Genomic DNA, 222,764 nt, shown 5'->3' on the forward strand with positions numbered 1-222,764 from the left:
AATATATATTTAAGTATAACATATTAAACACCAGCAAGAAACTAAGCTAGTCCTACCTCACCCCTTTTTCCTCATCTTTCTCTCTAAATTTAGACACCAAGACTTGAATCAGGCAGCCATCATGAAGGGTTTGCTATGTAATAATTTGTCCCACCAAACCAAATTACTTGATAGTACTTCTTTTAAATGCATTTATTTTAATTATGATATCTGGCTAGCGTCAGCCTCCACCCTCTGGATAACCTTGAATCTTACTGGATTAAATATATATTTGAGCAGAAATGTTTCCTTTTGGAATTCATCTCTTGCCTTTGGTAGTCAGTGTAGGCACTACTAGCGTCATGTGATGTATCTCCCTGGTGGAAGAGGCAAACAGAAAATTAAGGATGGTTTCCAGTGTTGTGCAATAGCTATCAGAGATTTCAGGAAATTTCACCAGGGAGCTTTCAGGATTTTCCAGCAGAGTGATGACAAGTTATTACAATGCAAGTTACTGCTTTGCAAAGCTGTTGAGGGCAGCTGATTTGGTCATGACAACAAATTGGAGCTCTGAAGGTAAGTGTCAATTTTTTTCCTTTATCCACTCTTTACTCTCTAACAGAGCAGGGACCTCAGCCGTGCTGGGCAGTGTGTGTTGTCCTCACTGATTTAGTGAGGGGCTGGTGGAAATCCAAGCAGAAAACTGGGGGAAAGTGGTTGTGGTTTTGGTCTGGGCCTTCTTTTTGACTAGCACTCAGGGATGCACAGACTGCCTGTCAGGTGAGTGGGAATGGATACCCCATGGAACCCAGTGAGGTGGGTTGGATGACAAGTCCTTTCTGCTAAACCACACTTGTAGTGTTACAGCCCCGCCATCAGTATCGTGGCCCTGACTCTACATCTCTGCGATCCCAGCATCACCGGTACTTCTCTAGCCATGTATCTCGTCTGGGACTTCCTTGGCCTCCTCCAGGGCCAAAGTCCCTTATCAGCCAGAGCTGCAGTTCAGGGAAAGAGAAGTGAGAGAGAAGGAGGAAAGGATGATGCCAAGGGGAGCAAAAGGGAGGCAGGAAACCGCTGCAGGATACTGCTGTGTTATTGCTACAGCAGTAGCCTGGATGAAAAACACACACATTCCAAATATCCATTGAGACATTGTGAGACTGTTGAAGTGTAATTACTGGAAGTTTTCTGCTGAAGCCTCCAGAGTAGGTGCATATTTAATTAAGTTAGCTTTATATTGCTATCCTGAACTCCATTTCTTCTAAGCCTTTGAAGAGATATGCAGTCACAATTGGTGAATGGTTCATACTTCAGTTGGTCACAATGGGAAAACAGAGAGGTGAGTTGCTTGCTTTTTAACAGCAAAGGTCTCAGCTGTTCTGTTGGATGATGATAGTACATTGCTGGGGTTGCAGTAGTGTCATTTTGTGGATATTTAATAAAGCATTATTAAGGAACTGTCATTAAAACATTATCTACCTTTATGCACCATCATTTTCTCCCAATAAATTCTACTCCCAAATTGTTCAGTTTAGGTTTTGTTTTTTTAATATTTAGGAAACAAAGCCCATAAAGTTGCATTTCATGATCACACAGCAAGGATAGGCAACCATCACAGCAAATGATCTGCAGCAAATTCCTTTTCATTTGCCAGAATGCAGTACACCATAGGAGAAGCCCAAAACACTTTTGATATTTTCTTTTATAAAAGTCAATTTGCTTATTATCTAGGAACTAGAACATGTCTTACTGATGGTAGCAGTACCAGTATCAGTAAAAAGCAGCTGTTTCTCCTTTCTGCCTGTGACTGGACAGCGTGTATCCAGGGATTTTGGCATTCCTACCACACCAGATCATCTCCCCACAGGAACACGCATCATTTCAGGTTCGTAAACAATATGGACGTGTATGTGCATGCACACGCCAAGTTATATATGTACGTGTGTACATACAGCTCCTCTAGTCTGTATTTCCATAGACAAGCTCTTCCACACCCACTGTGACTGTGGAAAAATTCCAAGAGCTACTGTGTTGACTGGATATGCTTTAGCTGCTCCTATCCCCTATCTCTGTCGCTGTGGCATGTCTTCTCCACTGTGAAATGGTTCTAAGAGCAGAGCAGCCCTAGCTTTAGCACAGAATACTGCCTTTAAAAAGGTGTGCATGTAAATTAATTGAATTCAATTTCATTTTAAGCCAGCCTATATATAAAACTGAGGAAAAATTTCAGTTATTAGAGGCAAAAAAAAAATGAAATAGCACTTTCAATTTGTAAATACATAAATTGCACGGATTTTACAATATATGTTAATGGATTCTTAAAACTCCCACTAGCTTTGATAGGACTCAGAATTTATGAGGGCTTTCAAGAAATCCCCACTCATTATTTTGAGGAGTGGGCATTAGTAGTTAAATAATATAGTTGCTCTTTATGACTACACTATTTAGGCCTTGTTTCAAAAAACTGAAAATATTTTATACAATAGCAGAACTATGTGTTTCACAGTCTTACCTAGGAACAAATTATGAAAGATTTTTTTTTTCATCTTGCAACACAGCCTGAGAATCTTTACCTAAATCATATAGTATTCACTCTTCCTAGAAAATGAGTGTTACTTTCTAGTTACTCAAAAGATATTTAGTGGGCTCTCATTTCTTATTATTCACTCCCTCTTTATCCTTCATCCTGTAACTGTGGTAAATCAATTAAACCATATAATTTCAGTCAAGGCTAATTTCAATAACAGAAAAATTACTTTATTTTCTCCCAATGTAGTTAAGAGCCATATTTGAAAAATACAGGTAACTGCAGCAACTTCTGATTCATCATATTTCAACAACAACAAAAAAAAAGTAGATTAAAAAGTTACTGAATAAAAACTGAGCTATTGAATTGAAAATTGCTGCTGCTTTGTTAAATGGAAAATGGGAAAGATCCCAAAAAATGAAAAGTTAACTTTCCCCAGTAAACTGCTAGTGAAAACAAATGTTTCATATTAAATACAGCTCCTGCTTTTAGCATGTTCTTCTAAACAAAATATAGTAGAAAAATAAAACGGCAATGTCATAAGTAGCTAAAGGGAGATAAAGTAAGTAAGTAAGTTATAAAGTAAGAAAAGGGAAAGATTGACTGTCATGTTTCTGCCCTGTCTTACTTCCAAGAGCCTGTATTTGTAACTAAGGGTCTCTTAGCATGTGCATGCTCCTGTGTGGAGGTATGCTATTAACCTAAACTGACTCTGAAGATACAGATCAAAGGTTCAGCTCTGTTCAAACTGGAAGAGCTGGTTGAGCAAGAGGAAGATTCATGACAGCCTGAGGAATGCAGTGAAAATAATTATTCTGAAACAATGGAGGAGTCCATTCTACAAGTTGCTCAAGAGTTTCTTTTCTTTAGCTGAGTGCTGGGGCAATTCTAGGACAGAGACTGTCCTATGAAAAGTAAGAAGGGATGGTTTTAAGTCCTCTTAATACTAAGGACTTCTGGCAGAAGCAGTCATGAGAGTAGATGCATACCAGAGCTAACTCAGCAGTGATGGGAAGTCAAAGCAGAACTGCTGAGGTGGAAGTACACTGAGGGCTGGGTCACACATGAGAGGCCTCACATGCTGAAATTGAGCCTGCTTCTGTTGCCAGTGGTAATTTTGGCAAATAAATAGCTTATAGAGAGCTGCCTTCAGCATAGCAACTTTATTTTGCATCATTCTTACCTGAACTGACCTGAGGCATACAACACAGCTGGTGGAGTCAAACTGCTGCAGCAGCACAGTAAAAATGGGACCAGTGAGATCAGCTAGTGAGTTACGGTGTGTTGCAATGTGGTGTTACATAGACATGTGCAAGCTTGCAACTAATCATGTCCTTCACTGGCATTTTAACCACTGTTTCAAAGTTTGTAAGTACATTCTGAGTGGAGAGTCTTTGGATGCCAAAGGCAGTTTGTTGTCATGCAGAGCTTGAAAGGAAAAAGTCCCTCTGAAAGTGGGTGGTTAGACCAAGACGGACTTATCCAGTTGGTCCCTGGGTGGAGATTGTATCTACCTCCAGAAATGAGCCCCTTTAGGAGTCCATGTCAGAGTATCTGAACTGCACAAGATCTGATCATTCGTGTCCTCCTTTCCCTGGAAACAAACATTGGGAGGTCAGCCACAGTGCTGGCAGAGCGTTGTACACTGCTCAAAGCCAAAACCGTCTTTACTTCTTCCTCTTAACCATTCCTGGAATAAACTTGTGATGCTCCCAGAGTCTACCCTACTACTCTTTGATAACCCTCCTGCCAAGATAAAGAAGATTCAAAGATAATCAAGAGTCCCCAGAAAAGTCCAAATGGAGGAGCGTGGGGTAGGGAAGGGGGAAGTGTGGAAGCAATAAGAGCACAAGGAATCAGACACCTTTGGCTTTGAAATTTGGGTCTGAAGTTTCACATCTCCCAAAAGGACACCTGATAGTTTCCTTGGCCTCTGTTTTTGGATGCTTCCAAGACTGAAGCAGCTTGGGATTAGACATGAACGAGCCATGGAAGCTACTGGTGCATGACTTGAGAGCCCCCAAAAGACTCAGAAGCGTGGTAAGTCCCTACAGCTGGATACTGATTACACAGGGAAGATGAGCAGAAAAATGGAAACTTGAAATAGAATACCAGGTAAGTATGCAAGGAGTAGCGGGAGTGCTGACCCATCTATCAGGAGAGATGGACGCATCTATCAACATAAGAGGAAGAGATTTATGGCAGATTTATGGATGGTCTCACCAGTGTGACTCCTAAAGCCTATTTGTTTTCACACTGATAGGTAGGCATGGATTCAGGATTCTGGTGAATATGCATTACAAAACATCTTTGCAGTGGACTTGAAACTTATGCCAAATACCCTGTTCCGAAAGATTTTATGGGTCACTTTTTCTCACCATTGTGATCAGGTAACTTCCCTGGGTTGGTGAAAGGTGACAAAAACAGAATAAACTTTATAAAAAGGTTTGGTGGTAAAAGAAACTTTTTCTTGTGGGAAAGAAAGCACTCTGAATGTTTTAGATTTTGTATCATCCTTGTGAGGTATTCTGTGGTTCCCAGAGCCCTCTAATTCCCAATTACTCAACCACCCACCAAATCACAGCGTGGGAACATGTGTTCTAGGCTATGCAGGCCTGAGTCATTTTTTATGTTAATATTTCTAAAGTATTAATGTTTTCTAGAAAAATAAGGGGGCTTGGATATACACAGATATACTTCATAAGCTTTACATATAAAATGCCAAAATTCTGGAGAATAGTTGCTCCTTATGTACACTGATTCTTAAATGCCATAAATGCATTTTAAATGTTTGTGTTGATTTTTTTTTCCCTGAACTGCTCTAGTTTCTCTTATCTTAGAATTGTAATATATGCCACTTCTGGTGTTAAGAAAGATTGGAAACATTATTTTAACCAAATGTGTTGAAGTGCAAATAACATGTGAACTTTTGAACTCTCCTGCATTCTCTGAGGATCTGGAGGGGTCTCTGCCAGGCTTGGAGAAAGAGCTGAACATGGATGCTTTTGTTTGAATTTTGGCAAATAGAATTATCTGGAATTAGCATTGTTTATTCAGATTCCAGTTTATCACTTCAAACTAGACTTGTCTTTAATAAGAGTTAGTCATTTTCTCTTATGAAGGTTTCCTGTATGTAAGAAGGTAACAGTGACCCTGTGTCAAATGCATGATAGCATTATCAAAATAGAGGAATTTGGGGTCAAAGAGTTTGCTGGTTAGTTCTGTTGCCAAGACTGACTGTTCCAGATCCTTATAAAGACATGCTGACACATCTGTGTGATGTGTCAAGGACCTGATGATATGGAACTTTTTCCATAACACCACTTCAAATGTGAGCCTTTCCTTTGTTGAAAAACTCTACTGTGTGTGCAGAGATTGTATGCAAAAAATAATGACAAATATGCCACCTTGGGGGGGTGGGGGGGGCGGGGGTGTGGTGGAAAGGAGAGGGGACAAGAACTGGAAAGAAATTCAGGCTCTTTTTCCTGAGTTGGAGAAGCACAAAGCATTCAGTGTTCTCCATGAAAATGTAAATTTTTGCACTACATTTATAATACAGTTAGAACTACGGGAATCAGAAAGTATAATAATTGTTATCTGATTCTCTTGTTCTCAATTTTCAGATGTTTCAAAATCAGCTTTTAAGTCTGCTCTGTCTTTTGAATGTATTTGCCACAGTTTTTATGGACACTAACTGTATATCTGCCTCCAGTCTTTCCAGCTCTTCTGATTCCTGGGAAAGAGGGAAATTTTTGAGAACATTCCTCAGGTTTTAGGCAATGCCAGTTATTGCTCTTGGAATACTTAGACAAAGCGACTACACAGAGACATACAGAAGTAGTCAAATCCTGTTCAAATTTTCACTTAGGTGAAAAATAAATAATACCATCTCAGAATCCATAACATAAAGAACTTCCATCTGTATTATTTCCCATCAGCTTACCTTTTCAAAAACAACTGTCTTCTCTATATATTACATATGTTTAGTAAAGATTAAGAAAGATTTGTGAGTAGTAAATGTAGGCTTCTTCTCGAAAGAAAAAGGAAAAACAAACTCTCTAGTATGAAAAAAAGAGCTATCAGATTATCTTTGCTAAAGGATTTGAAACTCTTTGAAGATGAAATGCTGGATGTCACTTCATAAGATTTTTTTTTTCCTTCCTAACATTCAGGTTAAGTCAGCTGGTATAAATTTCTCTAGGATGTAAAATGAAGATGATTAAATCGAATTCATTGCTGTAGGCAGAGAAGCAGTAGACTTCTGTGCGAGCTGCTGGCTATTTCGTACTGCTGGAAATGAAGCCACTGGATTTCCACCCTCCTAACACAACATTGTGGCTCTTTCAGTATCCATTTGTGTACATGATGGTGACGGCAAGTAAATTTGATCTGCTTATGACTGACTGTTAGAGCAGCAAAATCTAACTGCTTTGGATGGTATAACTCTCATTTAATAACCCACACTGAAAGTTAAGTTTTGATAACCAAATGCTTTCCCCCTTTGTTTAATATACCAGAAAAAGATCCAAGGTTCCAATAATGACTAGAGAGCAGCTGCATATGGGTCTTATCTTTTTTAACAGTCTGATCCTCTACTACACTGGATGAAAGTCTTACTCATAGGCAGAAGCCATCATTCATTTAAATGTGTATGATTCTGGCTGCTTCAAACATCTGTGTTTGTAGCAGCAGTGGGAACCTGAAGAGGTTCCCACTTCAAAAGGCCCAAGCCAACCTTGTCCTTAACAGCAGTGAGGTTTTGCTTTTGCTGTCACAGTATAAAATGTTTTGTAACCACTTTTTGCCAATTGAAAAACAGGACCAGACCCTAGAGACAGTCTGTAGAAAGGGATTGTCTTGTTCCCACCCCTGGATGTGTGTCCAACCTATGTTGCAATGTTTGGCTGTGGACTTCTGCTTTTTTTTTCCTTTTTTTTTTTTTTTTTTTTTTTTGTTTACCGCCTGAGAACAAAAGAGTATATCCATGCAAAGGATCTAGGCTTGACTTTTAAGCTAGCTCCTCACATTTAATCACTAAAGCCTGGAAAAAAATTATCAACACTTACATGTTTCAGAAGAGTTTTGCAAGTCACCAAGAAATGAGTCAGGCATGAAGTGCTGTCTGTAGGTTCAGGGGGTGACTGAAATACAAATACCCAGTTACCACAGACAGAATTGAGGGGAAAGAGGGAGTCTCACACCAGAAACTTGGTCCAGATACATGACCCTTACCAGAGAAAGCTTGCATGGAAAATGAAATAAAGTAACTGTAAAGCAAGGTTGATGAAAAAGTGAGGAACTCTGATTTCATAACTGGATAAAGAATCTAAAAAATAAATAAATTAAAGTAATTTTTGCCTTCTGATATGCCACATAGCAAATAGTGCTTTAAGGTAATCAGTGCTGCCAATTCCAGAAGACTGCTGAAAGTCAGAAGCAGTTGGACAAAGACAGTGAATTACTGCAAAGCTCTAACAATAAAAAAAATAAATCAGGAGACTGGCTTGAAAGTCAGATTTGAAAAAGATACCATTATATGTGCTTTCCTTTTTGTTTCTGAGTCTGTAGGATGTGTTTGAGTCATATTTTCAAATTGCTCTCTGGAAAGGAATGCCAGAACTAACTTTCTCTTGCAATACAATCTGAAGTACTCAAATCACTCTGGAATTCCAGGAACTGGAACTTAAATGAAAAAGCAAAATGTAGATACTGCAATACTAAAAAAAATGAAAGGACAAATGAAGCAGAGTAGATAGAGAAATTATTTTTTCTGCCTCAGTTTTTCAAAGAGAACACTGATGTAACAAAATATATCCTGTAATCTAACAATGATAAGTCATTCCTTCTCCATCGAGATTTCACTGTTGTAACTTGTAAAGTCCATTGAACTGAGCAGACCTCTCCAGGAATAAAGGGCTTGGGAGCATTCCCATTTTTTCAAGGGAAAAAGGACAACTCATGCATGAGGCAGTGAAGTTTTGGCTGTCTCAGGATACACTCAGTGAAGTGGTTCTTTGTGAGTTTTCTAAATCTCTCCAGTTATGCACAGCTGATATTTCTAGACATTTGGCTTAATGTTTCTGCTCTGGATATGGATGTCTTCTCTGTGAAGGAGAACTGTCCCCATAATTTGTGTTAATCCTCAACAGTACACTATTTGCAGTGAAATTATAGAATAATTTGCTGTGGCTTCCCTGATCTCCAATTAGGAAATGTCCTACTGTGCTTCAGGCAATTTATTTTCCCCTAACACAGTTTAAAAATATGTCTACAGTCACAGCTTCTGTGATATTATTTCTCTATCAATGACAAACTTCAGGAAACAGTAGGAATGAACTGGTGAGGTTTACTAATTGAATGTTTGCCTTGAAGTGGCCTGTTGCTGGTAACGCTGGAAAACTGTTCAAACTGAATGTGTAGACTGACAAGAAGCAAGGCAGCTTCTTAAAGATTGTTCTATTTCTCCAAAATCAAAACTAAAAGGAGCAAAATAGTAGCCAATGTATTTCTAAACAACAATGACAAATATAAGGTCTTCGTTTCTTTCAGAAAGAGAAACACAAAGCAAAAGAAAAGGCCAAAAAACCCCTTGCTCCTTTTCTGCTTTCTTCCTACTCCCTCCCCCTCCATCCTAACCTCAGTTTACTGTGGGTACTGTTATTGCTGGAATACAGGGATTTTCATGTGTCACAGTTTAACCACTTCCCAAATTAAAACAGGCTATCTCAGCACATGCATAATAACCTGTATCTACAGACCTTTTTCTGGCTTTAACACTGTTGGTGTAACTGGAGTGGCAAAAATTCCCTGTAGAGATGAGGCCTCAGCACAAAGCTTGAGACTGTAACACTGAAGACAAAGGAGCTCTGATTTTGTTCATGTTCTCTTGCATCACTGACAGGCACCTATAAAACGGCAGGATTCCTTCCTTAGTAATTTCTCATCCCTGAGCAGTAATGACTCCACTATGTTCTTCTGTAAATGGCTAAAGGGAAGAAAGAGAAAAGCCCAGCACCAACAGGAGCAGAGAGTACCAACAATTCCTGACAGAGTTCATCCTAAAGTTTAGATTTAATTTTAACTCATAAAAAAATATTTTAAATAACATTCTACAAACCTGAAATTCTGCGCTTGTTAAAGCCAATGCTGTAAATAATGCCAGATGCCCTGAACTGAGTCCATGACTGAGTTCATTCTTGAACATATGTTCCTATATATAAATTCTTCATATATTATGTTCAAAACCATGAGTTCATTTTACCACTACTGCATACAGACTTGTCCAGTGGAAGCATTACTGTCATTTGATCCACCAGTTCTGAGTCCCCCACACAGGGAGCACACCAGCAATGTTCATCTTTTAACTTCTCTCTCAACCATCATCCCTGTAGCCACTGCTCTTCCAAGACAATATAAAACCACACCCTCTTTTGGCAACAGATACTTCCTTTTAGCAATAAAAGACAAATGAAAGAGGATACAAGTCCATGGTTGATCAAGAACACTCGTCTGTACAGCCTGCAGCAGGAAGGATGCTGAAGTGTAAGATGTGTCTAAAAGAATCAGAGGAAATGGTGTCACCATCCTCACTAGGAGGTTTTGATCTCAGGTGGGAAAAAGGAAATTCAAGACTAATCTGGACTCATTTCATAGACAAATTAAGGATACTGCTGAAATCTCTGAGATGTTCTAAATCCTAAATATTTACCAATTTACATGAACACTCAGTTAACTGAAGGATATTATGATACAGAATGGAAATATCATGGTGAGTGAATTTAAATACATATTTAAATACTCCTCACTGTGTACCAATTGTAACTAATTACATGGCTACTGCTCATTTGGAGGCATGTATTTAAACCTACCCAGTTTCTCCCAGTACTGGAAAGAAAAAATTAACAAGACTGTGGAAAACATTTCTGTACTTCCCTGTACTCCAAGGACTTTGCTGTCCAAGTAATAGAATTACTTTAAACCAGCACGTCTGAAAACAGAATATTTGATGGTTTTAAATAAACTATTGATTCTTGCCTGAGATTTTCCAGATGAGGTGACAGAATGAGGCAGAAAATGCACAGGGATGGTATCCAGTGATATTATCCAGATTGAAACTAATCTTGGGTGCTTAATTCCTAGAGATGAGGGCTGTTGATTCCCATAGACATTGGTGGGAGTGAAGTACTTAGAGTATGTTGCCCTCATTTAGATTTCTTAACTGATCAAACCAGAGCACTGGTATCACCAATTTATTTATTTGCAGCCTTGAGAAATCCAACACACATGGTTTGCAGTCTGATTAATACACAGTTGGACACACAATAAGGATACAATGCAAAACATTTATCAAGAATAATTTCTTGGAAAATCTGTAGAATAAACAAAGGTAATTATTAAGCAAATTTTTTGAATGTAAAATAGATAAGAATCATAAGAAATGTAGAGAAGGTTTCCTTCATTTTTTTCATTGGGAAATAATTAAGCAAGGAGTTATTTTTTCCAAGGAAGCAAGATTGATGTTGTGAATCACAATATTAGGTCTTACCGACAAATAATTTCTGCCTCTTGTTCTCAGGAAGACCTTCTTATTTTAATTTTAAGTGCACTGGCTGCATTTTTAATCAACTCCTTTAGATAAACCAACATCTATTGTGCTTAAAATGAGATTATATTTTCTGCATAGAAACTTGCCCCTGTTGTAGTTAGACTCACATAACTTTCTTGCTTGGTTCAAACTCCAGGAACTTCAGTAAGAGACTGACTGGATTAACTGATGAACAAGGAATTCAAGCTTCAGAATTGTGTGAATTTCTACCAAGAGCAATGTAAGTGTTTAAAAATCTGCTGACAACTTTGTCCCAAACACTGCAAAGCCATGTGCCACTCCCTTGCTCTCCATTCCAGCTCATCTTTTAAAGTATCATGAAAGATGAAATCTGTCACTTTCAATCAGAAAGCAGCATGTTGAGACGGGCAGTGCATGCTGTGAAACTCTGGAAGCTTCCCTGTACTGCACAGTAATTAATGCCCTCAGTTTTATTCTTTATTCTGAAAAGTTGCACTACCATCAAAAGTGAAATATCAAAATAAGTATGACAACTCTTCATTTAATAAGAAGCAAGATTCAAATAAACTCTACAGCAGTGGTAAACAGTGCATAGTTTAAGCCTCAGCCTTTTAAATACATTTCAGCAATTTGCCTGCAGGTTTTTGAAAGGCCTGTGCACAGGTAGCAAGTGTGGTTTTGTACAAACCAGCTTTGTCCTACTGCATGTGCTGGTTAGAGAAGCAGTAGCTGTGGAAAGAAAAAAAGAACATTGTTCATCATCTCCCTTTAAGTCACCTGGCAATTTCACCAAATCAAAGATAAGCTGGCACAAAAGAGTCTCTTCCCCCTAACTCTACCCTCCCACCAAGCAGGTTTCTCCCATCTGCCAAGAAATGCCAATCTCCTCTGATTTTATTCCAGTACTCATTAACTTCTTCACCCCTTACATATGTGTCAGCCAGCCTCGGGCTCTTCACTGAAATATCTTGTGGAGCAATAAAATGTTTTCTTCTGTTTGTTATCCCATATTGGATGTCCAGACTTGCTGTGCTCAGAAAACCATGGTAACAGTGGATGATATGTCAGTCGGTCCTCTCATGTTATATAGTAAGTAATATAAGACAGCACTTATCTTTTGTATGGGAGGAGTGTAGACCTTAATCCCACTCTTTAGTTGTCACAACCATTCAGTATAAAGTAGATTGGCTGTTCCACAAGTGTGTCTTACTTGGTAAACCAAACTCCAGTACTCAGATCATTCTTCCAGGTGAATAATGTAGTTTGATCTCTTCTGTCCCACCCTGAGGCCTTGAACTAATGTGATGCTGTGCTGAGAGCTGCTCTCAGGGAATAGCCTTTGTTTCTTCTGTTCTCCAGCCAAAACCATAGCTGTGACAATAAAGAGCATCAGTTTCAACACAAATCATCAAATTCAACACTTGATGCATGCTGTAATCAGGCAGTGTTTGGGCTCTTTGCAATACACCGATTTGTTTTTTCTGTTTCAATAAATAAAATCAGCACAAATGTTTTTCCCCAAAAAGGAAATAACACTAGGGAAGAAAGGCTGGGGTTTCCAGGTTGCCCACGCTGAAACATCCCCAACAGCACAGTGCCAGTGCCTAGATATGGCACTTCAATAAGGAGATGTGGCCGAGCACTGGTTGGAACCACATGAGCTATTTCTCTGCGTGCTCCAGAGCTTCCACAATGGTCTCTGCTACAGATTTTTTGTTGTGGAATGAACAAAATCCTTGTGGTTCTGTAACTGTTATGGCTCTCCAAAGTGGCTCTCCAGTTAAGAGAAAACCAAAATACTCTGCTCTCCCTTCTCTCATTTATTCATTGATTTATCCCTGACTAAAGCTGCTTGGATTTTAACCTAAGTGTTTATAAATAGTAATTTTATTAACATCTGTTATTTACTTTTCATTCAGTCATTAATTTTCATTAAACATTCATAGCTAAATATGTGTCTGGTAGACTTTAGCAAGATGATTACACATATAAATTTAAAAATTGAAACCAGTTGCTTCTTATGATAGGGAACGATATTTTTAAAGAAATTGCAAACAAAGCTTATGCTCTGATCTGACAGTGGAAAAGCTGCAAAACACCCATCCTAGGTTCAAGTTAGAATTTTTATGTTCGTGTTAAGACTAATATGTAATGGCATATAGGCCAAGTGAATGGGACAGGGCTATATCATGTCTGCAAAACAGTATTCAAACTCCTCTTTCCCCATAGAATACTTGTCCTGGTATATCCAGGCCAGCATGCGTCATACATCTCCATCCAAGCTTTCCTCTTTTAGCCTGGAGTTTCTTACAGCTTCCTTTCAAACTTTTCTTTGTTCCTAATACCAGTTTCCTCTTTTCAGAGGGACACTGTGACCTGCTTTGACTCATGGACCAAGTTAACATAGCATCAAAGGTAAACCCAGACTACTCACAGCTGTAGGCTGGTTCTGGATGTCTGATGGCTGGTGAAAAGTACCTGGAAGACCTTCTGCACCACAGACAATATTCTTTTTTATTAAATAGAAGCATCAAGGCAGTACCAACACCTCTCTGAAAACCATTCGCCTCAGGTTATTTTGGCAATGTTGTGAGGCAGTGAACCTGAAGAAAAGGGACTCAGAATTCACAAAGCAATTTGTTGTTAAAATCTACAGGAAACAAAAGCTGATGGATAGGGAGAACATTTCCATCCCATGTACCGCACCACTACAGACACATTTCTCTCTTGAAGTTCTGCAGTAAATACTCTGGAAATGTTTTTGCAAATTATTCTACCCACTTGCTCTGTGCACTTTTCTCTCTCTGCCCTTGCACATGGCCCTTGTTGTTTCCCCATCATTATCCTGCTATGAAGTATGAAAGTACGGTTGATCTTGGTGCTAGAAGCACAGCCAGACTGCTTAGTAAAGAAACAAGAACTTTAAAACATTTCAAAGGATTTATGGACTCACGCTGCTGAGCTCTGTCTCCCAAGGATGTGTGTACTGAGCTCACCAGTCACTGAAGCTCTCCTCAGTGCACTCACAGACTGCATGCTCCATTTGTAGGGAGGGGCAGAGTGATGCTTTCCATGTACTGTAAGAATCATCTGTCTTGGGATTACTGTGAATTTTAGAGATGAGAGGACATAGCACAGAAATACAAAATGTGAACATTTCTGTCTCCTTGAGAACACTATTAACCCTCATACTTACACTGTGAAATAAAACTAGTTACACCCACAGAAAAAATGCAGCCATGCGCAGAGCTTGGACCACATCTTCAGCATGCACCTGAGCTGAAGATTCTCCAGGCAAAGCCCAGTTTCTGTCCTGGTTACTGTTGAATCAGCTGATATCACACTGATAGGCCCAGTGTGAATATCAGGGGAGCTGAGGTCAGCTCCATGCACCCACCCAAGTTCATCCCTTCCTATTCAGCTCAACACTTCTAGCACAAGTCACCCTCTGCTGATGCTCCTTACTGAGCCATCATGCAGCCACACTAAAACTTCACTCTCTGCAGCAGCACTTGTATTCAAGAGATGTATTCAAACACTTGTATTCACAGACTCTAGTTTCAGGGAGAAGATGGGACTGGTCCTGCAGGATTTTATTTTTCATTGTTATGGTTTATTTTAAATGAAACAATCTCCAAAATACACTGTGCTTTGCAGTGGAAGAAGTCTTACGTAGCCTTTTAAAGAAATGGCAGCAAATGCTGTCAAAGCCTTGTTTCATAATATTTACAAAGTAGTTGATCCAGACAGTAAAGGGACAACTATATATCAGAAATCAGGAGAGATTTTCTTGCATAGATCTTGAATGAACAAACACTGACAGAGTCCTGAAGTTGTAGGAATCTCCTGACTTATTATCTGTCATATCCATGGGGTACGCAGGGGCTCTAACAATTCTCCTTCTAAAAGTGTCCCCATGTTTTGTTTCGTCAGGCAATTGACTCTGGGGTTCACAGGTAAACTGGGTGCCCTCATGGCAAATCAGGTAACATCTGCTTTGTCTTCCTTCACCAAAATATAAACTCAGTGTTTAGCATATGGAAATATACTGTTGCTTCATGCTCATTTTGTTTAAATCAGTCTATTAATCTTTGTACTATGCAGTCATTCTCAAGACAGGCATGACCTCAGTCTTTCATTATTTAATGACTTTCCCTTTGTGGGATAATGTACAGCTCTTCCATGTTGCTCATCACTTTTGGAAAAGGACCAATTTCATGAGTTCCTTGGCTGAGTGAGGAGGAGGGAAAGAAAGAAAAAGCCTTCCTCATTGCTTTTTAGGGACTGAACTCTAGTCTTGCTCTCTAGAGGCTTGGGAAACTCCAGATAATTTCTGCCAGCACAAATAATGAAACCTGAATTACATGCCTCTGGGAATGCAGTGGGGCACAGGAAATTGTTTAACTCTTGGGAAGATTAAAGCATCATTTCTTAAGACAGTGAGGTGTTATCCTCTTCAAAGCATCTATAGAGCATTAGAAGGGTTTCAAGTGAAACGAGACAGATTGAAGCAACATCTCATCTTTTTCCATTGCTACTTATCACCAGCGAAATGTTCCTATGCATCTGTAATGGCACACATTTCTCATGGGGACAGGAAGCTTTAGTGTCTATTTCCAATGAAACAGTTTCTAAAAACCACTCTGAATGCATCATTTTGACCTCAGCATTTAAAGCTTATTTCCCTGCAGACTTGGAGGCAGAGTGAAGCTGTTGGTTGAGACTGGCAGATGAAATTTGCCTGTTTTAGCAGGTCGGGGCAAACGATGAGGTCAGCAGGCTGCTGCCTAGAGCAGAAGGAAAAGCCCTGCCCTGCTGCTGGCTCTGCCTGCATGTGAGAAGAAGGAAAGCCTGAGCAGCTGCTGCTGGCCATGGAAGGCCTTGGAGCACGTGAGGAGGGCTGGGGCTGATCAGGCTCAGCAGGAGCAGCCTGCGCTGTTCCCAAATCTCCCACCCGAAGTATTCTCCACCCAAACATCGCTCTCTCACTTCCCCTCCTTCCCACTGGTGGGAGCAGTCTGCCCTGGCCCAGCCTCGATGCTTTGTTCAGTGTCGCTTCAACCCAAAAATCCAACTCACAAAAGAGCTGGAGCTGAGGAGGATAAAGGACCACATCTCTGTGGTCCTGCCCGCGGTTGGATCCATAACTGAAAAAGAGCTGGAGCTGAGGAGGATAGAGTGACTTCCCTGTGGTCCTGCTCTCGGTGGGATGGCCTCACATGGGCAGGCCACTCAGTCAAGGTGCTTGAGTTGGATTTTAACAACCAGGTGAAGCTGAATGCCCATTTCTTTCTCTGCCCAGTGAACATCTCTCCTTACAAATAAAGGCTTATTGTACATCCCTCGCTGAAAGAGCCGCCAGCACCCTTCCCATGACAGTGGGAGAAATGAGCCGTCATCGGGCCACAAAGGGAACACCGACCGCCTCATGGCACTGCTGTCGGCAGGACCACAGGGCTGCCACAAAGCAGCAAAGCAGCTTCAGCCTCCCCCGCAGACACCGGGACATGACCACGTCGGCAGCGGCCCCACCTGAAGAACGCAGTGCCCCCTTCCCCGCGGTTCGCGGGCTGCCCTCTGCCCCAGCAACCCGGGTCCCTGGGAGCGAGGGACTCTTCCCCAGCGGCCCGGCCCTCTCCTCCCATCAGCTTTCCAGGGGGAAAAACTGGTTCGGGGGCTGTGGCAGGCCAGCTGGGGCAGGGGCCGGGGAGCGGGGGCTGCCCCGAGGGGGCCCCATGGGGCCGGGGGCTGGCGCGGCGCTCCTGCCGGCCGGGGGGCTGGAGCGGGGCGGGGGCCGGGGCCGGGACCGGCCGGGCGGGTGGAGGGGAGAGGCAGCTTGGCCGGAGGGGGGTGCGGAGCCGCCGTGGAGGGCGGAAACGGGGTGGGGGATTTGCGTCAGTGAGGGAGCTGAGAGCGGGCAGGCGGGCGGACGGACGGAGGGACAGACGGACGGAGGGAGCCTGCGGAGAGGCACCGGCCCGCTGCGCTAGCCCGCCGCCGCTGCCCGTCGCCCCATGGAGCTGTGCCTGGGGCCCTCGCCGCCCTCGGGGTGGGCACTGCCGCTGCTCCTCGCCCTGGGCGCCGCCGGGCTCAGCCACGGCACCCCGCACCTGCCGTACTCCCGGCCGGGCTCCCGCAGCAAGTGAGTACCGCCCGCCGCGCCGCGGGACCGGCCGGGCCGGGAGGGCTGCGGAGCCTCACCGACATTGTCCTTCTCCCCCAGGAACTGGTGCGCCTACATCGTGAACAAGAACGTGAGCTGCTCGGTGCTGGACGGGACGGAGAGCTACGTCCAGGCCCAGTACAAGTGCGCCTGGAACCAGTTCCCCTGCGAGCCCACCCTGGTGTAAGTAGCGCAGGGGAGGGCTCAGCAGGGAGAGCGCTTGGGCACCCATCGCCAAGCCCAGGCGGGGAAGCGGTCGCGGCGCTCGGGTGGTTCCCGGCACCCCGAAAGGCGCAGGGCCGGGGCAGGGGGGTGCCGAGCGCCCCTGGTCCCCAGCCCACCCCGGACAAAGCGCTCGCTCATTGCGGACATCAGGCTGCCGCGGCTAATTAGAGCCAGACTGAGTCGCTGCTCCGTGCCGCCGAGAGGGAGCTGCGCTGGCACACCTCGTCGGCTTGGAGAGGCGTGCAGGCGGGCGCAAAGCACGCGGGCTGCTTTCCATGGGCGCCGGCAGCAGGACCGCACCTGTGCGCTGCTGGGAGCGCACCTGGGCCGGAGCTGCCAGCGCACAGCCGCGCTCAGACCGGTTTTGTCAGTGCTCCGTGTTGCTGGATCGGCGCGTAAAGGGAGAGCCGGGAACGTGTGCCAGCACCTTTACGGTCTGTGTATCCTTGTCTGTTATCCATCCAGTGCTAGTGCAGATTTTACAGGGAGTAATGTAAAGTTGCTTGTTTGATTTTAATCTTCGTGCGTGTGACGGCGTGGTAATCTGTGGTGTGGCCACCTGCGGCAAGGTGTGCTGCGGCAGGTACAGCTGGCATCAGGGAACACATGTATCTTGCTCACCTGCTGGCTAATCGTAGGCAAATCTTTCCTCATTTTTCCACTTGTTAAGCAGTAATATTTACACATTTCTGTTTGAAAGCTCTAGGCAATGTGCACTCTGAAACCGTTTCAGCATCCCCAGGAAGTCACTGGGAAGACACCCACAGATTTTTGTAGGCTCAGACTTGGGGTGAGGTGATGATGAAGTGTATTTTACAATAAAGCTACAGTAACTAACTTTTATTTTGACATGAAACAGTGATGATGAGACAGACACTACTAGGTCTTGGGTATTACTGAAATGGAACTTTAGATGCTGATGACACTGCCACCCTGGGGCCTGTGACAATAGGTGCTGGGTGTTTGGCATTCAAATGTGCTGCTTTCTGTTTGTTTGGGTTGTTATTTTCGTTAAATACCTATTTTTTCTCTATATAAACACTAGAATTTGAGGGGAAAAAACAAAGACAGCAGACAGCTGAGTAACACCATCTTGTGTAACTTCCCTTGTTTCTCTTTGGCGTCTTGAACTGGCCATTTTGGACTTCTGACTGAGTTTATGGATGTGTAATGGGGTGTGCCCTCTATCCTGAGAAGTCTCTGTAGTGGAGCTATAGAGGCATGAGGAGGGGTTGAAACTGAGCTCTTTAAACACATAAATCACCAAGCATTAAGATAAGGAATTTCAGAGGCAGTAAATTAGGACTTTTGTGGACTATCTGCTAGTAGATAGTGAAGAAAGTGTAAAGGCATTGCTTCTAGCTCAGGAAATTCCTGCCCTGAGAGTGTGAGATTGTTGGCAGGAGAAACAAGGGGAAGCCCATCTTGAGCAGGGGGCTGGACTGCACGACCTTCTGAAGTCCCATCCCTTCCAGATTTCTCTGTGGTTCTCTGAAATGGCATTGTCTGTCCTTGTGCTTCTAAACATCTGGAGTTGGCTGCTGTCAGAGAGAGACTATGGGGCTGAACAGACATTTGGTCTCACCAGCTGTGTCCAGTCTCACGGGATTCTTTTGTTCTTTTGAGAATGGAATTAGATGCTTATCATAAGACTTTGTTTCCTCTGTTTGACTTTCTTTGGTGAACATCACTGTTGTTTTCTTTATTACTGTAATGGCAACTGCAAAAGAATTCCTTGTTCTTAACCTAAAATATTCTATACTCTTACCATTCTTACCTGTCACAGCACCAGCTGATTAACACCAAGAGAAGCTGGAATATCAAAATCTTGAAATTTTATTTTGTTCAAAAGTGTTTATAGGTTGTCATTTTATTTTTGTGTTTGTTGCATATACACTCTCTTGGTGGCAGAGTAAGAAAGGTGTTAATCCAAAAAGTTTGAAATACATGCCTCAAATCCTGCAAACCCCTAACTTGATTCATATGAAAAATATTGTTTAATTCAGAAGGAGTAGAGGTCTGAATAACAGAATGTGTTTATATATGTTTGCTAGCTAATGTTCACAAAAATAGGACAGGAAAGAGCTATAAAACAACAAAGAAATGACTGTGAGGACTTTGTGGAAATTATTCTCTTTTTTCCTCCTTTATACACTTGAACAGAGAACTTAAAATGAACTAAATAGCAGATATTCATGGGAATAAAGTACAGTCCCTGTGTAGTCTCCTCTTGATACCCATGGTTTATCTAAGAGCTCATTCAGCTGCAGACAGTGGGGACAGTGAGATCCAAACCAAACAAAGAGTTCCTTAACTGTATCATGGATGTGTATGTTTTATTAGTACTTAAGTACTATTAGGTCTGTTTCTTAATCAGTCAGTGGATTTACTGTTGGTTTATATTAGTTTAAGACTAGATTTAAAGAGCCCTACTAGTGTTTAGGTACAGTCTAAGTTATGCATTACAATTACTTAGATTGCAGTGTATAGGGGAGTGTTTCACTGCCTTAAACTTGCAGTGTACTCCTGAATTCCATGTGTTCTTTACAGACAAGAGAGTGTGTGTTGCAGATATGGATTATAGTCAGCCCTGATTTGCCTTTTAATTATCTGTTTAATTATGAAATATCTTTTTTTTTTAGAAATAGAAAGATTAAGCCTAGAATCATATGCATGCATGAACCCTTTCCATCTACCCTTTAAGCCCGTTAAAATATAAATTTGTCTGAAGACAAAAACCCAAAAGCCCCCTGTTGGAATTACTGCACTTTCATGATTGTTAACTGTAAATTCACTTTGGCTGCTGGTTGTATTTCCTGAAAGGTTAAGTTGAAATTCAGGAAATTATTACACTTCATTGTTTAACTGTTTTATAGGTACTTTGGATTGCTAGTGCATTTCCTTGCTGAGAAGTTGGTGAATACTTTGGCTGATTAAGGTGTCAGGGATGAATGAGATGAAGTGTGGCTACTTAGGAGATAGGAGGGGAGAGAGTAGAAAGAAAGAGCAGAAATGCCCTTTGAAGTATGTTCCCTTTGAAGTGTGGGGGGCTCCTGATTTATTTTTCTTAAAACTGTGACCAGCAAAGAAAGGAGAAACTTTGTTATTAATGGGTCATTGGGCTGAATGGTACAAAAATATTAGTGTTTATACTCACTAAAAGGAACTTGGATGTTTTGAAATTTAATATTACTTCAGAAACAACTGACCCCTCACCACTTCTTTTGTCTTGAATTTCCATTCCTAGCTTTTTTATGAATGGTTTGGTAACTTAATTAGCATTAATAGCCATTTGTAACTAGTAGCATCATCCATTTCTTAAAGAAAAAACATATTGCCTTTCTGGTTAGATCCTACACATTCCTTAGGGGTGTGGCTTGGTTGGGATATCCTCTGGTCACTACAGCTGGTTCAGGGTAGGATGTTGTTGCAGCAGCTGTTTGTTTTGCCTCTCGTGTAGAGTGTGTGGGTACACCTGGCTATACCAGAGGTGCACCGGTTCATGGCCCAGTGCTTTTGGGAAAAGCTGCTTTCACTAGTAAGGTTTTGATTTTAAAGTCTGAAGTGAACTGAAGTCGCTGAATGTTTTCTGGGATGTTTTCTGGGTTTCTGTCTTTGATATAGAGCTGTAAAGAGGACTTCCCCCTATGAGGTAGTAAATTGAGTAGAAAAAAATCAGCTTGGTAAGAACCTCTGGAGGCGCTGCAGTCCCCTCATAGCCCCCAGTTAACAGCAGAACCAGCTTCAAACTTAGATAAGGTTGCTCAGGGACTTGAAGAATGGATGTTTTATCTGATCTTCTAATTCATGTACCAGCCCCCATTAATTATGCTTGTGTGAGTAAAGGTATTTGTGTGCTCAAGTCAGGTCATCTCTCTTTAGCTTTTGAGGAGTGAATTTCATGATTTAATGTAAGCTTCTCATTTTAAAACTAATGATACGTGTATATGAAGCAAGCCCATTATTTCATTTAGAAAAATTACCAAGAAAATGATGAATGAATCAATAGCTAAGTTCAAGCCTCTCCAAATCTCTCATTGAACAATATTTTCCAACTTTTTGTCATTTAATACTTTCAAATGATCATAAATAAGCCCACTGCCAAACTAATCATGATTTTATTCATGGCCCAGAAGAAGATTCAAAGCAAAAGATTGATAGGACCTTAGAGAATGTTACTATGAGTTTTCTGCATTCATAAACATCAGAAGAGATTACTACTTGTCATTAAAACACTGCTTTTAATAAGCAGTATTCTGCATTTATTAACATTATATTACTGGGTAAAAGTGGGGATTTTATAGCTGAAAACCCTCACATGAGACATCCAGTTCAAGCTGAATGGCTTCATCCATCTGGCAACCCCAGAACGACCTGGGTGGAGCACATCAGCCCCAGTCTAGGAAACCCCCATGTAGTTTTCAACCTTCTAACAATGTCATCTTCTCTGAGACTGTTCTGTTGCTAGAAATCAAGCCTGCAGATCAGTGTCAGAGTGCTCAGCACCAGGCAGGATCAAACCTCAGATATGCAAGTCAGCACAGATCGAGCCTGTGTTTGCCGCTGGCCTCCAGCAATACATATCTCATAAGAAAAACTTTCAGGATGAACAAAAACTTGAAGGGAAAGCAAGAGCTGTTTCATGTTTCCCCTCCAAGTATCTATAAAGGTCTTCAGGACTTTCTTTCCAATTTTGTGTATTTTGTATGGAGCAGAATTTCTTTGTACAGGCTCCAGCTAGCTGACTACATAGGGAGGTTAGCCTAGGGGCTTGTGCATTGAAAACAGTAAGGAAACTTAAAAAACTTCAGTCTCCTGGAGTGCTTGTTTGAAAATCTTTGAGATCCTGCTGGGTGTGGTAAGTTTTCCTGGCTGTCTCCCCGAGCCTGAAATTGTGCATCTCTGTCTTCATGCGCTGAATGCAGCAGAGTCTTTCTTCTCTGTAAACTGGACAGGGAATTTTCATTTCACACATCATTTGAGTTTGTTGCAATAATCTAAAAAAAAAAAAAAGAAAAAAACCCTCATGCTGTTCCTCACTTCACATTAATGTAAATACTTAAAGTTTCATGCTTTTTTGGTTTGAGAAATATGTGACCTGAAGGTCTGGGGCCTCTTCTGTTAAGCACCAAAGAGTTGCCAAAGCCATAATTTTTTATTTTCAGGGAGCTGCTGACCCATTTAGGTGTATTTCATCATAAATCACCCAAATAGTCAAGGGACATTTTGTACCATTAGACACTGAGCAGTGCCAGTTTAACACATTGGGGATATGATGACTCCCATCTGACTTCATTTTTGCATTCGTGTCTCATCTTTCCTTTCCAGTTCACTTTTCACATGGTGTCTTGAAAAATAACAGCTCTCAACACAGTGCTCCATTTTATTCTCAAAGTTGGGATCCCACTTAATCCCACAGGTTAGCTCTTGTCTTTCTGAAAGTATTGGTTATTTGTTTAATCTGGGTATATTTTCAAATAATGTCTCTGCAACAGCTCTTTCTAGAGCATTCTAGAAAACAGTTTATTTCATGGGCAAAGAAGCAGAAGTGGTACTATTGGAGCTCAGTTTTTCGGGCAGCTTTATCAGCAGCAGTGCTCTGCATCCTCGCTTCATCTTTCCACTTGTGTAAGGTGAGAAAATCGGTCCCTGCTGCTGGGAGAGGCAGGTGGTGATGTTGTAAACATATAACCTGCGGCAAAGTTGCTCCTGTTCCATCACTGAGTACATCTCATTGCTGCTCTACAAAACCTTCCTGAAATCCTTTTGAAGGGACTGTGTTTTCATGGTTCTCCTATCCCATTCTATTTAAGTGGGATTTTAGTAGCTTACTGTTGGTCTGTTTGACTGGCATTTCAACATTGTAAATCTCAAGAATGAAGCTCTGCTTGGAGCTTTTCCAAAGGCTGCCTGTGGCTCTGAGTTACTTAGCTGCATCCTGTGTCTGTGTTTTGCTGCTCATATGAAGAGGATGCCTACCTGGTGGTAATTTATGAACCTTAAGAGTATTAACATTTTAAACTTCTGGGCATTTCCTACTGGACTTTAGTGGTCAGTTTTTTGAAAATAAAATCCTTGGCAGATGAGAGTTAGGTAGGTATTTGTGTACGTGTGTATGAAGATATATGTACAACAAGAAGGCATCACTAGTATGAGACATGAGGTCATATTTCAGAGTGTGCAGTCCCTTGGTTCTTTCTTCCCACAAAGAAACGTTTCTCTCCCAAGAGAGAAAATTGCAGTTTGAATCTCATCTTTTTTTGATAGAAGAATTCCAGCCAAGTGGCATAAAATCCATTGTATAAGTAATGAACAATGGCACTTTTGGAGACTTTGAAATGAAACCATGTGGTGTTGACTGAGAATAGTTGAATGTTTTTGTCTTCTACCAGTTCCTGTAATCTTCTGTCCTTCTTACTGAAGAAAACACGAACTCTGCAATAAAATTCAGATTCAGATGCGTTGAAGTAGTGTCCAGTATTGAAGACAACAAAGTACCAGAGACCAGGCTGTAGTGAGCTGATTGGGGCATCATGGTTCTCTGCTTCTTCCCTGGTACCACTAGATGAGATGAAGGTTTTATTTAGGGATAGACAAAAACAAGTTTTTCCTTCCTTGTATGAAGGAGTAATACAATCACCTGTGCCAGGTCTCTGCCCACTTAGCAATTTCTTCCAGCTGGAAGGCCATCTTCTCCCATCATGCTTTCCAGGTAACGTGAAGAGACCAAGTAAAAATAACCAATGGAAAAAAGTACCGAGTCTCCAAATGCTCATTCCTATTTTATGAAACATTCAGTAAAATTACAGTGCTTTCATAGTCAGCTACTAAAGCACTCTTTGCAGTGACCTGGATGGGTGATTTCTTGGGTGCGTACACAGCAGGCAATTGTGTTCCTGTGGATGCAGAGTGCTTTGACTCATTCCCTTGCTTTCCTTCAGTTTCTTCCCTGTTAATCCTCTCAGCCAGTGGCAGTTTTTTTTGTTCAGGATTTAGCTCAGAACAGATCTGGTACAAATGTTGGCCATGCTATACATGAGTGCAAACTTGATTAAGAACTCCCCTCTGTGCCTGTGCAAGCCTGGAGAAGCTGAGTCTCCTTGGTCATATGCACTACTGATGCTTGTCATAACTTTATATTTTCCACAGGAGTGCCTCAAAACTTTGTTTCTCCCAGCACAAAAAGAATTGAAACACTCTCTTCTTGCTTTTCATTATATATATTTTGTTTTGATTATTGTGTTATCCAAAAGCCTTTGAGGAACTTCACTCTAGATGACTGTGAGTGGGCCAGGCACTGGACTAGTGTCTAAGGCATTTTTCTCAAGAAAATCTAATTGCCCAAGCCCCAATGCTTGTAAAGACATTTACTGACCTACTTCATACAAATTTTGGGAAGAAAAAATTCCAGGTAAAGGAAGAACAGCAATGTAAAAACAAGACTTGCTTAAGTCCATCTGTAAGAAGCAGCTTATTGTCTCTAATGCCAGATAGAAATGGAAGATTTTTTTGGGGTGCGATAGGATTCTTTTTTGCAGCATTGTTTACTTGGGATTTATTCTGGCTTTGGTGGCTTGCTTTCACTAACACCTAGACTTCTGTAGGCTCATGTCTTCCTGTCAAAACATCTTTTCACTGCTTGCTATAAATGCCTTAGTATAAATTCTTAATAAAGACACATTTTTCTCAACTTAAGCTCATCTGTGGGCTGGAGCACAAGCTAGCTGCTGGTGCTGCTGCATAGTGGCAAGGTAATAAAAGAAAAAAGCAAGGGTGGGATTTGATTCACCCTGACCTAAATTGTCTGCCCTGTATGCAGAGGGATGAATCTGAGCGTGGGAACTTAGATGTGCAGTGATGGTGACACAGATGCAAGTCAGCAGTGTCCAGCACACTCTGTAGGTTATAGGATGTAAATAATGACTTTAGAGTGAGATGCAGCCCTGTTTTGACTCTGCTGGCTGTGTGCACTAATCCTGTTAGCCTTCATGGAAATACAGGCAGCTAAAACATGTCCTTACCTAGACACAAGGCACCTGAAATCCAGGTGTGCTAGAACTCACTGTGACAGACAACTGCTAAAAATCTCCAAGATTTCAGTTGAACTAGGATTTCTGCCACCATTTGTAGGGCATACAATTAGGCCTGCATGCTTGGGAAGCAGAAAACATAAGCTCAGCTGGGTCTAGTTCAGTGTTTGTGTAGTATAAGCAACCAATAAGGTATATTTTCAGCAGAAGTATTTTCAGCCTACAAAGTAAAAAACGTTTGGTCAAAATATGATTGCATTTAATTGCATCTTCTAGGTAGTGTTTTTGGGTGGTGTCTATATGCCTGTGCTCCCCTTGCAATGTATTGGAGATTTGGATGACTGGGGCTATGTCAACTATAGTATAACTGTATAAATATAACTACCAGATGATGCAGTTTACAAAGAATGTGTCTACATGCAATAAAAATGTTAAATAGTGTAGATTTGATATCTTCTGTTTTACAGACACAGAAATTTGCAAGCTTCTGAAGTAATGGGACTTGTTCCAATCACTACAGAATTTTTGACCAACCTTGAAGCTTTGTGCTCAGAGTAAACATTTTATACTCTGCTTATGTAGAAACATGCTGATTCTGTGGTCCCTTCCTCACCATGAGGATGTGGTGGCACTTATCTCATTGCATTTCCCAAAAGGTTGAATGTTAATATCCAGTTACAGAGCTAAGCCATATGTTTTCCCACCAATTTCATCCAAATGTTTCTGATTTGTTTTATCGCTATTAGGTGACATTCCAAATATCAGTGTTAACTGTTTCCTTCTGTGGTTTAGCACCATGAGAATATTATAGCTCGTTCCCTGGTCAAAATGTTCAGCATTTGCAGCAAGCATGAATTTTTAATTGTTTTTCCTGTGGAAGTACTTCTCTCACAAAGAAGAAGAATATTTGAGTTCTATTGTTACCCTGTACGACTTCAGCTGTGAAACACTTAAGATATTAAAAGTGAAGGCTCATATTAGTGCTCTGGGTATGTTTTCTCATTTGATCACCATGTTATGGTGAAGGTAGTAGGTGTGGTTAGTTACAAGTCTGTTGTGGAAAAACTCCTAAAAAAACAGCTGTTCCTATGTTCCCTCTTGCAATGAAAGATTACAGACAGTTGATATTAATCTTTATTCATGCTTTATAAAAGAATGATTTCAGCATTTAGCTCAGTTCATCAAGAGATTATGATCATCTTGGACTTGAAGTTCACAGAAGAATGGAATGACTAGGCACAGTAAATGCTGGTGTGTTATATACAACTTCTAACCACATAAGAAATTACTATTTTTAAAAATAATTTTGAAGTATACTTGTCAAAATAATTGTGTTTATTAACACTTACTTGAATAGCAAAATTCCAAGTCAGCCAGAGGAAGAATTGGTGTTTCACTGTTTCAAAATTGCATTGCAGCATATACAGGTAGGAGCTTCAATTTTTAAGAGACTTGGGAAACTTCTGTGGACCCTTTTGACAAAATTGCCTCACTAGATAACTCTGTAAAGATTCACACCTGCCAGATAAACAATATGAAACTTGATGTTCCATTTGAACCATGTATCTTTATCCAGCTTCATAAAGAAGGAACATTTTGTCTCTCTGGCTACCCTGAGTGTATTCTGTGTGTTTTGTATGTTTGTGATTGCATGTTTTAAGTTTGCTGTGACTCTGAGCGAGTAATTTGATTCAGAATACTGCACATTTAAATAAAGACTTGTATAACTTGTATAGTTTGGTAATTCACAGTCCTATGTCTTTCACATACATAGAATCACAAATTATTCTCAGGATGCAATCCCCAGCAGAAATTTATGGTTTGTTTTCTTAGAACTGTAACCAGCAACATAATTGTGTTCAGTGCTGTTAGATTGCTATTTCCTAGCAAAATCCTGGAAGCCTCCAGCTCCTCCACTGAAGTTCAACAAGTGGGCAAAATTCTGACTTTCAAAAGCATCTTGTATGATTGAGAATCTCCCTGGGGCTGGGTGCATGACTCATTTGTCAGTGCAGCTGGATGGTGCTGTCACAGTGACACGGTTCCTCGCATGGGCAACTGGTACAGCAGTTGTGCTCAAAGAATGTCATTGGAAGAGAAGCTGTAGCAATGAAGCTGTGATTTTAAAGAAATTTTTATGTGACTGATTCAAATTAGAGAAGTGCTAGTGTAAGTTCCTGTTTCCTAGTCTTACATGACTAGCCTTCCTGGAGAAAATGGGAGTAGCTGTGTGATTCATTCAGCTGGACTGGCAGCATAGAAAAGTAGTTCTTGGTAAGTAAATCCCAGCTGAATTTTTCAGCCATCCGTGAGTATACCTGTCACCACAGTTCGAAGTGTGAATATGAAAGCTGTTCTAGAGCCAGATTTTGAAATGTTCTAATTCTGGCTTATTTTACAAATAGGAGAATTGTGATTTAGGGTTCAGGTTAATCTGTATTTGATGTACCATATCTGAAAACAAAGCAGTTCAAATTTGTGTTGTTTCAAACTTGAAAGAATTTTTAAGAAGTGGACCGCTTTTCAAATATTTTTTTTTAATTAAATTGTATTTAAGCATTTTATGCCTATTAGGTCAGGAAACTATCAAACAGTGAGAATGTCAAACATGCTTGATTTTTATTTTTAAGATGGAGTTTGGAAAATATTAAGGTTGATAGCTTTTTTTTTTCCTATTCTTTTGTATTTGGTTGTGTCTTATGACTGTTGAAGTCATCTGAAAGTGTCTGTGTTGATGAATATGACTACAGACAAGGTGTTCAAAGAGAAAATTGTCAGAAATATGATGGAAAATCCTCATTTGAGGATTTGAACAAAGAAACACACAATTTGCATGTAAGTAGTTCTTACTCATTTTATAAAATTAGTTTCATCTATATTCTTAAAACTGTTGGGAAAGCAGAGAGATTTGGCATTTGAAAATAACTGAAATACTGTATTTTTCAGGAAAGGGTTTGGCCCTGAAAGTAAAAAGAGCACACAAAGTTAGGAGCAGTTAAGTGTTTTATGGAAATCATACAGAAGTATGTACAACCATTTCCGGCATGGGAAAACTGATCTGGAAGTTCAAAGTTTGCACTGCAGTAATGTGGTGATATTGAGAGAGGTTGTAGTGACTCTCAAAACCACTTCAAAACACTAAAGCATCTAACTAATCCTGTTGCTCCTGACTCTGGCAGCTAGCTGGAAGGAAAGGATTCAAACCCAAATTATCTACACAAGATGTGGTTTAATACTTTAGATAAGGGAGAAAGAAAAGGAAGTTCCTGGGTGGCCGGGATATTGTTCTTCCCAGCGGTGCCCTTTACATTGCACTCCTCTATTTAATTTTTAAAGCACTTGACCATGGGGATTTCTGTACTTTGTAAACAAGATTCAGCAGATGTTTAAGTGAAAACTGTAGAAGGCATGATGAGCTGGAGTGCAGTCTACAGCTGTTTCATATATGGTGTTCAGAAGGTATAAAAGAATTGGAAAACCTCTCCGAGTTTACGTGCTCCAAGTCAGAGTCTGAAAAGCTGACAGCCACAGCAAACCACTGCAGTTAGGAGCAGCTGACAGACAGAGATACAGCACAGCCTGACCCTGCCTTCCCATGCAGAACCACAGAAGAACAGAATCCAGAGAGACTTTTTAATATAAACTACTCTTGGCCCAGAAATAGTTGGAAAAACTATGATTGTCTCTAGTGAAAGTAGGTTTTTCCCCTTAAATGAGAAGTCGTAGACCAAGTAATAATGCAAAACAACACTGAGTATTTCCCAAGTGCACAAATTAGACTATATTGTGGCAGAATTGGAAAAGATACATTTGGAAGATAAGCAAATTCATAATTAGTAATTTAAACACACCACTGCAAGTTTGTTGACCAGCTTACCAAAAAGGTACAGCAAATGGCTGTCAGATGGAGGACCTTATACTAAAATTATGTATCTGAAATATGCTGAATAAAATTGTTAGGGTTCTTTCTGCAACTATTTGCTCATATGGCAGGAGAAGCTTTGAAAGATAACAGTAAGCTAACTCCCGCTCTGTGGCTTTCAGTAGGAAATGTTTCAGAGTCTGTAAGATTTACTTCTTTCCATTTGGTAGCTGATAACTGATTTTTTATTTTTTTTGACCAGTAAGGAATTTTGCATGTTAATAGTAGGCCATATTCAGTGAAATAGATGCCTTTTGTGTGATAGCTTGGTTGCTTCTGGTGCTGTTCTGTACTGTGTTCTCTCTGTCCCAGGATACACTCCCGGTGAGCCCAGCCAGGCTACAGAGCTCCTGTAGATTCCTTTGCTGCTGTCCTGCATTTATTCTGCTGGTATTGCTGTTTAGGGACATCTCAGCAGGGAAATGAGCCTGAAATTGTTTTAATCTGAAATAATCTTAAGGAAAAAAATCTGAAAAAGCCTTAGGGAAATTAATAGAAGATGCTGGTTTAACTGAGAGAAAGGAATTCATGTGAGAAATTGGGATGACTTTTTTGTTTCTGTGTGTTCCAGGAATACAATTCTGTAGAGCTCAGGTATCAGATCCCTGTTTTACTCATTTTCCTCATCTCTCAATGCAAAATGAACTGTACCTTAAATTGATTTAGTTTCTATCCAGTAGTGTAGGCTCTGCTCTGGTGGGATACCACAGTGTCTGACCACAGCTGAACATGTGGGATGTGTTTGAAGGGAAGCTATGGAAGAAGTCCATGGTTAAACAAAATTGCACAACCAGAATCAGTTTGTCATTTATTAACTTTTGAGTGGTTAATCAGAGAAGTTCAAGGTTGTATGTACATAATGTATGCATAGGTTTTTGTGCCAGACCCTCTTCAGCTTAACTGATGAAGCAGGAAAGAGCTGATTTCTTCATTGGTTGTAGTGTTTCGTCTGATTCCTTCTTTCATGTCCTTGTCTGACTCACACTTCCAGCATTTTGTCCTTCTCTGGAATATCCCTCCCGGCTTTGACTATGCCATACATATGGGTTCTGAGGAATGCTTTAAATGGAGACTGTGGAAAGACAAGTGGGACAAAGTAGGCAGAAGCATTTTTTGATGTTCAGAAGAGCCCTGGGGGGAGGGTTGCAAAGAAAAGTTAGAGGAAAAAGATTGTGAATTTACAGAGTAAGACACTGGTGGTCCCTGTTACTCTCAGTGGTGTCTGATGAGTTGTACCTTCACTTGCCACAACGTTTTATCTCTCTGCTCACACATGAAAGCCCCTATTCCACAGCTCCCTGTCATGACTGTTGAGTGGTGGCAGCTTTCAAACCTAGGCAGGAAAATTTGTTCATTTGATGTTTAAAGCAGAAAATTAATAATAGCTGCAAGTATTTGATTTTCATGATAAAAACCCCTGAAACCTATTTTAATTTTAACTTTAATCTAAATAGCAACTTAGGTTATGGATTGTTTAAAATGCTTTCTGTTTTGGCAGATACCGAACGAGTTTCAGACCTCGGTACACGGTTGCATATAAGACAGTGACAGAGCTGGAATGGAGATGTTGTCCTGGCTACAAAGGGGAGGACTGCAGGGAAGGACCTGCAGAAAAGCCAAACACTGCTCGTCGTCCCACAACGCCAGCCAAAGCTGTCATGAAGAAAGGCACAGGTAACTTTCTGTTGGAATTTTGGTGTGCACAATCATGTCTGGTTCCTTGTTTTATCTTCTAAAGATAAAAATCATTATGGTTTCTATTGAACTCAGGTGCTGGCAGGTACAAAAGACATGTGAAAAACTCTGTGTGGTGGGAAAATAATAGCCAGGCAGTAGCAGTCCTGATACAGAGAATTTCCTGAAGAAGAACAGAGGAATGGGCTGTAGAGCATTGGCTGTAAATGCCAGCTGTCTACTCATGGTTTCAGAAAATCTTTGGGTAAGGACTGTGGGTTTTGTAAGAATTTGCAGGGTGTTTTTTTGGTGATTTTTTCAATGTTCAGGAAAAAAAGAACATTACTAAAACAAAAAAAAGTAAAACCAAAAAAACCCCAACAAACCCCAGATACTAACTTCAGTGATATTACAAGGTTTCCTAGCAGTTTCACAATGTTTTGTTTGAGTTTGTGAAGATTTTACAGTTTCATGTTAGACTACGTGCCTTAATAATGGGGAGTAAGGGCATGAGTACAGATAAGCCTCAACTTCTGAAAAAATATCTTAAAGAATGAATGATGTTTGTTTGTGTAAGATACTGTACTCTGAAAGGGCAAGAAGAAATGCTGTTACTGCCATATTATGCCTTTTCTCCATTAAGAAAAAAATGATAAACAGATGTTTCCTTCAGAAGGACTTTTCCAACATAATTGGAGATTAGTGTCACATACAGCACTTAGTCAGATTTCCACATGTGTTTTCTGTGTGGTGGAACGTATTGAATGACTAAATAGATGGTTTCAAGCTAGTCCCATAGGTTATATACCTGCTTTATAAACAAGCTTTTTAAGTATTTTGTCAGCTGACCTAAAATATTAATTCCAAAAGATAACAAAACATGGTGATACCTGTGTCCTTCTCTCTTCTAGACAAAATAAAAAATTACTTTTGACTTTTCCTGCAGTTTATCCTTTCTTCACCACTGGTAATATTTGCTTTCTGGGTTTTGTTCTGGATTTTCTGCAATTGTTGCATGTTTTGTGTGAAACTGAACATCCAGATTTGTACATGGCTTTTGTAAATGAGGTCCTACTAATGACAGGATTCAGATTCATTAGTTGATTTACGATAGGCAAAAAGTAGATTGCAGATAAAAGTATTTCCAATTTTCATTCAGTGAGGGTAAGTTATTTTACTCTAACTGTTTTGAATGTGTAAATTTTATGTTTTTATACATGTTTTTATTGCCTACTTAAATATATGCCAAATAATTAGGTATTTGTGAAGCAAGTGTTATAACTGGAGTGTCTTGCAGAACCTCATGTCATAATATGGGATGCATATTTGGACCTCAATTCAGGAAAACTCGGAAGCACAACTCACTTCAGGCACATAGATGAACTGCCACTGAAGTTTTCAGTGGGAATTCAGGGTCAAATTATTGTTATAGGAGATGCAGTGGTTCTAAGGTGATTGTGCTGTGATGTGTATGGGTTGTATTGGTCTGTTATGTATGCTGTAGCTTAGATCATTGCTGAACAGGAGAGGTGATTGCCGGTTTCTTTATGGCCACTGCATCTTGTCAGGAATTGGTCACTGTGCTAAAACTTTTAGTTCTGAGGGTTTTGATAACGTATTAATTGTAAGTGACTGAAAATAAGAACAGAAAAGGCAACAAGCATTGTTCGGTTTAAGTCATTATTTCATTTTAAAGAAAAGTGAAGTTAACTGCAGCTGATTAAAACAGATACCACTGGGAATATTTACATCCACATTTTGTTATTTCTGGGAAACAGATGCAGAACCAACAGAAGCACCGGAGCCTCCACCATATGAGAAGAGAATGCAGTTTCTTGAGGACGAATTGTTCAGACTCACACGGTCTGTGATTGAACTTCAGTCCTCCGTGGCGGGTGTGAATGAAAACCTGAAGCTGACTGTACAAGAAGATGCTAGCAAGATGTTGGTCACGTGGCTGAACAACCTTTACGACCGCCCGGAGCCTGACAGTGCAGTTGGTGCTGAAACAGACACTATTCAGCTGCCAGGACTCCTCAGCAATAAAGATCAAAAAGACCCTTTTATTGATTTTGAAATGGAAGATATAAAAGCTGAGCTAGCTGAGGTCAAAGAAGCCTTGAAGATGAGGAATGATGAGCTGGAGGAACTGAATGGAAAAGTAAAAGGCTATGAAGGACAGTTAAAGCAACTGCAGGAGGCAGCACAAGGACCTACAATAACAATGCCCCGTGACAATATATATCAGGACTATATAGACTCAAAATTTGAGTCCCTCAGGCAAGAAATAATGGAAGGATTTGAAAAGAAGATGGCAGATCTGAAGAAGTCCTGTGAATATCAGCAGCAGTATGATGACAGTGAAAATAACTGTGTAGGGATAATTGATGTTATAAGAGGAAAAGAGAATGACTTGAGGAAAGAAATAAATACTCTCCGCACTCAAATTCCGTCAAACGACTCCAGTTGTTGCAAGAAGGGTGAGGGAAATTACTTTGACCAACAGATGAAAGATTTAGATACGAAGATTGACAGAATTGTGGAAGCACAGAGGATCTTGAATGTCAGAATAGATAACGAAATCATTCGATTGTCGACTCCAGATCTAGAAGACGTGTTTGGTGAGAGGCTGGAGGAGCTAGATGCAAGGATGAATATTACAGAACGAAATGCTGAAGAACATTGTTTTTATGTTGAGGAGACTCTCCGCAGTGCTATCGCTGCTGAGGTGGATGAACTGAGAGACTTGTTTGACCAAAAGCTGCGGGCACTGGAGGTGAGGCTGGGTGGGACTATTTTGGAGATTGCCAACACCACGGACCCGGATGGAATGTTTGTTAATCCTGGGCCTGCCTTGCCCAGTGATGCAGAATTTGCAAATGAGCAGATTACGGCAGAGATGAATTTTGTGAAGGACAAACTGCTGTCGCTTGAACAGCTCTGTGGGCAGAAATGTCAGTCTGCACCGCGAGGTACGGAGGACCTTCAGAAACAGCTAGAAAGTTGTAACGACAGGTACAATCACTTGCTTTTGAAAGCAGAGAATAATTCTGGTCTCCTGCAGTCTCTAAATGGCTCTCTTAATGAGAAACTCAACTTAATTAAGGGTAACCAACGTGACATCCAGAGAATGCAGAGAGACATACGTGTATTCCGATACAATCTAAATGCCGTTGATAAAGATGTGAAAAATCTTCAAGACGGCCTGAGTAGCTGCAGGGAGCAGCTTCTGGGTGTCAATTCCACATGCAGAAAAACGCAACGAGGTGTCTTCCGAAAAATTGATCAAATGCAGAGGACATTTGCAAATCAAACTGCTCATTCCAGTGAGAATTGTTGTGGTGAAGTGAAAGAGAGACTAGAACAATTGAATGACCATATCCTGAATGATCTTAGCAAGTGCAAAGAAAAGACCCAAGATGTCCAGGAGGGTGTTTCAGATGTTGAGAGCAGAGTCTCACATGTTGAAAAAGTCTGTGGCAAGTTGGACTCTGTTTCAGATAGCTTGCAGAATATAAAAGAAGGTCTGAATAAGCACGTGAGCAGCTTATGGAACTGCATCCGTGAAATGAATGGAACCATAGCATCTCATTCCAATGATATTTCTGGCCTCAAAAACTCTGTCCAACAGTTTCATAGTCAGGTTTCCAAAATCACCACAGACATTGAAGGCGTGCTGAAATCTCAGCCTGACACAAGTAAGTTTTTTGCTTTTTTTTTTTTTTTTACTTTTTGTTTATTTGTGTGTTTCTTCAACCGCCTTTCCTTTCTGAAACTCTTAGAAAAGAACTAAACAAGGGAGGAAAAACTTAATATTACACAATTCCTGCTTTGTTTTTGCAGTGACTCTAATTTTGGCACTTTGCTCCAGAACACCACAGAGTACTTTGAGTGCTTTAAAAGGTATCCTCCAAAAAAATAAAAAAGAAGCCTTGCATGTTTTTCATGTTTACTTTGAGCTAGAATAGAGTGGGAAAAGTAGTGTTTTTTGAATAGTGATTTTAAAGTGAATTTTAAGTAATGATTGTCTGTATCATTCCAGTTCATTTGATTTGATTTTTTGTTTTATTTTGTTGTTGAAGATTATTCTGTATTCCTCAGGGAAAACTGAGAAGCAAACAGAGAAAACTGAAGTCAAATGAATTCAAATTTATGATAAGAAAGATTTCCTCTAAACTGTGATCTTAGCATGAGTTAATGATTATAATTCAGCACCAGCTCTTTGATACAGAAGTTTCACAAATGAGCTCTGGCGTATCTTGGCATGGCAATATAAGACTTCTGCTTCATAGCTCTCCCAGAAGCTTGCATTCCCACAAGATCATTGGCACTGCTTGGCACATTCATGTGGCAGTGTTTTAACACCTCAGCCTGTTCTGTTAATAGTCCAACATGTTGGTGCAAATCTACCTCCACTTTGTTTAAAGTTTGCATTAGAGCAGCTGAGAAGCTGGGGCACATTCCCTTTGGCTCAGAATGCTGGGAAGTGGTAACCTCAGCATGTTGGTGAGCCTTGCCCTGAACGTTTAGAGGCCTTGCCAAGTGCCACTCAGTTCTCTCTGCAGTTCTTGCTCCAAGTTTCAGCAATGGGTTGTTTTTCTGAGAGCTGAAGTTTACAGAAGGAAGCTGAGTTCCTGTTTTCCTGTTTCTGTTAGCATGACAAAAACTCACAGGAATTGGAGACTGTTTTGAAACTTCACTCTTCAGCTGGTTGATGCTTCTGGTTTTAATTCTGTGCATGTGTGAGATAAATAAGAGGCCAATTTCTCTGAACTGGCCTAAAATTAGAAGAGGCGCTGAGGGAAGAGCCTGTGCACTGTTGCAGCTAATGGTGCTTGGGAGATCAGATGTGAGACCCTTGAGTGATCTTTCTTGAATGGACAAGCTGTGCCCCATGAAGGGCAGAATATCCTTCTCACACCAAGGCAGAGACTTAAAAACCTGTAATAGATGTGTTTATTTTGTTCAGTTGTTTAAAACCAAATGTTTTTAAATTTTTTTTTTTTTTTTTTAAAAAGCAGTACTTGACATAAAACTCCTCAGGTGAGAAGCTTTTGTGTGAGATAAAAAAAAAATGTTTCTCTTAACTTTAAAGGAGAAAATGGAGTGAAGAGGGACTGTAAATTTCAGATAATTCTTTTGCTGTAATTTTGACTTAAATTCAACAGGGTTAGGACCTTTATCCCTCGATCTTGCAGAAGCATCCCAATCTCCATTAAAATGGAACATGATGTATCTGTGTCATCCTGTTTCTCATCCATCTTGACCCAGATGAACTAGCACTAGGGACCAATATTGGAGGAAGGTCCAAGATACATACAAGTAGTAATCTCTCTTATGCTATTTGAAACAGGTGTTCAAGTGACCTCATGGGTTGCATTTATCAGCCCCCATTACAATGTATTAAAACATTCAAAAGCCTCTGCACACCTGGGTTTCCAAAAACTTTCAGGGCAGACCCCTCCATCCACCACTGATGTTAAAGGCCTGTGGAAGGACGCTGCTGCTGTGTCTGGGGTGCAGGCGCTCTGAGCATCCCTTGCTGCTCTGGGGTGCCTCTGGCCTCTGAAGGATTCGTGAAGCACACACTGCAGCCCCCAAATGTTTCCAATTACAATAACACTGTCTGGCACAGCAGCCTAAGTTTTGATGGCAGGAGTTGCAGAGAGATTTTGGCAGAAGAGCCTTTTTTGGAAGTGATTTTGAGAACCCTGCTACGTGAGTTGGGGTATGTCTTTAACTATTTTTACATCTGTGATCTGCAGCATTGTCTCCTGTACCAATGTTATTTGACAGGAAGACCTGGACTTGGTTCAGTGGAGAGTTTCTTATGCACAGTCTGCCAGCATATCGTAGCATTCAAATGATGTCATTTGACTTCAGAGGGGCCGAAACAGAAACAAGTTGTTATTAATAAAGTTGTTGAGGGCAGTAAGGCAAGGATGTATTGCAAAAAATAAAATGTATAATCTTACCAAGCAGTGTAAGCCCAGCAAAGTCAAATGACCCTCATCTTAAAAATATGGCTTTATTTTCTTCCATATTTTTTATTCAGGGGTTTCAAATGTCTCAATCCAAACTAACAAGCCAACTTAGCAAATGGCTGTGCATGAGATATGAACCCCGAGATCAGAAATGTAGTTAATTTGTTGTAATTTCTGGGGAAGGTAGTAAAATGTCCTGCAGTACACAAGGCAGTGGTGACAGCAGGAAGTGGTCCGCTCTAAGCATTTAGGGAACCATGCATGATGTGCTCTCCAATGTAAAATGATCCAGCAGCTTTCCATCTGCGTGAAATGCTGCCTTCCCTGAGTTCCATCTCTCGTAGTGTAAGATGTTCTCATTTCACTCTTCCTCTCTGCGAGTGTGTTTGCTTTTCACATGGCATGAAACTGAAAGCCATGTTAAAGTTGGAGGACTCTTTTAATGTACTGCCCTTCTGTATATATACCCACAAAGTTTTCCAGGACTCAAAAGTGTGGTCTTGCAGCCAGATACTGTGCTGGGAGTGCAGTTTGCTTTGGTTACAGTTATTTGACCTGACCTGCAATTCCTATGGTAGTTGTCTGTGTAGCAGGGTTTTGAAACCAACAGCAAAATGTTGTCTGATGAAGTTGTGGCCTAATAAACCAAATGTGTGCTCTGCATTACGGTATGGGTAAAATGCAACATAAAATTTTTAATGCTGTAGTGTGAATAGTCATATAGTCAATTCCTCTGGGCTCCCTGTGAGCTTGTGCACAATGCTGCTTTCTAACATAATTGTAAAATCCTCTTGGTGTCTATAACAAAACTCAAGTGAGGTCTTTTTGGCTTCTTGTGAGACCAGTCACAAATTCCTTTACTCTCTACTTAGCTTTAAGCATTTTGTTTCTGTGTGTTTTGGGGGCTGAGGAGAGCATGAGAAGATGCTGGTATATGGTGTGGTGACCACATTGTCACTCACAACAGTGAAGACAAGCAGTGCAGCAAGGATGCTGCTGCTGAGGAGTGTTACTGTTCCTAGCTGTGTAATGATCTCAGCTCTATTCTCTGCCTTCCCAGCTAGGTGGGAAGATTGTTTTTCATGGCAAAAGCAGATCTCTACTCACACGTATCTGATTACTTCCACTTGAAGTTGAGCTTCAGGCGAGTGATTCTAGATTTAGTTTTATGGATATGGGTCAGTTCTGAATATTGCAGTATTGATGTTGCGTGCAAGGAAGCAGTTCGCTCAGGATATGGGATTTCAGCAGTTGATAGCTATTTAAAGGTCTAGAAAAGCAAGCAGAGAAATGCATTCATTTTCATTTATGCTTAGCATAATTGACTCAATAAATGACAAGTACATGCATCCCAAGGTAAAGTACTTTGTAAATTTGTTTTTTCAGTGAGGTTAATCTGAAGATTTTACTTGAAGGTCTGAATCTATGCCTCTGTGGAAAGAAGTTGTCTTACAAAGTCAATAATTCTGTTAAAAAATTCACAGATACATCGTATTCCATTTTGATACTTTCAGGTTTTTTTGAAAATTTTTATAAGATTTTTTTTAATTTTAAGGTTTTTATGAAAATAGTTTAAGTCTGTATAAAGCAAACATTTCACTGTTTAGGCCTCTGCCTTTTGGACAAAGTTACTGAGTGAGTTTCAGCCCAGCTTTGTGATACGTCACTTGTATGAGTTTCAATTCTCCTGGTGGTTAAAAGTCAGCCAGCAAGGCTCAGGGAGGATTTTTTTCTAGCAGCCATATCTAGCAAATGAATGCAGGTGGTGTGACATATGACTTCAGACAGCATCCCAGTATTCCTGAAGGCTTATGTGGGCTTTTTAAGGCTTTTACGAGACTGAAAACAAGAAATGCACCAGGGTAAAGTGCAGGTGTTGAGTAGTCACAAACCAGTACGTGGGTTGTTGGTGACGCTGTCTGGACCTCAGCCATGTGTTAAGGACAATAGCTGCACAACCTTGTTGTAAGCTTTTCCCCAAAGGTGCAGAGTAAGGCTCTCCTGGGGTCCCCAGACGCACAGCAGAGCCAGGGGAGGCCTCACACCATATCTGCCTCTTGGCACAGCCAGATGGCTTAGCCCTAGCCACTGGTGAATTTGCTAGGCTGAATTTGGACTGTACTGAATTGAAGTGCTTCATTGTGAGCACCACTCAGAGAGGTGGTCTCCACTGGGGACCTTGGCAAGCATCTCTGGTGTGTGACGAGCTGTAGCAGATAAATTTGCAACAGGATGTTTGCCCATTTCCACAGAAACTCACATCCATACCTGCACCTAAAGACATGTTTTGTTCTCAAAATGCAACCAAGGTAACCTATGCTGAACCTATGTTGAATTTAGCATGAAATGCTGCTGATTATGTGTAAAAGCTGTCATTGCATCTGCTAAAATCTACACACTTGTAAATTTCTGCTCTTAGTGTAAATGTAATTCAGCTTTACTCTTGGGAGAGCATTGCATCCTTAAGTGTCATCTAGGACTTCATTTTTGTGAATAAACCAGAATTCCTATAAAAGGCTTAGAACTTGACCAATACACAAATGGAACCATGTCAGCTCTGCTCAACCCTGATGTCATATGGGTTGGCTGCCCCAATGGAAAAGTTTTTTAATGGTATCTCTTCTATTTAAACAATAAAGAATTTAGTGGTAGATTATATCCTTGAGTTCTGCCTTCATCAGAAAATATTAGTAATGGAAGTACTTGGACATTTACATCTGTTCCTTTTTAAAGAAAGGGAAAAAAAACTCTGAAGTCGTGTACATTTACTGATTTTTTTTTCTGTGGATTATTTTCTTTGTGATCATGCTAAAGGGACAGCCTTGTGCTAAGAGTTGTGTGAGTGCAGAGTCGAAAGCAAGTGCAGTGGGTGTGAGGGGTTGAGGAGAACTGAATTGAAAGAGGGGAGAGTGATAGCACACTCTGGAATGAAGATACCAGTGGGAATAAGGGTGATAGCCTGCTTGGTGCAGAAAGGCCAAGCTGGTGTAGCAATTGAATGAATGTTCATAGGTTATTTGATTTCTGCTTGTCCTGTCTCCAGGCTTACTTCATTCCTTTCCCTGTCACACAGGCTGTAAAGAGTGGAGTCTGTAGTACTTCAGGAGTGGAACAGTGTTTAGCCAGTGCAGTCTTGGGTCTGAGGGAACAGGTGGCCTCCAACAGAGTCCTGTTTTATTTTGAAGTATTTATTGTGCAAAACTATGCAATCTTGTGTTCTATTTTAGGCAAATAATTTTGTATTTTTCTTCCTCTTTCATCATGCCAAAGGGAGACCAGGAGTACCACAGCAGCCGTTGCCACCGAGGCCACCCGTGCAGCCCCAGCCTGGCATATCCCTGCTGCCCTCGAGGCCCAGGATGCAACCCCCACGACAGAGGGTCCCCCTCCTGCCACCACAGCTGAGACCTCCTCCACGCCCAGCTCTGCCAGGCTCAGCAGTTGTGCCACTTCTGCCTGGAACAACCGGCATCATCTTGGAGACTGGGGAGGCAGGGCCTCCTGGCACAGTTTTGATGTCTGGGAGAGGGCGTCTTAGGAGTGTGGATGGCCAGGCTGGCCAAAGTACCATGCCCATTGCTGAAGGGTATGCTGGAGCACCAGGTGAGAGAACCAACTCCTGACTGAGTGCAATGGACATGTCAGGCATTGCTGGAGAGGTGACGCCGAGATCTGCTGTGCTTTACCAGCCCCTTTTTGTCCTTTCATGGGCACTGAGGCTGTTGGGAATGGGTTTACAGCAGATTTGTGAATGGGCCTCTGCAGCCTCCAGCTGGCTGCAGAAGTAGGGGAAACACAATCAGTGCCAGTTTTGCTGCCTTTCCAAGGATGCAGAAAGCATGAGGTCAGCAGAGATGATGTAAAATCCTTGGTAACCACAGCAGTCTTTGCCACTAGGGAAACTTTTTTTTTTTCCATTGTGTTTGCAGTGGATTTAGTACATTGGAGTAATAACTTGGTTCTCTTTGCCACGACCACCCCAGTTTAACAATAATTGAGCATTTCATAGGAGACACTATTTAACAGCTGTTTTGGTAGGTTGCTGTTCAGAAACCAGAGATGCTTTTTAAAGGACTGCAGTGATAATTGGTCATAATGTACTCTGCTGTGTACTGAGTCACACATACTACTTTTCCTTTGTAGGATATCCAAAGTCATCTCATTCTACCACGGATTCACAAGGTAAGGCAGTTTTTTCCTAGAAATTTTTCACATGGGTTCCTAACATTTATTTCAGTCCCTGGAAGGTCATGGTTGAGAGAAAAAAAAGTGTTAATTTTTATTATTTTAGTATTAATTTATTATTAATATTTTAGTATTTAGAGTTGTTTAGCATTGAGGAAAATCTGACTTATTTTTGCTATACCTAAGCATTAAAACATACATAATCTGTATCTTTTGAAAATATGGAGGTGGGGAGAGGAGTTAGGTTTCGAAAAATCATTTTGGTTTCTTGCTACTTACTTCACTGTGTTTTTTTTTAAATACAGAGAGTTTGTATTTTCTAGCTAATGTCAGTATGGACCTTTCTGTTTGCCTTCTTAATGAGTAAATAAATAGATATTTATGATGTTTTTATTATTTCTTTAATAAAACATGTATAAGGCCAAGACTAAGATCTTGAATAACTGCTGTGTCTTAGCCTAGTGCACGAAGTTGTTCTCTTGGGAGAGTTTCTGGCTTTGTCATAGTCACCAGGGCTTGAGTTCCTGACTTCAGTGAAAGCAGAAGTGCTACCACTGACAGCTAGTGATTAAAATGATTCAAAATGAAGTTTTCTTGGTTTGCTGGGGTGCTTTTTAAATAACTGTTAATATCACAATTTATTTATGAATTTGTATGATGAACAGGTATAAAATGTATGTGGGATGTGCTGGTTGGCCTGGATATATATGTTGATAGGGTGCTGCCAGCCCTGCAGCCTCATACTCGGGATATTATCAAACCATGGGAAATGTTATCCTTGATCAAAGTATTTCCACATCCTCCTCAAAAAAAGCTATTTCATCTAAATTTGTTTGAGGAAACATGGGCGATAGATGGAAGTAAAATATTAGGGCTTTATGGAATCCAAAAACCTACTGCCCCAGGACTTAGTTTGATGGCCATAACAAAATCACAAATACATTTCATGAAGAATGGTCTGGGGACTGACAAAAAAAGAATTGCAAAGAGTTCATGCTCTCATTGTGATAATTATACCTGCTAATTAAAATTCCATCATAGCCTTAAAGCAATATTTTTGCATTTTGAGGATTGTGGTAGTAAGAACAGGCAGCAATAGATGAGGTTTCTGGAAGAGGATAAGAAGTAAAGAAACATTCATTTATCTTGATGCCAGCAAAGCCAATATAGGTGTCTAGATTTCTGTGATAAATGGATTTCCTGGGGGTTTTCTTCCCATTGCAATTTATAGATGGTAGTATTTTAATAAGTTTATGCTAAAACTGTGTGAAACAGTAGGTGGATGTTAGAAGGGTTGAAAAGGCAGGGTAAGGCAGGAGTGCGCCCATCTGCTGCTTGGTGGAACACGCTGGTGGAACAGTTACCAACCTGAGATCCACAGGGAGCTGGGCTTGACCAAGGAGTTCATTTTCCTGATCCATGTCACTGGATACCTATCTAAATACAAGATATTCCTGCTGATCTGTCCTTAAAATTCCCACAGTGTGCCTTACAGACTTCAATGGCAGATAGTCAGAAAACGGAGAGATAAGGGTGGTACCAAAAGCTGTTAAGACTTCTGTGGAGTTGGAGCATTTGCATCCACTGTCCCTAATCTGGACTGGATGGATGGGCTGAGGACAACTGGATGAGGTTCAACATGACCAAGTACCAGGTCCTGCACTTTGGCCTCAATAAGCTCCTGCAGTGCTACAGGCTTGGGGCAGAGTGGCTGGAAAGCTTCACAGAGGAAAAGGACTTTGGGGTGCTGGTCAACAGTGGCTGAATATGAGCCAGGGTGTGCCCAGGTGGCCAAGAAGGCCAATGGCAACCCACCCTCTATCACGAATAGTGTGGCCAGCAGGAGTAGGGAAGCAATTCTTCCCCTGTATTTGCCATAGGTGAGGTCACACCTCAGTGCTGTGTCCAGTTCTGGGCCCCTCAGTTCAGGAAGGACACTGAGGGGCTGGAGCATGTCCAGAGAAGGGCAGCAATGCTGGTGAAGGGTCTGGAGGACATGTCCCATGAGGAGCGGCTGAGGGGGCTGGGGGTGTTTAGCCTGGAGAAAAGGAGGCTCAGGGGTGACTTTATTGCTCTCTGCAAACACCTGAAAGGAGGCTGTAGCCAGCTGGGGGTCGGCCTCTTCTCCCGGGCAACAAGTGACAGGACCAGAGGGCAAGCCTTAAACTGCACCAGGGGAGGATTAGGCTGGATATGAGGAAGAGTTTATTCACAGAAAGGGTGATTAGGCTGCCCAGGAAGGTGGTGGAGTCACAGTCTCTGGAAGTGTTTAAGGAATGACTCTTCGTGGGACTGAGTGCATTGGCCCAGTTGACACAGTGGTGTTTGGTCATAGGATGGACTCGATGATCTCAGATGTCTTTTCCAGTCAAACTGAATCTGTGATTCTGTGATTCTAATTGTCAGTGTCTGAAGAAGAGAGAACATTCTGGAACAGAATTCAGCAGTTAACAGTGCTGTGGAAATTAACAGCTGGGGAAGGGAAGATTTTTTTGGCTTTTTGGAGGAAGAACTTACTGTATAAATAAGACATCAAGGAATCCTTACTGTCTAATTAGTTCAGGACAACCATTTATGATATCTTTAGCAGTCTTCACCCAGTACATTTTGTGGCACTCAAATTCAAATCTGAAAGATGACCAGACCTTCTTGTACTATAATTCCTAATTTAAGAAGCTTGTACTATTAAAATGGCCTTCTGATCACTCTTTCATTTCTGTTTCTGAATAGCTTCTGTTACATAAAAGCACTGCTCAGGAGGAAGTTGAGGGCTTGAATTCTGTCTCCTGGGACTAAAGTAGCCCACTTTCATGCTTTTCTTGAATGCTGAGGCATAATTTGCACATTTTCAGTACCAGAGAATTCCTTGATTTTTTTTTCAGATTCCTTAGCTATGTATAAGGAGCAGTAGGTAAGTGCTGGAGCAATATTTTCTTGCTGCAGTGTGAAAGGATGGCGTTGTAAGAGCAGACAGATGTTACTAACAGACTCAGGAGGAAAGTTTGTGTGTCTTCATAACACTGAGATAACATCCGCATCAGAATCACTGTGACTTAGCAGAGCAGCTTCATTGAGCACTGCCTCGTGGGAATCACATCAGTGATCACATAGTGCTGCATAGGCAGGAGGAATGTTTCTGAAAATGAGATGTTAAGGTCAAATTGGAGAGTTTAAAAAAAAAATAGGCAGGGAGGTGATAAATTGCTTGTATTTTTGTCCCGTTTCTCTAACTGAAATCACACACTTTTCCTTTATTTAGATTTAGGGGTATTGACCATTTGTGAAAGAAAATCTGACAAATCCTCTTTACTCTTACTGACAAATGAATTACATACTTACAGTCTCTTTCCTGTGTCAGTTCTTGAAGAATCCTCATTCCAGTTGCTGAGCAGTTGTCAGCAGCACAATCACACTTATTTTTTTTCTCCTTTCATCCTAATAGCAAATGCCTAGGCTGTGTGCTCTTTTGTTTTGCTTAATGATTTATTTTTTTTTAATTTTATTTCCTTCTGGCCCTTGAGCTCTGTGGGAGGCATGAACTCTGCTTGGAAGTCAAAAGAGAGGTGGAGAACCAGAAACACAGCTAGCAGATGGGTGGAAGTAGATGTAGCCTAACAAGGGCCACCCATGCATCTTCTGTGGTTTTTGACTCTCCAGAATGCATTACAGTAGCTTAGATTGCCAAGAACAGACTTACCTGCTCCTGCTTACATGTATGTGCAATATCTCAAGTGAAACCTTCTTGAATGCATCTGAAGCCAAAAGAGCTTCTTCCTCCCCCAAAAGAGGGAGTTAAACTGTCAGAGGTTGAATCTTTTGTGAAACTTTTTGTCTGCCTAGCATTTTCTTCATCAGAGCTGTGCCTGTGGTTCACAACTTTTAAATGCTTTAATTTTTTATTTTTTTCTGATGTTTATACTTCAACAATATTGACTGCTTAAATGAAAGTAGCATCCAAGCCTGGACCTTCCTTTGAGAAGCTGAACTTCAATCTTTGCATGAGGAAAAGCGTTTGCAAGAGGGGACATGTAAGAGAGGGTGGTGCAGCTCTCTGTGAAGTTCTGCAAAAGCACTGCTGAGCTGTTGGTAGGAATTGTGAAAACTTCAAACAGGCACAACTCCAGCTGGAAGAGGGGAAGAGAGCACAGACACACTGCATCTTTACTGTGTCTCCTTACATTGACCCCTGAACTGATCTGCAGGGTATTTAGTCAGGTTTAAGATTTCTCCTTTGAACAGATACCTATGGTGTGCTAAACTGCGCTGCAGATCTGAAGAAATTTCATCAGCATAGCAACAAGTAACTATTTCTAGTAACTATTCTAGCAATTAGTGAAGGAAAATCTTGAAGGAAGCCCTGGAGAGCCAGGGTAGGAGTGACTCCCTTACTCAGATGACATTAACCCAAACAGGACTGTAGCTGCTCCAAAGCTGGCAGTGTTTCTGGGCAGGCAACAGATAGTTTGTTCCATTCGTGCAGTGTGACTGCAGGGGATAGAAACCTTTTGAGTGAGCCAAAAATCTGAGGTGTGTCTTCAGTTAATTTCAGTCTGAGAGTAGCTTTCTGTGTAAGTAGTGTTGTGTTAAGGTGGTGGAGCTTTACAGCAGCTGTTTAAGTAGACTTCCTGCAATTAATTTTGGCCCTTTCAAATAACCTCATCTTAGCTTGCAGGATCACCTGCAGGCACACTGGCAGGTAGGAGTAATGAAAAAGGGCTTCTGTCTATCTTCTGATCTTGAGACAAAATGCTGAATAAGAAGATTTCTAAAGATAGTGAGGCAGCTGGTTACCAGCCCCTGAGGGAAATCAACATAGTTATCTGCCAGTTCTGAAGTTTCAGGCATGTCTTCCCCTTTGCCTTCTCCTTCCCACCCCCCAGGGCTGAGTTATTCAGGAAAACAGTGGATAGCAGAACATTTGTATATCCACATTTTAGACTGTTATGTGTCTTTTTAAACTTCAAATTTTAAGCAATATCATGTGAATTAGACTGGATTTTAGGAAAAGTGTTTTTACCCAGAGGGTGATCAGGCACTGCAGTGGGCTCCCCAGGGAAGCGGTCACAGCACCAGCCTGACGGAGTTCAAGAAGTGTTTGGTCAGTGCTCCCAGGGACAAGGTGTGATTGTTGGGGTATCCTGTGCAGGGCCAGGAGCTGGACTTAGATGGTCCTTGTGGGTCCCTTCTAATTCAGGATTTGATGAATTTAGCATTTGTTACTGATGGGCATCTCTGAAAGGGAGAGACCAAACATTAATTTTAAGGAAGGCAGAAGGAGCAGGGTGAAACAGCAGCTGTGGACATCTTTAGCTACTTGCCCAGACAAAGCAACAGGAATTGACTACTTCTAGGAGTGTGTACTGCCTTAAGGAAAATGTTTAAAGGGAAGGTAACTGGAATGGGACTAATACGTGGCTGAGCACTGAACACTTGCTATTAAATCAGTCTGCTAAAAGTAAAAATTCATTTTAATTGTCCAAATTATATTTCATCCGACTCAATATAACAGCAGTGTTCTTCTAGTAGCCAGATAGCCACTATAAAATACCCAAGTATTAGTTAGGTATCTTTAAAATACCTGTCTGTTTGATCTGCTGAGAAAAGAAGAAAAAATTGCAAAGTGAAAGGTCCCCCAAAACAGGAGTGCTGGAGAGAGACAAAAGGTTATCTTTGCATTACTATGGAAGTGTTATACATTCTTATAGCCATTTACACTATGCCTTGGCAGAGAGAAAGTGGGAGATCTGTGTAAGCTGTGCACAGCTTCTCAGCATGACAAGGAAAGCTGGCACGAGCTATAGTCTTCAGCATTCCTATGGCCATTGTGAGAGTGATGGAGAGTGGAGATGTTGAAAGGCAGCCTCTGTCCTGAAGAAGGTCTTTGGCAGAAGCATTGTTGAATTCAAAGGTGGTAGGATTTCCACTGCCAGCATTTACAAGCTGTGTACTGTTTCCTTAGAAGAAAAAAGAAAAAAAAAGAAAGATGAAAAAAACCAAACCAAAAAAATCTGTGGCCAAGGCAGGAACTTTATGGTGCTCAGTAAATTCTATGGTGAGACACCTGGGACATGGGCCAGCAATATGTACTCTGCTAATTCTGGCATCCTGCAATTGGCAGGATTAGTCCAAGTGGAGTATGTGCAGGGGCAGAGACAGTGGATTATAAAGCATCACAGGGAAAAGGCTGTGTTAACATCCCAATGTGACTGACTCATGTTGTTACCCATTTCAGGACCTGCCACTGCTGCTGTGCCCTCTCTGGTGTCATTTTCTGCTGGGCTCACACAGAAGCCTTTCTCCAGTGATGTCGGCGTGGTTCACTTCAACAAAGTGCTTGTGAACGATGGGGACTATTATAACCCCAACACAGGTAACAGCCAAAGAATGCAGCCACAGACATGCTAGACAGCCAGGAGCATGGATTATCAGTGTTCCATGTTACCAGCTCAACTCTACTGGTTGTGTTCCTCAGCCCACCTGAGGCCAGATAGCAGAGGTGTGGTTCCTTACTCATCCACTTCATCATGGCTGGGTGAAGTCATGGTGAAGATTTTCCTCCACTCACCTGGAGGGAGGGAGAGGGAGAGGGAGAGTAGGTTCTCATAGCACCTCCCCAAGGGGAGCTGGGGGCTGCCTCCTTCTCAAGCACCGAGGTGTTAGATGTGCCTGTGTCTTCATGACTTCAATCAGTTGGTTGCCTGCCCAGTCTGACCTTGTTGCAGTTGTATGAAGCTGTGGGTGACCCATGTGGGGACCACGTTTGTCATTGTGCTTATGGCAGTCAGGTGTCCCATTTTGAGTGGCTGTGGTCAGCCCAGTCTGCCTCTCTTCCGCAGGCATTTTCACATCGCCGTACGAAGGGCGCTACCTGATCACCGCCGTGCTGGCCCCGGAGAGGGATGAGTATGTAGAAGCGGTGCTGTCCGTCTCCAACGCGAGCGTGGCTCAGCTCCACACTGCTGGGTACAGAAGGGAACTGCTGGAGTATCACAAACCCTACTCAGGGAAACAGACCTGTGGTGGTCCTGGGACGTTCCACCTTGTTCTTCACCTCAAAGCAGGAGATGAAGTAAACGTTGTTGTGACAGGAGGCAAACTGGCCTACACAGACTCTGATGAAATGTACTCCACGTTTAGTGGAGTTCTCCTTTATCCTTCCATTTCTCATGTTTAGGTTTGCCTTGAACAGGGGAGAAGGGTAAGATATTCAGAAGAAATTAAGTGTAATAAAATTCAAAGCTTTAATATATTCAGTTTATATATTTGATTTCAGTGATGAGTTTTTAGTATGTATGGAAACATTTTCCTTGTCCCTTGTTTCCAGAGGTAGCTACAAAAGGCACTTTTCTGTAGCTAGATGAATTCCTTCCCAAGCCTTGGTTTACCTGTACAAGCAGAGCAATTGTTTAAACAGCAAGTATGTTCTCAATAGATACTTCTCCACTGTGCTCCTGCTATTTCCTATTCAATTGCCTTTGCAATTTTTTCCCTAGTTTTTCAAATTGTGCTTAGTGTATCAAAGTTTACATCTTTGCTCAAGTTTACAGTTGTGGTCAGCTGTTTTCATGTTTTCAGTAAAGCAGAGCCAAGAAAGTGAAATTGTAGTGGATATGGTTGATGATGTTTTATTCCTTGTATTATTTAGTAATGTGCATTGGCATAATCATTTTGTTCAGTGCAATTGCAAACCATGCTCGTGCAAAGCAAAATGATATTCAGCTGCATCAGTTTTCTTTTTTGCCTTTAAGGGCCAAACACAGTGTTAGGAGACAAGGTGAGAGACTCAGTCAGGTGGAAACAGCAGCACAGGGAGAAACTTGTCTCAGCATTCCACTGGGCAGATGTAAATGCAAGGTGCTGTTGCAACTGCTGAAATATTTAGAACAGTTACTGTCTATTTATGGAGTAAAAAAGATGATTAGTTGTTCATGATGCTCATGAGATTAATGCTTGCTGCTGGAAATTTGTAAGACGGGTCAGAAAAATCAGAATCAGCTTTGCTTAGCTAGAAAAATGGTGATTTTGAAAAGTTTAAGAAATTTTACAGGGTATGTTTCTGGCAGTCCAGCAGTACTTGCATTAGAAGGGAAGTTTTTGTCTTTGGTGAACTGTAGAAGACATATCAGAGAAAAAATGGTTGATAAAGGAAAGTAGTGTTATTAGTCAATATTGTCAAATGCACAAACCAACCCTCTGCCAGAGTCGTGACAGCCTCCTGCATCGGTACTTTTGAGTGAGGTTTGTCTTAACACTCAGCATCTGTTCATACAGATAAAGCAGCTTTCTTAGCTTAGACAGATAAACACATTAGATGCAGCAGTATTTTATTTTGCACACTAGCCGCCTCTCAGTGGAGGTAATAAAAATGATGCTTTGGCTCTTAGGAGTTAGCATTTTGACCACTTTTGTGGCTGAAAAGAAATCCAGCCACATTTAACTGAGAGCAGGACTGTATATTCATTTTTCACATGTACATACATTTGTCACCTGTACATTTTTTATATCAACTGATAGTTTTAGTAATCTGTTCATACTGCATAGAGTTGTATTTATCACAGTGGTCTGTGTAGTGTGTTTTCCTTATTACAAATGCAGAACAGCTGTTTGTAGCCTCAGAACAAACAACTTTTTTAGGTGAGGGAAGAACTCCCTGCACTGTAAAGCAGCACATTATATTTTGCTGCAGCCCTTCCCATCTGAGGAGATCAGATGAAGACTTGTGCTTTTGTTACTTAGTTTTGGAACAGATACTCCCTAATAACTGTGTTTCCAGGCAATGAGATGGGGCCTGCACACAACAAACTATCACATCCTGGAAGCTGATCTGCTTTAAGCAAAGCAGGCAAAAACACTTTTCTGTCCACAGAGGGCCTCTGAGTCAGTCCTAGTGCAGCTAAGGTTGCACTGGGGGAGTTGTGAGCACAGGAAGGAAACTCTGAGTGGAGTTTTAAAGCACCTGATTTGGGAAGATCTCTTGGCACCTGATTTCCAGAAATGACGGTGTTAGAGATAAGCAGAAGCTAGGGCTGCCTGTGTTCGTAGGAGGAAGGCTGTTTCTGACAGAGCAGCTGTTAGTCAGTAGCCAAAGATGTACAGTGAACTTGCCCTTCACAGCCTGATTGAAGGAGCCGCCTCCGACTCATTTCCCCGCACGCGTTTCTGGACCTGTGCGTTATCACGCAGTCAGCGACCGCACGCTTGTTCAAGGGGGGCTGAGCTTTCTTTTGTCCTTGCTGTCCCATGCCTTTCTAGGTCTCAGAATGGTAGGGGCAGACAGGAAGGGTTGTTTTCTGTGTTTCCAAAAACCAAGCATGTCGTACGCTTCTTTTTCATTTTAAAAGCATAATTTCTTGTTATGTACAAAAGCCAGAGAAGCACTTTTCCTTTCAGGATATTTTTCACTCTCCTCAAGAAAGCTGTGTTCTCTAAGAAGCTGGCTCCAGACTATGTGTGACTCAAGATTATTGTTGCCTGTTCTAAAAATGACTCATGGAAACAAACAAAATGAGCTGAGTGCTTAGGGAGACCTAGCTGGCAAACACAACCTTTTTGTTCCACCTACCTCCGAGTGAGAAATTTTTAAAAATCAGCAGCGCAAGTTTAGTGCTAAGAGTTGCAAAAGTTGTATTAATCACTTAGTTATTACCTAATTGCTCCAGGAGATTTCTAAATCCAACCCACAAATCTTCACAAGTGCAGTTCTGATGATGGGACAGGACCATCTTCCACCAGAAAGTTTCCCTTTAGACCCAGGATCTGCTGCTGCCTGTGCTGGGATGGTTTAAGCCCTCATAATGTAGCATTACTGGTATCTGTACACTGCTGTAGAGCATTCCCTAAATGTGTCACAGCAGGGCACAATCCCAGCACCTTGAGGACACCTTTAGACATTTCAGGGACAGCTTCCCATTCATCTCCAGCTGTGTGGGTGGGTAAAGCTATGACTTTTTACAAGGATCCCGTGTCAAAGATTCCTGCCTTTGTTGAGGGGGACTTGACCCTTAATTTGCACTTCCTTGGTAGCTGCTGTAATCAGGGTAGGTGGCTCAGTTCCTCCTAATGAGGTTATTTTCCTGGAGCTTACAGGGTGGAATATTCATCCACCTGAGAAGACCACAGGGATGTAGCCCATCAATAGGGAAAAGGAGGAAGGAACCTGAGTTTGTCTCTGCTCCAGTCAGTGGTTGGATTAAATAATAATAATGCAACAGCTGGAAGAGACTCAGGCACAAATGCATTCATAGGCCTGACAAGGGTTGGCTCCACACAGAGCATCCCAGCTTCAAGAGTCCTGCTCCGGAGTACCCTGAGCCTGCTGACAGAGCTTTTACATCTTTGGTGAGAATCAAGAGCAGCACACAAAAACCTGCACTGAAAGGAGCATTTCTCACAGTGGGTTTATGATTTGACTGACACATCCAGGAGAATCAACAAGCTCAAATAGGAAGCATCTGTTAACTGAGAAAGTTAAAAAAAATCCAGTAGGTGAGGGCTCTAAGACAGGGCTGGTGCCTGTTTCACAGATCACAGTGCTACCTTTTAGACCTGCTTTGTAGGTAGTTTAGTAATGCAGTATATGAGAATTGCAAGACTCTTACATGATACAGAATCTGTTGGGCCAAGTGCTGTAATTTGATATCAAAACAGAAAGAAACACAGACCCTACCAGGTGAAGCTGTACAGGCAGATGTGTGTCTGAGAGTCCCTCAGGCAGGCACAAGGCTCTGTGGTTCTTCAGGGACTGTAAATATCCAAACTAGATGAGTCCTCAGGGCAGCATAACTTGTGAGACAGGTGAGTTCCCAGAGGCAAGGCTTTAGCAGCAGAACATCTAAAGCCAAGCCAACATGATGACAGCCAGAGAGACTTGGCTCTGGCCAAACACGGCAAGCATATCCTAAAGCCCCAATGTGACATATAAATCAGTCATATCCCCAGGAAAGACTGCAGCAAAGCAGGAATAGAGATTTTCACTGCAAAAAGTGTAAAAAAAAATTCAACCTCATTATTCTAATTTGCTACGAAGACCTCTGGAGATAGCAGACATTTTTCTACTGTCCACTTTGAGAACACTCAAAGCAATAAGGACTTTCTGTGGTATTCTATCACATTTCCTTTCAGCACCTTTGTGCAGTGTCACTGAGACTTTGGTTTGGTGAAGTCAGCTGGCCCAACAAGGAAAATTACAAATAGTCAAGCAAGCTGTAGATAGAAAGCATAAGAAAGCAACTTGAAACAACATGCCCATCACCACCCCATGAAGCTTTAAAATGCACTGGGAACACAAGGTAAAGGGCTCCCCACCTGCAATTGGGAGATTCAGATTAGGATTGAACTTTTTCCTGAGAATATATATGCATTTGGAAGTGATTGCTGATTAGCTAAGTCCTTGTATTACAGCTCAGTAGTGGTTATGGGTCTTTCACTAAAACTAGAAGAAATTAATTTACGGTCTCAGCTTGGAAATGGGAGGAATATGCACTCCACTGAGACTTGCTCAGCAGGTAGAGGTTGGCTGCTGTTTGCTTCTGGATAATGGCACGGAGTTCAAATAATCCAGCTACCAGGAATACCTGGGGGCAGTCTCCTGTCATCACAAGACAGACTTGTGCTCCAGCCAACACAACCTTTTTGCAATGTACCCTGCAGACTTGGGGTGCAGAACAGCAGCTCTGCCAATTTTTTGTATATGGGAGACTTCAAACAACACCTTGTAACATGTTACTGCATAAGCAGGTTTTGGCATTTATTTCAGTATCTTGATTGTGAAATAAGGATCATTACTAGCATTTCTCAGTAAAAAGAAAAGTGCATTTCAAAGTATGCTTTAGGAGTGCATGTCTATACATATATTCATGCATATATAAAAATAATCTCAAAGGGGGAGAGAAATATCCAGGAACATGAAAAAACTGTGTGATAGAAAACAACTGCAGATATGTCCAAATAAAGCCTACCTCTTGTGTAATGCCTCAATGCTCTTTTGCTTTCCAGGGAATACAGCAGCACTCTGCCAAAATTTTTGCTCTCTTCTCCACAGCCTTTGGAACTGCACTTTCTGGCTTCCCAGTTAAGCTTGCATGCGTATTTGAAATGACTGTTTACTGTCAAGCACTGTTACATAGGCTTTGTAGTACACAGAAGTTCTGCCAGCAGAGCTCTTGTCCATCTTAGTTGCTCAGTCACTGCCCTGATTCCTGGCAAAGATATTGCAGTTGCAAGGGACCTACAACAATCACCTATTCCAAACGCCTGGCTAATTCAGGGCTCGACAAAAGCTGAAGCACGTTGTCATTGTCCAAATGCCTCTTCAACACTGACACGCTTGGGCATCCTGAGATGGCCCCTCCACTCCCCCAGCAGGAGGCAGGGGCAGAGCCCACAGGCACAGGACCTGGCATCTGCAGGGCTGAGCCTGCCACTGCTGCGAGCAAGTCTGTGCCTGCTCCACGAGCAGACAGCAAGGGCTGTCCATGCCCAGGAGTGCTGAGCAGCTGCTCAGACCTCTCCGGGGCTGCATTCCCCTCCACCCATCCTGCTGGCATGGGCTATGATTCCCAGGGACTGAGAGAGTGGGCAGCCAGCCATTCCCACGGCTCTGCCAGGACACCCTTCTTTGTGGGCTATCAAAGCAGCCTGAAGTTCAAGAGCATGGGGAATCCAGGGTGGCTTCCAGGGCGAAAGAAGTGTCCAGTGCCATGTGGGGAATGCACTTGGCTGCCTTACACACAAGAGATTCCATAAACACTGTGGTTTGGGGATTTTGGGGGTTGTTAGTTGTTTGGATTTTTTGTTTGTTTGTTAATTTTTACCAATCACTGATCTTTGCATTTGTCCTGGTTCTGGCTGGGACAGGGTTAAGTTTTGCAGCAGTGGTGAGTAGTTGGATGTGAATTGTACATTCTGCTGTCCCTATTGCTGTTAGTGTTCCTTATTTCATTGCTGTTTCTAGTAAATTGTTCTCATCTCAACCTGTGAGCTTTAGCTCTGTGCTCCTCCAGCTCTCATTTCCAGCCTTCCATAGGGGGGAAGAGAGGGAGCGGGAGGAGGGGTGAGAAAGCTTGGTGATCTGAGGTATTTCAGTGGGAATACCACTCTTAAACCACGACAACATTGCACAGCAGAGCTGCCCAGAGATCCTATACATCTAGATCTCTCTGCAAGGCCTTGTCCCCCGAGAGTGAATAGCACCTCCCAGTTTGGCATTGTCAGCAAACTTGCAAATGGTGCCTTCAGCTCCTGCACCCAGACCACTGATAAATATATTGAACAGAACTGGCCCTGGAACTGAGCCTTGAGGAACAGCCCTGGTCACCCACCACCAGCCAGAAGCAGCCCCTTTCACCACAACCCTTTGAGCCATGCCCTTCAGCCAGTTCTAGGCTGAGCTGCTCAGGCTGTTGCTTGTCACTAGAGCATGCACACAGCAAGTACCATCAGAGGTGGGGAACACAAGGTTAGAGACCAGCAAGGTAGGAAGATGAATTAAAAAGGGAGGGCAGGGAAAGGCTGGCTAAAAGACATGACCAGGAAGAACACAAAGTGCACCAGCACTCGAGTGGGACAGAAACACCAGCGGGGGTTTGATTAATTGAAGGCAAGGAGGAAAAGCAGCAAGGGACTGCTTAGGAAATCCATTGAACAGGAGCGGCCACTCCTGCCAGGCAGAAGACCCTGACAAACCCTTGCTGTGCCCAACAGGGAAACCTCTGGAGCTCTAAGTGCACACAGCACATGGGATGTCTGCCCAGAAAGCCCTGCTGAGCTGACTCCCTGCTCAGCTCACCACTGGTAGGAGAGCTCAGCTGCCAACAAGTGGGAGTGTACACATACTTCCCACCGCAACAGTGCAGGGCTGCAGGTCTTCAGTGCACCAACTGCATGACATAACTCCAGGCAGAGTGTCCTGCACAGAGAAAGTGCAGGAATCACTGCAAACAGTGATTCTGTTCTTTACACATTGAAGCCAGTTGCTCCAAGACAGAAAAATTCATGCACCAAGAACAAGAAGACCACCCTAGAAGGAGTGCATTAGGGCAAGATTGACACAGGAGAAACAATGCCAGCTCAGAAAAGTTTTCCCAACAGGTTCAAGTATTTAGCAGACACAGGACACACAATCCTTCTGTTGCTTGCACTGGCAGAGTCACTCACTGCCACACCAAGGTTGCAGTGGGACCCAGGTGTGAAAGACGGGCAGTGAGCAGACTGTGGTGTGAGGAATGAGTGCAGTGTGTCAGCAGAGTCATGGGGGAAACCTGGCAGGAACACAGGAGGTGATAAAATGCCAACAGTAAGTAACACCAATGACACCACAGAAGGACCAAAAGGCACAGCATCACTGACCTTTTCATGCAGATGCATCACAATGTGATCGAACAGTTGGGTTTTCTATGCAGGCTGCCAGTTGGTTGCATTTACCAAGAGCAGCAAGAGACCAGGAAAATCAATTTGTACTGAAAGCCTGAGGCTGCTTTTCCAAGATGGCCCCACAATATTTGCTTCAAACCATTTAACAACTGCCATGAAGACAATACTCTTTGCCTTGAAAGGGAAAAGTTAGCTTTGATGGAAATAGGATAAAACTCCAAATTAGGGCAGATTTACAAGAGCTCAAACTGCAGTTACATTTTCTTCAAGGCAGCTTGTACATTCCCAAGTCATGCCTCTATTACCTGATATTTTATATTACCAAGTGCATATTTGCTTTTTATTATAGTTGTAACCCAGTATTGGTAGTGGCACAGAAGTTAAGCTTGATGACAGCAATTTTTTATCAGCTGTATAAATACTCTGAAAAACAGTAAATCAAGCATGAAAGAAAGCAAATGTACTGTAGTCCTGTGAAAATCAACTTGAATTCTATGTTAAACATAAATAAAATTTTAATAACCCCACATCTAGTCATTCAGCAGTACAACAAAGGAATTACCAAACACAAAGTAAAGAGAAATTTCACTTTAAGTCTGTTTTTATTGTGATAACATTGTTCCGAACACCAATAAACATTGCACTGAAGTGTGGGTTGCTGTACCCAAGACAGTCCAGTCTTAACAAAAACCACTGTATTGGTATGATTACAGATTTGACATTTTAAACACACTACCTTATTAGTGATTGGGTTGCTTAACAATCAAGTATTCCACATCTTCAAGATAAAAATGAAACAAATGACTGAAGAGTTTTCCCACCCTCAAAATAAACCAACATTTTAACTTTCATCTGGAAGCAATTAACACTGTAAAAAAGTCCCAAACAATTCCTTTCTATTTAGTAAATTTTAACTCTGGAAACTAAAATTTCCTCAGGTGAAAGTGACACTTTAAAGGCATCTCAAATTCTCTGTGATGTTTCATTGGGAATTTGCATTACAGTCATTTAAACAACTCATTCACATGACAGTTTTTCTAGAAGACTTGCATGAAATATTAACATTAAATCTCATCTCTTTTGCATTTACCATAAACAGATTCAGAGTTTGCTTCAGAAGTTCCATAACGGAGTTGACACAAGTGTTAAAACTTTTCCAGTTGAAAAGAAAAAAAAAGGCTTTTGGAAGGCATATACTGATAACAAAGTTAAGAAGACATGAGCTAGGATTGCACATGCACTTGTACACTGTTGGGAATGAAAGCCCAATCTTTTGAAGATACAAGCATGCTTGGTACAGTAAATAAAAAAAAAACTTAAATCCAGAAATGCATACCCTTTAAACTGCTGATCTTTAAGTCATTATAGAAATGGGTAATGTCCAAGTCACTAACAAGTTTTGAATTGCAATGTTCCTTATTTACTCCCAGACAGGTGTCATTGACTCAGCCTTTGCGGGGTTTCAACGCTAAGAGGATCTGCATCTTCAACAACACAGTCTTAACAGGGGTGTGCGTGTGCCCATAGCCAGGCACACTAAGAAGTTCCTCTTTCACAGAAAGAAAGACGTAGCTTGCGCTAATTTTACATCAGTACAGCACAACTTGTTCTCAAACATTAGTTTCAGGCCACTTCACTAAGGTAACAAAGGATAGGCTAATGCATAATTCTTATTTACCCCCCTCCACAATAATATTGTGGCACAAGCCCACAGTTTGATAGCAACGAGATGTCTGCTCTAGAGTCAGTAAAGTGCCCAGCAGCCCCAAGAACACAGGTATGCAACAACAGGCCCCATATTCTGTCCCTAAACGGGGTTAACAAACAACCTGAAAAGCTTCAAATACAAGCCAGAGCTAGAAAAACCAAACCCCCTGCCCTTCTCAGATCAGAAAGACTCAACAACATTTACATTTTATCAAAAAACAAATATCAAAGTGTAGCTGTTGCAGAGAAAAAAAACCCCAATTTTTTAAATTAAGCAACCTTTTGGACACTCCTACAATGTAAAGTGGTATGTTAGCAGAATGAGGAGCTCTCAACTCACACAACCCCAATTTTCATACCAGCTGTAAGTACATGTATTTGGAGATATACCTGATACAATTTTTCCATGCTTCTCTTTTACTCAAGTCCCCACCTTGAAATCCACAGCTTATCTTTATGACAGTCTGAAAAGTTGAAGGGAATTGAAAAAAAAAAAAAAAAAAAAAGGTGAAAAAAGAGAATTAACCAAAAAAGACACAGCCAAACCATGGTAAGAATCTGTCCCACTGGGGAACTCATCATAGTTTCATGAGGTGTTTTTAGTTTTAGAAAAGCTGTGTAATACCAGGGCTACCAAGAGTAGACTTAAGCATGGTAAAGCAAATTTTGACATGCACAAAAAGACTGTTTTAGGAAAGGTTGCTCCACTCCCTTTATGCAAAATAGAATCTTTAGATAGAATATTTAATTTTGTAATTAAAATACTTTGTTACGTTGGATTCTTATTTATTCATTTTAAAGTATTTAAGTGACTTAAAAGCTCAAATCACATTGATATTCAAAGCACTTGGTGATCATGAAAATTTTAGATTCTAATGAAAACTATTTCATGGGATAAAAGGTAAGGTAAGGGAATAAAAATAATGGAATTATGTTTGCAAGCTTTTGACATTGAAAAAAATACAAGAAAAAAGCAGTAAAAAATATCCTTTGAGTTGGATCCTGTGAAATCCACTTAAACACTGAGTAGATTGGTGACCAAGAACCACAGAAATTATTGTTCTCACAGTACAAAAGTGAGAAAGCCTTTCAATTCACTGACATGCATGACACACCGTGACAGGTAAGTATCTTTTTTTATCTCACTCTCCTCCTGCTGCTCTGAAAGAGATTCCAGGTGATTTTGCTTGCCTCCACTTCTTATCCAGTGTTTTATAAATATAAGAATACACTAGAATTTTATAATGGGGAAAAAAAGTAATTTCATTTATACAGTGATTTAAAAATGCTGCTCCCCGAGCAGTTCACCACTTGTCCAGAGTTAGCTGGCTTTACATCAGAACTGTGGGTTAAGAAGCCTGACAATGGAGAAAAAAATACTCCTGGAGGGGTGTAAAAATCCTCTAAATGTAAGCTTTTTCAGGTAGTAAAACTGAGTGATCTGGTGTTTACATGATGTTTAAATGACTGTAGTCCTTAAGCCCTTTGGGCTGGTGGAATGATACATTTTCACCATAGTTTTGTCCAAAAGAAGTTAAATGCACTAATTCAACTTGAAAAGCAGCCACCTTTGCCTTCAAGTACTTTTGAAGAAAGAACAATTAGCTGCTTTTATAGCTGATAAACACCAGAACTGGAATGTAATTTGTTCACAGGCTCTGACCAGGAACTTGAGAAATGACCAACATGATGTTTGCAAATAACCCTAAACTTTAAAAAAAAAAAAAAAAAAGAAAAAAAGAAAAAAAAAAAAAAAAAGAGAAAAGAAAGAAGGTTTTATTCTGCTCTGCAGCATTTAACCATTGTCACAGCTGGAATCTTACTACTGAGTTGCATTTTCTTCCAGCTACTGAAAACCTGCAATACAGAACTCTGGAAAGACCTGCAGTAGACAATTAAAAAATTAAATACATAATTTTTTTTAGTATTACAATTCCCTGAATATAATCTATACATACATTTTACTGGCCTACACAGCATACACACACATACGCATTATCTCTGTGCTGAAAAAGGAAATAAAAATGCCAGTTCCCCAACTCTTACAGAAATGTTCCAAGATTTTTCTTGATGAAAATTTAACATGACACAGCACAGCCTGAAAACAACAAAAGCCATACAAGTGTCTGAAGACAACTTTCATTTTAACACGCTCGTGAAATAGTTTAAACATTGTGTGTAAAAAAAAAAAAAGTAATAAGCAGAGTTAGTTTGAGCGCCATTTGTACAAGCCCAGTCTTGTACATGTAACAAAAGGCATATTTACATTTAAAGAGGAATTTTATGTCTTCAGAATCTGTCAGGCTAGTAAGGTCTGTACATTTTCTGTATTCTAGCTGAGAAAGAGCACAGTGGTCTTAGGCTCTGTCTCCTTTCAAAAATGGCCTAAATGCCCATCTGAACATTAAACCATGTTTTCCATTAATAGGTCTGACATTCTATTTGGCAGTTTCCATACACTTTTTGGCTTCATTTTAGAAAATATGCTTAAGACAACTTAAAAAGAATAATCTATGTTTACAATAAAGTCTGTATTGATGAAAATGCAAAGTCATATTTCACCTCAGCATTTAGCTGCCCTGAAGCACTTGGGTACCATGACCATCAATGACAGACCAATCTCAAGTGCCTTAGAACAGGTATGTACTAACAAGCAATAAACAAACACAAAAATCCACACACCCTCTCCCACAAAAAATAGACAGTAGCTTTGCATTTTCTTTCTTTTAAACCAATGAAATTAAAGTGATTTCTTTAGTAAGACTTACGGTACCAATACATAAATTAGCATCCTCATTAAGAAAGGTCTTCACATTTAAATTGAAGTTGAGTAGCTCAATATGAAATTCCATCTCCTGGTGAGAAGTGCTTTTCAGGCCAGGTCATCCATGTTAAGGTCAGGAAGAGGCTCTCTCCAGTAGCAAAAAGAGCTGAATTCTGGGCATGGAAATGCAGAACTCTGTTCTTTATTTATCAGTGGGAACACATATTCCACAAGCTCACTTAGTCTGTAATACCTGTATTAAAGAAGAAGGACCATTATTTAACAGTCTAGTTGCTGTTCAGCTGTAGCCAAAAGCAGCTTTAGAAGCCTAGACCAGAAAGTTCTAGTCAAGTAAGGCCCCACTACCACAGAAGAGATTTTAAACTTGGTTTTGCCAATTTTAATTTCAAAAAGTTTCAGTCAAGTATCAAAAGCTCTAAGTCCCTGGCAAATTACGTTTTGCACATGTCATATGTAAAAGGAGATCATAGTCATAAATGGAATTATTTTATAATCCCATTTCTAAACACTTTCTTTAGCTGAAGTAACAAAAATGATCTTACGAAGATTTGTTTCCCTTAGTCTGTTCTTGGATCAGTTCACCCTTTGGATTCACAGTAAATATTCTGCAGTCTGGAACTCCCACTTGCATGTAGGCATATACATCCTGCAAAAGCACCAACACAAGCACATGCTTCAACATTTCCTTACTGAATGTGATAACAAGCAATTCATCAAAGGAATGAAAAAAGCTGATCCAAAAAGTCTACAGTAAAACTGCCCCTTAAAAAAAGTCCCCAAACACCAGTATAAAACCCCCTACCCCCAAAACATACACACGCACACTAAAATAAAGTATTTCCCCTGCCCCCAAATGCTTAATTTCTATGTCCAAGCCTAGGACCACAAATATGCACAAAGCCTACACCACACACCACCACTCCCAGTGACAATTTTGTTCTTACAATACCCCTCTTTCACTCAATTACAGAAGCACTGAGCTGCAGAGAAAATACAGGAACTGTACAACCAGAAAAGGGATTCAAGACTGTAAAGCACTGAATTAATGCCCTTAGGTCACAAAGCAGTCAAAAATACTTTAAAAGATTTTGGAAAGGTGGCACATATTTAATCAAATTCTGAGAATACTAATGCATCTTTGCAACCTTTCTCATATAAGCAGTTGTAGCAACTTTTATTTAAGGCATCTGCATGTGGCTTTTCCTGATCAAACCCATAAAAGCAGCACTGTCCCATTTCCATATTCAAATTTTCATAAACACAGAAAGAAAGGCCTGCTTGTTTTGCTTCTCAAGTACATGTGTTTTAACCCTTCAGTTAGAAAGGGGCACTTACATTTGGCCTGTTTCCAAACGCAGCATAGAAAGGCTGTTTACTGGGAGCAAACAAATTCTTGATATCATTCAAACATTCGATTTTGAACTTTTCAGGCTTCTTTTCTATGACTTCCCTAAAATAAAATTTCAACAGTCAAATTCTAAATTATGATTTGCTAGAAGGTATCCTCCTTTCCCCATTTATCTGGTATTTATATTCTCACTGCTTCCTGTTGCTAGCACCGGTACTTATATAGACAGTGCTAAGAACAATACAAGAAACAATCAAACATTCCCTCTTTTCCAACACCTACAGTAAAAAAAACAGGTGAATACTGTGCACAGTCTAAGTATAAATGGGAATGGAATTCCCAGCTGTGAATGGAGCTGTAAAGCGCGTTTTTGCAGCTGATTATCTGAATCAGCAGATCTAGTCAAGTACATGTAAGTGTACTTGCTAGAACTCCTGTCTCTGACAAAAGCGTGTAAGGCCCAAGACAATAATGGAAGTTGCTGTCATTGCTATTGTGACAAAATAAAAAACAAATAAACAAAAAACCCAACAAAACTCCCTCCACAACAAACCAACCAATCCCAAACACTTGTCCATTTTTAGCTCCTCTCATCAAAAACAGGTAGACTACGGCTGGTCCAAAAGACCAACTGAGCTGAACCACATCTAAACTCCATACTTTTTTTAAGTATGTTGAGCAATCCCAACGCCACAAGACCATTTCACATGACAGTCTATACTCCCCAGTTTCTTTTTCTTTTCTCTCTACCTTGTGTACTGCAAACCTTGGAGATATGCTTGAAAAAGACAAAAATCTACTGATATAAACAGAACCTAAGAGTCATCAGTCATGGACTAGGATGAATGAAGAGAATTAAAAATGAACTCCTCTTGGACTGACATGCTGTGTTTGTAGCCACTTCTAACATGCCCACAGGAACAGAAGTATACAAGTGAAATTCAGACAAAAGTGTTTTTAAATGATTACTGGAGGGATATCAAATCTCAGTAGCAAATATATTCCAGAGTGGAATGTTTTGCTACAGCTGTAACACCAAATATTTTTCATCTACTCTTCCTCTGAAATGGGGAGGGAACGCATACATGAAATCCTACATGCTTACCTATGAAAGGCAGAAAACAAACTGCTGGGGGACAACATGAGAGGGCCCCTGGGGAGAATTGTTCCTTTGTCATTCACCCAGTGCAGGTATCCTCTGGTGATATCTGCCATCCCAATGGCACGGGCAGAACAGTACAGGAACTTGTAGCCATTTCTAGAAAATAAATTACCAACTTAGTTCATATTCCTGCCGAAGTTTCTTTGCAAAGATAAGTACACAATTATAGCAAAGTCCAGAGGCACCAGTTTAGGTATTGAATTGCTGAAGAGCTCTGCACATACACAAGGAAAATACTTTTCTATTGTTAAAAGAATCTGCAAGGCATGTAGTAGTTTAAATATAGGACTTAATCAAAACTGAGAAACAGGAAGTACAAACAGAATAGGGATGGTAAAACTCAAGAGGCCACAATTAGATGGACTAGACTCTGTTTAAGTAAGTGCCACATTGGCTTTATTCAGCTTCTTTCAGCCCAGCTGTAGGATGACACCAATTATTTAAATTATTTGCATCACAAAATAATGGGTGCCAGATCTCCTGTCTTTTTCAGGTTGCTGGCAGAATTCAAAGTGCAGAGTAAACGATGGATAACAACAAGCATTCATTAAGCCCGTAAATTCTTCCTGCAGACGTTGTATGTTCATCTGTTACACAGATTTGTATACAGTAACTGCATACACAAAAGGCTTGAGTGTTTATGTGCATTTTCAAAGACTTGATTCAATTTGGCAAATAATTCCAAAACTGCTCTTGTGTTATGCACTGAATAAACCAAAAAACACATCCCAAGCCACCCAAACAAAACCAAACAAAATAGTAACATTCATGTTAGCTCCCATGAATCACAAGGGGCCACATGGAGGCCAACAATAGATTCTATTTGTGGAAAGAAAGACTGCTAAAATACAAAGATAAAAGTTGATTAATTTAATTCTTAAGTTAGCAAGTATTACTTCTGGCATCACTGTGCTTTTGAAAAAGGTTGTCCCATAACAACATCAAACCTATGGAGCCACCTGGCTTTGGAAGCAAACCCATTAGACCAGAAAACACTTGTGCATTGGAAGGACACTATTTCGTTTTAAATTTATGCCTTATGATATTTCTGAAAGGCTTAGTGACCAACCTGGGCTGGTGGAAAACAGACATGCTTGTTTGGGAAATGGTTTCTGTAATGGTTCTCTCTTGTATTCATGAAAATATTACACACAGTTTTTAAAAGCTAAAATGCAGAACAAAGTCTGAGAAAGGGGCCAGTAAAAGTGGTGGTTTGCATTATTATCAAAGTATATATCTGCAGAAAGAACTCTGTTTCATTTCCATATGACAAAAGTTGCCCACCTTCCAGCATTCCGACCAGTATACTTTAATAAAGTGCATAATTTTTAACAACTATCCACTTGCCTATACATTAATTCCCATATCCCAGAAAATCTCAATTGTTTCCTAGATTGCATACTCACTCGTTTATGGAATGATAGAGTTTTGCAATGCCCTGATGAGTCCAGTCCTTGCCAAACTGAGGGAGGATATGTCCCAAAGCATCAGACCTAGAAGGACGATCAGATTTACCCGAGATGTGGTATATGAGTTTTGTTAAAGACAACCACTAACGAACATACAATTTAGAAAGAATATTTACAGAAATATTTCTGCAGAAGTTCCTAACTATTTAAGAAAAGAATTAATAAATAGTCCAGACAGAGCAGTTAGTGAGGTCATACAATACAAGTCAGCTTCCAAGTTAACCTGTGGCTGCTAAACCTAGAGAAGTCTAATACAGGGAACAACCACATGGTAAATGTTATCATCTTGGCATTATTCTTTTAAAATACATTTTCTGGTTTACTTTAAAGGCAAGTATAAATTAAAACCAAATCAACCTTTTTAATGAACATCCTCTAATAGTTGTCTTAAACAATGTTTCTTTACCTTGTTATGAAATGCAGGATAGGATCAATAAAGATTAAAAAAAACCCAAAAAAACAAAGAAAGAAAAACCCCTAAGACACTTACTTGGTTATTGTTCCATCAATGTCTGATATTATGATTTTATCATTCCAGTTCCAGAGGTATATTGTTCCTGCACAACGGCAAGTCCCTTGATACTGGGTTGTGATACTAAATACAACATCATTAGGGCCGTCTCTGAGCTTCAACTTTGCCTGTAGAATAAAAATAATTGAAACTGTAAGTTGCCCTCCCTCTAAAATTTTTATGATTCTAGAATCATAAATGTGCTGCACAAAATGGCTCATACACTCTTCCTTGTCTATTTTGATTAACCCATCAAAAAGTGAACCATGGTTTAACATCGGCACAGTGGTTTTGCTGCCCAAGTCTGTTGCAGCCTGGGTACGTGTGTATGTCCACAGTTCCTGTACTGCCTACAGCAACTGATATTTCACTCTCTGCCATTTTAATTCTTGCTACTACAGCAGACTTGCAGCACTATCAAACTGAACTCCCAGTTTGCCACAGGATACAACAGTATTTTCTACGTGGATGCTTACCTCAAAATCCTTCCCTGATGAAAATCATATATTTAGAGAGTTGCAGAACTAACTTGTAAATTAGACCATGGTGAATAAACTACACACTAATTTAAATGCATGCTATTACACAGATGTGCAGATCTCAGGATATCCCAACTGCAGAAGCAAACAATGCCACTTTTCTGGCAACATCTTTATATAGAAGTTTGGTTATGGAACTTCATAAAAAATTACTATTTTATAATCCAGATTCTTAAAAAAACACAATAGAAAAAAAAATATCAGAAATTTCCTGCAGCTGCCTACCCTTGCACAGGAATTTATTTTTAAATTTTTTTTTTTTTTAGGATTATGAAGCATCCTATACACAAGACAGGCATGTCACTTACTATTTGGTCCGAAGACAGTCTAAGTGACTTCTTGTAAGATGTAACATTCCCATGGGGTGGATGCTCTGCTGGGGCAGAATCCATTTTCAGGGATTCCTTTAACTCCTGGGATGCTTCATCACTAGAAGAATCATCCTCTGGAGGCCTAACATGACATCAACCAGAATAAATGTAAGCTACATAAAATCCTTCTTTAACAGAGTAAGATGCTTATGCCAGAGTAATTTCTGCTTATGCTGAGGATTTGCTGCTGCCTGATAGCACCGATTAAGGACGTCCACGGTCTAGTGAATGCCCAGACAAAGCCAGTACATGCCAGTAAGCAAGACTGGGAACGCCAGTACTAGTAGAGCTCTAAACATGACTATTCCCAGCTGGCTCCACACACAATGGGTTTAGTAAAGACACAGGGTCAGGTGGTCACTAATACTGCGTTGATGAATTAGGTAAACTGCAGATGAAAAAGGACACTGAATGGGTGGCAGTGCTTTGTTTTTTAAAAAAGCTTCCTCAAGTGCTATGGCATTTAAACTGTGGGTGTTAGTGGAGTAGCTCACCTTTTAAGGTTATTCACAGACTTATTTCCTGCTCATTAGAGATTTCAAGATTAAAAGCAGCATTTAGTTTCTCTGAAGTATTAAATCACAATATATTTAGTTCTTTAAATCTTTAAGACACCAATATTTACAAGTACTTTTGCAAATCACGCAAGAATATGCATATGCATAATAAATACCCTAGAATGGGACAGTTTTGTGCTAAGCACTGACAGGCATCTACCACAACTTGGGCAACATGTGCACTGTGATTAATACTATTTTATTGTTCCAATTATTTAATGTTACAAAAAAATTCCACATGGTTTAAATTATTAATACAATATTAGGCCTTCACAAAAGAAAAAAAAGTATTACAAAGTGTATCAGAAACAATATCACTGTATTTACAGAGTAGTGCCCTATTGATAAAGGTTACCATGTATATATTTTTTCTGTCAGTTCTGTTACGATTGAAGAAATAAACACAATAGCATTTAGGAAATAATTGTAGTGTATTTGTAGTTCCTGCAGTGTTTGCTGCCACATCTTGCTGAATTGTTTGCTATACTCATCTGGTTCCTCTTCAATAGCTTACAGGAAAATGTTTCTTCCCACAGTACGTTACTACTGAATCCTTTATTCGAAAAAAGGAAAGAAAAAAAAAGGAAAAAAGGCACTATTCACTCCACAGGTAAGTCTTCAGACAGGAACACACCTACTATTAACTTGCTCTTTTATAGTTGCTGGCAGTTCATTTGCTCTTTGCGTCTCAGTTTTCCCCTCCTTTGCCTCTGGTATCTAAAGCAACATGATAATAAAGAACATATTGACATTTTAAGCATTTTTAACCAATCCAAATGAAAAACAGTTACCAAAACAGTACATAAACTATATTAAGTCTCAGAATCACCCATTCTACATAGTATTTTCTAGAAGTTATTTAACAAAAGGATGCTTATGAAGAAATTATCTATTAAAGCTTTTTATTATTTCAGGAAAAAAAATTCTGTGTGCCAGGAATTGAGATTTGCTACTTTACACGATGAATTTATTATCATCAAAGGAGCTGTCAAGCTTGAAGCTTATAAATAGTTTTTTTGGTGGGGAAGGCACCATACTCAAAATTTAGAAAGCTTAATTTAGTCTAAAATGGGCTGTCTCAGCTTAATTATGCAGCACAGCACCTACTTATTTGTGTTCCTAAAACATACTGCAGTGACTGAAGAGTAGCTCTGATAACTGCTTACGGCTTAGAAGAAAGGATGTTAAGAATAATGTGCTACAGGTGGATACAATAAATTTTGTTGAAACAACTAATAACACCAGACAAGAATGGAGTATTTGAGGCTAAATTAACAGATGCAGCTAACAGCTACTGCAACATCAGCTGGCAATCATTGACACTGAGCTATATGACCTTGTATTTTGAGGTACTTCTGACAAATAACAATTTTTTCATCTTTTAACAGCTAAGAGGGAGGGAAAAAAAAAAAAATCACAATAGGTCTCAGTCACCTGCTTAGTCATGCTTTCTTTCTTGCGCCAGAACCACCACCTTCCAGACTTCTTTGGCATCTTTTCTTTGACCCAAGACTCAACAGTAGCCTGAAAAATCAGATATGTTTTCACTTAGCATAGAAAAAGAGATAATCAGGTGTTACTACAGACAAAGTTTTCAAATAAAGTATGCGTTTATCAATTTACCTTAGGCAAACTCTTCTGAAACACCTGCAAACTCAGAATCATTGGAGCAGCCAATGCCCAGTTATAATACCTGTTTTAAAACACATTATTGGTAAGTTATTACAAAATTTGTCTACTGATCAATAAATAGCAGCATGAAAAACTTGCCTTTGTGTTGATGAAAATATGCATTTGCTGCCAACCACTAACACTAACATTTTCTGCAAGCAGAGTCATTTCAATATATATAATTTAACATCAGAAACAATTACAGAAAAAAAAACTCACTTAAGCTAAAGCTAAATTTAATGCAAATCTTTGGTTAAAACAGATTCACACACAACCTGCAGTGGAAGCTGAGAAACGTGCTCACTTCAGAGACCAGATTTGAAATAGGATTTTCTATGACCTAATTACATGACACAGAGAATTTACCTGTTATAAATCCGTATTACCAAATTTGGATTGTCTATGAGTCCAGGGTTTTCAGCAAATTCATGATAAGTAATAATATGTTCCATGAATTTTTCTGCAACAGAAAGAGATTTTAATTAGGAAGTAGTAATATAAAATCCCAAGATGTCTGATGAGTGTAATCTAGGAAAACCCTTTCTGTCATTTCAGGGTCTGCTGATCTTGCAGCATCATTGAAGATGTACTAATTGAGGCCTACCTGTCACGGGTCCTGTGACTGCCTCCTCCCTACAGAAAAAGCCTTGCAGTACTTCAACATCACAGTAAAGAGCATTAAGAAATTAGAAGAGGAAGGACAGATAAGGAGGAACTAATTCAGCTCAAAAGCTGGAAAAAAGAAAGCCATACCTGTCAAGGCAAGTTTTCTTCAAAAATTATGATGGTGGGTTAGGGGCCTACAAACTACACTAGAAGAAGAGGGGGAAGGGTGATGTCAGCTTTTCAGATTTGAAAAACTACTACTATCACTAACTAGTATTTTCACAAATATTACCTATACATGTTTGCAGAAATCCATGATCTAGTGTAAGACCCCTGCAATCAAGGCATCCTTTTTTCCCATCAAATGCAGTATTACTAAGATGTTACCACAAGAACAGTCCTGAGTCTTTATTAATAAGCACCTAACTTTCACTTAAGGTATTAGACTGGATGACCATTTAAAAAAGTAATAATCAAATACTACAGTACATGTGAGTGAAGAGTTTATGCTCCTAAAAGCTCCCTCAAAACTACATACAACTTCAATAGTAAATAGACTAAAACATTAAGAGAGAAAAATCAGCTAGTAAAAATCTAGATGTTAACAATCATTTAGGATAGAAGTAGAGCAGAAAACAGTCCAACACAAAGGGCTTTTCTTATCACTCGAAAAAAAACTGAAAAAGAAGAAAAACTAGCAGGCAATTGGAAAGAAGATGAGTTGTTAAGATTTATATAAGACTAAGAAAGGACTGGCAACCAGAAATGGATGTAGTTGGTTAGATAAATAATATTTAGTACAAAAAAGGAGACAGAAAGCTTCTCAAGACATCAAGTGTTCTTGATCAATATGAAGTTCAATTCAGCTATCTCTGCTTGGCAAATACTTGACAATTTTAGAAAAATGAAAGATTTTCCATCCCCTTTTCTCAATGGGAACATAGTAATAAGGTGAAGTTTTTTAAGGAGGAAATCAGAGCATTCAAACTACTTCATCTGAGTAGGTACCTGAACTCTATTCCTCTTTATGCTTTAGTCTTTCACATACCTTTAGAAATCTCTCCATTTTCATTGAGACCTCCACAAAGTGAAAGTGTAACATCAGGCAAGTCCATAGCAGAATCAGACATGCACTCTGTACCACTATCAGCAGCAGCACTTCCCACTGACTGAGGCGACTGGGAACCAGAAAGGGTATCTGACTCTGTCCACTGCCTGAAGCCAGGATCAGAATCACTAAAGGAAAGTGAAAAGTATTTTACTTACAAAAAAATAAACAGATCTTAGGTTACAGAACACACTATATAATTACTTCCCCCAAAAAATTTTGCTTTTGCATTTTTACAACACCATTTCACAACCTAAATTTAAAACCAACCTAACAAAAAACCCAGGCAAACACACCCACACCAACCCTTCATAATATTGGCAGACTGTTTCCAGTTCTCCTAACATTCCCCTAAATTGGACAATAATTACATTACTTGCCTAAACTGGATTTAAATGAAGAAAACATCCTCTACATTCTACTTCTGCAGAATAGTATTGTGCTCCTCATGCTTTACCAGAAAGTTGTAAATTAAGAAAAAGGAAAAAAAGGGCACTGCTTTTAGTGTTTTTAGAACACTGTCTGTTGCAAAAGGTCCAACAGAAAAGAAAAATGCCATTAAAAAAAAAAATCACACTGCCATTTAAGGCTAGAGTCACTAGCTTGATCCACTGAAAAGCTTACAATAAGGCTGAACAAGAGTACTGGTACAAAAGCTGCTTAAATGTACTCCCATCTATGTCTGCAGAGCATACAGGTTCCACAAAGAGGAAAACTCTCAGTAGTCACCTCCCATGTGATCTTTCAATGTGTTTCTTGTCAAAGTAGAATTTTCACAATGAAGTAAGTACTGAATACTCCACAAAAGCCTAAAAACCTTTAGTCCAATTCTTTTTATCAGAACAACTACATAAATAATACATGCAATGACTCAAGTAATACAACTGCAGAATTACCCCAGATTTTACAGCATTTTACTTCAAAATTACCTTTTGGGAAAGTAGAGTGCTGCAACTTCAGGTTCCAAAGCCTTTAGGTCATCCAAGTAAATATCATCAGGGCCTTGATGATGACTTCGCTTGTGCACCCCTGTTAATTTGAACAATTAAGATTACTAAGATGAAGTTACCCAGACATGTTAAACACAAACAAAATCATGGAAGATTCAGACTTATTTGCATGATTTTTAAGCTCCAGAGTTTCATTAAAATTTTAGTCAGATAAAATTATCAATAGGAAAAACTGAAAAAAGCACATTTATATTTTTTCCACTATGACCTCAAGTTTGGTAGATCACATTGAGGGCAAGAATCAAGAGCTTTATTCCAAACCTTTCTTTTTTGAAGGAGAGTCAGTTTTTGCTGTTGGTTTTGCTTCTGGCAAAGGATCCATCAATATTCTGGAATGATGATCACCATCCAATGGCAACGGAACTTGTGGTTCTACAATTGCAGAAGCAAGAGAGTCTTTAACATCCATCTGCTTAAGGAGAGGATGAGTTCTTGGCTCAGGTTTCAGTACTGTACAGACAGAATCTTTCACATCATCATCGTCTTCAACTTCATCAGAGCTGAGGATGACCCTAAAATGAGTCTTCTCTGATGGAGTAATGGTAGCTGTTCTGCAATGTTCCAGCTTTTCTTTCTTACTTATCTGAAAAACAAAAGTCTAGTCAATCCTTTCACATCATCAGTTTGTTTTACTCTGTTCTAAACATTAAATTTGTACTCACAGTACAAGCTCTCATCACACAAGGAAAACAGAAAATAACTTAAGCAAGTATAGTAGCATCATAAAACACATTAGCAACATAAAACATATTAGCAAAGTACCCTGCAAAAGAATTTTCATAGGAGGTTATTTACAAGTTCAGCAAAGAAACAGGTACAGAGGAAGTGCTGCCTTGACCAAACCACAGAAAGGAAAAAAACTAAGTGTGGATTTATCAGGGCCTCTCTTAGATAACAAATTTACTCTTATCAAGGCTACAGTTCCTCTGGAATGAAACAGAACTTACTCTACAAAAAAGAAAATTAATTTCTTAAGTTGTTGCCTTCACGTTCTAACTAAAAATTCGAAACTTTCAGACTTTCACTGCTAGGTTTTCTGGGATTACTCTTCTGAGCAGCTTTTGAACTCAACAAAACTAATTCTCTCTGCCTGCCACAAGGGGCTGCTACTTCCCCACTTCAGCTGTATCTGAACAATAGCAGAAGATTTCCAATCCTCTCCTAGGACAGTCTTAAATATCCCAAAACTTCAGTTACAAAGTTAGAGACAATAAAGACATTTACCTTGGTTGACTCTGGGAATCCTCCCCACGTCCATTCCATGTGAGATTCAGATCTGAGCAAGCTCTCAGCAGGCTTAACTTCTAGCTCTGAATCACTTTTAGGGCAGACTTGCTCAGAGAAAGGGCTACCAAATCAATAAGAATTAAAAAAAAAGAAAAAGAAAAAAGAAAGCCAGTGTTTAAAATGCATTAATGCATTTGTTGTGCAGCTACTGTTGGTAGAGTTTTCAACAGCTTAACAGAGCTTCAATTATTTGGCAACATGGCAAGAAGCCCAGCAGGGTTTTCAAACGGTGAGAAATTAGGTTAAAACGAAAATCACATTAAAGACATTAAAGGACTTACACAGTGATCACACTAAACAGATTCCTCCACTGCATTTACAGTGTAGAAATAACTTTCTCCTCAGCCCATGTTCCATTTTTCAAACAAGACAAGAACAAAACGAAAAAGTTTATCAAAAAGCAAGACAGAAAATATTTTAAAGCTCCTTATCTCTGTAAAAATATAGCATTTCAGCTTGCTATGTAGAGACTTAAGTAACAGAAGTCTTGCAAACATAACTTGCAAGTGCACAGAACAACATCAATTCCCAGTGCAGGGAAAAAGCCATTCAGAAGATAACTTAGGAGAGGGAAAGGAGATTACTTGAAAACTTCCTTCAGATGTGTTTGTACTACATGACCTTTAAAATCCATCCTATTTTTACTACAGTGGTTATTATCCATAAATCAGAAACAGAGTTCTGAAATTAACTTCAGTTAAGATTACTTTTAAGCCAGAAGAACGTCCTACAAAATGTTAGAAAGAAGTGCTTTCAAAATAATTTTGCACATAAGATCTTAAGAGATGAAACACAAGGTTTTGTTTACCTTTCCTTCAGTAGGGCAATTATATTGCATATTATAGAAATGCTGCTATTTTTACACTTTGACATTCATTACATATTTGGGTTTATATAAACAAACCTCAGTATTTGAATTTAAACTGCAGGGATCAGAACTGGACCCAGCCCTCCATATGTGGCCTGACTAGCACTAAGAGAGGGATAATCACATCTCTCTCTCTCTGTCACTAATTCCCAGTTTGCCTTTGTTGCTGCAGCCATGCTCTGCTGCCTGAAGTCCAGCTTGCTGTCCCCCAGGTCAGCAAGGTTGCTCCCAGCCACACAGATCCCAGTTTGTACTGGGCTCTTTGGCTGTGTCCATCCCAGTACACGACTGCACGCTTGTCTTTGCACTTGTTATTTGTGACCAGTCCAGGTGCTAGACAATCTCTTTGAGGCTCTCTGTATCCCATGAAAGGCTGGGCCACGTGAACTTTTGAGGTCACTTCCATTTTGGCTTGTTCAATGATTCAAACACAAAATTTTAAAGTAACTCCCTACAGGTATTTAATTTATGGATTTTTCTTTTAATACAAAATTCCTGCAAGGATTAGTTACCTAATTCAGTACCATACACCCAACTTTCTGAAGGTTTGAGGAACTCAGGTTTTGTAGTATCATACACGACTAAACTGTGATCACAATTCAAACTGCCAAAGTAGACATTACACAGAACACAATCCAGACAGTAAGAATCCCTCACACTGCTCTGAGAGGACACCTCAAAAATCCAATATATCAGGACATTTAAACATCTCTATAATGGTGAGTTGTCATCACAGTTGACTTCCAGCCTTCATCACCCATGGACACAAAAAGAAAACTGGTATTTTCCCCCTTAGTTCTCCATTAACAATGGCAATACATTTTCTGTATTGTTAGAAGGGCTTGTTTAAAGTGACACACTGATGAAAATAAACTTACACCTTTGTTTTCAGGAAGAATATTAACTAACTTTCCCTACATGTCAAATAATTTATTCCACCTACACCACAAGTCAACTGGAAGCCATGCACAATATTAACCTGTATCTAAGCCGAATTCTTAATATTCAGCAGTTCCTGCAAAATATCAAATATTTCAAGGCTTTGGGACGACCCTAAGTCTGTCCTACTTCCCCCAAAGTATGTTTTTCACTGTCACTCTCAGGCAGAAGTGTTTAGCCAAAAGGCCCATGCTTATAATAGTGACCTAGTCATGCCAACACTGCCTGTTGAAACAGGAAGGATACTGATGGCATCAGGTATCAAATAGCTTTCCCTCTTATAATACTGGGTAGGACAAACTGAAGTGTCCTCATGGAAAGGACTTGTGCTATTTTCTTCCTTGAACTCCCTGCAAGGGTTCTGAAGAGCAAGACAACCAACTGAACTGCAAGTTATTCAGATCTCCAAAAAGGAGGTTATTAAAACCTCCCATTTCTCTTCCTCTGTATAACAGCTACATGATAAAATCTTTATTTGATGGCTTAGGAGAAGTAATTTAAAGCAAAATTTCTCCTACCTAGACGGTTTGTGTCAGAGAATCCCTGACCCAAAGTCCTCCCCAAAGGCAAAAAGGAAAATTGCCAATTTCTCTGTTGAACTTCAATCTGGACTGGGTAGTTTTTGTTAAAAAAAACCAACCCCAGAACAGTGAAAAGTCTACATACCTCACAAGGCACAAACAAGTTATTACAGCAGACTTGCTCCATAACACATAAATGAGAAGAGATGCAGATATAACCTGTTAGTCTATGCTAGCTCAGAGTTTTATAAACTGAAAATGAGTATCAGCCTCCATGCTACAGTCATCTAGGTGATATAATCCATACAGCAATGTGTCAGGCCTTAGGGTCAAACACTGTGACTGCTTTTCAGTCACAAACCACAAACCTTTGGGGAACATTTGAAGACTAGATCTCATTAAGTGTAATTGAGGATGTGGTTGTGAGCCCAAAACATAAAAAGGAATGATAATGGAATTTCCTGTCCAACTGCTTCTGTTCATTAACAAGCCACGCACTGGGGGAATTAGCAGGCACCAAGCGTGGTGTGGTACATTCTGACTCCACTGAGGCCACAGCCCTGCAAACACCTGAAGCAGAGAGATCATACACACTTCAAAAAATACTGGCTGAAGGTTGAACTTTTCCATTCTGCACCACCTATTGATGCAGAAGAACAGGTAACTGTGCACTGAGAAGGTACAAGCAACAATGGCCATCACGGAAGGCTGACCAGTAATCCTCACTGACTTTGTGAATGCACCTGCTATGAGGCAGGCTCCTCCATCAAAATGAAAAACAGTAGAACTAGAACCAAAGAGTTCAGATGAATCAAGGTATTACCTGACATATGAGACATATATGCCCTCTCCTGTATGTCCAAGGTTCAGGTAAAGTACAAAATTTACCTCAAATTTACCACATATGCACAAAATTATTTCTTATGCGTATAGAGATTGAGGTTAGAGTGGTGAAATCCAAGTGTGAGCCTTGAATAATCTACAAACTGAATGCAAGAAGAATAGCATGAACACAGAAACCAAAGAATGTACTTGAATGTACGTACAGAAGTGCCCTGGTCACTGAAAACTGACTGACAAGCTGTATTATGCCATTTTTGAGAATCCAGTCAACTGATGATGATCTTGGTATCTCTGGACAACGAAAGGTATCAGAACTCCAGAATCCCCCATTCTGAAGTGGAATGTGATTCAACTTTAGGAACTAGCTTTACCTGGAGCAATTTGAATTACTTCACACAGTAAAATGTACCTTAACGTACTCATCACTTTTGCGTTCTGGCAGATCAACTATTGCTTATGCTAGGGTGAATCATAGGGAACATACAAGTTTTTCACACCCTTCTTAGCTTGAGGGGATCTTATTAACTCTATTTCCTCTCTTTAACAGTGAAATAATATATTTTGTAAAGTTCCCAGAGTTTCAAAATAGTTTCAAGTGTTGCATTTGACATCACAGAAGCTGGGCAAGTTTGACAGTTTTACAGATCAGCAGGAAAATGAATAAAATGGCATAGTAATTTTTTTTTATAATTACTCATCATGATACAAGATGATATTACAAAGTGACTTACTTCTCTAGAGGGGACCAGTCTCCATCAGATAAGGGGTAATGGTCCTTCGAATGATAAATCAAAGATTCTTTTTGTTCTTCACCCTTTGGTGATGAATTTGAGGATCCTCTGTGGAGACACGTGAAATTAAGTCAGCTATAAGAAATCTGTGTTACTAATTCAGTAAAAGAAACTACAGAGATGTTATTAAAAAAAAATCTAAGAGTAAAAGTAAGGAGTGTATAGCTTAAAGAATTTGTTGTTTGCAAGACATCTCTATGTAACTTTAAAAGTATTTAAAAACTATTGTTAATACTTGAAAATATTGCAAATTTAAAAACCTACTACTGGAAGTTAGTACTGAAGAAATCACAACAGTATAAATGATACTACTCTACATGAGTAACGGTTAGTGATTTTACTCTACACAGGCAGACAATATTAACAAAACACAAACATGAATATATATTTTTACATAGTAAACTTTACTATGTGAATTTTACAGTCACTGGAAAAGTTCAACTAGTAAGGTTAGTTTTGACAATGTACATTTGACAAATTAAAACAGTAAGAAACTGGGGTAGGTACTGGCATCACAATTTACCCAAGAGCTTAACAGATTACCATCAACTACAAAAAGGAGATAAAATAATGCACTTTTCTAAACAGTGGGATTTGTTTTGGACTGGGAAGTTTACTCAATATCTACATCAAAGACCCCAATCCAACCTACAGTAAGACCCACTAAACAGGCAGAGACCCTACCTTACACGGAAGTTCCCCTGAAATATTACCATTATAAAGTACTTCAGATCTTTTTACAGCTTTCTGAATTTAACTGAATAAACACCTATGCTCAGGATACAACTAACTTGTCCGAGGTTAGATCAAGGGCATCATGGCTATACAGCAAATAAGAATACAAGGAAGACATGCCTGGAATTTGAGTGCAAAATGCAATAGAAATTATTTTAAGCCATTATTATGAAAGAAGAAACCATTTTTATTCCAGTACACAGTTGCACTAGATTTGTTTTGGAATGCTAATGCTCATTTCTCTTATGGATGGAGAAAAGATTTTGCTATTATCAAATGTGTAAATATTTAGAATTTGCATGCCTAGTCAATTAGACACTAAGCAGTTACAGTGATCTACAGTGATCATTTGCAAGTCTTTCATTTGGAAGACAGTCTAGGTTATGGTAGATGCTGAACTCTAAAAATGTCTTTTTAGCTCTACCTATTCTCCAGTATCTTAGGAAACCTGATGATGCTGAATGACTTAAGATGAGAACTGCAGAGACTGTACATCCTTTGTATTCATAAACTGTGACAAAAATATGTTCCACACTATTGTTGTCAGCAGTACTAAGTATCTCCAAAAGAGGAAAAAAAGTATGATTGTACAACTAAGTAAACACAAAAAATATATTAAAGAGGTCCACAGTATCTTTACTTCAGTGGGGAAGGAGGCAAGATGACACATGGGTGGTACAGAACAGATTTTATTCACTGGAAATTAGCAACAAAAAGGGTTCATATAAAGGACGCAAAAAACCACATTTGACTGATAAGTGGATAAACACTAAAGTTAAAAATCTAAATTCAGTCAAAGATTATTGAAAATACAAGGGGAAAATCAGCATGCATCAACTTGTAACTTCAAGTTGCACTGTCAACTCTAAGCTATTTATTTTGCAATGTTTACAAACAGTACTGTCACTTCTCACTGTTGTCCACTTTACCTAGAGTCTAAATAAATATGTAAGATTTCAGAGACAGAGAACCACTTCAACCCTTTAACACTCTTAGCACTGGAGAAATAATGCCCTCTATTTCTGTGTTGTACGCACTGTAATCTCAGTCTTTCTGTTATTATCTTATGTAAGTCTAGCACTACTAACATATCTATATCACAGAAATGGAAATGACGAAGGACATATTTTGAAAATAGCTGATAAACACTTGGTAATAGATTTTTCCCAAGAAACATGAAACATCTTGTTTTCTGCTGTATAAAAAACCAAAGAGATAAGACATTACATACTGGCACCTGTGACTGAATTTTTGACCTTCCTGTTAAAACATCAGCCCCCCTTTTCCTTTCCTAGTTTCACTTTGAAATCTGAATCTATACCTAAGAACAGTTAAGTTTCTAATTTCTTATCTTTCTTCTTCCTTTTCAGAGCCTTGCATTTATAACTAAAAAAAACAACCAAAAAAACAACCAACCAAACCACCACAATATCTCAAATCTACTGATTCCACCTCACATCCCCAGAGGGTTTGAAAAGAAAACTTATGAACATTTTTTCACAACCGTATCTTTAGCTGCAAACTGCATGCCTATTTGCAAGGCATTTTATTTCCTGTCCTGGTAGCCCACTGAAATGAGTGTATATAAACTTGACTAACTGACACAGAGCCACAAACCTAATGTATCTGGGTCTTGACCATTACAATGTTTCTTGGTTTCAGTCCTGCATTTACTTGCTGTTCACAAGAAAACACCATTCTTTTACAAAATGATCTTTTCACTTTATTACACCCCGTCTGATACTGTATTTCTACTGCTGTTTCTGCTTATGCACGTTAAAAAAAAAAAGTTTAGAAATAAAAAGCCTTGCCAAACTTTCATTCTAAAGGGTAGAAAAAATAAAACCAGAGTAAATCTGATGAAAACACCATGGTCTCTTCAACTATGACTAAGCACTCAACATTCTAATCCGACACACCATTTTTCTGTACACCTCTAATCAAAATAAAATAATTGCTAGAATAACAATTTGAATCCTAAATACTGGATGAAAGCAGCCATTATTAACATGACATTCCTCAATACTTCATACATTGGTAATGACATGTTAGATAAAGAATAAACAATTACTGGGTTATATTTTCTCTCCTCCTGTACTTGACAGTTATTTTTATTCTGGACAGTCTTACTATGACCAAAATTTATTGTTGCCTTAACTGCATGCTAAAGACTGAGCATAGGTCTTCCTTTTTTTTGAACTGAAAAAAAGATAAAAATTTCAAACCAAACAAAATGCTAAGACTTAAACAGAGCAGTGAATATCTAAATGACAATTCAATAAATATGATACTTATAAAATAAGGCAAATTAACTAAGAAAGCCACAGACACTCTAAAAAACACTTTAAAATCCAGATTCTGTTTGCTGTGTTTTACTGGTCAAAGGTATGAGAACAGATTCATGTTTTTCTGTTGCACTAACGTTTATGTCTGGTACTTAATAAATTTGAGACTCCTTTGAAGATCCATACTGAAGGAGTTCTTTCAGTTATATTTTATTCTCTTACACCAAAACCTTCTTGCAATTCCCAGGCCTGATCTTGAATTTTTTCTGCCAGTATTACATTTAACAACAACACTGTCCAACTTTCTTTGAAAACCAAGTCCTGATGAGTAGGCTTTTCCTGGACCTGAAGCATTTATATATGCTTGATAACTTTCATCTATAATCTTTCCTGTTACCCTATAGACCTCTTCAGCTTATTAGCACGTGCTACCACTTTAGCACAAGCTTCACTTTACTAAAGAATTTGTCCACTTCAAAATACAGGATTGATTTTTTTGCCTTTCTTTTTCCCCCCTCCTCTTTACACACGTATAAATACTCTTTACTAACATGAAGGCACATTCATTTATATACTTTTCAGTTGCCAAAAGTAAACTTCAGGTTATAGAGAAGCCAAATTCAGATGTGGTGTGCTACAGGCATTCCACACTGCATTCTAGAGGCTACCAAACACAGCAAAAGATCACTCTGCCTCATCAGAGAAATTAGACTGAAACTTTCTCAGTCACACAGCAGATCATAACAACACTTCTTCACCAGAATGGGCTTAACTGCATTCATGCTCATAAAAAAATGGGCCCAGCTTCAAGGCAAATCTGTGAAGATTTAGAAGATACCTGCTTGGAGTTTTGTTTGTTTGCTTGAGGAAAGGCCTAGGCAGAGCCTACCAAAACTTGTGCAATACTTTCATGGAGGAAATGAACAAGTTGCCTTTTAAATGTTTGGTGATAACAATGAAAACAGCGACAACCTAAGAGCTTACCTTAGGGGCTGTACACTTTTTTCATCATCTGAGCTTATTTCCATTTCAAAAATCTCTTCAGTCCCAGCAGAAGAGATCTGATCTTCCTTCCTACTATCTTGTTTGTATTTCTTTCTTCTTCTTTTTTTCTTTTTCACAGAACCTGGGGTGAATACAGTCTCTGTTTCTCCAGAGTGTGGAATTTCTGAGTTTGCACATGTCCTCTCATTTTCACCTGATTTCAAATGATTGTCAGTGTCTTTAAAAAACTGATCTTCAGTGGGTATTGGAGATGTTGCCAAATAAGCAGGAACCTTTTCCTAGAGGGAAAAAATAAAAAAAAAAAGAAAAAGTTAATATTTTCCTCTCTGTTTTGTGCACACAGGGTAGCTGTCAGCTACAGATTAACCCTTGTACCTATATTTAGACACAAAGCCATACAGATGCCCAATGGTATGCAGCTGATATATCAAGAAAGGAACCAAGTTCACCAAGAGTGATTACAAGAAATTCAGAAAAATGCATGTTAGTATTCTTACAGTTTTCAGACACAAACAATTGATTTTGCCAGCAAAGCAAATACCCAGTCAGTGGAATGCTTTTTAAGTTATCTGCCCTGATCATGCCTGTTCCACGCTTATTAAATGTGGTAATAAAAAAAGCCCAATTAAATCCACTGCTGTTTATTTTGAAACAGGTTTATGGGAAGGTACAGGTTGAAAGGGACATCTGGACACCATCTGGTCCAATCTTGTGTTGAAAGCAGGGCCTCGGGTTAGGTTATGCAGGGGCTTGTCAAACCAAAGGTTGAGCTGAGTATTTCTGGTGAGGGAGTCTAACACTTCTCCAGGCAACCTGTTCCTGTGTTACACTGCTTTTGTACAGAAAGATTTTCCTTACATCTAGCTGATATTTTCCCCATGCTGTTTGCCCCATCTTATGACTAGACAGCCTTGTGAAGTGTCTCTGTCTGTTCTGTAACTACCTAGTAGGTACTGCAAGACTGTGGTTAGATTCCCCTGAATCTTCTCTAGGCTTAACAGAACAAGTTCCAGTAACTGTTTTTTCTGTTTGAATTTCTCCAGGCCTCCACCAGGCTCTCTCCAATTTTCCATGTCTCTCCTGAACGGGAAGGCCAGAACTGTGTTCCAGATTTGATCTAACATACACCAGGCTGAGTAGGACAACCCCACATCCCTTCACCTGCTGGTTGTGCTACTGCTGATGCTACCTGGGATACACTTGCCTTCACTGCAGCTAGGGCACGCTGCTGGCCAGGTGATGCAGAGCTGCACTTCATCCAGTCAGATGCCAGCCTGCACTGTTGTGTGTGCCAGCCTGCCCTTCCAACCCTTATGTGAGACTGCACGTGCATCTTGGTTAAACCTTGGCGTGAATCTTGTTGGTCCAGTCTCCCAGCCTGCCAAGCTGGCTCTCTGTGGTGGCTCTTCTTCTGACCTGTCTACCTCTGCTTGCAGTTCAGTGTTACCCACCAGTTACCCACTGGTGAAGATGCCTTCAGTCATGACATACATAATGTCAGACAATTATTTATGTAAAGTATCTTTCAAAAAGAAAAAGTCAACTATAATTTACTCACCTTGAAACCAACATACAAACAACCAACCCTCAAGTAATTACAACCCACTGGCCTTTGAAGGAAAAGCTTTAGCTATGGACTGAGGTTTATTTACATTGCACCAAGAAAATACACTGATACCTAGTCTGAAAGAAACACACTGTGAAGGGCCAAAGACATGGTGGAAAAAAAGCACAAGACAATAGAATTTGCACAGTGAAGAGAAAGTTATGGAGCTCAATTTCATGGTAGCAAATAGAAGTAATTACAAGATGTCTGTTATTTTACTGGACTCTTGTGCAGGTTAGCCAGAACATGGATGAGACAGGCAGAGCACTGATACTACTTTTGATGTGCTCAGTCTTATCTGCTACTTAATATTAAATTCAAATTTTCATTGTGTTAAGAGTTAGAGAACAAATTTTGTTCCACTGGCTGTAGAGTGAAGTACAGAAAGGAGAACAAAACACAGCCTTATACAACATTGATGATACACAGATTTTGCATTGTGAAAAACATTGAAAACAAACGCTAGCACCTGAACTGAAGTTAATATTCTGCACAATTAATGATAAGTAACCAATAATAAATAAAATAAATAAATAACTAAAACGATTCAGTAAAAGTTAAAACTGGCTGAAAAAGATGTGAAAAATACCAAGACTAATCCCTTAAAGGATCTTTCTGAATCCCCCCAAAAGGAAAAAATAAAGAAAAATAAATCATTAAGAGGTTTATGATTGATCCCTTAAGCATAGCTTCAAGAGGCAAAGACGTTGATCAGTTGCAGGGGAAAAAAAAATGCCTACAAGCAGTAAAAATAACCCAGTTTTGCTTTGTAGCAAACTTCATCTATATATTCAGCATGAATTACCAGCTCTCAAGAACACATTATACTCAGATAAGACACTCTTGTTATAAATCAAAATGTATTATGCAAGTGCAATAGCTCCCTTTAAATACTGTACTGGGGACAAAGGCACTGGTTATCACCATTGCTTTCCAAAAGTCATGAGACTGATCAGTTCCCATCAATGTCTGACACAGCCTAGATCTGTAAAAAAATTGCTTCCAGTTTTCATTTTAGTCATGGTGTATGCTAACACATAACCCAACCTTCCTTTTGCTTAGGTGTTATGAGTCCCTACCCCAAGTTTATTTGAGGTCTTAATGCTTATATTTTCCTTCCACTTTAAACTGTATTTAAATCAATATTCAATTTCAATAAGAGAGCTTCCTCTGATCCCCCAGAATAAACAAGTAGCACCCTAAACTAAAAACTGGATCAATCTAATTTTTGAAAGACTGATTCCTAATAACAACAAGAAATTAACACTATCTTTTACTTCTCTGCGACAGATTTTTTTCTTCTCTTTTGTGACTATTTTTCACTAAATCTTTTGGAACCTTGTATTTAGAACTTCTTTCCTTTAGACTTGCTGAAAAATGCCAGCAGACTCAAAAGCAATCAAAAGCAATGCTCAGGACTGACCAATACCATGATTACACAGGTCCCATATCCTAAGGAAATCAGAGTAAAAATGAACCATTATTCCTGTTTTCCAGAGGCTCATTAGCTTCCAGCTGCAAAAGATTCTTGGGAAATAAATTCTCAAGTCAAAGAAGTTACTGTTACCTGGTGAAAGTTTCATAAATAAAATTGTGAATGACTGGGCTAAAATTTGTAAGGCAAATTAGAAATATGTCCAAAAAATAGACTATCCTTATTAGTAGAGGCACAAGCTGTAATAACTTAAAGCAAAAATTATTGTAAGGCACTGCAATCAGTATAACTGCAGTCAACAAGAATGAGTTAATTAAACAAAAATACTTAAGCACATCTTCCAAATAATGCTCTAATTAATGAAAATAATTAGTTACTTTATTATTATTGGCAGCAAAATGGTACAAAGCATCAAGCATCTTGGCAGTATATGAAAGAGACATTGAGTTACAGAAAATTTAGCTTTCACAGAAGTGAGGATATTGACAACACTGTATGTAGCACTTTTAACCCATGACTGTGTTATTACTACATTGTAGCCATCAAGAACCACAAAGTCCTTACATTTTCCTCCTCGGTTTCTTGCACAAAGAAAGCTTCTCCATTGTCACCCAATTTCATATGAAGATCAACAGCATCACCATTAATTTCTATGTCAATCTGTGGAAGGAGACAATTTATTGTAAATAATTCATCACCGGCAAAGTGCTGACCTCATGGTCTACTTAGCTCTGAGAGTAAACTTTGTTTCACTGCATAATGGTGTCCCTTTCTCCTTTCTCTTTCTGACACAAGTCTATCATAATGGTCTTTAGTTTGTTCACCTGCAAAATACATCGTGGTCCTGGCAGAGAAGCATCATACCCACAAGAAAAATAAGAAAAACAAACTTTATATAAAGACTGAATCTTGCTCAAACAGCTATTGATATTTCTTTATTTCATAGAAGAATGACTGAGACTGTTCAGATGTTTAAATCTCAATCTGAATTGGGGTCTGGTACGAATCTGAATCCTGAACACCAGAAGTTCCACCTGGAAGCCTCCTGGAGGCAGGCTTTGTCTGAAAGTGGTAAGAGACTTACCACAATTATTTCTGCAACTCAAGTTAGCATTTCAGATTTTCCTGCTCATGAGTTTATGGGGGTATGACAAAGGACCACAACCCTTCTGCAGCCATAGTGTTTTTGTCAGAGAACAATGTTTTTATTGTGCTAAAAATAGGAAACATAAATTAGGTAAATAACCAAACATGCATGGGGACTATACCCAAATCCTTAAGATAACCACTTTTCCTCTTCCCCACAATAACTGATTTTGATCTGAAAATCATATATATTTGACCATTTTTAATTTTTAAAATATTTTGTTGTTTTTTAAACTCAGCAACATGAGTTTAAAAAACCTCACCTTTTCTTTTTTCTGCTTTAGACATACAAACATCTCTAAGTTTAGTACCTATAGTACTAAGTTTAGTATCTATGGTAGCTGTGGTTAGAAACCACACTGGTTTCTGGAGACCTTAGTATATACTTGAAGTTGAAGCACAGATACACAGACTTTGTGTTTCCACACATCTTGGGACTACAAATTGATCTCGGCCTCATAATGTGCCAGAGAAAAATGCACCCACAATGCAGTAACAACAAACACTCAACTGACTATTGAGAGAAGTGTGTGAACAGTAACTCCCAGGATGGAGGAAACAAGGAGCAGCAGTCATCTACACAAGCAAAAGCTAAGAATTACACTGACAGTCTAGTACAGCAGGTACCAAGAGTAGATGTTTCTACTATTCAACAACCTTTTAGAGGCACCCAGAAGCTGAAAACCTCTCAGATTTTTCAGCTATTCAGAAGTGTATGAAGACATCCAACAAACTCGAATTTCAGACCACTCCTGTAGTAAGTGCTTGCCTAGACGTCAGAGAAAGTACAGCTATACCACCTCTTTTGTATGCTGTTGAAAACTGTAATGTAATCTGTTAAAAAGCCGTTATGGTAAATAAATTCTTTGCCATCAGCAAGCCTGATAACATAAAAACTAACAAGCTACTCACCTGTGTTAATATAACAAACATTTAACTTTAATGCATGTAACTCTTAGTATTGACCTTTAACAAAAAATGCCCTAAGTGCTCTTTCAGTTTCACTTTACTCTCCTTTTACAATCAAAATATAAAGACGGGGGTAGCTTCCTGCAATAATAATTTAATCCTTTAAAAAGCAGACTATAATCCTGAGGGTGTATGTCCTGTTTAAATCAATTCATCTTTTGGTAGCACACCCACATGCCATACAGGGTATTCCTTACCGACAGTAAAGTCCTCCTACAACAGCTTCATTTTCAAGCCAACCCCATCCATCCAGCCAGCTCACTCTCTTGGCATGCTTAACAAAGGCTATGGGAAGGGGATGGAAGGACAATCTGCTTGGGTAGCACCATCATCCCAGAATGGCTGGACAGGAAATTGTAACAGGTTCTCTTTCAAACATGCCCACACAGGAATGAAGCCTCAGTCTCAGTTTTCACTTGCTTGTGGATGTTAATAACTGCATTTTCTACTGCAAATCAGCCCTGAACACAGCTAACAAGGAGCAATATTTAAAATAGGTCACCAACACTTAACATATGCTCTGTTTGTCCTTCAGACATTCCAAAAAGAATTGCTTACATCAGGGATCAGTTAAAAAGCATTAAGCATTTTTTCCCAGCATACTTGGATAAGTAAATAAATAGCCCCATGTAAACATTTTGAAACTGTGAAGTCTATATATTGGTATTTGTCCTTCTGAATAGGCCCAGAGCTGTCACAGTTTTTCTTTCACAGCATTTTTGCAGAGTCCTTAGATTACCACAAGAAGTTCTGTTTTGCATCCTGTACAGCATTTATGTGCGAATGTTCTGGACCAAACCAGCCTGCTAACGGGGAATGTGGGGAGCTGGGGAAGAAAGGAAGGAAAAGGGAAAAAAAAAGGAATGCACTTGTACTCAAAACTTGGATTTGACCCATTTTCTGAACTTACCACTTTTTCTTTAGAGCGCAGTACACCAAGCTTCCCAAATCGGACATGGAAAGGAGAACACTGGTATGTCCCATCCTGCTGCCGGACCACAATGACATCGATGCAACCCGAAAGGGTTGCCTGATTAATGCCTTTGTACAGCTCCTTCACAGTAACCAGGACTTGTCCTGCAAGTTGCCCCACGTAGTTCATAGTCTGAGACTAAAGGAGAGAAAGAAAGACAAAAAAAAAAAAAGTAAGTAAATTTAAAACACAACGGGTTTTTTGAAATGAATTTTTAAAAAACATTTAAATAGATGTGCAATGTCATTTATGAATTACTCTACTGTAACAAGATTTACACAAATGTTTTCAAGAATCAACAGAACTTTGAGGCAATCCTTATATTAATAAAAGTCTCCAGAGTTATAAAACCTACTCCTAATGCTTTATCAACTTGAATCTATGATTAATTAAATACTTCAAAGAAAATTTTGAAGCATGTCATTTTTAGACCTCAAAGCCTAGAGTTAAGTGATGCTTAATAACTCAGATAAGCCAAAACGAAAAATTAATTCTCCAGAGGACTGCCTGTTTAATACAACTGATCCTAATGGAGATAATTGCACATAAGGATACAATGAAAAAAAAAAAAATCTTGCAAGTCAGGAAAAGGTATGTAGAACATACTGCACATAACTCTTCCTTTACAGCTCTGTATTTCAAAAATGGCTGAGTCATCTTAGAGAAATTATCAAACTATGTAGTGGGAGAAAAGAGATACATTAAGAAGATTATGCTATAGTCAAACAGGATAAAGAGCATAGAATCACTTATTGAAAATTCTGCCTAATTCATTAAAAATACTTAAGTAAATGAATGAATTCTGAACGACTGCAAGTTTTTCAGATGAAGAACACAATTTGAACTATGACTGCCAATAAGAAATGGAAGTCCAAAGATTTCTCAGAACATCTGAGCTTTAACAGAAAGAGGAGCAAAAACTGTGAAAATGTTATGACAGAAACCTAAGTGCAACCCTTCTACATTCTACCATCTCCTGCCTCCCACCCAGAAGTCTGCTACAAGCTCATTTCAAAACATCCAAGCAACTGCAACCTCTGAAGTTAAGGATATTTAGGAGAACAAAGAACCACTGCCAACAAGCAAAACCCACAACAATGAACACATAAAATAGCCTAAATTATGAAAAATATATATATATATATTTTGGGATATTATTTATTATTTCTAAAAAAAAATCTACAATGATTTTTTTTTTCCTTTTTGCATTTCTATTTTTATTAGTCATTGAACAAGGTTTAGGATTTTTCTTAATATCTCTAAACAAAACTGTACTGCATTACAACAGTTCTTCCTACTGATACTGCTTTATTGTCTATATAATTTATCAGTTATTTCTCTTTCGAGCCTCCAAAGTCTTCCTTACAGTAACACAGGGTATCTCATACTCACCCAAAAGTGACCACTTTTGTGGCATCTATACACTGATATAACTGTAAATAGGCAAGTAATCTAGAACTACTTTTACACTTAGCAGCAGCTATGGAAACATTTTTCTCCATCTCAGGCTTCTCATACATTACTGAATCACATTCATATTTTTTCTAAATAACTCCTTCTTCTTCACAAGACATACAAAGGAAGGTGGAGGGTTTACAATACAGATTTAAAAGTGTCTTGAAATTATCCACAGAATTACTATGCTAGGTAATGTGCTAGAGAATTTTTTTCCTGTAGCCTGTTGATGAAAAGAAAAAAGAAATAGACTGTCATAGAGTGAGAATGAGATTAGGAGGATGGACTCCCTATCAACATTAGTCATTAATTCAATTTGATCTGTAAGTAGCTTCACATACAACTATAAAACTGATTGCTTGATAGTGAAGTAATAGCTCACTTTTGCTGAAGAGGGAAGGTCCCACTTCAACCATTCCTTCTCTGAACCCTCTTAATGAGCTGGTTTAGCTCCTGACATAGCTGGCAAAAGTCTACCATTTTTTGTTGCTGTTTGTTTTCAGTGGGTTGTTAGTAAGCTGGATTAGCTCATTAAGCAGAACATGACAAACACCTGAGTCATGAGGTGCTGAGCAGCACCAGAGAGCTAGGGAAAACAAAATAAAAAAGAGGCAGGGAACTGAACATCAAGGAACTGTAACTCAAGACAGAGAGGTTAAAGTATCTGCTTTCCTATTGAAGCAATTACTCTTCACCTACCATGACAGTCATGTTTAAACTCAATCTCATAAAAAAAAAATAAATCTTTAATGCATAATCATTATCATTCACGGTTCTGACTTGGCCACTTCCAAGAACTGTCTATGGTATCAGCTTAGAAAGAAAAGTTGATTTTGTGTCAGAAGGAGACTGCATTTGTTAAAATAAACGCTTGACACAATCAGGAATAAAAGTCTTTAATAGGCTCTCCATTCCATATATTTCTCAGGACTTGAGAAGCGGGCAGTAGTAAGAAATTCTCTGTGACTTAAGCAATGACTTCTTAAAAGATAAAAATTTCATACCTTCTGCTAAAAACTGAGTTCAGATGATAAATAATATGTGAGTTTTTCCTCACATACATGCTGACTTGACCATAGAAATTCACCACACAACCCACACAAGACCAAAGCATTCACCCATTTTACATATATTCTTGCTTTTCTGTAGCAAGAATATCCTGTAGCAATGTTATCTCTTCTGTGGGTATCGGTTTCATTTTTGTAGCTCACAGCACAGCCACTTTTATGAACATACATACTCTGAATAACCTCTTAAATTTGAAAGTTCATAGCTCGTTCACTCTTACATGTGGAAAAGTTATGAACTTTTGTACCTACTGAGTATGAAAGACATTGCTTACAAGGAAAGTAGCTTTTTATGATCCAAGTCTTCAAGAAAACGTTTTGTACATTGCAAATAAACCAAACTAGATAAAGGTAATAAACTAATGCATATTATTGCTTACCAGGCTGCAGTTCAGCTTTTAACATAATGGTTCACTTTGCAAGATAAACATATTATATAAGAAGGTTCAAACTGTAGCAAGAAAATGATCAAACAGAAATGAACTGTCACTACATACCTGAGAAACATGTCATTTTATCTCAAATGTCAGTAGAAGCCCAGCTGGGAGATTTTAAAATTCAGGGATTAGGATTTGGTTTGAGATTTCCTTGGGTTTGTTTGTATTCCTTAAATGTTATTACATATTGTTGGAAAACTTGTGGTGAACAGTACAGAATCAGATGACAGCGAGAAAGGAACAGTGCAAAATGTTATTGTGCTAATTTTTGCAAATGCAAGAGAAATATCCTGATCACGGCATAACCAGTAAGACAAAGTAATTCCTCGATAATACTCTTTACTTCATGCTTAGTAAACATTTCTTAAATGTCATTGCCTTGAAAGCAGAGTGCAATATGCCTTCCTAACCTCCTATAAGAACCTAAAAATCATGCTAATTGCCAGTTTTGAAATTCAGGACAAAAGCCTGATGGAAAAGACTAAGAAAGGCAAGGCAGTAATACTTCACAACACTGTTTAGCTTTTAATTTTTATTTCTTTTGAAATCCAGAATGTGTACATTGCCTGATGCAGTGAAATTTCAGAACTCTGCACAAAAACTAAGGTTAATGCAGCTCAGTACTACTTACTCTTCTCAGACAGCAAATTAAAAGGCTATGAATACCTGAGGTATCAAAGCAGAAACATTCTTTGTGATTTCTGAGGCTCCAGAGAGACTGATTTTTGAATATTTATGCAATACTACCTAGTTTGCAAAAATTCTTACAGCTGAATATATTAATACCACTAAACTAAATGCAACTGTAATTGGAATGGGGGAAAGAATTTCCATATCATACCATAAAAATATTCTTTTTCTAGCAAGAAGCCATTGCACTGCCAAAAGCAGAAACTGAAACTGCTTTGGTTTTTTAACTTTCTTTTTCTGAGACAGCACAAAAGTAAATACAAAATAAGAAAAAATATCTACTTCAGAAATTCAATAACTAAAATGCTGTGCCTCCATTTATAAAATACTCAAATCAATGCAACTAAAATTAACCCTGAATACGCTGTTTGACTTCCTCATGTCACAGCAATGGCTCTCAGAAATAATAATTAAACAGTACTCCACCTCAGAGTATCTGATACACTTCATACGACAGGCAAGACAAATTTTCGAAACTCATTACCAGGAAATGCTTACCTTAGCATAACCTGAGCAGGAGGTTTTGTGGGTAGGAATTATATCTCTGTACCATTAACAAAGATGTTATTTTAGCTGCCACTAGATCAACATGTTTTCTTTAACATTTTTTTTCAGCGTTATTCAGTAACATCCATATAGAGGTGCAAGATATAATCAAAAGTCTGTCCACAATAGGTGTTTTCTGTGCATACGGAGAACCGCTTTACTAATGGTAAACTGCATTTTTTTGGTTCTCAAAGCCAACAACACCTTTTATGAAGTGCACCCATATGAACATGCCTACTACAAGTGCCTAGTTCAACAAGAGAAGAGTGCAAGTTACTCAAAGGCAAGGTATCTGATTGCTCCAGAGAGCTACAACTTTAGAGGGCATGAATTTTAACTATCACTGCAAAAAAAAAAGTTACTTAGAAGCAGATCTTAGCTTCCCAATGCAAAGCAAAGATGTTTTATTTCTTTCAAGAGATTTGGTAGAACAAAATAAAAAATATGCAGAGCAGTGGTTTACCTCAATCTATCTTATTTTGCCTATATTTATAAATTTATGAGGCAGAAGCTTTCTTTAAGCAGAGAAAATCCTTAGCAAGTGTTTTACTAGTTTCTATTATGTACCCTGAAAAAACTAGGGGGAAAAAATGACCCTGACAAACAAGACCACTGTAGCATCAGATCTACTGAACAAAAATGTCTTTATTTCCATGTAAAGATTTTAATTGGAGTTTAGGATTGCTCCTAGTATTGCACAGAGCAGTTATGGAACAAAAACGGGAAACAAGTCTGCTGAATGCCTAATTAAAGTCTTCCACATACCATTAAATATAGGTAGTCAATTTTTATATATTTTAACAGTACTATAGGAAATTATTACATATATTTAGCAATTAATCTGTCAAACTCACCAAGATTCCAGCAGGAACCTTTTCATGGGCAGCAACCTCACTTCTATTTGAGTCATCTTCAAGAACATCCTTTTCTGAGTTATGCATCTCAGAAAACAGAAAACTAACTTTCCACAATACAGGTAAATGCAAAAATTACAGCCATAACAAAACGTTGTAGCAGCATTTCTTCTCTTCTCATAGAAGCAGAAGAACTATGTAAACCCTTTGGTCTCTTAGAGGAAACTGCTTGGTATACATTCCCACGCAGAATTACTGGTGAAAAGGAAGTGCTTCTTTAAGAAAGCTCACACAGAAACTCCCTCACCAATAGGCTTTGGTTGAAATGTCCCAGCCCCCTTGCGCTCTGGGAGATAAGTAACAACATGGGCTGACTTTGCCATATGTTTGCACTGATAGGTGATGATCTTGGTTTGCATCATGTCACGTGACTACAGCTGAAGCTCCCATGAAAACAGGGATTTAGTTAATGATTCTTAGGCAAAGTCTACATTAGCTCACTTGGAGGCTTTTCATCTGCTGTTGCAACTCCACCACTGGCAGCAGCACTCAAAGTCCTGGTTCAGCCCAAGTCAAGACTGCCTGCTGACACTCCATGTGCTGCTGTTTCTGCTGATGGCGTCACTGGGGCAGCCAGTCATGTTTGATACAGCAAATTTCACAACATTTCAGGGTCTGGTATTTGTGCACTTCTCTCCCTCCTTTTTGAAATTACATAATAATAGTAAAGAGTCAACTGACCTGGTGTCAAGTTTATACTAAACCATACAAAACCAATGCACACCAAGATGAACATTTGAGTTTTCCTGGGAAATTTTGTTGCTTTCTTCAAACAGAACTATAAAGCAGCAGAATCTGAGTGTGTGGACAAAACATACAAACTTTTTAAATAACTTCCTCCATGACTCAGAATTAGAATTGATTTTTCATCTGAGGAATTCTGAAATGTCATTACATATCCAAGTAAAATAATGGATACGTGAAATAATTTGAGGAAGAGAAGTAGCGTAAGGAACCAATTCTGTCCCAGAATGAGAGAGACATTCTCTGAGTACCATCAATATTCCCTCAACATAGACAAATTCTCACTACCCTAAACCCACGCACCTCCTTCCCACCCTCATGGGGTTACTGTGTGTCTACTTAGAAGACTGGAGGATTGCTTCTTCAATTACAAGCTTAAAATAAAATTTATCCAGGACCCTACTACTATTCCTCCTCTAAGTTTTGTAAATTCACATAAAAGACTTTGATGCAAGGATAGTGAACAACATTATAGGATGCAGCCAAATAGCTTGTAGGTTTCCAAATTAATTAATGAACTACACTCAAGTCCAAAACTGTACCACTGTCAATGACAAAATCCTAAATTGAGTGTTGGGATTGCTATGTCTGCAGTATGGTTGTAATAAACTGCTGCTATCTCTGAGCCCTTTTCTATACATTGTTTAAGTTCATATTTCATCCAGCTGTTACTGGAAAAATGAATGGGTTTTTCAGCAAACATGACAAGAATTTTTACAGAATATTAAGAATTACTAGACATGCTCAATTTCTCCTTCCTGTTCATCATTCCTTTATCCTGTATGTTCCATTAAAATACAGCATAAAACATACAGTTATGAGCAAAATGGAAACAAAATTTATAAGCTAGTGCTTCTTTCCAAACACTATTGACTTCATTTCATGTTGGCGGTTTTTTCTGTGATACCTGTACTATTTCAGTATCATTCAGTATTTCAGATGGACATTATTTTCTTCAAAGCTTATAAAAGTGTTTAACACAACAGCTTTTCTAGAATACAGATAAAATTGTGTCACTGCACGTAAGGTAAGATTTAGGCAGGTAATAAGCTTTGCACATTCTGTTAGCACTCTTCTATTTCTCAATATTAATAAGGTAACTAAAATACAGTTCCTGCTGAGTAAGTTTAAGCACTATGTTATGTACTTACATGTTGCACAGGAAAATTAGCTTTCATTTTGAAAAGCAAATACCTCAAATTTGGAAGTCATAGAAACAATGCTTTTCATGCAACCTTAATGAAGCTCTTTGGTGTAGGTACGTTTTCCTGTGGTGTAGCCTCAGAAAGCACTTAGGAGTTTCTTCACTAGACTCACACAGGTTAATAATGCTGACAAAGATCATTCACCATTCTATGTTCTTTCTTTGATCTGCTCTTTGTAGGTCTACACATTTTATCCTGTTGCTTATTAGTCAAAATCACTTATAGGAAGTAAGATTCCATTTTTAAAACTTAATTTTCTGCAGCAATCGCTGTAACACATTCAACTGCATTTCATTAAGTTTTACACCATCTCAGAGATGCAATTTTTTTTTACTTATGCAATGAAAAACTCAGGTCAGATTAGGAACTAAACATGCAGAGGGGTTTAGCACATTTAGAACTCAATTTTTCAGACTTTCCGTCTTTCTTTTACCTCTTTGTGCATTGCCTTAACAAGCTACATTTGCAGTTGCAAATCAGATTTCTTTTTAATGACCATCTGGGATATGTAAAAGTCTGACTGCCTGTGAAAATGACATTTATGTGATTACTGGATTGTACTGTATAGGAATTGTAGAACAAATGCCACCAGAAAACAGCTACAGGACATTTCCCCAACTTCCATCAGTTCATACCATTCTGAGCTCTGGAAAGAAGAAAGCACAAATCCTATAGACATAGCTTCTATCAGCACACTATTCCAATTCACTCAGAGACCACAGTAAGCCAAGACAAATGAATGGACCAAATCTTTCTCTTATTAACATACGGCAAGTACAGGACCACCTTTGTTCATGTTCCAATTGTCTCCTTCACCCCACCTTGTCACACATAATTTTACTTACTATCAACCAAGAATGAAACACCACAGTTCTCAATGTCAGGATGGTCCGTGACAACTCAGTCTAACACCCCATCCTCACACGGGAAAAGGTCCTTTCTCCACAAGGCTCAACTCCAGTTCCAAAATTCCAACACTTCTGTATTTTCACACACTTTTACACTTTGCTTATTAAACACAAAAAAGTGGAGGAGTTGTCAGTTCTCCTACACAGATTACAAAAGTCAGACTGGGGCTGAAAACACTCTTCGGTGCTCAAGTTCTTGGTCCAGCCCTGCTCTGAAGCATCTGCTTACTGAGACTGGAAATAAAGCTTTGCTCATTCCAGATTGTGCAAAAAACAAATTCAGCACATCTCTGATACTTTTAAGTGCAAAAGTCTATCCATTCTCTATATGAAAGTTTAAACCTAATTCAAAGGTTATTAACTTTGTAAAACAAAATAAACTTTGACAAGACAAACAAAAAATATACTGAATGAAGATTATCTGCCTCAGATGCCTCCTGTAAGGGACACACAAATTTTTCTAAAAGAAAAGTTTTCCCTCTAGCAGAGTGGAAAAATACCATCAAGCGCCCCTTCTCATTAAAAAAAAATAATATACTTGCTAAGATTTTCCATACAAAAGCTGAAGGTACCAAAAATATAACATGGAATTAAATTTTCCATTTTAGCAAATTACATGCAACTAAAAAGGAAATTCTGTTTAACAATGTTGAAAAACACTATTATGCAGCACTACCTGCTTTTACCTGTAACTCCCAGCTGTCCAAAAGAGAAAAAAAAAAAAAAACAACCAAAGAAACCCTCTGCCACAAGTAGTAAGAGCAGGTACAAGAAGTCAAGAAGTTAATAGATGTTAGAGAAACGCTAGTGATACAAAAGTAATGTATTGTTCACTAAACTGGTGGTTAAAAAATAAAATCAATTTAGTTTTGCACCTATGATGCAACATGGTAAATTTGATGCCTTCAAGATCTCTTCTCAAATGGAATCAAGAGCCATTCAAATCAAAACAATTTGCAGTGGAACTTAGCTACTTTAACAAATAGTAAGAAAGGAAATCCAGTTTATTTGGAGTTAGTGCTATTGTAATTGTGTCAACAGTTTTATCTGTATGATCTGCTATGAATCATCTGATTTCAGTATTACAATATCTGTCCTTGTATTAATTTGAGCATTTTCTTTTTTTTTTTTTTTTTTTAAGTTTTCTTTTTTTTCTGTTTACAAAGGAACGTCAGTGAGGACAAAGAATACTTTAAGAGTTCATAAATTGAGTTTTACTGGCAAAATGATCAGTTCAATCAAAAACTTAGGTTACACCTACACAAAATATTCTTATGTACTTGGAGACCTTAACTTCTTTCAAGGGACTGGTAAAACTAACTGGCTAATCCAAGAGTGCAGCCCTTTGCCCATCTACATGGGCATATGCAACACTCAACATATTTCCAGCAACACAGATTCTTGTAAGGCCACATCATCCTTGGCTGAACTTATTTCCAGAAACGTAACATAGAAACCAATGTTTCTGAACAGAAATTATATCAATCTCATTTTTGGATAAGATGAGAGAAAGCGGATGAAGCTTTTCCTCTATGTTTCTAGAAAGCACTAAGCATTTCCTTAATAAGCAATCCAGCAATCCCTTATCTTTGTTTTCTCCTTTTAACAGTGTTTCTCTCCAGGTGTATTTAAATTTTCTTGCAACCTCCCAGGGTTTACAAGTCAAAGCAAAAAAAAAAAAAACCAAACCACGGTCATGTGTGCATGCATAAAATCTATGTCTAATCTGTTAGCAGTAAATAATTTGGTTATATTTAGAATGGATACACAAATACAAGATTTGCGACTAGTACAAACCTTCAGGTTAACAAGAACAGAAGTAATACTTATTCTGAGAAACACATATATAGAATACTCAGAGAGCTCTAAATATTCCATATATAAAAAGATGCTTTCTTTTCCACTTGATAAGATTCTCCATATTGTTGAACTCATGAACATATACCAAAACAAAACAGTATCCCTAAATTCAATTTGCATATAAGGCTTAGCTATATTACTAACAAGTTGGGTAAAAATGCTAGTCTTACAGAATTCCCACACAGAGGTATTTATATGAGATGTTGGGAAGAGAAAAATTAGATACAGCTGAGCAAAGTGGCATATGCTTACACTTCCAGCAAAGCCAATCCACTGCATTATTGAGTTGTAATGACCACAGAGGTCACACCTGGCTGAGGGATCTTCTTGCCCCTAGCACACAGCCTGTCTGCACTGTCTACACAAGCCACAACAGACCTGTGAAGTGGCCTCACAAATTTCCTGTCTGTGTTAACAGGCACACTTTTTCCTTGAGGAAATGAATGGCTTTAAGTCATCTCTAAGTACTTTTCTTCCTTAAATCACTGTAGTTCTGTTCACATCACAAACTAAATTCTATTTAGCCAAGGGAGAGTCAATTATTTCTAATGGAATCACAACTACAGTTCACTATCCAAAGCACTTATTTGAAAGAATTTTGAAAAGAATCCTTTACACATTTCCTCTAAAAAGCTTTTCATAACCATCAATTCAGAAGTGTACTTCCTGAGGAGACAGTTACACAGTCTAAAAAAAGACAAGTAAACCTAGAGACACAGCCTAAGACCAGCTTAGCTGGCTTCAGCCACATACACCAACAGAAATAAGTCACTTAGTACAGTGCAGACTCTTCTATTATTACTTTGCATATTTACATTTCTGGTATTGAACTTCAACACTTTGGATAAAGAAATGGCCTGATTCATCAGCTAAAAATCTCATCTATTCACTCAGTGCATACAGAAGCAATGAGGAAGTGTCCCTTAGTCTTGAGAAAATGAGTGACTCAGTGAAGTGACAGAAGTGACAACTTCTGACAACAAATGTCAAATTACGTTAGTACAAAGGTGAAATAAACTGATTAAAATATCTAGCTAGGAAGGAGAAGCTAGGATCCTTCCTTTGGTAATTCCCTTGAAATATAAATACAAGCAAAAAAATCTCAAAAAAGTGTGCTTAAGCTTTGTCCTCAAGCAGAAAGACAACCTGACTTGACTGAGCATGACAGTTTCATATTAAAACAGTCTGCCTGCCCAAACTGAAATGCAATCACTAATTTAACAACCAAGACGAGAGAGCAGCTATGGAGATGAAATTCATTTCTACATGTCACACTCTTTACAAAAGCAGCAACATTTTTCACTATGTTTAAAATAGATAATTCTATTTATAAATTTTAAAAAATCATTCTGCTTACCTACAATAACAGTAAGATATATCCAGAGATGACATCTTTGTATTACTGTAGAACCTTGAACTGTAACAAGATCATAAAGAATGTTCTCCAGATACAAAAATCACTGGGATACAGTACGTTACTATGCTGTGTTCTCAGAATGTGCCCAGTATGTGGTGAATACATCTAATATATACACTTTAGACTTGTATTTGATCACAAAAATGTCACACACTGCTGTGTATAAGCCTGAAAGCTTCTTCACTGTGCATATCTGTAACATACAGAACTGAATCTCACACCAGAAAGTGTCCTTTCATCCCCCTTCAGACAGTTACATAAAACTTACTGCTAAATCATGATCTAACCAATGATTGAAAATACTTAATATATAATCCAAAGCTATTTTTTTAAAAAATCCAATTTGTTGGAAATTCCAACTTAAGTACAGATCCTATGTTCACAGAGACACCGTGAGAAATTGTTTTCCTGTTTGCTGTGATCTTGCACTTAAGATGCAAGACTGGAAAACAAGAACATCGTGATCTAGACTATTAACCCAGTGACCATTTTCCAGGAAGAGAAGCAACAACTGCAACTAATTTAACTTCTGGCTTTGACAAAGGTTCCCAAAGTGGCTTTCAACGAAATCCTTTCACCTCTATCCGATCTAGGTTGCAAATTCTCTGAGGCAGAGACCAAGTCATAAAGCATGCAATGCAAAAAAGGGCTGCTAGGGGCCTCAAGGTACATAAGGAGGTGTCAAGTGCCCGAAGTGCAGTTTGGATTTCGCCTTAACTGATCAAGACTTTACACCAGTGGAAGGAAACGCTAGAGGAAAAGACAAAATCCACTGCACTGCAAACCTGAAGCCTTTTATGTGGAGGCCTTCCAAATAAACAAACACTTACTTTTGCAACAACCCAAAATATTAAGTACCAAGAAAAAGATGAAGTATTAAGTACCAAGAATAAGTTCAAACACCATCTCTGTCACAGGCCACTAAAAATTTCAGACTTTCTGATACGCTTATCTGAAAAGTTATGATACAAGCTTAAAAATCAACACTGTAACTGCTGACGAGGGCCATTCAGGACTATCCTAGTTATTCCTACTGCAACTAAGAATAATACCAGATACTACAGCATTTCAGTCAAAGTTCCTGAGATCATCTAGAAACCTTTTAACTTTAGCATATCAGTTTAATAGTGTATTATATAACAGCAATTTATTTTTATGGAGCACCTCACTTTATACCACTCAAGCAAAGAGATCTTCCTTGATTTTTGTAAGGGACGGCAAAACTCTTCACATTCCTGTATGCTCTGGAATACAAAGGAACAACTGCAGGGGCTAGGAGAGAAGGCACAACTTTTGGCCCTGGCTGGAGCCAGCTGCTGAGTATGTATATAAAAAAAACCCTGGTTACGTATCCTAAAGTGATAGACATTCCCACACCTAAAAAAAAAAAAAAAAAAAAAGAAGGCTTTTCGTGACTTAAGACTTTTCACTGCAACTAATAAATACCTGTACATTCTTAAAATGTAAGCAATGCTACAAATCTTTTTTCTATTTTGCAAACATTAAGTGCTCAATATGCAGAAATTGTCCCATGAAATGCTTGTGAAGTACAAAAAAAACCCAACCAACCAAAGAAAACCAGAATAGACCTCAAGGAGTTGTATTTCAGTGATGCTTCTGGGTTCCTTACAACCTGGGACATTCTATGACTCTAAGGATGAAATTTTATAAGGCTGTCTGTCATTTTCTCTGACAGTATCCTGAATAATACCACATACCAATATGTGGTATGCTAACAAATACTTTCTTGTAACAACAATGGAATTTTGTTTGGGGGGGGGGGGGCAGGTAACCAGATGATGGGCACGTACAAAGTGCAGCCACAACACAGGTATATTTATGACATCATTTTTATGGATGGAAATGCACAGGTTTACACAGAATACTGCCTTGCTGTATCAAAAATCATTGATGCCTCCTACATTTACTCAGTAACCACTTCAGGAGAAGAAAAACGTAATTCAAGCACATTATTAAACCAGACGCACATGACCCCAGAGCGAAGCACACAAAAAAATGCGGGCAGTGTAGTTCCACTTCAGACTCCCCACACCGGAGGGACAAACACGGGAGGCAGAGGCGGAGCGCCCCGCCGGAGCGAGAGTTCCCTGCCCGAGTTGGAGGGGAAGGCTTTGCTGGGCAGCGCGGCGAGGCGAGGCACGGCACGTATCCCGGTGTGCCACAGCGGCACCCCCAAGCGCGCCGGCAACACCGGCGCTCCCGCCACCCCCGTGTCGCGCCACCCCCACCGCCGCTGTGCCCAGCCGCACATCGGGCAGCCGGGGCACGGCAGGCGATGCTTCCCCTCGGCTCCGCCGGCCCGCGCTGCGGGGAACTGCGGGCAGCGTCCGGAGCGCTGGCAGTGCCGGCCGGCCGGCCCCGCTTCGCAGCGGCGGTTCCGGGGAGGTTCTCATGGTTCTCTGCGGGGAGCGAGCCCGGGCTGGCAGCCGGGGCAGGGCCTGCGCCGCCCTCCCTTCCTCCCGCTCTCCCTCCTTCCCTCCCTGCCCGGTGGCCGCCCGGGCTCGCCCGGCGCCGCCGCTTGTCCCCCGCACGCAGGCAGGGAAACCTCGCGCCGAGCCCACCGGGCGCCAGCGGCCCCTTCCCGCTTACCTCGAGCGAGGCCCCGGCGGGAGCCGGCGCCAGCCGAGGAGGGACGGACGGCGGCTGGATGGATGGATGGATAGAGGGAGGGACGGACGGGAGCGGGAGCCGGGGGAGCCGCGCCCGGGCGGGTGCGAACTGCGCCAAGCGGCGGCCGTTGGTGCAGCGCGTGCACGCCCGCGCGCGCTCCCGCTGGCGGCGGGGGCGCGCCTGGCCCGGGGCGCCACGTGACCTTGGAGCGGTGCCGGGAGGAGGGGGAAGGAGGTGCGCGTGCGCGCGGCGGCGGGCGCGGGAGCGGCGGGCGCGGCCCCGGCTGCACGTACCGCATCCCGGAGCCTCCCGCCGGGAACCCGGCCGGCCCCTCGGGAGCGGGGATCGGCAGCGGAGCCCTCTCGGGAGCAGCTGTGTGTAGCCGGGGCTCCGGATTAGCGCCTCGTGGATTAGCACCGCGCTGCCTTCACGGTGTTCGCCACTTCGTACATCTGTCACTGCATCCTTCTTCTGAAAGTTACCGGCCCACACACAGGAGGAGGAAGAATATTTTTTATTTATGCACATCTGTATGCATACATACAAATATACAGACAGTCAGACATGCATATATACATATATATATATATATAAGTATTATGCAGTAGTCTTTCTATAGCTGTATACCACAGTCTCAAAATGGGCCAGAGGAGGTTTTAGATGGACATCTGAGCGATTTTTTTCATGGGAAGGGTGGTTAGACATTGAAATGGGACCCCCAGGGAGGTGGTGGAGTCACCACCCCTGGAGGTGCTTAAAGAAAGACTGGACGGTGGCACTCAGTGCCATCCATGGTCTGGTTGACACAACGATGGTCGTAGGTTGTATTTGATGATCTCAGAGGTCTTTTCCAACATAATTAATCCAGTGATTCTGTTATATATATTTTGTAATGAAAGTGCAGAATTGCAAAATCAGAACATGTCCAGCAGGCTGTGTATGCATTTCAGGACAGCAGCTTCATTTGCCAATGCTTTCATGATTCACACCACTGTTTGCTGAAGTTGGTTTGGTGGTGTGTTATTATTTACCTGAGTCACACTATTGCCCAGAGGCCCCAAATGATACTGTGACATAATAGGTACTAAACCACTGTAATATTTTCATTTCAAACAGCTTGCATCATAAAAAAGGGTAAAGAAGAGGAGAAGCAGCATAATTGGAAATACAATTTGGGTTTCACAAATGGGAATTAAGTCTTTATCACTACTCATATTGCTTCTTTATTATATTATATTTCATTTGCCTACCAACTACTTTTTCATCCACCAATAGTTTTGTTAAAAGCTGGCTTTGCCCCACTTGGTGTTAGAGCCATTTTTAGGTTTTCACATAGGTTTCATGTAGTTGTCGCATAAGAAATCAAGCTGGTTGTCAGAGTATTCAGGGAAACTGACAAAGAGACATGCTAGCATGCAAAGTAATATATAGACAAAATTTATTGTGATAGTCCATGTATCTCTTAAAAGACGCCTGACAATCTTTTTTTACCAGTCCTACAAAGAGATAAGGTCTGTTTATTCATCTGTACCTCCTGGGACAAGCTGCCTAAAAGATTATAGCCAGTGAGTTTGCTTATTTGCAGATAATATATTTTAATCCCTTTGAGCATAGAACTAAAACAAATCTATCCCTGCATAACATGCAGGCTGGGTTTTCAAGGAAAGTGTTTCATGGAAGAAGGCACAAACACAGAATTACATGGATGGGGTGACTATATTATGGGTATGTAAAAAGGAAGGTCAGATTTCACACCTGCCCATTTTGATTATGTTATTGTCACGCCAGGAATTCTGACTCAACTGGAACACTTTCCAGGACTCCAGATACATGGAAGCAACAAAGAGTAATGGAGCAATTTGCCACCCATCAGCTCAACCATTTTTCAGCTGCAGCAGTTTTCTGAAGAGGCCTCCTGTTTGAGTATAACATTGCAATAATAATTACCTAGCCACATTAGCATAACATCTGTCACAAACACACAGTCTGCAGATAATTTCCCTGCTTTGTCGAGTTCCTTATTTGGCATCTTAGTATCACAGTTTGTGAGGGTAACCTATTCAGCAATTGCTCTAACAGAGTATTTTCATTTGTGTTTCTGTGATCTTATCTTTGCTGGTTGGAACAAGAAGTTATTTTTTTAGTGGAGGGGATTCTCTTTTTCAACACCAGACAGCCTTGTTCGCAGGGAGATAAGAGGTAGGGGCTAAATCTGTCATGTGTTCTCAAATATTGACATTAAGCTAAATCCTATTATAAAAATAAGCCAGAAAAATCTTTACTTGAAAAGGGGTAACAAATGGGTAGATCATACTTTGCTGTTTCAAACCTGGAAGAGGTGTTTCTGAGTAAAGAGCATTTATTTGAAAACACATTGTCTTCCCTTTAGGAAACATTTACCATTCCAAAATTATCACCTCTATGCAATCAGGACTACTGAAGCAAACATCCCTCATTATTCTCCTTTCGTATTCTTTCCTCTTTTGCACTTACACGTTGAAGATTGCAATCAAGCTGTAAAATGGCTTGCATTTTCCACAGCTCTATCTATCAAGCAGGATTGGTTTCTGTTGTGAGTGTGTAGAGTGGTGTAGACAGGAACTCTCTACATCCATACACCATTTGTGGTCCTTGTTGAACCACAACTCACTGTTGGTTAATCCAGGGCCTCCAGGGCACAGCTAACCTGCAACCTCTTTTATGTTCATTTTGCCTTTTCACCACAAATGTCACTATTGTTTCCCCCACCAGGGAGAGGGGAGGGACTGATGAGAGCAGCTGCTTACTGGTGTGGTTATTTTGGTGGAGAGGAAGTAATTTGAAAGTATGTTACCCAGTGCCATATGTAAATCAGTGTCTCTCTGGCTCTTCAACTGAGGATCATGTCTGGAAGCAGCAGTGTGTGAAAGAGGCAGCCTGCTTCAGGCAGAAAAAGAGCTGACATTAGTGATGAGATACTGTTTTGTCATTTTGTCTGTTTGTACATGTACAACACTCAGAAAGAAACCACTCTCTGGAGCAGTAATGTATTCTATACCCACCATCACCCCTGCTCATACCACAGCAGATTATATCTTAAACCTGTGAGACTCCTTTCCTCTGCCTCTTAGTCATGACCTGCACATGTCTCTCAGAAGCGTTTTCCATAACATGTCTCAGATCAGAATGACTTTATGACTGGATGTTATGATTTAATTACGTTTAGTTTATGTTTATATTTTTATTTCCATTTAAGAGAAAAAAAAAATAGGGAAGTTAATAGCAAGGATGATTCAGGGCTGTAAGGGACTATACCTTGATCCACCAAAATTTTTAAGCATACCAATAGTCCCAAAAGTTGATGGACTTGTGTATAGACTTAATATATTTTGCTAAGCCAGCACACTCAGATCAACTCTTGTATGAGTAATATTTCTCCATTCCTTGTCAACCATTAGCAGGTGTTTCACAAACAATTTTCTGATAGTAGATATGATAGGATTTCAGGCCTCCTGTTAAGAAGCTCCTTATCCTTGCCTAAAGCACAGCCTAATTAAGGAGGAGGTTTTATTCCGGTCCTGTTAGGGCGAGTGATGAAATGGTAAATGGAAATAACTGTTTCAAATTGGATGGTAGAAGATGCAAGACTGGGAAAGAAGGAAGAAAAGGTGTTTCATTTGAAAATTTGCAGAAGAAAATTACAGGAAAGAGCTCTCACATAATGAAATGGGAAGTGAGACAAGGGCAAAAGTCAGCAGAAGATTGCACCCAAATCTGGGGCCTTTCTTCCTCTCCATCAGCCCCTTATTGTCTCTCTCACAGTACCTTTATTTCTAGAAGACCTTGTGAAATGGAGTTTTTTCTAACATTTTTCTCTTTACAGCTTTTGTGGCTCTTTGCCCTGGACAGCATTTTGCTTCAGTTCTTAAAATTTAACGTCCTTTTAGCAAGGCAAAAACACACAAACAAACAAAAAACTGTGGGGAACTGTGTTGCAGGTGTCTGTCCTGTAGAAGTGCAGATTAAATGGGATGTCATTTATGTATTTACCTTATAGTTGTTGTTCAAGGGCAAAGAGCAGAAGTTCACTCTATGCTAGTTTAAGGATGATCTCAGTTTGCAACTAGCTGCTTCAAAGATTACGGCTTAATGTATTACCAAATTATGTCTGTCAGTCTCCGAGCACAGACAGATCTTCCTCAATAACTGGCTAACAAATCCAGAAGAATTCAAGGACAGCTGGAATCACGGTGTGTCTACTGCAGTGGAAGTCAAAGCCTATTTTTCTCATCCTTTTTCATCTTCAAAAATCATCCTTTGTGGTTTTAGAAGGTGACTGGATAATATAGCTTATTGCAACACTTTTCCTTGTCATTAAATACAGTTCTTATAACACGAGAACATGAATTTCTATAAGAGTTATAAATTTAAAGAGTAATATGTGCTGAAAGGGAACATGTAGGTGAGAAATAAGAAAGTAAAGAGAAGTGCACTTCAGATAAATATTGCATCCAGTGACTGAGTTTAAATGTAGTCAAATGATTCTGTATGTTTGATAGGAGATCCTGTTGCTACAGCAATAATTTGCATTCTATCATTATGTAATGCACAGAGACTGAAACAATTTTTCATACTTATAATGGAGAATAGAATATAAATAATACATTTAAAATGCAAGAAAGAAATTATTCAACCACACTAACATAATAAGCTTTAGTATACTCAACAATTTTGTTAATATTGATTTTGAACATTTTGTTATATATTTGTGAACCACTACAGCTTAAATAATTAAAATAAAAAAAGGAGGGTAATCTTTCATATGTTTACGTCATTACTGTGCATAACTACACTGTTCTTCTGGATAGCAGATGTATTCCTGTGGAGCAATACTGATTTGACTCCATTTCCAGCTTTATGAGGAACCATCCAAATTTAACAAAAAAATCCCCAAACTCTAGTGCATTTTAGTTTAATTTTTTAAAGCTATTTCCAGTAGGTTTTAATTGAAATATCAGAAAAACAGTGATTTTCTTGCAGCAAAAAGCTGAGACCTGATTCTGCTACAATGACACAAAAGAGAGATCTGCTATTGGCTTCACGGCGAGAAAAATGGGCTTCATAATCTGAGATTTGGGACATTTTTAGAACATTCTTCCGAGATCCAGCTTGATTTCTATTAAAGCTAATGAAAAGACCCCTGCGGCATTTTGCAGGAATTGGATCAGGCTCTCAGTGGTACAGTCTGTTCTATATATAACTTACTCACTGCCGTTGGTGTTTGTGGCAGACAGGCTCTCAACCCGAAGGAGCTGTGAGAGGTGATGGATCTTTACAGATGTAAGGCAGCTTGAAATAATTGCCACGGCAAGGGAGAGTTGTGTGAAACAACCTGCAGCTTTGTACTGCTTTTGAAGGCCCACTCTCTGTAACTCTGTCAGAGTGGTAGAATTGCACATCTCTAGATATTTATCATTTTCTGTAAGAATTGCATGAGAAATGACTTGCATTTGGGTGTCCTGCCATGGAAATGCTCCTTACTGTGTTTCTCTGGTGGACCTATGCTTATGTCCGTCACTGCTGGGCTGTAATACATAGATTTAGGGAAAAATGTTAAGAACTGAGCCAATCTCGCTGTCAAAGAGTACCTAAGTGTAGTTGCATGATTTTAGTTGTAGTTCAGTCTGCATTTAAGTTTCTCCCAACACCATTTTGTGTAGAAGTCAGTATTTTGATTTCTACAATTTTTTCTCTGTTGCATCCTACATCCTTCTGTCACTCGCTATGGACCATCCAAGTTATTTAAACCCTTTACGTTGTTTACAGAAACATTATTACTCTACCTGCCTACATATAAGTGTTCTATCCGGTATTTCATCCAGCCAGAAAATTTATGTCGGTTTTAAAAAGAGTTGAATAGAATCCTATCGGAATTCTACTAGAAGGAAATTAATTTCTTCTCATCCGGGATATCAGCATCTTGACTTATATGCATGTATATATGCCATTGAGACTCTTTGGGTTTTTTTGCTAAAAGTTCTATAAGGATGGATTAGAAGCTGGTATTTCTTGTGCTTTCAGTATTTCTACACTAGTCATAGCTCTAGCACCTAGAAATACCAGTGGAATTCAGTGACCTTTCATCAATAATCCGTCTGGAAAAAGACAATACAAGATGGTTGAGCCTTCTTAGAGTTGAAAACAATATAAATATTTTCCTAGTAATAAAAATATTTTAATTTCTTTCCTGGTCACTTTAAGCTTGCATAGCAACAAAATAAATTCTGACCTTTATTTTTATTGGTTTGTTTTTCAGCATGAACTCTGCTTCTTCCATGGTATCTAAGCATTTGCAAATGAGTCATATTTCCCTATATCCTCAGTACATAAACATGTGAATGAACACAGTAGTGAATGTGAATGAGCACAGCAATGATTTAATGCAGAGATTCTTGCCTTGCATGTATTCCTTACTTACATGACCATGAAGCTACACTCTCTTATAAGAAACCAGTGGATATGATGACAGTGAGTGGAAGAAGGGATAGTCTTGGGCTGAGCCACTGAGGAAGAAGAGCAGTGGTTTTATCAGAAAGCTGAGTGCTGTGCCAAAAATTGTGGAGGAAAATGAGCATGTGGGGCAGCTGATACTTCATGGGTTAATGCTATTATCCACAGTAACTCATGAAGGATTTAAAGGAACTAATGAAATGGAGAGGACTGGAAAGTAGTCATGTGAGCCTTGGTGATAAATGGCCAGATGTGGTCCTGATCCACCTGATGAAACAGGTTTGCATGAAAGAAGCTTGGATCAAAAGAAAACTACTACTTATGCCCCCCCCTGCACCCATAGGAGATGGTTCTGTTTTTGGAGATCTTCTACTGTGGCCAAACTGGACATGGGAAAAGTAAAGCCCACATGACATGAAGAAGACTGTATATATAATTTCCTTGAAAAAATAAGCAGCATCTGCCTCAAGCTGTGGTGGCTTACAAATATTGATTATTTAATAATCAAGATATAAATATTGATTAACACATCCAACATTCTTTTACACCGTAGTAAGTATGTCAGTTCTGGACAGTATTTGCTTCAATAAACTCTGCTTCTAATGGACATTTTTTAGTAATTAAAATCACATTGACAGTACATTTATCATTATTCAGATACTTAGAAATTCTTGCAGTGCAGATATCTGGTACTAAGATGTAAGTGCCCATCTACTATGCATTTAAATTTAAAGTTAGGAAATACTACAAACTTTACCAAAAAAACCCTATTAATAAACTGTATTAAAATATTGTGGTTAAGATACCACTCATGAAATCTCAGGTTGAACTTATTATCCTGTTCATGACGGGATCACATTCTTCATTGAAGTTCAGTGGGTTTTACCCAAGGCTGCTTTTTCTGGTGGTTTCTTTCCCTGCCTATCCAAGCTTTCTGTGGACTGAGGAACCTTTTCTGCTACTCCTGCCTTTCCAGCAGTCTTCTTCGCTGCTCGCTGGTTGCCTTTTGTATCCTTTTCTGTTTCCACAGGGGGCATTTCATTTGGATCAGGTGTCTCTTCTGTAGCAGTAATTTCTTCTATGTGGGGCTTAATAAAATCTGATTTAGGAGAAGTAATAAAATTTCTGAGTAATCCTAAGTAACAATATTTACTGTGCTCAGCAACATTTCTTTCACATTGGTTATGACCTTATCATGTTCTTTTCCTCTTTCCCTACCCATATAAAGACATGCAGTATCACACATAACATTACTACTTCTTATGGAACCAAAACCAAGGCCAAGTATTTATGGTTGCTAATTAAAATTATTAAGAGGTAGGTACTGGAAAACATTTACAGAAATAATTTTTTCCCACTTAAGTCACCTAATTTACAGGATTGCTCAGAGAAGTCTACCATACCAGTAAGGCAAGAGAGGAAGAAAATGCTGTAAAATATTTGTTCTTGCCTTAGGAGCAAAAAGGAATAGAAGTATAAAATGTTCTGTCAGAAATTATATAACATGTATACACCCTGTATACAAAGAAAAAATACTTAGGCAAAAATATGTAAAACAGATGTTCTGATATTGTCAGAATTTAAGAATGATTTGTAGCTAAAATGCTCTGTATGAGAGAGATGTAATTGTGAAGAATAAATCATTGTCCTAATAGCAATTCTATAGTAAGAGTCTAAAAAAAACAGTGAAACAATATACAAGTGATATATGAGAATGCTGAATCACCAGAGAGCTTTTAATTTTCTACCCTTCCTCTAAATGAGACAAAAAATGGTCACTTATAACTCCAACTTTACCATTCAATATGGACATAAAACTAGGAGAGAATAATTGATTAATCTCAATTAGTGGCTAAACAGTCAAGGTTTTCTAAAAGACTTAGGCATTTAGGGCCCCTGAGCAAGGCCTTATTTTTGGTGAAATATCAAACATCTAGCTGCTGAAATGAGCCTCAGTTTGGAAAATAGCACCCATCTGTGTGTGTATACATGCTTAGAAAGTCTTTCCTCTGCACTCAGAAATTTAGAAGTATTTATTATGACTTAAAAAACTTCTGTCAGCCAGTTTAGTCAAGGTGACAACTTCCAGTGGAAGAAGAAAAGGTGGTTTAAAAATATTATTTAAGTCTCTTTCACTTAGATCTAACCTGGTAATTCATACTCTGCATCTGTTGTTGATTAAGAGCATATGTTTGATTGATTGGGAGCTATGAAATATTGATTGGCATGGACAACTCCATAATAATTTAAGAAATTTTTAATTGGAAGACTCCAACAGTGTAATAACACTCTTACCTTTCTTTCCCCCTTCCTTCTGTTTGCTTGCTGTCGTTGCTTTTTTCTTTTTAGATACAGTTTTATTATTTTGACTGTGTCCTTGGGCTGTGTCAGTCTGCCCTGACACAGGCATCACAATCACCTGAAGCAAAGCAAGAACAAAACATGCACAAGCAAGACATGTGGATGCATCACAAATTCAGCCTGAAATCACTATAACTGCATCCCTGGAAGTAACACCTTTCGAAGCAACTTAATACTCTAACTTTCAGGGACTCACACATCTGCCAAATCAAAGCAAAGTAGAATCCAGCCTGTTACCTGGGAGGTGACCCACTTGTATTCCCTGGCTGTTCTGCCAAAATGAGGGAGGCAGGAGGACAGATTTTTGAAAATAAAGTGGTAGAAAAAAACCTTAAAACATGGTTAAAAATAATACTGAGTAATAAACATCAGTTATTGCAAAGAGCTGGTCATATTCTTGTTTGCACTCTGGAGGATGGAAGAGCTGTGACTCTGTTATTTGTATGTTGTATGTCATGGGACAAAGATGGAGCGGCCTGCATATCATTCTCGGATTGGCTTCATGTCCTACTGAGCAAAATTATAAAATAATTTTGCATTAGTCCTTTTAAATCGAGAAATTTGCTCTGTCTCAAATTACAGATCTTCTCATGATTATATTTTGAAATTTAAAAATTAAGCCTTATTACTTTTCCTGTTTTACTCAGCTGCTGTGACTAGATAATCTGAAAATTACCATTTTTTTGGTAACAGATATTGATTCATTAAAGGATGTAGTTACACACACCTTAAAAATGTAATAATGTTACCAATTTTGATGCTTGACTGTTAAATATTTTAGGAGATAAGGCTATGTGAACACATACACTGTTAATGTGAAACACCAAAACCACATTGTTTTTGCATAATTTCATGTTAAAAATCCCTGTGATGTGAAATCTGTTCTGAAAGAAAAAGGGACTTATACCAGATAAACTTGACATGTTCCTTGAAACTAGTGATACTATTAATGCAAGCACATGCACTAAAGTTAGGCACATGCTAACATGTTTCAGTAGTTCATAAAACTGATCTAAATATGGATTATTTTTACAAGATTAAGATAATAATCATTATCCCTTTATAGAAACTGATTTTTTAAAAAAAGAAATTGCTAAAATTGGCATTTTCACCATTGGTAACTGTGTTGAATCTATTTTTACCTGAACCATTAAGAATTCCTTTGAGCTTCCACTTCTCCTTTAACATTAGCTGACATAAAACTCACATGGTAAGGGTTTAAATGAGTGTGAACTGTACAATATTCAGTAGTGGCATCCTCACAGAAATGCCAGTACTGCACCAAAGTGAGTGCTTGGGACTGCAGCACTATTTCTGCAGTCACAGTAGCTAGAAAAGACAAGAGAGAGTACATGAAAGGTGCACAGAGATCATGCTTAGACTGAAAATATATTTGTTCTTCAGATTTTGATGTGAACAATTGTGCTGTTGTGAGACTAGTAATAAAAGCATTTATTGACATGGGACATCGCTCTCCTAAATAGCAATTGGGCTGACTACTGCTTCTACTCCTATCCTATACATACAGTATCATAAATATGTCCAGCAGGTTCTGTTTTTTTCCTCAGCTGATATAATCAGTGGCATTGTAACATAGCAGACATGGAGTTTTTAATCTATGTTAAGTGCATTCAAAGATCTGGACAAATGTTTTTTTCTCATTTTTGTGTAACAGAAAAAAAAAAACAGAAAAAAAAAACCACCAAAAAAAAACCCACTTTTTTTTTTCTTTTTGCAGTGAAGATTTTTTTGTAGCTTTAAAAGATCTTTATAAAATATATTATTTCTGAATCTCCAGTGTTAAACTTGAATGAAATTAACTGACTTTGCTATCGAACAAAATACTTACATATCACCCTTAAATCACAATTCATGCCCAGGTGCATTGAAAAGCATAGGACTACTCCTGTGACAGAATTTGCAAAAAATACCTTGTTGACTTAAGATGTGAAGCATGCAGATCTGGGCAGAGAGGTGTGAAGAGATGCCATTGTGGTTTTGTTGCAAACAGCAAAGTGAAGATTACCAGGGATCTAAAGGGAAGCTGGAGGTAATTACAGTGATGAAAGCATTAAGACACTAAGATACTGTGCACAACTACACGAGCTGTGACTAATAAAACAAGACACAGTGAAACAAGCTTGTGATGGAAGGAAATAAGTGAATTCAGTTTATTTGTGAACACAGAGCAGAGTTCATACACTTTTACAGACACACACACAAACATATTATTATCCTGGCCTCCTAAGCCTTATTTTCATTTATGTTACAGTACTGTTACCCTGTTTGGGCAGATTAAACAATATTTAGGGCTGTAAATGACACTCATATTAAGGCCTCACTAAATTAACACAGCAATACAAAGGGGCCTTAACACAGACAAAACCAGCAATCATTTCTCCATGATCTAACACATTCCATTTATGCTGCTATACCAAAGCTGGAACAAATCCTAACTGCTGCTCAAATACGCCCTGATCATTTTTGATCTTTCCATCTACCTCATTAGTTGCTTCCACTAAAACAATTCTTGACCCTTTCCTTCAAGATGCTCCAGGAAGAGGGTCAAATGGTAGTCATGTGTTTACAGACAGCAAGCATTTAGCCTTGCTTAAAAGGCTACAATTAGTTTCTGTGAAGTTAGCAGTAAGAAAACATTTAGGAAATGCCCTGTTTTCCCTGGCATAAATAAGTGTATTAGAAGCAAATGTGAAGTGAATGGAAAAATCCAAGGCTGCCTGCTAAAGCAGAAAGCCATTTACACACAGATTATATCAGCCTAACATCCAAAATCTCTCCTGTACTTCTGTCTTCTAGACTTAAATTCATACTTTTGTTTCATCCTACTGCTTTTTCTCTTGCTCAGACTCTCTCTCTTCCTCAGGTATGTACACACTTACAGTGACATCGCTGGTCTCTGTACCATACTTGTTCTTCACCACGATGCTGTATTTCCCAGAGTCTTGTGTCGACACAGTAGAAATGGAAAAGCTGACATTTTTTCCAGATTCAAACTTCAGGATGCAATTGGCATCTGATACAAATGACTTTTCATTCTTCAGCCATGAGACCTCTGGGGTGGGATCTCCCCAGACAGTGCAAGAAAGATTAAGTGCCTATAGAAAAAGTACAAAGGAATTATGAGTCAGTAAATATTTGTTGTGTTTTTTGATGCCTGACTCTCCAAATATTCTGACTTTCCATTTAGCTTCCTGCTTTTAGTAAAGGGATGCATACCATCATCAGCAATCAATAATTTATTTCACTCTTCTCTATCATAAAGGAAAAGATGGAACTCAGTTAATTCAAAAATGCCATTAAAACCTTTCAATATTTTATAGACCTTCTCTACTCTCACAATCATTGGTAGAGGTTTCTCCATGCATATTTTTTAATATAAAATTAGATTTTATCTGCATTTGTGTGTTAGACCTGAAATGAGATTTTAATGAACTGTCAAATGGTTTTGTTCACATTAAGCTCACTATATATATAAAGAAAATGTGCCTGCTTTTTTAAATAACTAAGAGCAAAGTGGCCCTAGAATATTTTGTTTAATTTGGGATCCTTTTAAACTATGCCCTGACAGCTCTTCTAACACTTGAAGTGTTTTATGCACTTCTGTAAAACTATTTTTAACTGAAATCAATACCGGCTTAACTCGTTCTTTGGTGTTCATGTATTTCCCTTTGATATTAGTACTGTTCCAAAGGACTGAATACAGTCCCATCAGCCTGTAGGAAGTATCTTCACTGTTAGAGAATCATATTGTTAGGTCATTGGCAGCTTCTTCTACCTTCAGCAGGCTGGTGAGTCTCTTGGGCACACTTTGCACAGGCCTTCTTTTTTTTCTTGTCAGCTAAGAAATTAATTTTGGGTGATATTGACACATGTAAATGATCCCCTCCTCCAGTTACAGTCCTATGGCAGTCTTCTCAAAAAGAGATATTTGCAAAAGTAAGTATTACACAGAGAGTGAAATGTGAAAAAAGTTCACATGACAATTCAGTGGTACACAGGCCTTTCTCTGGAACTTTATTTAGGAAGGAATTTATTTATATGAAGTATTAGATAGTACACTGGTCTTAATTTAAAATGCCATTTAAAGAAGAGTCTAACTGGACTGGAAATTGAAGGACTTTTACTGCAAGGAAAATGATCTTCAGTGCTTCATTAGGAATGGATTAAGTGATAAATAAGGAGTAGACAAGATTTCACTTGAGTGGAATCAAGTATCTCTTCCAGCCTTCCCTCCAACTCACTGCTTCTTATCCAGTAGTGTGATAGTGGAAGATGGGACAGAACAGAGATACCTGAAAGGCTGTTGAAATGAGTGGACAGAAAAATTGATGCCTCTATAAAAGTGAAAGGTGTTGCTATCTCTGAGAACAAAATAAAAATCCCCAAGTGTCCAACCTAAGGACCAAAACGAGAGCAAAAGGGAAGGGAAAGTCTTTCCTCTATCAGCAATATGTAATTCTTGGCACTGAAGGAGGGCAGATTCCAAGTGAGAGGTGGTTATGGCATAGTGGAAGTGGCCTCTTCTGATTTCCTGCAGCACCTACAGCTGGTGACCATGTAGGGCTCTTGACTCCCTTCTCTCATAGCATGCAGGTGTGAATGTGGTTTTGATAGCCATATCAATCCGTCTTTTTGAAAAACAAGTGGAAAACAAGAGGTTTTACATTTCCCCCTCTTCCTTGTTACTCTGGATACAAACATGCCCTCAGCCTTAGCTGGGCAATGCATATGGACCCCTTCAGGTGCTCAATATTTCATTATTGTCTTCTGATTCTCAAGCAAGCAAGAGCTCAGCACCAAGTAGCTCCTGCTGTGACGCCACCACAGTGCTAATAAGCTGATGCCCATGTCTACACAGCTCCATTAGTGGCATCATTCAAAGCTGGGGTGTTTGAAGTGGCGTCATACTCCTTCATTCAAAGAGATTCAAGCAGTGATGATTCTTTTCTTCTAAATCATTCTTTAAAATAGCTACATATTCCTTAACCTAGCATCACTAGCTCCTGATTGGTATGAGTGATTCTCTTGATGTTCCCAACTCTTTCTATTTATTTTCCAGCTACTAATGTGTAGAGATGTGTCTTATAATTCACTCCCTGTAGATGGTGAGATCTTCAGTTTTCTGAAAGGTAATTCCATAGCCAAGGAAAAATTATTGTTCACTGTGACTGCACCTATATGTCTTGGATTTCTGTTCTTTGGGTAAGAGATTGTCTTTGCTCATGTATAAATTTATTACTCATTGAAACCCTTGATTATAATACTGTGTTCAACCTGATATCAGAAGAAATGTGCCCTATACTCCTGGGCCCAGGGCATTGAATCATGTCCACTTGAAGCAACCAGTAGGTGCAAGTCCAGACCCTTTGTGGCCCTCACTACCTCTTCTGCCTTTTACTGCAGATTATCATGAGTAGGGTAGTACATGTGACAGAGAGAAGTGTGTCATTGTATTTCAATTGCCATTCTTCTTTCATATTAGCACAGAGTCACAGTCATGGGTGGTTTGGTGAGTGGACTGAAACCTTCAAGGAAATCTGCTCTGTTCTTCCAGCCTATCTGTGAGGATCTACACCCCTGGCAGAAGGGTAGAATATTGAGTTGGTGGGAAGAAGGATGTTACATGTTGCTCCTATGTCTGAAAGTGCCTCTCAGAATTCTAAGCCTCTTCACCCATTTATAGGCCTTCATTAAAACACGCACTTAGGTTAAGTTGGCTGGCTGGACACAAAACTTATGCTAGCATTCTCTGTCAGGTCAGATTCCTCCCTAATGTGAACTGACACTTAGCCTTTTCCAATTATACCACACTGCTGAGGAGCATTTATGTCTATCAGTGGAAGCCTCTTAGGCCATCTGGAATGCTATTTGATTAACACTCAGTAAACACTGGTTCATTCGTTCTCACCCATACCCTTCAGCTCACAAGTAAAAAGCTAACAAATAGCATCACAGTCACAATGTGAAGTTTAAATTTGAGATATGCATATCTAAGTTCAGTCTCGGAATACCAATCAGTTCATATTAGTCTGTGGTTATGGTGGTACTAGAATTCACAATCAAAGCTTGCCAGACCTCTGCTACCTCATTTGCTGTTTTACAAAATCCTCAGTGATTGTGCAAGTTGCATGAGTTACACAACAGGGAATTGCATTCTCCTCTCTCCAGCATATATGCAAACAACAGACAGATGAGCCAACACCACCCAGACCAGCTCTGTTTTTCCTGATCACTCTCTGTCCTACTCAAAACAGTCCTCTACTGAATCGAGAAATGTAAGGTCAGGGATATTTGTGTCGAGTTCTGGGAGTATTTCAGCCATGTATTCAAACGTTACTAATGTCCTTGCTGTCAAGGACAACATGTGTCTGGGTAAGCCTTTGCAACTCATTTGTTACAAACTCATTTTATAAACACTACACGTTTTGCTTCAGTGAACTCATACACAAGTTCATATCAACTGTCCTTTGGCTGAAAGCTTAAAACTGGTAATCGTTTACACCCCAAGTTTACACCCTGCCAAAGCATTATGAGAATCATGCCTCCAAGCACTGATTAGCTTTCTGAATCTGCTAATTCATTCTGTTCCTTTGTATCTTCTGTCTACAGTTACAATGCTCACACGAGTGCTTCTTACTTGACAGCATTTCTCAAACTGCTAAATCTGTTAAAGAATTTTATTTTGTAATGTCAACATACTTGATTTTCCCAGAACTTCTGCACTCTACTATCTTGTTGGCTGTATCTCACGCTGTTAAGCGTTTCAGAATAAGATTTTAGATTCTTAACACTTCTGCTGAGCTTATAATCAAATTCTTTTAACCCAGCTGACCTACTGACTGATAAAGCCAGAAATACCAGGAAGCTGCCTTACTGTAGTTGTCACATTACAGGTTTTCAGTGACATTCACATGCCCTATTTCACTGTTTGCACACACTGTGGAGAGGAACTGGCTTGTGGCAGAGCAGCAGGAAGTGAAGAGCAGGCACTTCTTTGTCTCAGTCCTATTAAACAGCAAGTTGTAGAAACAGTGTGCTGGGAAAAGGTTGTGAGATTGAGAACTCACTTTCTGGGTCACCTGTTCTGTACTCAAGCATCGACATTCCTCTGCGAGTGCCTTACCATAATCTTTCAGCTAAACTCTCCTAATATAATCCAGTATAGCACCAGTGACTTATTTTGACTTTCTTCTCCTTTCCCTGATGAAATAGAGAATTTTTTGTCCTATTGGCTGGATGAGAATTGAGTTATTGAGTTACACCATTTAAAAGCCAGCCTCTACAGGTGTGATTACCATGCCACATTGCAGAGAAGTTAACTGCAGAACAGAATAGAATGACTGGCTCCCATGTGAAAAAAAGAGTAAACTTTCCTGATGCCCTGTTACAAAAAAAAAAATAAAAATCTAACTGTGAAACCTGTGCATGAATTTTTAAAGAGCTGGTTATATAAAGAGTTTTAGTCCCAACTCACATTGTCATCTCACTTTTATCTAATTCTTAAGAAAAGACACTGCCCTGAATACATAAACCCATCTGTGCAAGTCCATTGAATTATGTGCAGAAGGCAGGGGATGAATAAATAATGTAGCAGATTTTAAAGATGGCATCTTAAAAAAAAAAAAAAAAAGGTGAACGTGTTCCCATCATTGAAAGGCATTCAGGCTGTTGGGATTCAGTTAATTCACTGTATTCATTCAATTAATTCACTTCAGTTAATTTACTATACCTTGCCCTCCTGGATGGTGACAACATCGGGCAAACCTCCAAGTACCCGTGCACGATCTGGAAATAAAGAAGGGTAATTTTCTTTAGTGTCTCAAAATCAACTGTGTGCCGGATTCTGTTTCTCTTCTAGTTCTTTCCTTTTGTCTTATTTATGTACAACTTGTCTCTGATATCTGTGCTAGCAGAGAGCTATCCAGCATTTTTAGCACACCATTTGGACTTTCAAAAATGTTGAATTCACAGCAAAAGATGTGTTAATATTTGGTGTCAATCACTTACAGAGAGGAATTAAAGTACACATGCAGTGTCCTGCAGACTTTGATATTAATTCAGTTTTAATTCTGAGTGCATGAAAAATGCATTTTTGGGACCTGGTGCTCAAAATTTTTACTGTAGTAAACTAAAAACGTGTGTTCAAAGGGAAATGAATGACACCTTGAGAAGTGCTGGAAATTGTTCTTTAATCTAGATTCAAAGACAGACTTCAGTCTCAGTAGCAACAGTGAAGTTCCACCACTTGTGTGTATCTGTGTCTAAGTGAGACTGATAGCTGATTGATCTGGTTTTAAACTCAAGAGTCCCATAGAAATCTTAGACAAATACAAATAAGCCAATCACAGGCAGCCTTTAGTGCACTTATTCTGGAATATGGATTTTGGTCGTCACATGTCTGGGTGGAGCCTGGCAGGGGAAGGAAATGACTGTACAGAATGTTCCCCTCAAGTGTGTTCTGTAAAAGATGTGCTCTGGAGCACAGAGATAACAGCCTTAGGAGACCAGGAAAGGAGCTGTGTTATGACAGTTAACATGCCTTATGGATAGTGCAGGGTCAGAAATTAAAGGTCAGCACAATCACTGACCCCTTTGCGCTGTCTCAGCCGGGACTTGTGGGGGTTACTGTTCAGATCCAAGCCCTGCTCTATGTCTCTACTCATTTTTCTCAAATAAATTTTCAAATGCCAGTTCTGCCCCCATTCTTATACAGGTCTGAAAGTCATTTGCAGTGGAACAATTCCTTTTTCCATGACTTCTTCTGTAAGTAGGGAGGATAATGAGTTTAATAATTCAAGTTGAAGTCTAATAACTTACTCCTTAAGTAGTTAATACATACTTCTGTTTTAGTTGCTCTGTTGGAATTGACATACAGGCAAAAATGTGAGAAGATTCTAAGCAATTGAAAAGATACTGTTGCTTTCTTACCAGTTTCTGTAAGTTATACAGAGCTATTTGACATTTTGGAGCGTTCAAAACTAGCCAAATTATTCTCTCCATTTTTGAAAACAAAGAGACTTTTGTGCGGAGAACATGCATGAGAGATCCCAGCAACAAAGTTAGTTTTTAGAGAAGGCTAACTGATATTGAGAACAGAAGCTTAGATGAGAAAAATCAACCTAACCCATAAGTATGATTAGTTGCAAAGTGCACCAATGTTAAATCAACAGTGCGTCACTTATTTCTCCTTGGCATAAGGACAAACTCATTTTAGGATGAGCACATGCATATACACATGCCTACATGCCCTCTCTTTCTCAACACACAACCTTCCTGGAGAGGAAGGAAAGCTTCATAAACAGTTTATTGCAACCATTGTCAAAGAAGGCCTACTTACTTTTCTCTGCAATTGCAGCTTGCCTGGAGTTGAAAGAAACAAGGGGAAAGTCCAGTTTCAGTTAAGGTTTACTCAGAGTGATTGAAAAATGGATTATCTTTCTAACTGCCTTTAATCCATTAAGGAAAATCTCTCTCATTGCTTGGCAATACAGCTTTTTCTTGGCTACCTGACTGTTATATAGGAGTTACACCAAAGAAATCACATGCAAAACTCCTACGGGCTTCTGAATGACTAGGACTTGTTTCATAAGATAAAGTTATCTCCAGCACAAAACAAACAAATACTGCTATTATTTTATGGCTGCCATTACTGTATTTAGATGGCATAATACTTACTTTAGTCTCTGGAACTCAGCAAAGGCTTCATCAAATGCTTTGTAAAGAGGAAAAAAGTTGGTATAGAGATAAATAATCACACAAGTTTAAATTTCAAATAAATAAATTATTTTAAAATGTAGATGTAATAAATTTAAAATGTAAAATGTAAAATGCATGCATGTGTGTTGTACAAACTCTAAAATGCTGAATGGTTCAACTAATAAAGGCCATCTGGTATATGACAGCTATTATATATACAAATGAATGCATAAACACACTTTCTTTTTTCTAGAAGTCAGGCTTTAAGACAGAGGGCAAGAAAATGATAGGCTGAAGTAATTTCACAAAAGAGAGGAAGATATGCACAATACATTATGACATTATGACAGTGACCTTCCAAACTTTTTATATTATACATCCCTATCTAATATTATTTTGAGAATGCGCTCCCTTTATGTATATTTATTTATAGATTATGTAGATGTACACAAGTGAAGTTCTTGTATATTCTTCCTGCCATCCCAGTGAAGCACACTGAGTCATCTTGCACACACCCATTTCAGAGACCACTGGTTTATGAAATACAAGAGGTATGATTTTCCAAGGATTTTTCACATCTGCTTGAAGCATCACACTGATGGCTACAAGCAAAGCAAACAACAAATTGTTGTCTCCTTTGTAAATTCAGACTCAGCTGCCATCATGGGGGAGGTCAACCTCTCCTGCTTTAAAAGGGAAGAAGAAATGTCCTTTCCTAGAAAGTGGAGATAGAGTACAGAAGGAGCAGCGTGGAGGTGATTAAAATGTTATCACCCTTACACAGAGCTTGCAAGCAAAAAGTGAAGCTTTAGGGATGGGAACAGCTGGGAATGGAAAGAGTAGTTTGGAAAGAGTTAATCTGTTCTCTAGGATCTGAGAGGTCTCTCAGAGTAAAAGCTTCCAACCAACAGTCAATCCAAATTGTTCCCCTAACTGTCCTTCCCCATGCTGAGAGGTCTTGGCATCTCTGAAGGATAAGGAGCTTTATTACACCCATCAAAGAAATATGGTAGGAAAGTATCAGAACAAACTCGTCCCTCACTTCCTCCTTTCAAATATTCCTTGGAAGAGAGACACACTGAAGGCATTCAGTGCTACAATGCATATTTAAAACTGCCAATCATGTCAGCAACACAAGGGGTTTTGTAAAATAGCTCAGAAACTGGGCTGGCATCTCAGTAGGCAGACTGTAAGTGGGTATTTGGAGTAGGAAAAAGTGGTTTGTATTTTATTACTTGAGAGCACAGGCTGGGGAAAACAAATGGCATGGGTTGGGGAGAACAGATCCCAGAACCACAGAGTAAGCTGAGTTGGAAGGAGCCCACAAGGATTATCAAGTCCAGCTCCTGATCCTGCACTGCACCATCCCCAAGAGTTATATTGTGTGCCCAAGAGTGTTGTCCAAAAATGCTTAACTCTGTCAGGCCTGGCTGACACAGTACCTACAAAAAATGCCAGACTGGTGGGTGCAGACACAGACCCCAAAGGGTGACACGTCTGTAGCAAGGTCCTGCTGTAGATGCTACCACAGCATACTGCCCACATAGCAGTGATGTTAGCAGAGGAATGGCCTACCTTGTCCAGAGAGATCCACCGTCTTTTTGTGCGTTGTGTTGCCATCAAAGAGTTCCATTATGTATCTGCCTTTGTCCTGTGGAGTTGGCTCATTTATCTGCAACCAGATCTGCTCCCCGGTGACACCAGTCCTCATTCGGTCCGTGAACTTAATCTGGGTGTCACTGAAAAGTACAAAACAGCATTACCTTTTCATTTTACTGCAGTATAATGAGGATTTGCTCATGTTGAGTCACAGAGCACATCTGGAGTTACTACTGCTAAATGATTTCCAAGATGCTATGGTATGCCATCATATTCTGAAACCTCTGAAGTCAAATCCTTGCTAGAGTTGTGAGCCAGCTGGGCAGAATTGGTGTGACAGGTTTCCCTGTTCAAGGTCCATCTATCCTCAGAGCTTGCAGAAAAATTATGCATCTCAGTCTATGACGTGAGCCATAGAAAAGCTGTACAAGTCTAAAAGCCACATCTCTGAAAGGTAGCCCAGGCATCCACACATGTTGCTGTTCTCTTTTAAGCATAGGTTTATTGCTGCTTGGGCAAACCAAAAGTATACAGGGCTGTACCTATAAAAAACCCACTTTTATCAGATACGGTGTTTGCCCAGTTGGAATGATTTCTGATGCTCTGCTGTGTTTGGAATTTAAACACAATTTGACATAAGCATATCTTCTTCCATTAGAAAAACAGAAAACAAAACAAAAAACCCAAAAACTCAACACCTCCTTCCCTCATCCCCCAAAATCAATTTCTTAGCTTCCTGGCTAAGCAGTTAATTTCCCTGGATGAGTCAAATAAGCTACTCGTTTCCTTGTTATCTTTAAACTGATAACTTTGAATGCACTGGAGGGAAAAAAGTAATTTTTTTTCCTCTATTAATTTGACATGCTTCAAGATGAAACAAGTTTCTAAAAATGAAATGGAGAAAAGAGATAAAGAGAGAGGGAGGGGAAAAAAAACCTCCTTGAATACTTTATATTCTCTTGCACTTACTTGAAATACTTGGGACTTTTGTTGCTACCAGGTCAAAATGGGTGTCAAGAAACAAGAAGGCCTCAAATCACTTTCATTTTTCTGGCAGGGTGCTGGTTAACACCAGTGTCAATAATTACAGCAAGCCTGGTACAGCACATCCTGGATCTTCTGTGCCTCATTTACATGAGTTTTATTGAGAGATCAGTAATTCAGATTCCATCATACAAACTAACTGCTATCATGTCCACAGGAAGTGAAACAGCAAGAACAGGAATAATGGTTTTGAAATTATCTAAGTTGTTTACTTCTCTTGTTTACTTCTCTGGGTTTTCCAGTGCAAGCTGTTAGTGCTGGCTGAGAACTCAAAGCTGTCTCATAGATTTGGATGTGCAACTCCCATTAATTTTATGGGGAGCTGGGCATTCAAATTCTTTTTTAAAATCTCAGTTCTTCTGTCTGTCTTGGTTAGGTTTGTAGCGCTTGCAGCAACTGTTGTCTGGATTTTACTGCTCCAGGCACATGCTGGAATTTGCCTCCTAAAAATGAAGCCATACATTAAGAGGATATGTCTGCTTGTTCCAGTTCCAGTGAATTGTGGTTTCTAGACAAGCAGACCTCCAGGGCAGGTATCTCTGAACCCATGGTGCTGGCCTCTTTTGAAGCCTGACAGTGTCTCCGTTTATGTTTGCATCACACCTTAAAACTGAGTCAGGGAAAGATGCAGCTCCCACTGGGGAGGTGGGAAGTGCTCTGAAGCAGCACAATCCTGCTGGCATCCTGTGACATGGGACTGTCTTTCATGAGAGAAGCAACAGGAGGGCCTGGAACCACCCCACCTGGCTCTCCTACTGATTTCCCGTGAGTGTAATTGACTGACACAAACTCATATGAAATAAGGACTCATGAGAGAGGAGAGGAAACCTGGCCCTCATCTCTCTCACATATCCAGGTTCTTTCTGAATCTAGGAAACCAAAACTGCACTGCAAACCTCTTGTGTACTTACTTGTGCACCCAGCCTACTCTCAAATCTTCCACATAATAAGTAACATAGGAGTACAGTCTGATACCCTCAGCTGTGCTCTGGATTTTCAGGTCTGTTGCAGATAAAGCTGAAAGAAGAGCACATGGTTTTATGCAGCCGTACAGCCATTCATTGAGTGCCACAATGAGTCATTCATTCGAAAAAAGAATTAAGTGCTTACCAATCCTTCTGCATACTTCATTCATCAGATCTGCAAAAGCTGTGGAAATAAAATCCAGAGACTAAGACTCTGTGTCTGCAGTTCAAACACAGTCAACAGTAGGACAAGTACTGTCTCTGAAGTATTCTCCCCAGAAAGTCTGAAAAACTGGTCTTTGAAAAATCTACCTTTTCAAGCATATTAGAAATCTGAGTAATTCAGAAATGTGGCCTGATATTTTACAGTTTCCAGACTTTATTTAAGTGCAGCTTTGATGAATGCTGCTGCAGCTGAACAAGATTATGTTATTTTTGTTTTTGTAAATGACACTATTCAGCTGGAATGCTAACCTGTCTATATACATTCTAATAGATAGGAGTGAAATGTTAAGAATATAGTAATCGCAGTATGTGGAAAGGCCTCTGAATAACTGGCAAAATATAATAAAAATATTTTAAAATCATCTAGTTCTGTAATTTTTTTCTATATTTGTAGGCTTTTTGATGGTGTCCCCAGGAAATCTGTTTTTATTATGCTTAGTATTAATCACTGTATGCTCCCAAAATTATACAGAATACAGATGCAATAAGCTGTATTTAAATGTAATTTGAACCAAAAAATCTTAGATTTTTTAATCAGATGATTTTGTATGCAAGAGGAAGAAAGCCACAGGAAGACAACATACACAGATGCCTGTATTACCCTGAACCCACTTCAGTCAGGGTATTTGCTGGTGTGGCTGACCACAGCCAGACTCTGACCTGTGTCCTTGAGCTTTAGCTCACTGGAGTCCTTTCCTCTGTCGTCCTTCAGTATGACTTCATAAGTGCCAGCATCTTTCTTAGAAAACTGCAATGTTGTAACAATAAAACTAGTTTTCAGAACAGGTATTGTAGAAAAATCTAGATTTTACTTGTGAGCCCAGCTGATATCCCTTCCCTTTCCCCAGGCAGGTACCCAATGCCTGGGGCTGCCCCCATGCCCCCCAGCTGCCCTAGTCCTGGCTGGGTTGGTGGAATGGGCTTTGGTGGGAGGTCCTGGTATGCCAGGACCATGTCCTACCCCAAATCTGCTGCAAGGCTGGGTATGAGCAAGACCCCTCTGGTGACTCTGAAAGCCTGAGTGACAAGCACTTTCCAAATGCTATTCAGAATGGAAATGTGGTCTCAATCTGTTGCTAAATTGACATGTAAAGGAAGTGACAAGCTTATTATCTCTTCTGTCATCATTTCCTGAAAATCTGAACAAGCAGTTACAGACAGACATTTGCTTTAGCGAAAACACAGACGCCTTGTGAGCTTTTCCATTTTTAAAACCCACTTCCTTTTTCAATTGTTCTGCTGGAGTACAAGATCAGATCATATAATTCATCTGAACACTAGTTTCAGCTGAGGGCTAATGAAGACAGTCACTCACCTCTGATATAAGCAGAGTACACACGCCATCCTTGAAGTCATGTTCTTCATCTACCATTATCTCCCTGTCATCTTTGTACCACACAATGTGTGTTTCCTTCTTAATATTAGCCACCTAAAATGGATGAAAACCACATGGCAATTATTCACTTCATCTGAGCAGAGGAGCTCAGTGTTGTAATTTGAGTTAGCTTGTTCCGTGGGTTAGCGTGCTCAGGTCTCTCACAGAACAGCAAGCTTTACAACCTGATTGCAGTGAGTTACTGCAGGCCTCCATTTTAAAAGGAGGAAGGCAAGAGGGAAAACAACAGGGATGCAAAGAGAGAGTAAAGGAGACTAGAGAATGAGTTGAACCTTCCCAGGGAATTTCTACATGCATAAATGGGCCAAAAATGAGTAAACCCCTGGATTTACAAAGACTTGTCATTCCTTTTCAGGTGCTTCTCTGAGCGGGTGGCTGATACACCAGAAGAAAGAAGTTCAAGCTGTTTTCCAACGCACTTTGCTACATGCAATGAGCTGTCACCTCAGCAGGATTAAGCATCAGAGGCTCTGTTACTGTCCAACATGCAGCTGGGAGTACAAAAGCAAAGGTCTTTAGTCCCTTCCCATCCTTACCATCTAGGTAGTGGTATGCCAATGTACTCTGAACATTTTACTCAGGGTTTTCCTTGCCCCTTACCTTACATTTCAGCATGACATTACACTCATCGGTAACTTCCCATCCCAGTTTATCCACAAAATGAGGACCTGTTTGAAATTACAGGTATATTTTTAAAAGACAAGTCAATGGTATTCATGATGCAAAATGAAAGTCAGATGTGTTTTACTTGACAAGAATACTGTTATATTTTAATGTGGCTTTATTTTTCCTATTTCTGCTTCAGAAGTAACCACATAACACAAGAAGCCCCATGCATTTCAAATTAATATAGATAAATATAAAAAAGCTCTTAACAGAGTAACACATATGTGATTCTTATAAGAATTCATATTATCACCTTGTTTCCTGTGCCACTCTTTTTTCTGGAAATCTGCTTCATCCCGTAGCTTCTTGAATACTAGGAATGAAAACCAGTAAGAAATACAAGGTCAAAACTTCATGTACCATTTGTATCATGCTGAATGTCACTGCAACAGTTTGGTCTAACTCTGTCCCTTGGATGTCAGTGAGAATCTGGCCATTGGATCAGGTTTTCAGTTAACATTGCAGCTATTATGACTATCATTAACATAGCTATCATTATGGCTAACTCAACTTTCCTGTCTGCTTGCAGTCATCAGGAATTTAATGTGTCCTGTCTGATGATGTGCAGTCCCCAGCCATACAGCTCCTGGCTGGAAGGCAAATGAGAGGCAGCAGAGTCAGCAGCTGCTTGAGCTCTAACAGGTGCAGCTACTTGTTCCCAGCTGAATGGACTTTTTATACGGGAAATTTTCATTCCACCCACAGGAAAGCAAACCATGACATGCTGCAGTATTTTACATTTCTGTAACAATTCCCCTTCCTCCCATCACTTTAAGAATTTCAGTTCATACATATGCCCTGTCCTGTAGGAGACAGGCAAAACTCTGACATAAAAACCCTGGAACTTCTATTGGTGTCAAAAACACCAGTGAAAAGTGAAGATGACAACTGACGTAGCCTTGGTATAATTTTTCCAGCCCACTGCATAAAACAGATTAGCCTACCATCACCAATGAGGACAAGACTAGATTGATTGGTTGCTTTTCCATCCTGCAGCTGGAACGTGTAAGTTCCTTCATCCTTTTCCTCAAGTTTATCCATAATCATTTCAACAAGGCCTGTATTCCGGTCCACCTTCATTTTATATTTCTGCAGGAGTGGAAAGTAAAGCAACAATTAATACATGTCAGAGACAGAAAATATTTGTGAAGTGTTATAATCTTCACTTTAGGAGAAATTATGTTTTCTTTATTAGAATTCCCACTTATTCTGGTTCCCCTTTGTTCATATCCCTATCCTATTCTAGATTCACTAGCTCTAGCTCCAGCTCCAAATGTAGAAACAAATAGATAAATCTGTTTATTTACTGATGCTGTACAAGCACATGACATGCCTGTTGCACAGTGAGTACTATGTTCCTTTTCATTAGAAAGGTTTAGATTTTCATCTCTTCAGAATAATGCTTTCTTTGAGGGTGATTATATCTTACAAAGTTGTGTCTAGTTGTGTTCTCACCTCTGCCTTCTATCTGCTATCAGTGTTCCAACAAAGTCATGCCATGTCTTACCCCCATGTCTTTGGGGGTAAGAAATTCTGCAGCTGGAAACAACCATTTGGGAATTTTTCTGTGATTTAATAAATTCCTTCAAACCACAAAGAGAGGTGAGAACAAGGGTATTCTAGAGCTGTAGATGAAGGAGGTAGGAGGAGTCTGGGAAATTGCAGTGATTCCTTGAAGACCACAGTTAGTAGAGCACATGGTATTCACAAAAGTGGCAGGAAGGCATATAACTTCACTTTATGAAATTCATCCAGTAGAATTCATCTGGAGCTCAGAACAATGGATAAAATCTTTCTAATCATGCTTTCCATGACATATGCTATTTCTCATGAAAATGCATCAGAGTGGAACACTACTCGGAAGTATACTGAAGATAGAGACACTAATCCTCATTGATACTCATGAAAATGCAAGCACATGTAAGCAGTAAACGCCTTACCTCTCCATTGAAAATCTCCTTATCATTAAATACAAAGTTGGCCTTTGCATTGCCAGACAGTTTTTCAGCTTGCAGCCAGAATCTCACTTCTCCTTTTTCCAAGATTTCCACTGCCAACTCAGAGGTAAGTGGGACAGCTACAAAGAAGAAAGAAAGGAGTAATGCAAATATTTTGCCTGTGCCCAAACAACTATTGTCTGCTACAACCAGAAAGCCACTTAAACCTTCCATACTCAAATACAGTATGCAAGGTAACTAGCTCATATCAGCTCTTCATATAGACAGAATGCCTCTCCACCCACATATACCTAGAGTGACAGATGAGATTTAGTCTTTTGATCCTTCAATCACAAGGCCTGTCACAACTAAAAGTGTTCAAGATTTGAGCTATGCTCCATTCTAAAACAAGGCTATTTCAAATGCAAACTGCAAGTATCTGTGCAGCATTACATGAGTCTGTATGGTGCAGACCCATGTTTAATGAGTTGTCTAATAATATTACTGTATGACAGTGAACTGACTCAGAGGGGAAAAAGACAAAACAAAACACAAAAAATCTCCAAGCACAAAGCCAGATCAGAAAGTCAGCTGCTGAGTTGTAGGTTGGGAGATTTTTGGAAACACTCTGATCCTCTGCTGAGCGGAACCTCCATCTCCAGAATTCACCAAATATCCAACCATATCCTCAGTCTCCCCAGCACATTTTGTTTTCCTATAAATAACCTAAACTCCAACATAGAAACCAATCCAGTGTGTCAACGGGGGAAAAAAAAAAAGTAAAAATTGTGCACTATACCATAGGTAACTCTTTTTAGCTAGTTAGTTCCTGATGTAACAGCATTCAGCTTGCTTTCACTTTAAGACACCATAATCAGCAACATTAATTATGAGTAGCTAGACTCTGACATTGGGGCAGATTGCTCATCTCATTGACTTCCGTCATGTTATCTGTCTTAGCGGATGTGCAGTAAAAATCATACTCTCAGGATTACGTGTGCTGCGGTGTGTGAGCCCTCCCTCAGGCTCTACTTTCTCAGCAGTGTAAAGTCTGCATTGCTAGGGTGTAGCATGGAACAGCTGAGGACAGTGCACAAACACGTTGCAAAACAGATGATGATATAGTCTGGTGGAAGTGTAAAGACACACTTCCCAGGGCAGGATGGTTTCTTTAGCTAGGTGTAGGCAGGCTCAGCTGCACCGGGAGACCAAAGCAGTGTCTGATTTCTTTCATCCTGCTGTTTGCAGACCGTTCTAAATGACAGGGATGCCTTCTGGAGCACAGCTGCCATCCCACCCCACTGCCAAACAGACTTAGGGGATGAGGTCCCCTCAGCTCTTCCTTTGCCAGTCACTCCTTCTCCCTCCCACACCCCACACCCACATCTGTGCTTTTAGTGCCCGAATGGCACAGTGTCTGCCTCTGATGAAAACAAAGCTCCTTGGAGGTGAGGCAACAGTCACAGGGAAACAAAGAGAGTTATGGAAAAGGCACATGCTTAACCAGAGAGGGAAAAGCCTGGAGTCTGGAAGAGCAGCATTGCCATGGAGTGGGGCAAAGACAGCCCCACGGAAGTGTGTCCCTGCTGTGCGAATGGTCCATGTGAGCCTTCCTCACCCAGCACATCACTTCGAGTGTAAGAAACAGAAGGAATCTCAGGGCTTGCATAATTTCTTAAAACAAAGCAACTGAAATGCTACAGGAAGCAAGTGGGAGTGTGAATAGACATCAGGCTGCACTGCTTTTGTCTCACTGTCATCACTACAGCAATTTTAAACCCCCACTTGGCTTGCCTGTTATTAACTAAGAATATCTTAGTCTAACATGGAAGGGAGAAAAGTATCTCAGCAGCTGTTAAATAAATGGCTGTAAGGATACAAAAGGATTCTTTTTTGGAGAAAAGTCTGATCACTTCTCAGCCTAAAGGAACTGAACGAATTTGCCTTACAGTCTGCCATGAGCAAAAGTCCTATTTAAAATATTTCCATAAGCATTGATAGCTATTTTAGGCATTTTCCAGTGGTTTTACATCCTATTCGTATAGCATCACAAATTACTGGCAGCACTTGACAGGCAGTCCTTGGGCAGTTGCTAAATTGAGGAGTTGGAAGAGTTTCTTTTTACCTCATACCAACACACTGTCGTCCCCATACATAGCTGTGCTCTGCAAGGTTGTTATCCAAGCAATCCATTTCCCTGTGGAGTTACTGGCTGCATGTGTTTCTAAGCAGAGGTTCCATTAATTGCTGCTCAGAAGTACAGACAGCTGAATCTCAGCCCCTAGTTATAATATATATTTTTCTTGAAGTGTACACAAGGGCCCAGAGTGGCCAAAGCATATCAGACAGTTTCCTCCTTAAGGATACTTTCTGCAGTGATCTCCCTTTTCTGCCTGTGCCTCCTGGAAGCTCATGTACAACTATGTAATTTCTGTTACCTAATACAGTGGAAAAAAGATGCTATGATCTGTGTCCTGAGGAGCTTATTTTGTGATGTTGGTAGTGAACAGAAAGCATGGAAGAGTCCTCAGGAGGAAAGGGTCAGGGCAAGTTAGGTCATGCGACAGCAGCAAGGTTTTGTGATGACCGACTCTTAGTGTGAAAATATAATTAGGAGAAGATAATTGGGAGGAGCAGGAGTAAACAAGGGTTTGTTTGGGCTGTCATTAAACTTTCAAAAGCTGATACAGTATGTTGAGAAGAGTAGAGCTGATGAGAAAAAGACAAAGAAGGAAATGAGAGAGATGATGTAGGCAAAAGGACAGGCCGTATCTGTAGCCAAGGACTGGCTGGGCTGAGAAGTGTGATGTGGGCTGACTTGGAAGAGGTGCCACCAGTGCATGCACTAAGCTGAAGATTTTAAAATGTAGGCAAAAGTTTCAGTGCTTGGACTGAAAAAGAAGAGAATATAGTAGGAGAAGATGAGACCAGCTTTAGGTCTCATCTTGTTGTGTGCATTAACATTCATTATGTAATCTAGTATTATTTTCCCCCTATTTATTCAAGTAATATTCCAATAAAAATAACCAAATTGTGCTACTACCAGGGTATCATAAATGTCTGTGGAGTTAACAAAAATACCATCCCAAGAGTAGAAAGCATGTTCAAATTTTGTCAAATGTTCCAGGAAAAAAGGAGAGAATGAATTTCAGTAGGAAAATTCTGTACATATGGATCATTACAGCTGAATTTACTACACTTGCTAAATTTGTTAACCTTAAATTTAACTTATGTTAACTTCTGTTAGAGTAAAATTGGAGAATCATTCAAATTCTGGTTTTAAAATCAGGTCAAGCATGCTGAGTAAGTATTAAAACCTCTTCTGCAGAATAAGCAAAGCCAATATGTTATTTATTTTCCAGCTGTTATACAAGACATACTGGTCTATATATATAGACCAGTAGCCTGCAATAGTTTGGGAAGAACATCAGTAATATATAAATGCACTGAAAGAGGGAGGGGGAAAAAAAGAATCTTAATTTTTTTCAATCCAAACCCACTTTCACTTGAAATTACTATAGTGATCTCCTTACCTGATGGTGGCAGGAGCTTTGTGACCATAGATTTATAGAAAGGTTTGGGTTGGAAGGGACCTTCAAAGTCATCTAGTCCCAAGCCCCCTGCTATGAGCAGGGACATCTTCAACTAGATCAGGCTTGTGATAGCCCACTGCATGCAAAGCTCTCCCCTGCAGACAGGATTGATTCACTTACTTGGGAATTGGCGTTCGTGGCTCAGAGCAAGCAGGCGTTTCATTTCTGCAAAAGACGTAAAAGAAGTAATATGAGGTGTGTGTGTGTGTGCCTTTTGCATCTGAGAGACACAGCAGCAGGGAAAAACAGATGTGAAGGCAAACTGGGCATGCTTAGTAGGCATTGTGTCTACCTTCCTCATTAATCGTGTAGCTTGATGAAACTCCATCAGTGTCTGTAACAATACAAGAGTAAATTCCCAAATCATCTTCTCCAAGATCCTTAAAGGAAAGTTTTGACCTATAAAGGGAAAAAAAAGTGTTGTGATGAAAAGGTGAAATCCACCTGAAACAAACCCCTCCTTTCTGTCTATAATACCAGATATAAATAGCTTTTTGTTAGCTTTTTCTCTGACTGAACAGACAAATATTCAGCTCTGGCAACTATAAATCAGAGTAAGTCCTACCATGTGTGGTAGAAATGGTGATGGCACCAAAAGAAAAAAGGTGTTTTGTCAAGTCTTTGACGACCCTGGAAGGATACTGTAGGTAAAGGCCGCCTCAGTTTCCATATGGCAGCACCATGACTGTGGTGGGCCACTGTTTCTTTCAGTATGGCTTCTGTCACTAGGAGAGCACATAGGCCCCTCATGGGCTGAACCTGTGCATTCACCTTGTCTTCCTCTGGGAAAAGCCTGAAGAAACAGAGTAGGCTTGGCGACGTTATATAAGTTACTAAATCAGGCCATGGTGATGCCATCATGTCTTGCTTACTGCAGCAGTTCCAAAGACTACAGCTGCATTACAGGGCAAATGCATTTTGCAAGGAGAAAGATAATTTTATTATTTGGAGATTTAAAAGAATAGGAATAGGAATAGGAATAGGAATAGGAATAGGAATAGGAATAGGAATAGGAATACTGCTACTACTGCTACTACTACAACTTGACTGACAGGTTATAAGGTGATAGGGCACAGATTTTCTCTCCCTGTGCCTAAACAAGGCTAAAGTGCCTACAGAGGAGGTCTGATTCATTCTGGGCAAGCTACAATCTCCAAATGGTCTGGGTATGGATTTACTGGAGAACAGCATTCTCAGGAAGTAACCATCAAGTAACAGAGGCAGTTTTAGCTCTCCCTGAGGTCATATATTAAGAGGAGGGATTTCTGTGACAGTCTAAATCTCTCAAACATGAGACTATTTCTACCCCTGAGGGTCTTACTTTCCGCCTTTGGTATCGATGTTCAGTCGAGGGTCATCCTCAATTGGTTCATAATTCTTGGACCAAATAAATTTTGAGTCTGGAGACATCTGATCACATTCAAAGTTCAAGGAAATTACTCCATTGTCATCTACATCAACCACCATTTCCTTGGTTCCTTAAAGAGCAGAAAAAGGCAATTCCAGTTTCTCAGAGAAGTCAGCAAACAAATTTCTATAGATATCATTCAGAGAGTGGATTAAACAGATCCTTGCCATTTTCTCATCTGGAACATAAATTGCTACACTCATGTATATCCTTGGTCTTTGATTCACAAAAACAGTTCTTTTTCTAATCCACAGGTTAAAACACATCATAAATCAACTAATTTATTTGCTTGAATCTAAGCATCTAAGCATACACAAGAGTTGCAGTATTTGCTATGAAAAAGCCTGAAGGGGGGAAAAAAAGCAAGATTTTAAATCCACTAAATGTCTGAGCCATCAAATAGCAGTATTTTTCATGGTAAGGGGTCATTAGAGCTTTCATTATACAGCATGGATTTCCTATTCTCTAAAAAGGTAAGTGTTATACAGGGAATAATATGCAAATGTGAGCATTTGAGGAGGTGAAGAAGAGGAAGCAGTCGAGTTGCCCCAGCAGCGCACATTTGTGTCTGAGGCACATTTTTGGTGACACTGGCTTTTCTCAGGGAGGTTGGTTTAATTGCTGTGCTTGGCATCCAGCCCTGCTGCCGTCTGCACCATTAATCCTGGGCCCACAAAGGGAGTGAATATTTGCAATTAGCTGCTTATGTCACCCACCCAGTCTTGCCAGTACCTTCAGTCGTTGAGCTGGATAGGGTGACCCAGTTTGTCCCTTAAAAGGCCTTGGGGGTGAATTTTGGGTCAGCAACCTGAAGGCACTCTATTCTGCTGCCTCAGACCCCAGTGGAGCTGAGGGAATTTCATCTGGGATTTGGGCAACCCAGTGAGATTGTCATCTGTGGCATTAATGTTCATTTCAACAACTTGTCTGAGAATGTCAGGGAGAGCATGTGCACTGAGAGGTGCTGGAGAACATCCAGCCTTCTTTTCTGAACAGCTCTGAGCTGGATCTCACATCTGAATAGGGCACTCATGTCCTATTACTTGAGCTAAGACAATTCTGGGCTGCCCAGAATACTAATGACACACTTTCACCACAAAGTATTGTATTTCAAGGACAGGAGCCTTATTCCTGACACTGAGATGAAATGTTTTATTTTCAGCATAATTCTTAGTGACCCTCAAGCATAGTAGGAGATTTCTGTGTTTCGTCATCCTAATACTATACATGTCTTTTCCAGCACTGTGAGCAGCTCCTGTCATGACAATCTGTGTATGCACAGCTTTCTTAGTCTTCACACTTTGCCATAAGCATTTAATGAAAGATGAGATTAATATTCCCATTTTGGCACTGTTATATACCAGCCCTTGCAGTAGTGAAGCACATTAAGTACCAATGTGTGATAAATGAAATCTGAGACCTGCAAATATTTTACTAGGCAATAGTATATTTGCAATTTTGTGGTTATAATTTAATTTATTATATGCAAAATTCATCACTTGAAATTTCATTAGTGTTTAGTTTCCTCTAGGTCATTAGACCACGAATCTTTTGATGGCACTTTATATGACATGGAAAGAATTATAGCCGTTAGGTTAATTTGAAAAAGAGAATCTTTTACATTTGTTTTAAGGCATTCTCATTATGGTAACAATGTATAGCATTTATTTCCAGAACTGATGATGGAATTTACCTCTAATATTTATATGAGTAAAAAAAAAAAATTATCTAAATTACTGACCACATTTGAAGACCTCACTCCACATACCCTGCCAAGTGGAGCCAAAGAAGCTGCCATAGTACTAGCAGTCTTAATTTCCCTCTAGATAGCTTGGTGGTTTCAACATATCATGCAGAGCTTCTCTTAGATTCATAGTAAGAAATAAAATACTTAGATGTCATATCACATCTCCATTTATCTGAGAATTTTATTGCATTGAAAGGAAAGAAACAACAGAACGTAAAGCAGGCATCTTCCGCACACTAGAGGTAATGGCATTGTTTTGAATACAGCCAATCAGGAAAGCTGAATGGCACAGAGTTTCCTCAGTTTCTGCGGTTCAGGCCTTTCTGAGGTGGCTGATGCAAGTTCATAATCTAATTTTTCTTTGTATCAAGATAAACAAGGACTAAAGGCAGCAATGCAGAAGAGTTGCAGTCTGCTCTTAGATTTCTCTTGTTTCCTGCAAGATCCACATACACTGAAGTGCTTTCACCAAAGCCAAAGTAACAGATCAAAACTAGCCTGGATTAGTATTTGTTTGCATGGTTGGGATTTTTCATTTTATTTTAGAAGATAACTGTACAAATTAAATGTGGTTTTCAAAGAAAAGAAAGCAGATGCAAAGTATTGAATCATTATAGTTACACATTCCTTTGGATAAAGACACCTGGCACCCTTTGTATGAAAGCAGGTATTTTCATTCAGGGTATTATTTGCTTACATTCTTTGGTTACAAATCTTAGTTTTCTTGCGAGTTTACACATTTGCCAAAAGTAGCATTCCAGCAGGAACTGTCTAGAAAGACCTTACAATATTTTTTCCAAGACATAGAGGCATGATTCATTGGGCAGCACCAAAATATTTTTGGTAATTTTTAAAAAATGGTGTGATTGTTCTTGACATTTTTGTGGTGAGAGTGAGAAAGGCAGAAGCCCGCTCAAGAGGCTGTTTTATGAAATAATTGTTTTTAATAAGTTTTTGTCTTTTTTTAATACCTTTAAGAAGCTTAGTTTGATGGATTTTGTATCAGCAGATCTCAGCTCAAAATATGGGTCAAGTAGATTTGTACACATAAGTAATTTCCAGGTTCCCTGAGTGCTAACTGGGATAAATCCTCACTTTCTGGTGATCCCTCAGACGTCATACCTATGAAGCCTCCTTTAATGGTGAGGTCTGTAAACCAAATGTTCTGCTCAAGTTCACCTTGTTTGAGTGAACACTGAAAACACTGTACAATTTTTTAGGTGATGTTGGTCATCTTCACAAGAGTTTTTTTTTTTTTTTTTCGTTTGTGGTAACATGGTCAATTCTTTATTTAGGACACTTGAGTGTTATCATCACAATGTTTTATCAGAAGTATGATGCACAGATATTAACCCTCAATGAAAACAAATTATCAAAGCCAAAATTTAGTATTAATAGTACCTTAATTCTCTTTTTAGAAGTGGCTGCTGTATACAGCTGTTTTCAGGAATTTTCCAGAAATGTTTTCAGGAAATAAATTTTTAAGGTTTGCCTTACTCCACTTGCAGGTAGTAGAAATAGCCTTGGTGCTTCAGCAGCTTATAGATCTGAAATTATGTTTCCTATATTTTTCAAAGATCCTGTTTCAAACCCTTCTTATTCACACAATTATCCTCATTTTTTTTGTCCCTGTATCTCAGTCTTACATGCTTTCAACTGACCATCTACTCATTGCAGTCCCTTTTTCCCATCCCAGCTCAATAGCAGTCAGCCCAGTCTCCCTACTCTGAGTTTTCCAGTTCTTTTACACCGCTAGCTTAAGACCTCCTTTTTCAGGCTTTCTTGACTTACAGCCTTACTGATGAGGTCTAACTCAATACTTTTAAAATTTTTGTTGTCCTGATCATAAGGATTTGGCATATATGAGAGCTGAGGAGGATGCAAAAATTAACCTGGGGTCAGCAGCTGGGAAAGGATCCCAGGGAAATGAGGTCTGCAGGTGTACGAAGGAAACTGTCAGATGAGAAGAGGGTGTATGATGGATCCAGGTTGAGTTGTACCCCTGTACCTTCTTACATCATACTAACCTTATACTAGATTTGTCTAAAATATCTGGGATTTCATTTTTGCACCTTGTAGGACCCTATACTTCTGAAATAGTCAATAGATGAGTAAGCCACAAGTCTGTGCTTGTGTTTTCTGTTGGGGGCTTGGTGACAAAAAGGTGTTGTCTCTGACCAGTGACCTATATTAACTGCATAGCTAAATAAACTCCAGGGGCTTTGTGAAGTTCCAAAATTCCAGGTATGGAGATGCTACCTCTGCACTCATTCCTGTGTTTCTTGCTGGTCTTACACACGCACTGGAGCTAGCCTTCAAGGCTGACTCCAACAAAGAGTTGCACTTGAATTCCTACTAAAAGTGGTCTCCAAAATTACTTCACTGTGCTTTGAAAGCCTTTCTTTTAAAGACCAAGAGAAAAAATGTAGTTTCTTTTATCCTTTCCTGAGGCACATTACATAAGAAAAGGAGAATGATAAAGCATAAACTGGTTTAATACAGGAAAGGCAAAATTTACATCTGTAATATTATTTCATTGAGCTGATCTTGCTCAGTCCTCTACTTATGCACCTACCTGTAGAGACATGCAAATCTTATAACTTTATTGTATCTTTATATTCCTGAACCTGCAGTTGCGATAAAATCTGTTCTGACCTTAAAACATGCCAGACAATGAACTTAAGATACGGCCCTCAGCTCATATCTTGCTTCATAAAAAAGCTTGACTTGAGGATCAGGTTCTTGGCATGTAGCCTGCAGGTAAACACATTGCACAAAGAGGAACCTGGGTAAATATGACGACAAAGAGGAAGTCTTTCTAGCGAACCTGGTCGTGTTTCAGCTATGACAGCATCTGTGACATCTGATGGTCTCCCAACGCCAGCCTGGTTTGTTGCCCGCACACGAAACACGTAGCTCACACCTTGTGTCAGGCCACCAATCTGGAAGAATCAAATATATATAGTGGTGTGTTGCAAAACACTGATTTTAATTTCACACTGATTAAGATCAGTCTGGGTAGTTGACAATTCTATTTCCTTTCCTGTTTTGTTTCTTTTCCAGTTCTCCTTTTTCTTATTCAATTACAGAGTGACGCGACTAATCTGTGTGACTTGTTCCTTGTGTGCATAGTTAATGTTCAGGCAGCATCATGGCTGTCATTGATTTTTTAGCAAAAGGAACACTGGTTTTGGAACAGGATGTTTTTAACCTTCAGAGGTACATTGACCTCTGAAACATCATAGTCTTTTACTGCAGATAAGTGCTGGCTTTAAAAAATTAGATTATCAGGGTAATAAGTACCAGCCACACCTACTTAGAAACAAGAGGGAATTCAATAGTACAGATTTAATTGCAGTGACTTGAGGAATTATACTGACATTATGTCACCTGGGGATATTCCTATAAAATATATATGAAAGGATCACACTTTAAAATTACTATTCTTTCAACTATTCTGAAAAGCATAAAAATAGCAAGCCTACTTCAGACTTATCTCTAGAACTGATACTGCTGATGACTTATTCAGAAGTCATTCCACAAAATTATGTATCATATGGCCTACTGAGAATTCCTTTAAGTGGAGCCATGATCAGTGAAGGATGATGCTATCCAAACTGACTTCCCCAAGGTTATGCTGCTATGCCAGTATTCGAGTCTTCAGCTATTTACCTTCAAGAATTTCTTTTGAAGTGGCTTCTCATTGACACTTCTCCAGTGCTCCTCCTTTGCTTCAGTTTCCTTCATATCAACATAATAACCAACTATGGGACTACGACCAGAATAAACTGGTTCCTTCCACAGTAAAACCAGAGACTCCTTCCTAACTTCTGTGCATTTGACATCATGGGGTGGCCCTGAAACGTAAAAGTTGGAGTTGCAGTATCCAAATAAATCCCAAAGGGACCAATGTGTAAGACTCCAGAACCAAAAACAGACAGAACCTAGAATGGTACTCAGAATTTATATAATATTTAGCTCCTCTGTATCATACTTTGACCCAATGTACATACAATCCACCCCAATTAAAAAGACTAACCCAAAACACAATCTAATTGGTTGAGATTGGTATATTGATCAAATATTCATGAGCTTACAAAATGGACAAATAATCCCCAAACTCAGGGAAATAAGTTAATAATTAAGCTAATGTACTGCTTCAAGGACTGGTCTAAAGTCCACTGAAGTCAGTGGAGGTTGTTTTCATTCATTTCAATGAATGTTAAAAGGTCAGGGATCTGCCCTTGTACATTTAGACAAGGGTTACAAGACCCCATTCTTCTCTGCCTTGTATCTTAGACAGGTATCAATGTCTAGTACTTGAACTAGAAAGCAAAGTGCCAGACACAGTAGAGGAACAAAGGAAGAGAGATAAAGACAACTAAAGAAGCTGCTTGTAAAATGCTGCTACTTAAATAGGGATTATGTAAGGCATCACTGTAATGGTACTAAATCAAAGTGCTGATGATTCAAGCCTGGCCATGAACTTCAGTGTCCCTTTGACTCCCCTGCAAAGTGCCTGCATTAGATAATCAGTCCCAGAGCACCCCTGGGCTGTGTCACACTCAGGATCCTACCAGGCACAGCAATGGTCCACTCTTCACATTTGAAGGGCTTGCTGGGTTTGGAGGGTGTCCCAACCCCCGCCAGGTTAGCAGCAGCCACCTGGAACTGGTACACCATGTTTTCCTTCAGGTCTTGGATCTGCAGGATCAATAAGATGGTACTTATTAACTTCAGATTAGGACTTCAGAAGAAAGTCACAATGACAATTGTTGAAAACATGAGCATGCTTTTAAGTGTGCCTGAAGATGGAAGCATTATTAACATCTTAACATGACAATTATCTTGGCTTTTCCTCTGACCAATGCTGGAGCACACACGAGTGATCTTAGCACACTCAAATTGCAACCCTCTTTTCCTATTGATACACTTTGGTAGCCAGAGAGGAAACAGGGTATTACTCAACAATCATCTTAGTCTGTCTCGTGGTATGGACTTAAGGCAAGAGTTGTCCTCACAGTGGGGTGAAACTCAGTCCTGGCATTGCTTTTTCATTTCTAAAGCAGCTCAATGAGGTTGTAGGTAGCACTGTCTCTAAACTGGGTCAAGAACTGATCACAAAAAGCAGCTGGCACAGAGCTGGTTTCAGCACCAGCAAGAACTGAGATATGTCCATCAAACCAGTAGGAGCTCCATTTATTGTGAGGGCCTAACTTACAAGATATCAGATGATGTCAGTGAATTTACAGATGACAGCTGATGCCAGACTAACAAATAAGTGTACAAACAATTTTGCAGAGAAGTTTAACAGGACTAAATAAATTTACCATCACGGTATTAAAACCCTCTGAATAGTTATCTGTACACTGAATCATAATTCATCCCAACCCATCTATGAGATTTGATTTGAAAATACTGGCAGCTCCCACAGCAATAACTGGAGTTAATCTCTTACCCTGTATGCCCTCTCAGTAACAGCCTTAATGTTGGCCTCCTTCCATTTCCCAGGAACTCCATCAACCACTTCCCTATAGTTCACGTAGTAGCCGGTAATTTCAGTTCCACCAATGGCTTCAGGTTGTTTCCATCCCAGGACCATTGAGTCACGAACACTCTCGAGCACCACGATGTCGTAAGGTGGAGATGGAGCAGCTGTTTCAATGTGAATAACACGTAAGTAGGAGGCAATATTTCAGGCTTGCTTTCACTTACCGTATTCAAGTGGCTCCTACCCTGTGTTTCCTAATTAGGACGGCATTTATGTGCTCAAGGGAAGTTTCTGGAACTGGACTAAGAAATGCAGAATAAATGCTTCCACAAACCAAATGCAAAGTCCAAACTGCATAGGAATTAGTTTTCAGGATTCCCTGTTGTTATAAAGAAGGCTGATACATAGCAAAAGAATGTGTTGCAATTGCAGCTCTGATGCAAGTGATCACGACTCACTTTACTCTGTGAAAAAATGAGAAACTAAAACTAACATTGCAGGAAAAGCAAAAAAATTAGAGATGCAATGATTTGTTTTCTTTTGCAGAAAGCAAACCCCGTTTTGCAATACAATATTCATTGTTCTTTCCTTTTTTTAAGAGAAATAGTCTCACATTCTTTCGTCCCAAGAATTGCCTTTATCTGTTCCTTTTTTTCTTTTAAATTTATATACTGTGCAAATTTTATCATTGCACCCATCATGTGATCTTACCTTAATGGAAGGCAGAGTGATCATAGGCACTGCAGTATGACCAGAAATGGAACATGTCTGTTACTGGAACTTACATTAAAAAACACGTGGCATAATCTTCCTTCTTAGATTTTTTCTTTTAAATAATACAGAAATCATTCACTTCATACCAACCCACTTTCTTATATTTCTTCTGTATCTAGTAAGAAAATGCTTGCCCACATCCAATATGTAACATACCAATGGAAAGCCTTACTTGTGCCCTGAAGTCATACTTTGGATGGAAATCCCACATCATATATGTTTCCTTTTGTGTCTAATGTTTTATATTTGTGTCAGCTAGGCCCAGGTGCCCCTCATTTGTTTTCTGTTCAACATTTTGTGTCTCACTTCAGAGGCCTAGGGAGGAGTTTAGCTCCCTGGCCAGGCACCAGAACTTAAATGAAATTCAAGCCCCGCATATCTTGGGTAAAATGGGTGCTCAGGCACGGCAATTTTAAACATGATTTTGTGCATGTGCCTGTAACTTGTTAGGTTTTCCTCCATACGTATCACTATTAGTCAGGGGTAGAACATAACATTCATTAGCACAGTGTGTCAGCAGGTAAGACGGAGGTTAGGCTAAAATCCACAAAGGATCTTCAAATTACCTAACAGAACACAAATTTTCATGCTTACCATCATAATTAGATTTTGTTTCCTTCCTATATATATAACCCAGAGAACTAGGTAACCAGATTCCTCGCAAAGTACAGAAGTGATTTAGAAATCATATACCACCTTGGATACATTAATATGCAGTCAAACAAGCCATTAAATTACTAACCATATTGATATGTTTCACTTTCATTAACCACTAAGTTTGTAAAGTGACCTCCAGTACCATTACGTGCATAATGATCTTAATGCAGAGTTGAGCACATAATTAAAGGCTTTGATAGAAGATGCATCACTGTAGAGCACGCTCACTTGTGGCACAGTTGAACAGAAGTTACAGCAGTCTGAAGTGGACCTACTAAAGCTGAAAAATCTATTTATTTCATTAATTCTCACCTGTATCTTTCTTCTTTGTAACTTTTTCCACTGTCAAAAGATCCCTGGGTCGGGACTTACTTGCCTGCTTAGCAGCAACTTTTTGTGGTGCAGATGTGACAGCGTCCTTAACCATTTCTCTCGTGTTACTGTCTCCTGTACTCTCCAGTTTGCCACAGCTACTGGGCAGTGTCTCTCTATTAAACTTAGCATTGCATTTTAGCAAAGCATCTGTGTCAAAGATAGGCTGGGAAGCCCCATGCATGCCTTCCCAGCTGGTAGTGCAGTCTGTTAGTCCAGAAGCTTTACCACTCAGTTCAGGACACACACCATGAAGCAATCCTCCCCCTATAATTGCCAGAAAACAGCAAAGACATTTGGATTTAGAACACATTCTTTTTTCTTCATTTAGGCAACAAAGTGAAGAAATGCATGCAGTGAACAATACAGCCGACATATGACAAATCACTGTGTTTACACACAAAATGTTAAGCTTGAATTTAAAAAAAATTGAAATGCATAGAATACCTCTCAGCCTGATCACAAATAATGTTTTTTTTAATAATGTCTAGTATTCAGAGCAGAAAAAAAATATATAAAGTAAATAGTATTCTTACTTTGCTAACATTATTTTAGTATTGGATCTTCCAGGTCACATTTCTGATCCTATCAAGATGATCTCACAAAATTGCCCTAAGCCACATGTCTGCTCTAAGGTTGAGAGGTATGCAGCTTCAATACAAATGAGAGTGAGGGTGTTGCAGACACACAATTTATTCTAGTGCAATGATCTCACTAATCTTTATGGATTAGTTCAGGCAGTGGAAAACAGAAGCAACCCATCAGCAAAGGGAGAACACACAGGGTTATAGCAGGTTTACAGGCGACACATTGCCCTACCAGGTTTAGCCATGGAAACAAATTTCTTAGGAACTGACTGTATTTAGGATGGTGTGCATTAGAGGTGATATACCAGATTACAGAATCAGAATGACATTCCCATTTTCCAGGATACCTATTAAGTGAACTTGGCAGTGCTCTCATACAGTGGCTCACAAGAAACACCTGAAGAAAACTGGATGGTGAAGGTGAACAGTCTACAAGAGTGCAGTGAGTGTGAAACTATGTCTGTGAGACTATAGGATCTATGGATAAATTATTATTTGTGGACAACATTGTGAAACAAAGCAATTAATTAGTTACTAATAGTTACTGAGAATGTATTTACTTAATTAATTACAGTTGAAAGAGGCAATGGAGAATAGCTTACCAATGGCTGCTTTCACTTCTATAGGTTCTGATTCTTGTGAAAATTCACTGAGACCTGCTGCATTAACAGCTCTGACTCTGAAAATGTACTTCTCACCATTGCTGAGCCCATGGCAAATGAATCTAAAACAAACCAGACAAGGAATACTTAGAAAGTATTATAGAGAAAAGGTTTAAGGGGGGAAAGAAAGAAAGAATCTCTTCCATGATATTTATTCTGGTTTCTATAAACCAAGGACAAACCATGACCCCAGTCACTTATATGAAGTTCAGAGAATGCAGAATCGGGGCACCTCATTCACAAAACAGTGTCTAAACCCACCTCTTTTAAGACACACTATTTCAACAATCTTCCCCTCTTGAGACTACACAAGTTCCTGTGTTACCACAGGGTCTACCTTACTTCAGCCAGCATATAAAATCCATACTTCCTAATAGAAAAATGTGAAAATCTGCACAGGTAAGGTCTGTATTTGCTTCTTGTGGGATATTTTCATGACACAAGTAAAGGACACGTAACACAGGTTCCCATAAATCCCTTCCAATCATAAATGAAAAATTGCAGCATTCAAAAAAATTACACAGCATTTTACAGGAGCTACATTATTTTTGTACTTCACTTTCTTGCTTCAATACATGACAATAATCCAAGTTAGATGATTTTTTTTATTTGAAGACGTTTACTTGATAATCTAATTGTCACATAAGAAAAACCCTCATAAATTTTCTCTGGAGTCCATCCTGAAAACACAAAATTTCCAAAGGCAGGAATAATTTATTTAGGAATAGATTGTGATATGGAAATTTAACTTTTTTTTTTTTGTTTAAAACCCCATTTATTTTTCAATAGGTATTTTAAGTGTATTTTATTCAATGTTATTTTGATTTTTTTCTACTTCATAATGTAGTAATAATTGAACTACCAATGCTGATGTCATGCTATGGCATATGAAGCAACTACAATGTGAAAAACAAAACCTGTTTTATTTTGGGGTAAGGAAAAAAACCTGAGTCAAAATTTTCAAAGTGGAATTTTCCCTACACATTCTATCAGACTTTTCCAAGTCATTTGCTTTCACTAGGACATGTGCAGAATTTCAAAAGATCAAAATATACTGCATAGTTCATCAAAATGAACTACAGTTAATGCTTTAAGATTGACTCAACCAGAAAAAACAAGAGTTAACAGACAGCCTGTGCCTGACTACATCATACATTATATCACACTGACTAAAAATGCAGCACTAGAAACCTATGCAGTGTACTTGTATCACAACATATAGTAACTCAGAAAAATATTTTTATTTCTATGGTGAATAAAGGTCACATTTCATATTTTAAAACAAGCAAAGAGCATGAAACTTCAGTCACTTTTGATATAGCTACAGTATAATTCATAGAAATAGGTATGAAAGGATGTAATAATGACACACATAAATATAAATGCAATATAAATTCACTAAAGAACACATAAATGAAATTGTTGTGTGTGTGTTCAGTGAAGTGAGATTTTAGGTACTTCTGATATACTAAGCATTTACAATGGCCTCCTAAACAAAAAAATTGGTCCAGAAGTATTTAGCAGAGTCTTACTTATTGTAATAAGGGTTGTCACAGATAGCGAGTACAAATAAGCAGAATCAGTCATAACAATCAGGGACTGTTTCTGTATTGACATCAATCCACTTGAGGAAAAAGCTCTGCACTTACTCCTTCAGACTCTGAAGATTACATACTTACTCAAATGAAACCAAATCTGATTTATCTCAGGAAGTTTTAAATCTTGATTATTTTTTCTGACTGGAGACCAAGCTTCATGTCGATAAGAAATGTGGGTTTGTACCCAATATTTAAGAGTGTTCATTAATTTCTCGATGATTACAAGTGAAAGAGCAGTCAGAAAGTAATATTTTTAGTGGGATATAGTCCACATGGCATCCTGACAGTCCAGATACACAGTCCAGAAATGTTTAAAGCAGTCTTCCAAAACAAAGCACTTTGCTTCCAAACATTATGCAGTTTATTTTTCCACATTTGTAAGTTCAGTCATTCCTCAATGTCCTGTTTTTCATCAAACTGATAGGCTGTACAATAGCTAGAAGTAGCAAACTGCTTCTCTTTTCTTCATTAACAATGTCCATGTTTCTTCCCCTTGCCTAATTGTTTCTAATATAAGGCTGATTATAATTTCTCTTTGGACAAATCTCACAGTTTGAAATGTGTTTTTATAACTTCTTATGAGCTTCACATGCAAGAGGGATTCCAGCCTGCTGGCTACCACAGAAAGATTAGCTCTACTACTACTAATGGCTGGAAAGGACATATATCCAATAAATCAGACATTGGTGACCATCATTTCCATAGTTTAAGATTAATTACCTTGTGCCTTTCACTGGATTGTTGTTGCATGGTTCCCAACGACCAGATCCTTCCACACTTGACTCAATGTAGTACCCAACCAGCTCCTTGGCATCTGGGGGCTCTGTCCAAGTGACAACAACTGAAGTATCTGTATTCCTAGTTGGCATGATACGGCCAGGAGCTTTGGGAATATCTGTGGGAGAGAAGCAGAAATAAATTAGCCTGCCAGTTAAAACTCACAAATAAAATAAGCATGAAATTCTATTCTTGATTATATTATTATGACTACTACAGATTTAATCTTAAAAAAACTACTCTGATTTAAATTAACTAATCTCTCAGGACAGGACAGGATCAATAGGCTCAAGCCTTCGGTGGTGAGGTTCTTCCCTTCTGTATTCCTAGGATTCAATGTATTTCCTTAAAATCATGTCTAACTTACCCCCTTGTGCTGAACATCTGCACCAGAGATGTGATTTGGAGCTTTCTAAAAGAGAAAATGTGCTAGGTGCACGTTGAAGATCTTGTGCAACCCACAGGATAAGCCAGAAACCAAGGCTTCTGTTAGGTGGCAAAGAGTATTAAACCCATTACAGGTATCTACAGGGTTTTTCAAGAAGAGATGTTTTACTCTTCTTTAAAAATGTATTTCATGTGCATCCAGATGCTCTGAGAAGTCAATATGAAGTGGACAGAGATCATTTGGGAATTGGATTGAAAGCTGCATTTCTGTTTGGAAACAAATTGGTTATGTAGGTGTAGCTACTGATGACTTTCTATATTGAACATCTTGGCTTCTCTTCCAGTGAAAACAGTCTCTGCTTTCATGTAAGTATTAAATTCTTCACTTTTGTTTAATTTGGCAAACAAGGAAGGTTAGACTCTGCTGATGTCTAGGCTTACTTTCAATAAAGAATCTAAGTAAAACAAAACATTTTCATACTTCCTTGAGTTTTCATTTTCTTTTGCTATTTGCAGTCTTTGCAGTTCTTGGCATCATTATTTGCAGCTTAATTTCCTTGGTTTGCATCTGTCATTTGACTGTACATTAAAGGCTGAACAACCCAAACAAAAATTTCTTTAGCTAAAGAGAATAAATTGCTGACTGCTTTTCATACTTGAATTATTTTCTGAGCAGCTACCTGCCCGCAGACAAAACAACTACCTCACAACCTGAAAAGTTACCATGGATGTGATTTAATACACGTGATCACACGCTTACCGAGTTTGTCATCCACTACAGTGGCTTCAGTTGCTTCTGAGGGTTCTCCAATTCCAGCTGAATTGCAGCAGCGAACTCGGAAGCAGTAGGATTTGCCTTCAGACAAATCAAAAACTGCAAAGCGAGGGGACTTCACAGGGATCTCGGTGTTCACCCTTTGCCAGTCCTCTGTGCCAGCAACACACTGCAGTCAAACCCAGAAACCACATTTAGAAGAGAAGTATCTGAAGGCTGAGCATCTCACACAACCACTGGACCACTGGAGTTCATGTCTGCCGTGGAGAATCCCTTCTTTGGGCCTTTCCAAAGTATGAGCATATTTCAAAGCTTTTGAATCTGCCAGATGTTCACTTACTTCAGAACACATACATAAAGTGTACTGGTTTTAATATACCAGAGCTAAACCCTCTCCACTGCAAGGAAGTGATGTTATTAACTGCACCCAGTCTGGACCACTTTCAAAATGAGTTTTGTGGATATTCAGCATTATGCTAAGAGCAAAACTCTAGCATTACCACTTTGCTTCTAGATGCTCTTGTAGCACTCTTAGTGTCTTTGGAGTGGCTTTCAGAATTAATCATGATTTGGCCCTCATTTCCAGAAAAAAAATAACATTTGAAATTCATTTGTGAATTGTTTTTACTTCTGTGGCTAGAAATTCTGCATACAATGATCACTTACATCACTAATACTAGTGATTAATTTTTTGCTTTGATTTACATTAAGTATAATTTCAAGTAATGGTTCTGGTTTCTGAGGGATTCAAATTCTCATCTAACTATGTGACATTAGTCCTGAGTACTCAGCATGAAATCGGTTATTAATTAGCTTTCTTACACAGAAATTCAAAATTCATATATTCATCCTCTCTAAGGTTGTTGCTAAGTGAAACTCATTTATTTAGACCAGATTTTGTATGAGAGATGAAAACACATAATGGGAAGATATTTATGTCTCTCTTGATGACACCTCTAGACTGATAGGAAAAAACATTGATAAAAAAGTTTATGAGCCAAGAGATGCAAGTAGAAAGGGTGATGGTGTGAAGAATTTTCTAGGCTAGCAGCCATGAAAAAAGACCTTAGGAAAAATTAACCACTGAAATGAAAACTGATTCTGTTCTAGGAGATCAGAAAATAAATTTTGTGATCTTTGTTGAGTTGGTGGAGCAAATGGAAAGATAATGCAGAGGATAAACACGAAAAGGCAGCTGGAATAAAGAGCGCTGATAACAAGAAACTCTTGCAAAATGCTTCCATCCAAAATGTTCACAATCTGTCCTTCCAGACAAACTTCATCTATACAAATTATCTCTCTATCTATTTATCTATCTATCTATCTATCCATCCATCTATCTATCTATCTAATATCATATATATAATAACATATATATATATAAGATGCATAGACATAAAAATAAATGTATCTTATTTATTTATTTATTTTTATTTTATTTTTTTAAGCATGTGATTTTGCTCTGTGCTTTCACATTATAGAAGAAGTTTTGTTCTTTCTACTCCACGTAGGTCAATGACACAATTCAAGAATATTACAGGGTGTGACACATTGTTCATCTACTTTCCTATTTCCCATTTTTCTTTTATTCCTAGTTTAACTTAATCTACAGTTTGACAGTTACCTTGATGAACTTCTAATTCCTGCCCTAATTTACAAATCTCAGACAGAAATGAAAGTTAACCAGAGGTTCAGAAGAGACGACAAAACAAACATAAAATATTGGCACAGCATGTTTCTGATTTTGTCCAATTTTACCTTTTCCACAAAGTACATGATACCCTCATGGCCCCGCTGCCCAGGAGGTTTCCAGCTAAGTACAACATAGTTCTTGGTGGCCTCAATAACTTGGAGGTCTGTGGGGGCACCAGGAACAACACCCTCTGAAGGACAGGGAAGAATAGGAAAGAGAACTTGGATTATTTTCTGGTTTTGTATCAGAATTAGCATCATAATTTAAAAAATAGGAGTATCAATATACCTCAGCACTTAATCTATTTTTTTTAAATGTAGAGTTAAAATCTTCTAAATATTGGGTTTAAATTTCTTTCTTTCAATTCTAAGCATGATTTTGTTATGTTCTGAATAATAAAACTTCACCTCAAAAACCAAGTTGTTGAGTTATTCAAGGTCAAGTGACTTTCAGAACAACAAACTTTGGGTCTGTGCCAAAGTCCACTGAACTCAGAGTTTTCCTAATTACTCAACCAGCTTCACATTAGACATTTGTAGGCAAAAGGGCTGTGTTTACCTGCAGGTTCTTCCTCAGTCACAATAATCTGTCCAGTCCAAGGAGCAGAAGGGTGACCTGAAACAAATGTCAGAGATAACAAGGAAATAGGACACCAGGAAATTTTTGAACAATGAGAAAACTGATTCTTTTGTTGCTCAAAACTAACAATTGCAAGATCCCCATGAGCTTCATTTTTGCTTTATGCTGTGGCTGTTGCTCATGTAGCAAGCTAGTTACCCAAGCTAGTTGTGGGTTTAACAGATTGAATACTGAGAGCAGCTCAGCATTTAATATAGCTAGAAAACTTAATCCACTGAAACATCTATTCCTTCTTGAAATGTCACTGAAGTCTCCTAGGTGACAAGCAGAGGTATTTGGTTCACTCAGCTCATTGTTTTCAGAGAATTAGTTTCAGCTTTATATTCCACCCTCTATTCCTTTGGTTTAACAGCTCACTTATTAAAGGAACTGTCAAATTCCTGCAGGCTGCATCTTGTCTCTTTTTAACCACTTTCCTTCACATTACCAGCTTTTAAATTGTGGGTCACAGTCACAAACAGTAACAGCTCAGCCTGACTCAACATGTCCACTTGATAAATTTGGGTGGCTCTCTGAGCAACCAATATGTTATCACACTATTGCAGTTATGCAGCTTTCAACCAGGTCAATGCACTTTCAGAGATAATTTTTGCAAACGCTGTTCTCCGCCTCCACATTGTTCACCTTACATTGGCTGATCCGTTTTGGAGATGAAAGAAGAGAGGAAGCAGGTGGGGAGAAAAATTATGAGACATGAGAGGAGGAGATATAACAGGAATAGGCCACCAAACCCAGACTTCACCTCCTGTGACAGATTCCATGCTGCCCATTGAGGAGAAGACTCCTCCCTCCTCCCCTGGCTTAGGGTTTCACATGTCTGACTGAGTGCAATGTTTCCTGGCAGTGCCAAATCCCTTTCCTCTGGCCTTTTGTTTTATCTTGAATGGAAACCTAGATTATCTGGCTGCAGTACTATACTCATTAGCTTGTACAAGCTGGGACCATGGGAGCAGTGTAGCTTTGTGTACAATAGCCCTTCACATTGGACCATTTTAAATTGTAAAACTTCAGAAACATGTAGAAATAGATTTTGAATAAAAATAGAAATTTATTTTAGGCATGTGATTATGCCATATGTGTAGAGAGGTGGGTTTGGAAGCAAAATGTCTGAGACATTGTGAAGCCACAAGAGAAATATCCTTCACTTGTAAAATGCTAACCTTAAAGCAGGAAGCTTGGGATCTGTTCAGCTTTCCTGATGTTGCTCTGATGTTATTGCAAGACTTGGATTGTCACATGAGAACAGAATCAGCCACCCTTGTCTGTGGCTCAGAGAGAGACTGTTCAACAGCTACTCTGTTGGCTGAACAAAACCAAGTCTCTCTAGGCAATTAAATTATCCCGTGCCTTTTCCCCCCCTTCCTGCAAATTTGGAGCATAGCACTGCAGTCAGCCAAAGCCATTTCAGCATAGAACACTTAGTGCAAAGAGCACTGAGATGATTTCTTCCTGGCAAAGCTGTCTCCAAAGAACATTTTGGCTTTGCATTGCACCCTCTAGTGGGAGTTTGAAGGCTTATGAGTTGATAGTCATATAGTCATACATTTTTTTTTTTTTTAATGAGTTGTGACTTCTCAAACCTTTCATGCAACCTGTAAAAAGCACATCTTACTTCTAAGCCTGGCTCTGTCTGCAGGATCCAGAGCAGCCACAGGCTCTGACACCCGGGATGGCAGGCTGACACCAGCTTTGTTCACAGCTCGGACTCGGAAAATGTAGGAACGGCCTTCAATCAGACCAGTGACAGGAAAGCGAGCAAACTTCACGGGATTCTCATTGCACTGGGTCCAGTGGGACGTGCCAACCTCACACCTGGAAAACACAAACAGCAAGAGCAGTGTTGGGAAGGGAAAAAACATGAACTCGGGGCACCCACATGTCTTTGGAGCTTCGCCATCTGTTGGCTGGTCCATACCAGTTTCCAGCAGAATTATATACTGGTGACATCAAAGCAGCTGCAGCAAGGCGTCAGGCTGAAGTACCAGCTGGGCATGCACTAAATCCCTCACAGCTGCACCCTTCTTTCCTGACTGAAAAAGGGATAAGAACAGACTTACTTCACTGCTTAAAGCCTCCAAAGTATGCTTAGGGAGTGGCAGCTTTAGCTTACTTGACAGGACAGGAAATCTGCATCCCTTGCAGTTGTCAGAAGGACACTACTTCAGCGTTCCTGCACGATGCTGCACTGTACACCCCACAAGATGCTGTGCTTCATGGGGTGCAGAGACCTCCAGTGTGAGCTCTGGGATCAGCCCAGCACAGAGAGAGCTGTGAATGGGTTAAAGGTGGGCACTCAGTCAGGCCCTGCTTCAGAGCCCAGACCTCTGGGGCTGCCAGGGAGCCTGTGGTGTGCTGGCTGTAGTCCCTACAATTACAGGACCCAGCGTGATGCTGCTGGTCCCACAACTGTGAAGCCTCACACACATCAGGAGGCTGGTTTGTGGCAGAAGGAAGATATGATCAGTTCAGGGCGGCAGGAGAAGCCTGTGGTGATGGTTTCCCTGTATCCAACAACATGGTCAACAGGAACATGACCTTTCAGTTTGGAAGAGACTACCTGGTGAGCTTCCTACCAAAGAGAAGGCTCCTACCCAGATCTCTTGGTACATGCAAGAATCTATCCTGAGAATTGCTACCATCCCAATCAGGGTGGTTTTGTGGTTCTTGTGTCTGCTTGGGGTGAGAGACAGACCAGCACAGACCAGTCCTGCTAGTCACCCCCTCAACTCCACAAGGCAGTAAGGGTGAATATTTGGGTCCCTGAATACTTTGGTGGGATCCAGCACTGGAGAGCAGTAACTCATCTTTGAATTTGAGAGCAAATGCAGAATAAACAAGGTGAACACAACAGAAAAAGCAAAATTCCATTTCTCTTGCAGTTACTTCAGTCCTAACATCCTTCAATAGCCTAGTTTTAAAATGAGATATTATTGCTCAGAGTCTAGTCCTGTCTTTTGTTTAGGATTTTTCAACGAATGTTAAAGAGCCATAGCTTAGATCTAGCAGAACATAGTTACAGCAGTGACTGGCACTCAAAAGTTATCAAAACAGTAAAGTTATATTTGAGTGTTAGATTTATTTCACAAAGAAATACCCTCTTTTTACAGATATATATTTTATGTATATTCAAAGGCATAACATAATGGCATATTTCATATATATATATATGTTTGGGTGTTTTTTACATGGATTTGAATAAGCACAGAGGAACCTCATATGATGGACTCTGTTACTGAAATCCAAACAAATATTACCAGCACTGAAAATTCAAAAAAAAAGTACCAAAATACTGACTTAATTTCTTAAATCACAGGCTTCTAGGATCCTGAAGGTTCACATTTTTTAAAATAATTTCCAGGAAGCTTGTGAATCTAAGAACTGGAATAACAACAGCATTTGGGAAAGAAATCCAAGCCCCTTTGAGATAATATTTTGCTTTCTGGTACATAATCAGAGAGAGGCAATAGAGCCTTGGTACTGAAGGAGCCACAGCTGCCTGATGCAGAATTACCAAACACTACAAAATCCCGAGGCCTCTCAAGCCTCAGAGAAGCAGCAAGGGCTGAGATCTCACAGAATCCTTTCTATGCAAATTAAATGAAAGAAGATGTAATTCTTTCCATAGAAGTTAGATCAGGCCAAGCCAAAACAAAACAAAACAAAACAAAACAAAAAACCCAAAACAAAACAAAACAAAACATCAATTTTCTTCTGGCCAGCAACAAGAATGAAAATAATAAATGACTGTTTTATCTCATGCTGTCTAATGTGTCTTTAGTTTTTTCTGTTGGAATGAGCAGCAATACGAATTCTCCAGTCCAGCACACTCACTGACCTGTCAATGAAATATCCAAGGATGGGGTTTCCTCCATCAACAGCGGGTTGCTTCCAGGAGACAATGACATAATCTTTGTTGGCATCTAAGCACTGCACATCCAGTGGTGCACCAGGGGCTCCAGGAATTTCAGCATCAGCATCTATGAGGATGGAGAAATATGTTTGCAAATGTGAACCACAGTTCTTTAACAATTATTAATCTTTAAGGACCAAATTGTATTCCTACAGACTTCCAAAAAGTATTTTCTTTTATATTGCTAATGTTTTTCTAGGTTTTGGCTTTTCTTTGCAACATTTACAAATGTTTTATATGTTACAGCATACTGTAAATGTAGACATTTTAAATAGAATTAGTATCATGCATTTTGGTTAGGGAGCTGCAAGAGACACTGTTGAACTAAAAACTTGGCAGCCAGGCAATAGTTGAATCAAAAGTATTCACCCACTGGATATAACAATACTGAATTAAATATCTTATCTCCACTCATAGTTCTTCGTTGTTTGGTTTTGGTTGGCTGTGAACTGTAAAGGTATCAAAACCTTTTGAAGTTTAATTATATTACACATACATTATCACTGTGAAAATAAGGATAAGCATTTTTTTTTTCAAGTGTTTACCATAAATCTGGGACTGTTGGTGTCAAAGGGCCTTGCCTCCTGCATCAGCTTCTGGACATGTCTTATCTAAAGCTTTGAAAAATTGTGCTGGGCACTGGGGAATTTTTACTGTTTACAAAGACTCTGATTTGTGAGATGGTGCAATTTTCATGTAGAGAAAAATAACCTTTGCAGGAAGATTCTGTGAAAGACTTTCAAGTAAGAGATATTTTTTCTCTGCAGAATAGCATCAATTTGTACAATTGTGAGCTACCTCAAAAGAAGAACTAAGATATATATACCTGAATAAAAAAAATTTTAATAAATACTATTCATATATTCTACACAAAACTGAATTTTCAGAAAGATCTAATGTTTTCAAGGCATTACAGGTTTTTGCTTTATAATATACAGTATTCACTATTTTTCATTATTTTTACTTTCATGAAAAAAATGACTTATTAGAGTATTTAATATGCTTCATCAAGTGAAACATTATTCTTCCTAAAAAAAAAAAAAAATCCCAGCCACACTTGACACTCTTACAGGCAGAGTAGCATCACACAGAGCTTTTCAAGGTGCCCCAAAGTTGCCGAGTCCAGGTTTTAATTACAGGTAACTTGATGCATTTTTAAAAATGGTAACACACAGAGTAAACCATCCAGTTAACATCACAGTATAGTAAGAACATTAATAGTAATAACAATATGTCTTCAGTGATCTCTTTATGAAAGGTTTTAATTGCCCATATTTGCCACTTGACAGAACATGAGACAATGGTTTCTTTCCAAGACAGACTGGGAAACAGCTGGGAGAACCAGCATTGCTGATCAGCCTCTAGGAGGCTAGGATTTCATCCCTGATGGCATGCTGGCAAATGATGACCTGTAGCCATGGCAGAGGCATCACACATGCTCTCAAAGCCAGTCTGGAGGCATAACATTAGGAGCCTCCCTTTCATGGATACACTAATTTTTGCGTGTGATACAAAAAACCCACAACTGCTCCAGCTTAAATACCAGAGCTGCCATTTAAAGAAAATTTGGCTACAGTTTAGGAGTGATGAGAATACAGCAGCCAACCAAGATTTTGGTGACCATTTAAATAGGAATGTAGAATAAAATTAATGTAATTAGAATTTAGTAAACACACACAGTATGTTTGTGTGTGTAGAAAGATACTCTACTGAAAGGGGTGGTGGTTTCAGTCAGGTCACACCTGTGTTGCCAGAAGATGTAATAGGATTGAGGGTGATCATTTATTTATATGGAAGCACAATGTAAAACAAATAAAGGAAGACAAATCCTATTTCTTGACACAGAAGCTCATTTCAATAGGCTCTTTTCTTCAGGTGTTGAAAACGTCTGCTTCAGTTGTATTTTCTGGGCATGTTGTTATCTCACACAGCTCTGCTGAACTTGGCAACAAGGAGCTGTTCTGGGCATGGTCTCAGAGCCAAGAATCTCCAGAGCCTTTTGAATTAGAATTACACACTTCAGCTGCTTTTAGAAGCTGGGACAGATATAGAATCAGCACACAACTGGATAGCAATGGCTCCTTTTAAAGAAATAATTCTCAATGGATATTCAATAAAGTTTTTGGTGGCACAAGCAAACAACATTCACAAAAATTATATTTTAATTCCACTCCTCACTGCATTACTTCAGAGAATCACATGGTGCTTGAGATTGGCAGGCAGCTCCAAATATTGCCTAGTTTAGCCCCTGGCTCAAAGCAGAGTCAGCCAGAGCCTTTCCTCATATGAAAAATGCTCCAAACTGTAAATCACCTTCAGATCCCTTCTGTGGCCTCATCTCAGTGAGCCCATGTATCTTTTGTATGGGGGATCCCAGGAATGGATCTAGCATTCTAGATGAGTCCCACCAGTGCTTGATGGCAAGGATCACCACCTCAGTCTGCTGGCAATGCTTTTCCTAAAGCAGCCTGGGGTGCCACTGTCTTTGTGACAAGGGCACACGTTCACCTTGGCCCGCCAGGATCCTTCCTGCAAAGCAGCTCTCCAGACAAACACTAGCCTATTCTGATGCATGAGATTATGCTTTTCCAGGTGCAGATCTTTGCACTTTCCATCCCACTGTATTTTTTCCTCCTGTATGCATTAGACAGAATCCCTCAAATTGTGCAGAAAATCTTGACAAAAATAGTGCAGTTTAGCTAGCAGTGGGATGGTTACAAAAAAGCATTTGCAACTTATTATGTGCATTTTTCCTCCTTATGACTGATGTTCAGCACTCTGAACATAATACCCTAAATTTCCTCCTCAGAATGTCAATGGAGTGTAGAGGTCTTCAGGCACAAGACGCCAAAGCCTGACACATGCACGTATTTTTTCCAGAGATAATGACTGGAGTGTGCATTGCTAGGCTCCATTAATAGAAAATTATTGTTCTATTGCAATGGGGTGCTGGGGAAAGGGCGGGCGAGCACCTCAAATACCTGAGACTGATTTTCCCTTAGCTCTGTAGTGAGTTTTGTGCACAAGACAGTGCCCCACCTCGAACAAAGACATAACCGCTGTACTCCTCATAGTACTCTCCCATCGCCACTCGCAGTGTGTAAAGACCTTCATCTTCCTTGTTTGCATGAGTCAGCGTCAAAGAAGCTCTCTCCCCGCTCCACTGCATCTGGACCCATTTGGATGGTGTAATAAGAACACCTAGGAATTAGAGAATTTCATTGTGAGAACCAGCTGGAGCTACTGAGGAATAGATTCTGAATATGGAAAATATACTGGAATAGATTGGAATTACAAAAGAGACCACTCTTACTAGACAACATTCTGTCTTTGAAAAGAGTCATAAATAACATCTAATTCTGCTCTTATGACAGCTTTGATTTCAAAGCATTACTTCAGAAAGCAATATTTTTTTATCAGCTGTTACAGAACATTGGGCAACTACTTGAATATATCTTGGCATATAAATAAATAAATAAATAATAAAAGCTATATGAGCTCTATAAATGCCACATAGATGTTGTCTCTGATAAAAATGCTTCTAGTTTAGATATTTTTTATGAAATAAAAAATCTCTAGAAGACATTTTCACAGTGCTTTGTAAATTTCCTGTGGTTTCACATCAAAATGCTCAATTATGATACAATTTTAGTTGAAAAAGAGAATATTATCATTAGAAACCCTGAGAAAGTGACGACCAAATCATAACGTTGACATTAGCTGAAATAAGTAAAGATTCACATGAAAGAAGTTTACATTTCTTCTTGTCAAACATTCTCACCATTCCTGTACCACTCAATGTCTGGTTTGAAGCGCTTGATATCAGGATTGATGACAACTGTGCAGCCAAGACTCATTGTTTCACCTTCTCTCCCAAAGGCTACATCAAACTTGTCGACAAAGCTGATTTCAAACCTGGAAGCATAGCCATGTGGGGTAACAGCAACTGTATAAGAGAAAAAAAATCTGTTTTTCTTTCCTTCTGTGACAAGAGTGGGAAGAAAAAGTACTCAGTGATTATGAACACAGTCCTAGGTAAAGTTCAGGCTTAAATAGGAACAATGTGTATATGAAGTCATCATCTTCAGAGGTAATTGCAGTGTTGGATAATTCAAGTCCTTTCTATTGCAGAGAATTGACTATTTCTTCATTCATACAACTCTAGTTCTTACAGATAGTTCATTTTAGCAGGGAGAAGCTGCTGCAGAATTAAATTTCAGAATTTTCAAAATTTTTAATCCAGTGTTTTAACATAAGGTTTGTTTTATGACTTAAAAAGACTTCTATTTGTGATTAATTATTTGTTCAGGTCATGCTGATCTTTAGCTTATATGGTTCTTCTCTTTACCCATTTTAACTCCTTGCTCTATCTCAGAGCAGTCATTTGTCCACTTTGCCTTTGTTTTTGTTAGCTAATAAGCCTTTGTGGGGGCTACTATTAATATAAAAGGGTAGCCTGTTTCTATTTCTGTTCCTGAATTTATCTTTTCACATGCTGTGTGTCCCAATTGGTGCAGTTTTCCAGACAGAATATCCTAAGTGCCTTTCACTTGTACTGTACATACATGGCAGAGGGGCTTCCATGTTTGTTTTGAAAACAGCTCAGCTGATCAAAACTAAGGTCACGCTTTACATTTACTCAACTAGCCTGCTCTGATAACTTTCCCTCTTGCTGTGATCAATGAATATATGCAAATCATGATCTTTCTTTCCCATAAAGAAGTGATAGATCACAAATTTTATCGGCAATATATGGAAGTCTCACTGTCAAACACTTCATGGGGTTCCTAGGGCACCTTCACCCACATGGCATATGTGGGTAGACTGTTTTATCATCATGGAAGCACAGATACCATATTGTTACAATGTGAGGTTCTCAGGTAAAACAGACTACAATTTTTACCTGGATATATCCCGAAATAGTGTCATTGTGTTCTGGATATTTAATATTTTCTATGCATTTTCTGTGCATTTTCACAGCTTATGGAACCACATAAGCAGGGGACAACAATTCAATCACCTACTCTTTGTAGGCCCATACTTCCCCATGCCATGTTTTACACATTGCAAAAGAGGAAGTGGTTCTCTCTTTGGCAGATTCTATTTCATTGTGAAGTGCAATATTAACAGGATGTTTCTTACATAAGCCAACAGACCTAGAAGGCAATGCCATTTCCCCCCGCTAGTGAGGCTAACACCATCCGAAATTGTAGAGCTCCACACTCTTGTAAATCAGACCTACTTCTTATTAAAATAATGTTACTAAATATTCTGCTTAGTCATGTGTCATGATGTCACAACTATAAATGGAATTGTCAAAGAAACATATTGTAACTTACATGGAGAGAGGGAAAGATTTCTAGCATGCAAAAGACTTGCGTCAATTTCTCCCTTGTACCCTACACAGAAAAGGACAAAATGTGTCACCATCACCAAAAGGTAAAGTCTCTGTGAGACACAAAACCAAAATTGGTAATGTGCATCTTAAAAAAAAAAAACAACAAAAAAAACCCAAAAAACCTTGAAGGAAATTTTTTGCAACCTACTCTTTACCACGAGGGAAGCATAAACCGAAACTTCTCCTTTAACATTCATAGCAGAGGCATGATACTGGGCAGTGTCGTCAAATTCACATCTGAAATCATAGAAATGATTAGGCAGAGCACCCATTTACTCCCTGGCATAGCCTCTCTGGTGTTTTAGATTAAGAAAACCCTCAGAAATCTGGGTAAAATCCATAAAGTAAAAAGCCTGAGAGACAGACATGCTGGACACTGGACAGATTGTAGCCATTAGATTTTTTCTCAATGTTAAATCCCAGTGTTTGAAATGAATGCCTCTTTTCAAATATCATTTATGGATTTGAAATTAGGAATACAGAATAACTAGTAAAAACCATCACTAATTTACTGTCTCTATGAAGAGATGCCTAACATGGAACTTGTAGAAATTGTAGATTTCATAAAATATTTTCAAAGGGCATGTGTCAGTATATAAATTGTCAAATCCAGGTTGTTGTTGATTAGGTCTTATGTTTTCAATGTTTTTAATGCAAAGGCAGTGCAGAAATTTCCCACTTGGAAGATGAGTACTATTAAAGATCTTGTATATAAGTGAGGACATCTTGGTTCTGTTCCTGATTTCAGTAAGAATTGTGAACTCTGCTATATTTGAAAAACAGTTAGCTTACATATTTTTACATGTTTAATTGTACTCATCAAGCAAATAGATGGAAAAAGGAATCATAGATGTCCCACTTTTCTGACTCGGCCATAAATAGAATATCAAGAGAAATAATCCAGATAAATAATTCAGGTAAATTGCATGTCCTCTACTGAGGTAAACCAGAACTGCTTCAATGTTTAGAAGACAGCATTCACCACAGTTGATACCTCTGATATCACCTGACTTGATATCTCCTGCAAGATAACATATCCCAAGAGATATGTTCACATTTTGCAGCTCTCATTTTATACCTACAGTTCAGCTTAAGCTGTTTGTTAAATTATTTAATATTTCCTTACTCAGTTATCTCCAGGGAGTGCAGCCCATATCGACTTTGAATGATATACTTGCCAGGGTGAGCCTGTACATCAATGGGCACGTTGTTTTTGTACCTATGGAAAAGCAAAGAAGCAGTATGTCACAAAGAGAAATCATTCTATACTTTAAAAGGTCAAGTGCTTGATATTTGAAGTAGAATATCAGCTCCTGCATGTTTCTCCTAGATAAACTGTAGTCTAACTTCCTGGGAAGACATTACATGTCTTTGGAAGTGTAACCTTTCTCTCTCTCTCTTTGGCCTGCCCCAGGTAGATTTTATTCTCAAATTAAAAGAAGAAAATAGTCTTGAGTGGGATGAAAATCAGTTCATATTACCACAAACTTCACGTTACTACTTGTAAAAGAAAGGAGGAGTCACATGAGCAACATCTCAGAGTTGTAAACAGCAAATAAAAATTTTGTAGACTCCTTACTTACTAGCTATCATAAACATATTGTTTGGTTTGCATATTTGACCTACTTTTAAAACCTTCATATGCACAAAAAATGCCAGGCAGAAGGTTAACTTTTTTGTTTACTTGCAACTTAACAGGATTAGACTGGCATACACTATGAGTGTTTTTCTGGCACAGGTAGGAAAGGTTTACTGTTCAAAATTCCAAAATATGTAAAAGTACATAAGTACATAATTTGAAGCAATGAATGAATCAGTGGTGAGCTGTTACTGCTAATTTCAGAATTTATACAAACAGCTTGAGACTCTCATAGTGGAAGAACAGTGGTGCATGATAAATTATTACTCTTCAATTGTTGTGTAAAATGTTGCTCATTCTGGACAATATATGGTGTAATCAAGTAAATGTTTGAGTGAATCCTGTCTTAAGTAGGCATTGGAAATATGGAAAAAACTGGCAATAGAAGTCTAATAAATAAATTGCACTCTGAATTGTATTCAGTACATTTGGCATTGATTTGAGGTCCATAAAGAAAAAATGTTTTCTAAGAGAGTGTCCCACTTTGCATAGCTTTCCCTGTTCTTCATAAGATGTGTATATATATATATACACATGTAAGTGTGTGTGTGTGTGTGTAAAGAAAGTGAAATGATAAAGGATGACAGAAAAAAGTATCTTCTCTTTTACTCTGATGTAGAAGAAATAAATCTTTCTTCTCCCAACAGATAACCAAAGAAATTTGCTTCTTCATTTCAGATTTTATATTTTAAACCTTTGATGATTTTCAGTCAGGAAAGAGAACTGGTCTGGTGTCAGCGGCTTGCTCCACTTCACCAAACAAATCAGTAATTAACAATTTTATTTTCACCAAGAATATTATCTGTTGAATATATCTCAAGATGAAGCTATATCCACAATAAATCTGAAAACTGTCTTTCAGCACCATCAGCATTTTAAAGAATAATACATAAAAATAATAAAGAATATTTCCCTGACTACAAATATTTGGGCATAGAAATACACTGAGAGTTTTCCAAGGGCTTAAGTGAGTAAGGACCATAAACCCTAATGCTTTTTATCCTCATCTTCCTCTCAGCAAAATGTCCCTGAAAAGGGACTCAGTGCAAGACAGTACTCTCTGTTCTGCACATCAATCATTTGCAGAGATGCCTGACCTCATTATTCTATTATCCTGCCTTAGGCAAAGAATAATACATTAGTCCAGCAAGAGTAATATATTCACCACTCTTCACCCAGTCTGTGAGCTGGTGCCCCCAGACTGAACTGCCTGGGAACATCAGGGCATCTCTACATCACATCTAGTGTCTCAAATATTTTAGAAAATAGAATAATCCTATCAGTTCTTAATATTTTCCAGGGACTATGAAATTGTGTAAACAGGACTTAACTGCACAGTATCTTTAAATTTTCTCCAAAGGGCTGTGAAATTCTTGGATCCTATGGCAGCAAAGTTGTTTGGTAGCATGTGCTGTGCAAAAACAAGCTTTTACTGGGTCATGCCAGCAGCAAGAAGACCTCCACTACTTTTGTCACCATTATCAGGTTAGTAAAAAATAATTGATTCAATTTTTTTCTTATTTATATTCATCTACAGAAAGAATAGGACCCATGTTGGAAGGACCACTTGTTATTTCTGGAAATGCAAATTCCAGAGCAGCCAAGTCATTAGCTAATGTGGGACTGCAACCTCCCACTGTCATTAGCCACTGATAATTTATGCTTTCTGCTACTGGTTTCAAATGCCCTTTCCATATGCTTTTTTTTTTTTCCCAGGGGAGTCAGAACAGCTGCATCAGACAGTTTTCTTTAAAGAAAGTTAATAAAACTTTATAGTTTTTCAGGCACAGCATGGAAAGGTCTTCATTGCTTATACAAAGAATGACTGTTTGCAATACTTTACTGACATTTTATTAGAAAGGCTGAATGAAAGGTGACAGATCCAGGTCAGCACTGCTCTATATCTTAGAGCAAAGACACCTGCTGAAAAGGATGTGATCTCATTTTTTTTTTTTCATTAGTAGCCTGTGGCAAAATGAAATCCCTTTGGAACTCAGATGTACAGTAAAATGATGTATTAATTTCCACTGTCCACATTTAGCACTTACATGAAAGGCTGGTTCACAGTGAGAGCAAAGACAGACAGCTGAAGGCTCAGTTTAACCATGTCAGGTTTTGGGGATAAGATGAATCTCAACCAAAATGAAAATGACCCAGCTCTTGAATTCTTGGGTAGGATTCAGTTTACAGAGCTGGACTACAGCCATGAGCGTAGCTGACCATTGCTTATATCCAGCTGAGACCAGATCTGAAGGGTTTGCCTGGAATCCTCTCCAAGTGGAATGTGAACATGGGCACTTACAACCCTTGTGGGATGAGAAAACTGTGTCCATGCAGACACATGTCAGACAGCCATGTCTGGCTGTCAGAGTCCCAGGAGAGAGATCAGTGACTTCGTGGACTCAACTCTGTCCTATTAATATACCTCTTAATAGCAATTCTTGACAAGCCCTGAGATTAAGGTTTTTAAGACCTAAATAAATGCAGAGTCCCTTAAGCAATTCAAGAAGCAAACTGCAATATATGATCATTACATAACATTATGATATAGTAGATATTTCCCTCCCAACTCAGCATATTCTGTGATTCTGTAAAATTTTCCAATATTTCCAAATATTTTGTGGTGTTATTCTTATTACTTCATTTTAATATGCTCTTTTGCTGTACAATGTGACTTGAAAGGTGTTTGATAGGCCTGCCATCAGTACCTGATTTTTTTGGTTTGTTTTTTAATTTAACTTCTATCTTTCCAGAAAAATGACCACATTTACTAAGATGACTTCAGACTCTGGTTAAGCGGTGACTTTTAGTGCCAGGGATCCAAACTTACCATGTAACACGGGGTTCAGGCCAGCCAGCCACGGAACAATTAAATCTAACATTTTCCTTTTCCCAGATAGTGTGAGAACGGGGCTCAATGATAAACTCAGGAGCATGTAAGAGTTTATCTTGATTCAACTTTTTATGGAATGCCTGAGTCTCTTCTAGCTGGAAAAGAAACAATTTATTATACACCCGAAGTGCAAATTATTAATACCAAACCAAAAAAACAAACAAGGAAAAAAAAAAAAAAAAAAGGAAAAAAAAAAGAAGAGGCAATCCCTCCCTGCAATTTTTATTTAAACATCCAGACAGATTTCATTTTCCATAAGTTCTCCTTCTAAAGTAACTAGATTTGATTTTACAGGGCTTTTTCCCTCAAAACTATTATAAGTAAAATAATATTCCACATTTAATTACTTATTTATTACTTTAAATAAAGAGTGGAAGGTGAAATAGGCCAGAAACTCAGATGCCTTCTGTATTTGTGCTGTAAGGCAAGGCTCTCTATGCCAAGATCATCTCTGAGAGAACTGCTTTCAAATCTTTCCTCCTGATAGGATGAAAACCCTCCCAAGGTAACTGGTTCAACTCCTTGACTATCCACAAAGCTGGAAAAAAAACTCCTAATATGGTATCAATCTTGCTTTCTGCAAACTAAATAATTTATTTTCTGCCCTAACTTTCAAATATATTGAGAATTACAGGTATTCAGATTATTAAAAGATGACTTTTATAACCTGGGCAATACTAATTTTCCTTACAATGGTTTCTCAGTCCTGGACAGGTTCTATTTGTCTTCAACATTCATCAAACAGTGACTGCTCATTATCATAAGCCAAACAGATTCCAACACAATTAAATAACTGCCCCTTATGTGTCACTGATAATACTCTAGATTGGTACCTGTATTTCTACAACTCTCATTAAATTGACTGACTTTAAATTTGTGACCTTTTATAACTCTCAGATCCTGAAGTACTTCTATTTAGCCAGGTATTCCTCATTTACTTGGTCTTTTCCTTCTGTGTGTAGTAATTTCCAATGGTTGTTATCAAATTTCATCCTCACTGTTTCTCAAGTGTTGAGTTGAATTTGACTTTTTTTACCTGGTCTTTGAAAGTGTTTACACCCTTTCCTTACAACCTTATGTCATAAGGATATTCTATAAGCATACTGCCAATTCTTCTGCTCAAAACAATAAATAATAAAATATAGTAATAGTATAGTATAGGATAGTATAGTAATATACATAGTATACTAATAGAAATAAAGTAATATATTTGCTAAATCAAACATATTTGCACCTACATGTCCTGCTGACCTGGTGACAACATATTTGTAACTATGCTCTGAGTGTTATTTTTTAGGAAGTTGGACAATAATGCGCACAATTAGCGATTCAGTTCCAGATTTTTGTAATTTACACCTAATTTACCCTAATTCTGTCCTAATTTATACCCAATGATTAAAACTCTGGGGTGAACACTTTGGACAAGCTTGTTCTCAGGCCATAAAGTGCAGAAATTACCCATTCACCTACTTATGAGCAAGATATATATATGTATATCTATATCTATATCTATATCTGTCAATGTATATATACATATACACACACACATACACATATATAGATATATAGATATTTATATATATAGACACCTTTATTCTTTCCCCAGCATCTGCCTCATCCACCAGGTGAAGGAAAGATGCTGTGCCTTTTAAATAGGTGTGGCAATGACCAAAGAGACTTCCCTGGTCCCCTACTCTGTCCTTTTCTCTCAGCACAACAGAAGTGTTCCTGGTGCCTGCCTTGGGTGCAGTGCCTCTCTCCTTATCCATTTGATACCTAGATAATAAGACTTCTAAGTAATTCAAGAGATTTGCATTGAAAATACTTGGCTTTATTACTACCATTCTTGTGATTGCCCATGGAGTAAATCAGGGCACTGGTGTGCTAGGCAGTTTACAAACACCAAAAAAAAAAAAAAAAAAAAAAAAAGACTAATTTTCTTTCCCAGCTTAAGTATTCATTTCTAATCTTTTACCGTTTTCTTCATGGCTACACGTTCAGCAGACTCCCGGATCGCAACTTTCCTTGATTTTTTTTCATGATGTTGCTCTTCAGAAGTTGTCTTGGCCACCTTGCTGACACTAACTCCTTCCCCTGTGGCAAAAAGGTTCCTCTTGGCAACATATGCAGCACTTTCTTTAATTCTCTCTTCTTCGGTGTCTGTGATACCACTGATATTCACTGCTCTGAAAGAATTTTTTAAAAGCAGAATGCCATTGGAAAATGCTGAGAATATGTTCCATTTCTACTTGCTACTAAATTAGCCACTCCAGTGGCCCACACTTCTGCTGCTACACTCTCATATGTATTCATAGCAGAAACATGGGAGGGATTCTGCAGAAAGAATGAGCATTTCACTGTCAAAAGTCATGGGCATTTTCAGGGCCTCTCCCTCTAAATATGCCATACACATGTTCAGAACATTATCCTTCTGTGTTTTTTTATCTCCATCACTATAAAGATGAGTGTAAGGCAAAACCACAGATCTTCAGGTACTAACTTACAGCTGCAGCGTTCGTAACAACACTGCCAAAGGGGGAGTAGATGATTGTAGCTGTGAAACAATGTCCTCATTCATGATTTATAAACACCCCCCCATATAATTGTAGATAATAAAAAGTTCTCTTCGTTCATGGAAAATTCCATCCTATATTGCTTCCAGGAAGATAACTATGGACTTTCTTGAAGCCTCCTCCCCAGGCTTTATTGAGAAGTGAGACACAAAGAGCTCTCAGTGGGTGCAATCCTGTTTCCACTCTCACATGTGGATGTACCTTTAAAGCCAAACTGTTTTGGCACTGTCAGGACATTACAGCTGCTGTAGTATTGCATATGCAATGAGAGTTCCTTGACTTGAGAAGAAGCATTAATATTGTCCTGCTGAATTTAGTTACTTTAAGGGAACATTAGCACACAGAGAACAAATTCTGTTTAAGTTCTCACTAAGTGCCATCTTGCAAGCACTATAGAAACATCACCCCTGTTTCTAGAGCGCCTCTCTTTTATCATAGAACACTACTACTACTACAAAGCAAAAAAATAGAAGGAAGATTTTTTTCTGTTTTCTTTAAGATTGTCAATATTATGCATTCAATAGCACATCTCAATACTCAAAAATTATGAATTTAAGCTCAGAATTAAGTGTCCAGCGCCTTATCTATGAAGTCAATTCAGCAAGACACAAGACAGTCAAGCAGTGGAATGCACTGTAAACTTAATTACATTTAACAGCTGCTGACAAGACTAAAAATCTTACTTAACAGCATAGAGATTTGACCACCCTCAAACTCAACTTCCTGTGTTTCAGCCTGCTTTAAGAGAATGATTATTAAGAAATCAGTGGAATGATAGATTCACTCCACTTAGGCACATCAGCTGTCCCCACAAATATCACCTGAAGCTACAGATATATGGAAGAGATTTTTAAAAACAATTTTGAAAAATCACTATAATTAATGTGAATATAGCTATCTACAGTTCTGTTTTAAATTAATCCATGGCATTTTTCTTCAAGGGGAAACTAATACTCTTTCCTCCTTAATTACAGCAGTTAAGATCTCAGTAACTTCACAGTATGGACTTGTTTCTCAAGGCATTAGGCATCTTTTGGGAGCTGATGAATATCCTCTGACTAAATTAGATCCCATCCTAGTCATCTGCAGTTGTAATCCCCAGATGCCTTTGATCAACAGTATTAAATATTTAGATTTTCTAATAATTTCTCCCTGTTATAATCTTCCCAGATCAAAGAGAAACATGTTCCCTGAAATGCCAAATGCACTAAACCAGCAAACCATACCATTTAAGAGTTGATTTTACAGTCAAGCCTCAAGGGTTTCAGTAGAGAATTGTTTTCAAACAGATACAACCAGATCCAACCCCAAATGGCAAAGGCAAAATATAGTTTTAAGGATATCTGCCAACTACAGTCCTTTGGCATAGGCTTACTAGTGATTGTAAATAATTCCATGAGCTACATTCAGAAACTTCAGCACTTATGGCATTACATCAAACTCTGGGTGTTTTACTGCCTAAAATTCTGTCTGGCTGTCCACAATCTTCTCTTGCAAGGATTAGCTCAGGTGTTTAAAAGGATCAGTTGCAAAGTGAATAATCTGAGCAAAATATTTTTTCTACAGCAGAACCTGAGGGTTCTGAAGTAGAACTAAAAAATGGAAATGGTGACACATCGCTGAAGGTCACCCAACAAACCCACAGAGATATGACCTTTATAAATAACTATTCCTTTTAACAGCTCTCTGCCCATGGGAAACAACACATCAATTTCACTGGGGAATTTGGGAATGACATATAGCATGCACATGGTTCAATGGGCTTCAGCTGTTATCTTTCAAACAAAAATAAATATCTGACTGGAATGTGGCATGCAACTTCCACAGTCTTGGCATGTGGTCATGAGCATGATGCCAACAGTGAAAAGCCTAAACCAGATACTGTTTCATGCCATGTTGAGTTGAGCATTCAACAGTCATCATATCCTCTTTTTAATTAATTTTTAAAAATTTATAAAAATAAATCATAAACAAAATGAAAACTTTTTGGATCATTTCAGTGGCAGAAAAGCACACTCAACTTTCTGAATTGCCATAAGCAAAAAGTATGGTTAACACCAAAAATAGGGAAAAAAAAAAGAAAAGAAAAAAGATAAAACCAAACCAAACCAAAAAAAAACAACGATGTAAGAATCTGACAGTACTTTTTAATGTAGGATCCCAAATAGAGGCCCAAAATATTTTACAGACACAAATAAATGAAGCTCCACACAATCTCATTGAGTTAGATATTACTGTATGCATTAAAAAATAAAATAAATTATTTCTTAATATTTGTTAAGATGTTAACATGATGTAGTAAGATCACAGAGGCCTGTAAAAAAGCTAAGTACTAATCAAAAGTTGTGTTTTTCAACTATTGCCCAATACTATAAATTTTACTTGTGTAGACTCAAGATACAATAAAAAGGGAGGATATTTGTGCTTGAGGGCATGGGAGACAGATGACAGTGAGCTGCAAATCTGCTACACAAATATAAACACTGGCTGAGATGCAAAAGTAGTGAGAAGCCTTGAGAATATGTTGTCTCAAGTTTTGCATGAGACTGTCACATTTTTATGTGTTTCTATCACAGAAGATACAGATGAAACTCCAAAGCAATTTTTAAAAGAGGCAGCAGTATGTTTCTTAATGTTGGTTGGATCAAAGAGCAGTGAAACCAGCACAGGAATGTACAATGTGAGAAAAAATTACTCTGAGATAGTGGGAGGGAGTTAATAAAAACCAAAACTACTGCTCTCATTACAAAAGCATCACAAATGCTCAGAAGGCCAGAGAAATAACACCCTCCACTGACAAGCTGGAACTAAGTTCATGTGAAACCACAAGTTTGGATATAAAGCAGAAGTGCATTGGGTGTTCATTAAGAAGTAGACAGAAAAGCACTGGCTCCCAGAAAAAAACTTGGAAATGTCCCTTGAAAAATGATCTGCTGCAGAGGAAAGACAAGTTGAAGGGAGGTTTCTGTTCAACTGCAGGTGGGCAAGAAGTTTTTTCCTGGCCTCTAACCAGTAACCAGTTTTTTCCTCTACACCCCAATCTATATTAATCTGAACAAGTGACTATGCTGGAACTGCTGGAGACTCCTACTGAAATCACCATGCCATACCCCAAAAAGGGCAGGGGAGCCTCTTTGCTGATGCTGGTTCTGGCTTTCACATAAAGTTCACATTCAGCTTTACTGAGAACACTGCTGCAGTAAGATGTATTACATCAGTAGTAACCATGCAATAAATACCACCAACATGTGAGATCAGTACGAATCATTACAATGGATTTGAGAAAGCATTTGGTTTTATTCCAGGTTTTCCCTGTGCCAGGACAAGACATTAGCACTTTGTTTCACTGTTTCTATGTTTAATGCTTGGTAAGAGATATTTGATCACAGAACAAGTCTTCAAACCAAAAGAATAAGCTAAATAATTTGGACAATGTGCTTGTCAGGTTCCCAGTGGGGTTCTAATTATATTTTCATTTCATAGAAAGTGGCCCTGACAATGTGTTCAAAACAAAGTCCAGACACATAGATGAACAATGTCCAATTTTCTGCCAGTCAGTTGTTTCTCTTTGTCTTTTTATCACTCGTGTGAAGTGCAAACTATCACCATAAGATCCATATGTGTAAAGACAGATTAATGGATTTGTTATTTTATAATTTGCTAATAAAATGTCAGAAATAAGATACCAAACAAAATGAAAATGAACATACCGTCCTGTGAATATGGGCACTGAGTAGTCTAAGGCTTCATTCTCTTTGTCTTCTGATATCAAACTCTGTTTTGCTCTCTTTGCTTTGGGACTCATCTTATAGGACTGATCTTCTATCATTAGGTTGGAATTTTTCAGTCTGAAATAAAAATTACATTGTTAAAATCAGGAAAAAAGCTGTTAAGAAGCACTCAAAAGTACAATTAAAGTAATATAAAAGTAATTAAATACAATTAAAGTAATAAAAATTTTTGCTGCATTGTTTTGTAATCAAGAATTTATAATTTTTAATAGCCATAGTTTTGAAGTTACTAAAAACATAATTAGGTGTACTTTTAACAATCTCATCATTACAAACATACCGCTTATGCCCCTTGATATTAAATCTAAATAGAGTAAACAATATACCTGGCAGCAATGTACTTTTAATAGCTTTTGGTTTGGGACTTGGGAAGATCATTTAAGTCTCTCTACAGAAATTGTAGGGCACTGCATTGCTCAGAAACCAGTGTTGCCATTCCCACTGCTGTCACACACTGCTCCAATACATTGGAAGAGAAGAGTTGAGTGAAGTAGCACCATCTAAGATAGCACAGATAAATGGAGGATGACTGAAAAGGAGGAACAGCTTCCTCTCATCCTCATCAGCCTCAGGGGGGCTCTGAAGAGCATGAATCATATTTGAGGAAATCATTTTAGGTGAATTTTTTTAATAGTTACGAATTGTGTAAACAAAGCTCGAAACACCTGGTCCTCCTTTGCTAAAGTAACACATCTCTAATTCCCATACCAATGGAATATGCTAATTATTTTTCAGCCTTTTATAAATCCCCAAAGTGTCTATTCACCTGTCTTGCAGCATCACCATAGAAAATCACACATGAGTCTTCTGGTCTGGGGATTTGTCTACACAGTATGAACTCCCTGCTTACATGTGCAGATACAGGAGCAGAATGATGGTTTCTCAGCAAGGCTTGTTAGCCCTGACATGTGCCTTTGTCAGGGATAACCTGCTTCCCACACCCTGGATTGCTTACACTGGTGTCTCTACACAGCACGCTGTACACATGTATCAAAACCCATGCTAAGGCTGGGCCCCTGGGAATGTTACACATGCATAATTGTAATATAATATTATATCCTTGGGCTAATGTTTTCCTTAGGCTGTATCCCTGCAAAAGTACCACCACCAACACACTTAGTTTCCAAAATACGTGCTAGTAATCTATCCACTGAGACTGTGTGTGAGATAACACAGGTCCACTTTCGTTCTCCCATCTTTCCTTCTTTCATTTCTTTGTGTCCATCCCTTTTCCCAGGCTGCATTCTCTCCCTACCCAGTTCCTGTTAAATCAGTCTCCCAATCTCTGTCTCTCTTGCTGTTTTTCTTAATGTAATTCCTCTGTGCTCCCCAGGTGCCACCATCACCGAGCCTACAGCACTGCTGCCAAGAAATGCTCAGTGCAGGAGGTAAAAGCAACCATGCACTGCTTCTCCTTCCTTCCTCCTCTCCCTGTAATCTGGTTTCCATGCAGAAGAAGGCACAGCTGGTGATGGACCTGCACACACTGCAGGACTGGGGCCAAGGGTTTCCCACATCAGGCAGCACTGGGTCAGCCAAGGCACAGACCACATCTACAGGAGAGAGATGCTGTGGGCTCTGGGGTTTGACACCAGGCACTGCCCAGGACAGCCAGGGACAGAGTACAAGAGAGGCAGATCCAGCTTTAGGGACAGAGATTCAAGCAGAAAACGCTTGGGAACAGTCCAGGTGGAGTAAAATAAAGAGACACATTGAAACAGGGTGTGCAATGGCCTTACTCCTGGGTTGGACAATGATGTGGTGCAATCACTATGGCAAACCACAAATGCACTGGCAGAACTCATCAAGTAAGTGATAAGAAACATCAAAGGCAAGCTATTTTCATTATTTTTCTTAATTGAAATAGAGTCTGTAAGGAGCTTCAGATCTTTACTTAGCAGGTGACTTTTATTCCTGTCCTATTTAAAAATGGGTCAAAGCTGGAGTTTTGACTCTGACAGACATTAGATTTCCTCAGAGTTTAGGCTGAACCTGTTAGGAGGCCATTAGATTCCTGGTTGTTTCTAGATCAAGAAGGATCACATTACCAATTGAACTTAAGTTAAAATGTCTAGAAGTTTCTATTTTCATAAATGTAGTTGAAATGTGGTGAAAATTTCAACTCAGGTATTTACAGCACTGTTAAATCCAGACCAACATATTATTGCTAAAAGAGAGTTTGACTTTGCAGTCAGTTTAGTTGTTATTTAGGGTCCAGATTACACACTCATGCAGGGAATTAATGGGAAGCATATACAGCAGTCCCCATCACTCCTTGTTAGGCATTTTGTTGAGATCTTTCCTGTATGGTACTGGGGGTTTACTATCTTCCATTTCTATCTCTCTAAAGTTATTTGAAAAGAATAAATTGCTATAGGTTCTGTTTGTTTGGAGGCTGTTTTTATATTCAAACACTCCAAGTTTTTGAAGTTGAATATCTCACCTTCATGACCATACCAGAGCACCCAGCTGGTGTTTTCAGAGGGATACCTAGAGTCACTCAAAAATGCTCTTTAGAATTGCACTTCATAAACCAAGAGATTAGATTAATAAATTTAAAGCACCAGAAAATATTTATCTTTTCTGAATTCTACAATTTGCTTCTGTTCTGGCAGAGCTAGATGCAGGCTGGCAGAAACACATATTCAAATGGAGGTCTTTGCTTGAGAAAATAGGTTAAACACTATTCTATCATGAGGTTTATTCCCCTGTTTTACTGTGTTTTTACTATTTCTTCCTGTGCAACACAAAAATAAAATCCTGCCTAAAACTATTATTTAGGTGGCCCAAAGGAGGACTCTGTTTCTTGAACCAGATTCTAAAATCTTGCCCTTTATTTTAAAACACTCCAACCTTTTACCTGATATGTGGAACAGAATCTCCCCAGAGGAGCAAGAGCAGGGTATCAGTGCTCTCTAGTTTCATAGGGAGGAACAGTACCATGACCTTTTAACATCTTTCAGCCTCATTTGATATGCCCAGCTAGCATATGTATATTTTTTTCCAGGTCAGATATTATCTGTACTGTCTTATCAAGGTTGCTGACCTAAGCCTACTGTCCTTACTTCAGGGTGGTTTTCAGCATGTTAAAATATCAATGGCAGCATTTTTCTGTTTTTTCATTAGAGCCACTGAGCTGTAAAAGGCACAGGTATTGTTCTGTAGAGATGTAAAAAACAGATGCTATTAACTTTTCCCTCTAGCCTAACAGAGGAACTAAAGAAAACACTGTGCAGGGCGTCTGCAGCTCACAAACAGATTCTTTGGTCTGTTTTGGTGTCTTACTCTCAGAGAGAGAATATGTTGGCACTGCCCTTGTTTCTGTGCCTGAAGGGACAGGTTTCCCACACTGCCCAAAGAATGTCTGCACCCAGTGGATGTAGAAATCTGTTCTGGAAGCAGACCACAACACCCTATTCTTCACTTATTTCACTCCTGCATGAAAAGGCACATATAAGATATTTTACACCTCTTCAAAATCATGTTATCTCATCCTATGCAGAAAGAGATGATGTTATACACAATGGTTGCACCAGCTGTACCTTCTGGAGAAGCTCCATTAGCCATGAGGCCTTGTCCAGGCTCTCTTTTTAGCAGCTGTTTCTTTCCCAATATGCAGTATTTTAACTTCCTGTAAACAGGAGATCGTGGATTGGCAAACCCAGTTACAGGAAAGGAAAGGGAGAAAAAATATGTTCAGAAAAGAACTCTTTAAATTCAGCCTCTGAAAATGAGAAATGCTCTCTGATGACTATATTAATTTTAAATTGCTGACAGGTTTGTCACAAGCCCAGGCAATATTGCTGGCAATATTCCCTAACACAGCTTCCACAAACATTTTATTTGAAGGGGAATTGCTTCCACAGAGCAGGTCTCATTAAAACAATTTCCATGCTTGGGTATGACATCTGGAATCCAGCTTCTTAACCCTCACCTATAATAAACCAAAGGATGAGCAGTGCCAAGATCATGGTCTTCTCATGTTTCTGGTAGTGCATTATTTACTCAACCTTGTTCCTATCCTGGCTACAAAGGTGCTCAGAAGAGCATTGGCACTCACTGCCAGCATAATTAATTGCAAGTTAGAAAGGCATTTCTCCTCTCTTTGTTTGGTACACCTGAACTACACCATGTCTTCTCTGCTGATTCACCTCACCTGCAAAATACACACCAATACCTGAGCCACATCAGTAACTTTTGCTTCCCCTCTAAGCAGGTGAATGACCCTATTGGTGGCAGATAATCTGTCTGTGACACAATGGGATTATCTGATACTGCTGGACAGGAGAATAACACATGGAAAACTGTGAAAGTTTGAGCAAAGGCAAATCACTGAGCTTCCACAAAAAAAGAGTTAAATGAGTTTAATCCAGCAGTCCTGTCTGACAGCCCTGTAGTGCTATAAGCAGCTTTGGCAGATCTGACTCAAAGCTTCTCAGAAGCACATGGAGGATGGAGCACTGCTATGGAAGAAGGTTTTCCCACAGGAGCCAGCCTGCCCATGCTGACAGTCCCCAAGGATTGGATGGGGAACAGGATAGGTTGGCCACACCATCAGCTTGTGGGAGGCATACATCCCTCACCTGTACAGAGCCTCAAGAGAAGCAGCACGTGCCACTTTTCCTGCCTCTGCTGAAGCCAGAGAAGAAGTGCTTGGCTAGAGACATCCGCACGAGCTGGTGGGGAGGGCTGGGTGTGAAGAGGCAACATCTGCACGGTGAGATGCCCTTTCTTTTTGGAGCCCAGAGGTTTGCACCTTTAGCCAACTGCAACCAGCAGAATTGCAAACTTCCATACTTGCTCTTGATTTTACCATTTTCATTTCTCTCCTTGTACTTCCTCAAGCTGTTGTGGTATGAAGAAGACTTGAAATGTGGGAGACATGCCACTTGCACTTGGGAAATTTTTCATCCTCCTGAAAAATCAAGCTATGGCTCCTTCAAACTGCCTGTGTTCACACTCTGGGAATATTTTCCCCTCAAGCAAGGCTTCTAGGGAACTGGGTCCGGGTCAAGGTCTTGCAGGTTACCTAGTTCCTAGTCCTTCTCCACTGCTTTCCCCATGATAAATTCCTCACATAGCATTCTGTAGCACATCAACACTGTTGCTTCATGAACAATTTTCTGTACTGTGACTACAGAAAAAAATGAGACTTAAATTTTGCAAGAACAATAAATTTAACAGAAGCTACTTTAGATTAAAAAAATAAGTTACCTGAATAAAAACAGTATTTGAGTTTTCCTGTTGGGCTTAATGGTGTTTTTCTTCAAAACTATATCCATTATGCATAAATGTATATTTGATGATGATATTCACTGATATGAAATCATCAATTGTTAGCTGAAAAATTTTGTCTGGATTTGGATTTGTGTATCCATTCTCGTTTCAAGCAAACACTACTGTTGAGGTAATTTAGATACAGCATTGCAATTCAAGGCCTTTTCTACTTCTAGAAAATTGGAAGATTTGGAAGACTCTTTTTATTTTTTCCTACACTTTTCCTTTCCTATTTTTTTTTTTTTCATATAGATGAAAACAGAAAGTCTCTGATTTTCCTAATTTATTTGACTAACACTTGTTGTTTCCACATTACCCCTGGAAGTATTTTGGGAAAGACAGTGCAAATTTGGCAATAATTCCTTCAAATTTGAATTACATTTAACTGTAGAATTGCATTATATTTTCTGCTTTGCCTCTTGCAAATTGCAGAAATATGGGCTGAACAAAAGAAAGAAATATCAACATAGAGGCTATATTAAACATAAATCCAAGTTAAATACTGAGATTTTAATTCAGAAATATTGTCTCCTGTGCCAATTAAGTTTTTTGTAAGAGAGCTTGGAATCACATGTATCTAATCTCCAGAGTCCTTGTCTTAGCTAGCAACAATGAATTTCTCAAACCTCCAATACCATGACAGGATCAGAGAAATTAAGACATTGCAGCTGAGACATTCTTATCTCTGCAAAATCTATTGGCAACTCCTGTACTACAGAGTATTATATATGCAAATATGCTATTTTAAGCCAAAAACTTTAATCTCAAGCAAAACCTCAGGAAACTTGGGAATTTTTTAAGTTCTCTCTCAACTAAGCAATTTAATTTCCTTCAATATTACACAGTTGACATTAGACTTCTTAATGAGAACGCACAAGTTTCAGAAGAAACTCATGTAGCAGTTGAAGTGCTTGCAAGCAGGACTCAGAAACAGGTTTTTTTAACAATCATTTTTTACTACTTGAAGTTCTTTTTTTATAGAAACCTTTTCTTCAAGAAAAAGGAAGCATTGGGTTAGGGTCAGCAACAGAGTGCAGGCACAGCTGCATTGCTGCAGAAACTTGGCATATCTTCCCCTACCCAGCTCCATTTGGAAGCATAACCCTCAGTCCCACCACCTCCAGTTTTCTTCCCTTCACCAGCAGATTATAAATGAAATTATCACTGCTTTACTCAGTGCTTAATTATCTACACAAATAAAATAGTTTCAACATCAAAGACTGGATACAGTCCAGCCTAAGACACTCAGCTATAGAATCACAGAATCACTAAGACCTGTAAGACCATCAGGTTCAACCAGTAACCCAGCACTGCCAAGCCCATCCTTAAACCATGTCTTTAAGTCTGTCATCCACACATTTTTTGAACACTTCCAAGAATGATGATTCCACCATTTCCCTGCTCAGCCTATTCCAATACCTGACCACCTTCTCAGTGAAGAAATGCTTCCTAATATCCAATCTAAACCTCCCCTAGTGCAACCTCAGGACATTTCCTCACATCCTGTCTTGTTAACTGTGAGAAGAGACCAACCCCTGCCTGGTTACACTCTCAGATAGTTGTAGAGAGTGATAAGGCCTCCACCAAGCATTCTTTTCTCCAGGCTAAACAGCCATAATTCCTTCAGCTGCTCCTGGTAAGACTTGTGCTCCAGAACCTTCATCAGCTTTGTTGCCCCTCTTTGGACACATTCCAGCAACTCAATGTCTTTCTTGTAGTGAGGAGTTAAGTAAAGCCACTCACCTGGGCTGTAACAGCCTGAGGTTCAAATTCTTGAACAAACTCTGGCAAATACAGATTGGACCCTGAGCTTCTTGAAAGCCAAGTGAAGGCTGAAATCACAAGGTATTGTTTACTGTGGTACGTGTAGTCTTTCTCTCACTGGTTTTGGTCAAGATTTCACCATTATCCACAATCCTGGGAGGATATTCAGTTTACAAAATTTAAATTTTTTGGTGGACAAATTTTGATCAGTTCTGCTGATGGTACTCTTAATTTTATATTAATATAACAGAGAGCAGATGTTTTGAGCTATAATTTGTTGATTGTTTCCTCTATTGTTAACAGCTGCTCTAATCTTACTTTAATACTTCCCTAATTTCTGTAAATCTCTGAGACATATACATACAAATAATATGAGGCTATTATAGCAAAAATATTCTGCTAATGTTATTGCTTGAGCAATATTTATTGTCTTAAATTTAAAAAAAAACATGAGAGCTAAGCATAACTTCTCATGTAAGGTGGACACTTCAGGTTATTTTTGCTTTGGAAATAGTATGCCTCAAGCAATATACAGTGTGAAATTTTCAGTTTCTTGAATCACTCAGCACAAAAGTGAAACTATTAGGCCAAAGAAGAATTAATCATGTATGCACACATCAACTTAAACTTGCATGAAGAACTCTGACTTCTTTTACTACTCCAACCTTGCCAGATAAGAGACAGCCTCAATCCAAAGCTATCTCAACTCCTCATATTAAAATTCAGCTGTATTAATGTGGCTAAACAACTTGGAAGGAGGGGTAGCTCATGCCTAACCAGTTTGGAGTGTGAATATGTGACCATTCAGCCACATCAGCATTGACACTGCTACTCTTATGACAGTCCAACCTTCACACGCGGATTAGCCCAACAAACTAAGCTGACCACAGTCCTTCCCATTGCCAATGCCAAGGGAAAACACCAGACCAGGAAAATACATCAATGTCAAGTCATAGAGGAACTTTATAAGGACGAGGAAGAGAGTTCTGCCATTGTTTCCAATGGAAAGTGGTTGGGCATTTTTCTGCCAGAATGCTCTTTTGAAGGCGGATTTACTTACCCAATGCTGTAGGCTTCAGATCCCAGCCTGTAGGCTGCAGCCAGCTTGTTGATGGATTCAGATGCATGGCTGTGGGCAGCTGAGCTGGTGCTGAGGGACTCAGAGTCAAGGCTGTAGGCAGCAGATCTCTTACTCTGCGCGGCAGAGTGGTCGTAGGCTGCAGATCCATAGCTGTAGGCTGCCGACTCGAGGTCGTAGGCTGAAGAGCCATGGCTGTAAGCTGCTGAGGAGTCAAGGCTGAAGCCTGCTGCAGACGAGTGGCGGTAGGCTGCGGAGCCCCTGGCATAAGCTGCAGATCCTTGAGCATAGACGGCAGATTTGCTCTTTGTCTCCTTTTGGTACTGGCTCACGGTGGACGACAGCGCTTTGTGGCGGTACGCACGGTCATAGTGCTCGTGGTGTCTTTGGTAGAACGGTAATGACATCATGGGTGCCTTCAAATTTTGGGTTTCACTGCACTTTTCTGAGGGTAAATAAACAGGATGAAGTCTGAAAAAGAACAGGGCAAGCATAAGGACTATTGTCAAGGAAATTCCCGAGATGGCATACAAATAATGCCCAACTTCACACAAATTAACACTGAACTTGAAAAATCAACTGCAATGAATTTAGAGTTATCTTTTTATGTTGTGATTTAGACTTTCAGACAGGTTCATATTCAGGTTTCAAGATGCTCACATGTCACTTGTCATGGCCAGAAACCTTTGCACTGTTGTGTCTGTTCATTTGTATCTGGCTCCCTGCTACTGCAAACTATTCAAGTTTTATGTGCTCACTTATTACTGCAAACTAATGAAACTCTGTGTGCATGACTTCTTCAGAGATAGTATAAATAATTTTGTTCAATTACAATAGAGATAATGAAGTAATAAATTATTTTTAAAGGTATAAGCAAATCCAACAAGGCTGTAAAAGATAAAACAAAAATATATGAACATTTCATTTATTTTAGTAATCCAGTTTTCAGATTGAATTTAATGTTCCATTTAGTATTACAACAGTGAATTAAAACACTAAGATTGAGAAGGATGTCAGCTTTTCTCAAATGTGCATTACAGTGATTGTTTTGTATGTGGTACCAGGGTTCAATTTAAAAGGGCTTATTGTGCATTATACTTTTACAGTTTAATCAGGGACCCAGTCTGTATGCACTGGGTAAAGTAATATCATGCTCCTCAATCCAAATTATTTTCTTTTAAAGATTGCCAAGACCCTTCCTCCAGATGATAGGCCCATTTAAGTTTAAATTTGCACATCATCAGTTGATTGTCTTGTAGTCACTTGTAGTGCAAATTTTGACCGGGTGAGAAGTAGTTCCCCCCTCAAAATGGGATGAAAGTTGAGTGCAGAAAGATTTTCCCTTGTTGGTTTGTTTGTTTGTTTGTTTGTTTGTTTGTTTGTTTGTTTAAAACCAGCAGTTCAGTCATTATTTTGCTTTTTTATTTCACTATTTTTATAACTGACTTTTTCTACTTCGACATGCAAGCTTGCCTCAAGTAATCCATATGATAACCTTTCTTTCTCTTTCTTTTAGGCTCACATGGCTACTAGAATTGTCCCTGAAAAGGTCCCTGCTTAGTAACAGAAATGAACTACAATGAGGAAATGTTAAGAAGGATTTAAAACAGATCCAAAACCAGTGCTGAGAGGTATTTGCTATTGTTTTTTAATATCAATCACAACAACAGGAAAATAGTTCACCTTCTTTTTTTTGTGAATATTAATGAAAAATTATTTAATGTTTTGATATAAAATACACTTGCAGAACTGGAGAGCAATCTTCATGAAAATCTAGTTATTTGATTTGTGCTGTTCTGTGCAGGGCCAGGAGCTGGTCTTTGATGATCTTTGTGGGTCCCTTCCATCTCAGAATATTCTGTGATTCTGTGATTTTTCCCTGGTCTTTATGCTCCCTAGTTTTCAGTCCTTGGCTGTTCCTTTAGTATTTGGCTCTGATAGCAAGTCAACAAATTTCAAACTATTCTCTTTGATAACTGCTGAGGTATTCACCCTAACCAAGACAAATTATGAATTCCTGCCCCCCTCCCCCCGAAAAAAAACCCCAACAAACCAAACCCAAACCCAACAAAAACCAAAAATAAAGAGGAAAACTTCCTTATATTTCAGGGATCTCACAAGGGAGATGCTCTTTGTAGGATAACTGATTTGATCATTTAGTTTCAGGAAGTCAACAAGGAAGAAACTAATTCAGAGACATTTTATGTAAAAGAAATTGCTAGTATCCTGACCCCAGTGGAACTGTGACTTCAAGCAGATGAGATTATGCATTTACTTCATTTTTATCTGAGGAAAAAGGAGAAATGGGAGTGTTAGCCCACTGGTCTCTGTGGCAAAACCTGATGTTCCTTTTTAACTCACTCTTAATGCTGGCCGTTTTTTTCACATCAGTCTAAAAGAATGCAATTATTCTGTCTAGCATCCTTGTTTCTAATGCCTGTCAGAAATTTGTGTTGTTACTTATTTTGCTTTGTTAGCTACTGGTAGTATGCAGTTCCTCTTAATTTCCTTGGTTTCAGAAGATTTTTTTCTTCATTTTTCTTCATTGCCTTCCTCTTGCAGCTCTGCAGAGCTGGGTTTAGGACTTGCAAGTAATTGTGATCACTGACTGGGAAGGTTAAGGCATACAGAAGAATATTGTCTTGCATGCTGAAAGGGAAGGAACATGAGAACATCCTGTTTTCCTTCTGCAGAGTACTATGGTTTGTCTTCACCAGCTTTACTTGAAGTGTTGGCTGGCTTCATCATTCATACAACAGCCACAGTGCTAACAGGCATTCAGCTCAGGCATTCCCACAGCCTTCCAGGCTTCAAAGTACGGAAGGTGATCCACAAATATGAAGCACTGCATGTGCTGCCCATTAAGAAGTTAAATAAGGCATTTCATTTACATTTTGTCAGACCAAAAGAACAAGTTCAAATGTACAAAGGAAACATTTTTCTTCTGGAGAGGAAAGGTCTGTATCTCACTGTCCTCAGGAGTTAAGTCTGTGATAGGAGTAAGACTCTGATAGCAGGGACAGTCAGCTCTTCTGGTCCTAATCAAAGACCCACACTGACTCACAGCACATAAAAGGAAACTTTCATAGATATTTTTACACACTGTGAGTTTTATTTATTATGTTTTATATATCCTCTGAAACATGACAGATTGCTCACAGGCCAGGATAAGTTAGTTACATTAGTCTGATCAGATACAGCAGTGTGATGCTATTGGAGATGACAGGTAACTCAGAAACTTCCAAGGACTTTGCTCCTGTCTGGAGCACTGCCTGATTATCAGACTGACTCCCATCTCTTAAGTTTTATCTATGCTACCTGCACCCATTTAGTCTGTGTGCACTAACCAGCCCCCTTCAGTGTGAGGGCAACACTCCCTCTCAAGATCAGTCTAGCACTTCAGAGCTTGGCCTGAAAATTTTAGTGGCCATAGTTAGTTGAATTTGCAGTTTTTGGAGCTATATTTTAGCAACTGTTGAACTGACTATTTAAAATTACTACTAAGCAGACAGACAGTTCTGTACTTGTCCACAGTTCATAGCTACATATTAAAGGAAATTCTTGTGCTGTTTAGCAGTCTATGTAATTCTTTAAAGATCTGCTCCATCAATCAATGAAAGCAGTGAAATAGATTTAAAAAAATAACTGCTGTAAGCAGAGAAAAGATAACATCCTATGCAACAAGAAAATATTTATGTTATTTAAACATTCTCTAAGACCACAGACTACGTGACAAACTCCTCTTGTACCTCAGTAGCCCATGCTTTATTTGAGAGTACTGTGACAATATGCAAAGATAGCTGAGTGAAAATAAAAGAGCCCCTGCACTACTTTCCTTTAATTTCACAGCTGAGCCTTCAGACGTCTTCAACTGACATCCACAAATCCCTCAACTGCTGAGCTAAGAAGAATAAAGGGAGCTACTATCAACTTGGCATTACAGATTCAGATTAAAAATAATTGAACACATAAAACCTTCTGGCATTAAAAACCCACTTACCAGGATCCAAATGAATGGCAGTAAATGGAAGAGCTCCCAACTGGATGAATAGCACAAAAAATACAGCTACAATGAAGCCAGCAAAGAAAGAGGTAGTTAGGACGAGGGGTAAGGACTGGACTTCAAGGTCCAGAACAAAAATAATGCCTGCAGTCAGTGGAATGTCAGAGCCTCAGTCCAGACCTTTTATGGCCAGTGGGATGCTATAAATATAGCATCGAAGAGGGAGAGAGACAGAGACAGATACCGATACCCTGTACTATCTCTGTGCAAAGACATGGTGACGGCAGCTTCAAACTAAAGCAGATACAGGGTTCTCCCTTTAAAATATCCTCACTAGATTTTGCATAAAATCAGCATTCCACTTCAAAATTATTTCTAGGATTTTTCTTCCTTAGTTAGATTTAAGAGGAGAGAAAAAAAAATTGTGTCATGAACCAGAAACCAGGAAAGACCAATTCTTGTATTGACCTTTGCTATGGTACAAGAATTTGAGCATGTTATTGGTTCCTTTTTTTTAATGCCAACCCAAAGAACAAGTAATAGAAATATTTCAGCTTAATGACAGACAATCTATCAAGACTCCATGAAGTCATATGAGTTACATTTCAATAGAAATGTATTTTCTTAGTTCTGTTGATAGTGTTACTTTTTTACCATCTTTAAGATAAAAAACTAACCATAAGAATATGACCTCATGAGGCGTTTAAATAGACATAAACAATGAAGGTCTAAAATCCAACTTTTTGTTTCTAAATTAAACAGTATTACCTCTAGGAATAATTAAATGGGCTTATCTTCTTTCATTTTGGTCACAGCATTCTGGTACAAAAATGAGTAATCAGTGTGGCTGAATTAAATCAGAAAAAGTTTTGTCATCCAAGATCTAAAAGGTAGAATGCAGTGTGACTTCATTGTAAATACAATTTTCCTCCGCACTGTAAATTTATCTTTCAATAAAATTGATTAGTGCATTTTATTTTGTGCATTTGCACTGACAGAAATATTATAGCTATGCTCTGCTATAGCTTCTTTTCACACTTGCCACACAACACAACCGAGAACTTTCCAGATCCTCCTGCTCTGCTAATGCTGCCCCCTTTATGGGTGTAACCACCAGAACAAGGTATGGACTAGGCTAGAGGATCCCAGGCTTTTCTCTTCAATAGTTCATCAGTATCTTCTTCTTCACCTCACTGCCTTGATTTTACATTAAATCCCTTCATTGTCCCCACTAGCTACTTGTTCCCTGGGGAGCCACTGCCTCTTGCCTGATGCTCCACCATGCAATAAGTTCAGAAGCCTCTTCACCAGGAGCTACTCAGCTGCACCAAACAGGGTATGGTATGGGCTTTTGGGTTTTGCTCATGAGAAACTACAGCCAGAAAAAAATTGGGCAGTCATGGAAACTGTATTGTGGCTCAGGAAACTGGCCAAATCTGCAACAGGCAGAATGAAAAATGGGAACCCTAATATAAGCTTTTCTTCCCCCAGAATACTATGCCAGTGACAGAGCCACTGAACTATAAGTTCTGGGCTATTATGAAGAGAGTTGGGGTTGTTTAGCCTGGAGAAAAGGAGACTCAGAGGTGACCTTATCACTCTCTACAACTCCCTGAAAGGTGGCTGTGGTCAGGTGGGGGTCGGTCTATTTCTGCAGGCAGCAACTGACAGAACGAGAGGACACAGTCTCAAGCTGTGCCAAGGGAAATATAGGTTGGATATTAGGAAAAAGTTTTTCACAGAAAGAGTGATAAAGTACTGGAATGATCTGCCCGGGGAGGTGGTGGAGTCACCATCCCTGGATGTGTTCAAAAAAAGACTGGGTATGACACTCAGTACCATGATCTCGTTGAGGTGCTGGGGCATGGGCTGGACTCGATGATCTGGAAGGTCTCTTCCAACCCAGCCATTCTGTGAATTCTGTGAATTCTGAGAATTCTGAGAATGTATATTTTTAGCTAGAGTAGACGGAGCCTCAGTGGACAGACTCCTGGATTTCATCACAAATTCCTGATCCACTCCTTAACCATGGATCATTTGCACTGACATTGTAAAAGTCTTAATGACAGGCAAATTGCTTTTTTCTACATCAGGAAGATGTAGAGAAATGAAAACAATTAAACATCATATTTCTCTAATTGAAAGATAATCTGTATAGCTCACATGTGAGGGATAAAAATCTCAATATTTTCAGTGTTTTTCCAGGCATAATGGCACTATGAAGTTCATTATAGTTTTCAAATTCTGTGCTACCTCTGTTCATTCTGTAAATAAAATGGAGATGCAGTGTAACAGCAAAATATCTTGTATTATTTTTCCCCTTAAATTTACACACTTTCAGATCCAGCTTTATTATATCCACAGCTAATTTCAAATCACTTAACTCCTATTTGAATATCAAAGTACATATTTTAAATCACTTGGAGCTCTGCAAGCCTCAGAATCCCTGCTGCACTCTGTATTCACATGTATTTAGCCACACTGCTCTTGGGAGAGACACCCTTAGGAAACATTAATTATGTCTTCTCCTAATTAGAACCACATATTGCTGGAGACCAGTTTGTTTTCCTGAATGGGAAAGCTGGAATATTAATTTAGAACCCGACATGACAGAACAAAAAGCTCTCCAGACCGTCCATTGGAGTTTTGAGAGCTACAGCATCCCGTAGCTGGGGGGCTTAAGTCAAATTCCACAGCATCCCAGTCTATGTCTTTCATTTGAGTATAATCTTAAATAAATCTAACAAAACAATTTTTGGACAACAGAGGCTTTGAACATGTGTGTTGTCTTCTGTAGTTTGCTTTCAGGTTGTGTCCAGTTTTCTGAATTGATTTTTATCAAGAAAAAAATCACTTTAGGAAGATGTGCTACTGTACATTATACTGCAACTAGCCATCCTCATAACCCACTGAAGGGAAGGGAGTTTTGTGTTCCTTGCCTGCACCCACAGGATGGTACTAATGTCCAGGTTTCTGTTGATTCTTTGCATCACTCTCAGCTCATATATTTAACAAGGAATCAACCATTTAACAGAAGGGTCTGGGTGCAGCCTACAACAGCTTGAGTGTCTGGCCTGACACCTGAAAAACCAAGTAGAAGTCCACTGTCACCTTGACACAGATAGAAATTTTTTCCAAAAGCCTCTCAAATTTGTTGGTGCCTGTTGGTGCCTAGATCAATTTTTCATTATACAGAAATACTTGCCTTACCATTATTAGCAATGTTTATTCTGCAGCGTCTCTCTGGAACTGGAAATGATGCATAAAAATGTTGTTGCTGACAGCATTTATTTTCCTCTGTAACATTATAAAGGTTTCTGTCCATAATAAAACCTTACCCCAAGGACATATAGCAGATTCCTGGAGCTATTCCAAAAGAAAATTCTTATAATTTCTTTAAGTACGTGCTTTTGGCACTTAGATGATTTTTCAATCCATGGTATCTCCTGTCATTTTAACTGCTGTACCAAAACGGATGGTTGTTAAATTTTGTCCCATGTTTTATCATTCTTTCCTAAACACACAAAACCCCACAGATTTTTCAATAGCCTCATTCCAGTGAATAGTTTCTAATAATGAATAGTTTCTAATACTGTCACTGTGGTTAGCTTTGTACCTTGGAAAGACTGGCCAAAACACCTTGACACATGATTGTTGAAGGACCAGAGTTGTACCAACTGCAGATAACCCAAACCCAGAAAACTTGACTGAGGTATAATATCTGAGCTCCTGCCATTTGGATATGCAGTTTTTAGAAGCAGGTAATATGCTTCAAAATATGAGTTAAATAGTTTAGGTAGGATATTGGCCAGAGGTGCCCAATGTCTGCGATGGGGGCAGTGGGATGAGCACTGGCTGGTCCTGATAGAGCCTGTGTGGAACTCCCATGGCCCCTGGGGAGCACTAAAAACAGTGACTTTGCAGTGACTGTGACCCTCTTTTCTGTTATCCATAGCCTGTGTAACTGAACTATTTCATTACAAAAAAAAAACTAATCTGTAGATATTGTCTGACTGAAGTGCAAGTTACTACTGCAATAATACAAAGCAATTGCCTCAGATATTACAATAATCATTTCCACGACCATTGAGGCACAGCTAAGACACATGTACCCAGTACACAAGAACTTCTTTAATTTTCTTTGTCTTCACATTAATCGATGAAATACTTTTGAATAAATCAAATGTTTCTTTCAAAACAAAGGATAGTGGCAATCTCTTAATAGAAGAAACAAAAAATGTTTTTAGCTCTTTAGCCACCACACTTAGAAATTATGTTTAATATAACAATTAGGCTCAAACAATCAGAACAAAGTTTTGAGGAAAATTTGCATCAGAAATTCATAGATTGCTTTATTCAACACTCCCTGCAGGACAGATTCTCAAATTTCAAACATCAGTTATGAGTAAGAAAGTCTTCCAGAAATCGGGGGTGAATGCAAAAAGAACTAATAAAGGCAAAGAGGTCAACATTAGACCAGAATTTAAGGAAGAGGAGATATGCTGAAGAACAGAAGGAACTGAGATTAGGCTCTGATGGGTGAACATGCAAGTCAGAAATAATTTTGGTGATTATTTCCCAGGTGTGATTTATGACTTAAATGAAGTAGCTCAAACATCAACAGCATAAGCTGCAGCACCAAATGATTATGAGACAATTGCCAAATCCACCAGGACACTTCATAAATATTCAGAGATTTAACAAAATTACTTGAATAGTTCTTTTCAGTAACTTAAAATATCTGCTATAGCTGGTGACTTCAGGCTCCAGTGCAGTTATATTCCACAAAGGTTAAACAACAGCAGCAAGATCTGAATCCTAAACTAGCAAATCCATCTCCTCCAGGTCATTTAGTCACTATAAATTTTAGAAGTGATCTTCCAAAATATTGTGCCTGTGTATTCCACCAGTGAAAAGCAAAGACTTCTGGGTGAGTGATTCACACATCTTTTCAGTGATTCCACTAAGCAAACTGCAGTGATGTTGAGAGGAACACAAATACCAAATGGGCACCAGGTGTGCCCAAAACCCCACTGGCTGCTGGGGCTCCCAAGGAAAAGCAACTGTGGGTTCACTGCCAGAGTGAGAAATCTCTGTGACTGCAGATAGTGGAACTAGAAAGAGGTACCAAGAGCAACTTACAGGGCAGGGAAGGGTCAGGTGAGGGGGTGACTGTCAGCTATTAAAATATCCTCCTCTGCCTACTCAAGCAACCTTAGAAAGCAGAGCATCTTTTTTTCTGTGATAACAGGTATAACAGACTTATCCATGAGAGATTTAATTAACTAAATCCAGCTCTGGTGTAGCTCTGGCAATACAAAGCTCAGCACAGGATTTTTCCACCTGCAATTTACCTTGCTAATCAGCTTAGGGTGAGTTTTTCAGCCAGCTCTGATCTTGGCACGATATAGCTAGTCCAAATGAGCTAGTTATTTTAAATCTCCACCAGATATAACTCTAGACAATGTCTGTGTGGGCATAATATTAATTGTTTTTCAGCACAAGAGCTTGATGTCATCGAGGCTCTGTTAAAACCCAGTTGATGCTATAAAATGAGGCATAATGGGCATAATGAGAAAGCCCAGCCTCCTAATGAAAACACTTACTTATGAAGCACATAGGGCACTATTAAGTCAAGGCTGTGCTTACACAGCCTCAACTCTGTCCCTGTGTCTAATTATTTATTTTGGTTTTGTTTGTATTTCTAGTACTTCTCACAATAAAGAGCATGACGACATCATTTTGATGTGGAAGCACATTGACCACCTGCTCCCTCATTCCTGTGCTATTTTTAAAAACTCTCCTCTTGCTTACTTTCCATCTACAAATTTTGAATTCAAAACACCACACTTCATGCTGCTGTTGCTCACTAGTATTTGAGAAAAAAAGGCACAGAAAAAATAACCATGATATTTGGCATGTCTTATGTGGTTACATTTATATATATGTGTGTGTGTGTATAGTTAATATTCTCTGCTCTGCTGAGACTTGCTGCATCCAGCTCTGAGGCCCCAAATATAAGAATGACATGGACACAATGGCTCAAGTACAGAGCAGGGCCACAAAGATGATTAGAGGGCAGGAGCACCTCTCCTATGAAGACAGGCTGAGAAAGCTGGGGTTGTTCAGCCTGGAGAAGGCACTGGGGAGACCTTAGAGCAGCCTTCCAGTACCTAAAGGGGGTCTACAACTTAGCTGCAGAGGAACTTTTTACCAGGGCTTATACTGACAGGACAAGGGGGAATGGCTTTATAGTGAAAGAGGGCAGGTTTAATTTGGGAATTATGGAGAAATTCTTCACTACGAGGGTGGCGAGGCACCAGAACAGGTTGCTCAGAGAAGCAAGCACAGCTTGAACAGAGAAGCTGTGGCTGCCCCATCCCTGGGAGTGTTCAAGACCAGGCTGGATGGGACTTTGAGTAACCTGGTCTAGTGGAAAGCTGTCCCTGCCCACGGCAAGGCTGTTGGAATGAGATGATCTCTAAGATCCCTTCCAGCCCAAGCCATTCCATGATTCTATGGCAGCAACTTAGTTTCTGAGTTAAGTTCTTACATAAGAACTTAAAAGGCTGAGATATGACATAATATGGCAGAAACAAGTGATATAAGGACCATTTTGGTGTGCAAAGTAGAGGCTGTAGCACTGCTGAGTGTACAGCCTGGCCTGTTCTACATAGTTTCTCATCTACAGTATTTTTCATTTGACACTTGATTTAGTCTTTTGAAATGGATGTTGAAAACAAATCGCTGCCCAGTTGACCTAAAAATCATTCTATTAAAAGTCTTTGCACTGTTTCACACCAGCTACTTTGAATCTCTTCCACACTTTGTCACTACTTGATCTCTGCTAAAACTGCACAAAGATTTTCACATGAACTTGTAAATTTGACAGGCATATGTAACAGAAATTTATTCAGAATATGCAAATCAAGAGGGGAAAACATTCTCTCACTCTCTTTTTTCCCTGACTGGTGATGATTACTGTTGCTTTGCATAAATCATAGCAGAGCTCTGGGAGCTGCAGAGATACAAGATTCAAGCTTCCTGTCTGAAGTAATTTGTCAAAAACATCCTGGTGTGCTTTCAAAGGAATTAAGATATTGTATCTCATATCTTCCAATTGTTTTATATTTTAAACATTAGTGTATTTAACTTTTACTTATAACCTTGCATTTTTCATCAGGTCTCATTTTCTTGTGTCACAACTTTTCTATGCAGTACCTGTCATGGCCTTCTCAGCTGAATGTCTTTCTTTACACATTTTAAATTGGATCTCTTCCCATTTGACAGAAAAATTGTTTGTTTAGTTGGGTTTTTTAGCCATGTTATAAATATTTAAAGAAAATTTTTTTTGATTTTTCCCCATAATAAATTATTTTCTTACCATATTGAGAGAAAGACAGGGAGACTGCAAATAAAAGTTAAATTTATTTTAAACAAATAGTCCTTTCTTCAAAGCCATCAAAGATCAGTCTAACAGACAAAGAATTTCATGTGGAATTTTAACAGAAACACATCTGCAATATAATGGTTTGCAAAAGGAAAAACAACTTTTCTTCATGCCTGTGGGTCCTGTTCTTGCAGCCGCTGTCTCTTTTAAAGTATTAAGTAAACGTGAACTGGAAAAACCCTGCTGGAGGGTCTCATAGATCAATAAATGTCAAGCACTGAAAGTAGGCTGAGACAAAAACATCCTCCACATTAAAAAAATGAACCTTGAGAATGTGATTAACTTCCTGTTCTTTTCTGGTTTCCAAGGAAAACCTTCACTAAATGTTTGTGGCAAAACATCCCCATTTTGCTGGCCAGCACGGTAATTTGGTACTGCTCCCTTTACAAACCATAGGAGTCTGGGAGATTTCTCAGTCTGTAACTACCACAGCTGCATGGTACCCATGGAATAAGTATCAGAAGGTTTTGGTTCATCTTTCTTCTCTTCTATATAATGTTTGATCTTGTTATTCCGTATTCTTCTATTCCTTTTTTATCTTTTTCTTCTCCTTTTCTTCTCTTTTCTGAGAGTGTTTTGCTCTTCAAATGACCTTGCTTGACTGTACATAGCACTGATTCCTAAATTTTCTTTACGCCACAGGGAATTATATTTCAAACAATGCAACACCAGCAGAATTTCTAAATCTAGCTGTACTTCAGCTGTGGTTTATAGTCACACTTCTCTCCAATGAGTGTGCATTGTGTGCAGCAGTATAAGACCAATCCTTTAAGCTACTCTTGTTAGCATGTCTGAAGTAAAATAAAAGGGTGGTTATTAATTTTATTGGATTTCATTTATGCACTTGGAACAATTTTCAGTTGCCCAGAAAGTCATTACTGATCTTCAGCAGAAAAAATCCCTCTGAGAAAATGATTAAGCAATTAAGCCTCTGCCTAAGTGAAAGACTTCAGAAATTTGCTATATATTTTCACAGACAGGATTGCTGGTGACAGAGAACAAGTGTCTCATCATTATACTGTCATCACTCTATTTGCCATTATTTCTGTTTAAATAGCCTTTCATTTGTAGAAATTTGCATACTGTTTTACATCTTCATTTTCATACTGCTAGGCCAGCTAACAATTTCTAGTAATTACTATCAACAGACAGTACAGCACATCTAAAAGGCAACCTGGGTCTACAATGAGAATCACAAGAATCACAAAATAATTCAGGTTGGAAGGGACCTAGGTGGTCTCTTGTTGACCCTCCAATTGAAAGCAGGGTCAACTGTGAGACTGTTCACAGCTTTGTAGAGTTGGGGCTTGGAAACTTCTAGCAATGGAGAGTGCACAACCTCCCTGAGCAATCATCTGTGCTAGCCCTTGCCTTGTGTAACTGAGAGACAGGAGTATCATCCTCATCCTCACATATTTGGAGGGCTCTCCTCCAGAATCCTACTTTGATTTTTCATTTGTCTTTTTAAAAAAATGTGACATGTTTGAGGCTGTACAATCTGGTGTTTAAACTCCTCCTGATGCTCCAATGTCCACAGGTTGTCTGTCAGCACTCTGAAAGTTGTGGAAGAGTAACAACAGACCATTTGGAGGTCTGATGACAGATTTGTTTTAAAAATCTTTGAAGTTTAAGCAGTGCAGTTTCAGCTATATTTTACTATTCTCTTTACTGTTTCAGAACTGTTAAATCAAATCCAGCTCTGGAGCCAGTAGCTTATCAATGACACAAAGCAAAACTATTTTGCTCCGTTGCACAAGTGTCCAGTGTCTAACTGTGGTTTGCAAAGCTTTCCTTCAATTCAAGGACTGATTCTTGGCAGTGACAGGCTCTAAAGATTTAAAGGGTATTTTGACATTGCAATCTACTTGCTTAATTTTCCATCTCCCATTCTTATGTCCCTACGTCCTGCTTTTCAAACTTTGCCTTGCCCTGGAAAATGGGGAAAGAGCTCAAGCCAATGGGCTGGCAGCATTGAAGGAATGCAGCTGGTGAAAGCTGCTGAAGAGAACAGGTTTTCCCACAGTCAGTTGTGTGCTGTCACCAAGGAGGAGGCTTTTCCTAAGAAGGCAAATCTTGACATCTGGATGATCTCTGGACATATCTCATGGAAGGGTTAGAGCTTCATCACTGCTAGATTGACATGAGGGCTCACAGAGTTACAAACATTTGATATGATCACAAATATGATGTCCAGAACCATGGTTAAGTCTTTAGCTACATGTCCAGATAAAGGATGTGGGCCTGAGAAGAAGGAAATTATCTTTCCAAAGGTTCTGAAAGAGCTTCATATGATGCTGAAGTGGTTTGAGAAGTTTAATGCTCCACAAGAAAGAAGATGAGCCTCTTCACACTGGGCAGTGACAAGGAAAAGTCACTGATAACACTCATCAATATTAGAGACAGGCAAGCTGTATTTGCCTTATTCAACATTGAAAGCACTGAGCTGGACAGATATTGCACACTGTGAAAATGTGGAGCTGTTGCAAAAACAGGCTTTTTAAAAATTCTATCTGTTCACTCAAATTCCTGAAGAACATTAATTTTCAGAGCACTGCATCTCTGAATTATATGTACAACTAATGGATCATAGCTCAGTATTCTGATTGCAAGCTCAGACTACCTAATCAACCACATGGTTATTTGCATAGATCAGTGAAAACTGCTGAAAGCAATATTGATATTCACAATCTCTAGCAAACATGCTAATGTTTTATTTGTTTTTAGCTTTTCTTTCTAGGTGTCATATACAAGCATAATATTATTTCACTGAAAATAATTTTAAAGTAATGAGCTGAAACCAGCTGTACAATTCACAAAGCTCTCTCATTTCAATCCCTTCTCAGCACAAGTTCTTAACACAAGCTTGTAATAACAAATAGATTTTGCAATTCAAATAATTTTACTTAGGAAAAGCAATTGCCTAGGAAAAACATATCTTGAAAATCCCAAAATAATTCAAGGAAAAAAGACCTGCATATCAGGGTGTTACTGCTCCAGATGTAGTACTCAGGGTATTTAGGAACTGCACTCACTGGGTGAGCTACACATACATTTAATTAACAGATACCTTTTAATTATTGTGGACTTAAAGTCCACGGGAAGCTAAAGGTTCATTCACCATTGTTCCAACTTGGGCAAGCAGATGGAGGGCTGAGAAATCTGAATAGTCTCAAGGAATGGTCTGGCACTGGCACCAGTCTGGGCACAGGAGGGGTTATACTCTGTGATCCCTGGCTCTTCAGTTTGCCCATGGAGGTGCAGGAACAAGGGCATACAACATAAGAACCAAATATGTGCAAGACTGACCAGAGAATATAGTTCTGGAAATGTGTTTCAGACTCCAGTCATCTGAGTCAAATTTCCTAACATTAAAATCCTGCTGCATAATTGCCTTTGTATTTTCTTTTATAATTGGCTCCTACTTTCCCTGTAGTACAACGAATACAGACCTGTTTCCACAGCACATTGGCAAATTATTTGGTATTTAAGGTTTTTCAGTCATGATAATCTTGCTGCAGCATGCCTATGTCTAATTTTGAAAATGGTTTCTCTCAGAGTTTACTCAGTAGAGCAGGTACCACCCCTATGAAGTGCCAGTATTGACTTTGCTGGCTAAGGAAGATGTTGCAACCTAATTCTCTGCAATAACTGGAGAACTAGTGCTCTCAAGCTTTGCTCGGGTTTCTTCTGCTCAACTTGTAAAGGTAGCAGCCACTTGACACCTGCCTGGCATCCAGCATTAATAATTCCACACTTTTGTCACAGAATGTCTTTGGTTCTAGTGTCCTAAAACACAAATAATCCTGTGATTAACATTAGCTGCTCCAGTTCAGGAAGATGCAGTGATACCAGCATCTTGAGTTTTACCTTTCCGTAAGTCTTTAAATTGTTCTGAAAAATGTATTATAAAAACCCTTGCCAACATGTGTTCTTACTAGGTGATCTCACTGTTGCTAGTAGCAAGCTGACAGTGGAGCAGAAAAGTCTCCTTTGCTGAGGAATTTTCTGCTTCTGAGCTGCTTGTAGCCATGGTTCCTCCAGCATCCATCCTCTGTGTGTTGAACTGGGTTAGATGAGTTATTCAGAAAGCTACACACAGAGGTCTGCACTCCTTAGGGGTAGGCACACACAGCACATAATCCTAAAATGCCTGCTAGCATAATGGCAGTACAGTCCCTTTATCACAAGAGGTGCTGCTCTGCACAGCCCATGACACTGCTAAACCCAAAGGATATGATTCCTAACCTTCACCAAGAGAAAAACAGTGCCAGGGAGATAGCCTCTAGAATTATCATCTCTACAGATACACACACTTTGGATTAAAAACATTTCTATAGATAACAGCATAATCTTTGTAGGAATAATTAGAACAGAGATATGGACCCACAACATTTGGAGTTATTAGATAAAGTTAAAAGCATGTGGAGCCTGGAGTTCATGTGATTCACTGTCTCAAAAAGCTGATACCAGCCCAAGGACTAAGTGTGCATAGCAAAATATACGAGGCATATCTTTGTTTACTATTTATAGCCACATGCAAAAACATAGGGGAAGCATTTGTTTACTAGATGGGTCTTATTTTCTATGAGGTGGTCCAAATGGAGATCATCTGATGTCCATTTATCACCTCCTGGCAGTTTTTTGAAGTTTAGCCTCACTTCTGTTGCAAAAAATCCATTTATTTAAACATCACTTTTCCTCATCACTTTTCCTCTGGCCAAAGCCCAAAGAAAATTAAAGTTAGCTACCTGGGAGAGATCAAATTGGATAGTTGAAGCATATTTTCAGATTCTGTCATTTTATGAATTAAAGTTTTAGGATATTTAGCTTGAGGAGGATGAACTTCTTGAGAGCTCCAGATTCCAATGGGATTTTGTGAAAAAGCCTTGTGATTTCCACACCAGGGGGAAATGGCAATAAACTGGGACTAGAAACATATAATTTTTAAATATTTTACTAGTATTTTATTGTACTTTTTTACATACATGGAGAAACAATTTTCATCAAACCAGCCAAATACACCTTGAAACTTTTAACACACGTATTTGTCATTACTTCTGCAAGTCTGAAATGTCATAAATAAATAAAATACACTATGGAAATTTTTTTCAGCTGATATCTAAATTCTCTCATTTTTCTTGTACAAAATAATGTTATCTTATTAAGTGCACCACAGTACTTGACATTTCCTATGAATGAAAAAGTCCAGTGTTTCAGGTTTTGGAGGGGAAGGGTGTGTGCTGTTCCAACACCCATGGTACATAGATAGCTGAATCTTTGGCCAGCGTCTGGGAACATGTTTGAGTACAATCCTGAAAAATGTATTACTGGTTTCCTGAAGAAGGGCTGATTTCCTGCTTACTCATCTGTAAATTCTTACTGTTTCATTAGAGTTCTCCAGAGGCTGTTACACTAGCTGGCAGGGTAAATAGAGGGAATCTGTCCCTTCCTTCTGCTCATGCCAGCAGGGACTCATGACCAAGTGCAGCTGCATAATGACTGCTAGAGGCTTAAAAACAGCTGCTGATCAGCTCCAGAAATTCCTGTGGAGCAGTTAGGGTTTTCTTTTGCTGTTGGGTTGCTCATGAAGAGAGGAAGAAGCCTGGCTGCTGGAAAAAGCTCAAGTGAGCAGCATCTGGCCCTGTTCATGGGCTTTCTGTCTTAGCAAAGGGGGTAACCTTCCAGGAGGGTGCAGGAGCATGGGAAACCAAACCTGCAGCAAGGATGCCAGGGTCCCCTGTTCTCCCCTACAGCAATTCCAGAGAAAGCAGGGAGGGCTGGACAAGCAGGATCTGGTGGGAGGAGGCTGGACAAGGGCTTCAGAAATTCCAGTCAGAAAAGTGAGAGCTTGCCCTTTTCCTTCCTTGATACTGTTACAAGGGGAGGAAAATGGGAAAAAAAGGGATTTTATTACATCTATCAGATATCCCAAGGAAACTTTTCTGGGGTGCAGCCACAGGGGAGCATGATCTGTCAGCAGCTATTCTGATATAAGACACAAGGAGCCTACCTTTAAAATGGCAGTATCTAGAGAGACTGAAAAATGCTTTTTTTTTTTTTTTTTAATTTCCCCTATCATTTGCAATCAGCTACTTTTCATTATTATCACAAAGCTGTGTGTCAGATTACAGTTTTGTATGGAGCATTTGGAAAATGATTTTGCTCCCCCTTATCCCCAGATAAGAAGTTGAGTCAAGTTACACATGCCATTTCACATTACCATCTGGTTTCTGGTCTCAAGGCTGCTTCAATGTGTAAAATGCCCAGAATGTTAATACTTTTCTTTTAAAACTGAGATTTCATTTTAAAAAGCACAAAATCTTTCTCTCTAAAAAAAGATTTTTGAGATGTCTTCCCAGCTCATCAACAGAATAAAGTCATAAATCCTTCCATAGATGGCAAAAGGGAGTCAGAGGAGTACTGGGTGCATGCAAAGCAGTTAGATAATATTCATATAATGGGAGAGGTATATAAATAGGAAAAATTCCAAATACTTGATTTTAAAAGAATTTATGCCTTTCACTGATTTTTGCATGTCCTCAATTACTTTTCCTTTGCTACACAAAGGAGCAAAGGAGCAATGTTCTAAACATTAACATAAAAATGAACATGTTCCTAAGGGATATCCAGGCATACTTGAACCAGGAAGCATGGCTAGAGAAGGAAGGTGTGTCAGAGCTTTGTGAAGCTCAGTTTAATTTCCTGTGTTAATTAACTCATTTTTCCATTGTGATTCGTTTGTTTTTTCACTGCTGTCCTGAGCTCATTTCATCAATTCTCCCCAAAAAGAGCTCATGAACTATGAGTTCTCCACTGCCTTCCAGGTCTGAAGGAAACTCATTCCAAATCTGATTTTCTTTTTTAGCTCTTGACCTACTTTAGAATATTTGTTTTCATATACCTTCCAAGCACTTGTATATTTGATTTAATTCATATTTATTCAAAAATTCCTTCTAAATTCAGTCTAGATCCAGCGGAAGATTTTCAAACCTCACTCAAGTAGTAGGTTAGCTCTGGCTCACCACACACAGAATGTTTCTCTGCTGCAAACAAGGAGATTAATTTTGTTATACAAATGGAAAACATATTTGCTATAGGTGTTGTTGATCACTATTATTGCATTTGTAGCTGTGATTGGAACAAAATGCTTTCCATCCTAGAAAAATAATATTTGAGCTTTCCATAAAATGAACACACTGATTCCCAGCCTGTACCGAAACCAGACAGACTGCTCAGGGTTTCATCACATGTGAAACTGCAAAGTCAGGTTTCATAAAGTTTTAACATCTGTGATACACACAGCTCACAGGAAAGCTTCTGAAGCAACCAGAGCTTGGGGGTACTTCTCTAGTTTCCAATGACTGGGAAAAAGCAATTAACAGCAGTGAAGCAGAAAAAAGAGGGACAGCTATAACAAAGCAGGCCCTCACTTTGTAAAATACCAAACAATTTCCCTTGGTAGAGGCAGGCATTGCTTGCAACTGGCAATGCTCTATGGCCCTCAGCACAGGAAAGCCAAGGACATGCTCTGGTGCAGATCCAGAGGTCCTCAAAAGTGATCTGAGGACTGCAGACCTCCCCTTTGTTCAGCCTGGAGAAGGCTCTGAGGACAGCTTATAGCAGCCTTCCAGTTCCTAGAGGGGGAAGAGGGAGCCGGAGAGGAACTTTTTGCATGGCCATGTGGTGATAGGAAAAGGGGAGATGGCTTCAAACTGAAAGAGGGCAGATAATAGGAAGATAAGAGATAATATTAGGAAGAAAAAAAAAAAACCCAAAGATAATATCAGGAAGGAAAAAAAGATAATATTAGGAAGAAATTCTTTCCTGTAGGGGTGGTGAGGCACCAGAACAGACTGCCCAGAGGATTTGTGGATGCCCCATCCCTGCAAGTGTTCAGGGCCAGGCTGGACACGGGTTTGAGCAACCTGATCTAGTAGGAGGTGTCCCTGCACATGGCAGGAGCCAAGAACTAGACTATTAACTTTAAAGGTGCCTTCCAACCCATATCATCCTATAATTCAGTAATTCTATTCTACTATTTGCGGAGCTCAGAAATGCCCCAAGCGTCACCCCAGAGCACGCAGCACTTGTGGGGTCTTTCCCCTTCCTTCCGCAGCCCAGAGCAGGACTTAGCCCCGCAGCGATCTGATGCCATTTGGCAGCGTGCCCCCTTCTCCTGCGGCGGCAGCCGAGCCGGGCTGTCTCCCGGCTCCTACCCAAATGCGGAGCTCCCCTTGCTGGTGACAGGCGGTACGGGACCGGCTCCCGGCTCCTGAACCCCGAGCCCCGAATCCCGGCTCCCAGCGCTGTGCAGCGACACAAGCGTGTCCAGGTCACGGTGGGAATCCGAAATTGAGGTGAGGGAATCATGCTGTCTCCCCAGAACCTGTAAGCAGGCGGCTTGCGGTGCAAGTAACAGCACCCCTGGCTTCTTAGAGGCACATAGGCACATCACTGAGGTACAGGGACAAATTCCCACCCTAGGAAAGAATGCCTTAAGAACGGCACCACCAGGCCCATGATGTGGCTCCTACTTTCCCCAGCCAGAATGAGCTGGAGTTGCGCTGTTTAATTATTTTGGTAATAATTTCACTTCTTGCAAAAACAAATCATTTGGAAGGCATTAGACGAATTGCTAAATATGACTTACGGTTAGAGTAGGTAAATCATTTATTTGAGTATGGTGCTTTGCTTTTATTCTTTGAATACCCTAGGTCCCACTGTGTGTCTGGGGATTTGTACAAGTATGCAGTTCACTAAAGGATCCTTCTCCAAGTTAAGTGCATCCTCACAGAGGAGACACACTGAAGAAGAGATGCGACATCACGGCTCTTTATACCCACATAGCCAGGATTTTGGCGGCTGCAGACTCTTCTTGGTAAATTGATCTATTTACTTTAGGCTTCTCCTGCCAGCCTGAATTACTTTTTTGTCATTTCCATGGAGGGAAATTGTATTCGATGTATGTGGGAAATAACAACCCACATGCAGAGTAAGGTGTTGAGTTCCTAAGCAGTGTACAGAACACAGCAGTGGAGAGCCTAATAATGACAGAGCATGAAAAGACATGGAAGATGCAAAATGCAGAGATGGCAGAGGCCAGGAGTACCTGGGACAGCTGATCCTTCTCCAGACACATCACCACAGAGCTGGGCAGAATGCCTGCCAGGCAAGAGAGGAGCCTGGTGGCTCCATTAATACTATATTTATTACAGTGAGACTACCCACAAAAACAAAGGCATCACCAACCCAGAACGATTAGCCTAAGTCTGGATATAGTCAAGACTGAGTTCAAAAGCAGCCTTGAAATATTTCTTTCTTTAGGGACCTCTGGCCTCTGAGGAAGAAGCAGGTAAGCCACTTTAAAGCAGATTCTAAAATTACTTAGGTGTGCAAATAATGGAAACTCACAGTACAAAACTTCCAAATCCTGTTGGAAGCAGAATCCAAAACGACCTAACTTATTGACAGTACCTTTACATTCCCAAACCTCATCTTTAGCATTTATGGTGGTCTAGCTCACTTGTGTTTCAGTTTCAATGTCTGTAAAGTAGACTCATGGCACTTTTATACAGTAGAAGGAGGTTTAATGAGAAGAATGCAACAAATGACTCCTGTAATTTTTTGGAACTGGTTAATTATCTTTTTGTGGAAACAGGATTGCTCTTCATGAGCCAATATTACTTCTGTATTTCTTAAAGATTCCTGAAATCTACTGAGTCAGTTTCTCCCTACTTCTCAAAATAAAAGCTTGCTCACCCTTTCCCACTAAGAAATTATTCAGAAAAAAAAAATTGTAAAAGGTTAATCAACTATGGTGATTTAGAGTGCAGGCCAAAGTCCTCTGTGGTTAGTCAATATATTAAGTATTACTCATTATGTTAAATATTAAACCCGACAGCTGCTCATATCCAGGACTCTCCAGACACAGATCCCAAGTATGAAGGATTATTCTGACAGATCTTCCTACATATTCTTTACTGACATTTTAGGCTTTGCTTGTTATTTCCATTTTTCCAATTTCACATAAGCCAAAATATTATTTTAGTATAGGTCATAAAAAAGAACATTGAGTTAGTACTGTACTGATTTTTGAAGGAAAACATTAGAAAATCATTGTCATTGTATTATTTATTTAATTGTTGGATAAAAAATACTTTTAAATAAATAAATATTCTGATTTCTGCTCATATCAAGGCTAACTTGGATAAACAATGCATCCATTTCACCACTGACTCCAGTTGTGGAAGCCATGGACTCGTAAGAAACGTAAGAAACAAAGATGGAAAAAGATGCAGAGCATGCATGGGTTTTGTACGCAGCTGGAGGAGTGACCCATTTCTGGATCATGAGAGGAAAGCCTGTCTCAGCATCCATGTTGGAGCTACTCTGCAACAGAAACTCACATGTTCAGGGTCAGGAGCTGCCTGTTATCACACAACAGGCTCATCCCAAGTAGGCAGCTTGCAGCACCCTACCAGTACCCAGGGAAAGGTGAGAGATGTGACAGCAACCACCACAATTCCCTATAGGTAAAAAATACTGCCAGTAGTAGCAGGGATGGGGAAAACTGCAAGGGGCTTCTTTTACTCTTTACTCTTACTTCTTTTATAACAGGTACTGAGCAGAGGAGGTGTTCCCCCAGAGCTGTGCTCTCTGCCAAGGGAGCCCATGGGAGGGTGCACACCTCCTGGACACTCAGTTATTTCCCTCAAAAAAATCAGAAATACATGTAATCTCTTACTGCTTTCACAGACTATGTGACTTTATATATACAGTTGCAAACTCTGTAAAAATCAAGTAAGTAGAACTACATGCAAAGTTATAAATTAAGCCACATAGGCAGTGGCTGTGATATCTATTTATTAAATGATGCTGTTTGTTTCTTTGAGCTGTGGTCACCATTTTTTGGATGATGTTTATTGGATGAAGAGGATACTCCTCTTCATCTCAGCTTAAAACCAGTATTATTTACTAGGAAAAGGTTCTTCTTCCAGAGGATGGTTGGGAACTGGAACAGGTTCCCCAGGGAAGTGGTCACAGCACCAGCCTGACAGAGTTCAAGGAGTGTTTGGATAATGCTGTCAGGCACAAGGTGCGATCCTTGGGGTATCCTGTGCAGGGCCAGGAGCTGGACTTTCATGACCCCTGCAAGTCCCTTCCAAGTCAGGATATCCTGTGATCATCTGTGAATCTTCCAGACACACTAGCACCTGCTGAGCATGCAGGACAGTGCCATACCACGTGTTGGGCTGTTCAGAGCTGCAAAGTCGATCAAACGACTAGAGCATCTATCTTGGAGGAAAGGCTGAGGCAGTAGGGCCTGTTCAGCCTCGAGGAGAGATGATTGAGAGGGGACCTTTTAAATATAAGTATGTGAAGGGAGGGTTAAGAGAATGGAGCCAGGCTCTTCTCGGTGGTGCCAAGCAGTAAGATGTACAGGAAGTGTCACTGAATACGAGGAAGAACTTCTTTACTGTGTGGATGACCACAGCCAAACAGGGTCTGGAGTCTCCCTCACTGGATGGAGGACATCACCGTCCGGATGCAATCGTGTGCCATGTGCTTGAGCGGAGAGGCTGCACCAGATGACCCACTGCGGTCCCTCCTAACCTGACCCATCCTGCGGCTCCGTGTTACCGGCTCCCCCCTCCCCAGCAGTCACAAGCAGCCGAGAAGGGGACGCGTTGTTCCGGAGGAGTCCCTGGGGCCGGCGGAGCAGGAGGCCAGAGCAGCGCTGGCAGGCGGCAGGGCCGCGCAGCCCCCGCCCCGGGCCGGAGCGGGAGGGGCGGGGCGAGAGGGAGAGGCCCCGCCCACCGGCGCGAGCAGGAAACTCCCGCCGTTGCCTTACAAGGGCAGGCGCGCGACTCCCTCCGCCCCTCGGCCTTGGAATGCGGTGACCACAGCGCGCTGCACCAACGCGTCGCCGGGGGAGGGGGGGAGGACACACACACAGGGTGGAGGGGCTGAGCTCGTGGTTCTGGCCTTCTCCTTCAAGGAAGGCAGAGACTCCAGGAAAAGAAGGCGAAACACGCGGGCCGCTCCGGGTCCTGTCCCAGACACGGCTCGTGTCACCTGACCGCCGAAGCGATGGGCCAAGCCGCTACCTCCCCCTTCTGCGCGGATGGTCTCGCCCACAGCTTCCTTCCTGCCCGGCGGGGCGGCGGCCGCTCCGCTCTCCGGAAGTGTCGCTCCAGCCGCTCCCCGCCGGTGCCGTCTCCCGCCGCCAGGTGAGTCGGGGGGCTCCGCCCGCTGCCGCGGGGCCGGCGGCCGGTGAGGGTGGGGCGGTGCCGGGCCGGGGGTCGCTTGCGGAGCCGGGGTCGCTTGCGGCGTCGCCCGCCGCGGGCGCAGCTCCCCTCGGGCCTCGGCTTTGTGCTGCTGCTCTTGATGGGGATCCGCCCTGCGGGCTGGAGCTGGGGGAGACCCCGGCTCCGGGCCCCGCGACCCCGCCCTGTGAGCCGGGCAGGGCCTGACGACACGGGGACGGTGCCCACGGGGACGAGCTCCTTGAGCATCATTTCAGGAAACCGGTGTTAAAAGATAGTGTTTGTCTCCGTGTCGGAAGGGCTCGGCAGCCTCCCGGCCACATCGAGCCCCTGCGGGTGTTCTATCGCCTTTGTCAGAGCCTGGGAGGAGCAGGGCTGTGAGTTGCTGCGGTCGGAAGAGGTGAGGTAGTGGGACTGGGTCTGTCGCTTCCTGCTCACCATTTGGAGTAACCATAGCCGCACAGGAGACTGCGTGCAGTGGTTCCCCGGCTTTCAGAACCCCAGAATCAATTAGGTTAGAAAAGACCTCCGAGATGATCGAGTCCAGCCTGTCAACCTGTGACCGACCACCATGGGAGCTAGACCATGGCACTGAGTGCCACGCCCTGTCTTCATTTAAACACCTCCAGGGACGGTGACTCCACCACCTCCCTGGGCAGCCCATTCCATTGTCTAATCACCCATTCTGTGAAGAAGTTCTTCCTAATGGCCGACCTAAACCTGGCACAGTTTCAGACTGTCGTCTCATCCTGTTGCTTGTTGACTGGGAGAAGAGGCCGATCCCCATTAGGCTACACTCTACTTTCAGGTGGTTGGAGAGAGCATAAGGTCACTTCTGAGCCTTACTTTCTCTTTTGCAGACAGACTGTGTTGACTCACTGTCGCTGGATTTTGTGGCAAGTGTGACTCCTGTACAAGGGTTTTAGGAAACTTACTAGTGATGAGTGTGTTAAAGTGGCTTTTAAGACTGGGTGGGACAGTGTAGGGTTTGGTTTTTGCTAGCTTGCTTTTATGACGTGTAATCTGTTCTTTATTGAGCCTTGACACAGATCTGCTGGAGAGCACCTTGCTCTTACCTCTTCCTGTTGCCACCCAGATTGTGATGGATGCGTGACTGTATGTGATGCTATAATTGAGTACATGGACAGAATTTGGGATTTAGCTTTAAGGTTGACTTTTGAGTTTGATGTTCTATCTAAGTTCATGTAGAGACTTTCTTGGCTATGCGTTTGGGGATTTATTGTGTGGTAGTTTGGTTTTTTCAGTGATAGATTTTTCAATTATTACAATATAAATAGTTTTGAAACATGGGAGTGTTTTCTAAAGTATAACTTTTGATCACTGCTTCTGAACAGGTGCAGCTTGCGCCACAGTGAGTGGGCTGTAAATTTTCACAGCTTATGGCTTGGCTCAGAATTTTTAGTTGCTTGGGGTTTTTTTCTCCAAGGGTTTATCACTTTCCCAGAGGAAAGGACCACAGGATGACTGTGTTTCTGTGGTCTGATACCCACTGTCACTTAACAAATGACAATACGGGCAGCACAGTGCTGCTACTACCTATTTATTATTTTTTTAATATGTGAAAATCTTCCTAAAGAAAGATGACATTTTCAGAAATACCTTATGATGTGTCTCACAGGTAGGTAAGGTTTTACATTTGAAGTTTCTTGGACAGCTTCCAAAACAGGACCCAGACCATTCAGTGCAGCATAATATTAAACAACAGGGACTAAACCTGCATGTCATGACTTGCACTATCTAATGTGAAGTATTCCCACTTTTTATCTACTGAAATTCTACTTGCAGCCTATACTAACCCTATTTCAGTTACAAAAGCATTTGATTAGGTGTGGGTGTTTTTGTTGGATAACAAGAAGTGCAAACAGTTTTGGAACTTTTAAATGATAAATTGATCTCTTTGGCTAACTGGATTGATGACTTTGGTTTTCTGAACATATTCCAAAATGTACCACCCTCTTTCTCACAGAGATTCCTGGAGCTGAGTCCAGTGTTTCAGGCATAGCTGCACCAAACCTGTGCTGAAGGGCACTGCAGTCCTGTGAGATCTGATGTTTCTCTGTAGCTAGGCTGACAGCTCTTTTGGACTGGAGGAGTTCTCAAGCCTGGTTCAGAGAAACTTAGAAAATAGTAATGCAAGCATTGGCACTTCCTAAATTTTTTCAGGTAAAATGTACTCTGATAGGTCATCTTCTCAACAGAATTAAAAAGAATGTGCTGACTGTCTGCTTTTTTTACCTCCTCTTGCTTAGGATTGAATTGTAGGTGAGGGAATTACAGGTAGTAACTTGCTGAGAACACTGTCTTTGCAGCACTTTTCACTGATCCTAAAATTACAAGCCAGACACAGGTGATAAAAAGGGATTACCTTTATAAGGATCCTTATGGTGCACAACATGCTGGATTAAAAAAGCACTGAAGATGCATACTGTAACAAATGCATACAATTTTATATGTTCAGCAAATTAGCATAACTGACAAGAATCTCCAATTAGAGACATAGGTGATGAGGTAATTCCCCCCCTGGTTCTACCCTTTTCTGAGCCCCTTCACCTTTAGATAGGAACTAAACTTTGTTTATGAAAAAGTTGGGAAGCCGTTTTGATCTGGGTTCCCAAAGAATCTAACCTTGGATCCCCAGGCCTAGGAGCTTCTAGGGAATGTATTTTGTCTTTCTAATAGAGTAGGTAAAATGCTAGCTATGAATACAATAATAGACTACAGAGCTGCAAATATATAAAGAACATGGAGATATATAGAAGTAAAAAGGCAAAAATCAATTTGGTCAGTATCAGCATGTGCAGAGTAAACTTTTTTGTTTATATTGAATGAGCCATATCCTGAAAATTGCATTATTTCAGAGAGGAGTTATTAGAAGATAGTGTTTGAGTAGTTTTGGAACTTCTAATCAATAATCCAGAGTTAAATGAGAGCTTGCCTGAGGGTTTTTACAGCAGTAAGAAAACCACCAAAGTTATGCACAACCCTTGGCTGCAGCTTGAAAGCAAACTACCTTTGTTGTCAGCTGTCTACATAAATATCTCTAAGTCAGGAGTTCACATTTATTTGTTGCAGTGTTGTGGAGGCCAGACATCTCGGTTAGCTCGTGGTTAGTGAGTGCAATGAAGAGAACGTCTGCGTTGTTGAGCGATGCGCAGTTGCATTTCACGGGCTATTTTTAGTTCAGGACATAATGGTTTGTTTTGTACGTCAGAAGAACGTTGTAGATGCACGTAGGATTTAAAAGTGTGGAATTAGCAGGGGAAATCAGTAGCTGTCTGTGTGGACAGACTGAGAAGGACGTAACCATGGAATTTCCTTTTATGATCCAGATGCTTGGTACACCCTGTCAGGTATCTAATACAAAGCAAGGTAAAATGTCTTTCCTTTTAGTTAAAAAAAAACCCAAAAATGACTGCTTTTTGCCTGCATATTGGGTTGCTTGTCTAAGGGAGTTACTTTGCGTAATTTTACTCCCTTTTTTTTTTAAGCATGAATCCCAGTTAGTGACTTCAGTCTTGTTTTTCAGGGGTTTAACAGAAAATATTCTGTCTTTGAGCAAACTATCTCAGAAAGAGTTAGAACTGTGCTATGACTCTGATTAGCATTGCATTTCTGACCAGATAATTTGTTTCTAAGTTATAAAATTAATACTTAGTGTAAATTTCAGAATATAAGCTTAAATCTTTCTTCTTTCAGCAAACACTTGCTATAGATGCTTTCTGTAAAATTCAGAGTCAAGGATGGAAGGAATCTCATTTGCATAGCACTTCATTTGAGTATTATGAAGGATTATGGCAGTATGAATTACACTGTAGTTTTAGCTAATGCAAGCAGAGATTATGAGACTTTTGGAAACAGCATTAAAAAGGGTCTAACTTCTGATCCAAAAGCAGTCTTGGGGGCTTTGTGTTTGCCTTTCAGTGAATGACTCAGCTTTTCGAGTTTGTGCTGTCATACATTTAATTGGAACACTACATGTATCTTCCCAGATAAAGAGATATAGTTAATTTAAAAGCTTCATTTCTACCCTGAATCTATTAGTGTTATAATATATAATAATCTACCATTTATTTCTTCATTTGACAGCTTCAAGGGAAACAATGACATTGGTATACCTGTGATACTTGAAAATTTATAAAAATACATAAATATTTCTAAGGATTGGTTGTTTAAAATAAATGGTCTCCACATTTTTGAAGCTATTATGCCTTTAATTAAATTTTAAAAGAGTATGCTGACATTTGCATGTGTTGTGTAGTAGTAGTTGCACTGTGTAAGGGAATAGCACTGTAGAGCTTTTGAACTAAGTCGGTGCTCTCTCTCTCTTAACAGCAGGTAGTCTAACAAAATGCTATTCAGAGCCTAAAATACATTTTTTCCCCTCCAAAATGTTAGTTTAGCATACTGTCTGATCTATTTAACTACTGTGATAGTTTAGCAGCACATATCCTTCAATGTCAACAGTGCCTCCCAATTCCCAAATATGTAGTCATCTTAATTTGTGGAAGATGCAGGTGGAGTATTGAATCAGCAATGCAAGCACTGTGTGAGTTTAATTTCAAGAGCTATGATTTGATTTGGGTTTTTTGATGTAGCCTGCTATTGGCCTGCAGTGCTGGTCCCTGAATCCTCCAAGGCTTTATGCTTGAATAGGAAGTGAAGTCTGAAAGAAAATGGAGCAGGAGATACGGAAAAAATGCGTACTTTGGGGTATATGCCAATAACATGAAACTACCCATACTACCCATACACTTGCAGTGTGATTTGATAAGGCTAAATCTTGGATATGTTTCTGTCTCCTTAGAACCAACAGCCACCATGTCTAGCAAAAGGGCAAAGACAAAGACCACCAAGAAGCGCCCTCAGCGCGCCACTTCCAATGTATTTGCGATGTTTGATCAGTCGCAGATCCAGGAATTCAAGGAGGCCTTCAACATGATCGACCAGAACAGGGATGGCTTCATTGACAAAGAGGACTTGCACGACATGCTCGCCTCCCTTGGTATTGTGCCTTTGCTGTTTGTGCTTGCCAGGCAAATTTGTGCTGCAAAATTCAAAATGCTGAGAGTTTGGGATATGGGAGGTGTGGTGTCTCATTGTTACACTCCGTTTGTTTTAACACCCAGTTTGTATTGACCTTACTATTTCAGTAATTTAGTTTTCAGCTAAGCCAAGTATGAATTCCTTTATTTGTAGGAAAGAATCCAACAGATGAATACCTGGATGCCATGATGAATGAGGCTCCGGGCCCCATCAACTTCACGATGTTTCTCACCATGTTTGGTGAGAAGTTAAATGGCACCGACCCGGAGGATGTAATCAGGAATGCTTTTGCTTGCTTTGATGAAGAAGCAACAGGTACGTGGGTGAAGCAACAGTGTACATGTATTACTTCTTCTTCTATTTTATTTATAATATTTTAAAAATATTTTTATTTTTGAAATTTTTTATTGTTACTTCTGTAACAATAAATACTTGTGTTCCCACAAGCAGTGAGAGTTCATTTTTTTAACTTTGAAAATTTTAATTTCTGCGAACTGAAAATCATGGCTGTATCCTCATGTGCTAAATTTGCCTTTTTAGTCTCTGTAGAAATTTAAAATTTCTGGCAGTTTGTTCTGTTGTTCAAGACAGGAGAAAGTATAAAAGATGTTGATCGGAAACCAGGGTCTTAATTAATTTCTTACTTAAAATTCACCTTTGGGGCCGCTTTTATGGGGGGAATCATTGTATTCAAAGCTGCTGTGCTTTTATGAAGAACTTGTTTTCTGTCAGCAATTTTTATCCACCTTCCCTCTGTTAAACTGCACTAAAAGGAGAAGAAAATGAATGCAAGGAAATTCTTGTGTAACTCACAGGAGTGATGATGGAGGCAATCATAAATTATACAAGCCTACTTTTTTAATAAACCATTCCAAAAATTTATTCTTTGCAACCAGTCTGGTAAATCTGAGTTTTACCACCAATTTAAGGTCAATATGAAATGTTGTAAACTTTCCCATGTTTCATGCACTTGTTGAATGTTAATAGTCAAGTTCCATGCCTTTTTTTTTTTGTGATTTTTCAATAGGAATGCTCAAGGTAAACTGATCTGCTTTGTTATTTTCAAAATACTGAGTTGTTAGGTTCTTGGTACTTTTGGGAGTGTAGCCCTGCTGTTGAGAAGGATGTCCAATATGAATACTGATAATTTTTTGTATTCTTTGGACCACCACTGGCAAAGCATATAATGGTCTTTATTTGAAGTAGTGGGACCTTTCAAACTAAATGCCCAATTTGATTGAATCCTTGTAGTTATTTGGCAATTTTATTTGGCTTTAATTACACTGTTTTAATTTGGCAGACAAAGACTGTAGGTATCTTTAATTGAGGGAAAGAACTCAAAGAAAGAAATGATCACCCATGTATTAGCAGATAAATGTAAAAACTCCTGTCCTCCTACACTGTGCTCCAGGGTTCATCCAAGAAGACTACCTGCGGGAGCTGCTGACCACCATGGGAGACAGGTTCACGGATGAAGAGGTGGATGAGCTTTACAGAGAGGCCCCCATCGACAAAAAGGGCAATTTCAACTACATCGAATTCACGCGCATCCTGAAACATGGAGCAAAAGACAAGGATGACTGAGCAAATCCCTGGATACCTGCCGATTATCTCTACATTTATGTTTATTTTTAACCGTTTCTTCCTGATAGAACTTGTTGCATGCATTTACCTTCAAAGCTTTTTGTCTTTTTTCAATATATTTATCTATTCCAGGCCATTTAGGCACATTTGCACCTGTAATCAGACTGGAAGTGGGGAAAATATTTTGAGGAAAAGGCTACAGGACAAACATTCCCTGGAGTTTGATAGTCCAGGAAAATAATCTCAATGTTTCTGGTTTAGCTGGATTTTTACATTTTTGTAATAAATGCCATTTTGAAATAAAGATTGCTATATAGATAAAATACCTCAAAATCTTTTGTGAAGAATGACATTTCTATTATGCATTTACAAATGCAGGTGTGTTCATTGTATTTTTCTTGCAGTTGAAAGTCAAGCTAGAAAACTCATTTTCATAGTGTTTTGTTCAGTGTCACAGGGTTCTGAAATGCTCCTAGTAGCATCTGCTGGCATCTTTGAAAATGTAGCTGCAGAAGTCTTTGATCTCAGGTTTTTGAAGTGGGATCTGACTACTGTGTAAGTAGTTTACCAAAGAAATGGTTAGGGAGGACTATTACAATTGCCTCATGGCCAGCAGAGAACATCTAATTCTTAAGCAGTTACTATACCCAGCTTTTGCTTCCTTTTAATACTGATGGGTTTTCTAGCAGTACTTTCATGTCAAAGTGTGCATTCTTCTTTGCTAAGTAAGATGGAATTAGGCATATTTTTTCCCTCCTGCTGAAGGAAGCTTGTGCAAAGGAATCTGTGTTGGCACTAATTAACAGCAGTACATGGCCAGAAAACTTACATAAAGCTTTATTTTTCTACAGCTAATTCATTTGAGAATGTGAGCCAAGTCATTCTGACAATTAACCTGGTAAAACCCTATAGGTGCTGAAGTTGCTCTCACTTTTTAATCTATCATACATATTCCTCAGTTATATTGGTAAGATGGCTTTTAACCAAGCACAGTCAGTCATTCTGAACTGTGCCTCCTCTTGGCTACTCCAAGTTAGAAAGCAGGAGGAGAATTTATTCTGCCTATGTATTTATCTATTAAAATAATGACCTCTTATCCAGAAAGCTTGCCCTCAGCTATCTCACACAAATTAAGACCCCAAGGAGTAGGAATATAGCACAAAGGACTGTAAAGGCTCTGACAGCTTATCCTGTAAGGGTTTGCCTTATTTCATGTGTGATACCATTACTTAATCTTGCTTGTGGTCCTATATGCAACTCCAGAAGATATTCTGCCTGCAGCTTTGTAAATAACTTGACAAAGTATACTCACTTGGCATACTTGGACTATTTTTTTATTTTTTATTCCAGGGTGATTTTTTCCACTTACGGGCTTAATTAAAATTGAGTTTTCAACCATTCTTTTTCCAGTTTTGTGTTTTATCTGCTAACAAACTTAGCCTCAGTTTTTCTACTACCCACATTATGTTCTACACTTCTTCAGGTTGCCAGAGCTGCTCCTTTTTTTTGAAAGTTTTCTTTTTACCTATCTTGGTGCTCTTCAGTACTGGCTGCTGAGTTATTTCTCCATGTGACACCTGCAAGGTTCTAGGAAGTAGTTTACATGTATGCATGGAAGTTTTCACCAGCAGCGCCCATGTGACAAAGACAAGTGTGGATGAAGATTTAGGAAACTCTTGTTGAAATGTTGCTATGTAACATTAGGCTGGAGGACACATTATGCTGTCACTTCTTTAGACTGATTTTGTCACCTCTGTGCAATTCAGTACTGTGTGCATACATGCAAGCTCGAAGGACAGATGTAAGACACTGATTATTTTTTCCTTTTGATTCAGAGAGCAGTTTACTTTTGTTAGGATCTGGATCCCTAAACCCCTCTTTTCCTGATCCTCTTTTCTCTGTAAATGTTAGATATGTTACACTGACTAAGCGGCAGGTGTGCCAGCTGAATTTTTGTTGCTGGAAGTAGTGATTTTAAAATCTTAAATATGAGCTACATAAAAGAGAACCAGGTATCCATCCTCCTTGAGAGGAAATTGTCCACTTCAAAAACATTCTATACTGCTGCTCTTGCTTTCTGAACAGCCAGCTGAAATGCAGAGTGTAAATGTTTTGTTCCTTGTCAGTCTTGGATGCTCCCTCTGAGTAAAGGGTGAGACAGAATTGTACTGATGTAAAGATACCTACTCAGGAAGATGTGTTACTGAGAAAGAATATCCAAGGATGTGTGAGTGCAATGACAACCTTCCAAATTCCAATTTCCCTGTTGTTTTGGTTTGTTTTTTTTTCATTGTAGGAGACCAGTTAACCTGCAAGTGGGCACAAACCCCTTAACTGCTGAGAGGCTACAAAGGCCAACAGCCCCAGCCAAGAGACCATATAAGAGCATCAGATGCGTTTTGTAGCTAGGCAGGGAGGAATGTGACAGCTGAGGTTGTGTGCAAAGGGCTGTGGGGATGTGTCATCAATAATTCACTTCCAAAAATAACTTTGGTCACTGAACAGCTTAAAATTCTGATGACTTAGCCTTAGCATTTTGCAGCCAAAATCTTGGAACCTAATATTTTCTCCCTTGGGGTTCGTATAATAACAGTCTCCAAGCTCCACACCAGATTAAGGCTTATGATGAAAAACTGTTTTCATAGGCTCATGCACACATTTAATAGTCTTATATCTACAGTGATCTATAATGCCCCGTGAAGCACTACTGAAAAGCAGTGATTTATTTTACATGACCTACTTACCCTGTTCTAAGGCTATAAATGCAGAGGTCAAATGAAGCCAAACGACCTACTGAGGCTGCACAAGAAACCTCCAAAGAGGACAATGTGTCAAGTGCTGCCAGGGGATGTTTGCCTGCTACCTTTTCTTCCCCACTCCGATGCTGGAGATAAAGGTAATGCACATTTTACACTTGTTTCTGCTCTTTATTTAAGCAAATAAACCCATCCTTAAGGCACAGTGATCAGATGACTGAAGCATTTGACAACATGAAGGCAACTTGTTGCACTAACTCAGCAACTACGGGATGTCACAGAGGTGCTGTCCCTACCCTCCAGAGCGAGGATCCGTTTCACCGCTGACCTAAGGACTATCTTTGGATCGCTTGTTTCTAGGATCGCTGTCGTATCTGGAGAAATGCATGCAGCACAGCGGCCCCATCCTGGCACAGGGCATCAGTGACAGCATGCCTTTGTGTCCTGACACCTGCGTTCGATCCAAAAGCTGGAAAGTATCTGGAATCTCGTCATCACGTCTTTCTCGTGCTCTTTGCTGGTCTGAAGTGTTACTAACCTATTATTTGGGATGTTCCTGGGGAAGTTCAAACAACAACAAATGCAAAAATATTCCAACAATGTAAATCCAAATAACGGGTGAGTAACAATCAAAGCATAGTCAGGAACATTTTAGATATCAGCAGTTAATCCTCCCTTGGTATTGCTTACGCACCCATGCTCCTATTTTGGCTTCTTACTTAATTTTTCAAAACCCTACTGTCATTTTTAGATAACTGTCTCCTTTGGAAAAATGATTCATGACTACATTAACTCAGAAGCAGTATTGCAGAAACTAGGAACAATACAAAAGGAAAAAAACCTCAGTAAATGCCCCTTAAAATGCAGCTTAAAATTAAGTTATCATGAAATACTGGAAAGTAATAGGGGGGGGGGGGAACCCCTCCACATGGCTTTGTTTTGTTTTGGTTTTCTTTTTGTGCTCTGAGCAGCAACTCCACAGAGATCAGTGTTTTCCCAAACTTCTGATATACTAGATAGAAAACGTCCCATCTTAAGAAAAAAAAAAGAAAAAGATGGCAGCACATGGCTGCTTTTCCTACTTTTCTCTGCAGCCCATGGGTAAAAACACTGCCAAGGAATATTTTCAGACCAGAAGTGTGCTATTCCCTAGAGACCATACATAATAGGCCCTGCCTGCCTAATCACAAGGATTTAAGGGGTGAGGCAGTTTGCATCAATGTAATAAATCTGAGGGAAGATGTTTATGTGTTTCTCAGCAGCACTCAACAGGAGAGCAAGGAAATCGAACTGGTCTCCTCGAAAATCCCCTGCTTGCTGCATACAGACTCTTCTGCCATGCAGCTGTGATTCAGTCCCTTGGTAAAGCAGCCTTGCACTTTGATAAAGCTTGAAAGTCAGTTACAAATACTACAGGATTAGGCAGGTCGAGACTGACTTCGCTGCTGCCATCATCTGCTCCTTTAGGCACCCGTATTAGTCATTTTACTGTTCTTGTAAATTGCTTAGTTTTGTGAGGTTTATTTAATCCTTAATCCTCACTTTGACTATTTTAGGGTATCACTGAGTACAACCTCAATAAATATTGAACTTGGCTTTGGGCTGTTTTTTAATTACGAATAGTCCTTGCAAGTTAAAAGACAGCATTTCACAATAATTTCCAGCCTGTGCCAAGCATATTCAAGTGAGTGGGTGTAAACTGAGGCTTGTAAGACCTGTCTTAGTATGTGCTAAAATAGAGCTGGCATCAGACACGAGTTACTTGAATCTTGACTTAGCCTTGTATCTAACAGGCACTGAGATTTTTCCCTCTTTTCAGTGCTTCCTTAATTGTGAGCTAACCATCCCTAATGCAAAAGGTAGTGGCAAGATATTCCCACCCCATAAGAAGTTGATTTGGAAATTGCTCCACCAGCCAACAAAACTTGCAGAGGCATCAGCTGATAAGAAAACTGATAACAGCTTACTTCTCATGTGAAGCACCTGACTAAATATGCTGCTGCTTGTTTTCTGGGTATGTTTTAGAACACTATTTTAGACCTATGGCCAAGCATTTCATTTTCTTCCATATTTGTTCATACACATTGTCAGACAGATACAAACTCTAACACACCAGGAGAGAGCACATACGTACATCCTTAGGTTTAGCAGAATTAATTACATTTGTTTGAAAGATTGGGGACCTTCAGCTCTCCTTGCAAAGAATACCTATCAATGCTTATTTTTGCATTTCAGTTCTCCACTTTATGGAATCACAGCGTCTGGCAATACTCTTGATTAAAACTAGTGCAAGAGGAGCTGAAAACCCCACAAAGACTTGGCTAGAATTGTTGCAACTTACCAGCTAGGCTAAAAAACAAGGGATGCACATACAGCACAAGAGGCAGAACAGTGACTTTGATCATAGAGAGCAGGGAACAAAAACTCAGCAGAAATCAACAGCCCAAAGATGTACTTTTCAACGTTTAGTTGGGGTTTTTAATTTGTGTTCTTTACGTATAAAGGACTTAGGATCTGGGAATGCAAGGAGTACCATGTCTGCTGAGTAATGTCCCTCCATACTCTGTCAAACACATCAGTGCCCATTCATATAGTCACTGAGATGCAGTTTTATATAAATATATTGAAGTTTTTTTTCTCCTGTTTATATTTCATAGACTGACTGCATTTTATTTACATTCCATTAAATATCTCTGCTTTATCTTTCAACCTGCTATATCATTGTCATACAATGCTCTAGAGAACTCATATTCTTGCCTCTTCCTCAGCCATGTTCACCGGAAGTTACTAGAAAGTCAAAACTGTGCTATTTTTAATTTTCAGTATAGAGAAAGAATATGTGTTTCTTCTATAGACTCCACTACATTCTCTGAGAGCCTTTATTTTTCATGCTTCAGCATTTACTGTGTGGCAAGGGACCACCTGGGAAAGCAGTAGCCATTTTTATTCATGAGGTCATTGAATGAAAACAGGGAATAACCTGCAGTCTGTGGCCCTCCAAGAGACTCAAGTGGAGACACATGTTCAGAATCCCTTCAGGACTCCTTAAATATTTTCCCCTTGGATCACAGCACTGGAGTTCTTTTTGGAGAAATTCCAGAAAACTTTGTGGTGCACTCAGTATCTCAAAAAGACTGACTGTCACCCTGAGTGATACTGCACTGCACTTGGTACAGCTAGACAGAGACAACAGTTGCCAGCTAGAATCAGGGACGAAGGGATAGAAAGGTAGAGGGATGAGCCAAAATACCAGGTGAAGCAACTGACAGACAAAATGCTTTTGTTAAATGATAGTTTAGGCCTAGAACTTAGATGGATATGCTTAATTTTGACTCTGCTGGCAATACTTAATCTCCATAATTAACATTTGTTGAACAGTGATAATATGCTCAGAAAAAAAAAATCTCCTAACTGCAAAACCTTCCACTCAAATTTTACACAATTTTAATTCTTAATGTGGAAATCACATCTGCTTTTTCAACTAGTCTCTCTCTTCAGACCCTTTTGTTTCTTATGCACATCCTCAGTCTCACTTCTACAATGACCAAGGGTATGGAATGGCTTCTGTACAAGAAAAACTACCTAAATTGGACTCTCTGCTGCAGCTGATAAAAGAGCATACAAGAGCATTCTAGAAGCAAAAGTAACACAAAAGAAGTGGACACACATTTCAGTCATAGTATTTCTCCCAGTACAAATTCTAGAGCATAGAATAAACGTTGGAATAGGTACAGTCAAGGTTAGAAAGGTGCAGTTTTTCGTGTAACAAACAGCAACCTTGCAAAGGGTTCAAAAAACACCAGCAAAGCATATTGTGGATGCTAAATTTATATCAAGTCAATGATTACGTATCAGGAAAGTTCATGAAAGAAGCTCATTGTGGGTTACTAAATATCACATCTGGCTCTGGGTAGCTTATCCCTCCATGAACTAAACATAGTAGATATTGGGAGAGCATTCTGGGAAGATATCATTCTTATGATATCCCTGATTCGTATTCTTCCCTGAGTACCTGCATAAGGCCACTGCTGCTGCCCTCCCCTAAAGAACAGGCTAAAAACACCCTGTATGCTCTCTCTCCTTCAAAAAGAACAGGAATTATAGAGAAAAAGGTTTTTGGTTTGTTTGGTTTTTTTTTTTAAAAAAAAGGTATGATTACAAGTTTTGGGTAAAAAAAATCCAAAACAATAAAACTCTCCAGTGACCTGGTAGGGAAAATCTCATAGCATCTATTATTTCTTGAGGACATCCAAGAAATCAGTAGATCCATCCCAGTGGTGCTCCAACCTAGAAAAATGCAACTGCTGGGCTTCCTGTCCCCAGTCTGAAGACTTTTTTTGCAAAGACTTTGCTCCCTGTCTTGCACATCCAGTACCCACATTTCTTTCAGCTGAGGCACGCTGGTCTAGGCAGATTTTTATACAGCAAGACAGCACAGCCATTCCTGTAACATTCATTAGAGTCATAAAGAAACATCATATGACACAGACTGATTCTGCTTCATTAAGTAACCAAGTTAATCACAAATATTTGCACTGTCACTGTAATTCTGCAAAGGTGAGGAAATAGAATCATAGAACTGTTAAAAGTTGGAAAATACCCCTAAGATCATTGAGTGCAACTGTTAATGGAAAGAATTAAAGGAGGGAAAAGGTTTACTGTAAATTGCTCACTGTCTGTAGCAGCCATAAAGCTTAAGTATGAAATAGATAATTTTGAAGGTTTTTTGACAATTCAAAGAATTGAGTATTTTAGACAGAACGGATAGGAGCAATTAATTCATTTTACTTTAAAAAGTTTTTCTTAAACAAGACTAACATAAATTAGAAAGAAGAAGGGAGTAATGAAGGAAAGAAGTAGAAGAAAAATTGAAGAATTAAGAGCATACTTTTTTTTAAAATCATCTTTTCAGAAAGGTTCATTTCTGTTCTGAATGTTTGATGACAGCTCTCCGGAAGCACCACACTCACAAAAGACCCTGACTGTTTTTCCCTTTTCAACGTCTATGTCAACGAGATTTAAAAAAATATCCTCTGAATATTAAAAAAGGCAAAACAAATCTTTCTTTTCCCTTTAAATTTCTTTATTGCTATGATGAGTGCTGTAATCAAGTAAAATTGAACCATTTCTAGAAGCATTACTTAGATTTACATCAAACAGAAAATAGTCTGCTTGTAGGAACTGCTTCCCATTCCACCATGATGCAACAAATTGGAGATACAAGCTTTAAGAGAGAGACACACACTGACATGCAATTTTGTCATTAAGAACTGATCTCATACTGGACAAGTAATATTATTGTACCTCTCCCCCCATCTGCAGAAGTTAAACACTGAGAACAACATACACGGTGACAGGTATCATGTAACACCCTTTTAATAGCATGAAAAACAATACAAGACAGAGTGGCATGTTTGCAGTAGTAGTTCAATTTAAAGTAACTGATGAAAGAAGTTTAAATTAAGAGATCAGATAGCTTTTCATAATTAGATTTCAACACACAGTTTGGTTGTTCAATATTATCATGGAGTATTTTATTAACTCCCTTAACATCTTGATATTTCTACTACTTTTCTGCCCACTCATACTTTGCATGTAATTATCTTGAAAGTATGTGCCTCATCTAGTAAGCAGAGAATTTTTTATCCAAAACTTTTTCCATTAATAGGCTTTCAATTTAGCAAAGTTTAGTCTTCACTTCTATTGCACTTTGAGGCAAACTTTAGAAGAGTGATATTAAAATTAACTGGGGAAATATTATAAGCTAATTAGGCCAAATTCTCAGCCCCTCATGAAATAACTTCTGATTTGAGAGGAGAGCAAGGAAAGAAAGTTTGGTCTCTTGGCAATTAAACTATCTCCCTCCAAATCTGAGACTGCAACTTCTAGATTACATGTGAGATTACATGTTAATTTCAGTAGGTGCAGTGGCTAAATGTAGCTCACTTACATTTATAAATATAATTGATAATTTCAGCAAAAGCTTGTATGTCTATTTTTTCCTTTCACATAATGATCAAGGTTGGAAGAGACCTTTACAATCATCTAGTCCAACCATCAACCCAGCACCACCGTAATCCCCAAGTGCCACATCCAGACACTTGCTGAACACTTCCAGAGATGGCAACTCCACCACCCTCCTTGGGCAACTAACTCCAATGCCTGGCCAATGCCTTTCCTCCTTAAGAATTCTTGTTTTCCAAGACACAGACTGAACACCAACAAAGCCGACAGCAGGTAGGAGGGTGATTCAAAAAATGATGATCTGGTAGGGCAGCTATCCCATCTGACTACTTCAGGACCTTTTTGTGCACTAAACAACAGTTTTCTTGAAGCCCAAACTATTTATGTGGGACTTCAACAAGCAACATGGGAATAAGCATTCCCTTCGGAAAATGTAAAAAATGTCCAAGTGGGCTGAAACCGAACAGCCTCTGAAGCAATTTCAGACACCATCCCTCTACACTAAAAAGAAGCTTGTACCTCCATTTATTTGAGATCCTGCATCAAATGACGAATGGAAAAATAAGTGTCATCCTTTTTCACTAAGAAAATATATGCAAAAATTAATCCTCCAAGCGGCCTTACAGTCTACGGCTGCGAGAGGCGTTAAGCCTCGCTCCTGAGGGAGCACTCACTTACAAGACTTTGGGATGCAATCTGGAATTCTTCGGATCCCTCAAGCGAAACACGAGGCAGACTGCAGGTAAGGGTAACACCTCACACCTGCTAATCCGAGCAGGACATCCCCGCGGGATCAGGAGGCTCCGTTCACCTCCACGATGCGGCACCACCGTGTGAACCTGGGCACGCCGCCGGCTCCAGGAGCACGGAGCCACGCTCCACCCTCAGCGTACACCGAAGAAAACCCCCGGGGAAGCTCTGGCCGGCCGCAGAACCCTCCTCAGCTCTGTCCCCACAGGCTGTCCCCGTCGCTCCCCTGCAGGCGGCGCCCGGGACCCAGCGCCGCCGCCGGCCGCTTCCCCCGGGATGCTCCAACGCGGCCGAGGCGGGGGGCTCGGCAGAGCGGCCGCGGGGCCGTGCCCAGCCGGCCGCGGCCCAGGAAAGCCGGGAAGGGCTGCGATCCCTAAGGGAACCCCCCGGCTGCCGTCTCGGCGCCTTCCCGCCGCCTGTCCCGGCGCTGCTCCCCATCCCCGGCCCGGCAGGGCGATGGTTTCTCCAGGAAGCGCTGGAGCCGGCGCCGCTTCCTCCCTTCCGCGTCCGCCGCGTACCGGGTCCCCGCAGCCGCCGCTGGGGTAAGGGGCCTTCCAAGACTAAAATTTAAAATACTTTACGTCTTCTGGTAATGACTCTTTTTCTGGTTTGCTATTCTGTCGTTCCTTTATCCATATTTTCTGTTTCTCTTCTTCCCCCCTTGAAAATACTAAGGAAATACGTTCTGATGAGAGGAAATGAGAGCCCGGCAGAGGCGCACTGTAACATTAAACCGAAGTACTTTTTTCTTTTTTGAATCCTAACTCTGATCTAACTGCGTTTACTGTATTTCCTTCTCTCCCTAGTGTCCAAAAATCAACATGTCTAGCAAAAAGGCAAAGACAAAGACCACCAAGAAGCGCCCTCAGCGCGCCACTTCCAATGTATTTGCGATGTTTGATCAGTCGCAGATCCAGGAATTCAAGGAGGCCTTCAACATGATCGACCAGAACAGGGATGGCTTCATTGACAAAGAGGACTTGCACGACATGCTCGCCTCCCTTGGTATTGTGCCTTTGCTGTTTGTGCTTGCCAGGCAAATTTGTGCTGCAAAATTCAAAATGCTGAGAGTTTGGGATATGGGAGGTGTGGTGTCTCATTGTTACACTCCGTTTGTTTTAACACCCAGTTTGTATTGACCTTACTATTTCAGTAATTTAGTTTTCAGCTAAGCCAAGTATGAATTCCTTTATTTGTAGGAAAGAATCCAACAGATGAATACCTGGATGCCATGATGAATGAGGCTCCGGGCCCCATCAACTTCACGATGTTTCTCACCATGTTTGGTGAGAAGTTAAATGGCACCGACCCGGAGGATGTAATCAGGAATGCTTTTGCTTGCTTTGATGAAGAAGCAACAGGTACGTGGGTGCAAGTCGGCTGCTCGGCAGGGGTATGGCATTATTTGGGTTTCTAAACAGAATGCTGATTTTTGCGTCTTTATAAATTAAATTTGCGATGATAAATCCTAGATGGCATATTCTGCTGAATTACTGAGTGACAGTAAAATCTGTCTGGCTGTCCTGTGTCAGTACTGAGGACTAGTAGGACTGTTCTTCTGTGAGACTTTGAAGAAGAGTGCTTTAACTGGGCAGTGGATATGTTCCTCAGAGTTCCTCAGAGGTGTATTTGCTCTAAGATGAGGGGTTCAAATCAGTAATGATTTTTTATGGCATTAAAAGCTAATGATGGGAAATCTGTCATACAACTGAGTTTGTCCCCCCTCTGCAGTAGGTCTAATATCTGTTTAAATTCTTCAGGTGTTTAATATTTCAAGACACACTGTCCAGACTTCGTAAAGTCTTACAGATCCTCATCTGGCTGAGCATTCTTTATGGCTCTGAGGACAAATGTCATGCCCTCACCTGCAGCTCAGTTGCTTCCAGATTGCAGGAAGGGCTGCAGTCTTAGTGGTATAAAGATAAAAACCAGGTGCTGTGTAGAAGGCAGAAATGACGGATTGGACTGACTTGAAAAGCTAGATGAAGGGAAAGAGTAAAACACAGAGTTCAGTTTTACTATATGAGACTTCAGTCTTGAGGTTAGAGTTTATATTTTTATGTATTTGTACACCTAGGCTAACATTCTTGAGAAGTATATTGTAATTGGAGATGAATGAGGCCATTCTGTGGAATTACAGAGTATCAATGCTTTGATATGTTGTGAACTTGTCTTACTAGCTCACATTGAAATTATGTAGCCTCTGTACTAGAGATGACACTGCACCTCTACAACATCCTCACAACTGTCCACCACATTTTAATCTAGCCAGTCGATAGATGCTCTGCACCTTTTGAAGGATATCCTTCCGTTTCAACAGCTGTTTTCAGTCTGTATTTTTAGCACCTTTTGCCTTTTCAAAGAGCATCCCCTTCCTGCTGAGATGTAGGTAAACAGGCTTTCTGTTGATAAGGCCTTTTCAAATGTTAATTGACTTCCTCCCTCTCAAGGGAAATCTCTTTACCATCTCATAGAGAAGGAAGTTTTATTAGTAGGTTAATTATTTTTTCTTCACAGGTCGTCTGACTCACTGTGCTACAAGGGGTTTTTTTTTGTGCACCAAAATAAGAGCCTGTGAATTACAATATAAAGAAAATGGTTGTGTTACCAATTATTTAGAACAGAAACTTCTGTGTCTATGTAAACAATAAGTTGCTACTTTGGGCACACATACACTGATAAGATTGATTTTAATATCTCCCAGCTCTGTGTGGTAAATGTTGTAGTCTAGCCCTACAATGATTTGAGGATACTAGTTTGTTCTACAGCCTGTTTTGTGTCTTATGCCACCCTCAAATTTTAACCAGGAAACATGTGAGATAATTATGCTGTTTTATTGAGTTTTGATTCATAATAGTAAAAATGAAATCTTCAAAATGGCATGTGACATATTTGTAGAACCCATGTTATGTTAATCCTTTATTAGTTTTATCCTCTTATTTGGCTTGTGATCAGTTTGCTTGCTCCTTTTAAAAATGTACAAGAGCATTTCCAGCTATATCAAACTCTTTTACTTTTTTTTTTTTCATTTCATGATCTCCACACATGTGTTTGTTATGGGCTTGATTTTCTAGCTCTACATCAGTGTAGGTCTTTTGGAAGAGAGTAATACAAATCAGATCCTATAGTTGAGGATAAGGTAGTCCTACTTGTCAGGTTTTACTTACATTTCCTATATTGCCAACCTAGTTGGATATGTTGCTTCAGCATTACTATCAAGTGCAGTGCTGTGGAATTGGTATAAAAGTTGGATCTGTCTGCATTTGGAGTATTCTTAATCTGGGATTTGATCTTGCATTGTCATCTGCTTTGTGCTGCCTGCAAAAGGCTGAACCTTAAGTTTTGCTTCATTTATCTGTTACTCCCCATCTACGGTGAAGCTGCGTGGGAGGGAGAGGAGCCCTGTTTGCTTTACAGTTTGTTGCTGATAAAACTTGTGGCGTATTCCTGGTCTGGCAGCCCAGTTCAGTGTTTAAACAACTACCTATTCAGACAGGAGCAATTAAGTCCTTGAGGCAAAACTTGCAGCACCAAAGTCTTTGCATTCTTTGAATACTAATCGTTATGTCATCTCTCATCACTGCTTGCTCTCTATAGGACATCAGAAAGAGAGTCTAATCTTTTTGGTTGCCTTTTCCCTCTTCTTTACACCCATCTTCCAAGAGAGAACTCCAAGGTTAGACCCAATTAGGATGGGCCTGGCTTACTGAACATTCTCCCCATTTCTGAAGATTGCTGTTAGCCTTCTTCATTTGCATTCAGTAGCCAATGGCTGGTCTACACTGGGATATGGTGCTGTTTCATGAGCATATGTTGAAACACATTTTTCTTCCTTTCTCCCAGCATACACTACCCCCATGCTAATTTGTCATGCTCATTGACTGCTTTTTGGTTCCCCAATTCCCTGTTTGTCTCTCTAATGAACTCTGTTAGCTTAACTTACACAGCTCTCTTTCCAAAGCAGTGCTTTTTTTTATCACATTCTGATTGAATCTACATCAGTTGATGTGGGTGTCTACATATGATTTCCAGCTGCTCCACAAAGTTTACTTTCTTACTCTTTTTTTGGAACCTGCTTCTGTCTCATCTGTTCTGATACTAACGTTTCTGTTCTGTTACTAACATTTCTCCAACTAAAGTTCAATAACCAATTTCTTTCTCAAATGAAGCAACTGTTGTGCTGCTAAAGGTATGGCTGGTCGTATTTCAGCCTTTAACAGTTTCTGCATTCTACTGTCTACCTTTTGTTATGCATGTTTCCTTTTTCATCTCTAAGTTTTCCTGGAATTATTTGGCAACTGGTGGTTCTGCCCATTACTTGAAATACAGTTAGCAGAAGATACCTAGAAACTGCTCCTTTTTATGTCTTTGTTAACTTCCTCAAAAATCTTCTGCTCTTTCAGCATAAAATAAATAATACATCCGACTCTTTTTTTTTTTACCTTTTTAAATGTTATCCACCTTTACCTCTCCACCATAAACATTCTTCCTGCCTCCTGAGTTAGCTTGCTCAGTCCTGTCTGAAAGTCTCTTCTGTTATAAACTCCATCCCTGGACACTTACCAGGAGTTCACTGTATCCACATAAACTGCCTTCAGCAACGGTGTTGTGCAGCACTAAACAGTGGTTATTTAGTCCCCAGGGGAAACTAGTTTATAGAGGATGTGCACATATATCTAATTAAAGCAAGAAAAATATAGTTAATTTAAGAGAACTGCTTGTATAATGAAGACTAGCAGTGACAGGAACTTGTTTTTCCACTTTGAGCTGTTGGAGATCAGTAGATGGAAGTAAGTGTTATTATACCACAGCAGGTCAGGCCCTGTCTTCAAAAATCTGTATGAAATGCATTTAACTTCCTTTCCCTTTGCACTCAAGGAATTTCTTTAGAATTCAGTTAAGGAAATTTTTCAGGCTCTGTGCAAATGCAAAAGTAATATATCACTGCTGCCCTGGTTAATTGCCTATGTGTTGGCATGTCTGTGCTGCTACTTTTGGAGACCCAGCTAAGAGGCTCAGCCTCCCTTTTGCCTTTCTCTCTGCATGTATCATTCCAGGGTTCATCCAAGAAGACTACCTGCGGGAGCTGCTGACCACCATGGGAGACAGGTTCACGGATGAAGAGGTGGATGAGCTTTACAGAGAGGCCCCCATTGACAAAAAGGGCAATTTCAACTACATCGAATTCACGCGCATCCTGAAACATGGAGCAAAAGACAAGGATGACTGAGCAAATCCCTGGATACCTGCAGATAGCACCTTTAGTTTCTATTTTTTTTTCTTCCCACTAATTTTATTTCTCAGGATCTATTTTTTTTTTTTCCTTTTTTTCTTGTTGGGACCTTTTGCATACATTTTTAGCGTTGCACCTTCTTCCTCTGTGGATCTTCCCCTGTGCCTCTCAGACACACCTGCACCTTTGTAATAAGACTGGGAAGTGGCAGGGAGAGAGAGGACAGCTTGTAGTGATAGAGGTTGAGGGGCAAAGATGAGAGAGTGTGGAGGCCTGGGTAAAAATGTCAGTGCTACTCATCCTAGCTAGGTTAATTTTACATTTTTAATGATAATTTTTCAAATAAATCACTGTCTACTAAGTGCATAATTAAAATATTCATGCTAGAAGTATAATGTTTCTCTAATGATATCTGTAAATATTTTTGCAACTGTATGCAGTCATGTTACCTGTTTTTGCCTTAAAAATGATGCATAAGTCACTTAAGCATACTGATGTTTGTACTTCAGCAGCTATTTCACCTGCAACTGTGAGCATACACATGAAGAAGAAATTCCCATCCTTCAAATTTTAGTGTATTGTAAATGAATAATTTCTGTCCAAGACTTGCACATTAAACATTTTAAATCTTCTGGTTGTAGTTGAGCACATATTTTACCACCTCAGTGCCTGCATTTCTTGACACTGAGTACTATATTAATACCACTTAAAAAAACGTTACAATGTAAATACCAGTGTTTTTTTAAAACAAGATATCATATATGGGTAGAGTTGCTTGAGTGATGCTTCTTACCAGATCTGTGAGGCTGCCAATATTAAATTTTTATCTTCCTGTTTTTTTCAAAGCACAGTAAGAACAGGGCTGGATGAAGAAGGGAAGGTGTGTGCTGTCTCTGTCCTTTTTGTTTTCTGTCTGAAAATGTTATTCTTGATTTTTAAATGAAACAATATACACTATTTTTTTTAAGACCTCCTGCTGTGAGTGGTGTTTTGGATGTGTGAGACTTGAGGCATTCCTTTTTGTTCCATTTCTCATAGTTGTATCCTCTATAGATCTTGTGGTATGGAAGGCATGGCAGATTTGCCACACTGTTCTGAAGCAATTTTGCCATAATCGGAATGCTTGTGGTCCTGCAGCTCTTTTGTCTTGAGAGAAAGGATGATCAGAGCTGCGTCTGACACTTTTAGGAATTACATTGTTAATGCCTTCAGAATTTACATTACAAAATTAAGAAAAGTCATTTGGCTGAGAGCATTTTGCTGTTTCTTGGTAGGCTGCTGTTGCAGACTGAGCTTTTAAGAAATGTCACCAGAGGACGGCTATGTTCTGGAGCTCTGAAGCTCCTGCTCCATCTCAGTCCCAGGGAGCTTTGCTGAGGTGTGGGAGCTGTTAATTGTTTAATTGTGATTGTTAATCACACAGGGATGACCTGACCCCTCTGACTGTGGGTCTGTACGAGGTGCATGGAAAAGCAGAGAGGGGGGAAAGGTGCTGAACGGAATCAGCAGAAACCCAAACGCTTCACAACCGTTTTCCCTCCATCAGTCGCTGCCTTTTTTTTGTTTGCTTTGCTTTTGTTTTTGTGTTGTTGTCGGGGTTTTTTTTTCCAGAGAAATACTTACGTTTGGAGGGGGCGGAGGTTAAAAACTCGAACAAGAAGAACTTTTGTAAACCATCAGTGCCATTCGTACCAATTTCGAGGTTTCTGAAGTGCTGCAGCCAGCGGCTGGAGCCATCCCCGGAGCCAGCAGGAGGTGGCAGCACAGCTCCTGGCACCGGCGGGCGGCTCCCGAGCCAAGCGCTCCTTGGTTTTGGTTGGGTGTTTTTTGGTTTGTTTGTTGTTTCGGGAGGGTTTTGTAGTCCCGAAATCTCGTTTGGTGCATCGTGCATAGGGGGAAAACACGCTCCGTGCCTACAGAAGTCCTCTTCCTGCCACAGCAAAGGCTAATGGTGCCAGGATTTTGCACTTTGCAGCTCTTGCACATTGAATTTTTGGCCCTTTAATCAAATTAATTCATTAAAGAAGAGAGTAAAACGAGGCCTCTGCACGCCGTTGTTACAG

At 39.6% G+C, this 222,764-nt stretch overlaps 5 protein-coding genes across 11 annotated transcripts; 3 read left to right on the top strand and 2 right to left on the bottom strand.

The window, feature by feature from the left end:
- The first annotated feature begins 16,990 nt into the window (after positions 1-16,990).
- On the top strand, positions 16,991-53,226 carry EMILIN2 (elastin microfibril interfacer 2). Its single transcript, XM_005517234.3, has 8 exons — positions 16,991-17,217; positions 17,299-17,421; positions 30,914-31,089; positions 32,868-34,787; positions 40,344-40,676; positions 41,217-41,255; positions 47,491-47,628; positions 48,095-53,226. The coding sequence occupies exons 1-8, from the start codon at positions 17,090-17,092 to the stop codon at positions 48,430-48,432; spliced, it is 3,195 nt and encodes a 1,064-aa protein (XP_005517291.2). The 5' UTR covers positions 16,991-17,089; the 3' UTR covers positions 48,433-53,226.
- A 2,985-nt stretch (positions 53,227-56,211) lies between these two features.
- On the bottom strand, positions 56,212-99,874 carry LPIN2 (lipin 2). 4 transcript variants are annotated; one of them, XM_088052344.1, is made up of 21 exons: positions 90,925-91,250; positions 88,895-89,032; positions 85,813-86,013; positions 83,352-83,447; positions 79,726-80,024; positions 75,662-75,769; positions 71,697-71,820; positions 70,734-71,055; positions 70,392-70,491; positions 69,403-69,590; positions 68,115-68,208; positions 67,701-67,770; positions 67,512-67,601; positions 66,712-66,794; positions 65,458-65,602; positions 64,590-64,738; positions 64,037-64,123; positions 62,574-62,726; positions 61,456-61,570; positions 60,663-60,766; positions 56,212-60,352 (listed from the first exon to the last, which is right to left on the bottom strand). In XM_088052344.1, exons 3-21 carry the CDS (start codon positions 86,002-86,004, stop codon positions 60,208-60,210), a joined length of 2,664 nt encoding a protein of 887 aa, XP_087908470.1. In that variant the 5' UTR covers positions 86,005-86,013; positions 88,895-89,032; positions 90,925-91,250; the 3' UTR covers positions 56,212-60,207. The 4 variants fall into 4 exon arrangements, with proteins under 4 accessions (XP_087908470.1, XP_005517293.1, XP_005517292.1 ...); XM_005517236.3 differs by lacking the exons at positions 88,895-89,032; positions 90,925-91,250 and adding an exon at positions 99,729-99,874; XM_005517235.3 differs by lacking the exon at positions 88,895-89,032 and having other exon boundaries at positions 90,925-91,249.
- Positions 99,875-106,714: 6,840 nt separating this feature from the next.
- MYOM1 (myomesin 1) lies at positions 106,715-179,767 on the bottom strand. Of its 3 annotated transcripts, none has more exons than XM_088051341.1 (40): positions 179,632-179,767; positions 175,614-176,102; positions 167,432-167,569; positions 163,124-163,334; positions 161,086-161,243; positions 157,743-157,835; positions 156,765-156,853; positions 156,558-156,617; positions 155,000-155,164; positions 154,258-154,419; positions 151,144-151,285; positions 148,921-149,120; positions 147,228-147,284; positions 146,735-146,859; positions 144,962-145,145; positions 143,758-143,932; positions 141,380-141,501; positions 140,440-140,457; positions 138,355-138,551; positions 137,474-137,600; positions 136,569-136,753; positions 135,724-135,838; positions 131,063-131,219; positions 130,034-130,140; positions 129,862-129,906; positions 126,152-126,288; positions 125,156-125,300; positions 124,465-124,524; positions 124,146-124,213; positions 123,465-123,578; positions 122,810-122,897; positions 122,070-122,108; positions 121,871-121,976; positions 119,892-120,055; positions 118,296-118,332; positions 117,958-117,980; positions 116,350-116,405; positions 111,500-111,715; positions 108,534-108,657; positions 106,715-107,337 (listed from the first exon to the last, which is right to left on the bottom strand). In XM_088051341.1, the coding sequence occupies exons 2-40, from the start codon at positions 176,039-176,041 to the stop codon at positions 107,111-107,113; spliced, it is 5,064 nt and encodes a 1,687-aa protein (XP_087907467.1). In that variant the 5' UTR covers positions 176,042-176,102; positions 179,632-179,767; the 3' UTR covers positions 106,715-107,110. The 3 variants fall into 3 exon arrangements, with proteins under 3 accessions (XP_087907467.1, XP_087907464.1, XP_014112343.2); XM_088051338.1 differs by having other exon boundaries at positions 140,131-140,457; XM_014256868.2 differs by lacking the exon at positions 140,440-140,457.
- A 19,392-nt stretch (positions 179,768-199,159) lies between these two features.
- On the top strand, positions 199,160-207,396 carry LOC102103352 (myosin regulatory light chain 2, smooth muscle minor isoform-like). Of its 2 annotated transcripts, none has more exons than XM_088054080.1 (4): positions 199,160-199,314; positions 204,176-204,373; positions 204,568-204,729; positions 205,826-207,396. In XM_088054080.1, exons 1-4 carry the CDS (start codon positions 199,209-199,211, stop codon positions 205,996-205,998), a joined length of 639 nt encoding a protein of 212 aa, XP_087910206.1. In that variant the 5' UTR covers positions 199,160-199,208; the 3' UTR covers positions 205,999-207,396. The 2 variants fall into 2 exon arrangements, with proteins under 2 accessions (XP_087910206.1, XP_005517294.2); XM_005517237.3 differs by lacking the exon at positions 199,160-199,314 and adding an exon at positions 202,581-202,740.
- An 8,472-nt stretch (positions 207,397-215,868) lies between these two features.
- MYL12B (myosin light chain 12B) lies at positions 215,869-221,333 on the top strand. Its single transcript, XM_005517241.3, has 4 exons — positions 215,869-216,010; positions 216,275-216,473; positions 216,668-216,829; positions 220,526-221,333. Exons 2-4 carry the CDS (start codon positions 216,290-216,292, stop codon positions 220,696-220,698), a joined length of 519 nt encoding a protein of 172 aa, XP_005517298.1. The 5' UTR covers positions 215,869-216,010; positions 216,275-216,289; the 3' UTR covers positions 220,699-221,333.
- Positions 221,334-222,764: the final 1,431 nt, after the last annotated feature.

This window comes from Pseudopodoces humilis, chromosome 1 (assembly GCF_049639895.1).
Source record: "Pseudopodoces humilis isolate 2021_Gansu_Grassland_sample_001 chromosome 1, ASM4963989v1, whole genome shotgun sequence".
Classification (NCBI taxonomy): Eukaryota; Metazoa; Chordata; class Aves; order Passeriformes; family Paridae; genus Pseudopodoces; species Pseudopodoces humilis.

Bases quoted from the DNA above. Each gene is read 5' to 3' on its own strand.
- EMILIN2 (XM_005517234.3), top strand. From the start codon at position 17,090: ATGGAGCTGTGCCTGGGGCCCTCGCCGCCCTCGGGGTGGGCACTGCCG. The intron at 17,422-30,913 runs GTAAGTAGCGCA...CTGTTTTGGCAG, and splicing joins CCCTGCGAGCCCACCCTGGT to ATACCGAACGAGTTTCAGAC. The intron at 47,629-48,094 runs GTAACAGCCAAA...TCTCTTCCGCAG, and splicing joins CTATTATAACCCCAACACAG to GCATTTTCACATCGCCGTAC.
- LPIN2 (XM_005517235.3), bottom strand. From the start codon at position 91,011: ATGCATAACTCAGAAAAGGATGTTCTTGAAGATGACTCAAATAGAAGT. The intron at 68,209-69,402 runs GTATGTGAAAGA...TTTCTGTTGCAG, and splicing joins AAATGGAGAGATTTCTAAAG to AAAAATTCATGGAACATATT. The intron at 67,602-67,700 runs GTAAATTGATAA...CTGATTTTTCAG, and splicing joins TTCAGAAGAGTTTGCCTAAG to GCTACTGTTGAGTCTTGGGT.
- MYOM1 (XM_088051338.1), bottom strand. From the start codon at position 176,041: ATGATGTCATTACCGTTCTACCAAAGACACCACGAGCACTATGACCGT. The intron at 141,502-143,757 runs GTAATTAATCTT...GGTTTGTTTTAG, and splicing joins AATCCAGTGAAAGGCACAAG to ATTCATTTGCCATGGGCTCA. The intron at 123,579-124,145 runs GTAAGGGGCAAG...CATCCATTTTAG, and splicing joins ATGTCATGCTGAAATGTAAG to GTGGCTAATATTAAGAAGGA.
- LOC102103352 (XM_005517237.3), top strand. From the start codon at position 202,596: ATGCACGTAGGATTTAAAAGTGTGGAATTAGCAGGGGAAATCAGTAGC. The intron at 202,741-204,175 runs GTAAAATGTCTT...CTGTCTCCTTAG, and splicing joins GGTATCTAATACAAAGCAAG to AACCAACAGCCACCATGTCT. The intron at 204,730-205,825 runs GTACGTGGGTGA...ACTGTGCTCCAG, and splicing joins CTTTGATGAAGAAGCAACAG to GGTTCATCCAAGAAGACTAC.
- MYL12B (XM_005517241.3), top strand. From the start codon at position 216,290: ATGTCTAGCAAAAAGGCAAAGACAAAGACCACCAAGAAGCGCCCTCAG. The intron at 216,474-216,667 runs GTATTGTGCCTT...CTTTATTTGTAG, and splicing joins CGACATGCTCGCCTCCCTTG to GAAAGAATCCAACAGATGAA. The intron at 216,830-220,525 runs GTACGTGGGTGC...GTATCATTCCAG, and splicing joins CTTTGATGAAGAAGCAACAG to GGTTCATCCAAGAAGACTAC.